The sequence below is a fragment of the Magallana gigas genome, chromosome 9 (genome assembly GCF_963853765.1).
Source record: "Magallana gigas chromosome 9, xbMagGiga1.1, whole genome shotgun sequence".
Taxonomy (NCBI): domain Eukaryota; kingdom Metazoa; phylum Mollusca; class Bivalvia; order Ostreida; family Ostreidae; genus Magallana; species Magallana gigas.
Window position 1 is genome coordinate 24,330,616 of NC_088861.1, and position 219,661 is coordinate 24,550,276.

General features: G+C 32.9%; 3 protein-coding genes, 4 long non-coding RNA genes and 1 other non-coding gene across 15 annotated transcripts; 2 read left to right on the top strand and 6 right to left on the bottom strand.

The window, feature by feature from the left end:
* Positions 1-35,260: 35,260 nt before the first annotated feature.
* LOC136271629 (uncharacterized) lies at positions 35,261-42,134 on the bottom strand. The gene is made up of 5 exons (XR_010709570.1): positions 41,952-42,134; positions 41,783-41,829; positions 41,329-41,466; positions 38,581-38,718; positions 35,261-38,427 (listed from the first exon to the last, which is right to left on the bottom strand). It is a non-coding gene; the product is annotated as an uncharacterized lncRNA (long non-coding RNA).
* Positions 42,135-64,273: 22,139 nt separating this feature from the next.
* On the bottom strand, positions 64,274-66,975 carry LOC117692061 (uncharacterized). The gene is made up of 3 exons (XR_010709172.1): positions 66,588-66,975; positions 66,196-66,330; positions 64,274-64,487 (listed from the first exon to the last, which is right to left on the bottom strand). It is a non-coding gene; the product is annotated as an uncharacterized lncRNA (long non-coding RNA).
* An 8,520-nt stretch (positions 66,976-75,495) lies between these two features.
* On the bottom strand, positions 75,496-205,484 carry LOC136271259 (uncharacterized). Of its 3 annotated transcripts, none has more exons than XM_066070878.1 (11): positions 205,337-205,484; positions 200,542-200,605; positions 200,234-200,459; positions 199,880-199,996; positions 199,690-199,753; positions 199,431-199,576; positions 199,219-199,284; positions 197,560-197,606; positions 79,469-79,541; positions 77,911-78,268; positions 75,496-76,295 (listed from the first exon to the last, which is right to left on the bottom strand). In XM_066070878.1, exons 2-8 carry the CDS (start codon positions 200,584-200,586, stop codon positions 197,575-197,577), a joined length of 696 nt encoding a protein of 231 aa, XP_065926950.1. In that variant the 5' UTR covers positions 200,587-200,605; positions 205,337-205,484; the 3' UTR covers positions 75,496-76,295; positions 77,911-78,268; positions 79,469-79,541; positions 197,560-197,574. The 3 variants fall into 3 exon arrangements, with proteins under 3 accessions (XP_065926950.1, XP_065926951.1, XP_065926949.1); XM_066070877.1 differs by lacking the exons at positions 75,496-76,295; positions 77,911-78,268; positions 79,469-79,541 and adding exons at positions 192,841-193,423; positions 194,954-195,335; positions 196,697-196,769; XM_066070879.1 differs by lacking the exons at positions 75,496-76,295; positions 77,911-78,268; positions 79,469-79,541 and adding exons at positions 192,838-193,423; positions 196,697-196,769.
* LOC117691375 (uncharacterized) lies at positions 81,646-92,862 on the top strand. The gene is made up of 4 exons (XR_010709780.1): positions 81,646-81,945; positions 88,683-88,765; positions 91,825-91,910; positions 92,385-92,862. It is a non-coding gene; the product is annotated as an uncharacterized lncRNA (long non-coding RNA).
* LOC117687597 (uncharacterized) lies at positions 94,875-104,954 on the top strand. The gene is made up of 4 exons (XR_010709170.1): positions 94,875-95,031; positions 100,692-100,774; positions 104,025-104,110; positions 104,600-104,954. It is a non-coding gene; the product is annotated as an uncharacterized lncRNA (long non-coding RNA).
* LOC117691800 (uncharacterized) lies at positions 107,874-126,894 on the bottom strand. The gene is made up of 5 exons (XR_010709731.1): positions 126,772-126,894; positions 113,338-113,527; positions 112,919-113,029; positions 108,652-108,709; positions 107,874-108,204 (listed from the first exon to the last, which is right to left on the bottom strand). It is a non-coding gene; the product is annotated as an uncharacterized protein (transcript).
* LOC105340986 (multiple epidermal growth factor-like domains protein 11) lies at positions 154,148-160,183 on the bottom strand. Of its 2 annotated transcripts, none has more exons than XM_011447256.4 (5): positions 160,061-160,183; positions 159,892-159,938; positions 159,430-159,567; positions 156,474-156,611; positions 154,148-156,215 (listed from the first exon to the last, which is right to left on the bottom strand). In XM_011447256.4, exons 1-5 carry the CDS (start codon positions 160,117-160,119, stop codon positions 155,869-155,871), a joined length of 729 nt encoding a protein of 242 aa, XP_011445558.3. In that variant the 5' UTR covers positions 160,120-160,183; the 3' UTR covers positions 154,148-155,868. The 2 variants fall into 2 exon arrangements, with proteins under 2 accessions (XP_011445558.3, XP_011445557.3); XM_011447255.4 differs by having other exon boundaries at positions 154,148-156,320.
* An 824-nt stretch (positions 205,485-206,308) lies between the features above and the next one.
* LOC105329733 (uncharacterized) lies at positions 206,309-216,620 on the bottom strand. 5 transcript variants are annotated; one of them, XM_066071762.1, is made up of 12 exons: positions 216,601-216,620; positions 213,034-213,099; positions 212,226-212,307; positions 211,919-212,144; positions 210,982-211,098; positions 210,820-210,874; positions 210,523-210,669; positions 209,758-209,807; positions 209,439-209,484; positions 208,413-208,494; positions 207,247-207,517; positions 206,309-206,640 (listed from the first exon to the last, which is right to left on the bottom strand). In XM_066071762.1, the coding sequence occupies exons 3-12, from the start codon at positions 212,271-212,273 to the stop codon at positions 206,447-206,449; spliced, it is 1,236 nt and encodes a 411-aa protein (XP_065927834.1). In that variant the 5' UTR covers positions 212,274-212,307; positions 213,034-213,099; positions 216,601-216,620; the 3' UTR covers positions 206,309-206,446. The 5 variants fall into 5 exon arrangements, with proteins under 5 accessions (XP_065927834.1, XP_065927835.1, XP_065927832.1 ...); XM_066071763.1 differs by lacking the exon at positions 216,601-216,620 and adding an exon at positions 216,107-216,463 and having other exon boundaries at positions 209,758-209,793; positions 210,524-210,669; XM_066071760.1 differs by lacking the exon at positions 216,601-216,620 and adding an exon at positions 216,107-216,463.
* Between the last annotated feature and the right edge of the window lie 3,041 nt (positions 216,621-219,661).

Sequence of the window (219,661 nt, forward strand, 5' to 3'; positions counted from 1 at the left end):
GGTTGCCACTCGCAACGTGCAATGCCCGTAGAAACCATATCGATGTCTTTCTGTGCCCCACAACAGCTGCACGAACAATTATTAGTTTCGCGTTAAATAATAAAAATTAAGATATTTCACTCCTCACGTTTTATTTCATTGCGGATATGGTCATTATATTTAAAAATGAATATGATTTTATTAATTTAATCCTAACAAAAAGATCATCATTTCATAATTACACAACATTCATTAAGTTTTTTGGGAACTATCTTCTCGTGCAGAAGGTTTTTAGACGAAAATGACAGAAACAAGTAACTTTATGAATTTTGAATGTTCTATAGGTCCTTCGTGACTTGTAAAAAAACAAAATTGTGAGAGAGTGATAGACATTAAGCATAAAATTATGCAAATATACAGAAAATGTCTGAATTTTTCTTTACATTTTGAATGTTGAATGAAAAATGCAGGTTTAGACCTAAAATAATGTGAAAAAACGCTAGCAACTGTTCATTTATGTTTAAAACGAATGAACAGACAGAGCAAATCAGATTTAAAGAACTTTTACCAGTATATTGAACTAATGTAAACATTATATGACGCTAGCCTTGTTTGCATAAAAAAGAATCGGTATCTTACGTATAACTCTAGAACTGACTCTCAAATTTAAGTTGATCTCTAGGCAACAGTAAGATGATGACCATCTCAAAGGGCCCCGCTTAAATAATGGACAATAGGATGAAAAGCATTTCAGAGAATTTTTCTTTGACCTTGTCCTTTAACTTTGAAATTTTCCAGCTGGCATAACACTTTTAAATCAATCATATTACCCCTTACATACAGGCATTTTCATTCAACCTGAGCGAGATTAAGCAAATGGGATATAATCTACAATCTAAAACTGATTATAAAGAGATCCGCTATGACTGTTACATTTAGTAGGTTTAATTTATAAAGTCACTGAACACCATTAACCCAAAAACTCTGTTAATATGAGGAGCCAAATAAAGCAAAGAGGAGAGTAAATATATATACTCCAAAACCTTATTTTGCCTGATCAAAGACGACCTTGACGCTTGACCTACAAACATCATTCAAGGTCACTGCCACCCTTTGATCGCAGGCCCTCTGTAGGTTTAAGTATGAGCCAGATTGGACCAAAAGGAGAAAATATATGCTCCGGACATGGCTTTTTCATAATATTCTGCCATGGACCTCACATTTGACATTATAACATGGTTCAATGTCACCGCACACCCTTTACTCAAAAGATCTGCTTGTGTGAAGTATGAGCCAAATAGGGTTAAGTGAAAGATATATATGCTCTGAAAAAAGGATTTTTGCGTGATTAAATATGACTTTGACCCTTGACCTACATACTTATTTAAGGACTCTGCACACCTTTTGGTTTTAACCATAGGCATTCTGTGAGTGAAGTTTGAGCGAGATTGGTCTAAGGGGAGGGAAGATCTGCTCCGGACAAGGATTTTTCATACAATTTTGCTATGACCTTCAGCTTCGATCTAGAAACAGAGCTAGATTGGGCCAAGAAGAGAGAAAATATGCTCCGGACAAGAGATCTTGGACGGATAGACGGACTGATCACTATATGGCGCCCACAGAGCGGGGCTCTAATTAATAATGTTTACTTCATGGTTGTAAATAACCAAATAAAAAATAGAATTTGACCAAACACGAGACGTGAAATTGCATGGATTGATTTTTGGGCCACTGTAGTATCAAATTATTTTCAAAGCATTTTTTTAAATTCAAAAGGTCTCTTTTGACACTTGTGTCATTTTTTTCTGTTAGGTTTCAATTAAAGCCGACCATGAGTTTTATGATTTATCCATTTAGTTAATTATGATCAGCAATTATCTTAGAGAGGAAAATCAATTTAAAATGTATTTTTTAATATTCAACCTCCAGATCCTAAAATCGACTGGGTAACGGTCATTTTGACTCGTTACAATCTATACTACTATATTAAAATAATAGACTTGAATTTTTGGTCTATAATACCGATAAATCGGAAGAGTACTGTCTTTTGTTTCATATATTTTAAACATCATTGGTACTTGAAGATTACCAATCTGTTCTTATTTTTTCTCAACAAACCTTCTCTAATTAATAATTAACGAAAATCTCTTAAAATTTTCCGGAAATCATCTGGATATTTTGGATTTTACAATCTTGCGCATGCGCATTACATGCATGCTGGATCACGGGAGTTTCTTTAACTAATATTTCCACAATATCACATTTGCATGGCTAAACTCAGAAACGATAATACAAATATGTGTAAATTTTCAGTAGAAATTTGCTATATACATAATCTGTACATCAAAGAAAATACGGGAGATAACTCTAACAGTGCATTTATTATGTAAAATCTCGGGAGTTGTCAACAATACGGTGTGTCGATGTATCTATTTCGTAAATATGCGATATAATTTGCAATGGCAACCCGTGCAAGCAGGCGTCAAAGTCAAGGATAAGATTAATAGGAAACGCCTTTACCCGACTTCAATACAGAAAATCACACAAGAGTTTAATTGCACAGCAACATATAAGTTAGTTTACATAAAAAAATCCGACAAACTTCCTAAGAAGTTCATTAAGAAAAATGAAAAATAAATAATTTAACAAAACTGTCTTTTTGATTTTTTCTTTATAAAGAAGAGATGCAAATGTTTGATTTTATTCTTATCTTCATCATTATTTGTTTTTAGTTCTATCAGTAAAAACTAAAATCATTGTATTGCATTGCTCGGCAATTGCCTCATGGTCATCTGCCCGACATTTCTATCATAGACTTAATACTTTATGATTGCTTTTTTTTATCGAACTGAAAAATGAAACATTTTTACGAACTATACCTGATATATAACACAATCTCGATAACACCATCTTGTCTAAGGTATATGTAACTATATAAAAACAACATTAAAACAAGATATCTGTGAGCCAATGCTCACTAGTGATACCCCCGCTCTGATGTGAATATGCAAAATAAGCAAAGTCGACATTTAAAAGAAAGCTGGCATCCGATTGGTACAGAAGTATATCCCACAATATGGTATGCCTTAACAAACACTGTGTAAAAATTTCAAGCATCTGCGATAAATAGCTGCTGAGAAATCTTTGACGGAAATTTGTTTGAAAATTTTGGCTAAAAATAAATAAAGTCGTCATTTAACAGAAAGTTGACGTCCGATTGATACAAAAATATATCCCACAATATGGCATGCCAAAACAAATAGTGTGTTAAAATTTCAAGCATCTGCAATAAATAGTTGCTGAGAAATCTTTGACAAAAATTTGTTTAAAAATTTTGGCTAAAAAATAAACAAACTACTCATTAAACAGGAAGTTGATGTCTGATTGGTACAAAAATATATCCCACAATATAGCATGCCTATATAAATACTGTGTAAAAATTTTAAGCATCTGCGATAAACAGTTGCTGAGAATTCTTTGATAAAATTTGTTTGAAAATTTTTGCTAAAAATAAACAAAGTCGTCATTTAACAGGAAGTTGACGTCTGATTGATACAAAAATATATCCCACAATATGGCATGCCTATAAAAATACTGTGTAAAAATTTCAAGCATCTGCAATAAACAGTTGCTGAGAATTCTTTGATAAAAATTTGTTTGAAAATTTTTGCTAAAAATAAACAAAGTCGTCATTTAACAGGAAGTTGACGTCTGATTTGTACAAAAATATATCCCACGATATGGCATGCCTATACAAATATTGTGTAAAAATTTCAAGCATCTGCAATAAACAGTTGCTGAGAAATCTTTGACGAAAATTTGTTTGAAAATTTTGGTTAAAAAATAAGTAAAGTCGTCATTTACCAGGAAGTTGACGTTCGATTGGTACAAAAATATATCCCACGATATGGCATGCCTTAACAAACACTGTGTAAAAATTTCAAGCATCTGCGATAAATAGTTGCTGAGATAAATGCGACAGAAATTTTTGTTACGGACGGACAGACAGACAGACAGACAGACAGACAGACAGACAGACAGACAGACAGACGGACAGACAGACGGACGGACAGACAGACACACAAGGGTAAAACAGTATACCCCCTCTCCTTCGGAGCGGGGGTATAATAAATTATTCCACTTCATTTACTTCCTACAGATCTCCTCTTGAGCACAGAGAGTCCGTAAATTATCCTAAATACTTTACAAATTATATAACACCTCTGTTAAATCACTTAACATTTCTACCAACAATTATTAGCAAACATTGCAAAAAACAGGACGCCCAACTGTACCTTTGCATGCAAGTGATAAAATGATATACTCCGACGCTGACAGTTTCTCCCTTGCTGGAATATATTCCTATTTTTTTTCTTTTTAAATAGCATACATGAGGAATTATCACGTGGTTTGTCACATCTATTTAAAACTCAGATCTGCGTTTTGTCTTGTTTGAAGGTCAAATTTGTTAAGTGCTATTTCCTGGGCACTGAGTTTTTTTCTTGCGTCGGCCGTCGTGTGTTGTGAATAGATCGTCTTCAGAATTTTTGCTGAGTTATTTAAAGCTGAACACCACTCATTTAAAGGCAACGTAACTCAGTTGTATAAATCCTTCAATTTCATTACAACCTATTGCACATTGAAACTCATGACCGATGTGTAGCATTTTTTTTCGTGTTCATATATTTTAATTTTTTTAAAAGAACTTTATTTATTTGTTGTCTCATAGGTCTTCAGCTTATATAAGGGTTGTAAAGATGACGGCGATGAGAGAGTTATATGCCGGACAATGCATTTAACAGGCACTGTTCAGCTTTAAGTGATCAAATAGTTGTTTCAGTGGGATGTGCGGTCATCTTTTTGAGGATCAAAATGCAAACTTCTTTTGAACTGGCTTGTTTCTGCTGAACACGAACAGACGTTGTTGTCAAAATATAGAAAAACAATATATATGAGGATTTACATGTTATTTGTTTGCAGATTACGCATGTAAGAACAGAACAATGTCTTTATTAATCACTAGCAACGGATATAGAACTACGCAGCTCCAAACTGGTTTTGAAGATTTAAAAGGGCATGGTCACGATGTTGGTCAAAAGTCATTTTTTGCATTTTAATGTTTACAATGCTTCAGTGAGGCATTTTTAATAGGCAACCAAAATTTGAGTGTCATTTGTTGAGTTATAAGCGAGATACAGAGCTTACGATTCTTCGCTATGTAAACATATCTTTTGTTTACATTTTGAGTGTTGAGGTGATAATTCCTGTTTTAGACCTATAATGAATGTGGTAATCCTTTAAGCTAGGCACTGTTTATGTATGCTTAAAATGAATAAGAAGATAGACAAACCAACTTGAAAAAAGATTTTTGCTGGTATACTGAACCTATGTAAACAAAAAAAAAAGGACACGAGCCTTGTTTACATGACGAAGAATTGTAGGCCCTGTATCCTGCTCAAATATTATAAACTGGCACCCAAATTTCATTTTATTACTAGAAATGCATTTTTAAAGCATTTTAGATAAAAACAGACACATAAAATTTGACAAAAATCATGACCATGCCCCTTTAAAAATCAGAAAAAATAAAAGGCATTCATTGGTGCCCTCTCTACCATTTGTTGGGAAAAAGTTGGAATGTTGCACATTAATGCTATAACTGCCTCAAAATAGGGCTCCTAATTCATTTTAATTTTATATTTTCATATTTAAAAAATGTCCGTTCAAAACAATCTGTTAAAAGAAACAGGCATACATGTATGCCATTCCCAAATTAATTGTTTTCAATTCTAAAAGTAGAATTTAAGTTTTTTTTTTTTTTTTTGGAAGTGGGTAAGTGCCCAAAATTCGTATTATGTACACTTATTTAAGGAGCCATTCTACTCACGATTTTGGTAAAAAAAAATATTTTTCGACTTTAATGTTTACAATGCTTTACTAAAGCATCTTGAACAGGGAACCAAGGTTTGAGTGTCATTCGTTGAGTTGTAACCGATTTACAGAGCTTATAATTCTTTTCTATGTAAACAAAGTGTTTGTTTACATTTTGGATGTTGAGGTAAAAATTCCAGTTTTAGACCTAAATTGAATGAGTCAAAAGAAATGTAAAAGGAGATAGACTAATCGGCTTAATCAAGATTTTTTACTGGTATATTAAACCTATGCAAACAAAAACAGGGCATGAACCGTGTTTACATGACAAGGAATTGTAAGCCCTGTTCTCGCTTTTATCTCTACGATGGCTCTCAAATTTCATTTGATAACTAGATATACATTGCTTAGGAATTGAATATAATAAAACAGAAAAATAGAATTTGACTAAAATCGTGACTATGCCCCTTTAAGTCCTTTTATATTCTTTTTTTGGGGGGGGGGTTAAATTATGAGATAAAGTCTGAAGCTGCGGAGTTCTTCGCGAATAAAAAGATTTTTTCGGTTCTCGTATGCATAATTTGTATTCAAAACAACATTTAAAACCTCATATTTATTCCTTTTTTATTTTATTTTTTGATAACGGTTTTGGTCAGTTTTGAACAAAAACATACAAGTTCAAAAATGTTTACATTATGAACCTCAAATGTACAAGATGGCTGTGCATTCCCCTTAAGGCAATCTTTTGATAACGGGTTTGGTCAGTTTTGAACAAAAACATTCAAGTTCATAAAATGTTTACATTATGAACCTCAAATGTACAAGATGGCTGTGCATTCCCCTTTAGGCAATCTTTTGACAACGGTTTTGGTCAGTTTTGAACAAAAAACATACAAGTTCAAAAAATATTTACTTAATGAACCTCAAATGTACAAGATGGCTGTGCATTCCCCTTTAGGCAATGATAGATTTTAGAGAGAGATACTCTGGCTCCCTAAGTCGTCAAATTTAAAATAAGTCATATTTTCGTTGTCAATAGAAATGAACGACGTGTTAGTCTTAACTATATGTAAGAATACCGTCGTAGGCCACATGGTTTCTATACATAATACTGCTTTTAACAGGTTAAATGGTGTATCGTGCACTGTATGCATATACATCTAGGAGACGTATATGGGTTCAGCGTAAGTAAGTAATAAAGTAAGTATTTAACATTTTATCTCTATTCTAATTTAGTGTGATAAAAATTGAATGCGACAATATTTTGCAAAAATGTACCTACATGTACACGGCGTGATTATGCCATCTTATCGTATTTTCAAACATTTACAAAAATCTGTATATTTCTAGTTAATCATGTAATATTTTAACTATCAATCATCTTGAAGGCAAACTAAGTGTATTAAGTTAAGACCATCAAAGAAGCCTTCGTGAAAATGACAAGTGGATCGGGATCTTGGGTTCCAAAGGTACCTATACTTACGAAAGATAGTATGCAATCATTCTTCAAATAACAATCATATCCTTTTTTATTTGTTGCACGGTGGATCCCTTTTGGAAATATGGTGTCTTTAGATACGTCTTAGAAATTTCCATCAAAAGGTGCTTAAATGAAGCAACAGTTATTTCTCTGTCGCACTATTTGTTGAGTTATTGATCTCAAATATCTGGCGTTTTCTTGTTTCACGAAATGATTAAACCTTACGAGTAAAACGGTTTTTGTGTCGCCATCAAAGACTTTTCGTAAGTTAATTAACGACAAGTTAAAACAATTGTTTCAGTTTCGTAACTGAAATGACGAAATAAAACTGAACAATACCATAAATTGTGTAAATAGAAGAACACAATGAATCTGAGTCTCATATGTTTTTTCTAATCCAAATAAAACGATGAAGTTTATTCATTTTACAGAGAATACAACTGTAAAACTCCAAAGATGAGTGGTGTTTTTTGGTTTTAATTTTTTTCTTTTTTCAACTAAATCTTACATAACATATGGTACACATTTTTAACGCATTCTTGACTCTGAAAAGGATTTTTGTCGTCTTTCAAAGTAAATAAAAGAATAACCCTTCATGATATCCTTTATTATTGACATCAGCGAATTTTTCTTTCTGCTTCAAAGCATAAAATCTTAAATATGCTGTTTGTGTAACATACCAAAAGCCTTCTAGATAAATCTCACCCATCTCGTATATCTATCCCAGGTCGTTATTTATCATAATAGGGTTCTAAATTATATCAACAATTACTCAAAAGAAAGAAAAAAAAGAGACGCCTTTCTTATGTTTTATTTCACTCTGTCAAAGAAAGGCGAAAAAAAAACGGCACAGCAATTCATTTTGAAAAACTATAGTTCCGGTTTGATCTAAAATCTTTTCATTTTTTTTCCAGGTGTGACCACGTAGAATCATATGACATCCTTACTTATCTTACTTATCGGATTTTTGGCCTTTAATACCGACAAATCGGAAGAGAACTGTCTTTTGTTTTATATATTTTAAATATTATTGGTACTTGAAGATCACCAATTAATTTTTCCTCAATCAAGCTTTGCAAATCAATAATCAACGAAAATTAATTTTAAAAAAAATCTGGAAATCATCTGGTTTTTAGGGAATTTTACAATCTTGCGCATGCGCATTGCATTCACGCTAAATCACGGGAGGCTTTATAGTTTATGTTTCAATAATATCACATTTACATGCATAAACTCAGAAACGATAATACAAATACGTGTAAATTTTCATTTGAAATTTGCTATATTTTCTGTTCATCAAAGGAAATACGGGAGGTAACTCCTACACATTTACTATGAAAAATCCCGACAGTGCCGAATGTAAACACGGTGTGTGAATTTGAAGCGAGTAAAAAAAGTTTGTGAAAAAGTGTTTAATTCTTCAATGAATTAAATTAAATTATTAGATGAAAGGTATTTACAGCCTCAAAATGGATTGTTATAAATAATTTGACTGTTATTTTCAATGCAATTTCAACAATTTTCTCCAAAATCGAATATGGGCGAATCTGCAATTTTCTGCTACAGTATATATATACTGGATATATGGGAGGCATTTTAACTGTGGTGTAGGCATTTTCCGATACACAGTTAGATTATTCTAACTAAGCAGAGTGTATTGAAATTAATAGCATTAATGCCTGGTTCTGTAAATGTCAAAGATACGGTGTGTCGATGTATCTATTTCAATAATGTATGATATCATATGCAATGTCAACCCTAGATAGAATGTTTCTATCGTTAAAATGGCAGATGTCCTACGGAGCCGGTTTAAAGATAAAATTCGTCCCATATACTCGCTTCGTAGCAAATAAAAAAATATATCGCGCTGTATCTTGCATATGCTCTTGTATTCTCATATGATTGGTTTCAAATACCTACAATGTTGCTCTTTTACATGTATAATCCCATTTTACCACAATAACTGTTTTTGCAACAAAATCACTGTTACTTTTAACATCACGTTTGAAAATTCGCTGTTAACGGTCGCCATATTAATGATAAAATCCGAGACATTCCAAGTGGATTTCCTTTAAAATGGCTGGCAAACTATTGCCAATATGACTTTGTACGACCTATTTAATGGATTTTTGTGGACTTTACAACAAATGCAGGTACCTGTAAAGTGCAAAACGAAATAGAAACGAAATATACCGAAACGAAACGAAACCTACCAAAACAAAACGAAACGAAATCAAAACGATTGCAAATGCAAGTAAATGGGACAAATTCTTACTGTGACCTAAGCGTAGCCTGGTCACGGTAAGATTACTCTTTCTATGTCAACCCGTGCACGCACGGGTCAAAGACTAGTTTAGTGAATTCAAATAATGTTTGTTGAAAAATTGACATGATTTCCTTTCAGCATACAAAATCTGTTTGTGTCAGGTGAAAAAGGCAGCTGCTACTTCATCTTGCAGTTTATCACCAATTCTGTGTAATATTTTCTCATGTTACTTAATTAGGGATTTTAAGGGTCAAAATTTAGTCTAAGGACAATAATGTTCTATTTTGTTGATACGAGAAGGCATATAAGTATTTGATTTTTTCCTCCATAAATTTTCTCTAAATATTTTGTAAATAGCATCGTTGTACAATTTTTCAATTCCTAATACAGATATAAAATAATCATCAACAGGATGTGAATCTGTTTAAAAATGCATTGCTACAGAGACATTAGTTCCTTTCTAAATCAGTGATAAATATAAAGTCATCCCCGTTTCCCCAACATATACAATTTTGTTACATTTTTTACAAAACACCACATAAACAACATTACTTGACTTACAATAGATATGATTTTTGACGTGATGTGTTTTGCCGTAATAGTCTGGAAATTGGTTAGAACAAATACTATATTTACACATAACACATTGTTTTGCATCACGCGGCTCATACAAGTGTTTGCAAAAGTAAACAAATTCATTACAGCCTAAACTCTGTCCCGAGTTTTTGATATTTCGATAACCATAAATACCTTTGTGCTCAAACAACGTTTATTCACTAATATGAAAAATGTCCAGATTATCTGTTTTGAAACGCCCCCTCTACCGCTTCAAGTTTCAATACACATCCCAAAATAAAAAGTCTACGGGGATTTGATTCAGTCAATAATAAGTCCGGATGATAACGTTGAAAAATTGCACGAGGTATCCGGAGTACTTCCGAATGGAGAAAAGATGTAAACATTTCCAATTATAAATCTCCGTAAGAAATTTGTATTCGTTCCTGTGAACTTTTATGACTAAAAAATGATAATTGTTCAATGAAGATATCTTGGATATTTTCCCTTTCATTGTTTTCAACTGAATTTCTTTCACAGGTATGTGCATTTTTATTAAAAATCATCAAAAAGTGGTGGAAGCAATAACATGGGACAGACTATGGATTGTTTGGGATTTTTTTCGCCTTCAAGCCTGATAAAAATTTTACACTCTAGTTATTGCTGAATAAAAATGCTACTGGTAGATGTACTACGTCTTCGTTAAATTACATGAAAATATGCATAATTTAAGTTCATGTATAATATTGTTTCCTTTTATTAGTCCCCTACCGGTTTCACCGGAGGGGACTATAGTTTTCCTCTGCGTCCGTCAGTCCGTCTGTCCGTCTGTCTATCCGTCCGTCTGTCTGTCTGTCCCACTTCAGTTTTCCACACTTTTTTTCTTTATGCATTTGAGGAATAATATGAAACTTGCTGAACAGCTTCAAAATGTCAAACTACAGATCAAGTTTACAGTTTTGTAGCAACTGATTGACATATTTTCGAGAAAATTAATTTTTTATATTCCAATTTTTTTATGTTCGGGTTCGTTATCGGGTTCGGAGTGTATTGAATAAACGAGACCAGTATGTAGTCAGTAATAATATCGTGCGTTACTTGTACCATTCCTTTTATCATCATTAACAAAAAAATAAATTCTGTAAAATAGTGTTAAACATTGTGTTGTAAATTTAATCGGCAGGGGTTTTTTTTGTATTATTACAATCGGGTTCGTTGTCGGGTTGGGCTGTTTAACTGTTTGGTTTGATTCGGGGTACAGAAGACGGTAAGAAATGATATTGTGCATAACAGTGCATTGTTTTCACAAATTTTTACCAGCGAATACAGAATAGACTTGGCGAAATTACAGGAGATGAAATAAAGGGTATTACTTTACCTATTTTATATTTAATTTCTATATCAACTATATAGTTTTAATTTCCTCTGTTCTTTTTTCTCTGATTAAAGCATGATATCTCGTTTACAATAGCTCTGAAATAGTTGTGTGCTTGGAAGCTTTCATAGAATAATACAAACCGGTAGGGGACGTGTATTGCTTATGCAATGCTCTCAGAATGCTTGTTTATATTTGAAACATTTGCAAAAACTCTTTATTAGCTTTGCTTTTTTTAAAACAAAGTACTGGTAATGGTAATGCGTTACTTTACTCATGTAATGGTAATGGTAATGCATTACTTTACTCATGTAATGGTAATGTAATGCATTACTTCAAGAAAATCAAGTAATGGTAATGGTAATTTAATGCCCAAATTCATGAAGTAATGGTAATGTAATGCATTACTTTACAATGTAATTCGCCCCAAGCCTGCTTGGGGGTCATCTGTCAAGGCCCAAGTATGGGATATAGGGTGTTAGCAAGACCCTTGAATTCTATTCTCAATGCAACAGAATAAATAGATGATATTCTTACCTTCTCGCCAGGCTAGCTTTTTATGTCAATGTTCAGGTTAGGTCAGTCAGCAAGTAATAATTTCTACAATATTACTGTGTCTTATAATTAAAAAATAAAGTTTACATGGAATTCTTAACATACGTTTATTACCATGATTACGGTAATTTGAATAGCGAAAAGACAGAGAATTCTATTCTCTATTCGAATAGTGAATAGTGAAAAGCGAATAGAACTCTGAATGCCTTAAAAACCCTGTGGTTTAGGGATAATTATACCAGAGTCACACGCACACTTAATCACCAATGCATTTTGAATAAGTAGCAGGAACATGCATATTTTTTTTTTACTTTTGACATTCCCGATTAACAGAAATTATTTTTTAGAAACTTGTAATCAATATTCTTAAACAAGAAAGAAGGAAATAAAGATAAATGTTTTCCGTGTTTAAAGTTTTCCGGGAAGTTATTATTATTAGATATTGATCTGATACCATCCTGATATCTTCTTTTACTGATACAATTACATGGTTAATATGTTTCCCTCTTTTTTATCCTACTAAATGTTGACTAAATAGGTTAACCTTGTATTTTTATTTACTAAAAAGTATTGGTTTAAAAAGAAAATGTTTATATTTGTTTATTCAGTAGAATATTCTCGCTTTATCAGCTGTTTGTACAGAACTATGAAGACGAAAAGAAAATAATGTTAAATGTCAATGTTAAAAAATATTAATATACTTTTTAACATTGACTGGCCTGCCGGCCTGGAATAATATAGTAAATACATGTAGAAATACTCCAGTGTGCATATTGTCATAAAGAAATTGTAATCGATTTAACTTTTAAATTTGCATTTTCGCTCGAAACATAAAAATAAAAGGGTTGTACCTACATGCATCTTCCGACATTAATAGATCCATGTAATACATTCTGTACTACGCATAAACTGGTGATTATTAGTCCCCTACCGGTTTTCACCGGAGGGGACTATCCCTTTCTTCTGCGTCCGTCAGTCCGTCCGTCTGTCTATCCGTCGGTCCGTCCGTCTGTCTGTCTGTCTGTCTGTCTGTCCGTCCGTCCGTCTGTCCAACTTCAGTTTTCCACTGGGTTTTTTTTCTTATGCGTTTGACGAATGATATGAAACTTGCTGAGCAGCTTCAAAGTATCAAACTACAGATCAAGTTTACACTTTTGTAGCGTCTTGTTGACATAATTTTGAGAAAATTATTAATTTATATTCCAATTTTTTTATGTTCGGGTTCGTTATCGGGCTCGGTGTGTATCAAATAAAAGAGGAAAGTATGTTGTCAGTAATAATATCGTGCATTACTTGGACCATTCCTTTTATTGTTTCTAACAAACAAATAAGTTCTGTAAAATAGTGTCAAGCATAATGTTGTAAATTTAATCGACAGGGTTTTATGTATTATTACAATCGGGTTCGTTATCGGGTTGGTCTGTTGAGACTGCAGAAGGATAAAACGTACGCTCAACTAGGACCTTGGGTCACCCGAAAATAGTTCTCCAAATTGAGTGTATTAATGAGCACTTATAGAACTCTTTTACAAGTGAAGATAAGAATGTAAATCTACTTTCTTTTTTTCTATATCCATAGGGAGACCACAGGTCACCTTACGTCCTAAAACAATGTCGTAATCATTTTGTTAATCAATACGGTTACAAAAGTTACCTAACATCTGCCTAGTGTCAGTTTTACAATATTGAGATTCATCAGAAGTGATCCACTGTAGGGAGACCAGGGGTCACCTAATGTGTAATATCAATGGGGAGATATCATCCGGTTATCTTATGACAATTTACAAGATTAATATTTACTGGAAGTCAGTCATTTTAGAGAGACCGGGGGTTAAATTTAGTGGAATGTTCGTTTGAGACCAGAGGTTACCTTAGGTCCTAAATATGAAGAGAGAAACATAATTTTTGTAATTAATAGAGCAGGTGTCACTTTAGGTGAAATATTCATAATATGCCTAGATGTCATACTATATTAGGACCTATTAATCTATAGGGAAATTAGAGGCCCAGGCACGTAGCATCCCCCCCAGTCCCCCACGGATTAGGATTTTGAAGACTTTGGGTAATTTTTTTTTTGCTTGTCACGATTTTCGAGATTTTGTGGATGAGTCTGCCCCCCCCCCCACTTTCAAAAACGATGCTACGTGCCTAAGGTCACCTTTATAGATTTTTAGGGATACAGATTCACCAGAAGCCAATCACTGTAGAGAAACAAGGGATCATTATAAATACAATATCAATAGAGATCACCTTTGGTCCTGAATCAAGTGTTGTTATAATTTTGGTAATATATTGGAAGACCAAGTTCACTAAATGCCATTTTTAAAGATGGATAATCACTAAAAGTTCGCCACTGTAGGAGACTACCTTAACCATAAGTGGAACTTCAATAAGGAGACCCAACGTCACCTAACGTCCTAAATCAATGAAATGAAACTGTTTATGAATGCTTAGAATATAAATTAAAAGATAGACAAATCAGGTTTGCAATTTTTTTTACTCGTATATTGAACCTATGTAAACAAAAACAGGGCACGGGCGTTGTTTACATTACAAAGAATTCTCAGCTCTGTATCTTGCTTTCAACTCCACGAATGACTCTCAAATTTCATTCTATCATTGGAAATGCATGTCTAAAGCATTCTAAAAAATAAAAAAAGAATTTGATAAAAATCGTGACCATCCCCCTTTAATTGAAATATGCCTAGGGGGACCAGAGGTAACCTAAGTTTTTTTTTATCACTGTTGTATTCATTCTTTATATCAATACGGAGACCTCGTGTCACCTTATGTCATTTACAGGATGGAGAGTCACCAGTTATCCACTGCAGAGTGCCCACAGGTCACCTTATATCATTTTACACAATGGAGAGTCACTCATCGGTTACCCGCTGTAGGGTGACCAGGGGTCCCCGTATGTCGTTTTACACAATGAATAATTGAAATATGCCTAGGGGGACCAGAGGTAACCTAAGTTTTTTTTATCGCTGTTGTATTAATTCTTTATATCAATACGGAGACCTCGGGTCATTTAACAGGATGGAGAGTCACCAGTAATCCACTGCAGGGTGCCCACAGGTCATCTTATAACATTTTACACAATGGAGAGTCAACGGTCAACCACTGTAGGGTGACCAGGGGTCCCCGTATGTCAATTTACATACACAATGAATAATTGAAATATGCCTAGTGGGACCAGAGGTAACTTAAGTTGTTTTATTTACTGTTGTTTTAATTCTTTATATCAATACGGAGTTCTCGGGTCACCTTATGTCATATAACAGGATGGAGAGTCACCAGTAATCCACTGTAGGGTGCCCACAGGTCACCATATATCATTTTACACAATGGAGAGTCACTCACCGGTCAACCACTGTAGGGTCATTTTACACAATGAATAATTGAAATACTGTGGAATCATTAAAATTCGTGGGGGCCAATTTTCGTGGATTGCTTAAATTTTACAGGTTCGAGGGGACGTAATTTCGTGTTTTTTCGTATACATTCAATAGGATGTGACTTTATAGCCCTAGTTAATTAGTTCGAGGGGGTGTATATTCATGGATGGGAGGTAGCCACGAATTCCACGAAAATTGAGCCACCACGAAATCTAATGATTCCACAGTATGCCTAGGAGGACCAGAGGTAACAAAAGTTTATTTATCACTGTTGTATTAATTCTTTATATCAATACGAAGATCTCGGGTTACCTTATGTCATATAACAGGATGGAGGGTCACCAGTTATCCATTGAAAGGTGCCCACAGGTCACCTTATATTATTTTACACAATGGAGAGTCACCGGTCAACCACTGTAGGGTGACCAGGGGTCCCTGTATATCATTTTACACAATGGAGAGTCACCGATCATCCTCAAGAGGATGACCGATGACTCTACATGGCGTAAAATGACATAAGGTGACAACTGGTCATCCTACAGAGGATGACCGGTGACTCTCCATCGTGTAAAATGACATAAGGTGACCCCTGTTCACCTTACAGTGGATGACCAGTGTTTTTCCATCGTGTAAAATGACATAAGATGACCCACGGGCACCCTTCAGTGGATGACTGGTGACTCTCCATCATGTAAAATGACATACGGGGACCCCTGGGCACCCTACAAAGGATGACCGATTACTCTGCATCGTGTTAAATGACATACGGAGACCCCTGGTCATCCTGCAGTGGATGACCGTTGACTCTCCATTGTGTAAAATGACATAAGGTGACCCCTGTTCACCCTGCAGTGGACGGCCGGTGACTCTCCAAATGGTAAAATAAAATAAAGTGTTTTCTGGCCACCCTGCAGGGGATAACCGATGACTCTCCATTGTGTAAAATAATATAAGGTGACCCCTGGTCATCCTACAGTGAATGGCCGGTGACTCTCCATCATGTAAAATGACATACGGGGACCCCTGGGCACCCTACAAAGGATGACCGATTACTCTGCATCGTGTTAAATGACATACGGAGACCCCTGGTCATCCTGCAGTGGATGACCGTTGACTCTCCATTGTGTAAAATGACATAAGGTGACCCCTGTTCACCCTGCAGTGGACGGCCGGTGACTCTCCAAATGGTAAAATGAAATAAAGTGTTTTCTGGCCACCCTGCAGGGGATAACCGATGACTCTCCATTGTGTAAAATAATATAAGGTGACCCCTGGTCATCCTACAGTGAATGGCCGGTGACTCTCCATCATGTAAAATGACATACGGGGACCCCTGGTCACCTTACAGTGGATGAACGGTGACTTTCCATCGTGATATATGATATAAGGTTACTCTTGGTCACCCTACAGAGGATGACCGGTAACTCTTCATTGTGTAAAATGACATAAGGTGACCCCTGGTCACCTACAGTGAATAACCAGTGACTCTCAACCGTGTAAAATGACATACGGGGACCCCTGGTCACTCTGCAGTGGATGACCGGTGACTCTCCAACGTGTTAAATGATAAGGTGACCCCTGGTCATCCTACAGTGAATGACCGGTGACTGTCCATCGTGTAAAATGATATACGGGGACCCCTGGTCACCATACAGAGGATGACCGGTGACTCTCCAAAATGATATAAGGTGACCTGTGGGCACCCTACTGTGGATAACTGGTAACTCTCCATCATGTTATATGACATAAGGTGAGAGTCACTGGTCATCTACTCTAGGGTGACCAGGGGTTACCTTATGTCACTTTACAGGATGGTGAGTCGTTAGTCATCCACTGAAGGCTGTCCACGGGTCACCTTATGTCATTTTGCACAATGGAGAGTTACCGGTCTTCCACAGTAGGGTGACCAGGGGTCACCTTATGTCATTTTACACTATGGGGAGTTGCCGGTCTTCCACAATAGGGTGACCAGGGGTCACCTTAATAGAAATGTCATGAGAGAAAGAGAAGTCACCTCCTTACATGTATTTCCCACACAAATGTCGTTATAATTTTGTGAAACTTATGTCATTTTACACGATGGAAAGTGACCGGTCATCCACTGTAGGGTGACCAGGGGTCACCTTATGTCATTTTACAATATAGAGATTTACCGGTCATTTACTGTAGGGTGACCAGGGGTCACCTTATGTCATTTTACAGGAGTCACCAGTCGTCCATTGAAGGGTGCCCACGGGTCACCTTATGTTATTTTGCACAATGGAGAGTTACCGGTCATTCACTGTAGGGTGACCAGGGGTCACCTTAACAGAAATATCATGAGAGAAAGAGAAGTCACCTCCTTACATGTATTTCCCACACAAATGTCGTTATAATTTTGTGAAACTTATGTCATTTTACACGATGGAAAGTGACCGGTCATCCACTGTAGGGTGACCAGGGGTCACCTTAAGTGGAATATCATGAGAGAAAGAGAAGTCACCTCCTTACATGTATTTCCTACGCAAATGTCGTGATGATTTTGTAAATCAATATATATGGAAACTGGAAGTCGGCTGATGCATTTTGCAGATGGAGATTAATCAGTCTTCATCCATTCTTTGACTACCTGGTGTTACCTCTGATCATTTCACAAGATGAAGATTCACTAAAGTTATTCACTGTAGGATCACTGTATTACATCATTGTGAAAAATGACATACGGGGACCCCTGGTCACCCTACAGTGGTTGACCGGTGACTCACCATTGCGTAAAATGACAAAAGGTGACCTGTGGGCACCCTGCAGTGGATAACTGGTGACTCTCCATCCTGTTTTATGACATTAGGTGACCTGAGGTCTCCGTATTGATATAAAGAATTAATAAAACAGTGTTAAAAAAACTTAGGTTACCTCTGGTCCCCCTAGGCATATTTTAATTATTCATTGTGTAAAATGACATACGGGGACCCCTGGTCACCCTACAGTGGTTGACCGTTGACTCTCCATTGTGTAAAATGATATAAGGTGTCCTGTGGGCACCCTGCAGTGGATTACTGGTGACTCTCCATCCTGTAATATGACATAAGATGACCCGAGGTCTCCGTATTGATATAAAGAATTAATACAATAGTGAATAAAACAACCTAAGTTACCTCTGGTCCCCCTAGGCATATTTCAATTATTCATTGTGTACAATGACATACGGGGACCCCTGGTCACCCTACAGTAGTTGACCGTTGACTCTCCATTGTATAAAATGATATAAGGTGACCTGTGGGCACCCTGCAGTGGATGACTGGTGACTCTCCATCCTGTAATATGACATAAGATGACCCGAGATCTCCGTATTGATATAAAGAATTAATACAATAGTGAATAAAACAACCTAAGTTACCTCTGGTCCCCCTAGGCATATTTCAATTATTCATTGTGTAAAATGACATACGGGGACCCCTGGTCACCCTACAGTGGTTGACCGTTGACTCTCCATTGTGTAAAATGATATAAGGTGACCTGTTGGCACCCTGCAGTGGATTACTGATGACTCACCATCCTGTTATATGACATAAGGTGACCCGAGATCTCCGTAATGATATAAAGAATTAATACAACGGTGATAAAATAACTTAGGTTACCTCAGGTCCCCCTAGGCATATTTCAATTATTCATTGTGTAAAATGACATACGGGGACCCCTGGTCACCCTACAGTGGTTGACCGATGAGTGACTCTCCATTGTGTAAAATGATATACGGTAACTCTCCATTGTGCAAAATAACATAGGGTGACCCGTGGGCACCCTTCAATGGATGACTGGTGACTCCCCATTCTGTAAAATGACATAAAGTGACCCCTGGTCACCCTACAGTAAATGACCGGTGACTCTCTATATTTTAAAATGACATACGGGGACCCTAGTCAGTTTACACGATGGAGAGTCACCGTTCATCCTTTGAAGGTGACCAGGGGTCCCCGTATGTCATTTTACATGATGGAGAGTCACCGGCCATTCACTGTAGGATGACCAGGGGTCACCTTATATTTTTTTATACAATGGAGAGTCATCGGTTATCCTCTGCAGGGTGGCCAGGAGTCACTTTATGTCATTTTACACTTTGGAGAGTCACCGGCCGTCCACTGCAGGGTGACAAGTATTCACCTTATGTCATTTTACACAATGGAGATTCAACGGTCATCCACTGCAGGGTGACCAGGGGTCTCCGTATGTCATTTAACACGATGCAGAGTCACTGGTCATCCTTTATAGGGTGACCAGGGGTCCCCGTATGTCATTTTACAATATAGAGAGTCACCGGTCATTACTGTAGGATGACAAGGGGTCACCTTTTAATCGTTTTACAGGATAGAGAGTCACCAGTCATCCACTGAAGGGTGCCCAGGTGTCACCTTATATCATTTTACACGATGGAGAGTGAACGGTCATCCACTGTAGGGTGACTTGGGGTCCCCTAATGTCATTTTACAATATGGAGAGTCACCAGTCATCCACTGAAGGGTGACCACGGGTCACCTTATGTCATTTTACAGTATGGAGAGTCATTGGTCATCCATTGTAGGGTGACCAGGGGTCCACGTATGTCATTTTACAGGATTGAGAGCTACCGGTCATCCACTGTAGTAATTGAAATATCATGAGAGAAAGAGAAGTCACCTTCTTACATGTATTTCCTACACAAATGTCGTAGTGATTTTGTAAATCAATACGGAAACTGGAGGTCGGCAGATGCATTTTGCAGATGGAGATTAATAAGTCTTTATCCATTCTTTGACTACCTGATGTTACCTCAGATGATTTTACAAGATGGAGATTCACTAAGGTTATTCACGGTAGGGTGACCAGGGGTCACCTTAAGTAAAAAATCGACATGGGGACCAGAGGTCACCAATAGTTTTAGATTGACGTTGCAATTCTTTGATTCAATATGGAGACCTGAGTTTTAACAAAATATCAATATACAAGGTAAAGATTTACCAAAACCATCTACAGTGGGAAGACCAGGGATCACCCTTAGTGAATATCTAAAAGGTTACCAGACGTCAACCTAGGTCTAAAGACAATGTAGTTTTAATTTTCTTAAAATGACATGAAGTCCAGATGTCAACGTATGTCATTTACAGAAACACCCATAAGGAGACCAGAGGTCATTTCATGTCCCCTATTGATTATTTTCCTTATCTATAGGGAGACCAGAGGTCACCTTATGTCATTTACATGATAGGTACTCAGCCATGGTAGGGAGATCAGGGGTCACCTGAAGTGAAAATATGCACAAGGAGACCAGAGGTCACCTCAGGTCCTTCATCAATAAAATAATTTTAATATAGAAACGGTCAGCTTATGTCATAACAAGATGGATATCCCTAGAAGCCATCCACTAAAGGTCACCTTTGGAAAGCGATGTCTGTCGTTATAATTTTGTCCATTAATAACGGAAATCAGGGGTCACCTAATGTCATTTTACAAGATGTAGATTCAAATAAGTCATTTACAGTAGGGAGAGCAGAGGTCACATTTAGTATAATATCCATGAGGAGCCCTGAGGTCCCCTTATGTCCTACAATAATGTAGCAATAATTTTGTTTATCAATAGGAGACCAGAGGTCCCCAAATGTCATTAAACAAGATGTATACTCACTAGATGTCATCAATTTGTTAGATCATGGGTCAGCTTGAATGGAATTTCAAGATGATAGATCCCGATATGTCCTAAATCAATGTAATAGTTTGTTGATAAATACGAACACCAGATGTCACCTTCTTTTCCAAGATAGACATTTACCTGAAGTCATTTACTGTAGAGAAACCAAGTGGTAATTATAATAGTACTATCTAAAAGGAATTTAGAGGTCACTTTAGCTTCAAAAAGGTTTAGATTTAATTCAAAGATTAATACGTTAACCAGAGGTCAGATAATGTCATTTTAAAAGATGGAGATTACCAACAAGCCATCCACTGTAGGAAAACCAAAGGTCACCTTTGGTATTCGATCAATGTCATTATATTTTTGTTAACTAATAACGAAGACCAGAGGTTACTTAATGTCATTTTACAAGATGGAGATTCAAAAAAGTCATCTACTGTAGGGGACCCAAGGGTCACCTTAAGTGAAATATCCAAAAGGAGACCATAGGTCACCTTATGATATAAAGTGATGTAGTAATTATTAATTATGTAAATTAATACGGTGATCAGAGATCCGTTAATGTTATTTTACAAAATGAAGAATCATAAAATATCATCTATTGTAGGTAAACCAGAGTTCGTTTTAGGTCTCGGATATGTGTCGTAATAATTTTGTTAATTACGAAGGAGATCATAGGTCACCTTATTTCATTTTATATGGTGGAGATACAAAAGTAATCCACTGTAGAGAGACCAAAGTAATCCACGGTAGAGAGACTAGGGATAAAATTTTATGAATTATCAATAAGGAGATGAGAGGTCACCTTTAGACCTAAATTATTGTAGTAAATTGTTCATCAATACAAAGACCAGATGCCACTTTCTTTTACAAGATGGAGAATTACCATGCAGAATTTATCCACTGTAAAGAAACCAATGTCTATTAGGAAACCAGAGGTCAACTTAGCTTCTAAATCAAAATAATATTTTGAAAATCAATACGGATACCAGAGGTTATCTTATGGCTTTTTAAAAGACGAAAATCATGCACTATATTTATATTGTTTATTAGGAAGAACATAATTGTTAGAGGGAACAGGTGTCACATAAAGATGATTATAAATACGTAAACCAGAGTTCGCCATATATTGTACATCATTGGGGAGACCAGAGATTGCATAACCTATAAGGAGACAACAAGTTAAAAATGTGGTGTGTGAAAAATTATACTCTAATCTACTGAACACAAAAGTTCAGACTTTAATTGATTTTATAAATAAGCAAAAACGGTATACATTTCGATCACATTTATTCCTTATTTTTTTTCGTCAAAGGAAGTTAGGGGGGGGTTAAAGGGGTGACGATTTGCTCGTCTTCATTTTTTTCTCAGATGCAATTCACAGTAGGTGAATCAGACTGTCTCAGGTAAACCAACAATGAAATTCAATAGCAGTGTTGTAAGTACGATGTATGCCGAAAACAGCTCTGTATGAAAAAAAATATCACACAGTTCTCATCACTAACGGGCTCGAAAATGTCAGATATTTTTTTTATACAAAACTGTTTTGGCATGCATCCATTGCGGAAATCAGAGGTCATCTAATGTAAATTATTATCAAATCAGTTTACCATTATATTAAAGTATCAGTAAAAAGTCTATGGGTGGGTGGCTGGGGGGGGGGGGGGGGCAAAACTACATCTTTCTACAGGTTAAACCTACGTATACAGAGTAAGAAGGTGAAGTACTTTGATATTTTAATGAGGAGGATTTTGTGTTACATTTAACTTATATATCCTTAGGGGGACCACAGGTCACCTTATGTCTATATAACGTATATCATATATCTTTCAAATAACAGTCAATGTTGAATTTTTTATCCTCTATAGTGTATTTACAATACTTAGAGGGTTATTCTTTTTAAAAAAAATACATTTCTGCCTGTTGTATATTATTTCTAAAGGCTAAGTAGTGGTACTAGTTATTCTACTTTCACTTTACGGTTGTAATGCACTACATTTTGTAGCGGAGTGCACAGATTTGGTAGTTGTGAATAAGCAGGTGACCTGGGGTCCTAGTTGAGCGTACGTTTTATCCTCCTGCGTTGAAACTGATATTATGCATAACAGTGCATTGTTTTCACAAATTTCTACAAACCGGTAGGGGACGTGTATTGCTTATGCAATACTCTCAGAATGCTTGTTTTTCTAGACAGTAAACATATCTTAATTCAGAGCATCTTATGCAACTTCATTTCTTCATTTCTTCATTTCAAATATTACGTCATATAAATCTTGACGTCGTATCTGTTAAGCCACAATACAAAGTTGAGTTACATCACAGGGGCATCTTGTCCGCTCAGCTTAGAAACATTCTCAGGTAGTGTGTAGGTTCAAAGTTCTGAAAATCATGATCCCTTAAATCTTTAAAAATTTTCTTCGAACTTGGATGGAATCATCCTCATGGAAGGTAGATTCAAGTTTGTTCAAATGATGCTCCCTGGGGGTAAGATAGGGTCAAAACGGGGGGGGGGGGTAAAAAGTTTCAAACGAAAATATATATGGAAAATCTTTTAAAATTGTTTTTAAAAAATACTATTTGCTTAGAAAAGCTGTCACTTTAGTGAAAGCAACCTCAGACAATTTTTTTTTTTCAAAATTGTTCAAATCAAAATCTTATGGAGCAGGGTGGGGCCACATTCGGGATCAAATTTTACAAAGGGAGGCATTTTAAGTATTCTCAAAAGCTGAAGTGTTAAGATACTTATTTTTACTTATATGTAAGCATTTAGAAATGTTTCTGATTTTTAAAAATTGTTTAGACTTTGGCCCCTGGACGATTCTTGGGCTTCACAAGGGGTTCAGGGTTAGATATAGGTTTATATCTCATACATGTACATGTATATAAACAATTGTTTAGGATCTTTTGGAGAATTGACATGCCCACTGTGTAATATCGCATGGCTATAACACATTTTGTTAGAAAAAGGACTAATAATTATAAATATAAGAGTGTCCAGGGGGGAAATGGATTTTTAATTAGTACACAGGATCTATATGTATTATACTCCATTGTCCAGATAGTTTGTATTATGACTCTATTAAGCTAATTTTATCATTCCTATTGAAAAGATGCATAATTGAAGTTCATGTACATGTATGATATTGTTTCCTTTTATTTTTCTAGACAGTAAACATATCCTAATTCAGAGCACCTTATGCAACTTCAGTTCTCTTGTATGTTTTGTACAATGTACAGCATAAAATAAACATTCGAGACTCATGAGATTGCATTAAATTTCCATACACCTTATGCAACTGCATGCATTCTAGTAGTATTTCAAATATGTGAGTTTAAATGTTCTGGTTCTTTAAAGGATAATCACTTAGCTTATATATATTTTCAAATTTTCAGTTCAGCTAAAACAAAGGTCAAATATTACGTCATATAAATCTTGACTTCGTATCTGTTAAGCCACAATACAAATTTGAGTTACATCACAGGGGCATCTTGTCGGCTCAGCTTAGAAGCATTCTCAGGTAGTGTGTAGGTTCAAAGTTCTGAAAATCATGACCCCATCTTTAAAAATTTTCTTCGAACTTGGGTGGAATCATCCTCATGGAAGGAAGATTCAAGTTTGTTCAAATGATGCTCCCCGGGGGTAAGATAGGGTCAAAACGGGGGGGGGGGGGGGTAAAATTTTCAAACGAAAATATATATGGAAAATCTTTTAACATTGTCTTCAAAAAATACTATTTGCCTAGAAAAGCTGTAACATTAGTGAAAGCAACCTCAGACAATGTTTTTTTTGTTTTTTTTCAAAATTGTTCAAATCAAAATCTTATGGAGCAGGGTGGGGCCACATTCGGGATCAAATTTTACAAAGGGAGGCATTTTAAGTATTCTCAAAAGCTGAGGTGTTAAGATACTTATTTTTACTTATATGTAAGCATTTAGAAATGTTTCTGATTTTTAAAAATTGTTTAGACTTTGGCCCCTGGACGATTATTGGGCTTCACAAGGGGTTCAGGGTTAGATATAGGTTTATATCTCATACATGTACAGGTATATTATTACTTATTAGGTTAGGTACTGACTCACTACGGACATATATTGGGTTGATCAATCTCATAGATGGCGAGGCGAAGCCGAGCCGTCTATGAGATTGATCAACCCAATATATTTCCGTAGTGAGTCAGTAACCTTATAAGTGTTTTGTTTTCCCGAGGACTATCAAGAGCCATATTTATTCACAAATAGCGATGATCTACGTAAAGCCATGTACAAGATGCCTAACATCTCGTCCAATTTAACTCATTTAAACTCTTCAAAATTTTCAATCTCACCTTTCAAATATTCTTTAAAAATCCTCGCTTCACCCATGTTTACTTACAATGTTTTGTTGCTATTCAATTTTAAATGTTTCCTCCTTTTCCTCTGCAGAGATTTGAGCAAATTTCGACGCTGCAATTTTGTTCTGCTCCGGACAAAACAATGTGACGCCAATATTCTAAGGGCAACTACTCTAATTTTAAAGAATTTCAAAGAGCAACTTCTCCAAATACTTTAAGAACTAAGGGCATGCGGTTTATGTATTAAATACTACGAAATGTCGAAATGAGTAAGCGAAGCGTCGACCAATGACGGCCATATTGCCTAATATTAATTCTCACAGAACAAATATAGAGATATATGAGGCAATCACGTGCTATATTTAAACCAATGAAAATGTGACATTTCAGTCCAAGGGAAAACAATATTACTTATTAGGTTAGTAACTGACTCACTACGGAAATATATTGGGTTGATCAATCTCATAGATGGCGAGGCGAAGCCGAGCCTTCTATGAGATTGATCAACCCAATATATTTCCGTAGTGAGTCAGTAACTAACCTAATAAGTGTTTTGTTTTCTCGAGGACTTTCAAGCGACATATTTATTCACAAATAGCGATGATCTACGCAAAGCCATGTACAAGATGCTTTACAACTCGTCCAATTTAACTCATTTAAACTCTTGAAAATTTTCAATCTCACCTTTCAAATACTCTAGACTTTCAAAATCTTTGCTTCACCCATGTTTACTTACAATGTTTTGTTGCTATTCAATTTTAAATGTTTTTCTCCCTTTCCTCTGCAGAGATTTGAGCAAATTTCGACGCTGCCATTTTGTTCTGCTCCGGACAAAACAATGTGACGTCAATATTCTAAGGGCAACTACTCTAATTTTAAAGAATTTCAAAGGGCAACTACTCCAAATACTTAAAGAACTTACGGCATGCAGTTTATGTATAAAATACTATGAAATGTCGAAATGAGTAAGCGAAGCGTCGACCAATGATGGCCATATTGCCTAATATTATTTCTCACAGAACAAATATAGAGATATATGAGGCAATCACGTGCTATGTTTAAACCAATGAAAATGTGACATTTCAGTCCAAGGGAAAACAAAAACAATTGTTTAGGATTTTTTTGAGAATTGAAATGCTCAACGTGTAATATGGCTATAATACATCCTGTTAGAAAAAGGACTAATGGTTATAAACATAAGAGTATCCAGGGGGAAATGTTTTTTTTAATTACTACACAGGATTTACATGTATTATACTCCATTGTCTAGATAGTTTGTATTATGACTCTATTTAGCTCTAATTTTATCAATCCTAATGTTCCTCAGGTGAGCAATGTGGCCGATGGGCCTTTTGTTATTGATAAGTTCATATTCATTTCATAAAAATGAACCTCTTTTACTTTATTTTAATTGTTTGTTTCAAATATGTGCCCCTCTCAATATTCAGATGCTTTACGAGACTTACTTATAGGTAACCGACCGATAGTAGAGTCGCTAGCTGTATATTGGCCGTCGCTCAGATGACAATGAATGTTCTTGCTAAGAATACGTTAAATGCTCCCCTGTTTCATCGTAAAGAGGACATAGTACTGAAGATTTGTTAATAATATGGTTACAATACAAAAACATGGAAGTTAAACACAGTTTTTCTACAATACACGCGCTGAAAATATAAACAAACACGAGATTTATTCAGAGAGAACACTTTCTTTTAAAGCAGAACAAAATACTGATTAACGATGAAGATAATATTCTCATTGTGGAGATGATTTCTAAAGAGTGAACTAAATTTTCGTCAGTGCAATAGTACAGTACGCGCAACGTTATTTATGCAATCCTATCCTAGCAATGTATTGTGTATCAATCCTATCGTATCGTGCGTGTATACGGTTCTATTAGGCGGTAATCCTATCAGGGTTATCAGCATCGTCGGATACCCACGGGTGATCGCGTCTTTTACTTATGTGATAAGTAAAAGACGCGATCACCCGTGGGTATCCGACGATGGGTTATCGGTGAACTTTTTTATTCTTTATCCTGTCGTATTAATCGTTTTGTGCCTTTTCATAAGCAATTAAATTTATTTCAAAGTAAAAATTCATTTAGTTCCCCATATACGTAAATCTATCGAACAAGACATGTACAATAATTACAAGCATTTTATCGTGATACATAATCAAAATTAACCAATATTTCATATTAGTCACATCTTTATGCAGTGGAAATGAAAAATTAATGTAAACTATTTAAGTTTTCAGGAACAAGGAATTTCAAACATATGGGAAAAGAGTACCAATTCATTTCCCATAGAACTTAATGTTAACCTAAACAAGCCAAACTGCTTTGCTATGTTACTTACAGACATATCCTTGGTAAAATCTGAAAGTTAATTTCAGGCATTAATAGAAAAGCACAAGGAATTTACATCGCTCTATGGCGTTTGTTGGTCAAAATTCAACTTATTTACAACTCCTAGCGATCTGCAGCAAATTTATCCAAGTCTCTAAAATGACACCCACCTCCTACTTTACCTTAACCCCTCTAATTTCTTCACTTTCTGCAATACTTCCTCATTCCATCATTGAATAAAAACACCGATAATTTTACTTTAAAATGATCATTATTTCAACAATTTATTCAGCCAATTACATACGCCCTACCTTTTTCTGCTCGGTTCAATCTTGTATTAACACTTGTCTGATGTCAACATCCGTCAACACCTCAGAATAAGGCAAATTCGTGTTCTTCGTGAACTTTATACATATCTGTAAAGACAGTGATGAGAGTGAATTGGGGAAATCCAAATGGATAAACTGGTTTTTTTATGATAATTATTGTAATACTAGTAAATGAAATACAGCACTATAGCAAAAGTCTTCGCGATTTTTCAAAATGGCGGCCGTAAACAAGGACGCGCTTCGAAATACATATATAAAGCTATTTAAAAACTTTAAACGACGGGAAATTGAAAGGTACAGGTTTTTAACGTATTCAGGGGCGATGTTTTGCAAAATGTCAAGTAAAAGATTAAAAAGTTCATCCTGGGTAGTGTTGTCTCTGGCAATGTTTTGGAGTGAGCGGTTTATTTTCAACCAAATGTTTTCAATTATATCAACGTTCGGAGACTGCTGGCCATGTGATTGAAGGAATGTTGTTATTAACCTTATATTTACAAGTAATCCTGGCTCTGTGCACTGGTGCCCTGTCATCCTGGAAAAGGTAAGGTTTATCAGAAAAATGCCTCGCTTTAACTGGCCACAAGTGTTCGTCGAGTATGTCAATATACTTTGAGCAGTTGTGTTGCCATCAACAAGACACAAAGTCCCAGCACCATCAGAAGTTATGTATCCCCACACCATAACTGCAACTCGACCCTTGCGAGGGGGGGGGGGGGCATGCACTGAGGTAGATACGCTTCGTTTGCCTTTCCCAGACATAACCTCTGTGATTTTCACCAATAACAACTTGCCTTTCGTCAGAAAATAATACTTTGTTCCAATGCTACTGTTAATCGTCGTTTCTATAAACACCAGGATAATCGCTTTTTTCGGTTCAATTCACGAACAACCATACGTTTTCGCACAACTTTTCGTTTATATCCCTGTTCTTTGAGAACAGTACATTTATGGACAGTTTCTGTTCGATGTTTCCCCTCGTTTAAATCCAATGTAATGTCATTTAAGGTCCTGTACCTGTTCCTTTTGATTGCACGCATTATCAATTTTTCATCTCTGTTTGACAACTTTCGAGGTCTACCAACTCGTGGTAAATTTTCCACACGTTCCCGTTTAATATACTTAATCCAAACAGGTCGAACGGTAGATTCACTAATATTCAACAGCAGAACAATTTCACAAGTTTTGTGATTTTCAATTACGATTAGATTTTTAACCTCATTTGTAAGTTCACCAGATTTTCGATCCATTGTTAAACTCCGTATGTTTACAATCACAAAGCAAGGTGCAGGCGACAGTAAATATAAAATAACGTCACTTTCTACCTAAAGATAACTCAGTAAAAAAAAGAAAAGATAACTCTAACTTTTCGTAGAGTAATTGCTCTTTTCCCAATCGAGACGCGCAAAGTAGGCCGACGCCATTTTGAAAAATCCCGAATATTTTCGCTATAGCGCTGTACATGTAAAAATTGGATGAGCGTGTATGTTTTTCTAAACTAAATAGTGTAATGAACAAATTGGATAATATTTTTCAATAAGGGTGCATTCTACCCAGATTTAAAGTAATAGTGCTGAAATGACTGAAATGTCGATTTAAGATGAATAAATAAGAATTTTACATTGAGTAAATTAGCAAAAACTTGTATTCTTATAGATTGGTTACTATTTGGAAAGCTTATAAACAGATCATCTGTTTTCTGACCCCCTCCAATTAATATAGGGATAAAAAAAATTACCAGTCCCTAAGTGGCAGAGCTAGCTTGAAATAATAGCAGGTGCCTAAATATTTTGCTACATATGCATGTAAATCATTCACAGATAATCAATAACCCCTTTTTGGGATACAAGATAACAGCATAGTCTCTCTAGTGTGAAACAGCACCAACGATTTATAAGGAAATTGGAATTTGCATTCAGAAAAGGCTTTATTTGAACCATGCCAAAATTGTAAAAAAAAAAAAAACGACATTCTTTTGGATTTCAGCCCGAAATCTCCATCATAACAAGGGAAAAAAGGATGCCGTGTGACTGTCATACCAGATAGATATAAGAAGTTGCCTTCCAGGATGACGGATCTGGTAAAGTGAGGGGGAAAATGGTCCTTCGCCCGGGAACTACCATCTCCTGAGAACAAGACAGGAGAAGAGGGGCTCTAACACTGATGTAGAAAAGTAAAGTGGAAATCAGAAAGCAGTAAGTCAATTTTTGTATAAACTAAAATGAATAGAAATCACAGTTATACATAAACTTATGCAAATGAACATGTTTTTACAAATTAAACATTTTATTGCCAATAAAATAGGACTCTCGGTCAGTAGGTCGATTTTGTCAGGTTTTACATGTGCCTCCATGTCACTACATACATGTATTTCCTTTAGTAATTAAACAAGTTGTATAAAAGCAATTGGATTCAAAGCAGTTTATGTAAATGATCATTAATTTTAAAAATCCAAATAAATAACATGAACATCTAGTCTAAGGGGAGTAACAATTAAATAAATTAATTGTTACCATCTTCACAACAAACACAGCTACACAGTATGTAAACATTAGTTACATATGTTGTAGAGCAGAGACAGATTCTAACAGACTACTACACTTTGAGAAGACTGGTTCATATTTAATGAAACGCGGAACCATCAGGAGTAGAGAGCAAACTTCAATGGATCCCTGGCCTGGCCACGGAGGAATGGCGAAGGCTTACCACAAGGATTTGGCTCTAATGCGACGTGAATCCCTTTGCATCAAAGAGACACAACTTCTTCACGGAAGTAGAGACCAGTGCACCTGGTAGAAAACCAGTAGCTCAAAATTACTCCCTTCTGGTTGGCCTGAGCCAAAAACCCCTCGGTAATGATGCAATGGGGAAAATATTGCTTTCCGCTAACACCCCTGCTCCTTTCTGTAAGTCCCTGCAAAATAAAAACAGTAGCAAAGTTTTGGCTCAAATAGAAACCCTGAATATAGTCGACATGAGTCGCATTTGTCGCCAGTTGGTTGACGTCAACACAACTAGGGAACAGGAGTCACCTCAGTGCGACGGCATGTACAACAACCCCTTTTCTTCTGGGGTCGGTGTGAGACACAAACTGTCTACTCTAGATCTGTTGCTGAGCTGAAAATTTATCGAAGTGGTAACAAAAAAAAAATCTTCTCCTAGCACGGTCACTTAAGGGATTAGACATCTGCTACATGTAACCACTGTTGTAGTCCAGGGGAGTGCTGCGAGGCTAACCTCCCCAAGCAGCATACAAATGGGGGCGGAGTTACCTGGGCTAGGGAGGGAATGACCGAACTTCTCAGTGAAGACGGTATCGATGTTGAGGGAGTAACAACTGATCAAGACAGCTCGGCTGGTCGGGCTGCAGACTCCCTCCTCAAAAATGGGTTGTAAAAGGTCAAGCCAACGCATTACCTGGATACTCGGCATCTCTCGGAAAGTATCAGGAAATCTTTTTTAAAAAGAAATGAAAAGCTTTTACAGGTCATGCCCTGCAGAACAAACGTTGAGAAAACCAAACTTTTGCATTATTTTCTTCTCGATGCGGTCGATAGATGCCCAGCCGAAATAAATCAAGCATACGACTTGTATGCTGGTGATATTCATACAAGTAAGATGAAAAACAAGTTCTCATAAATTACATATCTAGGTTAAACTTTTGAAAAACCTCACTCTTCAGAGAACGAGAACTTGCTCCGGTCCGTGCTTGCATCTCAAAGAGGCTGTCTCCAGCTGGTCTTGACAAAACTTTCAAGAACAGCAACTCTCAGAAGGTCGAAAGCTTCAATAGCACTCGTAATGTCACCTTTACTCTTAACTTTGCGTGTAGTACTCATAGTGATGCTCGCTCTTCAAATAATGGTCCGGGCGACTCCATCTGCAGCTAATGTAAAGGCGTGGGTTAAGCAATCCCAAGTGAAAGCTCAGTCTTCACAAGACATTAACAAAATCATGAAACTAGTAAAAACAATATTAAAAATTATCTCTGTACAAACCAAAAAGGGTTAAACGTTAAAAAACTCTAATACTGTATGAAAAACATCAAGAAGAAATTAAATACCAGAAAAATATGATGTCCTCTGAAGCCTGAGTCCGAGGCAAAATAAAGAGGCATTCTGAGCGTAATTATTTAAAAGTTAGATTTAACTGAATACATGTATTTTAATACATATTATCCTATATGAACATGATAGAATACTCTAAGGATGGTGGGCCATGCAAAAAAAACCATGGACTTAACAGTGTATCCTTTCCTAGTTCACATCGTGCATCTCCAGGACAAGGTGGGCGGCGCTGACGCAGAGCTTCGTATGGCACAGATTACTGACCTCCAGGTTACTGTGATCGAGTCAAGCGCATTTGTGCCATAAGAACTAGCCTATGCACTCTTTCAATCTTTGATCCCTCCTCTGGCCATCTCACTTTCATAACTCCAATCCACTGGACAGTGGTGGCGCCTTTTCACATAAAACACCACCTGGTCCCCTCTGAATATTACTTTTTTCAAAAATCTTTATCCTTAACTGTTAAAAAAAATCTTCAATGTTACAATTTCAATAATACTAGATTTCTTATGGAACTTCATCTCCTTAAAAGTGACAAAAGGGCAAATAGGCTCTCTATAGGGAAAATAGTACCATTCATTTTTCATAAAACTAAACTTTAACCTAAACACCCTCGCTGTTTTGTTATATTACATGTTCACTTCAAGCACTAACAAAAACATTACAAGAAAAATATTTGGTCCTGTAGCGTTTAAAATGTAACTTGTGAACAACTCACAGCAAATTAACCCAAGTCTCTTAAATGACACCACCTCCTATTTTAACCCATCGAAGATCATTTTTTCAACAATTTATTCAGCCAATCACCTAACCCTACCTTTTTTGCTTAGCTAAATCTTGTTACACTTCTCTAATGAGAACAACCGGTGCATTGGTACTCTCATTGAATTCCTATATTTATCTGTATATGAAACATATTAAATCGCATATAAAGTGTACACCTGCGTAAACATTAACTTGTAATTTAATATGTTTTTTATTCGTTATATTTACAATATCAAAAATATTTAGGATATAATTCATATTTATTTAAAGCAAAAGTTGTATTTAAATTGAACCCGCTCTTTTCTGTGTGATATGTGATCACCGGTTGAAATGTTCTCGGCGTAAATATTTATCTAACTTATAATAATATTCGTTTGCAATACAATCTGATTATAATCAGATCTCCGATGCCCCCGTTTTAAGAATAATGATCGGAGCGTCGAGATGAATCCACTGTCACCCGGAAACGAAATAAAATTATTTCATTTTCAAGCAAATAAGAACTCTCAAAAAAAAGAAAATAAACTACATGTATGGTACAGGTATGCTCTAGAGTTGTATGAATTGTATCTCAAAAGTTCTTATTTTGGACTCACCCACAATACCGGTGCATATAAAGATTTAATGAATGAGACATTCTGGCGGGAAGTCTTGTTTAATCTTCTTTTAAATGAAATTTCCATTGGTTAGAGGGGATTCTTCCATATGGATGGGAAAGGGGTATTTAATCAAATTAATCGTTCAAAGTTTTGAATTTTTAAAAATGTTTGTATAAAATTGAATGTTACATGTATAGGAACGATTTTTAGATTTACTATATACATGTAGTTATTTTTGAAGTGTGAGCGTGTACATTTAGTAAGTCACGCAACCAAACACCCTATATCAGACGGGATTTTTTTTTGTGACTACTTGAAATTACAAAGAACTATTGTAATGTTATCATTGGTTTTACATCTGTGATTAAAAATATTTTTATAACAAAAAATGTTGTGCATATACAACTAACAATCAATAATGAACCAGATTCTGCATGTACAACTAACAATCAATAATGTACCAAAGCACAAAAACATATATATATTTAGCATTATTAATTATTATAAAAACACCAAGCTACGTAATTTCGTTGGAGATATTACAGACTATCACCCGATTAAATTGTCTGGCTTTAAACTGCAACTCTGTTGAAATATCTATCCAAAAATATATACGGAAGGAAACAAATGAAACTGACTGTCTGTTTGCTAACAATTTATTGTTATTGCAAAAATTGCGGAAAATATAACTAAATTCAGAACACCAACATATGGTAAATTAAGACAAATTTACCTTGGTCAATTAATGTACAACGCTCTATGTATCCGTATTTTGATTGTTTCATCCCAAAATTACAGACACATTTGTTAGATATAAGATATTTTTAACAGAATTCACGTAGGCTACTTAAGTTCCCAGCGTTTTTTCTGAAGGTTTACATTAGAGAATTAGCATTAATTCCTGCAATGTATGTTTTCCCGTTATCTAAAGTTAGAGAGAAATAAAATTCATCTCATCGATTCAAGTCAAATACTCTTTGTTTTGCTTTAATGAAACTCCCCGTACAACTTTCAATTTAGAAATACATGTAATATTACAATAACATACTAGTAGTCGTTGCCATTTTTACACATGTTGTTACTTTGTCTACATTTGAACAATCATAAAGCACAGACTTTTGAGTTCATAAATATTATTTTTTCAATTGAAAATGAAATTTAAAAAAATAATTTCAAAGGTCAATATCAATTTGCACGGGCTGTTTCTCTTGGTGTACTTTTTTCACTTTTTTCATTAATATCTTTCGTTTCCTTACAAGCATCTGTCATGTTATATTATTTATGTTTTCTCCTTTTTTAATCTAATTTTTCTAATATCTGTCTCAAACTGGCTTTAATCTGCCTTCAAACTAGAGTTTTAAATACCTTGTATTGCAGTATGCAACCCTGACCTTGTCTGCAATTGTGTAATAAGTTTTGGCCAACGGTTTCGCTTTCGTCTTATTATGACATGTTGAAATAATTATATGTTATGTACACAGCATTGAGAGTTGGTGAATATAAACGGCATCAAAGTAATCTTTTACTGGTTAGTTTATTTCATCATTTTTTTATAATTGATTTTTAAGGAAGCTGCAACTCATTTTCATTTTTTTTTGAGGTCGATGGATTTTTATTCAAAATACTTCAAACAAATATCAAAGAAGATATTATTCAGTGTTGTTCACACTCTTTTATACTATCTAAAATTAATAAAGATATATTTTAGTCTTTATTTATTAGCAAATTATTATACAATATGTATAAAATTAAAATAAGGTTTATAAGCTTATTTGTACAATGCATGCAACTATTTCATGTTCAAGTTATTATCCAGTTGAGCTTAGTATTGTAAAAACATTCGGTGCAAAATTTGTTCAATAATAGGGTAGATTGAGAGCATTGTATGTACAAATAAATCAAAAGTGTATGTGATAAACCAAAATCTTTAAAATATGTAAAGTATAAACTACAGATACATGTATGCAGCAAAAACTATTATCAGTTTTTCTAAATGACTCATTACAAAATTCCTGATTCTTTTTATCAATGAATACGTGTGACTTCACAAAAACTATATCTACATTATATATTCAACATGTTTTGATATATTCAACAAGTTTAATATAATATTTTAAAGAAAAAAATGATTATAACATGAAAAACCATTGCAAAAAGCCAATTGTCTAGATGTAAACATTAATAAGATCTTAATAAAAAGATTGTTTTACAGATTATAATTTTAATTAAATATATCGAACAAAAATAAATACTAGTATTCAATAGCAGAATAAGAACTATAAACGCAACCAACGAAAGAATCCCTAAACCACCAAACGAACATCATTCAAAGCATGGCAGACAATGTTCCAGGTTTCAGTTAAGATCAAGCGTTAACGTTTCTGCCGTATGTATATATATTTTTTCTGTTTTGGTTCCTTTGTAATACCAACAGCAACTATGTAACTCTAAAAAGTGTAATATGATCGGTATACAATTCATTCAACTATTGAGTACACATTTGGTGTATTGCAACTCTTTACGAGGTAATTTCTTTTGCATTTGCCATTTGGATATATAAAAAAACCCGTGCAACTACCTGTATTATCATCAGACAACAAACACACACATAAACGATGTTAATCGCTTATATTTGAAAAAGATGAAACCGATTTCCCTTTTATTCAGCTTTCCATGGGGAAGATGTCAAAAGAGCAAAAAGAATTACTGAAAGTGTTGGCCATAGTTACAATCTTCAAGGAGGCTACCAAACAAGATTTTAAAAAAACGAAGAGAAGACATTACCTCCCTCAAAAAGTGAGACTTCAAGCGTTAAGAGGAAGAAAATGCCAATTAAAGCATACGACAACATGTATTGCTCTTAAGGGAATAATTAGGACAACGAGTCCAGCGTCTATTCGTCTGATGACAAGAACATTTTTGTTCTTAAAATACAGTCATATTACATTCATGAATACAAAAAAATCCGAAAGCCATCTTGAATTTCATCTCAATAGCGATTCATAGTAAAATGTATTGCAGTGTTATATTATGTTGTACCCGTTTGCTTCTTAATAAAGCTAATAAGGTTTTTTTTTTATGGTAAACCAATTTCACTTTAACGAGGCCGGGTCTAATTTGTTCTGCCCTAGATTTTTTAATAAATTTTTTTACCTGAATTTCTACTGATATAATTATTATTTTAAGATTAAAAAATAAGACATTTACCACACCGTTTGTTTAGGGGGTCATCTCAAAGTTTGTTAATCTTTAACATAGGACCCTATGGGATTTCGCTTGAAATGTATCAATTTTGCACATTTTTTAAACTTCTGCCCTAGGGATTTCTTTTTCTGTTCTACATATTAAAGTTATTGCTAAAAGGCATCAAATGGTCAAATAAAAAAACCTTTTACCTCCTTGTTTGTTCCAGGGGTCTTATCAAAGTTAATTTTTGTATGCCCAATTTTCCAGACTTGTCAGATAATGGCTATTTTTTATTTGACAAAGGTGGAAAAGGTGCTCTTTATAGTAGTATTAAAGCATTCAGACATATTGAAGTAATAAAAAAATATATAACATCACATATTAAGGGTAATTAATATAAAATACATGGTTACTGTCTTGAAATATATGAATTGAGCTATATTTAGGCGGGTTAAGAAAACGTGACAGAGGATTAGGCCTGCTGAACCCTCTTCATATTTTCGACCCGAGCTCAAATATAGCTTATACTTCGAGACATTTATGTTTATTCCACAATATAACATTAATTTTACGCATTAAACGAACCATTTTCATCAAATTTCGCTGAATATCTGCAGTTGAAACCATCACGCCATGGCGTCAACCAAGCAAAAAGATGACGTCACAATACAAATGAAACACTGCGCGAAAGCGTGCGTACTCGTTCTGTACTCGGCCTCGTTAAGTATTCCAAACTTACGATAGCCGTTCAAAAAATACACGGACACTGCTATTATCTATTCTTAGAACGTCAAATAGCAATAGAATTGAACAGAGACAGATTTGGTTTACAATTGAAGAAGTTGTATATAACGTTAAGATTAAGAATTTTTACTTATTTTTTTTATCTTGCTGTAATGATATGGCAAATGTGAACGTGAGGAGCACGCTAAAAATGATAATTTAAAAACATTAAAAAATCAAAATAAAATACAATGTAATTCAAAATATGTGTGTGCCAATGTTAGTACGTCCGCGACGTTACCGAATTCAGGTTCATTGCACTGTGATTACATAAAATGTCCGAAGTAATCGACAAAATTCGGTCACATTTTTAAGTACTTGAAAGAACCTTTTAAGGACTAAATGCTTGTGAATTTGTGTGGATGTTATTTGTTTGTATAAACAAAAAACTTTCCAAATCAAAACTTTAAACTGCCCTCCAGCATTGTTCAAAAATTACGCAGGTGTTAAAATTTGTCTTTCTGTGTAGTATGAATATCAGGCCCATACGAAGAGCTAATATCAAAAAGTATCGTATTTGCGCTTCCGTCCCGCTGCGGCACTTTACCATGAGCTTGTGGAGAAATATCGTCTGTAGAGACATTCATTGCATGATTGAAATATTGAAATGGTCTGGCATCATAACTGGAACAGTACGTGTCGTCTGTTCTCTGGCTCATATCTAAGGAAGCATGTTTTTGAGATGTTGCTTTCTGTGGTGTATAATGCTCGCGTATAGGTGTAACATCTCGAAATGATCTCCAGTTTGATAAGTATGGCCCTTTTATTCGCCAGATGACATAGACTATGATACCTGAGACCAAAATGAATGAAAAAACAGATAATATAACAACAACTATGGTTAAGTCTCTCTCGGTAGTGTATTGCTTCGATGACGGAAACTCGTTCTGGTTTGTACCTAAAATTTTAATTATTACATTCATTAGTGTTTTTATATTCTTTACAATTAAACCAAGTAAAAGCAGAAAATTATAATGCATTCTTATGGAAAAAAGGACGTTAACTTTTTTTTAAGAGAAGTATTTTTCTTTCAAAAGAATTTGTTGCATACCTGTAGAAACGTCACACCCAGTGATGTAGTTACAAAATAATTTGGAGCACTGGCATGTCTTTTGACACCCTTTCCCAAAAGTTGGAAATCGGCATTTATTGACACATCTTGAACCAAAATAGCCAATTCTGCACCCAACTGTAAAAAGCAAATAATTAAATGGAGAAAAACAAATGTAGTAGTGACAATGAAAAACTCCTTTTTTCCATCTTATGAAGCCTAATATCTTCGAGTGGAATGTAAATATATTTTAAAAGTGTTGGCAGTGTCTGTATTAAAAGTTTACTGTGTGCAAGGAAATATTTGACTTCTTTTCGTTTTCGCCCTTTCTTCCTAGTTGTCAACAGGCGAATTTAGGCCTGGGCAAATTTCAAACAATTTGTTAATAACTGTGCTAATTATCCCCTCGCTCAACTTGTTGCGAGGAGGATTAAGCATCGCTGTTGTGCCTGTGTGTATGTATGTGTGTCTACCTCAGCTTTTTAGCAAGATTCAAAGAAAACCCTTGCATGAATATGTAAACCTGATTTTCCACAAACCAGTTTAATAAGTTTCAGTTACAATTACATGACTGTATATTCCAAACATATGCATCCCCAACACAATGATTTAATTCTATTTGTAACAAGCAATTTGATTGGCAAAACACAGAAAAATTTAATTTATTTTAAATAACCTGGTTAGATATGTAACTACGCCCCCACCCGGAACTCAAATTTAAAAAAAAAATTAATGCGCTTTTTCTATTATCCTCTTTGTGGATTATAAAGCGTGCACTGTTTCAAAACAGGTTATATCGGATAATCTGGGCAAAATTTAAAAACATTCCATAAATAATTCATGTCACGAGGGGATGCTCCGCTTAGCGGTGCACTTGTTTTAAATCGCATCTATCTCGCAACTGAGTCTAGGCGAGGTCAAGGCAGAGTTAAAGCTTTTGAAAGTATGGAAGGACGAAAAACACCCGGAGCGAAAATAACCCTGTTTACAGAATGTTTGATCTATATTGATACATTTATCGTTCATTGTCAAAATAGTAAATTACATGTCACAGCCAATTTGTTGATCGTTTGTTGTTTTGATTTAACAAAGAAAAGAATGCATTGTTTCATATTGAAGATAATAAACGTTGATCGTTTTTAAAAGAACAAAAGTGATATGATAATAAAAGTATTAAAAACGAGCTCTATTGAGTGTACCTCAATGTTTTTTTGCTTATCTTATTTATGATAACTTTTTAAAAAAATATAAAGCGCTAATAATAACTTGAAAGCATGTAACTGGGCTGCATTTTACAAAAGAACTTACGACAAAGGACAAGAGCGTACAAGGTCTGACAAATCCCCCGTACCCAGGATTTTAAAATGACATATGAACATATAAAAAGTCTATATATTTGAAACTGTGCATAAGTACATGCACATGTATAATATAGAACTACATCCTCTGACAAATACTTGTCGATATACAATAATACATGCACTTTTGTTTTATTCGATGTTTTCTAAGCATTACAGCATGATCTCATATCAATGCTAGCGCTTTTTTTATCCGACTTTATGTGTACAGATTATGAACATTACGTAATTGGTGTCATTATTTAAATGGTATTAGATATTTTTTTTCATAATAATCCAATAAAAAAAAAAAAACATGTTTTACTTAAAGGCAAACGAATTAAAAATAAAACGCCGTCTATAGGATTCAAACACCTTCTCCATGAAGAATGATGGACTACGAGCCTCCGCGTATCACATTAAGCTACGTTGACACATTATATAATACGTGTGAATAAATCTAACTCTTTGACAATTATTAATAAAGTAAAACGTTTTTGGTGAAAATCACAAATTTGACCCATTATGGGTCTAGACTCCATTTTAATAAATCAATAATAAAAATCAATATAAACTAATTTTTTAAATAAAAGTACTTTTATGATGGAGTCAGGACCCATTCATACCTACTTTTGCAATTAAGAACAGTGAATGGTTCAAGATTTAGGCCAAAAGCTATGTGCAGCTTAATTTGGAAACTTATGCCTGTCGTGATAATAGAATGAAATCACAATATTGACTTCCGTCGTGAAATTTATAATGAAAACAATGCATACAAGTCAAAAATTAATATTCTAACTTGAATTGAAATTCTTTCGTCCTCATTACTGCGAGTGGGGGATATACAACGTCTTGTACGCCCCTGTTCTTTGTAAATATTTACAGTCTCGTATGATGATCTTTAGAAAACAAAATTGACATAAAACCGTTCGTTTACAAATGTTTCAATTTCCATAGTTATATTTTGCAGCCATAAAAATAAATCATCTATTAGTTGGTGATTAATTAGCAATCATTAATTTGGTCGTAAGTCGTAAGTTCTTTTGTAGAACGAAGCCCTGGTTCCCCAAAACGTGAAGAAGAATAAAACAATGCAACTGAAATTTAAGAACCAAAACCTTCAGAGCCCAGATGGGTCATTCAATGTTCTTTCTACATAACTAATATCCAAATAAACTGTTAACATACAGACATCAACGCTACAGTTGCAGTGTTACGTACATGTAATTTCATATACAGGATAGATAAATCTATGTTTTCTATACTGCGATATTCTTTATTGCATTTTCAGTAACTGTTACAAATGTAAACTTTAATCTTTTCGCTATCCTCCTTTTTTCGAAAACTCAACTTCTACAAAGAGGAAATTATTTAATCGAGATTATTTATTCGTAGTTTAAAAAAAAAATACCGTCTGGTGAAAAACACCCTGTGGCAATGTCACAGTACTTTTCTTCTTCGCATTCACACAATTTCTGGCACTCCTCTCCGTACGTAGGATATCGGCATATTTCTGAGCAGTTTTGACCCAGATATCCTGGATGGCACTCTGTGTCAGAATTAAAAAAATAATTAATTTTGCCCTTAGTTAAAAATCTCTCCTTTTTTCTTCTCTCTCTCTCTCTCAAATTAATTTATCTTTGGACGTTTGATTAAGAACACTGTTCGTTATCCCCACAATTCATTTAGTGTAGAGTTTGTGTACCAATTGAAATGAATTACATACTATAAAATCGAGCGACAACTGTATCCCTAGGAAATAACTCGTTAAATGCAAGCGCTGTGCTTGACTTGAGTTATACCAAAATTACCTTGAGCATACAGTTTAAATATGTATTAGTTATTGTTTCAAACATAAACCATACCTTTGCATTTCAAGTCCGTGTTGTCCCAAACTTTGCAACGGTCAAATCTTTGTAAAATACATGTAAAATTTAGTTTTAACTGAATTGACTTTATATAGGAATTTTTTAATCTCATTAAATTATGGTGTTAAAAAATGATATTTTGTCTGGCATGAAGTGATTACATTACCTTTGACTGCTAGCATTCATAAAATAAAAATAAAACAGAAAAACATGAGCGGTATACATGTCTATGTTGTGGCGCCAGATTCTAGTGTATGGAGAGTTGGTGTGTTTTTTTGTCCTTTTATAGTTCACGAAATAATAGACGTTTCCTGTTGTGTGACAATCTTCCACGCCAAGGATTTCCGTTCCAATTCCCTTAAAACGTTTAAATAAAGTTAATATTTATAACTGGCTGTTTTTAATACAGAATTGAATTAAAGTAAGAATTTATTATTATTAGTTTTATTCCCAGGGTGGGTTTCACGAAAATAACGTAAGATTTGTCATAAAATATAAATTGATTGCACCCATGAGAAAAGGGTCCTTATGACAATTTTTTACACATTTTGAGATTTTCGAAGAATTTGACAGTAAACATGTAGGCAATTTCAAAAAATGTAATTTAAGATCCTTCTGCAACATTAAAATTATATTTTTATGCATTTATATCAACAAATTGGTTTACTGCAGTACAGCGTTCAGCAGTTTAACATCAGTGACGTCATAATAATATGCGGCAAAACAAGTGTTGTAAAGTTTTAATAATCATGGTTATATAATTGATTTTAATCATTTTATTTTCATTATCAGTTATAGATCACAAATATATGACAACACACTGATACACATAAATTATATACGTCAATAAAAACCACAAACACATCAATCATATCACATGTACAAGTAATTTAAAGTTTCAGCAGAACAAAATTTCACAATTTAGCAAATGTTTTGGCGTCGAAAAACCAAAAATAATGTTACACCAGTCACTCTTCCAGGTCTGTAGGGGCTGGGCACACTTCCTCCTGAAAAATTGGCCTGACGTAAGGGCGGACATTTGTAAACAGATAGCCATACTATGACCTTAAATTGCTAGTATTAAATAATGGTCACTATGATATCTGAGTGTACCTAGGTGCTGCGCACTGAATGGTGCTAAGGGTAATTAATAGAATGAACTCTGTGAATCTTGTAGCACTGCGTAGTATTCCTAAATGATGTTATAAAACCAGGCGAATAATACGGGCATAATAATATCCAAATTGAGAGTTTAAAAACAAGTGTCATATTTGGCGATTCTGTGTCTGCAACGATAGCTCTGGTACTCTATATTGACTCATGTATTGTGTATTCTATATATTAACCTTTGTAACCTTTTTTTCCGTGTATGAATGAACGTATTATGAGTAAGTGATGCCTCATACTAGGTGGGGGACTCCGAGACCCAGGACTCGAAGACTCACATCCTGCATCCAGACTCTTTGATTGGCAGTTTTGACGGTTTTGTTACTTTATTTAGGAATAAAATATTAATCTTAATTTTGAACACTAAATGTTCACTCATGATCGTTGTATATGGGCCGAACTAGTCAAAACTGTCCATCATAAGTAAAACCTTATATATACCCATGTAAAATGATGTTGAATAGATAGATAGAGAGATTCCGCTTATTGAGATAGATTCTTAGACTCTTGATTTGTGCTGCTTTAGATTGTTGTAATCTTAACTTTACGATCACGATTAATAAACTATTGTTCAAAGAAGTACTGGAGTTGAGTATCATCGCCAGAAGATATCAAAGTCTGGAGGCTTACATGAACTTTCTTGGTGCCAGTGACCAGGACTTAGCGAAGTTCAAAACAGAATAAGGTAAGAACCATTTCTATATGTCTCTTATAGCTATCTCGAAGTAAACAACTTTGTCTAAGCAACCAATATGGCGACAGGTGATGGGTTTGACAAAAAAGAATTTAAAAATCAAATGGAGCAATTAGAAAAACAATTCGCGGGGTGGGGTCAGAACAATGAAAATAAAGGGCAAGAAACAGGTCAAAAGTCCCCAGAAAAAGAGCAGATGAAACAAGATACTTTTGAAACATATCATGATGCTAGGCCGTATGAAACTCGTGAACCTCGACACCGAGTCCCAGATCAGGATGATGAAAAAGATTTTTTTTATTGGTCAATTTAAAGCTATAACAGCCGCACTCTCAGTGCCCCTATCTCCTGTGATAACTGAGGGAGATGCTCAAAAATTTAAACAGTGGATAAAGGAAGTTGAAAAGTACAGTGTTATGTCTGGGAAACAAGGTCATGAGATCCCCATGCTTGCATACATAACGAGTAAGGGTTCAGTGGGGGATTATATTAAAATGTATTTAGATGAAACAGATGCGTCTGAGGAAATCCCATCTTGGAACGATCTTAAGGAATCCCTTAAAAATAGATTTGCAGAAATAACAGATCCCCAACACGCGTTAGCAGTAATGCGTAAGACTCGACAAAATTCAAATGAAAGTGTTCAGTTGTTCGCTGAGAGACTATTGCAAATCGCGGTAGAAGCATACAGTAATGACAGACTAAAAGATCCTTTGATACAACAACAGTTAGTAGATATCTTTTGTGACGGGTTGACATTCGACTACCTCAGAATAAAAATATTGCGAGAAAACCCTAAAGATTTAGAATCCGCAATTCAAATAGCAATGCGAGAACAAAATCTGAGACAGAGGCTAGCGATAAAAGGGTCAAATATGACAGAAATTGTACAAAGTAATGACAACAGACGGACTCTTTCAAATGTTGATACTACTCTTCCCTTATTAAAGGATAGAGCAGATAATCTTACCTCAACAGAAACAAGGCATGTAGAACCAATGGAAATTGACCATGCGCGTAATAGTAGGTGTTTTAAATGCAAACAGACGGGTCATAGGGTTCGATTTTGTCCTCAAAATAAACCCACAGTCAGGTCTCAGCCTCAAATGAACAAACGACTCAGTCAAAACAAACCCGTCCATAATATAGAGCAGAGACCCCGTTCGCCTGTGGAATGTTGGAATTGTGGTAAAGTAGGTCATGTGCGTGCGGATTGTTTGAGCTCGCATATGTATCAAAGAGCGCAGCAAAATCGGGGCAGACCATTAAAACGTCAAGGCCGAACATATGAATCTAGCGACCAAGTAAATAGGGGATCGTCTCAAAATTTCAAATCGCGCTCTTATTTTGACAAACAAAAACAGGAAAACTAAGACGTTCATCCTTCGTTAAAGCCAGAAGTACGAACTTCAGACAAAGACCTACATATGAAATTAATTTTACTAAAAACCCCAGTAGCTGTTTATTAAAAGTAGGTAAAAATAAATCTAGAGCTTTGGTAGATACAGGTGCAGCCGTATCTCTAATTAGTAAGAAAATGTATGATAATCTATTTCCCTGCTCCAAGTTGTTTACTAATGACATCCCCTCTTTACAAGCAGCAAATGGCAATTCTTTAATTGCGATAGGGTATGTAATTATTTCCTTTAAGATTTCAGGATTAACTTTAGACCACAAACTTTATGTGACAAAGGGACCTAACCGAAACATGATTCTCGGTCGTGATTGGCTCAAGAAAAACAATGTCCGTTTATACTTTGATCTTGGACTCATGCGTATTGATGGCAAAGTATACGCGGAACTTAAAGAAGATTTACACATCTCAACTATTGTAAGAACTCCTAAGAAACTTATTATGAGACCAAACACGGTGACTGTATTCTATGGAAAAATAAATAACAATATTCCTCTGGAAAAAAATGACTTGGTTGAAGTGAACAGCATAGACAATAACTGCATTATGGAAGACCCAGGACTATATTTAAAAGACGCCGTTTGTATAGTTCGGAAAAATAAGAAAGTTCCAATGATCTTCGTTAACCAAACTAACACAAATTATAAAATTCCAAAAGGCTACATAGTAGGACGAATTACCGCATTAAAACAGAAGGAACTCTCAGAAATACAGACTACTCAAGACACAAAAGAGGAAATTGATGTACCTAAGAGATTTGAACACTCAATCAAAAGACTTGTGAGCAAAAACAATGATTTATTTGCAAAGAAAGACAGTGATCTTGGAGTGACTGATACTGTTAAAATGAAGATAGAAACTGGAGATCACCACCAAATAAAGAACAGACCCTACCGTGTACCCTTAAATAAAAGACAGATAATTGACAAGGCCATACTGGAAATGATGGACGCAAAGATTATTGAGAGATCACAATCGCCTTGGTCATTTCCCTGAGTAGTGGTGAAGAAAAAGGACGGATCAGACCGGATGTGCGTTGACTTTAGAAGTTTGAATACGATAGTGAAACCCGTATCATTCCCGCTACCGTTGATTGATGACATCCTATGTTTACTAGGTAAGGCAAAATATTTCACTGCACTAGATTTAAAGAGTGGATATTGGCAAGTGAAATTAGAAGATTCAAGTAACGAAAAAACGGCCTTTGCATGTCACGAAGGACTACTTCAATTCAACCGTATGCCATTTGGGTTGAGTAATGCACCAGCAGTTTTTCAGGAGCTGATGAACATAGTTCTTCAAGGACAAGAAGAGTTTGCTATCGCATACCTGGATGACATTCTTATATTCTCAGAGACACCGGAAGATCATCTTCGTCATATTCAAGACGTTTTCAACCGCCTAAGAAAGCATGGACTTAAAATGAAGCTAAAGAAATGTAGTTTCTTCAAGGAACAGACTGAATATCTTGGTTTCATCATTGATGAACATGGCGTTACACCTGACCCAAAGAAAGTCGAAGCTATAAGAAAGTTACCAGCGCCCACTACAGTCCGAGAAGTTCGTGGCTTTATAGGTATGTGTAGTTATTACAGGAGATTTATACCGAACTTCTCTATGATTGCAGAACCATTGATTGACTTAACCAGAAAATATGCAAGGTTTAAATGGACACCATGTTGCCAAAAAGCGTTTGACTTTATTAAAGAAAGTTTAACGGTAGTGCCTTTACTAGCATATCCAGATACTAATAAGCCGTATATCCTGTACACCGATGCCAGCGACAATTGTATTGGAGCGTGCCTTACTCAAAAGACAAAGGAGGGAGAAGATAAGCCAATATATTACTTATCCCACAAGCTGAGTAAAACTCAAGAAAAGTGGTCAACCATAGAAAAGGAGGCATTTGCAATCCATTACGCCCTTCAGAAGTTAGACCATTATTTACACGGTGTACAGTTTACTATAAGAACAGACCATAAGCCGCTCAAGTATATCTTAGAATCTCCAATGCAAAATAAGAAAATTCAACTATGGGCATTAAGTATTGCAGGATATAACTGTAAGGTAGAGTACATAGAAGGAAGATTTAACTGCTGTGCAGATCTCTTATCCAGATTACCGACAGTCAACCTCGAGTTTGAAGAGGAAGAACAATCATAGCATGATGAACCAGATGTTAAGGACAATTTCTTTGAAGTGAACGTACTTAACTCCAATGCTTTTTCGCCTAAGAGATTGGCCAGATGTGAAGTTAAGCAACACGACGAATTGGTCAAACCCTGTATTGATCTGCCAGAAGAAATTAACATCAAAGAAAGTCAACAACACGACGAGCAGATCAAGAAACTGAAGAATCGGTTAAACAAAGGGACAGCAACGGCAACCGAAGAAAAGAAGTTTCTGGAAATTGATGGTTTAATGTACTATCTTTCAGATGGAGACTCAGAAGGCCGAAGACTTCGCCTGTATGTACCACGTGAGTTAGAACTTTCAGTAGTGCAGCAGTATGATGACGGACTTGGACATATTGGAGTGGACAAAACATATGACGTAATCAGACAAAAGTACTACATACCAAATTTGTACAAAAGGTTATACTCTTATATAGAAGGATGTGTAGTATGCCAAACGAGGAGCAATAAGAAAATTCAACCTACACTTCAAGAGACAGACATACCACCTTTTCCAATGGCTAAAGTAGGACTTGATCTATCAGGACCATATCCAACATCCTTGTCGGGAAACAAGTACATAGTTTCTTTTATTGACATTTACTCTGGTTGGCCAGAAGCTTTTCCCGTTCCTGATAAGTCAGCTGACAACATCGTACATCTTATATTAGAAGAAATATATCCAAGATATGGCTGTCCTCTTCAAATCCTCACAGACAACGGAACAGAAAATGTGAACAAGAAAGTGGAAGAAACCTAGAAAGAATTGAATACCAATCATATCAAAACATCTTATTACAGCCCTCAAGGTAATGGTAAAGTAGAGCGATTTCATAGAACTCTTCATGACGTGATGGCAAAGAAAGTAACGGACAATGCTCAAACATGGGATATTCATCTTAATCAGACGTTGGCAGCCATTCGTTTCCATCCTAACGATTCGTCAACGTTTTCTCCATATTACCTTGTGTACAACAGAGATGTCGTATTACCTCTTGATACGTTGATGAAACCTCGAAGGAGATATGCTGGAGAAGATCAACACAAGATCGCCCTTCAAGAACAACATAAAGCTTTCCTGCTAGTACATCGTAATATGAAGGAAACCAAGAAGAAACAGAAAGCTCAAGCCGATAAGGAAAGCAAAGATGAAAATTTTCAGGTAGGTGACCCTGTCTACCTTAAGAACAACAGAAGACAAAATAAGTTAGATAAAAAGTGGCTACCATATTATCGAATCATAGAGCAGAAAGGAGCAGTTAGTTTCGTGGTAAGAGATCAATTGACTGGATTAACCACCAAATGCCATGCACGACAACTAAGACTGGCAGACATTTCGCACTGACCCCTTACACAAACTACTGAAGATGGTGGAAGAACTTTAAGAAAAACAAACTATGTGGTGCCACCGGAAGATGAATCGTCGTCAGAAAATGAAGACATGCAACCAGAACCATTAGAAAGAGCTATACAGTCCAAACAATGGGAAAGAGAAGGATCTTCAGACGAAGAGGATATTGCCCTAGCAGAACTTCAAAGACGTATAAGAGCTAAGAATATCATGGATGATCAGCAGTATAAACACGAGAATGATCAGGCCGTAGATTCAGAATCGGATGAGACCCATGAGTCAAATCAATGTGGTGAAAATAGTGGTCAAGACTATAAAATACCCTTAGATAACCCAAATGTACCCTTAGATGGAAATAGATGAAATAGCCCCTAAAGTAGGTCTAGGCTTCAAACCAATCCCTAAACCCCGTAAATCTAATAAACAAAAATTTAAAGAGGATTGTTTAGTTGTCTTAAAACAGTTAGTAATAGGATAGATAAGGTATCCTTTATTTTCAGATGTCAGAATCTGAGTTATTGGAACTGAGATTGACGCCCCCTAGTGAACTTTATATCAAAATAAAGTTTGGAAGAGTCACATTGACAGCAACCTTGAACATATACAGCCATTATTTGAGTGATACAGAGTCATACTCTGATATGGTTATGATAAACATTAGAGGAGAAATCACTTCCGCGAGCGTTAGGAGGGAGGGTGTCACTCGAAACCCAATGTAGATGTAAATAATATTGAATAAGCTTAGCTTTGTATATATTGCACGCTTTAAAAAAGACATGACAGGATGACCCCTGTGACATTAAGACATATATTGAGATACGTCGACTAGCAAACGCGGACTCAGCACCTCGGTTATTTGTATGTATATGCGGAGTTAAAGAGATTTAACATATACTCGAAATACATGAGACAGCGACTAAGTAAAGAAACAGTAATTTTTGTACGTGATTTAAGATTATTGGTAAAAACAATCAAATTTTGCGATCGACATCTTGAGTATAGGACAAGGTTGCTCAGGTTTTCATTGTTTAATGTCTTAAGACTTAAAGATATTAAAAGTTTTCCCTATGAATAAAATTATGGCGGAATTGCCAGTAACTAATTTGCAACCCATAAAATCCTCGTTTTGGGTGGGAAGCCCCTGGTTTTATGTGTGTTTAACTTTGGTAGTAACAATAACGATAGGACTTTGTATTAAGAAACGTAAAACTATTAAAAAGTGGGGTGGTATATGCTGTGATGGTTGCTGGACAGGTTGTCGAAAAAGGGGTAGTGGCGGAGATAAGAAAGGTTCTTCCAAAGACATTGTATTTTGTTGAGTGAATCCAGAGAAATGGACCTCTAGTGACATTATTGAACTTGAACCAATTCCGAAAGACACTAGGATCCAAGAGAAACCCCGACGAAGCGAACGAATCGCAACTCGCAAAGTGACCAGTAACACGGGGACAATTTCGACCAAACTAGCACAACAATTACTTGGAGAGGAGAAAAATGAAGAATTTCCATGGACCAAATTGCTATAGACCGGACCCAGAGCTGGCACGTAAAATACCTGGAAGAGAAGGCCGCGATGTCTACGCAACAGAGGAACGCAGGAGACGGTCCGCGAGAAGTCGCCTCGCCATCCGCGCCGATCCTCTATCCACGGGTGCCGATGATGGATGAATAATTAAGCTACAGCCGCGAAGAAGTTGTGAATTCCTTATGAAAGGATTGTGAAATTAAGCGAAAATTAAAAATGTGAATTGTGTAAAAGTAGAAATGTGCGTTATCTTGTGCTAATATAAATCTTGTATTTGGTGATTCACTCTGGAAAACTTCAGCAAGAAACCGATGGACTCCGAACCTATGACGCTAACCTCGCCCCTAAGAAGGAAGAGATATTTCGTGAACTTACAAGCATGTCTTGACTTTGTATATATATATGTGACATTAAGCTTAACCATACTTAGTATTACTTTGATGATGAATTACGATTATATTCAACTATGGTTATTTCATCTTGGTCATTATTATCATACTTTATTCATTATTGTTTTCATGATTATGCGATATAATCAAGCCATATGAATTTATGTACGTGTATGCATCCTGGTTATAGATTTGTTTTTGGAGATGTATGATGTTCCAAGCCGGAGGTGGAAACATGTCACTTGATACTATCATAAATTCTTAACATAGATGTTCTGACTGGTATTTCACTAGGAAGCTCGTCAGATCAATGGTAGATCAAGGACGCTTTCCTAATCCGAGCGCCAGGCATGAGAAATCTCCCTTCGGGATATTTCTTTTGTTTGGGGGACGTATGTAAACAGATAGCCATGCTACGACCTTAAATTGCTAGTATTAAATAATGGTCACTGTGATATCTGAGTGTACTTAGGTGCTGCGCACTGAATGGTGCTAAGGGCAATTAATAGAATGAACTCTGTGAATCTTGTAGCACTGCGTAGTATTCCTAAATGATGTTATAAAACCAGGCGAATAATACGGGCATAATAATATCCAAATTGAGAGTTTAAAAACAAGTGTCATATTTGGCGATTCTGTGTCTGCAACGATAGCTCTAGTACTCTATATTGACTCATGTATTGTGTATTCTATATATTAACCTTTGTAACCTTTTATGCCGTGTATGAATGAACGTATTATGAGTAAGTGATGCCTCATACTAGGTGGGGGACTCCGAGACCCAGGACTCGGAGAATCACATCCTGCATCCAGACTCTTTGATTGGCAGTATTGACGGTTTTGTTACTTCATTTAAGAATAAAATATAAATCTTAATTTTGAACACTAAATGTTCACTCATGATCGTAGTATATGGGCCGAACTAGTCAAAACTGTCCATTATAAGTAAAACCTTATATATACCCATATGAAATGAGATTGAGCAGACTCTTGATTTGGGCTGCTTTAGATTGTTGAAATCTTAACTATACGATCACGATCAATAAACTATTGTTCAAAGAAGTGCTCGACTTCGAGTTGAGTATCATCGCCAGAAGATATCAAAGTCTGAAGGCTTACACATTCCTGTAGAGGTACGTCTGGCGATCTCTGGACAATCCAGGTGGCGTGATCAATATTGGTCTCGCATGAGAATCTGAGATGGGGATCTTCATGATGGATACTCTGGTCTCCTCTGAATCAACGCTCTCCTTAAGAAAATGAAAGCCTTCTGTCTTACGGATCCAATTGAGGGTCAGCTCAAATTTAGTGATCACAAGTACAGTATTTCTTTTTCAAGCGGATTTATTAAAGCGTGATCGTATACAACAATTAAAAGCAGCCCAAATCAAAGAGTCTACTCAACCTCATTTCATATGGGATATATATAAGATTTTTACTTATGATGGACAGTTCTAACTAGTTCGGCCCATTTACGACGATCAAGAATGAACATTTAGTGTTCAAAATTAAGATTATTATTTTATTTCTAAATAAAGTAACAAAACCGTCGAAACTGCCAATCCAAGTACGGATGCAGGATTTGAGTCTCTGACTCCTGAGTCTCGGAGTCCCCCACCTAGGTATGAGGCATCACTTACTCATAATACGTTCATTCATACATGGCATACAAGGTTACAAAGTTAATATATAGAATACACAATACATGACTCAATATTGAGTACCAGAGCTATCGTTGCAGACACAGAATCGCCAAATACGACACTTGTTTTTAAACTCTCAATTTGGATATTATTATGCCCGTATTATTCGCCTGGTTTTATAACATCATTTAGGAATACTACGCAGTGCTAGAAGATTTCACAGAGTTCATTCTGTTAATTATCTTTAACGCCATTCAGTGCGCAGTACCTAGGTACACATACGTATCATAGTGACCAATATGTAATACTAGCAATTCAAGGTCATAGCATGGCTATCTGTTTACAAAAGACGTACCCAGGATCTTGGCAAGAAAACCGAAAGTGGTGGTACTTTCTTATGTTTCTGACGGCCTTGAAGTTTGTAGAGAGAAAGCTCTTCCAATCCCGCCATTCCCAAGTCTATCTACCGTCCTCTTGCGTGTATGGGATGGCAACATTGCTGGAGGCTGATTTTTGCACCACGTCCACTAACTGATTAAAATTAAAGAGTCCACATCACTTCGGTGGAAAAGTTTTCTTTCAACAAGACACCAAGACAAATATTCATAATCAGTATGCAAAGGTGATACATGTAAATGTAAACAGAAATCAAAATAATATCCACACTAAACAAACAAGGTACATTAAAAATTCAATAGCTAGTAGGTCCTGGAATCTGCATTTTAAGTGAGATTCGTTCGTGGTAGCCCATTATAATTAGAACACTCCAGCACAGATACGCCAATATACACTGATTTTTGTTTTGACCTGCACAAAAAGGAAAAGAAAAAAAATTATAAAAACTGTTTAAGTTTTTCGAACGGGTAAATATCATAATAACAAACGTTAATCAAAATCTAAATTTTAAAAATTAATGATAATGAAAAAATAATATCAATGACAAAAATGATAATATATACCACTGTAGGTATCTGCATGTAAAGAACATGACTTTCCCCCAAATCCATATTCGTTGAATGATTAGTCTAACATGCTAATAACCGCGTTTGCGCCATTGGTCAAAGTCCCATCTTGGCCTAAATTAAAATATTATAACATATTACATATGTACAGTTTCTGCAAAAACAGGTAAAAAAAAAAGCAATGTGTAAATAAAAAATAAATAAGAATTTACAAATTTTCATTTTAATTAGATTGAAAAATACACTGCGTTATTTTTATTTACACGTTTTGAAAAAAAAAATGATTTTTTTTTACCAATTGTTTGATCTTCATCAACCAAGAAGTTTAACTGCATAGACACACTATCAATGCGGACCCCATAGAGCTGGACTCTGCGAAGCATGACAAAGTATGTCGGTCCCATTTGTCTGGCGTCGTGCGGTAGCTGGAAGTGTCGGGCGAAATCGAAGGTGTAGTGCACGTTCTGAAGCTGCTCGCCTTGCCACTGTCCCATTTTTTTGACTGCTTCTTGTATGCACTCTCTGTAATGTTGTCGTTCTTTCCTAGCTACTTCAGTGTGGTCCTGGAAAGCTCTTACGGATGTTAGTTTCTCCTGTTCTGTCCTGGTATCCAATATCTTCTTACGCAGGCACTCACACTTCTGACACACATCATCACGGCGAGTGCTGATCCGGATGTGTGGAATGCATTTTAGCCAAACATCTTCAAATGATGAAATTTTCATAGCACGGATGCTGGACTACTCACAGGACTTCACATACCTTTGGTGTATTGCTTTTTTGGCATCTGATGCTGGCAGGTACACAGGGGGAATTCCATCGCTGCCTCTTGGTGCCTCGGGCTGTGGGATGCCGAATTCTTCTGCATAATTCTTTATAAGTTTCACAGCATTTTCAATCTCCTCAAATTTCAATGCATGAACTGGTTTTTTCCTCTTGTTACCGTGTTCTCTAGGACAAACTTCATTTGTGTTCACATGAGTCACAATATTCGACAGTTCTTTGTCTGACTCATCATATATTGCCAAAAATGCGTCTCTGCATATGCTCTTTCCTTTGAAGTTATAAGTATAGCGCACATGTTTTCGCTCGGTGTTTCTTTGTGTTGTTTGTCCAAAACAACCAGTTTGTAGAGAGCCCATGATAAACAATTCCTTCTCTACCTTGGTCATTTCTCTCATATTAAAGATGTGTTCCTTAATCTCATTCCAAAGCAGTTTTTAGTACATGTACATGCGCATCTATTCATAAACCAACCATCAGAAGCGACACACAATGTATCTACAGAGTCGTCTGTTTCTATATCAATAGCTGCAATATGTTCATTCTGTGTCTCCATAAACTCGGCAATTGAGTAGCAATCGTTGCGTCCTGATCAACATCTTCATTTTCATCTTCATGGTCACTTTCAGAATGATGATCATCATCATGTTGAGTCACATTCAAGCGCCCAAAATGTTCTTCAATTTCGCTGTCTAATTCCTATTAAAAAAATAACTTACTTAAAAACCAAAAAAAGTTCCCTCCTGCTATCTCTCTCTCTCTCTCTCTCTCATGAATGTAAATTTTGTAGTACATTAAATTATAGTATTATATTGTCCATGTTTAAAAAACATGTATATTGTATTTTAAACATGTACAATATTTATCTATCTATCTATATATCCATCCATCAATCCATCCATCTATAATTCGATCTATTCGTCCGTCCATATTTTTTCAAATATCTTTTTTCCACGTTTATTTTTCTCTTTGATAAAACTATTTGGATTTGATTATTTTTTATAAGTACGCTTAAATTAATGCAATTATTTTGGGTCAACTTCATTTTGATTCGGTTTTTTTAAAATTCATTATTATTATTTTTTTCTATAAAATTGTGTTCAACATACATTTCCATTTTTTAAAATATCTAATTAAATTATTTAAATAATTAAAATCATAAACTTAAGATATATAAACAGAAGACATCTAAATTAGATTATGAGTCGTGTTAATTTTGATTAAATAAAGAATTTAAAAAAAACTGTTTAAAAAATAAATTGATTTTCATTTTCTTAATTTGATACAGTTTTCCCGTCCTGAGCCCCAAGTTATTGCATGACTGAGTTATCTCTCATGTTTTCACTCGAAGAAAGATACGCATACGTGTAGTACTGATAAATTTCACTACTTTTTTCTTAATATTAGAATCGATTATGTAAAACTATAGATTAACTAGATACAGTTTTTTATATTTTCTTGCAAAATACGTCTCGCTACTAATTACATGTAGCCTACAACATTATGTCGGATGTTCGTCTGTCACCAGTCGGCGAATCATTATTAATTGATGTAAATATAGAAAAAAGTTTTAATTTCATAATGAATTCTTTGACATAAATGTGTGTACATATTTTCTATACCTCAAACTGATCCATGGTACAGAAAGAAAGCAGTTATACAGAGCTTGCTCTCATAATTTGACTACAAATGTACATGTATTCTTGAATCCGCTCCTCGTAAGTTTGTTTATCGTCGCATTAAAACAAAACAAAAAAAATCCGAAAACAAAAATCGATAATTAGATAAAATATAAGAGAAAATACAATTTTTCATATTTTTACCACAATTTTATTTATTCAAAACAGCACAAACATTTCTTTTTCGTTTATTTAATGTAACGTTACATGTGGCCGGAATACGGCGCTAATGATAAAACATCCAACGTTTATGACATCGTTTCGCTGTTTTGTAAATCATGGGCGCAATCATATCTTAAGGTACCTCACTATACCTACACTCATACTTTTTGAGACACTACGTCACAAGATGGCGATTAAATGTGTTGTTAAACTGTTTATATCGTTCGATTGGGTTGTATATCATCGAAGCTCAGTGGCTAAAGTATTGGGCGTCTGAAGCGCAGATCATGAGTTTTTATCCAAAATTGCACATCTTTTTGCATATTAGAATTAAATACTTCTTATCCATTATGATATCTATCATAATCAAGTAATTTTCTGCTGATTTGAGAAAATATTTCACGGTGTAGTGAGCCACCTTAAGATTGTCATAAGATCTGACTTATGACAATCATAAGATTTATCACTTCCGTTTTGCAAAAATAACGAAAGTGTACGTAAGAAGACGCATTTTATTCTTGCAATGGAGTTTTAAATAACATTTAAATTTGCGTCTAAAAGAAGTTATTTAAGCTAATTAACACTTATGAATACGCAATGTCACACAGAGCTCGGTTTTACAAAACTATCGATAAATATATCAGAAGAGATATCTTAAGAGTGTCACAAGATCTGACTCTTGACAATCATAAGTTCTATCACTTTTTTGCAAATTGTAAAAAAAACAACTTTACATTAGCTACGCGGAGACTTTTCTTTGAACAATACACAACTGTGTTTTAAACGATGATCCCTGTAAACGTAATATAATAAATAATCCTTTTTTTCATGTGGTAAACCATAAGGTGTGTATCTTTTTTTCTTCTTCTATGTTTCTTGTAGGAATTACTCTAGAGCGAGAAACAACATGTTAGATCATTATTCATAGATTAAGTCAATATTGACACTAATTGTTACTTATTGACACTATTTGACACTAATTTGTACTTTTAAATGCTAACAACAACTTACCTTTACAAATTAACAAATCTGTGCAGAAGTTTGTAGAAAAGATTCAAATAACTTGTCTTTGTGTATATTAATAATAAAATATATTTTCTTTGCTTTAAATTAGCAATACAAAATGCAAATTACTAATATACATGACAGTTATCGTTTTATTAAAGGAGAAAACTAGTAAGTTGTTAGAACTTGTTTTTTATCCTTTTCAATAAAATATGTTTAAAACAAAACAAAACTTTTTTTTCTGCTTATATTTTTAATTTTTCGATGGTGTATGTTACAAATTAAAGTAAGTTTTGTACTCTAAATTAACTCATTTGTACCAACTTAATATCCTTTACTGACGGGGGTAGTGTTACGGCTTAAAAACTGTCTAAAATGAAATCAAAGTTTGTCATATAAGCATGGAACTAGAATTATGTACATTAGATTATACGTTTTCAACATAGAAAAAAAGTCATTTTTACGAAGTACATGTACATCACAATCTTAGAATTATAATCGAGCAGTCAAGAATTTGAAGATGGAGACTGTGTTTCTAATGAGCTTAGTCGTGTCAGACTTTAGTATATTACAGGCATTGACCTGTATAAAAACAATGCATGTCTATGAGAAAACTGACAAAATAAAGCTGTCATAAGTTACCACAAAAACATTATACGTTTCTTTAAAAAAAAAATCAATTACAATGCGTACTGTTTAGAAAGTTAACTTTTGGATTTTACAGACACATTCAAAACGTTGCAACTTAAACTACAAAAATACACGTTGGTATTGACAAGGCAATTAAAATAAAACCAGAGACAATATATATACATTGATAAGTGTTACCGAGCAGTAAGGAAATCCAAAAGACAGCCGTTTTGTTTAACAAATGTATTAAACGTTTTAAAGCATTGACCTATAAACAAAGAAAAATGCATTAGACAAAATACAATTTTACATGTACATTCAATATGTTTTAGTTTCGATAATTTGTTCATAAAAAGCAATCGTTACTGCAGTATTCATTTATATGGTAAAACATGTTTTGAAGCAATTTAATATCAGAACTTACAAACAAGTTTCAGAATCTACAATGGCAAGATTAACTGCAAAAATACGATAACGTATAAAGTATAAACCTTGCAATTAAAATAATATGCCCTAATCACTATCATGGTATTAAATAAATATATAATTAAATATAATATTAACATACCACAAGATGCAGCTGATATACACTGGATTGTCTGACGTCGTTGAAAATGAAATACTGCCCAATTTGACTTAGTTTGAACGGTTACTTATACTAATAGAGAATCAAATTTATTGGATAATAATATGAAGCAATGAAATTAAAGAAATATACGCGCGCAATAAAACTTTAGATGAATAATATTTAAGAATATTCTGCACAAAACGAAAATAGAAAATCCAAAAACGAATAAATACATATGAAATAGATAGTAATAAATCTGTTCTACCACATACCCCCGTCAAAATGTTAATTCGTCCTCGAATTAATATAATAAATACATATGAAATATATAAATATACTATTACAAATAACTATGCATCACAAATATTTGCAGTCCAATATATATTCACATTTCACAAATTGGCTGGTTATAATTCCAAACGATTCACAGTTTTCACAGAATCACTATTCACTGGCTTCACACTGTACACGGATTTATACGGTTTGCTTACGATAACATGAACCTCAGCTTTCCATTTGTCCTGAATTTTGTCTCTGCCTTTGAATCCTCTGTTTTGAATAAAGACTTTGTCACCAATCTGTAGTTCTTCATGTCTCTGCTTTCTTGCTATTTCATTTCTGTTGAGTTTTGCCCTGGCTCTGTTGTAAGCAAACGAAAGTTTTTCCGAATGTAGATTCACCAATCTGTCAATGTTGATTTCATCTGACGATTTGATACTTAAGCCTAGAAGGAAATCTATGGGAAGGTTTGGTTGTCGTCCATACATCAGGTAGTAGGGGGAATAACAAGTCGATGCGTTTGGTGTAACATTATAAGAAAACACTAACTCTTAATTTAATGTACTCGGGCCACTTACGTTTCCTGGCTGGTGGTAAAAATCAAAGCAAGTCGTGTAACGTTCTGTTCAAGCCCTCACATTGCCCGTTGCCCTGAGGATGAAACGCTGTAGTTCTGGGCATTTTGATGTTGTAAAGGGAACAAAGGTGTTGGATTATTTCAGCTTCACTTTCCTTAATCGGAGTGGATACGTTTACATCCAACAAATGTACAAAAGAATTGTCTTACTAGCACTTTCGCTACAGTTTTTGCGGTTTGGTTTCTGGTAGGAACTGCAATAGTTCATTTGGTGAACACATCCGTCAACACAAGTACATTTTCGAATCCTTGGGATTTCTCAAGAACCGTAAAGTCTTTAGCAATACATTCCATAGGTTCTGATGCACTTAAATGTCCCATGCTAGTGTGAACAGTTGGTGGCGGTTTTTCTGAAATTGCACATCTCTCACATTTTTGACAATAGGTCTTAATAACCTTGTACATATTAGGCCAGTAACATCTTTGTAGGATTATGTTGAACGTTCTTTCGATTCCTTATGTCCATTCTCATCATGTAGACTTTGTAGAACTATTTCTTTGAGACACTCCGGAAGTACAATCTGATCTAGGTCACCAAGCTATGGGTCACTAATTCGTCTATGAATAACACTATCACGTAACTCCAAATGTTTAACTTGTCGTAAAAGAATCTGCACTTTCTTACTCTGCTTTCGAATAAAACTAGGTTTAGGAACAGTTTTAGATACAACGAATTCCTTACATTTTCCAATAACCGAATCTTTGGTTTGTAAATCCTGGAGATCATCATTTGAATAACTAGGAAACGTGTCAGAATAAGAAACATCTGTTGAGTCGATATATATGACAGAGGACTGAGCTGCCTTTATTTCCAGTGGAATGTTGGTTCCATCGATACACTGATTAAGAACATCACAGTCAGTTGCAAGTCTGGATAAAACATCAGCGTTGGTATTAAGTTTACCAGGACGATAGTTAATTTCAAAATCAAAGTCCGCTAACTGCGATGCCCACTTCTGTTCGTACACTCCCAGTTTTGCTGATTCCAAATATTTCAACGGGTTGTTGTCTGTGAACACAACTTATTTCCAAGAAGATAGTCACGGAATTTTTCAGTCACACTCTGCTTAAGAGCAAGAAGTTCCAGTTCCAGTTTTAGACTGCTCATGGTCTTTGACGACTTTTCATTCGGTCTCAACGATCGGCTAGCGTAAGCAATGACGACAGTTCGTCCATTTTGCACTTGGGATAGTACAGCCCCAGGCCTTGAGAACTAGCGTCCGTTAGCATTAGCTAGTACGAAGTTCACATACCATAAAATGTTACGGATATTGACTTTGACTTTGATTTATGTAAATTTCAGTTTCTGTTGAACAAAATGGAAAATAGAAATATACAAAACAAAATGATATAAATAGACCTACATGTAATACTTATACTATCACACTAGTGTAATTACTCGATCTACCGCTATATTTGCGTCTGTACAAATGAAGAAGTAGTAATATCGTAAATGCAACAGGGTATCTTGAATAAAAGTCAACATGAGTGCATCAAAAGTAGTCCGACAGAAAAATATCTTAAACCAAGTTGTCCGTATTATTTCCCTACATTCTTAAGAATGAAAATTATTGATATTCCCAATGCGTGTATCGTTTTTAAGTAATAAGCATCCACTGTACTTCGCATGTTTATGCGATCTGTCAACACACAGGGGTAACAGAGGACACGTCCAAACACTATATAAATATCGACCCATCATTTCATTTGTTGATGTTTTCTACATTGTATAGTACAATGTAATACTAAAACTGAATAATTTAATTTGGTTGTAAAGCGGCAATGAAACGAAAAGTTTGTTAAATTTATACAACCTGGTTTGCATCTCATAATGCACGCCACAAAGCGCCAACATCAAAAACGTACTAATTTTCGTGACGTTTCGTACGATTTTTTTTTTTTTTTTACAGATAATTATTTTTTAAATTAACTAAAAAGCACTCAATTTGTAAAATGAATTACAAAAAATAAACTTTAAGGAATAAACATAATAAATACCCATGTTGTACACGTAAAACCTGGAATGGAGCAATTTACGCTTTTTATAAATCAGCTTCACGTATTATGAAGCGTAAACTCCCACAAACCCAGTTTATATTCTTACAACGTGGGTAGGCATTGAGTTCTTTTTTTAAATAGCATTACACTGAACGAGAATTACGGAACGCAGAGTTATATGAAGTACCTTGAATGTTATAAAATCAAATTATATTTCAGGATTTGTCCACATACGATTTTCTATTTAATGATAGCAATTAAAATAAGAATTGTTGGTTAATCATAAGTAGAGCTTTGACGCTACATCCGCTTTTGTTATAATCTTGGTCATAACCATTATGTTAGCATTTAACAACTACAAAATCATTAAAAAAAATTAACCCAGCGTATTTTGTAAAAAAAAAATTATTCATGACTAATATAAAAGAGAATGTAAAAGACCCTGGCATTTTGATAGAAAACATCATCGTTAAATTAATATATGAGTGAATTGTTTTTAAATGTAATCGATTTCGGGAAACATAGTAGTTCTTGTAATGTTTTATATAATAAACTTTTATCCTTTTACATGTTTATCATGCATCGATATAAACTTGAAAAATAATGGGGGGTTTTCTGTTGATTTTACATAAGGCAACGGTATTATATATTTCTTAATTTTTTTTATTTATTACATCAAGTGTTGTACACTGATAATACCAACATTGCATACTAAATTTAGAATGAAGATAAGTATGAGATATACGCAATCTAAATTTAGAACACATCCTGAGGATTCTGATAATCTTGATTGACCTTCTGTAAATAACTTTAGGTGATAATTTTAGTCATTACTTTCCTGTTGAGACTTTCCAGATTTCCGTGTTAAAATGGGGTGCTGCTGACTATGCTGAAATACATATTCGTGATTGTCACCGTTGAAAAATGAGGAAGAATTATACAAATTAATTATCTTAAAAAAATATACATGTATGCAAATAGTAACATTTAATATGTTATAAGACACTAGACCAGTTGTTGCCGAGTATATTACAGCGGTGTGTGAATGCTTAAAATATAGCAAAGAATCGTTGAAAACCTCTGAAGTTAAGTTATTAAACCAAACTACTGCTGTTTAAAATATTTAACTATATTCAGTTTCTGTGAAAGAAATCATTTGTCAGTATTTTCAATAATGGCACATGTTAGATGATATTTCTAAACTTTAATTCAATTCTACCTTATCAGTAATTACCGTGAAATTAATTAAAACATACTTTCATTATCGGTAAACTACCGCAAAACGGCAAAAATAAAAGTCGATGGACATGCTTAGTGGATATAGTCAGTGAGAGTTTGTATCAAAATGCCTGCTTGCCTTGATAAAATGCTGTATAATAAAGTTAAAAGGGAATATATATAACGTATATAAAAAGGGGAAAAAACAAATATTAAAATTTTTAAAATGCGCCGATTCGTTTCTTAGTTTTGATGGAAAGATGATATAAAGTGTTTAGATGACATACATTTTAGACCACTGAAAGATGAACATATATATTGTCTTGACAGTTTTATTGTGGTAACAACATTTTTCCAAAAAAATAAGGTTATGTACGAATAACTAGCTCCACTTGTTTACGTACATTTATACATGTATGTGTTTATCAGAAAAAAAAATGAAATAATCCTTGCATTGATAATTTACAGTACATCATCGTAGATACAAAGAAATATAATTCATGTGATTTTGTTCTGGGCCACACATATCAAAGGGTTTTACTACCATCTGTCAAAGTCTGTGGCCATGTTAGAAACCCTTGGTATAGAACTGAGGGACTGTCTCCCTCGGAGGTTGGGCGTATATACATAATAGTTATAAGCATAAATACATATTCATAGCATAGATGCAAAATTTTGAAACAGTTTTTTTCTCTCATTTGATGTAAAAACGATAGAACTGAACAATGTGATAAAATATTCTCTTTAATAGACATTCTCAACGATTGACTTGTTTCTTCTAAATTTTCTACTCTATAGAACATTTAATATTTGTAAATTCTGAATGCAAATAATGAGAGGAAGATATTATAATTTTTTCTTGTTTCGTTGTCATAAAAAAAAACTAACGATGACATTTTTCCAAACAATAGTAAAATTTAAGCATTGGCTTGCCATATGCCAAACATGTTTTACATTTACACAATCAAAAATTCAATTCCGCTATACTTTTTTGACATTTTTAATTTGTTGGGATATATATTGATTTCCAAACTTCCTTATCTGAGATTTGGAAATCCCTACCAAGTTTTCCTTGTGAAACTGGACTCTGGAATTTGAGCTTTACAAGCTTCGAATAAAAACATTTCGTTTTGTATTCTTCGCCCTTCTGTTGCATTTGAATAATTTGGTAATTTGGTAAAGCTAACATTAAATTGAATCTTTAAATTTTAAAAAATAAAGAAAAAACTTAATATAGAAAAGAAAAAACGACGCCATACACAATATCCCCCCTTTTTTTAAAATCATTATGCATTGATATGTATAAATGTGCCATGGGTTGACTTTTAATACAACAGAAAAAGCAATAATACAAAGTTTAAAAAAATGCACGTCTAAAGTGTCATTTCACACGCTTGCGCTGGCTATCATCTAGTAAAACTAATATCAATTCTTTGTTCTTTATTCATTGTTTCCAGATTAAATACAATATAAGTCCGTGAATGATAAAGAAATTCATTAAATAGGCAAAGTGTATTTTATTTTCATTTAGCAAAGATTGATTGCATTTTCATTTTTACAGTGAATTTAATCAATTGAGTTTTAGATCATAAAAAGAATAATCACGGTTGTTCAAATTATACATGAACACAGTTCATTTAAAGAATTTCAAACTCTTGCAATTTTGTCTTCCTCAACAGCGTACAAGACGGGTTCATAAGTACATGAATTTATATCAAATATGATAGTGCTTGTGGTACTTTCCCGCTGCAACACATTGCAATCGAAGCCTGGATGTGTGAGATCTGTTGATACGTCCTGCGATGATGTATATTTGTGACTAGGTCTTGAATCATCACAGGGACAGTTAATTTTTGTTGTCTCCTTCGTATCTAAGGAAACATTTCTTTGCCCTCCTGGTGATGAAATGTGTTCAGACGTTTTCCTGTTTGCTACATTTCGTTTTTTTAGTTGCCAGATAACAAGGGTGATAAAAGCTAAAACAAAGAATGAAGACAAGACAGAAACTACAACAGTTACTGCCATAGAACTTCTTTCGGCGGGGTTTTGTGTCGTGGTTGGGTAGAGGTAGACTAAGTCTTTCTGGACAATATCTAAAATTTGAATAAATAAAAATAAAAATAATAAAACTTTTAGTACTAGTACGTATTTTCTCACTCTGTTAACATCTATTTGTTATATATTAAAACTTTTGTTTATTTTCTTTTTATATGTATTAAGTAGATTCATGTAGTAGATTAGTTTTAATTATTATTTGTTTATCTATGTGTATATTTGGTTGCATACATGAAGAATTTTCACATCCAGTGATGAAATTGCAATCAGATTCTATACAATGACATTTTTTTTGACATTCTTTCCCATAGGATGGATATAGACATCTGTTTACACATCCGTCACCAAAATACCCAGTTCTGCAACCAACTGACAAAAAATACATTACATATAAAAAAAAGTTGAATTTATAAGACTCCTTTGTACATTTTACTCTCTCTTTCTCTCTCTCTCTCTCTCTCTCTCTCTCTCTCTCTCTCTCTCACTCGTCTCTCTCTATATATATATCAAAAACAAACTTATTTTAAGACCTTGGTACTGAGATTAAAATATGATAAAATTCATTTCAGTTTTATATATAAATATATATTTCATTGCCTGTGCACTAGTATGCATATTAATGTTCCAAAGTCAATATTATCATTTAAAATTCAATTATCCATTCACATATTTAGAAAACAATATCAATGATATATCACTTTGTGAACTTGTATAACTAAATTCTATTGACTATTGTATTAAACCACTATTACTGTAAGCCTTCAAACTTTGATATCACCTGGAGATGCTACTCAAACTACGAAACCCAGTACTTCTTTCACCAACAGTTTATTAACAATCGTGATCGTACAGTTAAAATTACAACAATTAAAAGCAGTCCAAATCAAAGAGTCTACTCAACCTCATTTCACATGGGTATATATAGGATTTTACTTATGATGGACAGTTCTGTCTAGTTCGGCCCATTTATGACGATCATGAGTGAACATTTAGTGTTCAAAATTAAGATTATTATTTAATTCCTAAATGAAGTAACAAAACCGTCAAAACTGCCAATCAAAGAGTCTGGATGCAGGATGTGAGTCTCCGAGTCCTGGGTCTCGGAGTCCCCCACCTAGTATGAGGCATCACTTATTCAAAACACGTTCATTCATACATGGCATAAAGGTTACAAAGGTTAAATAGCATTACAGGGCTAACATGCAATATCAGGGACTTTATTACGGACATAGGATGCCAAATATGACAATTTGTTTATGATTTGTATATATATTTTCAGTTTTGATTTTACTGTGCCATAATCAATTAACATCATTTAGGACTTACAGTATTTGAATGCAGGCTTTGAGTGTCCCGCCTTATTATGACGCATCGCTTGCGTGCAATATTGAAATATCATGTATAAAGATATACATGAGTTAATGGTTTAATTAAAAGATAATATAGAATATGTAATACATGACTCAATATATAGTACCAGAGCTATCGTTGCAGGCACAGAATTGCCAAATATGACACTTCAGTTGTATATAATTATGCCCGTATTATTCACCTGGTTTCATAACATCAATTAGGAATACTACGCAGTGCTACAAGAGTCACAGAGTTCATTCTGTTAGTTATCATTACCACCATTGCGCAGTACCTAGGTATACATAAGTATCATAGTGACCAAAATGTAATACTAGTAATTCAAGGTCATAGCATGGCTATCTGTTTACATTACTTTGTATTTTGGAGAGGGTTTTGCCTGTTACTTAATCCATCCATTTGCATTCTCAATAAAAAATGTTTGTATAAACGTAGTCAGTCACTAGACACATCAAATTCATTGTGACGTTTTGCAACTAAATATAATGCCATACGTCCCAAACAATATTCATATATTTTCCATACAGTACCATTGCCAAATCTATTGTTGTTATCTATGTATTGTTGTTATCTATCTATTGTTGTTATCGTTTTTGTAAGCATAATGGTTTTCAACTTTACTGCGCAAAATATAACACAGCCTATAAATATGCAATGAGATGTTGAAAATCTTGCCTTAAAATTAGGAAATACAAAATTTAAATACCGTCCGGTGAAAAACATCCCGTAGCGATGTCACAAAACTGTTCTGTACATTCACACTGCCCCTGACAATATTTTCCGTAGTTAGGATAGCGACATGGCTCTGTACAATTTTCGCCAACATATCCTGGTAAACAACCTGAATCCAACCAAAGTGAAAACAAAAATTCTCTTATTCTTGCACTTAACTAATTTTATATTAATTGTTTCAAAGGGGAAAAAATCAAATATAATTCTTTTAACATAATTTTCCACACCATTCTTAATTTTTATAATCAAAATTTGCAACAGCGTACATTACTCATTCAATGTAACATTTTTTGTTTGTCTGTAATATCCAGCCTGATTTTTTTATTAAGTAAGTGTATTATTTTTTTATTTGAAAAGAAACCTTACCTTTATTTCTCATATGTTTTCCGTCCATAGAAATGAAATTTTAGTTCAAATACAACGTCTCACTATAGGCATCAAATTTGCATTGTGTAATTATGACAATCACAGTGATATTTGTTATGGCTGTGTATTAAACAAACAAAAAATGATATGCAAACAATTAATACATTGTACAAAACAGAATACGGTATTAGGAAGCTTTACCCTTAAAATTGAAATAACAAAGAGCTTGGGAGTAAACCTAAAGACTGTAAACATATTTTTTTTTGTAAATTTTAAATTCAATTAAAAAAAGAAACATCAGAGTTTTCTTAGGTAGGAGTTATAATGTTGATATGAGGTAATGAATAGTATCTTCAGATGATCTTCATTGTCTAATATTCGACAAACATTGCACACATGATGTGATATTCTGTTTTAACTATTAGCAATTTAGTTAATTGAGTAAACATTAATGTGATTATGGTACACTCAACTCAAACAGTTTATAACATAGCATAACATAGCATTTAAATTCCATACCATAGTATTTAAATTTCATACTATACCATTAGATTCTCAATCGCCATAGCATTTCATAGCAAAGCATAGCGATTTTAACTGATTTTTTAAAGACAAAGGTTTATATTGCGGAATAGCGGTAAACTTTTATTCCTCAATATTTTACTTCGTAATTTTTAAAAATCCTCTGTATGCCGAGGCCGTTTTGTTCAAATATCATACCGTATCATACCATAGTATTGACACATTCATTTTAATATCTCATAGCATTGCAAAAAATCTAATAGCATATGATTAAAATTGGATCCCATGAACAAAAACTGTTCTAATATTATATCTGTGAATTAGAAAGCATCTGCTCATGTTTATGACGTTATAAATAGAAAAAATTGTTGGACAAAGATTTTTGTGAAAAAACATTTTTTTTTTAATTATGAGGATGTGCATTTGGTATGATACATGTAATAGTGGAAGCCCATATTTAACTCTTTCTCTTTTGAATTGAACATGTTTAAATTCAATATATTTCTAAACAGGAGAATTAGAATATTCATACCGAATTACTGAATCATTGCAAACATTATTATTTTGGACTTAAAGACATCAGTCGATCTTAAACAATTAGGTATATATTATAAGCAAAAATACATGATACAACCTTACCTTTCGCATCAGGTATGCATGAATAGAAAATAAAAAGAATATGTCTAGTATCTATGTGAAAGAAATACACAGGATGAATCTCTGCCATTCAGTCAACTGAATGTTAACTGAATCGTCTGGAAAGGTGACTGAATGGCATAGCTATACCATTCAGCCACCTTTCCGTTACCTTTCAGTCACATTTCAGTTGACTGAATGGCAGAGATCCATCCTGTGATAGCTACATTGTATACGTTATGTGGGTGTTTTTCCTTTTTAGGAATATAGAACCACGTATATATCCGTAAGAAATTAAAATAACTCAATTTGGCAATAATCCAAATTTTTTTTTTTTTTTTAAATCATATGGTTCCCGAAAGACTACATTGTAATATCTGTGTTCCTTTGTTTATTTTTACCTCTTAACACATTCTACTGCCACGTACTTGCATGCTATAATAAAAAACACGTTCTTCTGTACATACATGATCCTTCAAAACATTTAAAAAAAACTGCCTATTTGTAAAATCAAACCTGCTTGCCATTGAGTTTAAAGTAGATCCAGTGTTCTGTGACGTCACACATTTTTGTAAAACTTTGAATTCTATAAAAATTGTGCAAGATAGTTTTATTTATTTTATGTGAATATAATCACATGGATGTAATTAGAATTATTGGTAGGTTAAAGATATTTTCGCACTTAATTTTATACTAAATTTCCAAATTTTTATATATTTTATCTATGCAAAGGGGAAATAACTCTTTTTCTGACTTTTCTCTCAGTTGTATGTCTAAATGCTATAGTTTTTCTTATTCCAACGATTAATTTTAAAATATTTTTGTAATTTTAGTTTTCTGATAAAGTTGACATTAAAATTAAACAAGAAAAACAAATTTCTGCCTACAAGATTTTACTTCTAACAGAAAAAAAAACTTTTTTCTAATGCTAAGATATGCTTTAGTTTATGTTTATCTGGCATCTCAAAAAGTGTGATGACATGTATATTTTTTCTAACAATTGATGACATTTAAGTCTATTAAGTCGAAATCAGTTCAGTTTTTCAACTTTCCTCAGAGAATTTTACGAGTATGGAGCTACCTTAACAGTGAGTTTTATTAGGAAACTGGCTAAAATATTTTTCTTTTGCAGAACAATTAAGTAGAGATATACTTTTGCAATTTTTTGTCGCTGTGACGACTAACTACCGAGAACAACCGTTTGTGTTATCTTCCCTTATAAAGAGCTAGATAGAAATATAAAAAAAAAAAAACCAAAAGAACACCGATGTTTATCTTTTATTTAAAAAAAAAATCTGAAATTTAAAGTCCTCTCGGACTGTCACAGTCTAGTCAGTTGCCTGTCGGTGCAACTGTGTTTGCTAGACCCCCCCCCCCTCCCCGACTTAAGGTGTGCTCGTGCTTTGACACAAATATCTGCTGTAACTTTTTGTAGAATCTGACAACGCTGTGCATGTACCGATAGTACTAATCACATGAGATTATCTTCATTTTGTGTTTGACTTTTTATCAGTAAATAATTCTTACTCTGATAAGCGATGCATTATAAACGATTGAACAGGTTATATGGCAAAGTTTAGATCGTAGACATTAATGTTCATCAAAATGTATTGGACTTCTAAGTAGAGCATTGGTTCTACCCTCAAATGATTGGCAGAGGCATTTTAATCGGAAGGGCTACTAACATATTTGTTTTTACTCTGATTAAAATATCAACCATTGTTTTCCAAGACATTTGTGTCATTTGTTCTATGAGATATTCAGACATGATTGATTTGTTAGATGAATATAAATCCCAAAATTTTATTTTTCTGTTTTAGAATTATGCTAATTTTACTTTTATATATGATTTGCTATAATACTTTGTCATTAGTTAGCTTAATAAATTCTTTCTTTAGTTCCTAAACATTATGTTGCGTATTATTTTATTTTGTCATACATAACATCATCCTATCAGTTATTCATAAATAAAACTTACAAGCAAATAAATGTCAGAGTTGTATTCAAATAAATAGAGTTCATTCCAATTTTCATTCCCCTCCCCCAAATCACCAAGTACATGTATCTTAAATCACAATTACAATGTTTTGAGGACTAGCATCGAAGTTTTAAGTACAAGTTCGTACATAACAATAAAAAAGCTACATGGATTTCATTTTCCCGGCGCTTGGATGTTTATGAAATGTGCTTTGCTTAACTTTAATCAGAAAACTATCACATTGTAAATCCTGAGGTTTGATCAGGGATCTTGAAAGTATTTCGTTGAATTTCAGTTCTTCAGATATACGAGTATCCAAAGGGTACTTGGGGTTTCTTGTAAAATTATTTGCAGCCCTGGAACATACAGATACATGTAATATTTCCGATTGTGATTCGATTAAAAATTATTATTTCAGAGTTAAGACCATTTTAACCAATAGAATAACATAACATGCAATTTTAAGAATACCAGAATTTATTATTAAGTTTTTTTTTTATTTACAAAGTTGGTAAAGTAAAAGTACTTGATAACGAAAAGATGTAACATTTTAACGGAATAAAACTTCAGTATACTTTGGTCTAGTAAAATTCTCTTTGTTGCCTTTTAAGAACTAAATCCAAAAACGGAAATCACATTCGGCATTCATATTCTCAATATAGTTAGCTATAGGACGTGGTTTCCGTTTGTTATCAATGTATTTCAACATACTGCACAATCAGGAAGATTTTATATGTGAGAACTATATGACATATCCCTGTCAGAGTACTTAAATGTTTTATAAAATTAAATGACGAAATAAATGAATTTGTTAACAATAAAACAACAATAATTATGGAAATATACAGACATTTGTACATATTTACAGCAATTGTAAAATATCTCATACGTGTAAAATATCAAAGTAATTGTTGCGTTTCTAAAGACACTTTTCAGGCTAAGAAAATATGAAATGAATATCAGGTTACTTTTCAGAAAATTTTAGGAAAATTTTTTAAAACTGTTTTACTGGTCTACTAGCTGCTGTTCTGACTATTTTAGCCTACAACAGCTACATTTATATCTTGTTTTGATGGAAACACTTGAGATGTAGGTCAATATTGTGATTTGTATGATTATAACATTCTTCCTCTTTGTGGCAAAATTTCAATTGAAATTTCAAATACCATCTAAATAGACGGAGCAGCTTCAATCGGCAGGACGGTTAGATAATTTCATTTAAGAAATCTATTCTGATGCAAATTTAAAATTATAATATAGATATATATATATATATATATATATATATAGATATATCTAGATATAGATATATATAGAGAATAATATATACCTTTTTCCATATCACAGCCAGTATCAGCCTGAGACTCCAATATCAGCCCGAATGCCGAAGGCCTGAGGAATAATATTGATCGAGGGCTGATACAGGCTGTGATATGGAAAAGGGGTATCTATTATTATATTCATTACATACTTACAGTCAGTTCAAGCATATCTTTTACAACATACACCATAGCATAGCATAACATTGAAATCTTATAGCATAGCATTGAAATCTCATAGCATAGCATTTGAATCTCATACCATAGCATAAAATCTCATAGATTCGCATTCGCCATATCATACCTTAGCATACCATAGCATAGCATACAACATTATTTTAACTCGGTTTTAAATGTTTTTATTTGAAAAAATAAATGTTTACATGATAGATTTGTGATACACGTTGGCTTTTTATTTTTTTACTTCGAAATGTGTGGAACTCTTCTGTGTATGGAGGCGTTTTTGTTCAAATCTCATAGCATACCATAGCATAGCATAGCACACCATATCATTGAGCCCTTCATTTCAATATCTCATAGCATAGCATACAAATCTCATAGCATACCATACAAATCTCATAGCATATCATTAAAATCGCATACCATAGCATAGCATAAAATTGTAAAAGATATGTATGAAATGACTGTAGTAATAAAAGTTTAAAAAAGGAGCAACTTAAACAAAATGAATTAAATATCATTTGAAAGTAGTGTGTACATTTATTAAATACAAATATGAGATCTTATTATTGTTTTACTAAACATGTAGCTACAGAACCAGAATTTCCTCAGGTTTTCTGCCCCTAAACAGTTGCTATCATTTGTAGTTTTAAACTGCACTTTGAAATGTCAACTGTAGCAAATGTTTATTTTTCGTTTGTAAACATGCACAAATGCCGAAACGAAAGAAGATAAAGGAGTTCCGCAAGGGGTGTGATACGGATCCGTATCAGCCCTAGGGCTGATAACCTGTATCAGCCCCGGAGGCTGATACGAGTTTTGTGATGTCATCTGTATCACATATGCAAAAAACCTGTATATATATATATATATATATATATATATATATATATATATATCTATATCTATATATCTATATATCTATATCTATATATATATATATATATATATATATATATATATATATATATATATATATATATATATATATATATATATATATATAGTTAAATCCAAAAAAATATCACAGTGTCCGGTTTTATATAAAAAAAACTTATATATATCGTTGCAGTCCTTCAACATACAGATAATATTTCCGATGCATGGTTTTTTGTTACTCTGATTCATGATGTTCAGTATGACACTGTATAAATAGTGCCTGTTAGGGAGAGTAACTGTTGAAATTGACACCCCGAGAAAACCATTGTCAACCGACGCGAAGCGGATGTTGACAATGGGTTCGAGGGGTGTCAATTTCAACAGTTACCCTCCCAAACAGACACTATTTATTTTATTATACTGAATGTCTTAATTTCAAAGAGAATTTTACTGCTTTTATATAGAAATGAAGTGAATTCTACGACGAACCGTACGCGCATAATTTACGCGCATGTAACAATTCAATGTGTTACCCGTTGCCAAGCTAACGCTAAGGGTAATAGAACAGATTACCAACTGCGTCTAAACCAATCAGATTTCAGTATTTAACATGAAAATATAATAAAATAAAATAATACGCAACATAATGCTTTAGGAACTAAAGAAAGCATTTATCAAGCTAACTATATATATATACCTATATATACCGTTTTGTAACCCTGCAACACATGGCATCTGTGTAATTAAAAAAAGATGTTAAGCTCATTAAAAATTTGAATATATCAATACTAGGAAATCTCAATGCTATGTAACTATCCTTACTGGCATCAGATCTAGAACAAGAGGCTGGCACCTTGGCTCCAATCAAATTACAGTGTGGTATTGTATATGTATATTAAATCGAGAAATTCTGTGGAAGGTATTTGTATGAGTTTGTTTAGTTTAAAAATCTTATTACTGTATTTTTAGACTGTATGGAATGTTGTGTGCGTGAGCATTTGCTTACGTGCATGGATACACATTATGTATATATTTATAAATTATCTAACAAAATAAAAACGGATAATTGAATCAATGCAAAGAATATTAATTGCTTAATTGTGGAATTTCATGTATGTAGGGGGAGAAAATTATGGTCTAGTTCAGGAAACAGTTGAAACCGAAAATAAGAGACTATCGCGTAAACTAAGATTATGGATATGCAATTTCAGTTCTTTATTTATCGATATGAGAGTTATCGTTCTCCCCCCAGATTATATAGATGAAATAACAGGTGTTTTTTTTTTTCATTCTCAATAAAACCTATTAATGTAGTATGATGATCGACAATAACATTTTTTTTTCCTTTTCAAACCTAAACAAAATCAAGAAATATACAAAGAGTGAATTACATAAGTTTTGTTTATACGCACATGTGTTGACTTAAGATTGTTCACTTCAGGCACCTTTCCGTTTAAACACTCTGCAAGGTCATTCTTGATAAGTAAGGCTGGTGGAGATCTCCATCGGCAAACCATAGAAATAACTGAGTCTAGCATCATTATTGAAGTAGTAAGTGTTTGTTGCTCCCGGCGTCGTTGCTTTGTGCGATGTCTGTTGTTCTTGTACTGGTGACGATGGCTCTTGCTCGCTCTAGATTTATTTGGTCTTTTAAGTCACCAGGCTCCGGTTTCACAAAAAAACTTAAGTTTTTACCTAAGTTTAAACTCAAATCCTGAGAATATACTCAGCTGAGATTTTTCTCAAATTGCATTTCACAAATCAAACTTAGTCATTTCTCAGCTGAGTTGATTTTTTTACTTAGCTGAGTCAAAAATGTTCATTGTCACAAGTGGCCCCTTATAACTTCTCTTGTTTTTTTTTATTTATTCTCAATAAAAACAAACGTCTGCTTATGTTTTCAACAGAGGAAAATCGGATTAAAATAACAAGAGTCATAAAATGTTAATCAGTCAAGAAATGTACACTTTGTTATGCTAGTTATAGATGACATATCTACATGATCTTATATATTATATAGCAAACAAAAGAACACATTTAATACATAATGGTTACCTTAAAATCAATAGAAAGTAGAATCACTGCACAGTTATTCCATTTAACACAAACAAATGAATTAGTTCCCTTTGTTTACATTTTTGTCAAGGGAGATAACTCCGCCAAAATTACTATTTTTTAATGAAAAAAATATTTATCAAACCTGGATGAAATATTGCATATACGCTGATCATTGAGTGGAATAGATCTAAGAAATGAGCATTATAGACAATATAATACTGTATTAATGATGTTAATGACATATTCATATTTGAGATTTGACTTAAGTCTGCTATGGAGTAAACTTAAGTTTTTTCTCAAATTGAGTAAAAAACATGACTAAGATTTTTTTGTGAAATGCAGAGATTTGAGTTTTCTCAAATTTGAGAAAAAACTCAAATATTTGAGAAAAAACTCAGACTTAAGTCTGAGATTTTACTTAAGTTTTTTTTTGTGAAATCGGAGCCAGATGACAAGCGAGATGATAGCTGACATCAAGAGTGAGGATTAGAGAAACACTGAAACGATGATCGACTCACATCTAATGATTTTCTATGATTTGTTGCACCACTAGCTAAAAGGATTTGTCCAACTTCAAGGGGTCAATTAAACGATAATTTTAACTTTCAATTTTTACATAAAAATTATTATGAGTTTTTATTGAAAATTTAACAAGAATTCTAGCGATTCCGCTGTAGCTGTCAATTTCTGTATTATTCTGCATTAGAGCTACATGAAGATTCAAATGGACCTGACGTATCATTAAAACCCCGATGTCGGCAAAGTTAGGGTTGTATGGGTCGGGTCACCTGTCGATATAAAAGTGGATAATAGTACATTATAATTAAACTACTTCAGCGCTTTAAAATTTTCAAAGGCAAGATTTGACCAAGAAAATATGTTTCAATTTTTTTTGAAAAGATGAAAGTTATGAAGCCCAAGCAGGATTCTAACTCAATATTTACAGCGTCGTAGTTTATGCTCTAATTCATGGCCCTAATTTTTTGGAAAGAAAAAAAATATGCTTGATTTTTTTGTTTATTTTGATCAGAAGTACATAACAATATAAAGGCGTTCCATATCACAAAAAAATGTTCACAGCAATAAACTCCAAAGAAATAAAACAACATGCTTATCGATAAAGGTATAAAAATATTTAAACATTTTATTGTTCTTAGTCAAATTTCTTTTTCAATACATCTAAATTCTTTAAATTTTGAATTTGTAAAGTCGAAAAAGCAGTAAACCAAAAAAAAGACAACCATTCAAAATGAAAAAAGATATTAAGGACAGTACAAGTACAGTATAACATATATGAAGAAATAAAAATTCATAATAGTTTATATGATAAAAAAACAATATAAAGGATGTCAAAGTTATAACACAACACGTTTGGGCTTTTATACGCTTCCAAACTCTAAATGAATAATGAATATCAAAACATTATATAAACATGTATTTATATAAATGAAGCATGACTACAACATCTGTAAACTTCATGATGAATAAATTATTTTAACAAAAACAACAAACGATCTAGTTGTTAACTTATAGCATTAAACGAATACTTATTAATAAGCTTTCTTTATATCAATTTAGTTTGTAATGGTCATTTCGCAAATAAAATATGACTTAAGAGATAAAGTTACCTTCTCATGAAAAATATGCTGGTTGTTTGTAGTAAACATAAAAAAACCCCATTGTGAATAGGGAATAGGCCAATTTAAAGCGAAATATTTTGATATAATGGTCCATTGAGTGTGTGTTATAACTACTGAGACCTGTAAAAATAAATTCCATCAGAATGTTTGTCTTAAATCTGTTAAATTGCCAATGTTCTTCTCATTGGAATGAAGTTAATTAAAAGTAATGATGGTGTGGAAAAGAAGTTTTCGATTTCATATTTTCTAACACGAAATCTGCAATGGTTCAGTTGTTAAATTGTTGCTTTTTTGAGATCTTCAACCTGAGCAAAGGCTTTTTTTAACATGTTGACGTTAAGAACTTCTTGAAAAAATATTCTTTCATCAAAAGACATTTTGCAATCTTCCACGAACTCATCTGGATCCCACGTCCAAGAACATTTAGGACAGGATAGGTCTGTACTTCCTTCTTTAAGCAGCTTGTTTCCTATCCAATAAAACAATGTGTCCGGATCTGCAAAATGCATTATATAAATATGTCAATTGATAAATACTTTTTTAAACAAATTTCTTATATATGTTAAAAATGTCATATCCATATAAATGCAAAATATATACTCAGTCGGCTAAAAGTATATTGTAACTGCATAAGTAATATCTGAAACAATGATTAATGTGCGAATTACTATTGAACACATTAGTTTTTGAACTTAAGAAAATATGCTTATAAAATACAAAACAAGTCATTTTAAATCCGCGAAGAAAAAAATTAAGATTTTTAAGATTAAAAATTAAGAAGAAACTTGATTACGATCTACTACACAACTTAACGAAGGTAAACTTTGTGGAAACAAAGCAATCGTAACTATAACAAGCAAAGTGTTGCATCTCGAATGTTTATTGATTAAATACTTATTTAGGATAAGATGAATAGGGTCAATTGCAATTATAAAGTGAACAGTGCCATTTAAAGGCTAAAATTAGTGGTGCAGTGAGTTTCAACAACATTTTGAAAATATAAATTGTCCAGATAAAAGTGCTAAATCACGACAATTAACATGCATATTGTATTTTTGCACTGATGAAATGTTTTAAAAAATTTATCGTAAAGTCATCCTCTTTTTTAAATGCATTTTTCACACTAATAAAATACGCGGTTTTTTTTTTACAATTTATCTTTGTAACAACCTAAATCAGTTGAAAATGTCAACTTGTCTAAACTAGATACAAGTACACGCCTTTTCACTACATATTATCACATAGCTGCTGAAATAAACTTGTATTTACTGAACGGTTAGAATTTTATTTTATTGTATGGATTAACTAACATCGATTAAAAGATCAACAGTATTTTCCTTTAAATAACTGATTTAACATTAAAATCTCAACACAAAACAATAGTGTGTTTTTAGGGGGAGGGGGGGGGGGGTTGGAATGGAAACAACATTAAAGGGTTCGGCTTTGGAAATTGTGTTGATGTGATGACTAAGGTTACAACTGGCTGCATTTGGATATAACATTAATATACATGTATAAATGACGAAAAAGTGGATGGACTAATAATAAGAAATTCATTTTTTCTTAGCCTAGTCAAATAAAGCGGAGATTTGGTCGAGTAGTAATGAAGTACTTGAAAATTTCTGTTAATACTTCTGTGTCCTTTTACATAAACTTGATTTTTTGGCAAAATGCTATTTTAATGAATTTCCTTTTGATCAACAAATATTCTTGCTTTAATTTTCAACTCAAAAACTTGTACATGTGCGTATAAACATGTACTTGATTTAATTCTATACAATTCTTACTCTGTCGAAATATTTAGCTGAAAAAAGACATGTCTCATCAACTACGTGTAAGTATCTTTGATGTACGATTTCAGAAAAAATATTTGATACCGATCGACTTTTCGCACTTCAAAATTCATTCAGGGGCACTAATACTTGTAAACTAAGGACTAAATATGCAAAAAGAAAGCCTGTTTTTTTTCTTCAGTAATCAAACACTTGTGAGTTTAGAATCAAATGTTTCAAATTCATGAATATGACCAGGCGAAGCATATCGTTTTCACAGCATACAGATAGACATTCTTTTCTCGAAAAGTGTATACATTTATAGATTTGGGAAGTAACCTTTAAAATATCCACAACATATTTCGTTGTCGTCATTATCTTCTTCATCTTCATCATCGTCATCATCAACATCAACATAACTATTCTCATCATCAGTATTAGCATCAATATCACCATCTTCATTATTATCAGCATCATCAGCATCATCGGCCTCGTCATTACGCACATTAGCATCATCAGCGTTTTTCATTCTGTTTTGGTTTGCAATCATTAGTTCAATGGGACATGGTAGAGTTTTTATATCAGTGTCATCATCACAAAGTTTGCCTTTTTCTCCAATGACGACAAACACGAACGCTCGAGGTATATTCAGCTCGCTGCCAAGTTTATCCCGGAGATCACTTATGGTATTTATGCCCTACAGGAATAAACGCATTCCAAAATAAAAAGAAACTGCATATTTACAATATATATATATATATATATATATATATATATATATATATATATATATATATATATATATATATATATATATATATATATATATATATATATATATATATATATTAAATTACATATTATAAAAAAAAAGTCATGACTTTAACTCAATCTCGATTTTAGGAAAAATGAACACGTTTGATGTAAAAGTAATATGCGTTTTAACAATTTATTTTTTAAAGGTATAAAAGTAGCGAGCTATGGCAGAAATAGAATGTTATGTTGTTTATTTTCACATCTAATTTCTAATTTTGTTCTTCTTCTTTTTTTCAATCATCCATAAAAGTTAGTACTTTTTATGCCAATGATCATATATTGTTGTCGATCTAAACAGCCTATTCTTATCTATATGTGAAAGTTACCATAGTGTAATGAAATTATTCTGCTCAATAACAACCAGAATTAAGTCACTGAAAATCACCTTTTTACAGTTAATATCAACTGTTCAGAATAATTTACCTCAACAATAACTAACAAGACGGGTGCGATTTGTTTGTCTTCCTTGGTGTAAAATTTAAAAAATTGCAAATTCCATCCAACCGTAATGACGAGATTGAATTTAGTATGATTGAGTTACTTTTATAAAGAATATCTAACAATGTTTGCCTTTTATTGAGTTTTACACATTGAAGTATCTTGCGGTCACTGTTGAAATCGGATTTTCTAGGAAGTCTACTAGGTTATTCGTTTTACTTTTTGCGCGCCTAAACTTCCTTTGTTTCAGAAACATATATTTCTGACTGGCTCACAAAAAGAACATATCCTATCTTTTGTTTTGTATAACCATTTGTTGAGACAGTTATGACATTATTCACAAGAATAGACATTTATAGACCTTTTGAGCAGTTTTGGCTGTTTTTTTCATTTTTTTTTTAAATTAACGCAGACATTATAACAAGGATCCATCTATCACCAACAGCTTGACTGAATAGATTTTTTTAATTTCCAATTAGATTCTACACATCGAAGTATCTTGCAATCACCGCGGACATCGGATTTTCTAAGGAGTCTGCTTCGATGTTCGTTTAAAATTCATTTGTTTCAGAAACTTATATATTTTTGACTGGTTCACAAAAAGAATATATGATTTTGAAAATTTTGATTCGGTCATGCCTACCTTAGAGGAAATCGATCCTTGTTTATCACCAGACAAAGTTTTATATTGCAACAGCTCATCTTCTTCGAAATCTCTATAAATCATCAACAAATTTTCTCACAGAACGCAAGTTGAATTTAAATGCACATATGCACATACAACATATTTGCTGGAAATAGCTTAATTTGTAATTTTGTCTTATTCCAAAAATCGTTCTTGTTAATGTTTAAATAGTAATTCTATAGCAATTTCATGGTAGACTTCATCCTTGTAAGGTTTTATATTTGCATAACTGAGTGTTTAACGAGAAAAATGCCACCTTCTTGGATATCTGAGTTTCATTCACTGACTCAATAGATGTGTGGTATGAAACAGAATGGCAATTAGCAATATTGAATGCAAGATTGTTAGATCAACCAATTTGGAAATTTAACGTTTGTAAATTATCAAAAGGACCATCATGGATATCGAAGATTAAGGTGATAATGATTGAAGATATATTATTTAATAAATAAAAGGTTAGTCTTTTTTCTTCGTTGAAATCTTAGTATGTACGTGTATACAATAAGTCTAGTGAATAAAAGTTTACTTACATTTGTAAATCATTTTGAAAGTAATATTTCCTAACTTTGGGTTTTAAAAATGTTACGTCTACAAATTAAAGATACATGTATGTAAAAGTAAAATCTAGAGGCTAATTAATTACCGTACCGGTGATCATAAATAGGGGTTAATTATTTAAATATATGTATAAGGGTAAATATGGCAAAACCGGGCTGGTACATCATACATTTGTATGTACAAGTATATGTATACATCATTTGCAAGTGCCACATGCAGTAAATACGTCACCGGTAATTGGTAGTATTGTTTGTTATAGAACTGATAGTCTAAAAACCATGTATTCAATTAAATATTTAAACATACTGGAACGGCGCCGTGATCATGAAAACCGGGAAACTGCGTACAACTAATACCCTAATAGTTTCAAAGCGTTTAATAAAAAAAATGATTTCATCTTCTTCTTAGTATTCATTTAACGTATATATATACACTCAGTTTAAATTTATTAACTAAGTTGACCTACTAGTAAGCCGAACGGTTTCCATTCAGGTATAATATTTTTTTTTCACTGAAGACCTAGTTCCGTATTTCATTCTAAATAAATGCATGCATGTAATTTATAAATATAAATTAGATATACTAGTAATTGATTGTTACAAACTGAATGGAAGTCAAAATCTTTTAAAGTAAAAAATACACATTCAATACATTGATTCAATATCTACTAATATATAGGATATAAAAACCATTTAAAACATGTAAGTTGCCGTGGCGCAGAGGGAGTGAGGTGATGCTTATAAACAAAGTGTCCCGGGTTCAATCCTTGTCTTGGGCGTTTTGATATAATTTGTTTCATTTTATTTTCTACAACAAAACCGTTTTCTATACCTTTTCTATCATAAAATTAATACATTTTGTTGGTAAATTAATCACAATATTGAATTAAAGATGTTTTAATGGCTTAAAGGTGGCTTTAAGGTAACTTAAAGGTGGCTTAAAGAAGTTTGGACATTAAGGACCTATACATTGTCCTTAAAGGTTGCTTAAAAGTGGCTTAAAGATAGGCTGTAAGCTGCCTTTAAGTCATCTTAACGCTTTCTTTAAGCCACCTTTAAGCAACACATATGGCTTAAAGGTGGCTTAAATATCGTCTGTAAGCTAATATAGTATTTCCTGCAGAAATTTGATTCAGGCAGGTAGTTTAATTATAGGAAATTCAGATTTCCTATCGGATTTTATCAAATCCTATCGAATTGAAATTTCTATAGAAAATTGGAAATTTCCTATAGGAGTATTGTTTTTCCTATGGGAAAAATTATTTTCCTGTAGGAATTTATTTTTAAAAGGTAAACATTTCACCTGACAGGTGAGATACAATGATAACAAAGGTGGTTGTCAACTCTTTAAGCAACGGTCTATCATATGGCATATTTGAATTTTTCGATTTATGCAGCTTAGACGGGTGCAAAAATGCCACCTTGGCACTGGCATAGCTATCCGGAACAGTGTTATATATATATATATATATATATATATATATATATATATATATATATATATATATGTGTGTGTGTGTGTGTGTGTGTGTGTGTGTGTGTGTGTGTGTGTGTGTGTGTGTGTGTGTGTGTGTGTTTGTAAGCACCTGAATACCACTACACTAGTATGAATACACACGTTTTATCCCACTACATTTTTTCTTCCCACTACATGCACCCGTGTAGTGGGAAGTAAAATCATTCGGAAACGTTATTTCTCATCGTACTTGATTCAAAAAATATAAAATCGGACTATGTTTGGGTTTCCGGTGTGTATGTGAATTTTTTAACACGCATCGTGGAGTCCATAAGAGTACTTTACACACTTTCCTCCATTGGATATAAATAGCGCATGCGCAATCGGAACTTCCTATTCGAAGATGGAAATAATTGTTTACAGTAAGTATCATTTTTTTCTTCGATATCTAGGGAATTATATCACTCTATTCTAATAGATAAATCTGGTAAACGACTATAACAAGGTCAGGCATTGTCTTTCCTGTTAAGTTTTTCACTGATAAGAGAACACGAGATCTAATTTTGACATCATGCGATTGCCATATTCATAATCAAAGAAGGGATCGTAACTTATTTAGAATTAAAATGTGTCTATTTTATTTCAAGATTTATTTAATTATGGAACAGATTATTACTTATATTTTAAGGGATATATCAGTACCTTCTTAGTGGTCGAAATTCGGCCCCATTCTTAATCAAAAATAGGTGATATTACTCTCAATTTAGCGGTATTTTTTCCCAACTAGTTAACACTGAGCCTATATTTAATTCTTTTAAATAAATAATATGTATTAAAAGCAAAATATGTGATCTTTTAACCTCAATTAGCAAAGCTTTTATCACAATACCTGTTTAAAAACATTCTGTAAACAATGCCAACTTTTAATCCTAATTTCCTCTATCTTTCTAAAAAATCGTAATGCTGTGTTCTGTGGAATCGTTATGCTGTTTCCACATACATGTACTTGATTGAAATTTGAGTAAAATAAAATGAAATAAGCATCATGAGTTATTTTGGATATAAATTTGATTTCAATTAGTGATATGTATTCTTTCATCAAAGGGCAGTACATATACATCAACGATTTCTTTTTCTGGTTATTAGAATCAGATTTCTGGTAAAATAACTTTTCAATTGTACAATTTCATTAAAAATACGGATGAATTATGTTACATATATTAATACAAACATATTAGGGAAAGTTACTTTAAAAAAGTGATTTAGTAGGAAATACTGATTTTTATCATTAAAATGTATGAGTTTTCTCATGGGGTTAAATTTCAAAATAAATGATATTTTACTTAAGCTAATGGTGATTATTTCTTTATATTAGTATGATCTAAGATAATTTTGGGTACAGATAATGATCAAAAAGATTTAGAGAGTTCCCTAAGTGATTAAGTGTACAGATTGATTTTAGAACGTTAAAATGAAAAGTACAGGTTTCCTCATTGGGGTCTAAGTTCAATAGAAAAGGATTTTTACTTAAACTATTGATGATTATTTCTTAACATTAGTGTAGTTTAGGATAAATTAGGGTACAAATATTGATTAAAACAGATTTAGATGGTTTCCTAAGTGAATAAGTATACTGAATTCATAACGTTTGAATTAAAATTATGGGTTTCTTCATGGGAGTCTAAGTTCAATAGAAAAGGATTTTTACTTCAACTAATGGAGATTATTTCTTAGTATTAGTGTAATTTAAGATTAATTAGGATACAGATATTGATTAAAAAAATTTAGGGGGGGGGGGGTTCCTAAATAAATACTATACTGATTTTAGAACGTTAAAATGAAAAATAAGGGTTTCCTTATGGAAGTCTAAGTTCAATAGGTAAAGATTTTTACTTAAACTAATGAGGATTAATTCATAGTATTTGTGTAATTTAAGATAAATTAGAGTACAAATATTGATTGAAAAAGATTTAGGGGGTGTACTAAGTGATCAAGTATACTGATTTTATAACGTTAAAATGAAAAATATGGGTTTCCTATTGGGGGTCTACATTTAACAGGAAAGGATTTAACTTAAACTAATGGTGATTATTTCTTAGTATTAGTGTAATTTAGGATAAATTAGGGTACAAATATTGATTGAAAAAGATTTAAGGGGTTTCCTTAGTGATTTAGTATACTGATTTAAGAGCGTTAAAATGAAAAATATAAGTTTCCTCATTGGGGTCTAAGTTAAATAGAAAAGGATTTTTACTTAAACTAATGATGATTATTTCTTAACATTAGTGTAGTTTAGGATAAATTAGGGTACAAATATTGATTGAAAAAGATTTAGACGGTTTCCTAAGTGAATAAGTATACTGAATTCATAACGTTAAAATGAAAATTAAGGGTTTCCTTATGGAAGTCTAAGTTTAATAGGAAAAGATTTTTATTTAAACTAATGAGGATTAATTCATAGTATTTGTGTAATTTAAGATAAATTAGAGTACAAATATTGATTGAAAAAGATTTAGGGGGTGTACTAAGTGATCAAGTATACTGATTTTATAACGTTAAAATGAAAAATATGGGTTTCCTATTGGGGGTCTACATTTAACAGGAAAGGATTTAACTTACACTAATGGTGATTATTTCTTAGTATTAGTGTAATTTAGGATAAATTAGGGTACAAATATTGATTGAAAAAGATTTAAGGGGTTTCCTTAGTGATTTAGTATACTGATTTAAGAGCGTTAAAATGAAAAATATAAGTTTCCTCATTGGGGTCTAAGTTAAATAGAAAAGGATTTTTGCTTAAACTAATGATGATTATTTCTTAACATTAGTGTAGTTTAGGATAAATTAGGGTACAAATATTGATTGAAAAAGATTTAGACGGTTTTCTAAGTGAATAAGTAAACTGAATTCATAACGTTAAAATGAAAATTAAGGGTTTCCTTATGGAAGTCTAAGTTTAATAGGAAAAGATTTTTACTTAAAATAATGAGGATTAATTCATAGTATTAGTGTAATTTAAGATAAATTAGGATAAAAATATTGATTGAAAAAGATTTAGGGGGTGTCCTAAGTGATCAAGTATACTGATTTTATAACATTAAAATGAAAATTATGGGTTTCCTCATGGGATTCTAAATTTAACAGGAAAGGATTTAACTTAAACTAATGGTGATTATTTCCTAGTATTAGTGTAATTTAGGATAAATTAGGGTACAAATATTGATTGAAAAAGATTTAAGGGGTTTCCTTAGTGATTTAGTATACTGATTTAAGAGCGTTAAAATGAAAAATATAAGTTTCCTCATTGGGGTCTAAGTTCAATAGAAAGGATTTTTACTTAAACTAATGATGATTATTTCTTAACATTAGTGTAGTTTAGGATAAATTAGGGTACAAATATTGATTGAAAAAGATTTAGATGGTTTCCTAAGTGAATAAGTATACTGAATTCATAACGTTAAAATGAAAATTAATGGTTTCCTTATGGAAGTCTAAGTTTAATAGGAAAAGATTTAACTTAAACTAATGATGATTAATTCATAGTATTTGTGTAATTTAAGATAAATTAGGGTACAAATATTGATTGAAAAAGATTTAGGGGGTGTCCTAAGTGATCAAGTATACTGATTTTATAATGTTAAAATGAAAATTATGGGTTTCCTCATGGGAGTCTAAATTTAACAGGAAAGGATTTAACTTACACTAATGGTGATTAATTCATAGTATTTGTGTAATTTAAGATAAATTAGGGTACAAATATTGATTGAAAAAGATTTAGGGGGTGTCCTAAGTGAATAAGAATACTGAATTCATAACGTTTAAATTAAAGTTATGGGTTTCTTCATGGGAGTCTAAGTTCAATAGAAAAGGATTTTTACTCCAACTAATGGAGATTATTTCTTAGCATTAGTGTAATTTAAGATAAATTAGGATACAGATATTGATTAAAAAAATTTAAGGAGGGGGGGTTCCTGAATAAATACTATACTGATTTTAGAACGTTAAAATGAAAATTAAGGGTTTCCTTATGGAAGTCTAAGTTCAATAGGGAAAGATTTTTACTTTAACTAATGAGGATTAATTCATAGTATTTGTGTAATTTAAGATAAATTAGGATACAAATATTGATTGAAAAAGATTTAGGGGTGTACTAAGTGATCAAGTATACTGATTTTATAACGTTAAAATGAAAAATATGGGTTTCCTATTGGGGGTCTACATTTAACGGGAAAGGATTTAACTTACAATAATGGTGATTATTTCTTAGTATTAGTGTAATTTAGGATAAATTAGGGTACAAATATTGATTGAAAAAGATTTAAGGTGTTTCCTTAGTGATTTAGTATACTGATTTAAGAGTGTTAAAATGAAAAATATAAGTTTCCTCATTGGAGTCTAAGTAAAATAGGAAAGGATTTTTACTTAAACTAATGATGATTATTTCTTAACATTAGTGTAGTTTAGGATAAATTAGGGTACAAATATTGATTGAAAAAGATTTAGACGGTTTCCTAAGTGAATAAGTATACTGAATTCATAACGTTAAAATGAAAATTAAGGGTTTCCTTATGGAAGTCTAAGTTTAATAGGAAAAGATTTTTACTTAAACTAATGAGGATTTATTCATAGTATTAGTGTAATTTAAGATAAATTAGGATACAAATATTGATTGAAAAAGATTTAGGGGGTGTCCTAAGTGACAAGTATACTGATTTTATAATGTTAAAAAGTGAAAATTATGGGTTTCCTCATAGGATTCTAAATTTAACAGGAAAGGATTTAACTTACACTAATGGTGATTATTTCTTAGTACATGTATTAGTGTAATTTAGGATAAATTAGGGTACAAATATTGATTGAAAAAGATTTAAGAGGTTTCCTAAGTGATTTAGTATACTGATTTAAGAGTGTTAAGATGAAAAGTATGAGTTTCCTCATGGGGGTCTAAGTTCAATAGGAAAGGATTTTTACTTAAACTAATAATGAATATTTCCTAGTTTTAGTGTAGTTTAGGATAAATTAGGGTACAAATATTGATTGAAAAAGATTTAAGGGGTTTCCTAAGTGAATAAGTATACTGAATTCATAACGTTTAAATTAAAATTATAGGTTTCCTCATGGGAGTCCAAGTTTAATAGGAAAGGATTTTTACTTATACTAATGATGAATATTTCTTACCATTAGTGTAATTTAGGATAAATTAGGGTACAAATATTGACTGAAAAAAAATTTAAGGGGTTTTCTAAGTGTAAACATACTGATTTTAGAACGTTAAAATAATAAGAATGGTTTTTCTAATGAGGTCTAAGTTCAATAGGAAAGAACTTTTATTTAAACTAATGGTGATTATTTCTAAGTGTTATTGTAGTTTAGGATAAATTAGGGTACAAATATTGATTGAAAAAGATTTTAGGGGTTTCCTAAGTGAATAAGTATACAGATTTTAGAACGTTAAAATGAAAATATGGGTTTCCTCGTGGGAGTCCAAGTTCAATAGGAAAGAATTTTTACTTAAACAAATGATGAATATTTCTTAGCATTAGTGTAATTTAGAATAAATTAGGGTACAAATATTCACTAAAAAAAATTTAAGGGGTTTCCTAAGTAAAAACATACTGATTTTAGAACGTTAAAATAGAAAGTATGGTTTTTCTCATGGGGGTCTACGTTCAATAGGAAGGAACTTTTACTTAAACTTATGGTGAATATTTCTAAGTGTTAATGTAGTTTAGGATATATTAGGGTACAAATATTGATTGAAACAGATTTTAGGGGTTTCCTAAGTGAATAAGTAGACTGAATTCATAATGTTGAATTAAAAATATGGGTTTCCTCATGAGAGTCAAAGTTCAATAGAAAAGGATTTTTACTTAAACTAATGGTTATTATTTCTTGTTATTAGTGTAATTTAGGATAAATTAGGGTACAAATATTGATTGAAAAAGAATGAAGGGTTTCCTTAGTGATTAAGTATACTGATTTTATAACATTAAAATGAAAAGTATGAGTTTCCTCATGGGAGTCAAAGTTCAACAGGAATGGATTTTCACTTAAACCAATGATTATTTGTTCTTAGTGTTAATGTAATAAAGTATAAATTAAGGAATAAATATTGACTTAAAAATATTTAGGGGTTTCTGAAGTGAATATTAAGTATACTGATTTTAGAACGTTAAATGAAAAATATGGGTTTCCTCATGGGACTCTAAATTTCAGAGGAAAGGATTTTACCTAAACTAGTTGTGATTATTTTTTAGTATTAGTGTAATTAAAGATAAATTAGGGTACAAAAATTGATTGAAAAAGATTTAAGGGGTTTCCTATGTGATCAAGTAAACTGAGTTTAGAACGTTAAAATGAAAAGTGTGGGTTTCTTCATGGGGGTCTAAGTTCAACAGGAAAGGATTTTTACTTAAACTAATGGTTATTTTTTCTTAGTATTAGTGTAATTTAGGATAAATTAGGGTACAGATATTGATTGAAAATGATTTAAGGGGTTTCCTTAGTGATTTAGTTTACTGATTTTATAACCTTAAAATGAAAAGAATGATTTTCCTCATGGGTGAGTAAGTTTAATAGGAAAGGATTATTACTTAAACTAATGGTAATTATTACATAGTATTTGTGTAATTTAGGATAAATAAGGGTACACATATTGATTTAAATAAATTTAGGGAGTTTCCTAAGTGATCAAGTATTCTGAATTTATAGCGTATAAATTTACTCATGGGGGTCTAAGTTCTAGTAGGAAAGAAATTTTACTTAAACTTATGGTGAATATTTCTTAGTGTTAATGTAATTTAAGATAAATCAGGGTAGAAGTAAAAATCCAAGAATATTTATGAGGTTTTTGGAGTGTGAAAGTAAACTGAATTTTTAACGTTGAAATGAATAGCATGGGTTTCCTCATGAAGGTCTATTTAGTTCAATAGGAAAGGATTTTTATTTAAACTATAATGGTGACATAGGTTTTTTTTAAATAATCAATTACATGTACATAATATCTACTGATTTTTTCAAGTTAAAAGCAAAAGATATTGGTTTCCTCATGGGGGTCCAATACTATACAATATTTTATATACTCACGGTGATTATTTCGTTGCATTAGTGAACTCAATATGTAACCGATATTATTCTTCTTTTTTACATTTTCTTTTAGAGACTCTCAAAACCAAAAATTTTGTTTGCAAATAGTGACTGATGTGCCTTATGATGTAGATCTTGGATATTGTGCTTTTCCAGGTAATGAACATTTTTTTTTTCTTATTGTAAACAAACACATGCTTAAGAGAGAGAGAGAGAGAGAGAGAGAGAGAGAGAGAGAGAGAGAGAGAGAGAGAGAGAGAGAGAGAGAGAGAGAGAGAGAGAGAAAGAGAAATTAGATTGAAGGGGAGAAATAGTGAGATGACTTAATACAGCTTATTTGTATAAATGAAGTAATTTTTTTTATTTAGATATTTTACCTGAATGTCACTACATGCGTGTAAATAACTAAATGTGATGTCAATTTGAAAGAGAAAGAGAGAAGTCGATAGACACTAAGTTAGATTTAAAGGAATTAGATTAGAAGGAGGAGAGGAAGAGAGAGAGAGAGGAATTATTGAAAAAAAAATAAATGAAGCATTTTTTCTATTTAGATATAATACATGAATGTCACTACATATGTGTAAATAACTAAATGTAATGTCTATTTGAAAAAAGTCAGAAAACTTGATAGAAAATAAGAAACAAAGGAATTCGATTGGAAGGGAGAGAGGAAGTGAGAGGACTTATTACAACTTTTTGTTTAAAGTGAGGCAATTTTTTTCTATGGAGATACTTTACCTGAATGTCACTACGTGTGTGTAAATAACTAAATGTTATGTCAATTTGAAAAAGAGAGACAGATAACTTAATAGAAAATATGAGTAAAAAAATCAGATTGGAAGGGAGAGAAGAAGATAGAGGACATGTTTTTTTGTTCAAATGAAGCAATTTTTTTCTTTAAAAATGTTTGCCTGAATGTCACCACATGAGTGTAAATAACTAAATGTGGTGTTAATTTGAGAGAGAGAGAGAGAGAGAGAGAGAGAGAGAGAGAGAGAGAGAGAGAGAGAGAGAGAGAGAAGTTGATAGAATTAGATCAAAAGGGAGAGAGGAAGAGAGGGGAATTATTAACATTTTGTTTAAACAAAGCATATTTTTCAATTTAGATATTTTACCTGAATGTCACTACATGTGTGTAAATAGCTAAATGTGATGTCTTTTTGAAAAAATTCAGAGAAATAGATATCAATTTAGAGATAAAGGAATTAGCGAAAGGGAGAGAGGAAGTGAGAGGACTTATTACAACTTTTTGTTTAAGTGAAGCAATTTTTTTTATGGAGATACTTTACCTGAATGTCACTACATGTGTGTTAATAACTAAATGGAATGGCAATTGAAAGAAAGAGAGAGAGAGAGAGAGAGAGAGAGAGAGAGAGAGAGAGAGAGAGAGAGAGAGAGAGCTTAATAGAAAATTAGAGAGAAAGAAATCAGTTTGGTAAAGAGAGAGAGATAGATAGAGGATGTATTAAAACATTTTATTCAAATGAAGCAATTTTTTTCTTTTGACATTTTTAGCCTGAATGTCACTACATGAGTGTAAATTACTAAATGTGATGTTAATATGAAAAAGAGAGAGAGAAAGAGAGAGATGTCAATAAGAAATAGAAGATAAAAATGTCAGAGTGGAGGGGAGAAAGGAAGTGAGATGACTTAATACAACTTTTTTGTATAAATAAAAGAATTTTTCTATTTAGATACTTTACCTGAATGTCACTACACACGTGTAAATAACTAAATGTGATGTCAATTTGAAAGAGAGAGAGAGAAGTTGATAGACACTAAGTTAGATTTAAAGGAATTAGATCAAAAGGGAGAGAGGAAGAGAGAGGAATTATTAACATTTTGTTTAAACAAAGCATGTTTTTCAATTTAGATATTTTACCTGAATGTCACTACATGTGTGTAAATAGCTAAATGTGATGTCTTTTTGAAAAAGTCAGAGAAATAGATATAAATTTGGAGATAAAGGAGTTAGATTGAAAGGGAGAGAGGAAGTGAGAGGACTTATTACAACTTTTTCTTCAAAGGAGGTAATTTTTTGTTGTTTATTGAGAGACTTTACCTGAATGTCACTACATGTGTGTTTATAACTAAATGTAATGTCAATTGGAAAATAGAGAGAGAATTTAATTGAAAATAAGAGAGAGAGAAATCAGTTCGGTAGAGAAAGAGAAAGATAGAGTATGTATTAAAACTTTTTGTTCAAATGAAGCAATTTTTTTGCCTGAATATCACCACATGAGTGTAAATTACTAAATGTGATGTTAATATGAGAGAGAGAGAGAGAGAGAGAGAGAGAGAGAGAGAGAGAGAGAGAGAGAGAGAGAGAGAGAGAGAGAACAAAAGGAAATAGAAGATAAAGAAATCAGCTTAGGGGAAAGATAGGAAGTGATACTTAATACAACTTTTTTGTATAAATGAAGTAATTTTTCTATTAAGATACTTTACCTGAATGTCACTACACGCATGTAAACAACTAAATGTGATGTCAATTTGAGAGAGAGAGAGAGAGAGAGAGAGAGAGAGAGAGAGAGAGAGAGAGAGAGAGAGACTAAGTTAGATTTTAAGGAATTAGATCAAAAGGGAGAGAGGAAGAGAGAGGAATTATAAAATTTTGTTTAAATAAAACATGTTTTTTAATTTAGATATTTTACCTGAATGTCACTACATGTGTGTAAATAACGACATATGATGTCTGTTTGAAAAAGTCAGAGAAATTGATAGAAATTAAGAGATAAAGGAATTAGATCGAAAGGGAGAGAGGAAGTGGGAGGACTTAATTATTACAGCTTTTTCTTCAAAGGAGGCAATTTCTTTTTTATTTATTGAGGTACTTTACCTGAATGTCACTACGTGTGTGTAAATAATGAAAAGTAATGTTCATTTAAAAGAGAGAAAGAAGTTGATAGAAAATAAGTTAAAGATAAAGAAATTAAAGCGGAAGAGAGAGAGGAAGTAAGAGGACTTATTAAAACATTTTGTTTAAATCAAGGGATTTTTGTTCTATTGAGATACTTTACCTGAATGTCACTACATGTGTGTAAAGAGAGAATGTAGAACATAATAACAGCTACAATATTTGAACACTTTTATAAAGGTCAATTATACATTTCTAAAAACTTCCTTGTATAACAAGACATAACCTTTTTTTATATAGAGTAAAAAAAAGTAAACAAAATGTTTTTTTTATGTTTATTGTTGTCTTATGCTTTCAGGAAAAATATCCAAGCGACATGAGGTTTCCTGAGAAAAGTGTTTGTCTCACATGGAAAAGCCATTGTCTAAGATTATACATATTAAGGTAAATATATAAATTAAATGTTCTTTCTTAAAAAGAAATATGCACGAGAGAGAGAAAGAGAGAGAGAGAGAGAGAGAGAGAGAGAGAGAGAGAGAGATTATTATCTATACTATATTGTATTATTTATATATATGTCATAGAGTGTAGAGCGGATACGATGCCCCTGTGAACTGAGTTAAGGCATTAAAAAAAATTGAGAGATAGGGAAAAGTTAAAATAGAGAGAGAGGGAGATAGTGTGTGAATTTAAAGTTTAAAGTGAATTTTTAACTTAATGCCTCTACATGTGTTTTTCATTGATAGTTATGAGAGAGAGGGACAGAGAGAGAAAGAGAAAGACAGATAGAGAGAGAGAGAGTGAGTAGTGATACCTTTTAGTGCATAAAATCTGAAAAAGTACACTTAAAAGTCTTGCTTTACAGAGATGAAACACATTCTCAGAATTTTTATTTTGACAAGTATTTTTGTGTTGCAGCACCAGTGTTCAGACAAAGGTTAACTTCCTAGATAGACGATTGAGGACCAATAGTGTCAACGGAAAAAAATCTACGCCATGAATATTGCTTTAATCAATACTGGTTTAGAAATGATAATGAAATTCTGGTACATTTTTTATTGATCGTGTGGTTTCATGTATTCTCCCAAAATGATGATATGAGAGAATCAATACACTATTTACGTGTACATGTACGTGTAAATTGACAGACAGTAGCATTGAAAGTTGGGTTACACAATGTACATATTTTGCTGTTTTAATGTTCCTAAACGATCATATTGCCTTGTTCATATTAATATTTAGATGTTTTAGTAATACTCAATAAAAAGTCAGAGTCTAATGTTATGTCTTAATTACTTTCATAATCATTGATATTCATTTTTATTTAATGTATCAACATCACTACGTCAAAAAAATACATGCGCGGATCAAAAAAAAACTTCAGGGGGGTCGGACGGTTATTTGAGTTTGTCCGGAGGGGGGGGGGGGGCAGGCATATTTTTGGTAATTTTATAACGTAATTTAAAGAAATTTGAATTTTGCAAGGAGGGGGGGGGGGGGTCCAGACCCCCCTGACCTCCCTGACCTCCCTCTAGATCCTAGCATGGAATAAGCTTAGCTAATGCATGATCTTGTTTTTGTATATGCCTTGCAATATTATGTAGAAATAATCCATGTGATTGAGCATTTTGGTGTGAATAATTGCATGAATTTTTATATCATAATCTGTAATTTCACCATTAAAACTAGTGTTCTACTCAGTAGTTGTGCCGTCAATCTGTCTTTAAATAACCATACAGCTTTGGCTGAAAATGAAAGATGATGGATGCTTGTATATGCGTGTGATATACATGTACATGTAGGTAGAAGTGGCCTGTGATAGGATTTCTCTTTCAATAACTAAACTGCCACGGTCCATTAGTTGTTCTAATAACAACATTCGATTTTAGCTATTCAAAAATTAAAAAAATAATTGAAAAACAAATAATTGGGTTTATTCAAAGATTTATAGGTTTGTTACATGCACCTTGAAATATTTCGCACTTTGAAAATAAATCAAAGTGTGTTACTAGTAATTTTGGAACCAGTTAAACGCGCTTTTAATTTTTTTTCAAAGTGCGTTGATATCGTCGATATTTTAAAAAACTGTTCAGAATTTGGTCCAAATAATTGATACTTTTATTGAAATACAATAACTGATTGTTTTAACCTTGGTTTGATATTGTTTAGCTCAATGGGATATATTTAAAAAAAAAAAGAACCCAATGCATTCTCAGCTTACTTTATAAACAGTTCTCGATAAGAATTTTTTTCTCATAAGCTTACGTAGTTTGACAATTTACACAAGAACAAATCAGGAGTTTTAAATTATCCAAATATGACATAAACTGCATCGCGTAGCAATTGCCTTTTCCTTTTTTGTCTATGCAGCAAAATTAATGTACTTCTTATCTGATACATTGGGCTATATCAGAAACGTTTACTTCAAGTTGCTGAATATCATACGTTTTGGATAGAAAGATAAGGGGTAGGCAACCTTCTTCCTGAAATCAATTACTAGTAAATGATGCACTGGTAATTGACCTGTATGATTGGTTAACCCACACCCACCCCCGTTCTCAAAGACGGTTAATGAGATTTACTAGTGTTAACAATTCATCATACTATCAGCAAATTAGAAATTCAATTCCAGGTTTTTTTATTTTAACATATTTTTTCAAAGTGCGTTAGTGTTTCGATAATAAAAAATGTTGAAGTTCCTTCATAACGCACTTTGAAATTTTTTTTTTCAAATTGTGTTTGCTTAGTCCTAAGTATAACGCGTTTTAATTTTTTAAGTGTGTACTTTTCTCAAAGTGCGTTGCCACATACGTTATTTAAAATCCACTATCAATCACAAAACTTGTGTGCTATAATTCTTTAGAAACTGTACAAAGAATGTATGGTGTATCAAATCATTTGATAATGAGAAGATGGGACAAATAAGTAAAATTAATGTAAGTAGTCAGTTTCATGTGTGTATTTCAAACCTGACAATGTAGTGAGAATCATGTGTGTCTAAATGGTGGGTCACGTGGTCTGATGTAGTGGAGTTCAGGGGGAAACCCAAATTTTTAATATAATGAATTTACGAATTATCAGCCCCCTAGGCTAAAAAGAGTAGACAGTCTTTTATAAATTTGCTCAAATTCTTTCTTCACGACCCTTAGAAAATAGTGTAGTGACTTTCTGGTGAAAAGTCATGTGTAGTGAGTTTCATGTCTTTACAAGTATGTGTGTGTGTGTGTGTGTGTGTGTGTGTGTGTGTGTGTGTGTGTGTGTGTTTGTAAGCACCTGAATACCACTACACTAGTATGAATACACACGTTTTATCCCACTACATTTTTTCTTCCCACTACATGCACCCGTGTGGTGGGAAGTAAAATCATTCGGAAACGTTATTTCTCATCGTACTTGATTCAAAAAGTATAAAATCGGACTATGTTTGGGTTTCCGGTGTGTATGTGAATTTTTTAACACGCATCGTGGAGTCCATAAGAGTACTTTACACACTTTCCTCCATTGGATATAAATAGCGCATGCGCAATCGGAACTTCCTATTCGAAGATGGAAATAATTGTTTACAGTAAGTATCATTTTTTTCTTCGATATCTAGGGAATTATATCATTCTATTCTAATAGATAAATCTGGTAAACGACTATAACAAGGTCAGGCATTGTCTTTCCTGTTAAGTTTTTCACTGATAAGAGAACACGAGATCTAATTTTGACATCATGCGATTGCCATATTCATAATCAAAGAAGGGATCGTAACTTATTTAGAATTAAAATGTGTCTATTTTATTTCAAGATTTATTTAATTATGGAACAGATTATTACTTATATTTTAAGGGATATATCAGTACCTTCTTAGTGGCCGAAATTCGGCCCCATTCCTAATCAAAAATAGGTGATATTACTCTCAATTTAGCGGTATTTTTTCCCAACTGGTTAACACTGAGCCTATATTTAATTCTTTTAAATAAATAATATGTATTAAAAGCAAAATATGTGATCTTTTAACCTCAATTAGCAAAGCTTTTATCACAATACCTGTTTAAAAACATTCTGTAAACAATGCCAACTTTTAATCCTAATTTCCTCTATCTTTCTAAAAAAATCATAATGCTGTGTTCTGTGGAATCGTTATGCTGTTTCCACATACATGTACTTGATTGAAATTTGAGTAAAATAAAATGAAATAAGCATCATGAGTTATTTTGGATATAAATTTGATTTCAATTAGTGATATGTATTCTTTCATCAAAGGGCAGTACATATACATCAACGATTTTTTTCTAGTTATTAGAATCAGATTTCTGGTAAAATACCTTTTCAATTGTACAATTTCATTAAAAATACGGATGAATTACGTTACATATATTAATACCAACATATTAGGGAAAGTTACTTTAAAAAAGTGATTTAGTAGGAAATACTGATTTTTATCATTAAAATGAAAAGTATGAGTTTTCTCATGGGGTTAAATTTCAAAATAAATGATATTTTACTTAAGCTAATGGTGATTATTTCTTTATATTAGTATGATCTAAGATAATTTTGGGTACAGATAATGATCCAAAAAGATTTAGAGAGTTCCCTAAGTGTACAGATTGATTTTAGAACGTTAAAATGAAAAGTACAGGTTTCCTCATTGGGGTCTAAGTTCAATAGAAAAGGATTTTAACTTAAACTAATGATGATCATTTCTTAACATTAGTGTAGTTTAGGATAAATTAGGGTACACATATTGATTAAAACAGATTTAGATGGTTTCCTAAGTGAATAAGTATACTGAATTCATAACGTTTGAATTAAAATTATGGGTTTCTTCATGGGAGTCTAAGTTCAATAGAAAAGGATTTTTACTTCAACTAATGGAGATTATTTCTTAGTATTAGTGTAATTTAAGATAAATTAGGATACAGATATTGATTAAAAAAATTTAGGGGGGGGGGGGGTCCTAAATAAATACTATACTGATTTTATAATGTTAAAATGAAAATTAAGGGTTTCCTTATGGAAGTCTAGTTCAATAGGAAAAGATTTTTACTTAAACTAATGAGGATTAATTCATAGTATTTGTGTAATTTAAGATAAATTAGGGTAAAAATATTGATTGAAAAAGATTTAGGGGGTGTCCTAAGTGATCAAGTATACTGATTTTATAACGTTAAAATGAAAAATATGGGTTTCCTATTGGGAGTCTACATTTCACAGGAAAGGATTTAACTTACACTAATGGTGATTATTTCTTAGTATTAGTGTAATTTAGGATAAATTAGGGTACAAATATTGATTGAAAAAGATTTAAGGGGTTTCCTTAGTGATTTAGTATACTGATTTAAGAGTGTTAAAATGAAAAGTATGAGTTTCCTCATGGGGGTCTAAGTTCAATAGGAAAGGATTTTTATGTAACCTAATGGAGATTATTTCTTAACATTAGTGTAATTTAGGATAAATTAGGGTACAAATATTGACTGACAAAGATTTAGGGGGTGTCCTAAGTGAATAAGTATACTGAATTCATAACGTTTAAATTAAAGTTATGGGTTTCTTCATGGGAGTCTAAGTTCAATAGAAAAGGATTTTTACTCCAACTAATGGAGATTATTTCTTAGCATTAGTGTAATTGAAGATAAATTAGGATACAGATATTGATTAAAAAAATTTAGGGGGGGGGGGGGGGTTCCTAAATAAATACTATACTGATTTTAGAACGTTAAAATGAAAATTAAGGGTTTCCTTATGGAAGTCTAAGTTCAATAGGAAAAGATTTTTACTGAAACTAATGAGGATTAATTCATAGTATTTGTGTAATTTAAGATAAATTAGGGTACAAATATTGATTGAAAAAGATTTAGGGGGTGTACTAAGTGATCAAGTATACTGATTCTATAACGTTAAAATGAAAAATATGGGTTTCCTATTGGGAGTCTACATTTAACAGGAAAGGATTTAACTTACACTAATGGTGATTATTTCTTAGTATTAGTGTAATTTAGGATAAATTAGGGTACAAATATTGATTGAAAAAGATTTAAGGGGTTTCCTTAGTGATTTAGTATACTGATTTAAGAGCGTTAAAATGAAAAATATAAGTTTCCTCATTGGAGTCTAAGTAAAATAGGAAAGGATTTTTACTTAAACTAATGATGATTATTTCTTAACATTGTAGTGTAGTTTAGGATAAATTAGGGTACAAATATTGATTGAAAAAGATTTAGACGGTTTCCTAAGTGAATAAGTATACTGAATTCATAACGTTAAAATGAAAATTAATGGTTTCCTTATGGAAGTCTAAGTTTAATAGGAAAAGATTTTTACTTAAACTAATGAGGATTAATTCATAGTATTTGTGTAATTTAAGATAAATTAGGGTAAAAATATTGATTGAAAAAGATTTAGGGGGTGTCCTAAGTGATCAAGTATACTGATTTTATAACGTTAAAATGAAAAGTGTGGGTTTCTTCATGGGGGTCTAAGTTCAACAGGAAAGGATTTAACTTATACTAATGGTGATTATTTCTTAGTATTAGTGTAATTTAGGATAAATTAGGGTACAAATATTGATTGAAAAAGATTTAAGAGGTTTCCTAAGTGATTTAGTATACTGATTTAAGAGTGTTAAGATCAAAAGTATGAGTTTCCTCATGGGGGTCTAAGTTCAATAGGAAAGGATTTTTACTTAAACTAATAATGAATATTTCCTAGTTTTAGTGTAGTTTAGGATAAATTAGGGTACAAATATTGATTGAAAAAGATTTAAGGGGTTTCCTAAGTGAATAAGTATACTGAATTCATAATGTTTAAATTAAAGTTATGGGTTTCCTCATGGGAGTCCAAGTTTAATAGGAAAGGATTTTTACTTATACTAATGATGAATATTTCTTACCATTAGTGTAATTTAGGATAAATTAGGGTACAAATATTGACTGAAAAAAAATTTAAGGGGTTTTCTAAGTGAAAACATACTGATTTTAGAATGTTTAAATAATAAGAATGGTTTTTCTAATGAGGTCTAAGTTCAATAGGAAAGAACTTTTACTTAAGCTAATGCTGATTATTTCTAAGTGTTAATGTAGTTTAGGATAAATTAGGGTACAAATATTGATTGAAAAAGATTTTAGGGGTTTCCTTAGTGATTTAGTATACTGATTTAAGAGCGTTAAAATGAAAAATATCAGTTTCCTCATTGGGGTATAAGTTAAATAGGAAAGGATTTTTACTTAAACTAATGATGATTATTTCTTAACATTAGTGTAGTTTAGGATAAATTAGGGTACAAATATTGATTGAAAAAGATTTAGACGGTTTCCTAAGTGAATAAGTATACTGAATTCATAACGTTAAAATGAAATTTAATGGTTTCCTTATGGAAGTCTAAGTTTAATAGGAAAAGGTTTTTACTTAAACTAATGAGGATTAATTCATAGTATTAGTGTAATTTAAGATAAATTAGGATACAAATATTGATTGAAAAAGATTTAGGGGGTGTCCTAAGTGATCAAGTATACAGATTTTAGAACGTTGAAATGAAAAATATTGGTTTCCTCGTGGGAGTCCAAGTTCAATAGGAAAGAATTTTTACTTAAACAAATGATGAATATTTCTTAGCATTAGTGTAATTTAGAATAAAATAGGGTACAAATATTCACTAAAAAAAATTTAAGGGGTTTCCTAAGTAAAAACATACTGATTTTAGAACGTTAAAATAGAAAGTATGGTTTTTCTCATGGGGGTCTACGTTCAATAGGAAGGAACTTTTACTTAAACTTATGGTGAATATTTCTAAGTGTTAATGTAGTTTAGGATATATTAGGGTACAAATATTGATTGAAACAGATTTTAGGGGTTTCCTATGTGAATAAGTAGACTGAATTCATAATGTTGAATTAAAAATATGGGTTTCCTCATGAGAGTCAAAGTTCAATAGAAAAGGATTTTTACTTAAACTAATGGTTATTATTTCTTAGTATTAGTGTAATTTAGGATAAATTAGGGTACAAATATTGATTGAAAAAGAATGAAGGGCTTCCTTAGTGATTAAGTATACTGATTTTATAACATTAAAATGAAAAGTATGAGTTTCCTCATGGGAGTCCAAGTTCAACAGGAATGGATTTTCACTTAAACCAATGATTATTTGTTCTTAGTGTTAATGTAATAAAGTATAAATTAAGGAATAAATATTGACTTAAAAATATTTAGGGGTTTCTGAAGTGAATATTAAGTATACTGATTTTAGAACGTTAAATGAAAATTATGGGTTTCCTCATGGGACTCTAAATTTAACAGGAAAGGATTTTACCTAAACTAGTTGTGATTATTTTTTAGAATTAGTGTAATTAAAGATAAATTAGGGTACAAAAATTGATTGAAAAAGATTTAAGGGGTTTCCTATGTGATCAAGTATACTGAGTTTAGAACGTTAAAATGAAAAGTGTGGGTTTCTTCATGGGGGTCTAAGTTCAACAGGAAAGGATTTTTACTTAAACTAATGGTTATTTTTTCTTAGTATTAGTGTAATTTAGGATAAATTAGGGTACAAATATTGATTGAAAATGATTTAAGGGGTTTCCTTAGTGATTTAGTTTACTGATTTTATAACCTTAAAATGAAAAGAATGATTTCCCTCATGGGTGAGGAAGTTTAATAGGAAAGGATTTTTACTTAAACTAATGGTAATCATTACATAGTATTTGTGTAATTTAGGATAAATAAGGGTACACATATTGATTTAAATAAATTTAGGGAGTTTCGTAAGTGATCAAGTATTCTGAATTTATAGCATATAAATTTACTCATGGGGGTCTAAGTTCTAGTAGGAAAGAATTTTTACTTAAACTTATGGTGAATATTTCTTAGTGTTAATGTAATTTAAGATAAATCAGGGTAGAAGTAAAAATCCAAGAATATTTATGAGGTTTTTGGAGTGAATAAGTAAACTGAATTTTTAACGTTGAAATGAAAAGCATGGGTTTCCTCATGGAGGTCTATTTAGTTCAATAGGAAAGGATTTTTATTTAAACTATAATGGTGATATAGGTTTTTTTTTAAATAATCAATTACATGTACATAATATCTACTGATTTTTTCAAGTTAAAAGCAAAAGATATTGGTTTCCTCATGGGGGTCCAATACTATACAAAAGGATTATTTTATATACTCACGGTGATTATTTCGTTGCATTAGTGAACTCAACATGTAACCGATATTATTCTTCTTTTTTACATTTTCTTTTAGAGACTCTCAAAACCAAAAATTTTGTTTGCAAATAGTGACTGATGTGCCTTATGATGTAGATCTTGGATATTGTGCTTTTCCAGGTAATGAACAAATTTTTTTTTTCTTATTGTAAACAAACACATGCTTAAGAGAGAGAGAGAGAGAGAGAGAGAGAGAGAGAGAGAGAGAGAGAGAGAGAGAGAGAGAGAGAGAGAGATTAGATTGAAGGGGAGAAATAGTGAGATGACTTAATACAGCTTATTTGTATAAATGAAGTAATTATTTTTATTTAGATATTTTACCTGAATGTCACTACATGCGTGTAAATAACTAAATGTGATGTCAATTTGAAAGAGAAAGAGAGAAGTCGATAGACACTAAGTTTGATTTAAAGGAATTAGATTGGAAGGGATAGAGGAAGAGAGAGAGAGAGGAATTATTGAAGAAAAAAAAATGAAGCATTTTTTCTATTTAGATATAATACATGAATGTCACTACATATGTGTAAATAACTAAATGTAATGTCTATTTGAAAAAAGTCAGAAAACTTGATAGAAAATAAGAAACAAAGGAATTCGATTGGAAGGGAGAGAGGAAGGGAGAGGATTTATTACAACTTTTTGTTTAAAGTGAGGCAATTTTTTTCTATGGAGATACTTTACCTGAATGTCACTACGTGTGTGTAAATAACTAAATGTTATGTCAATTTGAAAAAGAGAGACAGATAACTTAATAGAAAATATGAGTAAAAAAATCAGATTGGAAGGGAGAGAAGAAGATAGAGGACATGTTTTTTTGTTCAAATGAAGCAATTTTTTTCTTTAAAAATGTTTGCCTGAATGTCACCACATGAGTGTAAATAACTAAATGTGGTGTTAATTTGAGAGAGAGAGAGAGAGAGAGAGAGAGAGAGAGAGAGAGAGAGAGAGAGAGAGAGAGAGAGAGAGAGAGAGAGAGAAGTTGATAGAATTAGATCAAAAGGGAGAGAGGAAGAGAGGGGAATTATTAACATTTTGTTTAAACAAAGCATGTTTTTCAATTTAGATATTTTACCTGAATGTCACTACATGTGTGTAAATAACTAAATGTGATGTCTTTTTGAAAAAAGTCAGAGAAATAGATATAAATTTAGAGATAAAGGAATTAGATCGAAAGGGATAGAGGAAGTGAGAGGACTTATTACAACTTTTTGTTTAAGTGAAGCAATTTTTTTTATGGAAATACTTTACCTGAATGTCACTACATGTGTGTTAATAACTAAATGGAATGGCAATTTGAGAGAGAGAGAGAGAGAGAGAGAGAGAGAGAGAGAGAGAGAGAGAGAGAGAGAGAGAGAGAGAGAGAGACAGATTAATAGAAAAATAAGAGAGAAAGAAATCAGTTTGGTAAAGAGAGAGAGATAGATAGAGGATGTATTAAAACATTTTATTCAAATGAAGCAATTTTTTTCTTTTGACATTTTTAGCCTGAATGTCACTACATGAGTGTAAATTACTAAATGTGATGTTAATATGAAAAAGAGAGAGAGAAAGAGAGAGATGTCAATAAGAAATAGAAGATAAAAATGTCAGAGTGGAGGGGAGAAAGGAAGTGAGATGACTTAATACAACTTTTTTGTATAAATGAAATAATTTTTCTATTTAGATACTTTACCTGAATGTCACTACACACGTGTAAATAACTAAATGTGATGTCAATTTGAAAGAGAGAGAGAGAAGTTGATAGACACTAAGTTAGATTTAAAGGAATTAGATCAAAAGGGAGAGAGGAAGAGAGAGGAATTATTAACATTTTGTTTAAACAAAGCATGTTTTTCAATTTAGATATTTACCTGAATGTCACTACATGTGTTTAAATAACTAAATGTGATGACTTTTTGAAAAAAGTCAGAGAAATAGATATAAATTTAGAGATAAAGGAGTTAGATCGAAAGGGAGAGAGGAAGTGAGAGGACTTATTACAACTTTTTCTTCAAAGGAGGTAATTTTTTGTAATTTATTGAGAGACTTTACCTAAATGTCACTACATGTGTGTTTATAACTAAATGTAATGTCAATTAGAAAATAGAGAGAGAATTTAATTGAAAATAAGAGAGAAAGAAATCAGTTCGGTAGAGAAAGAGAAAGATAGAGTATGTATCAAAACTTTTTGTTCAAATGAAGCAATTTTTTTGCCTGAATATCACCACATGAGTGTAAATTACTAAATGTGATGTTAATATGAGAGAGAGAGAGAGAGAGAGAGAGAGAGAGAGAGAGAGAGAGAGAGAGAGAGAGAGAGAGAGAACAAAAGGAAATAGAAGATAAAGAAATCAGCTTGGGGAAAGATAGGAAGTGATACTTAATACAACTTTTTTGTATAAATGAAATAATTTTTCTATTTAGATACTTTACCTGAATGTCACTACACGCATGTAAATAACTAAATGTGATGTCAATTTGAGAGAGAGAGAAAAAAAGAGAGAGAGAGAGAGAGAAACAGTAAGTTAGATTTAAAGGAATTAAATCAAAAGGGAGAGAGGAAGAGAGAGGAATTATAAAATTTTGTTTAAATTAAACATGTTTTTTAATTTAGATATTTTACCTGAATGTCACTACATGTGTGTAAATAACGACATGTGATGTCTGCTTGAAAAAGTCAGAGAAATTGATAGAAATTTAGAGATAAAGGAATTAGATTGAAAGGAAGAGAGGAAGTGGGAGGACTTATTACAGCTTTTTCTTCAAAGGAGGCAATTTTTTTTTATTTATTGAGGTACTTTACCTGAATGTCACTACGTGTGTGTAAATAATGAAAAGTAATGTTCATTTAAAAGAGAGAAAGAAGTTGATAGAAAATAAGTTAAAGATAAAGAAATTAAAGCGGAAGAGAGAGAGGAAGTAAGAGGACTTATTAAAACATTTTGTTTAAATCAAGGGATTTTTGTTCTATTGAGATACTTTACCTGAATGTCACTACATGTGTGTAAATAACTAAATGTGATGGCAATTAGAGAGAGAGAGAGAGAGATAGAGAGAGAGAGAGAGAGAGAGAGAGAGAGAGAGAGAGAGAGAGAGAGAGAGAGAGAGAATCAGTGAAATTGATAGAAACAAAGTTAGAGACCAAGACATTTTTGCAGAAGGTAGAGAGGGAGTGAGAGGACTTATAAAAGAAATGTGTTCAAATGAGAGAGAGAGAGAGAGAGACCATGTAGAACATAATAACAGCAGCAATATTTGAACACTTTTATAAAGGTCAATTATACATTTCTAAAAACTTCCTTGTATAACAAAACATAAACTTTTTTTATAAAGAGTAAAAAAAAGTAAACAAAATGTTTTTTTTATGTTTATTATTGTCTTATGCTTTCAGGAAAAATATCCAAGCTACATGAGGTTTCCTGAGAAAAGTGTTTGTCTCACATGGAAAAGCCATTGTCTAAGATTATACATATTAAGGTAAATGTATAAATTAAATGTTCTTTCTTAAAAAGAAATATGCACGAGAGAGAGAGAGAGAGAGAGAGAGAGAGAGAGAGAGAGATTATTATCTATATTATATTATATTATTTATATATATGTCATAGAGTGTAGAGCGGATACGATGCCCCTGTGAACTGAGTTAAGGCATTAAAAAAATTGAGAGATAGGGAAAAGTTAAAATAGAGAGAGAGGGAAATATTGTGTGAATTTAAAGTTTAAAGTAAATTTTTAACTTAATGCCTCTACATGTGTTTTTCATTGATAGTTATGAGAGAGAGGGACAGAGAGAGAGAGAAAGAGAAAGATAGATAGATAGATAGATAGATAGATAGAGAGAGAGAGAGTGAGTAGTGATACCTTTTAGTATTGCATAACATCTGAAAAAAGTACACTTAAAAGTCTTGCTTTACAGAGATGAAACACATTCTCAGAATTTTTATTTTGACAAGTATTTTTGTGTTGCAGCACCAGTGTTCAGACAAAGGTTAACTTCCTAGATAGACGATTGAGGACCAATAGTGTCAACGGAAAAAAATCTACGCCATGAATATTGCTTTAATCAATACTGGTTTAGAAATGATAATGAAATTCTGGTACATTTTTTATTGATCGTGTGGTTTCATGTATTCTCCCAAAATGATGATATGAGAGAATCAATACACTTTTTACGTGTACATGTACGTGTAAATTCAGTAGCATTGAAAGTTGGGTTACACAATGTACATATTTTGCTGTTTTAATGTTCCTAAACGATCATATTGCCTTGTTCATATTAATATTTAGATGTTTTAGTAATACTCAATAAAAAGTCAGAGTCTAATGTTATGTCTTAATTACTTTCATAATCATTGATATTCATTTTTATTTAATGTATCAACATCACTACGTCAAAAAAATACATGCGCGGATCCAAAAAAAACTTCAGGGGTGTCGGACGGTTATTTGAGTTTGTCCGGAGGGGGGGGGAGGGGGTCCCAGGCATATTTTTGGTAATTTTATAACGTAATTTAAAGAAATTTGAATTTTGCAAGGGGGGGGGGTCCAGACCCCCCTGACCTCCATATAGATCCTAGCATGAAATAAGCTTAGCTAATGCATGATCTTGTTTTTGTATATGCCTTGCAATATTATGTAGAAATAATCCATGTGATTGAGCATTTTGGTGTGAATAATTGCATGAATTTTTATATCATAATCTGTAATTTTACCATTAAAACTAGTGTTCTACTCAGTAGTTGTGCCGTCAATCTGTCTTTAAATAACCATACAGCTTTGGCTGAAAATGAAAGATGATGTATGCTTGTATATGCGTGTGATATACATGTACATGTAGGTAGAAGTGGCCTGTGATAGGATTTCTCTTTCAATAACTAAACTGCCACGGTCCATTAGTTGTTCTAATAACAACGTTCGGTTTTAGCTATTCAAAAATTAAAAAAATAATTGAAAAACAAATAATTGGGTTTATTCAAAGATTTATAGGTTTGTTACATGCACCTTGAAATATTTGCACTTTGAAAATAAATCAAAGTGTGTTACTAGTAATTTTGGAACCAGTTAAACGCGCTTTTAATTTTTTTTCAAAGTGCGTTGATATCGTCGATATTTTAAAAAACTGTTCAGAATTTGGTCCAAATAATTGATACTTTTATTGATATACAATAACTGATTGTTTTAACCTTGGTTTGATATTGTTTAGCTCAATGGGATATATTTAAAAAAAAAAAAAGAACCCAATGCATTCTCAGCTTACTTTATAAACAGTTCTCGATTAGAATTTTTCTCTCATAAGCTTACGTAGTTTGACAATTTACACAAGAACAAATCAGGAGTTTTAAATTATCCAAATATGACATAAACTGCATCGCGTAGCAGTTGCCTTTTCCTTTTTTGTCTATGCAGCAAAATTAAAGTACTTCTTATCTGATACATTGGGCTATATCAGAAACGTTTACTTCAAGTTGCTGAATATCATACGTTTTGGATAGAAAGATAAGGGGTAGGCAACCTTCTTCCTGAAATCAATTACTAGTAAATGATGCACTGGTAATTGACCTGTACGTATGATTGGTTAACCCACACCCACCCCCGTTCTCAAAGACGGTTAATGAGATTTACTAGTGTTAACAATTCATCATACTATCAGCAAATTAGAAATTCAATTCCAGGTTTTTTTTATTTTAACATATTTTTTCAAAGTGCGTTAAGTGTTTCGATAATAAAAAATGTTGAAGTTCCTTCATAACGCACTTTGAAATTTTTTTTTTTCAAACTGTGTTTGCTTAGTCTTAAGTATAACGCGTTTTAATTTTTTAAGTGTGTACTTTTCTCAAAGTGCGTTGCCACATACGTTATTTAAAATCCACTATAAATCACAAAACTTGTGTGCTATAATTCTTTAGAAACTGTACAAAGAATGTATGGTGTATCAAATCATTTGATAATGAGAAGATGGGACAAATAAGTAAAATTAATGTAAGTAGTCAGTTTCATGTGTGTATTTCAAACCTGACAATGTAGTGAGAATCATGTGTGTCTAACTGGTGGGTCACGTGGTCTGATGTAGTGGAGTTCAGGGGGAAACCCAAATTTTTAATATAATGAATTTACGAATTATCAGCCCCCTAGGCTAATAAGAGTAGACAGTCTTTTATAAATTTGCTCAAATTTTTTCTTCACGACCCTTAGAAAATAGTGTAGTGACTTTCTGGTGAAAAGTCATGTGTAGTGAGTTTCATGTCTTTACGAGTATGTGTGTGTGTGTGTGTGTGTGTGTGTGTGTGTGTGTGTGTGTGTGTGTGTGTGTGTGTGTGTGTGTGTGTGTGTGTGTGTGTGTGTGTGTGTGTGTGTGTGTGTGTGTGTGTGTGTGTTGCCGCGTGTGTATTGCCATGCCATTTATAGTTTTATTTTTTTTTAAACATTAATACATAAGGAAGGGGAGGCAAAAGTAAGAAATGTCTCGAATTATCTAGTACACCTTAGCCCCAGGGGCCAACTATTGCAAACTTTTGGTTAAAAGAGACCTACATATCTTTAATGGTCGTTCTTTTTATGATATTCATTCTCATTTAAAATTAACATATGCATACAATGCACAGGAAATTAAAATTGATTTCCTAAAATAGAACGCATATTTAAATGTATATGGCCAAGTGACAATTTATCTTAAGTTTTTCAAGTTAACAATGTTAAATTGTTAACAGACAACGTACGACAAATGGCAGTATGTTAGCATATTTTAACTTTTATCGTTTGGTCAGAATAGGACCCTCAGAAAAGACCATGTACTTGAACCTAAAAAGAATTTGGGTTTTGTACGACTGTTAACATGGTTGCATTGCTAGGTGAAATGCAGTGATAATTGGAATACTTCTCAAGAAATTGGTTAACATCCAAGATCCCATAGTTAGATCTCTATCTTAAACTACCATTTGCATGCCAGGTTTTTGACGTCTAACCGACAATAAAAAACATTTTCATTTATATTAATTGTATAAGAAAAAGATTTGCTGATCTTACATAAATCAAATACTGAATTACCGAAAGTCGGGTTCTCTTGATTCGTGATTGTGCATATTGAGTAAATGAGCTTGACAAATAAACTCTCTCTCTCTCTCTCTCTCTCTCTCTCTCTCTCTCTCTCTCTCTCTCTCTCTCTCTCTCTCTCTCTCTCGCAATGTACAAACTCTATACAACGGTGTAGTTGCTATACTGTCAATCTTCCAAAACTACTACTGTAGGTCACTGAGGCGAGGAACTGTGTCAAAAATAGTTCTGACCGGAAGTGTTTGATAAATCATCACCAATTGATAAAGCACAGGTTTATCACATTTATAATTTAAATCCCACGTATGAGATTTAAAACATTATGATATTGACATAGGTTTTACAAAAATGTGATTTGCAGTTTACCTTTTCTCTTCATTTTTCGATAGAACATGTTTACTGGTATGATTATTAGTGCTCCAATTGCAACACCAAGAAATGTTAAAATCCAGACCACGTCATTTCTTTCTTGAAATGGGATAAATTCGTGCATCGTATTGTTAGTTTCTTCTATAGAGGCTGTTCTGTAAGGAGTGGTTGATAAATGGAAAGTTCCAGTAGTTCAATTTGGAAAAAAATCAAAAATCTTTGGAATTGAAGCATTTCAAATCTAAGAACTTACAAGTTGCATTAATATGTTTGTTTTGCCTCAGGCTAGAACGTCTCGACGTCATAAGATGAAACGCGTCACGTGATTGCCTTACAAATTTGCGAATGTAACTTTATTTGAACTGATTTTTTTACACAACCGTTTGTTTACATTTTAAACTTAAGGTCCATGACAAAACAAATCACTTACTAGGTTTGTTACTGACTGTTTACAGATGTTTGTGGGGTTGGTAAAGTTCATAGAAAGCGAGGCTTTGCCTCGCCTTCTATGAACTTTACCGACCCCACAAATTTCTGTTTACAGTTACTGACAAACCTAATAAGTAATATTATTCACTGTAACCATACTTTATGATTTTTACCTGATACAGGCTGGTTCAGCAAGAAAACAACTGTTACCAATAGACACACAACTCCTATCTGTAAAAAGTAAATTAACTTAAGATAAGGCATTCTAATAACTGCAAATAATGTACTGTAGATTATATATTTCACGGGAGTTCTGATTTTCGCAGTTGAACCGTTATGCAGCAAATCGCGAGAACATAAATTAGCAAATGCCGAATTTTTATCAAGGTTTCATTTAGTTTACATCCTTTCGAATAATAAATGCGAGATTTTAAAATTTGCGAGATGTGCTTTTTGCGATTTTACGCGGATATTAATTCCTCGCGTTTGATTAGGGATCTACAGTATTTCCAGTACTAATGATTTCATTATTAAATTCATTGAAAATTGTGAATGCTACAAATAGAAAGGAAGCGGGAAAATTTTAGCACCTGTTTATTTTCTATTCAAAAGGTATAAATGTAAATAGTGAAAACTTTTTTGCAGATACTGACTTTTCTGGTCGAGTGATTTAAGATAAATAAAGATTTAAAACCACCCAAACCTATCTTTTTACATATTTGTGAATAGTTTTGCTTTTTAAAAGTGTGGATCGTTATATTGACAAATATTGACAACAGGCACAGAAAGCAATGTACAGTGTTATTAGAAAAATAAGACAATTTAATTTACCTGTCGATTGTCAGTTTGACTTATTTGATAAAATTGTAGTCCCAGTATTATTGTATGGGTGCGAAATTTGGGGTTACGAAAATATAGATCTGAAGTTATTGAACGTGTACATTTAAAATTTTTAAAATATGTTTTTAACTTAAAAAGTAGTACACCATCCTGTATGGTTTACGGGGAAACAGGTCGTTTTCCTTTATGTATCAATGTATATACCAGAATGATTTCCTACTGGTCAAAGTTATTTACAAACTCTGAAAGCAAAATTGTATATGTTTTATATAAGTTTTTGGTCTTGCAATTTCAAAGGGGAAATATGTCAAACTCTTGGATTGTAGGTGTTAAAAATATTTTAGATATGTGTGGTTTTTCAAATATTTGGTATGAACAAAATATTGTAAATGTAAAGTGGATTTCTACAATTGTAAAACAAAGGTTACAAGACCAATATATTCAAAAATGGTCTAGTGACATTAATGACTCGTCAAAAGGGCAAATTTACAAGATTTTAAAGAAAAATTTTAATTATGAAAATTACATTAATATATTGCCACTTAGGCTCAGAAAGGTTTTTATGAAATTTAGAACCTCAAATCACCATCTCCCAGTGGAGACTGGGAGATGGTACAATACACCTTTAAACCAAAGAGTGTGTAAACTGTAATTCTGGTCAAATTGCTGACGAATTTCATTATCTTCTGGAATGTAAAGAACTATTGACATTTAGACGTAAATATCTTGATGATAAATACTGGTCAGCGCCAAATACTATTAAGTTTTGTGAACTTATGTCTTGTTCAAATGCTACAAACCTGAAAAAATTATGTTATTTTATTATCAAAATATACAGTTTGATATAATAGTTTGTCCTCCATTATTATACTTTTTCCTATCTTCATTGTATATATTGTATATTTATGCTTATTTAATATTTATCTACTACTTATCTATTCCTTTATACAATATACCGCTGAATTTTGAACTGTATATAATGATTGACCTCATGTACCATTCCATGGTGTGAGCGAAATAAACTGAATTGAATTGAGATTTGCTCTCAACTAATTATATTTGTACTTGCATCTTTGATCAGGGGGATGGAGGTTATACTACTTCTTTTTTTATTTAAGTTTAAAAACGAATGTTATGTTGCACTAAATACCAACATCTAATGTTTATTTTTGATCAATAAAGTTTATGCTAAAACAATTCTTAAACAGACTTCGAGCCAGAATCGTCAAAAGGATAAATATCTTTGGCGTTTGGGGTGAAACTTCCAACATTAAGAACCTACAAATAATTGTTTTTTATATAAACACCATTCCAAACCTCCACCACACATATTTGAACTAAACCACTTACTGTAACTGCATCCCATATTATGTTTAATGATTCCAGAGGAGCAATGGCCGAAAAAAGGTCTGTGACATTTTGTTTTAGTCTTAAAAGCGAAAATTAGGAAAATGGTCCTGAAAATTAATGCAAGTCTTGAAAAATCGACCACGTGAACCTATTGTGCCCCATGAGAGGGTCATTGAGCGCCCTTGGCAAGCAAAACCCTCCGACTTGATTAGCTAAGACGGACATGATTTTATAACCAAACAAAACTTTTTACAGTCGTTATTTACTAATATACTAATATAAAGCATATTCGTGTGTTTTAGTTTGCCTATAGGGCCAAATCAATTGCGCAATGGACGTGTACTGCTAGAAGACTGGGTTCAACAAGTTTAGAGTTCAAATTGCGGAAGATTATGTACTAGGAAATATAGAGCAATACATGTATATTGCTCCAGAACCATTTTCACTTTTTTAAATTGACAATATTGGTTAAATCTAAGCTGAAAATTCCTAAATATCTGCAATTGATGATATAGATACGAAAGACAGGGGAAATCTCTGAAACACAAAGAAATTCAGTGGTTAACCAAGGGGTCCACTTGTTACTGTCTACTGCAATGTCGTTTGGGACCTTTACAGCATCTAAGAAAAAATACACCCCTTCTTTATGTAAACGAAAAGAATTGCAAATTATCTTAAGAATCTACTAATGGCTACCATTAAATTATCAAAGACCTTTAAGGACATGGTGGTACAATAAGAGCGAGATTGGACAACATATTGTCTTACGGTGGCTTCAAAACTTACTCCGATCGATCTCAGGTACATTGCACTGACACATACAGTTTTATTCCGTGTAGCTCCACTTCTGGTCGCAACAACAAAATATTGGCCAATACCCCTTTCAATACAGACAACAGCGATGATAAAAACAATACGTTGAGGAAACTGCAAAAGAATCACTGACCCACCACTAGGACGGAGAATATTAAAGGAGATAAAAAAAACCCCAGATATTATGTTATTAAATAGTTTACCCACTTGTGGTTGGGTTTACGGTAAAAAGTCCAAACAATCAAGAAATAAGTCTTTGAATATTTAGTAGTACATGTAGTTTTTTTTAAATAGTTGTATTCTGAATAAAGCACAAAATGCCCCCCACCACCCCTTCCAAAAGAACCAAAAAAAAAGAAACCCCAAACGAACAATAACCAAAATAACAAAACCAAACTAGGTTCTGTGCAAGCTCACAATTGATACCCCCCGCTAAGAAAATCATAACTCGTGTATTTTTTTTCTATTATAGAAAATATTGGATGAATCTATTTCATCGTCTTTTTTCTATAAATAACAACTGCTCTATTTTTTTTATAAAACTGTTAATGCTAATATGAGTACACAAACCAATTTATATTCTTTAAATTCCATTTTAGTTCAAGTTAACTGTTAATACATAAGGACATTTGCATCCTTATGTTAACAAACATGACTCGAATCAAAATTCCACATTGAATATAAACATTTTGAATTATAAGTATACTGAGCCCGATTTTTTTTAAAACAATGACCTTGAACTTCCTCAATTGACCTTGGGTCAAGGTCATGACACACCTTCAGGTTATAAGCAATCTTGATGTGAATTAAGAACTTCCAATATTTGTCCATTTAAAAGATATGGACTGGACATGAATTTTGCACTTTTCTGCCAGTGAACTTGGCCTTGACCAAATGACCTTAGGTCAAGGTCATGACACACCCTTAGGTTATAAGCAATCTTTGTGTGAAGTAAGAAATTCCAATGTTTTTTCATAAGAAAGTTATGGACCGGACACAAATTTTGAATTTTTTCTGCCAGTGACCTTGACTTTGCCTAAATGACCTTGGATCAAGGTCATGACACACCCTCAGGTCATAAGCAATCTTTGTGTGAAATAAGAACTTCCAATGTTTCTCCATTAAAAAGATAGGGACCAGACACGAATTTTGAACTTTTTTTCCCAGTGACCTTGACCTTGACCTTGCCCAAATGACCTTGGGTCAAGGTCATGACACACCCTTAGGTCATAAGCAATCTTTGTGTAAAGTAAGAACTTCCAATGTTTCTCCATAAGAAAGATATGGACCGGACACGAATTGAACAGACAGACGGACAGAGGGACGGACGGACGGACAGACGGACAAGGTGATTCCTATTTACCCCCGACATTTTAGTAATAGGTGCTTTTGACTTTTTTAATTGACAAGACAAAACGTGTTTGGTTAGCCACTTACATTTGTTGACCTCATATATTCGGTACGTAGAATTTGGACATCCTTCAACAAAATTACGACAGTTATAAGCATCGATGAATGAATCCCGTTTTCTTAAGAACATACATAAACCTGAAAATATATTAAATATGTATTATTTCCATATAAAATTTTAAAGCATTTTATTGGCCCCATGCGTACTCTATAAAATTTGTTTGACTTTCCAAACAGGAATAAATAGGCGAACTTGCCGACCCTGTATATGTATTGATTTTTGTTTAACATAAACATTTACCACTTTATCTCTTTATTAATAATTATAGTATCAACATTAAATTTTCATTTTGAAACATTGATGGACAAACAAGATGGTTCAATATATAAAAGGTACATTTTCAAAATTTTTAATAATCCCATATTTTACATGTAAGAATGTCTACCTTTCGCAATTGGTATTCGATATTCAAAGTAACAAAACTCTAAGAGTTCATTGAGATCTTCGCTTGGAAGACACAGGTAGCCATTACTCTCGGTACAGTTGATGGCAGATGATCTCTCCATCCACTCTGTCTGATTTCTTGGACATAATTCAGTTGTATACACCGGAAATTTGTAGCCATCCAATGGTTTCTAAAAATAATACAGAGACAATAATAATTCTATTTTGTACTTTCGTATGATTATTTATATAAAAAAGACGACCCAAGCGTCAAAAGAACGGACGCAAACCATTCGTTTTTCTGAACAAAATATTTGAAATGTAAAAAGATCGAGTTTTTGCAGTACAAAAAAGACATATGGACAATGTTGTTTACCTCAGTCCATTGTTTTTGAATTTTAATAAAATGCAAACAATCACAATACATGTATTATTTATTTTACTAATAAATTTAACTGTTATATGATTATTATTTTTTTTTACAATTTATGAACATTTAGTTCAACTACACGCTATCTCAGCAAAGATGCATTGCGTAGACAAAGCGTCTGGTTAAACTATATAGCACTGCAGAAAAGCAAAACTACCTTTTACTTTTATTTTTTACTTTTATATTATATAACTGACCGCCTTCTATCGGCAAGTTAAAATAATTAATGTATGAGATGAATTGGATAGCGAGAAATGAAATTAAAACATGAGGTGGAAATAACAAGCGGCATTATAAAATTAAAAAAAATCTTTGATTCATTTGATAAGGCCCTTTAGTTATTAATAACCCATTTCGATTCATATGATTCAAATACTGATTAACTTACAAAGAATATAATGACATGTACGTAAGTAAAGCAAATAAGATATGTTGAAAATCTTCATTGTAATGATCTATTTTTTATCAATCATGGAAAAATGATAACCAACTTATAATCGATCTTCATGAAATTACTCAACGTTTGAAATTGTAGCATTTTTTCCTAAAATTCATAGAATATAAGAGATACGCAGACAATCGATCGAAACAATGATTGAGTGCGATGATTTGACCTGTTGTATTTCCTTTAACCATTGTAAACTGTACATGTAAACAGAAAAATACCGATGGGATTGACACAGATACTGAATATAATTTGACAACTTTCAGAAATCAAGAAAAATAGCAGATTGAAAGGGTTTGAAGGAAATAATAATAGATGACCGAACATAAATATGATAACTATCAAACTATTTTAAGAGATGTTAATCAACGGTTGAATCTGATTGGCTAACATTTAATGTTTATTCATTTCTGAAAGGTCGCTCTGAGATGACCCCGTACTGGATATTGTTAGAATGTAGCCGGTTTTCCAAGTCAAATTTTAAAGCTCAGTGGGAAGGCTGTTTCAAGAGCCGTCAGAGGTCATTTTTTGGTCGAATCTACTCTTTATGCCCTAATTCTGTCTGAGATTTATGGAGTACAAATTCCAAATGAAGAAAATGGAGGGGGAAAGAATCCAAACGATGAATCAAGGGAACTTCAACCTGATGACACAGATTTAGATATGGAAAATCATTCTGCAGAAAACTCGTCAGATTGCAACCTTGCACAGAAGGACAGCGGTGATGCAGATGAGGACTTGAGTGGCAGAGATGATAGCTTCCACATGTGGCATCCTGACTTACAAATTATTTGTGCAATGTATGACGATATGTGCAATGAAAATTTATCAGCAGATGAAGCTTGTAAAAATGACGTTTTTAAGGGCATAAAAGACAAAATGTCAGGATTTATGAGAGATCTCTCCTCGAATCGCACAGCTACTCTTTGGTTTGAATACCTTAACATGGTTTCCCTCCTGCACACATTTATAAAAGCTGAAAGGACAGGGGATTGGTTTCTACACCTACAAACAGTTCAAAAAATGCTGCCATATTTAGCTGCTGCTGGACATAACCTATATGTTAAATCTGCATACATTTACTTGACTGAAATGTGCGAACTTGAAGAGACACATCCTGATGTCCATAGTCTTTTTGCAGCAGGCTATCACGTTGTTCGCAGATCCAATAAGTACTGGGCAGGATTATCTACCGATTTATCAATAGAACAGATCTTGATGCGTAGTTTGAAAACAACAGGTGGACTAACCAGGGGCAGAGGAATGTCCGAGTATCAAAGAGCGTTGTGGTTATTGTCCAGCCCAATATGTGCAGAGATTACTCAGAGTCTACAGATATTGACAGAAGTGAACTACAGCACAAGTGAGCAGCATAAAGAAACTTCAAAAAGCAGACAAGAAAGAGACCATAAAGACATGTTAGTGCTTGTGAATCGGATAGCGGAGCGAAACCCTTTTGATAGAAATGTTGATCAACTTCGAAGTATCGAAACAGGGATGACAGCAGAAAAAGATGTGAATGTTGATAGATGCAATGAGATTGGATCTAAGGTAATTTCTTCATTGTCTGGAAATGATGCAACCACCTTCTCTTTCAAGAAAAAGAACAAAGCCATAACCATGCACACTAAACAAGCCTTAACAATCGATAATGAAACTGCCCAAGTAGATCCCCAACTTTTATTTCAGAGGATAACAACTGTAGCCCGAGACGCATTTCCCGAAATGAGTGAACTTTTTAAATTTGAACTGTCAAGTCATCCTTCTTCTCTGTTTGATAATTCGGGAATGCCACGAGAAGCGAACAAAAGCACCCTTGCAGATGCAATTTGGACGTCGGGTGAATTCGGGATTGATGCCTTACCAGTCGATACTAAATATGTTCTAGATGGTGGGTCTTTATTGCACAAATTACCGTGGACTTCGAAATTAACATTTGGTGATATATCCAAAATGTATTCAAGATACGTTGCTTCCAAATTTTCAAACTGCATGGTTGTCTTTGATGGTTACTCACACGGCCCCACAACCAAAGATGTTGCTCACATCAGACGTTCCAAGGGGCTGACAGGACGTGATGTTTTCTTCAATGAAAATACACCATTTCGTTCAAAAAAAGAAGTGTTTCTGTCTAATCCATCAAACAAACAGAAATTTATCGAGCTCTTACAGAATGACCTACAAAAGTCAGGATGTTGCACAATAAATGCAGACTGTGATGCAGACCTTCTGATTGTTCAAACGACGTTATCGCAAGGAAAAGAAAATAATGTCGCTCTTATTGGAGAAGATACAGACCTTTTAGTGCTTTTATTGAACCACATGGATCTTGCGGAAAGCAAAGAAGTTTATTTTCTCTCTGATAGAGTTAACAAAACTGGAAAAATATGGGACATTAAAAAGACAAAGACACATTTAACAGACGAAGTTTGCGAGTGTATTTTGTTTTTACATGCATTGACAGGTTGTGACACTACCTCTAGAATATATGGTTTGAGTAAGGGACAAATGTTAAAGAAAGTAAAAGCTAATTCAGCTTATTACAAGGAGGTTTCCTCTCACTTTCTTACAAATTCGCCGATACCATCTAAAGAAATGCTTGCATCTCAAGGGGAGGATGTTATAGCTGGTTTGTTTGGCGCTCAACCTTGCGAAGGACTAGACATACTGAGATTTCGGAAATTTGTCACCAAAACATCCCGTGTTCAAAAACAGGTACAAGTATGCAGTCTCCCACCGACATATGCAGCTGCAATATATCACATTTACCGAGTATACCATCAAGTACAACAATGGATAGGTAATAACCTGGAGCCAAAAGACTGGGGATGGAAGTTGGAAAACGGGATTCTGGTTCCAACGAAAACACATCTCCCCCCTGCACCCGAGGAATTATTGAAAATAATTCGCTGTAACTGCAAATCAAATTGTGAATCCAAACGTTGCAATTGTAAACGACATGGTATTGTTTGTTCCATGAGTTGTGGGGAATGCCGTGGTACGAGTTGCTCTAATTCTATTGATGGAGACATTAATTTTGATGATGAATGAGGATCACTTTATGAACTTTTATCGACTTTAAATCTACTCAAACAATCAAAAAATTAAAAAAAACTTATATTTTAAACATTTATTAATTAATTTTTTAAAATACATTTATGTCTGTATGTATTTTAATAGCAAACTTTAAGATAAAAGTTTGTCACAATGTATCATTTGAATTATTTTTTGACAAATGTGACCCAAAATATCATTAATTTCAAGTAAAAAAAAAAATATTTTCCCTCTAGAGGATTTAGGTGGATTTTTTATTTAAGTATAATATGAAAGTATAAATGCGTATGCCACAAAAAAATTTTCTGTTGCAATTTGTTTAAGGTCATCCCCCAAATTTTGCTAAATTGACTGGACTATGAACAGTACTCGTACAAAAGACATATTGTTCGCCACATTTCTCTCTCATCGTCGCTATCCCTACAACTCATACATAAACTGCAGACTTTTTAAAGCTGACATGAATTCATTAATACGCATTATTACCCTTTTATCTCCGACTTCCGACTATTATTTGACGATTTCTATTTTTATGCTTATCGCTCAACCCCCCCCCCCCCCCCCCTGTATAAGGCCGAGAGCACTATTCATGCTTCACCGCATTTAGATATTTCATTCACCCGAACATGATACATTGGACAGAAATTTTTGTAGAAACGCTTTTGGAACAAAAATACTGACAGCTTCTGCACTGGAAAGGAAAATCCAGTGAGGACGAGACAAAACAAACTAAAATACAAGCACACATGTATAAAAAAAAATCTTGGTCATTGTAGATCGTTTTCTTGTGTCGCAAATGCGCAAATCCAAAAATGTAGCATATAATGCAGTGCCAGCATTGACTTTAGAAAACGGAGTGTTTTACAGAAACTGATATAGCGATGTTTGGTTGTTACATTGAATGAACAACTAACGTTTTCGATGTGCAAGCGGTGTAAGGTAAACGTAGCACTACATGTAAATGCAATGCGGATACTACGAATACCTTGAGAATTCATTCAAATAATAAACCCTCTTTTATGGTTTATTTGATTGTAGTTTTTTTATTCTTTTTTACAAGCATTTCATGCAAGTAGAAGTCCATGCAACCTGAATGCCGAGCAACATATACTCAAGAAAGCATTGAGGAGCGATCGAAACTAATATCACCGGGGGAAATAAGGTGTTTCTATCTATATCCGGCGACAATAAAACTAAAATGCTTTAGATGGTAAAAAGCACTGTATTTGAACTTGAGGTCGGTATGGGTGATTTCTGGGAATCCAAAAACTACACCCGAACAATCCGAAACCCAATTCCTCTCTCCCAACAATAGTGTATACCATAATATAAATAAGAATTGAAAACAATAGAAATTAGCACTTAAGCACGAGTGACATATGTCATAGAGTAAAACTTCAATATGAGTGAGTCAATTAAATCAAAGGTGAGGTGTAAGAGTTAATAAAATAATTAAGCAATTATCAGGTCTAGGCAACCTCCGTTTTTGGAGGATAGCTCAATTTCAAGATGGCCGCTGATTTTTACCATGGAAAGTCACTTTGCATTGTGGGTGAAATTATCCTCCATTTTTGGAGGATAGCATGGGTATATTTCAAAGGCTTCGTGCATATCTTTAATGAGAAAATGCAAGCACCAGACCATATGGGAATTAACGTTAAGGAAATAAACTAATGATTGTATGCGGCGATTTGAAATTCTATGTATAGTATTTTCACACTATGCTTTGAAAAAGTGTACTTCCTGTGTTCAGTTTTACAAATGACATAGACTATTTACATCTGTTTCATTTATTAAAAATAACAAAATAGTAATGTTTATTCCTCATTAAAACATTAATGAGTTCATCCACGTTTAGAGACACATAATAGATATCTTGATCTGCTACTGTGGTTTCATCAATATTCGTGGGTATCAATTTTCGTGGATTTTCTGAAAACCACAGTTTCAAGGATACGTAAATTCGTGGCCAATGACCCTATCAATACAAAATGTTAGTTGATATTGTTCTTCGATGAGCATTTAATTTCGTGGATCAACTTAACAACGAAATCCACGAAAATTGGTATTCAACGAATATTGATGAAACCACAGTATATTGTACATGTACAAAGTAAATGTTTGCATATAGTATATACCTTAGGAACTTTGTAGCTCTTATTCTAATTAATTCACAGGTTATTAAGTATCATTTCAATTTAATCCCTTCACACAAAAAGACATTGTTAAATTTTATTAATCAAAATGATACCATTTATAGATATCAATTATCCTGAATATTGAAAAAAATTTGAGTCTTCACATACAATATTTTTCTTTAAAATCAGCCCTGCAGTTATTTAAACTTAAATATTTATTAAATATTATCAATAAATATAATTAACAATCGCTAAATAAGGTGATATTTTTATTGTCTTATAAATATATTTTATTCATAGTTAACTCCCTTTGTAAAAACAGAGTTAATTGCCCTTCATCTGAAAAGATCCACCAGGGGGCGCAAACATCTATCCTCCAATTTTGGAGGATAAAATCTATCCTCCAAAAACGGAGGTTGCCTAGACCTGATTATAACTGAAGTGAAATATTGTCTTGTACAAAGGGAAAGGTATATTTATGAATAAATATCAGTTACTCAAATTTCACTCCATGATACTAATATGGCTACCAAATGCTTTTATGACTACTTGCAGCGTTAACAATTCGAAATATTATCACTGTGCAAAACTTTCAACGCCCAATTACTGCTGTCTCAAAAAACCAAAGAACTCAACAAAATGACAAGATTGTGATATTCCATTCAAAACACGAGGACGTGTTATCACTGGAGCGGTGGGAAACTATTACCGTGCAAAATTCACTATTCAATTATAACTTTATTTTGGGCTTTACTTTTAAAATTCAACATCTGTTTCGTAATATTTTCTCCAGTTTATTTCTTACAAAGTTACTTATTTACATGTATTTAGTGAATTACACTTTTCGAACCCTATATGTGATTTCAAAGAGACAGATAGCCATGTCTCAAGGACTGTTAATCTCTTAAAACAACATTGTGCAATAATCAGTTTTTTCTTTTCTTGGACATCAAAGACTCATTGAGTTTAATAATTTTATATCTGTGAACCTTTCACTCAGCTTATTTATGTCATCACCTGTCAATTTATACTCATTGTTCAGATTCTAATATACAGTTATGTACAATTGTCAATCGGCAGTCTGGAATACGGCGGATAGCCTCGGCCACGTTCGACTCATCCAGAGTCTTGAGTCCGGAGACCACTACTGGTCATATATCCGACTTGTTTGTAACATGTCTGTCTGTTAAAATTGTTATGATATTGCCATCATTGATTTGCGTCCAATAAATTCAGAATGACCCTGCATTAAGTCCCTGTTTATTTCTCTGGAACTGTATACTGGGCGACCTTCGGGAATACGGCAAACCTACCCTTCGTTTTTACCTTACGGCCTACAACGCACCACAATCTTATACCCTTAACGCCAACATTCCCTCACCCGGTTCGTTTTGCACACCACCGACGCAGATCCAGATTTAGCACCGTAAATTCTACACGGTCACAGTATTTCGATGAAAAGGTATTACCTGTGTGGACGCATATCTTACATCGTCGTGTTACTCGGTCGCGATATTATGAAGAAATAATTAAGGTCTTCCGTTTTCAACGGAAGACCTTGTACTGATTCTGTTGGTAATTCTTTTTATTCTTTTTTTTCTTCTAGACGTTTTTTAAAACTCAAATATCTTGCTTGTTTGTTGTCCTATAAAGTTCAAATTTGCAGAGCTTATTGGTAGTTACTATTTCTCAATATCTATGGAAAATCATTGATATCGACACTTCCGGTACCGAGTTATTCCCCTTTTTCCCCAAAATATAGGCATTCTTGTGCACGCAAAGGCTCTGAAACCGCTCACAGCCTGTGTTACAAAGTCATAAAGCTTCAAAATAAAGAGTTTGAACGTTGTCCTCCGAGTTTTGTTTTTACAATTTTCCTCCTTTAAAGTTTCAAAAAATTAATTTGAATTTGTGTTTCAAAAAATGCTGATTTTTTGTTGTGTTTTTGTTATGTAGCTCTTTAGTTTAAAATTTTCTCTAAACACATATAGAACAAAATATGTGCAAAATGTCAAGGGCTTTCACTTGACACCATTGAAAAAGGGCTGGCCCCTTAAATTAGTGGTCTAGAGCCCTTAAAAGTCTTCGCTTTATAACTCAAAAATGGTTAATATTTCGCTATAGCTGTTGAGAGAAAAGTTGTTCATTATTGTGTTATCAATGTCGTTACAAAACTATTTTGTACCGGTAATGCGTATTATGAGTGTAAAAAGCTTGTCTTGTTAACATGTACCTGTATTCATTTGGCAAGTAAGCGAATCGTCTTCGTGCGAATAACGTACATATATTAACAGCTGAAAGTGTTCCAGCATATACGGGATGCTTTGATTCATTTGAAAAAGTGTCTAAAAAGTATACGTGTACATGTTTTTCTTACAGCCTTTTTTTTTTAGAGTAACCTCTGTTTAGGTCCTATAGTGGACAACCGTTAAGAAAAACAAAAACGAGAAAATATAAACGTTCTTTTTCTTATCTAGTGAAATACATAAACTAGATTTTAAAAAAAAATAACTTCCATGAAATAGATTTGAGTCATTTTACTGCAAGCATTTCAAATCGACCTAAATTCTTAGTTGTGTGCGTCATTACATAACCCATCTCGCCCGCGGCCGATAAAAATGGATCGCCAAGGTCGCGGCTGGACTACCTAGCGGTCAGCGGTTATCTAATACACAAGAATCGCGTCTGTCATATGTGATTTTACTTAGCAGCAAACACAAGAATCGTACACAATGACATTAAAGCTTACTCTTCTTAATTTGAATTAAACGATAGAATAAGAAATCGTTCTGTTTAATCATAAACTCGAACTGAAGCAGTATCAGACAGATAGATCAACTGTGGGATTAAAGGGGAAAAAAACTTATATTAATTAGAGTTTATTCATCATACTGCAAACATTGTAAATCTTCCTGGGTTCTGAGCTTTTTATGTGTGTTTTAACTTTACGTAAGTTATCCGATCCCTCATCCGCGGCCGAGGAAATCGGTCGCGGCTGCACTACCTAGAGGTCAGCGGTTATCTAATAACAAGATATATATACAAGAACTGTTTCAATTTTATGTTCTTTTTGTTCACCTTCAATTTATTGAATGAAACATTAGAATGTGAATTGAGAAGCCCCTCTAAAAATTGATAAAAGCGATATTGTTCCAAATCAGAAACATCATCAGACATAAATCAATAGTGAATTTGTAATTCTAAAATGTTCTAAAAACTATACATGTACTAATAATGTTATAGATAAACAACGAAAAACCACAAAGATTAAACCTTCAAAGATCACCCCTAGAACATAGCCAAGGAGATCCCGCGCGAGTGGACAAATGATCCGCGGTAGCTCGTGTTCTTCTGCATGTACTTTATCACACGTGCATGTTTATTGATATTTTGTACGATTCCAACTATTTGTTTATTCGAGATTTTGACCGGTACATGTAAGATTGACTTGTGTTTCAATTTAAGATTTTTTTTATTTACCCACAAATATTTCCGCTAAATACTGCTGAGAGGTTTTATAGATATCGTAGAAAGTAGTTGACGTCTTCATAAGGTTGCACATAAAATGAGAGAGAGGGAGAGAGAGAGAGAGAGCGCTCAAAATTGGAAGCATTATTTAGCCGAATTAAGAAAATGAAACAGTCTCCAAGCGTTCAAGGCAGGATAAAAAAAATCAAATATCAAATTAACACATGCGGTAGAGGCAATTGCAACTTCTCTGGCCTTTCTGGCAAGTTTGGAAAAACACCTCGAATGTATTAACATCACCGGATGTTAGAATATTATACAAAATGGAGTCGCTTCCCATTAAAATAAGTATCGGCGAGAAGTTTTGTATGTCGTTTCTGTGTTATATTTTAGTGTATATTGATACCTTTAATGAAGTATAGCTCACATCTCAACAGATCATAAAATGTGTTGTAATTATATTAAGTTTTAAAAAAAGGGGGGTCGTCATGGACGCCTAGGTAATACATTCGAAGTGTTTTTCCGAGCTTGCCAGAAAGGCCCGAGAAGTTGCGATTGGCGGTAGAGGCTGACACGATAGAATTGAGGGATTTAGTGATTATTTTTAGAATGTTTACATGTGTTTTTAAACAAGATTTGTTTAGATTTTATCGGTTTCATGATCACAGTGCAAGGGATTTTTTTTTTCAAAATGTGGCGAAGACCCATTTTTGGCGACTACTTAACATGTGTACATTTTTCTCCTCAATGTATGTCACCTTCCCACCCGTGTGTTTATTCGGTCAGTCTATGCTAAGTCAAATGAATCCGCTCCACGTGCGACCGAAAATCTCGTGTCGCGTCAGCGCACATAGCCTAAAATATTGCCCCCGGGCTGCAGATCAGCAATTGATAAATAATTGAGTAACATTTGGAAGGATGCTTTCAATGCAGCGGTCAATTGTTAAACAATAAGTGTTTAAATATTCGATGTCAATCAACCTCACATTAAAGGTGCGATATCGTAATCTGAGAATGTGGCTAAAAAATTAACCTGTTGAACACGCTAAACTTCTATAGTTATGAACAGAATAAAATATATATTATCAGAGACTTAAATAACTTAATAAGTTATTTATGTCTCTGGTTTTATAAGTTAACAGTTTTACGTCAAATATTAAATAAAATTTGTTCTCAGGATTAGAAGTAATGATATACGACTACATTAAGCAATAAAGTCGGTCGATCGTCATTAAATCATCAGAATACTGCAAGTGTCGACAGTTTCTTATTTCTTTGAAATAATTGTAGTAGTTCAATTGACTTGCAGACTATAATATAGCGACTTTTCTGCCTCCCAAAAATGTATGCATTTAATTGCGATAGATATTTGTTCTTGGGGATTTTACTTATTGTTATATGCACATTGATAAAAAAAAATCATTGAAGTTGTGTAATATGAGGTTGTAATGCAGATTAAAACTCAGCTGAATATTTTATTTTTAATCTAGCTTGTCAAAGTGGGAGATTGTTAACTTGTAGCTTGTTAACTCTGAAAAAGTCTAGAACAGAAGAAATAAAGTCTTTATAGCTTTCGCTACATCTTCTTATTTATGTGTACGCGTACATAAAGCTATTTTAGATTTTTTTTTACTGTATAAAAAAGTGTTTTTTTCCTAACCTTAAATTTAAATCTATAGAAATTCAATATCTACATGTAACATCTCAATAGCTTTGATAGCTTATTACCGCTTGGAAATCATTTAGTTATGCAAATTGACAAATGCCCATGAAAAGACATTATTGGACCCCAAGGGTTTCTTATCCTTTCCGACGATGATGAGAAGAACTCAAATGTGCATACAAATCATACATTTACATGTATATTTATATGAGATATGATAGAAATAATTGAAAAATATTGGTCTTTTTTGTGCCGCACAAAACGGGCGAAAAAGAGTTTTAAACCCCACGAAAATAAATTGAGGGGGGGGGGGGTAAATAAAAGTCACCTTGTCCGTCCGTACGTCGTGTCCGGTCTATATCTTTCTGATGGAGAAACATTGGAAGTGTTCTTACTTCATACAAATAATACTCATTACCTGACGAAGCGTCATGACCTAAACCCAAGGTCATTTGGACAAAGTAAAGGTCACTGACAGGAAAAGTGCAAAATTTGTTTCCGGTCCACTTTGGAATTTCTTACTTCACACAAAGATTGCTTATGACCTGAGGGTGTGTAATGATTTGTTCCTAAGTCATTTAAGGAGAAACATTGGGAGTTTCTATTTCATGTAAAGATTCCTGATGACCGATGATGTGTCATGAACTTGACCCACGGTCAGTTGCGCAAGTTCAAAGTCATATTAAACATGTGTCATATCTTGTATTAATGGAAATGAGTAAACGCTAGAGTTTGTCATAAAGATTACTTGTGACCTGTAAATATACCCTGCCTTGTCTGACTCACTACTTAAAGAAAACGAACCATCCATTATTCTCTAATAGAGAAATACGTGAGTAATGACTTCTTTCTTAGCGGGGATATCATTTGTGAGCTTGCTAACAGTACCTTTTAGATGGTCCAGTGGGAGCAATGCCCCCTTTCTCTCAACCAAAATTTCCCTTAAGTTTACGCTTAGAAAATTGATTTTTGGGTCATTTCCCCCACCGCCACATCCACACTTTTATTATAATTAAATTAATTATATACATGTACATAAATGATGTACTTTTTAAAGTTATCCTAAACTTGAAGTAAGTTAAACGAAGAACTTGCCTGGTATGAAAATAATACTTTGAAATTGAGTCTCGTTTTCGATTTCTTGAACTTACTATTATCATATTGATAATCCAGTATAATTAAAAACCATTTCCCTTCTCCTTACACTCGCCAGGTTCTGATAGACCTGTATCAATAACAGAATATGCCTTTATCTGTTTAATGAGTAGTGCAATACTCAATCTAGAGGTTACATAGAAAACAGGTATGAATTAATTTTTTTTGTCTCCATTTGAAGAGTTCCAATCAATTTTCTAAAGCTCTAATTCGTAAGAAGAAATTGTCATGTAAAGATGACCTTTTATCAATACAGGGTCTGTCAGGCTCTGACAAGTGTCAGGAGAAGGAGGTATTTTAATCAGACTGATGGACAATCCTTTCGCGACACGAAGTTGCGACGGAAGACCTACTCGTTGCTTTGCAACGAGCTCGGCTCTAGTTTAAAGCTCTTTTTCGAAGCAGGTGAATATCAAATATACAGGTTAATACATTATTACAAAAAAGAAAATACACAAATAAAAAAAAAAGAAGAAATAAATGCACAAAAGCTTAAGCCATGAGAGGGATACTACACGTCTGCTTCGAGTTTCAGGTGTGCAATCGGGTGTAACGATATTGAAAGGTGTATATATACCTGTGTGACTGTGTCTTTTTATGAATGATATTCAGCTTTAATTAGATTGTATGACAGTTGATTACAGGCTTTGCCTGGCTCTAAAGCATATACAATTTTATAAATCGTAAGCCTTAATAAACTAATGCGAAGCATAAATCCATTTAAAATAACACTCGGACAAGATAGCTTAGGCTTTAGATGCAATCGGGATTTAAATATATTGACATGTGTTAGTCACTTACATTGAATAGGTCACCCATGTACTTTTAATGGTTTGCGTCTTTTAAAACATTAACAACTTGTACCTCTTGTGCACGATAGCATCTATATTTTACATGGAACAATAATGTCACCTCCATATCATTTTTTCTATTAAATAATATAAACTAGTAAACGTAAATGTTTTGACTGAGAGTAATAAACTTTGATTAATGTTGTTCACATGAGATATAAAATACTATCTTTAGCGTATCTTAAGTAGTTGCAACAAGTAATTAATAAACATTATAATGATTATACTTACGCAATCGCAAATAAACGCCACAAAAGCGCTTAAGAACAAAGCAGCCCAATGCATATGATCGGCAATTTTGAAACTTAGGTAACCGAAAGTGGAAAATCCAAATATGTATAAAAAGAAGGTAACTCTAGTCTGGTACCCGCCCCCGCCACTGCGTTTTCACTTCGTTTTGGGGTCAGGTAAAGGCCGACGTTTCAAAATGGCGACCTCCACGTCTGGAAAGAGGTAGGAATTTACCACTGAAGAAAAAATCGGGAATATCTTCTTATGACTATGAAAATTAATTCAACCAAGCATTATCGAGTGTAAACGAGAATCAGTTGTATCGAAAAATGTAGTTTTTTAATATGTCAGAGCCCTTTTATTTATTTATCCCAGTTTTTTTGCAATGTTTACATACCCCCCGAATTAAATATCGATCTATAATTATTTAACCAAGGATGGCTTAACTTTCTAAATCAGTTGTTAAGTTTACCTAAGCTATATATACACTAATAGAAATCACCGAAAAATCGGCAGGGCCACGCTTGCATGACTGGAAATGCATGTGCTATAACTCGAATTTCCTCTATTTCAATCATTTAACATTATTTATAAGGTATAGCTTGGAATAAATGAACAAAAATGTTTTTGCATAGTTTGATAAGGACAAACATGATGGTATGAATTATTTATTGATAGTTATTGAAACAGAAAACTATCACAATAAAATATTTTCTGACAAGCTACCCTTGTTAATATTAAACATGTTAACAGGTCTAGGCAACCTCCGTTTTTGGAGGATAGATTTTATCCTCCAAAATTGGAGGATAGATGTTTGCGCCCCCTGGTGGATCTTTTCAGATGAAGGGCAATTAACTCTGTTTTTACAAAGGGAGTTAACTATGAATAAAATATATTTATAAGACAATAAAAATATCACCTTATTTAGCGATTGTTAATTATATTTATTGATAATATTTAATAAATATTTAAGTTTAAATAACTGCAGGGCTGATTTCAAAGAAAAATATTTTATGTGAAGACTCAATTTTTTTTCAATATTCAGGATAATTGATATCTATAAATGGTATCATTTTGATTAATAAAATTTAACAATGTCTTTTTGTGTGAAGGGATTAAATTGAAATGATACTTAATAACCTGTGAATTAATTAGAATAAGAGCTACAAAGTTCCTAAGGTATATACTATATGCAAACATTTACTTTGTACATGTACAATATAGCAGATCAAGATATCTATTATGTGTCTCTAAACGTGAATGAACTCATTAATGTTTTAATGAGGAATAAACATTACTATTTTGTGATTTTTAATAAATGAAACAGATGTAAATAGTCTATGTCATTTGTAAAACTGAACACAGGAAGTACACTTTTTCAAAGCATATTGTGAAAATACTATACATAGAATTTCAAATCGCCGCATACAATCATTAGTTTATTTCCTTAACGTTAATTCCCATATGGTCTGGTGCTTGCATTTTCTCATTAAAGATATGCACGAAGCCTTTGAAATATACCCATGCTATCCTCCAAAAATGGAGGGTAATTTCACCCACAATGCAAAGTGACTTTCCATATATGGTAAAAATCAGCGGCCATCTTGAAATTGAGCTATCCTCCAAAAACGGAGGTTGCCTAGACCTGGTTAAAGACCACACCAGTTTTGAGTGGAATTGTAACTTTATCTGTAAGACTGAGAATTTCATCAATAGGTGGTCATAACTCTGTGCAAGATTGAGGCATATAATTTTGTACAGAAGCCACTGTCATTTCAGCTAGTTTCATTCCTAGGTGAATTTCCTAGCTTTGACAATTGTCTCATACTATTGTAAGCTACAGTGACTAGTGTGGGTATGGCACAACACTTTAAAAAAAGTTTTACTTAGTAATCATTTTTTACTTAAAATCATATTAATAAGTAATAGGTAATTACTTAACATTTACTTACAAATTTAAAACAATTACTGAACTTCATGTCAATTACTAAATAAAAATATTTTACTTACATTTACTTAATGTGTAGAAATGTTTTACTAAGTAATTCCTTTTTACTGATTATTGTTATGAAAAAGAGACAATCATTTACTAAAAACAAAACATGATTTACTAAGTAATCCCTTTACTGATACTTGTTATGATAAGGAACTATCATATACTTAACATGATTTACTAAGTTATTCCTTTACTGATATTTGTTATGATAAAGAACTATCATATACTTAAAGCAAAAAAAAGACTTACTATACAAGTATATTATGAGAGAGAGAGAGAGAGAGAGAGAGAGAGAGAGAGAGAGAGAGAGGGAGAGAGAGAGAATTTGCACACAGACAGGTTGTGCAAAACAATAGGAAATTTGAAAGTGACTAGCTTTTCAGAAATGGCATATATCTCCTTTGCTTTCAAAAAGGTATAATAGTGTCTAAACCGCTTATGTTGAATCATGAAGATTGAAGAATTTTTCGTATGCTGTTCAGTGTTTGTTTGTACTTTTACTTTTGTTTCAATGTTACGCTACGCGCGCGCTGATTGGTCGATCAATAGCTAGCCGCCAATTTTCACATTCGATGCTGCCATGTTGTCTGCCATCACCGAGATGGTAAAATGAATGAAAATAAGGGAATAAGGCTGTGCACAAGGTAAAAGAATGATTGTCAATGGAGTGTTTACTTTTGGAATATCCACGGCTAAACAGAGGACGAATATAAGTGAATGAATCGAGTCTCAACACCCAAGGCCACTGCATGCACCATCTCATGCATGATCATGAGCACGTTTTTGAAAAAGTAAGTAAGTAATGAAAATATATTCGTTGAATGGCAATTTAAACAGTTTTTGGAATATAAAACGAGAGACGGTGATCTTTTATAATGAGTTTAACAGTTTAAGGCCGTCCCTGTGACAATAGACCAATCCACACTTTACAAAAGTTATCTCCCTTGGCCGCCATCTTTGGGGAAAAACCCATATATTTCTCACAGTAGCCTTTGTAGTTTAGAGGATTGTAACTTCGTCATTTGACATTAGAAATCGGTTTCCTTTTTGAATTTTGATTGCCCCAAGTTGGGGCAAACCACACATTAAAGGAATAAATTAAATCCTAAGAGATTTCTTCACAGGACGCCCAAATATTTGGTTGCATAAAGAAGGGAAAGGTTGTTTTTTTTCCCTTTTGACCTTTGGGTTGACCCCGCAAAGGGGAACAACTTTTGCAAAGTGTGGATTGGACTATGCCGGGTGTCGAATCAAGCAAAAAGCTCGTTATTGACATCGTTGTGATGCATGAAAAAATAATATGAATTCAAAATTTATTTAAACAACGCCAAATTTAGATAATTATCATTACATAGTGTATAAGTACATTTTATATGACTTACATTTTTATTACTTAAATAAAAGAATACATGTTCTACTCACATAGTCAGAGTTAGTATTGCAAATTTGTAGCTATATACTGATATAGATTAATAGATGGAGTAAGTATGATATATGATAGGCTAACTTGTTTTTCTTATAAACTGCTTTAAATTTGAAAAAAAAAGTGTGCTTATATGAAATCCATTTATCTTCCCAATAGGTGTCTGCCCTGGTGACCGGGTTACACAGACCTAAAGAAAACCTTGCATGAACAACTAACTCGCAGATTTTATGATCAAAGTATTTTATGATACGAGTATGATATAATATGTATGTCATACCGCCTTTCAAGTTTGACAAACATGGTTTTGTTTTCTATCAGAATTTAATATTTTGATTATTACGCCTGTCACTGAAGCTTTTTATGATAGAAATACAGGGTAAGATTTATCAACACGTCTATAGATACGAAACGCCCAAGGAATATACATATGTACGCTTTTACGCTTGTCGAATACCTATATTATTGCATGATATGATTTTTTTCATTAATTTTTTTCTTCAGTCAACTGTGTACATGATCACAGAATAAGAATTAAATAAAACTTTCTGTGTTGTAAAGAGGGATACTATTAATCAATATCATAACTTTTCGCCTAACGCAAAAATTTATAATCTTGTATTTTCAAACAATATTTCATATTTCATTTAACTTTACCAAGTAAACGAATAAAGACACAATAATTAGATTTCAATGATATTAAAACGTAACACGAAACGTGTGCATCCAGTAAATTTTTTTCGGGGGTGGGGGGGTAGTATTTAGGTTTGTCGGGGGGGGGGGGGGTGTCGAGGCAAATTTTTGGTGATTTTACTAGTATGTAAAAAAAATCATTTTCTAAGGGAGGTGGGGACTCCATCACCCCCACTCCTGTACGAAATTTGAGTTTTACGGGGGGGGGGGGGGGTAACTCTACCCCCCCCCCCCCCCGTGTAGATCAACTCATGAAAAGAATGAGTGAAAATCATTTACAAAGCCAAAGAAAATTCTTAGATCTACCCCCAAAAAATTAATGAATGGTGACTGATATAAATATTTAATGGACGTTAATGAGTTATACTAACATTGTTATTGTTAGCAAGAACATTGATATTAAAGTATCCTAATCTACGACAGCTTACTGATCACAAGGGTCGATCTATTAAACTGTTCCACGATCTTTTGGTCCTGTTTTAAAGTTTTTCTAAATACTAGATAAAAATCGTGTTTTAAAGATGTAAACCAACAGAAATCGTGATACCAGTGGTTTTCTATACATATATACATAGGCGTCGGAACCGCCCCCCCCCCCCACTTTTTTTGGCAAAGTTTGCAAACCGCCCCCCCCCCCCTAGCCCCCCCCCCCCCCCCCCCCCGGTTCCGACGCCTATGTATAAAATATACAGAAAAACAAAACTTATTCTGTAAGGGAAAATATCATTCATTATTACTATTTTACGAGACAGTCAAGGCTTATAACCAAGAATATTGACATGATTTGAATCACTTTACAACGTTAATCATTAAACCAGGGTTCTTTTTTTTCTCCATTAAAAACTGAGACCATAAATCGTAAAATTTTAACCCGGTCACATTTTCATCAGCTTGGAAAAATTAAACGAACTTAATACTGATTACCTCAAAATAAAGCATATACTGAACATGTAGCTTCAATAATTATACCGGTATATTGATTGTGTTGAATATTAAATCAACCTACAGACTTCTGCTTTGATTTGGTAATTGCATGCTCTGTAAGTCTGCTTTTTTTCCTCTCCGAACAGAATAAGTCATCAATGGAAGGTTAAGCGTGTATTGGGTTTCAAAAGTCTATAGTGGGGTATGATTGAGTCTATGTTAGATTTTCTTGCTAGAAAAAGCCGGTTTTTTAAAAAAAATAATAAAACTGACAACCCCCCCCCCCTTTCCCTTGAATGGAATAATTATCCGCTACACTGATTTCAAATTTTGCTACAGGCTTATGAATGTCCTGTGTAATATTAGATTTTAAAAACGCAGCGAAACAGAACCAGAATCTAGAGATTTAGATATAGTTTGGTGAACTAAGCAGTGAAAGTCTTGAGATAAAAAAATGTTTTTCAAGATGTAAACAGTTTCAAACATTGTACAGAACTAATTGTGTACGAAAATGTAAGTGCACTTTGCTTAAAAAGTCTAACCTTTCCCCATATACATTTACTAGAATTAATAGTTTAGGAGCATAAATATTTATAAAATCTGGAATGCTTACACAATTTAAGTACGCTAGCCTGTTTGTTTAAGAAATACATTATATAGCCTTCATACACGGATAAAGGTTTTGCAAGTCCACTTCTCGAAAGAAATGAAATTGTCCAATTGCTTCATTTGAATTGATTAAGTTGGTGTAAATATTAATTTCCATTACATGTCTTGAATTTTGTATTTACGTGTTCACCCAACACAGTATTTACAGTTTGACTCCATACGTATTTCTGAACTTAGTATAACAGTGCCTTAATTATATATATTCACATCAGTATACTTTGAAGTTCCTTCTTATTTCAGACACCACTTTTAGATCGTATGAATATATAACATAAAATATTTTGATTATACGTAAAATACATGCATATTTTAAGGGTTCTTCGAAAAACAAGAGACCATCTTTAATCTTCAAATTCGAGCAAAGACATACAAAAGTCATGTACATGTATATAACAGTACATATGTCCCTGATTCGAGTTTGTAATATATCTTTAATTAATTGCAACAAAAGAATAAGGGTATGAAAACACTAATACAGTATAACGATAACTATGTAAAAAGCTGTTTTAAGAAATAAAAATAAAAGACATGGATAAATGATTAAACCAGCAGGCGTACAACTCAGTGTCTCGGCAGGCGTAAGCAGGGTAAGAACTCTTTGTCTTCTTTACAGACTGTGAACATTTTTAATAATATTTTTCATTAAACAGCGAATACAAAATAACCTTTTACTTCTTTTATCATGTATTTAGTTAGGAAACATTAAATATCGAAGAAAAAAAAATTATCTATCAGATAAACGGCAGGGCGTATAGATTTTCTCGGCAGGCGGTTGCATTCTGCGTAAGAGTTATCTACTTTCCCGATTTTCAGTAATTTTGTGTTAATTAACGAATTTAAAGTCAAGTTTTTATTTCTATTATCGTTTATTAAGCTAAGTGAACTAAAATATCAAAGAAATAATTAAAATAATCCATCAAATTAACGGCAGGCGTATACATTTTCTTGGCAGGCGTATGATTTCTTCGTAAGAGCTATCAGCTTACCCGATTTTTACTTATTTTGTGTTAATTAATTAATATAAAATCAACTTTTGATTTCTATTATCATCTATTTAGTTACAAGAAATAAAATATCAAAGAAAAAAGTAAAATAATTCATCAAATAAACGGCAGGCGTCTAGATTTCCTCGGCAGGCGTGTGAATTCTACGTAAGAGTTATCTATCTTTACCAACATTGAACATTTTTGCTAATTTTGTGCTATAAATAATCAATATAAAGTAAACTTTTTGTTATTATGATACTTAATTTAGTTAAGTTAAATAAAATATCAAAGAAAATATTAAAATAATCCATCAGGTAAACGGCAGGCGTGTGGTTTTCTCTCGGCAGGCGTGTTTTCCCCGGCAGGCGTCGGCAGGCGTGTTTTACTATGACCGGATCGGGGTCCGATATTTAATTCGGGGGGTATGTAAACATTGCAAAAAAACTGGGATAAATAAATAAAAGGGCTCTGACATATTAAAAAAACTACATTTTTCGATACAACTGATTCTCGTTTACACTCGGTAATGGTTGGTTGAATTAATTTTCATAGTCATAAGAAGATATTCCCGATTTTTTCTTCAATGGTAAATTCCTACCTCTTTCCAGACGTGGAGGTCGCCATTTTGAAAATGGCGTCGGCCTTTACCTGACCCCAAAACGAAGTGAAAACGCAGTGGCGGGGGCGGGTACCAGACTATAGGTAACTCGTGCACCGAAAAAAACTAGTCTATCCTGTTGACCTTGACACAAATGTCAGTCTTCTTTCTGTCGATCTGAACGTTACGTCAGACGACACTAAAAGCACTAGCGATTATACACAAGCCATTTTCCGACGGGAAACCTACAAGAGAAACTCTAGAATGAGATTTTTATCTCTCAGGAATTGATACTGAATCATCAAAACAAGGCATAATTTGTTCCAAGCTAAAAATAAGGAGTTAAAAAACACACATCGTCTTGTTTTCCAGTCGCTTTCATCGGTCGCAACTGGCAGCAAAAATCAACTTACCCCATCAACTCGCGCAACGTATGGAAGGTCGCGGATTCTGGCCTGACGTTATTTCTTGTCGCAGACTGCACAGCTTTCACGAATGGGAGAATAGATGGCAAAACCGAAGTGACAATGAAAGGTACCACCGACAACCCGAACGGTGGCAAGAGTATGACTTATTTGACATTGTGCCTATTACTAAAGTTACACAATGTATGGATCTTCACAATATCACAATTGTATTGAATGTATTAATATAATTCGTAATGATAGTTATTTTATCTTGGAATGTTAGAGGAATTATTTCATCAACAATGAGTTTGTCAAGGTTGTTAGACCAAACTCTTTGCGACTTAGCAATTATTTCCAAGTTGAATGATAATACCACTTGCATCAATTACGTGGGTGTTGCAGGTGCATTCCTGAGAGTTTTTTAAAATGTTATTAATTCAAGAATATCGGAGTTCGTTATTGACAATAGTTTCATTTGCAGACAACAGCAAAAGCATCTTGGGTATTTAATCGCTTCTTTCTATATGCAAGAAGCTATATGTTATAACGTGAAACAGGGTAGTAATATTTACTAATGTGTTTTTTTTTTAGATATCTCAAAAGCTTTCGATAAGGTTTGGAGGCATTGCGTCTCTGTCAAATTAAGCAAAATGAATGTATCAGGGAACAATTGGTCAATCATTAATGACTTTCATACAAACACAACCAGCGCAGCTGTTGTTAATCAAACCCATTAAAAAGGTTTTCCGTGTCACAAGGTGTACGACAAGGTGAAGTTCTGTCAACCTACTTATATCTTGTGTATATCAAAAAACCTGTTGTTAACCTGGAAAGGTCCTGTACAAATAATCGTATTTTAGTATAATCAGCAACTGCCCATCGCTTGCTGTTAATATTGCGTGTATTGCAATAACACCAACGGCTTTAATACGTGCTTTACGTCTCCTACGAATATTCCAGGAAGTGGCATTTTTCCTTCAATGCCCAAAAAGTGTACATTTTACAAGTCCGTTCCAAAGGTTCCGAACTGGATTTTGATTGTATATGGAAACTTGGTGATACAATAATTAGGGCCCCGCAAGGATTTGCGGGTGCCCTATAGTAATCACTCTGTCCGTCCGTCCTTCTGTCCGTCCGTCCGTCTGTCTGTCCCACTTCAGTTTTCCACACTTTTTTTCTTTGTGCATTTGAGGAATAATATGAAACTTGCTGAACAGCTTCAAAATGTTAAACTACAGATCAAGTCCACACTTTTGTAGCGTCTGATTGACATATTTTCGAGAAATTAATTTTTTATATTCCAATTTTTTAATGTTCGGGTTCGTTATCGGGTTCGGAGTGTATTGAATAAACGAGGCCAGTATGTAGTCAGTAATAATATCGTGCGTTACTTGTACCATTCCTTTTATCATTTCTAACAAAAAATAAATTCTGTAAAATAGTGTTAAACATTGTGTTGTAAATTTAATCGGCAGGGTTTTTTTTGTATTATTACAATCGGGTTCGTTGTCGGGTTGGGCTGTTTAACTGTTTCGTTTGATTCGGGGTACAGAAGACGGTAAGAAATGATATTGTGCATAACAGTGCATTGTTTTCACAAATTTTTACCAGCGAATACAGAATAGACTTGGCGAAATTACAGGAGATGAAATAAAGGGTATTACTTTACCTATTTTATATTTAATTTCTATTTCAACTATATAGTTTTAATTTCCTCTGTTCTTTTTTCTCTGATTAAAGCATGATATCTCGTTTACAATAGCTCTGAAATAGTTGTGTGCTTGGAAGCTTTCATAGAATAATACAAACCGGTAGGGGACGTGTATTGCTTATGCAATACTCTCAGAATGCTTGTTTATATTTGAAACATTTGCAAAAACTCTTTATTAGCTTTGCTTTTTTAAAACAAAGTAATGGTAATGGTAATGCATTACTTTACTCATGTAATGGTAATGGTAATGCATTACTTTACTGATGTAATGGTAATGTATTGCATTACATGTACTTCAAGAAAATCAAGTAATGGTAATGGTAATTTAATGCCCAAATTCATGAAGTAATGGTAATGTAATGCATTACTTTACAATGTAATTCGCCCCAAGCCTGCTTGGGGGTCACCTGTCAAGGCGCAAGTATGGGATATAGGGTGTTAGCAAGACCCTTGAATTCTATTCTCAATGCAACAGAATAAATAGATGATATTCTTACCTTCTCGCCAGGCTAGCTTTTTATGTCAATGTTCAGGTTAGGTCAGTCAGCAAGTAATAATTTTTACAATATTACTGTGTCTTATAATTAAAAAATAAAGTTTACATGGAATTTTTAATATACGTTTATTAGCATGATTGCAGTAATTTGAATAGCGAAAAGACAGAGAATTCTATTCTCTATTCGAATAGTGAATAGCGAAAAGCGAATAGAACTCTGAATGCCTTAAAAACCCTGTGGTTTAGGGATAATTATACCAGAGTCACACGCACACTTAATCACCAATGCATTTTGAATAAGTAGCAGGAACATGCATATTTTTTTTTCTTTTGACATTCCCGATTAACAGAAATTATTTTTTAGAAACTTGTAATCAATATTCTTAAACAAGAAAGAAGGAAATAAAGATAAATGTTTTCCGTGGTTAAAGTTTTCCGGGAAGTTATTATTATTAGATATTGATCTAATACCTTCCTGATATCTTCTTTTACTGATACAATTACATGGTTAATATGTTTCCCTCTTTTTTATCCTACTAAATGTTGACTAAATAGGTTAACCTTGTATTTTTATTTACTAAAAAGTATTGGTTTAAAAAGAAAATTTATATATTTGTTTATTCAGTAGAATATTCTCGCTTTATCAGCTGTTTGTACAGAACTATGAAGACGAAAAGAAAATAATATTAAATGTCAATGTTAAAAAATATTAATATACTTTTTAACATTGACTGGCCTGCCGGCCTGGAATAATATAGTAATATAATGAACATGCATCTTCCGACATTAATAGATCCATGTTATACATTCAGTACTACGCATAAACTGGTGATTATTAGTCCCCTACCGGTTTTCACCGGAGGGGACTATCCCTTTCTTCTGCGTCCGTCAGTCCGTCCGTCTGTCTATCCGTCGGTCCGTCCGTCCGTCCGTCCGTCCGTCTGTCTGTCTGTCTGTCTGTCCGTCCGTCTGTCCGTCCGTCCGTCTGTCCAACTTCAGTTTTCCACTGGGTTTTTTTTCTTATGCGTTTGACAAATGATATGAAACTTGCTGAGCAGCTTCAAAATATCAAACTACAGATCAAGTTTACACTTTTGTAGCGTCTTGTTGACATATTTTTGAGAAAATTGATTTTTTATATTCCAATTTTTTTATGTTCGGGTTAGTTATCGGACTCGGTGTGTATCAAATAAAAGAGGAAAGTATGTTGTCAGTAATAATATCGTGCATTACTTGGACCATTCCTTTCATTGTTTGTAACAAACAAATAAGTTCTGTAAAATAGTGTCAAGCATAATGTTGTAAATTTAATCGACAGGGATTTATGTATTATTACAATCGGGTTCGTTATCGGGTTGGTCTGTTGAGACTGATATTATGCATAACAGTGCATTGTTTTCACAAATTGCTACAAACCGGTAGGGGACGTGTATTGCTTATGCAATACTCTCAGAATGCTTGTTTTTCTAGACAGTAAACATATCTTAATTCAGAGCATCTTATGCAACTTCATTTCTTTTGTATGTTTTGTACAATGTACAGCACAAAATAAACATTCGAGACTCATGAGATTGCATGAAATTTCCATACACCTTATGCAACTGCATGCATTCTAGTAGTATTTCAAATATGTGAGTTTAAATGTTCTGGTTCTTTAAAGGATAATCATTTAGCTTATATATATTTTCAAATTTTCAGTTCAGCTAAAACAAAGGTCAAATATTACGTCATATAAATCTTTATTTCGTATCTGTTAAGCCACAATACAAATTTGAGTTACATCACAGGGGCATCTTGTCCGCTCAGCTTAGAAGCATTCTCAGGTAGTGTGTAGGTTCAAAGTTCTGAAAATCATGACCCCATCTTTAAAAATTTTCTTCGAACTTGGGTGGAATCATCCTCATGGAAGGAAGATTCAAAATTGTTCAAATGATGATCCCCGGGGGTAAGATAGGGTCAAAACGGGGGGGGGGGGGAATTTTCAAACGAAAATATATATGGAAAATCTTTTAACATTGTCTTCAAAAAATACTATTTGCCTAGAAAAGCTATCACTTTAGTGAAAGCAACCTCAGACAATGTTTTTTTGGGGTTTTTATTTCAAAATTGTTCAAATCAAAATCTTATGGAGCAGGGTGGGGCCACATTCGGGATCAAATTTTACAAAGGGAGGCATTTTAAGTATTCTCAAAAGCTGAGGTGTTAAGATACTTATTTTTACTTATATGTAAGCATTTAGAAATGTTTCTGATTTTTAAAAATTGTTTAGACTTTGGCCCCTGGACGATTCTTGGGCTTCACAAGGGGTTCAGGGTTAGATATAGGTTTATATCTCATACATGTACATGTATATTATTACTTATTAGGTTAGGTACTGACTCACTACGGACATATATTGGGTTGATCAATCTCATAGATGGCGAGGCGAAGCCGAGCCGTCTATGAGATTGATCAACCCAATATATTTCCGTAGTGAGTCAGTAACCTTATAAGTGTTTTGTTTTCCCGAGGACTATCAAGAGCCATATTTATTCACAAATAGCGATGATCTACGTAAAGCCATGTACAAGATGCCTAACATCTCGTCCAATTTAACTCATTTAAACTCTTCAAAATTTTCAATCTCACCTTTCAAATATTCTTTAAAAATCCTTGCTTCACCCATGTTTACTTACAATGTTTTGTTGCTATTCAATTTTAAATGTTTCCTCCTTTTCCTCTGCAGAGATTTGAGCAAATTTCGACGCTGCCATTTTGTTCTGCTCCGGACAAAACAATGTGACGCCAATATTCTAAGGGCAACTACTCTAATTTTAAAGAATTTCAAAGGGCAACTTCTCAAAATACTTTAAGAACTTAGGGCATGCGGTTTATGTATTAAATACTACGAAATGTCGAAATGAGTAAGCGAAGCGTCGACCAATGACGGCCATATTGCCTAATATTAATTCTCACAAAACAAATATAGAGATATATGAGGCAATCACGTGCTATATTTAAACCAATGAAAATGTGACATTTCAGTCCAAGGGAAAACAATATTACTTATTAGGTTAGTAACTGACTCACTACGGAAATATATTGGGTTGATCAATCTCATAAATGGCAAGGCGAAGCCGAGCCTTCTATGAGATTGATCAACCCAATATATTTCCGTAGTGAGTCAGTAACTAACCTAATAAGTGTTTTGTTTTCTCGAGGACTTTCAAGCGACATATTTATTCACAAATAGCGATGATCTACGCAAAGCCATGTACAAGATGCTTTACAACTCGTCCAATTTAACTCATTTAAACTCTTCAAAATTTTCAATCTCACCTTTCAAATACTCTAGACTTTCAAAATCTTTGCTTCACCCATGTTTACTTACAATGTTTTGTTGCTATTCAATTCTAAATGTTTTCTCCCTTTCCTCTGCAGAGATTTGAGCAAATTTCGACGCTGCCATTTTGTTCTGCTCCGGACAAAACAATGTGACGTCAATATTCTAAGGGCAACTACTCTAATTTTAAAGAATTTCAAAGGGCAACTACTCCAAGTACTTAAAGAACTTACGGCATGCAGTTTATGTATAAAATACTATGAAATGTCGAAATGAGTAAGCGAAGCGTCGACCAATGACGGCCATATTGCCTAATATTATTTCTCACAGAACAAATATAGAGATATATGAGGCAATCACGTGCTATGTTTAAACCAATGAAAATGTGACATTTCAGTCCAAGGGAAAACAAAAACAATTGTTTAGGATTTTTTTGAGAATTGAAATGCTCAACGTGTAATATGGCTATAATACATCCTGTTAGAAAAAGGACTAATGGTTATAAACATAAGAGTATCCAGGGGGAAATGTTTTTTTAATTACTACACAGGATTTACATGTATTATACTCCATTGTCTAGATAGTTTGTATTATGACTCTATTTAGCTCTAATTTTATCAATCCTATTGTTCCTCAGGTGAGCAATGTGGCCGATGGGCCTTTTGTTATTGATAAGTTCATATTCATTTCATAAAAATGAACCTCTTTTACTTTATTTTAATTGTTTGTTTCAAATCTGTGCCCCTCTCAATATTCAGATGCTTTACGAGACTTACTTATAAGTAACCGACCGATAGTAGAGTCGCTAGCTGTACATGTATATTGGCCGTCGCTCAGATGACAATGAATGTTCTTGTTAAGCATACGTTAAATGCCCCGCTGTTTCATTGTAACGACGACATGGAAGTGAAGATTTGTTAATAATATGGTTACAATACAAAAACATGGAAGTTAAACATAGTTTTTCTACAATACACGCGCTGAAAATATAAACAAACACGAGATTTATTCAGAGAGAACACTTTCTTTTAAAGCAGAACAAAATACTGATTAACGATGAAGATAATATTCTCATTGTGGAGATGATTTCTAAAGAGTGAACTAAATTTTCGTCAGTGCAATAGTACAGTACGCGCAACGTTATTTTTGCAATCCTATCCTAGCAATTGTATTGTGTATCAATCCTATCGTATCGTGCGTGTATACGGTTCTATTAGGCGGTAATCCTATCAGGGTTATCAGCATCGTCGGATACCCACGGGTGATCGCGTCTTTTACTTATGTGATAAGTAAAAGACGCGATCACCCGTGGGTATCCGACGATGGGTTATCGGTGAACTTTTTTATTCTTTATCCTGTCGTATTAATCGTTTTGTGCCTTTTCATAAGCAATTAAATTTATTTCAAAGTAAAAATTCATTTAGTTCCCCATATACGTAAATCTATCGAACAAGACATGTACAATAATTACAAGCATTTTATCGTGATACATAATCAAAATTAACCAATATTTCATATTAGTCACATCTTTATGCAGTGGAAATGAAAAATTAATGTAAACTATTTAAGTTTTCAGGAACAAGGAATTTCAAACATATGGGAAAAGAGTACCAATTCATTTCCCATGGAACTTAATGTTAACCTAAACATGCCAAACTGCTTTGCTATGTTACTTACAGACATATCCTTGGTAAAATCTGAAAGTTAATTTCAGGCATTAATAGAAAAGCACAAGGAATTTACATCGCTCTATGGCGTTTGTAGGTCAAAATTCAACTTATTTACAACTCCTAGCGATCTGCAGCAAATTTATCCAAGTCTCTAAAATGACACCCACCTCCTACTTTACTTTAACCCCTCTAATTTCTTCACTTTCTACAATACTTCCTCATTCCATCATTGAATAAAAACACTGATAATTTTACTTTAAAATGATCATTATTTCAACAATTTATTCAGCCAATAACATGTACATACGCCCTACCTTTTTCTGCTCGGTTCAATCTTGTATTAACATTTGTCTGATGTCAACATCCGTCAACACCTCAGAATAAGGCGAATTCGTGTTTTTCGTGAACTTTATACATATCTGTAATCCTGTGTGAAACATGAGTCCTGGAACTTCAGAGACGAATATTCTGTGCTCATCCGAGTACGAGGCTCTCTCCCGCGGCAAAGACAGTGATGAGAGTGGACTGAGTGAAATCCAAATGGATAAACTGTTTTTTTTATGATTGTAATACTGTAGAAGCAGAAATATTCGTTGAGGATTTAATTTCGTTATTTTCGTTGGCAGTATAAATCAACGAAATTAAATCCATGACGAATTTTTAACCAAAGTATTAATGAAAACAAACAGAAAAAATTATAACGAAATTAAATGCCAACGGAAATTTATTTGGCAAAAAAAAACACGAAATTTTGACCCAACGAAAATATGTGTTTCTACAGTAAATGAAATACAGCACTATAGCAAAAGTCTTCGCGATTTTTCAAAATGGCGGCCGTAAACAAGGACGCGCTTCGAAATATAAAGCTATTTAAAAAGTATGCAAAACTGACTTTCTTTTCTCAATATTTCGTGAGATGACCTTTAGATCTTATAACAGCTTGAATCCGACGGGAAATTGAAAGGTACAGGTTTTTAACGTATTCAGGGGCGATGTTTTGCAAAATGTCAAGTAAAAGATTAAAAAGTTCATCCTGGGTAGTGTTGTCTCTGGCAATGTTTTGGAGTGAGCGGTTTATTTTCAACCAAATGTTTTCAATTATATTAACGTTCGGGGACTGCTGGCCATGTGATTGAAGGAATGTTGTTATTAACCTTATATTTACAAGTAATCCTGGCTCTGTGCACTGGTGCCCTGTCATCCTGGAAAAGGTAAGGTTTATCAGAAAAATGCCTCGCTATAACTGGCCACAAGTGTTCGTCGAGTATGTCAATATACTTTGAGCAGTTGTGTTGCCATCAACAAGACACAGTCCCAGCACCATCAGAAGTTATGTATCCCCACACCATAACTGCAACTCGACCCTTGCGAGGGGGGGGGGGGAGGGGGGCGCATGCACTGAGGTAGATACGCTTCGTTTGCCTTTCTCCAGACATAACCTCTGTGATTTTCACCAATAACAACTTGCCTTTCGTCAGAAAATATTACTTTGTTCCAATGCTACTGTTAATCGTCGTTTCTCTAAACACCAGGATAATCGCTTTTTCCGGTTCACTTCACGAACAACCATACGTTTTCGCGCAATTTTTCGTTTATATCCCTGTTCTTTGAGAATAGTACATTTATGGACAGTCTCTGTTCGATGTTTCCTCTCGTTTAAATCCAATGTAATGTCATTTAAGGTCCTGTACCTGTTACTTTTGATCGCACGCATTATCAATTTTTCATCTCTGTTTACAACTTTCGAGTAACAACTCGTGGTAAATTTTCCACACGTTCCCGTTTAATATACTTATTCCAAACAGGTCGAACGGTAGATTCACTAATATTCAACAGCAGAACAATTTCTCAAGTTTTGTGATTTGATTTTCAATTACGATTAGATTTTTAACCTCATTTGTAAGTTCACCAGATTTTCGATCCATTGTTAAACTCCGTATGTTTACAATCACAAAGCAAGGTGCAGGCGACAGTAAATATAAAATAACGTCACTTCCTACCTAAAGATAACTCAGTAAAAAAAAAGAACAGATAACTCTAACTTTTCGTAGAGTTATCGCTCTTTTCCCAATCGAGACGCGCAAAGTAGGCCGACGCCATTTTGAAAAATCCCGAATATTTTCGCTATAGCGCTGTACAAGTACAAATTGAATGAGAGTGTATGTTTTTATAAACTAAACAGTGTAATGAACAAATTGGATACTATTTTTCAATAAGGGTGCATTCTACCCAGATTTAAAGTAATAGTGCTGAATTGACTGAAATGTCGATTTAAGATGAAAAAATAAGAATTTTTCATTGAGTAAATTAGCAAAAACTTGTATTCTTATAAATTAGTTAACGTTACTATTTGAAAAGCTTATAAACAGATCATCTGTTTTCTGACCCCCTCCAATTAATATAGGGATAAAAATTTACCAGTCCCTAAGTGGCAGAGCTAGCTTGAAATAATAGCAGGTGCCTAAATATTTTGCTACATATGCAAATCAAATCATGTAAATCATTCACAGATAATCAATAATCCCTTTTTGGGATACAACATAACAGCATAGTCTCTCTAGTGTGAAACAGCACCAACGATTTATAAGAAAATTAGAATTTGCATTCAGAAAAGGCTTTATTTGAACCATGCCAAAATTGTAAAAAAAAAACAAAAAACGACATTCCTTTAGATTTCAGCCCGAAATCTCCATCATAACAAGGGAAAAAAGGATGCCGTGTGACTGTCATACCAGATAGATATAAGAAGTTGCCTTCCAGGATGACGGATCTGGTAAATTGAGGGAGTAAATGGTCCTTCGCCCGGGAACTATCATCTCCTGAGAACAAGACAGGGGAAGAGGGGCTCTAACAGTGAAGTAGAAAAGTAAAGTGGAAAATCAGAAAGCAGTAAGTCAATTTTTGTATAAACTAAAATGAATAGAAATCACAGTTTTACATAACTTTTGCAAATGAACATGTTTTTACAAATTGAACATTTTATTGCCAATAAAATAGGACTCTTGGTCAGTAGGTCGATTTTGTCAGGTCTTAAAGGTGCCTCCATGTCACTACATATTTATTATAGTAATTAAACAAGTATTTATAAATCATACACTTCACTTGTATAAAAACAATTGGATTCAAAGCAGTTTATGTAAATGAACATTATTTTTAAAAATCTATAAAAAAAAAAAATGTACATCTAGTCTAAGGGGAGTAACTATTAAATAAATTAATTGTTACCATCTTCACAACAAACACAGCTACACAGAATGTAAGCATTAGTTACATATGTTGTAGAGCAGAGACAGATTCTAACAGACTACTACACTTTGGGAAGACTGGTTCATTTTTAACCAAGAGTTGCGGAACCATCAGGAGTAGAGAGCAAGCTTCAATGGATCTCTGGCCTGGCCACGGAGGAATGGCGAAGGCTTACCACAAGGATTTGGCTCTAATGCGACGTGTATCCCTTTGCATCAAAGAGACACAACTTCTTCACGGAAGTAGAGACCAGTGCACCTGGTAGAAAACCAGTAGCTCAAAATTACTCCCTTCTGGTTGGCCTGAGCCAAAAAACCCTCGGTAATGATGGAATGGGGAAAATATTGCTTTCCACTAACACCCCTGCTCCTTTCTGTCAAAAAAAAAACAGTAACAAAGTTTTGGCTCAAATTGAAACCCTGAATATAGTCGACATGAGTCACATTTGTCGCCAGTTGGTTGACGTCAACACAACTAGGGAACAGGAGTCACCGCAGTGCGACGGCATGTACAACAACCCCTTTTCTTCTGGGGTCGGTGTGAGACACAAACTATCTACTCTAGATCTGTTGCTGAGCTGAAAATTTATCGAAGTGGTAACAAAAATAAAATCTTCTCATAGCACGGTCAGTTAAGGGATTAGGCATCTGTTACATGTAACCACTGTTGTAGTCCAGGGGAGTGCTGCGAGGCTAACCTCCCCAAGCAGCATACAAATGGGGGCGGGGGTTACCTGGCCTAGGGAGGGAATGACCGAACTTCTCAGTGAAGACGGTACCGATGTTGAGGGAGTAACAAGACAGCTCGGCTGGTCGGGCTGCAGACTCCCCACTCAAAGATGGGCTGTGCAAGGTCAAGCCAACGCATTACCTGGATACTCGGCATCTCTCAGAAAGTATCAGGAAATCTTTTTAAAAAGAAATGAAAAGCTTTTACAGGTCATGCCCTGCAGAACAAACGTTGAGAAAACAAAACTTTTTCATTATTTTCTTCTCGATGCAGTCGATAGATGCCCAGCCGAAATAAATCAAGCATACGACTTGTATGCTGGTGATAATCATACAAGTAAGATGAAAAACAAGTTTTCATAAATTACAAATCTAGGTTCAACTTTTGAAAAACCTCACTCTTCAGAGAACGAGAACTTGCTCCGGTCCGTGCTTGCATCTCAAAGAGGCTATCTCCAGCTGTTCTTGACAAAACTTTCAAGGACAACAACTCTCAGAAGGTCGAAAGCTTCAAAAGATCTCGTAATGTCACTTGTACTCTTAACTTTGCGTGTAGTACTCATACTGATGCTCGCGCTTCAAAAAATGGTCCGGGCGACTCCATCTGCAGCTAATGTAAAGGCGTGGGTTAAGCCATCCCAAGTGAAAGCTCAGTCTTTACAAGACATTAACAAAATCATGAAACTAGTAAAAAAAATATTAAAAATCATCTCTGTTTAAAACAAAAGGGGTGGTTAAATATTAAAAAAACTTTAAAACTGTATTAAAACATCAAGAATAAATTAAATACCAGAAAAATATGATGTTCTCTGAAGCCTGAGTCCGAAGCAAAATGAAGAGGCATTCTGAGCGTAATTATTTCAAACTTAGATTTAACTGAATACATGTATTATAATACATATTATCCTATATGAACATGATAGAATACTCTGAGGATGGTGGGCCCTGCAAAAAAAATGGACTTAACAGTGTATCCTTTCCTGGTTCACTTCGTGTATCTCCAGGACAAGGTGGGCGGCGCTGATGCAGAGCTTCTTATGGCACAGATGACTGACCTCCAGGTTACTGTGATCAAGTCAAGCGCATTTGTGCCATAAGAACAAGCCTATGCACTCTTTCAATCTTTGATCCCTCCTCTGGCCATCTCACTTTTATAACTCCAATCCACGGGACAGTGGTGGCGCCTTTTCACATAAAACACCCCCTGGTCCCTTCTGAATTTCACTTTTTTCAAAAATGTTTAACCTTAACTGTTCAAAAAAAAATCTTCAATGTTACAATTTCAATAATACTAGATTTCTTATGGAACTTCATCTCCTTAAAAGTGACAAAAGGGCAAATGGGCTCTCTATAGGGAAAAAAGTACCATTCATTTTTCATCAAACTAAACGTTAACCTAAACACCCCCGCTGTTTTGTTATATTACATATACAATATCAAAAATATTTAGGATATAATTCATATTTATTTAAAACAAGAAATGTATTTAAATTGAGCCCGCTCTTTTCTGTGTGATATGTGATCACCGGTTGAAATGTTCTCGGCGATCGGCTAAGATGTGCGGTCAGTGAAAACAGTATCAACAAATGGTACTGTAATGTTTATCTGCGTAGACATTTATTTAACTTATAATATTATTCGTTTTAATACAATCTGATTATAATCAGAACTCCGATGCCCCCGTTTTAATGATCGTGAGCATCGAGATGAATCTACTGTTATCAATCCGGAAACGAAATAAAATTATTTCATTTTCAAGCAAATTAAGAACTCTCAAAATAAGAAAATAAACTACATGTATGGTACAGGTATGTTCTAGAGTTGTATGATGTGTATCTCAAAAGTTTTTATTTTGGACTCACCCACAATACCGGTGCGTATAAAGATTAAATGAATGAGACATGCTGGCGCGGAGTCTTGTTATGCCCGCACTTTCTAAAGAAAGTTCGGGTATATTGTTGTTACCCTGTTCCGTCCGTCCGTCTGTCATGTTTTACTTTCTCAAACTGCTCTAACATCTTATAAACCAGCAAACTGAACTCTTGGAGTTTGATTTGGAGTATAATGTTGTTTTGTAAAAAGTTTTCAAAAATTCTGTTAGTCCTGGGGGTCAAATAATTGGTAAAAAAACCTTCTTCCTCGAACTCCTCCTACATTTTCAACAGTAGACAAATCATCTTTTGAAATATGTTTTAGGGTATCCTATAGATGCGCAATAAGGTTTCGGAATTTTCAATAATTTTGTCCTGGGGGTCATTAAATGGCTGAAAAATGACGTGTTTTTTTAAACAAAAAAACTGGTTTCAAAAACGTCATTTTTTTGGCAGTAACCAAATGATCTTCTAGAATATTATTGGGTGTCATATTGAGGTGTGATCAGGTTCCAGAATTTTTTTTATTAAGGGGATCAGTGGGCAACAAAAAATGACGTTTTTTTGCAAAAAAAAAAAGTATGGTTCCCAGAACTCCTCTTACAACATTTGGAGTAGCTACGTCATCTCTTGGGATAAAATTGGGGCTGTCCTATAGATGTGCAATAAGGTTTTTAAAAATTTTAATTTCATCCAGGGAGTCAAATAGTAGCAGAAAATTGACGTTTATCACTAAAAAAAACATAGATCCAAGAGCACCTCTTATGATTTAATGGATAGACACATACATGTATCTTGGGATAGGGACTGTTCTATACATGTAGATGTGCAGTAAGGTTTTAAAAAGTACATACAGGGAGTCAAAAGTAGCAGAAAATTGACGTTTATCACTTCAAAAAAACATAAATCCTAGAACTCCTTTTATGATTTAATGGACACATCATATCTTGGGATATGATAGGGATGGTTCCATAGATGTGCATTACGGTTTTGAAAAATTAAATTTAACCCTGAGGCCAATTACCTACATACCTTTTGATGCCCTTTAAGGATCAAGAATATATATGGTTAAGGGGTGGGGATCTCAATCGTTTTCAAGATATTCGTACACTTCCTGTTCGAGGGGGGTCATGACCACCCCCGGGGCCCATGACCTACATACCGTTTGATGCCCCTTGACACAAGGAACAAGAATATATATGGTTTAAGGGTGGGAATCTCAACTGTTTTGAAGATATTAAAGGACTTGTTGTTTGAGGGGGTCAGGACCACCAACAGGGCCCATGACCTACATAACATTTGATGCCCCTTGACATCAGAAACATGAATATATATGGTTTAGGGGTCATGATTATAACAGTTTCTGAGATATATGGTAATTTCAAATTCCTGGGGGATGGGGATGACCCCAGGGCCAGATCTAATAAACCCTATATATTGCCAGTAACAGTCAATATATGATTATGAAAACCCTATATTATTATCTTTGTCCGTTTTCAAGTTACCATTTACAATAGAGTCTACGATTATTCCTATAAGGTTAAATGTTAGACCCCACACCCTTTTGAGACACCCCACCCCCCGAAAAGTGGTTGTCTAACCCAAAATGAAAAAAAATCAAACCAGGGTGCACAACTAGATATACAGGCCTACCATATCCTAGAGTTTTGTACAATTCTGTTCAGCCATCTCTGAGAAACAAGTTCAGAGCGAGAAAGAAGAAAAAGAAGAAGACGAAGAATAATAATACATGTTTTAAGAACGGTACAAAAACAATAAGTCTCCAAATTTCATACGGGAGACTTAATAATAAAGATTAAATAGAGATAGGATCATCAAACATCAATAATTTAAAGATAATTGACAATTTCTGATTCTAAGGGGGTCAGAATGACCCCTTAGAGTCATGACTTACATGCCATAATGATCTGATGCGCCATGATCTAGGGAGGAATAATATCTTTGGATTAAGGTGGGGATCTCAATGATTTTTATGATATTTGATAGTTTCAGGAAGAGCACTTTGGATCATGACCTACATACCACCTGAAATGCCTTGAACAAAAAAACAATAATATAATATGTACATGATATATGATTCAATTTTAGAACCCAGATATAGATCAATCATCTATGTTTTTTAATACTTCCTAGGTATATATACATGTATTAGTTTGTGTTTTGTTCTATACTATTCATGTTCATGACTGTAGTATGGCTTAGTCTTATTTTAAATTACATTAAAAAATTGTCAAATATATGACTTGGAACCCCCACCCCCAAACAAACTCAAATATAAACTGTTCTCCCCCCCCCCCTTTAATTGTCGAATGATCTATTAAAATCAAAATATAATTTGGGTGTCTAAAAACTTTTATAAACTGGTAAAAAATGTTATTCTTAAAGAGGCCGACTTTAGTTTGCACTGCGCATGTTTTTGCGCATTCTAATATAATACAGTTGATTAATACTTCTTATGAATTTTTTTCGATATCATTTATAAAATTGAACACAATAAACAAAATACAGATAAAAATATTTAGATTGTTAAAGGCAATTTTTATTTTTAACACGATTTTTACGTTGTGCTGTAAGGGAGCATTGCCATTGCGCTTTTTTTGACGTTATGATAAAATGAAGCTATGTAGGAGTACGTTATAAGAAATAACATAAAAGAAAAAGTAAAAATTGTACACTGTTGAAATTTTATATACAGAATGATGCTATCCTCGAGGACATTTTCCTCATTTTTGGAATGAATCCATTTTACCAATCATCATTCGTGATGATCCAAATATATAGCAAAATTTGGTGCATTTTAATATTTTGAGATGGCCCCACTAAAAACGAGAAGGTAGAATTTTGTGTTTTTTACATATAAGGTAGGAAATTATATTACTAATCATATATAACAATTTGAGAAAAAAAGCTATTGTAGTATTTTTTTAAAACTGCTTTGATGTGCGCAAAATGACAGTTTCCTATAGTAAATGTACCTCTATTTTGAGATGGTCCCTAAAAAGAACCAGACGGTCGATTTTCATGAACCTTCGCAAATAAACTAGAGTTGGTCTAAATTACACATGGTTAAAAAATAAAGAGTTATGCTATTGTAGTTTTTTCTGCAAAAAAACCCAAATCGGCCTCCTTAAAAAAAAATACATCTTGCATATTTGACAAATGATCTATTGAGATATATGATCAGAGATCATATTTCTACCCGGGGATTAATAACTAGTATTCATTGACTAGTTAAAATTAATAACAATAAATGATTCATATTATAAATGTTTTCACGTATACATTCACCCCCCCCCCCACCCCAATCTAACCTGGTTCTAAAGATTCATGCAGTCTTCTTTATACATTCTTACATGTGTTCAGTAGCAAATTTTAAATCAATTCATGATTGCTTTTTCTCTCCTAATGCACATTAACATTTTGGAAATTGCTTAATTCAATTTTTAAGATTTATAAACAAAATGTTGTATGCATGTGTATTCGCCTATTTAGGGCAATTGTAAAGTCCCTTAAACAAAGCAGTGACATCATTGGGCTAGGAATTACCCACATGGATCAAACACTACTGTAACATATTATGACTAAGATAAAATACTTTATCATTTCTAGTTCTAGAATGTCAGGGTGTCTCCAATGGGGCATAATCTATATACAATTTTATGCGCAATGACACAAAGAGCAAGAATAAATTATATAGTTTAAGGATGAAGATCTCAGATCTCAGAAGTTAACAAAATATACAGTGTATCATCATTTCCTATTTCATAAAGGGGGGGGGGGGGTTCAAGACAACACCTGGGGGTCATTAGTGTACTGTACACCATTTGCTGCATCATAATGAAATTAGAAGATATATTGTATTTTCCTAGCTGTTTCGTGGGGTCCGAACAGTCCCATAAGGTCATGACCTACATTGTATTTGATGCATTATATAATACATTAAGAAAGAAATACTCCTTCCTTCCTATTATAACTCATATACAAATTATAAGTGTCTACACTTACTTACATGTTATACACACATTTAATAAGAAGTTTGTTTATACGTCAGGGTCAGTATGGGGTCAACTCAAATGAAAAAAAAAACTTTTGCAACTAAAATGACAGAAACTTTACAAATGCGATAGGATAGGTAACCATGATAAGCTGATTCAAATATTAAAAGATGATACAGTATGCTGTAAAAGGGAGATCGCATTTAGATAGTGAAAGTAGAACTTATGTATCCTAGCATGTCATTATATTGTGCTACTTCTACTACATGTATTATGCTTACCTATATTGGTCAACATCATAATGATAATCCAATTAAAACACAATAATGAATTCCTTTAGCTGATCTTAACTAATCCATTTCTGCATATGGAAAACACAGACATGTATGTATACACGTGAACCCATCTAATCGAAGAGTTGGGTAAAACTAGTACCCGCTAATGAGACCTGCAGACCTGTGTTGTGTACGTAACTTCAGACAAAGATCAGTTATTTGTAACATGCGTGTATTTTTATGACCTATTCTTCAAATCCACTTGCAATATTTAATTAGGTAAATAACAGCTAGCTTTAAGGTGGTGCAGGACACCTGCATATTGTGATGTATACTTCCTATTGAGATAAACAATAAAGTATATTAAATATTAATTAAATATTTAACCACCCCCCCCCCCCAATAATGTTACCTAACATTGAAGCGCAATGGGTTAGAGCGTTTACATGTCTGTAAGAGCATTGGAGTCCAAGGTGTATTTTTGGTAATTTTACAATTGATATAAATGAATTTTCATGGGGGGGGGGGGGGGGTCTGGACCCCTCACTTTCACCCCATCTCTAAATCTGTGCATGTAGGCACACAGAAGCAAATCTAAAACCGGCAACTGCCATGAGGAGGGGGCATAATTTAATTTTTAATTTTGTTTGTAATAATTATATTGACCATTATACTTTCTATGACATGAAATGTTAAGATTATTGATTAACTGAAAATTCACTGCAAACAGTTCAACCCCAAATTGCACATAAAGTTTTGCTCATGTGTATTATCATATGGGAAGGGATCTCATCCTTCAGTTATGAAAATTATAATTTTTAAATGTATTACCGGAGCTTGCATGTGGTCTTCATTTTTAATTAAACTGGTACAAAACAGTGTTATTTAGGGGCAAACATACTGTCTAATGACAGCATCTAGTTTAATCTTTTTTAAATGAAATTTCCATTGGTTAGAGAGGATTCTTCCATATGGATGGGAAAGGGGTATTTAATCAAATTAATCGTTCAAAGTTTTGAATTTTTAAAATTGTTTGTATAAAATTGAATGTTATAGGAACGATTTTTAGATTTACTATATAGTTATTTTTGAAGTGTGAGCGGTACATTTATTAAGTCACGCAACCAAACATCCTATATCAGACGGTTTTTGTGACTACTTTAAATTACAAAGAACTATTGTAATGTTATGATTTGTTTAACATCAGTGATTAAAAATATTCTTATAACAAAAAATAGTGTGCATGTACAACTAACTTTAAAACACCAACATATGGTAAATTAAGACAAATTTACTTTGCGCAATTAATGTACAATGCTCTATGTATCCGTATTTTGATTGTTTCATCCCAAAATTACAGACACAGTTGTTAGATATAAGATATTTTAACAGAATTCACGTAGGCTACTTTAAGTTCCCAGCGTTTTTTCTGAAGGTTTACATTAGAGAATTAGCATTAATTCCTGCAATGTATGTTTTCACGTTATCTAAAGATAGAAATAAATAAAATTCATCTCATCGATTCAAGTCAAATACTCTTTCTTTTGCTTTTATGAAACTCCCCGTACAACTTTTAATTTAGAAATACATGTAATATTACAATAACATACTAGTGGTCGTTGCCATTTTTACACATGTTGTTACTTTGTCTACATTTGAACAATCATAAAGCACAGACTTAATCAATGAGAGTTAATAAGTTTTTGAGTTCATAAATATTATTTTTTCAATTGAAAAAATAATTTCAAAGGTCAATATCAATTTGTACGGGCTGTTTCTCTTGGTGTCCGTTTTTCACTTTTTTCATTAATATCTTTCGTTTCCTTACAAGCATCTGTCATGTTATATTATTTATGTTTTCTCCTTTTTTAATCTAATTTTTCTAATATCTGTCTCAAACTGGCTTTGTTCTGCCTTCAAACTAGAGGTTTAAATACCTTGTATTGCAGTATGCAACCCCGACCTTGTCTGCAATTGTGTAATAAGTTTTGGCCAACGGTTTTGCTTTCGTCTTATTATGACATGTTGAAATAATTATGTGTTATGTACACAGCATTGAGAGTTGGTGAATATGAACGGCATCCAAGTAATTTTTTACTGGTCAGTTTATTTCTTCATTTTTTTTTATAATTGATTTTTAAGGAAGCTGCAACTCATTTTCATTTTTTTTGAGGTCGATGGATTTTTGTTCAAAATACTTCAAACAAATATTAAAGAAGATATTATCCAGTGTTGTTTGCACTCTTTTATACTATCTAAAATTAATAAAGATATATTTTAGTCTTAATTTATTAGCAAATTTATACGCAATATGTATAAAATTAAAATAAGATTTATAAGCTTATCTGTACAATGCATGCAACTATTTCATTTTCAAGTTATTATACAGTTGAGCTTAGTATTGTTAAAAAATTCGGTGCAAAATTTGTTCAATAATAGGGTAGATTGAGAGCATTGTATGTACAAGTAAATCAAAAGTGTATGAAATTAACCAAAATCTTTAAAATATGTAAAGTATAAACTACAGATACATGTATGCAGCAAACACTATCATCAGTTTTCACTCTAAATGACTCATTACAAAATTCCTGATTCTTTTTATCAATGAATACGTGTGACTTCACAAAAACTATATCTACATTATATATTCAACGTTTTTTGATATATTCAACAAGTTTAATCTAATATTTTGAAGAACAAAATGATTATAACATGAAAAACCATTGCACAAAGCCAATTGTCTAGATGTAAACATAAATAACATCTTAATAAAAAGATTGTTTTACAGATTATAATTTTAATTAAATATATCGAACAAAAATAAAAATACTAGTATTCAATAGCAAAATAAGAACTATAAACGCAACCATCGAAAGAATCCCTAAACCACCAAACGAACATCATTCAAAGCATGGCAGACAATGTTCTAGGTTTCAGTTAAGATCAAGCGTTAACGTTTCCGCCGTATGTATATACATTTTTTCTGTTTTTGTTGCTGTGTAATACCCACAGGAACTTAATATGATCGGTATACATTTCAATCGACTATTGAGGACACACTTCGTGTATTGCAACTCTTTACGAGGTGATTTCTTTTGTATTTGCCATTAGGATATAAAAAAAACGTGCAACTACCTGTATTATCATCAGACAACAAAATCACACATAAACGATGTTAATCGCTTATATTTGAATTAGATTAAACCGATTTCACTCCTCTTCAGCTTTCCATGGGGAAGATGTCAAAAGAGCAAAAAGAATTACTGAAAGTGTTGCCAAAATCACAATCTTCAAGGAGGCTACCAAACAAGATTAAAAAAAAAACGGAAGAGACGACATTACCTCCCTCAAAAAGTGAGACTTCAGGCGTTGAGAGGAAGAAAATGCCAATTAAAGGATACGACAACATGTATTGCTCTAAAGGGAATAATTAGGAAACGGGTCCAGCCAGCGTCTATTCGTCTGATGACAAGAACATTTTTGTTCTTAAAATACAATCCTGAATGCAAAAAAAAAAATCCGAAAGCCATCTTTAATTTCATCTCATTAGCGATTCATAGTAAAATTCATTGCAATGTTATATTATTTTTTACCCGTTTGCTTCTTTATATATCTATTCTAAGAACGTCAAATAGCAATGAAATTGAACAAACACAGTTTTGGTTTACAATTGAAGAAGTTGTATATAACGTTTAGATCAAGAATTTTTACATATTGTTTTATCTTGCTGTAATGATATGGCAAATGTGAACGTGAGGAGCACGCTCAAAATGATGATTTTAAAAAATTAAAAAATCTTAATAAAATACAATGTAATTCAAAATATGTGTGTGCCAATGTTAGTACGTCCGCGACGTTACCGAATTCAGGTTCATTGCACTGTGATTACATAAAATGTCCGAAGTAATCGACAAAATTCGATCACATTTTTAAGTACTTGAAAAAACCTTTTAAGGACTAAATGCTTGTGCATTTGTGTGGATGTTATTTGTTTGTATAAACAAAAAAACTTTCCAAATCAAAACTTTAAACTGCCCTCCAGCATTGTTCAAAAATTACGCAGGTGTTAAAATTTGTCTTTCTGTATAGTATGAATATCAGGCCCATACGAAGAGCTAATATCAAAAAGTATCGTTTTTGCGCTTCCGTCCCGCTGCGGCACTTTACCATGAGCTTGTGGAGAAATATCGTCTGTAGAGACATTCATTGCATGATTGAAATATTGAAATGGTCTGGCATCATAACTGGAACAGTACGTGTCGTCTGTTCTCTGGCTCATATCTAAGGAAGCATGTTGTTGAGATGTTGCTTTCTGTGGTGTATAATGCTCGCGTATAGGTGTAACATTTCGAAATGATCTCCAGTTTGATAAGTATGGCCCTTTTATTCGCCAGATGACATAGACTATGATACCTGAGACCAAAATGAATGAAAAAACAGATAATATAACAACAACTATGGTTAAGTCTCTCTCGGTAGTGTATTGCTTCGATGACGGAAACTCGTTCTGGTTTGTACCTAAAATTTTAATTATTACAGTCATTAGTGTTTTTATATTCTTTACAATTAAACCAAGTAAAAGCAGAAAATTATAATGCATTCTTATGGAAAAAAGGACGTTAACTTTTTTTCAAGAGAAGTATTTTTCTTTCAAAAGAATTTGTTGCATACCTGTAGAAACGTCACACCCAGTGATGTAGTTACAAAATAATTTGGAGCACTGGCATGTCTTTTGACACCCTTTCCCAAAAGTTGGAAATCGGCATTTATTGACACATCTTGAACCAAAATAGCCAATTCTGCAGCCAACTGTAAAAAGCAAATAATCAAATGGAGAAAAACAAATGTAGTAGTGACAATGAAAAACTCCTTTTTTCCATCTTATGAAGCCTAATATCTTCGAGTGGAATGTAAATATATTTTAAAAGTGTTGGCAGTGTCTGTATAAAAAGTTTACTGTGTGCAAGGAAATATTTGACTTCTTTTCGTTTTCGCCCTTTCTTCCTAGTTGTCAACGGGCGAATTTAGGCCTGGGCAAATTTCAAACAATTTGTTAATAACTGTGCTAATTATCCCCTCGCCTAACTTGTTGCGAGGAGGATTAAGCATCGCTGTTGTGCCTGTGTGTATGTATGTGTGTCTACCTGAGCTTGTTAGCAAGATTCAAAGAAAACCCTTGCATGAATATGTAAACCTGATTTTCCACAAACCAGTTTAATAAGTCTCAGTTACAATTACATGACTGTATATTCCAAACATATGCATCCCCAACACAATGATTGAATTCTATTTGTAACAAGCAATTTGATTGGCAAAACACAGAAAAATTTAATTTATTTTAAATAACCTGGTTAGATATGTAGCTACGCCCCCACCCGGAACTCAAATTTTAAAAAAAAAATTAATGCGCTTTTTCTATTATCCTCTTTGCGGATTATAAAGCGTGCACTGTTTCAAAACAGGTTATATCGGATAATCTGGGCAAAATTTAAAAACATTCCATAAATAATTCATGTCACGAGGGGATGCTCCGCTTAGCGGTGCACTTGTTTTAAATCGCATCTATCTCGCAACTGAGTCTAGGCGAGGTCAAGGCAGAGTTAAAGCTTTTGAAAGTATGGAAGGACGAAAAACACCCGGAGCGAAAATAACCCTGTTTACAGAATGTTTGATCTACATTGATACATTTTTCGTTCATTGTTTTAAAAAAGTAAAAAACATGTCACAGCCCATTTGTTGATCGTTTGTTGTTCTGATTGAATAAAGAAAAGAATGCATTGTTTCATATTGAAGATAATAAAAGTTGATCGTTTTTAAAAGAACAAAAGTGATATGATAATACCTCAATAATGTACCTTAATGCCTTTTTTGCTTTTCTTATTCATGATAACTTTAATAAAAGTTTAAAGCGCTAATATTAACTTGAAAGCATATAACTGGACTGCATTTTACAAAAAAACTTACGACAAATTCGTAAATATTTACAGTCTCGTAAGATCATCTTTAGAGAACAAATTTATGGTGTTCCGATGGGGCCACTTCGACCATCGCACTTTCGCCTTTAGGTCGAAGATGCGAGAGTGCGAAGTTGCGAAGGCGAAAGTGCGAGAGTGCGACGGCGAAGGAGCGAAAGTGCGAAGATGCGACGGCGACGCGCGAAGATGCGATGGCGAAAGTGCGAAGGCGAGGAAGCGATACTACTATCGCTCCTTCGCCTTCGCAACTTCGCCTTCGCACTTTTGCCTTTGCCTTTTTTGATAGCATTCAGAGAGTCTCGGTCGATTACATAGAATTTGATGCAGGCACCGTACTCGCCAAGGTTTTCCGAATAATCCATGATATTATTGGTACGCATGCGCTAGGCCATTGTGCTTACTATGAATGTTTACAAATATTTTAATGTGTATATGTGACATATATATTTACCAGTGCTGGCTATACCAAATCATCATATACTCCGTATAAAATGTAATGTCCGCCAGAATGTATACATAAGCACTTCCAGACTCCTGTCACTTACCAGCTGTTTGTTTACCGTGGTTCAAACACATTAACATTCTAATTTCATTATGCGACACTCCTTGCTCATGTATGGACCTAGAGGGGGAGAGAGGGTCCGACCCCCGGACAATCCAATAATAATAACTTCACATATGCAGTAAAGGGGAAGAGAGGGTTTGGATACCATCCACCCGGAAAATGTAATTTTATTAATTATATATAATAAAATCTCTAAAATATGTCTCGGACCCCCCCCCCCCCCCCTCCCCTTTAGAAACAGTTATGGATCTGCTCAGGCTGTTGGAAATAAATTCTAAACAGTTCATCGTCTACCTCATATGTCCTATTATACAGCTAAAATTGTCTTAAACGATAGAGAGCTCCACAAATATAAACAGGCGAAAGCGCGAAGATGCGAAGGCGAGAGTGCGAAGTTGCGATGACAAAGGAGCGATAGTGGTATCGCTTCTTCGCCTTCGCAACTTCGCACTTTCATCTTCGCCGTCGCATCTTCGCACTTTCGCTCCTTCGCCGTCGCACTTTCGCCTTCGCAACTTCGCACTCTCGCTCCTCGACCTAAAGGCAAAGGTCGAGGTGGCCCCATCGGAACACCAAACAAAATTGACATAAATCCGTTTGTTTACAATTGTTTCAATTTCCATAGTTATATTTTCCAGTCATAAAAATAAATCATCGATTAGTTGGTGATTAATTAACAATCATTAATTTGGTCTTAAGTCGTAAGTTCTTTTGTAAAACGCAGCCCTGTGGTTCCCCAAAACGTGAAGAGAACAAAACAATGCAAATAAAATTTAAGAACCAAAACCTTCAGAGCCCAGATGGGTCATTCAATGTCGTCTTTCTACATAACTAATATCCAAATAAACTGTTAACATACAGACATCAACGCTACAATTGCAGTGTTACGTGATTTCATATACAGAGTTATACAGGATTGATAAAATCTATGTTTTCTATACTGCGATATTCTTTATTGCATTTTCAGTAACTGTTACAAATGTAAACTTTAATCTTTTCGCTATCCTCCTTATTTCGAAAACTTAACTTCTACACAGAATAAATTATCAAATCGAGATTATTTATTCGTAGTTTAAAAAAAAGATACCGTCTGATGAAAAACACCCTGTGGCAATGTCACAGTACTTTTCTTCTTTGCATTCACACAATTTCTGGCACTCCTCTCCGTACGTAGGATATCGGCATATTTCTGAGCAGTTTTGACCCAGATATCCTGGATGGCACTCTGTGTCAGAAATAAAAAAATAATTAATTTTGCCCTTAGTTAAAAATCTCTCCTTTTTTCTTCTCTCTCTCTCTCTCTCTCTCTCAAATTAATTGATCTTTTGACGTTTGATTAAGAACACTGTTCGTTATCCCCACAATTCATTTAGTGTAGAGTTTGTGTACCAATTGAAATGAATTACATACTATAAAATCGAGCGACAGCTGTATCCCTAGGAAATAACTCGTTAAATGCAAGCGCTGTGCTTGACTTGAGTTATACCAAAATTACCTTGAGCATACAGTTTAAATATGTATTAGTTATTGTTTCAAACATAAACCATACCTTTGCATTTCAAGTCCGTGTTGTCCCAAACTTTGCAGCGGTCAAATCTTTGTAAAATACATGTACAATTTAGTTTTAACTGAATTGACTTTATATAGGAATTTGTTAATCTCATTAAATTATGGTGTTAAAAAATGATATTTTGTCTGGCATAAAGTGATTACATTACCTTTGACTGCTAGCATTCATAAAATAAAAACAAAACAGAAAAACATGAGCGGTATACATGTTTATGTTGTGGCGCCAGATTCTAGTGTATGGAGAGTTGGTGTGTTTTTTTGTCCTTTTATAGTTCACGAAATAATATTCGTTTCCTGTTGTGTGACAATCTTCCACGCCAAGGATTTCCGTTCCAATTCCCTTAAAACGTTTAAATAAAGTTAATATTTATAACTGGCTGTTTTGAATACAGAATTGAATTAATAAAAGATTTTATTTTTATTAGTTTTATTCCCAGGGTGGGTTTCACCAAAATATCGTAAGATTTGTCATCAAATATAAATTGATTGCACCCATGAGAAAAGGGTCCTTATGACAATTTTTTACACATTTTGAGATTTTCGAAGAATTTGACAGTAAACATGTAGGCAATTTCAAAAAATGTAATTTAAGATCCTTCTGCAACATTAAAATTATATTTTTTATGCATTTATATCAACAAATTGGTTTACTGCAGTACAGCGTTCAGCAGTTTAACATCAGTGACGTCATAATAATATGCGGCAAAACAAGTGTTGTAAAGTTTTAATAATCATGGTTATATAATTAATTTTAATCATTTTATTTTCATTATCAGTTATAGATCACAAATATATGACAACACACTGATACACATAAACTGTATACGTCAATAAAAAACAACAACCACATCAATCATATCACATGTACAAGTAATTTAAAGTTTTAGCAGAACAAAATTTCACAATTTAGCAAATGTTTTGGCGTCGAAAAACCAAAAATAATGTTACACCAGTCACTCTTCCAGGTCTGTAGGAGCTGGGCACACTTCCTCCTGAAAAATTGGCCTGACGTAAGGGCGGACATTTGTAAACAGATAGCCATACTATGACCTTAAATTGCTAGTATTAAATAATGGTCACTATGATATCTGAGTGTACATAGGTGCTGCGCACTGAATGGTGCTAAGGGTAATTAATAGAATGAACTCTGTGAATCATGAAGCACTGCATGGTATTCCTAAATGATGTTATAAAACCAGGCGAATAATACGGGCATAATAATATCCAAATTGAGAGTTTAAAAACAAGTGTCATATTTGGCGATTATGTGTCTGCAACGATAGCTCTAGTACTCTATATTGACTCATGCATTGTGTATTCTATATATTAACCTTTGTAACCTTTTATGCCGTGTATGAATGAACGTATTATGAGTAAGTGATGCCTCATACTAGGTGGGGGACTCCGAGACCCAGGACTCGGAGACTCACATCCTGCATCCAGACTCTTTGATTGGCAGTTTTGACGGTTTTGTTACTTTATTTAGGAATAAAATATTAATCTTAATTTTGAACACTAAATGTTTACTCATGATCGTTGTATATGGACCGAACTAGTCAAAACTGTCCATCATAAGTAAAACCTTATATATACCCATGTAAAATGATGTTGAATAGATAGATAGAGAGATTCCGCTTATTGAGAAAGATTCTTAGACTCTTGATTTGTGCTGCTTTAGATTGTTGTAATCTTAACTATACGATCACGATTAATAAACTATTGTTCAAAGAAGTACTGGAGTTGAGTATCATCGCCAGAAGATATCAAAGTCTGGAGGCTTACATGAACTTTCTTGGTGCCAGTGACCAGGACTTAGCGAAGTTCAAAACAGAATAAGGTAAGAACCATTTCTAAATGTCTCTTATAGCTATCTCGAAGTAAACAATTTTGTTTAAGCAACCAATATGGCGACAGGTGATGGGTTTGACAAAAAAGAATTTAAAAATCAAATGGAGCAATTAGAAAAACAATTCGCGGGGTGGGGTCAGAACAATGAAAATAAAGGGCAAGAAACAGGTCAAAAGTCCCCAGAAAAAGAGCAGATGAAGCAAAATACTTTTGAAACATATCATGATGCTAGGCCGTATGAAACTCGTGAACCTCGACACCGAGTCCCAGATCAGGATGATGAAAAAGATTTTTTTTATTGGTCAAGTTAAAGCTATAACAGCCGCACTCTCAGTGCCCCTATCTTCTGTGATAACTCCTTTTGGAGAGATGGTCAAAAATTTAAACAGTGGATAAAGGAAGTTGAAAAGTACAGTGTTATGTCTGGGAAACAAGGTTATGAGATCCCCATGCTTGCATACATAACGAGTAAGGGTTCAGTGGGTGATTATATTAAAATGTATTTAGATGAAACAGATGCGTCTGAGGAAATCCCATCTTGGAACGATCTTAAGGAATCCCTTAAAAATAGATTTGCAGAAATAACAGATCCCCAACACGCGTAAGCAGTAATGCGTAAGACTCGACAAAATTCAAATGAAAGTGTTCAGTTGTTCGCCGAGAGACTATTGCAAATCGCGGAAGACGCCTACACTAATGACAGACTAAAAGATCCTTTGATACAACAACAGTTAGTAGATATCTTTTGTGACGGGTTGACATTCGACTACCTTCAGAATAAAAATATTGCGAGAAAACCCTAAAGATTTAGAATCCGCAATTCAAATAGCAATGCGAGAACAAAATCTGAGACAGAGGCTAGCGATAAGAGGGTCAAATATGACAGAAATTGTACAAAGTAATGACAACAGACGGACTCTTTCAAATTTTGATACTACTCTTCCCTTATTAAAGGATAGAGCAGATAATCTTACCTCAACAGAAACAAGGCATGTAGAACCAGTGGAAATTGACCATGCGCGTAATAGTAGGTGTTTTAAATGCAAACAGACGGGTCATAGGGTTCAATTTTGTCCTCAAAATAAACCAACAGTCAGGTCTCAGCCTCAAATAAACAAACGACTCAGTCAAAACAAACCCGTCCATAATATAGAGCAGAGACCCCGTTCGCCTGTGGAATGTTGGAATTGTGGTAAAGTAGGTCATGTACGTGCGGATTGTTGGAGCTCGCATATGTATCAAAGAGCGCAGCAAAATCGGGGCAGACCATTAAATCGTCAAGGCCGAACATATGAATCTAGCGACCAAGTAAATAGGGGATCGTCTCAAAATTTCAAATCGCGCTCTTATTTTGACAAACAAAAAGAGGAAAACTAAGACGTTTTTCCTTCGTTGAAGCCAGAAGAACGAACTTCAGACAAAGACCTACATATGAAATTAATTTTACTAACAACCCCAGTAGCTGTTTATTAAAAGTAGGTAAAAATAAATCTAGAGCTTTGGTAGATACAGGTGCAGCCGTATCTCTAATTAGTAAGAAAATGTATGATAATCTATTTCCCCGCCCCAAGTTGTTTACTAATGACATCCCCTCTTTACAAGCAGCAAATGGCAATTCTTTAATTGCGATAGGGTATGTAAATATTTCCTTTAAGATTTCAGGATTAACTTTAGACCACAAACTTTATGTGACAAAGGGACCTAACCGAAACATGATTCTTGGTCGTGATTGGCTCAAGAAAAACAATGTTCGTTTATACTTTGATCTTGGACTCATGCGTATTGATGGCAAAGTATACGCGGAACTTAAAGAAGATTTACACATCTCAACTATTGTAAGAACTCCTAAGAAACTTATTATAAGACCAAACACGGTGACTGTATTCTATGGAAAAATAAATAACAATATTCCTCTGGAAAAAAATGACTTGGTTGAAATGAACAGCATAGACAATAACTGCATTATGGAAGACCCAGGACTATATTTAAAAGACGCCGTTTGTATAGTTCGGAAAAATTAGAAAGTTCCAATGATCTTCGTTAACCAAACTAACAAAAATTATAAAATTCCAAAAGGCTACATAGTAGCACGAATTACCGCATTAAAACAGAAGGAAATCTCAGAAATACAGACTACTCAAGACACAAAAGAAGAAATTGATGTACCTAAAAGATTTGAACACTCAATCAAAAGACTTGTGAGCAAAAACAATGATTTATTTGCAAAAAAAGACAGTGATCTTGGAGTGACTGATACTGTTAAAATGAAGATAGAAACTGGAGATCACCACCCAATAAAGAACAGACCCTACCGTGTACCCTTAAATAAAAGACAGATAATTGACAAGGCCATACTGGAAATGATGAACGCAAAGATTATTGAGAGATCACAATCGCCTTGGTCATTTCCCTTAGTAGTGGTGAAGAAAAAGGACGGATCAGACCGGATGTGCGTTGACTTTAGAAGTTTGAATAAGATAGTGAAACCCGTATCATTCCCGCTACCGTTGATTGATGACATCCTAAGTTTACTAGGTAAGGCAAAATATTTCACTGCACTAGACTTAAAGAGTGGATATTGGCAAGTGAAATTAGAAGATTCAAGTAAAGAAAAAACGGCCTTTGCATGTCACAAAGGACTATTTCAATTCAACCGTATGCCATTTGGGTTGAGTAATGCACCAGCAGTTTTTCAGGAGCTGATGAACATAGTTCTTCAAGGACAAGAAGAGTTTGCTATCGCATACCTGGATGACATTCTCATATTCTCAGAGACACCGGAAGATCATCTTCGTCATATTCAAGACGTTTTCAACCGCTTAAGAAAGCATGGACTTAAAATGAAGCTAAAGAAATGTAGTTTCTTCAAGGAACAGACTGAATATCTTGGTTTCATCATTGATGAACATGGCGTTACACCTGACCCAAAGAAAGTCGAAGCTATAAGAAAGTTACCAGCGCCCACTACAGTCCGAGAAGTTCGTGGCTTTATAGGTATGTGTAGTTATTACGGGAGATTTATACCGAACTTCTCTATGGTTGCAGAACCATTGATTGATTTAACCAGAAAATATGCAAGGTTTAAATGGACACCATGTTGCCAAAAAGCGTTTGACTTTATTAAAGAAAGTTTAACGGTAGTGCCTTTACTAGCATATCCAGATACTAATAAGCCGTACATCCTGTACACCGATGCCAGCGACAATTGTATTGGAGCGTGCCTTACTCAAAAGACAAAGGAGGGAGAAGATAAGCCAATATATTACTTATCCCACAAGCTGAGTAAAACTCAAGAAAAGTGGTCAACCATAGAAAAGGAGGCATTTGCAATCCATTACGCCCTTCAGAAGTTAGACCATTATTTACACGGTGCTCAGTTTACTATAAGAACAGACCATGAGCCGCTCAAGTATATCTTAGAATCTCCAATGCAAAATAAGAAAATTCAACTATGGGCATTAAGTATTGCAGGATATAACTGTAAGGTAGAGTACATAGAAATTTAACTGCTGTGCAGATCTCTTATCCAGATTACCGACAGTCAACCTCGACTGTGAAGAGGAAGAACAATCAGAGCATGATGAACCAGATATTAAGGACAATTTCTTTGAAGTTAACGTACTTAACTCCAATGCTTTTTCGCCTAAGAGATTGGACAGATGTGAAGTTAAGCAACACGACGAATTGGTCAAACCCTGTATTGATCTACCAGAAGAAATTAACATCAAAGAAAGTCAACAACACGACGAGCAGATCAAGAAACTGAAGAATCGGTTAAATAAAGGGACAGCAACGGCAACCGAAGAAAAGAAGTTTCTGGAAATGGATGGTTTAATGTACTATCTTTCAGATGGAGACTCAGAAGGCCGAAGACTTCGCCTGTATGTACCACGTGAGTTAGAACTTTAAGTAGTGCAGCAGTATCATGACGGACTTGGACATATGGGAGTGGACAAAACATATGACGTAATCAGACAAAAGTACTACATACCAAATTTGTACAAAAGGTTATACTCTTATATAGAAGGATGTGTAGTATGCCAAACGAGGAGCAATAAGAAAAATCAACCTCCACTTCAAGAGACAGACATACCACCTTTTCCAATGGCTAAAGAAGGACTTGATCTATCAGGACCATATCCAACATCCTTGTCGGGAAACAAGTACATAGTTTCTTTTATTGACATTTACTCTGGTTGGCCAGAAGCTTTTCCCGTTCCTGATAAGTCAGCTGACAACATCGTACATCTTATATTAGAAGAAATATATCCAAGATATGGCTGTCCTCTTCAAATCCTCACATACAGCGGAACAGAAAATGTGAAAAAGAAAGTGGAAGAAACCTTGAAAGAATTGAATATCAATCATATCAAAACATCTTATTACAGCCCTCAAGGTAATGGTAAAGTAGAGCGATTTCATAGAACTCTTCATGACGTGATGGCAAAGAAAGTAACAGACAATGCTCAAACATGGGATATTCATCTTAATCAGACGTTGGCAGCCATTCGTTTCCATCCTAACGATTCGTCAACGTTTTCTCCATATTACCTTGTGTACAACAGAGATGTCGTTTTACCTCTTGTTACGTTGATAAAACCTCGAAGGAGATATGCTGGAGAAGATCAACACAAGATTGCCCTTCAAGAACAACATAAAGCTTTCCTGCTAGTACATCGTAATATGAAGGAAACCAAGAAGAAACAGAAAGCTCAAGCCGATAAGAAAAGCAAAGATGAAAATTTTCAGGTAGGTGACCCTGTCTACCTTAAGAACAACAGAAGACAAAATAAGTTAGATAAAAAGTGGCTACCATATTATCGAAACATAGAGCAGAAAGGACCAGTTAGTTTCGTGGTGAGAGATCAATTGACTGGATTAACCACCAAATGCCATGCACGACAACTAAGACTGGCAGACATTTCGCACTGGCCCCTTTCACAAACTACTGAAGATGGTGGAAGAACTTTAAGAAAAACAAACTATGTGGTGCCACCGGAAGATGAATCGTCGTCAGAAATGAAGACATGCAACCAGAACCATTAGAAAGAGCTTTACAGTCCAAACAATGGGAAAGAGAAGGATCTTCAAACGAAGAGGATATTCCCCTAGCAGAACTTCAAAGACGTATAAGAGCTAAGAATATCATGGATGATCAGCAGTATAAACACGAGAATGATCAGGCCGTAGATTCAGAATCGGATGAGACCCATGAGTTAAATCAATGTGGTGAAAATAGTGGTCAAGACTATGAAATACCCTTAGATAACCCAAATGTACCCTTGGATGGAAATAGATGAAAAAGCCCCTAAAGTAGGTCTAGGCTTTAAACCAATCCCTAAACCCCGTAAATCTAATAAACAAAAATTTAAAGAGGATTGTTTAGTTGTCTTAAAACAGTTAGTAATAGGATAGATAAGGTATCCTTTATTTTCAGATGTCAGAATCTGAGTTATTGGAACTGAGATTGACGCCCCCTAATGAACTTTATATCAAAATAAAGTTTGGAAGAGTCACATTGACAGCAACCTTGAACATATACAGCCATTATTTGAGTGATACAGAGCCATACTCTGATATGGTTATGATAATCATTAGAGGAGAAATCACCTCCGCGAGCGTTAGGAGGGAGGGCGTCACTCGAAACCGAATGTAGATGTAAATAATCTTGAATAAGCTTAGCTTTGTATATATTGCACGCTTTTAAAAAGACATGACAGGATGACCCCTGTGACATTAAGACATATATTGAGATACGTCGACTAGCAAACGCGGACTCAGCACCTCAGTTATTTGTATGTATATGCGGAGTTAAAGAGATTTAACATATACTCGAAATACATTCAGAGACAGCGACTAAGTAAAGAAACAGTAAGACTAATTTTTGTACGTGATTTAAGATTATTGGTAAAAACAATCAAATTTTGCGATCGACATCTTGAGTATGGGACAAGGTTGCTCAGGTTTTCATTGTTTAATGTCTTAAGACTAAAAGTTATTAAAAGTTTTCCCTATGAATAAACTTATGGCGGAATTGCCAGTAACTAATTTGCAACCCATAAAATCGTCGTCTTGGGTGGGAAGCCCCTGGTTTTATCTGTGTTTAACTTTGGCAGTAACAATAACGATAGGATTTTGTATTAAGAAACGTAAAACTATTAAAAAGTGGGGTGGTATATGCTGTGATGGTTGCTGGACAGGTTGTCGAAAAAGGGGTAGTGGCGGAGATAAGAAAGGTTCTTCTAAAGACATTGTATTTTGTTGAGTGAATCCAGAGAAATAGACCTCTAGTGACATTATTGAACTTGAACCAATTCCGAAAGACACTAGGATTTAAGAGAAACCCCGACGAAGCCGAAGAATCGCAACTCGCAAAGTGACCAGTAACACGGGGACAATTTCGACCAAACTAGCACAACAATTATTTGGAGAGGAGAAAAATGAAGAATCTCCATGGACCAAATTGCTATAGACCGGACCCAGAGCTGGCACGTAAATACCTTGAAGAGAAGGCCGCGATATCTACGCAACAGAGGAACGCAGGAGACGGTCCACGAGAAGTCGCCTCGCCATCCGCGCCGATCCTCTATCCACGGGTGCCGATGATGGATGAATAATTAAGCTACAGCCGCGAAGAAGTTGTGAATTCCTTATGAAAGGATTGTGAAATTAAGGGTGTTATTTACTCAGGGTTTGAGCTCTCAAATTCTGATTGTTAAAAAGTTCAATGTAATGAGTAAAATTTGTTCTAAACACAAAAAAAATATTTATGAAATGAATTATTATTGACAAAACATTCAATAGTTTTACTTTATTATGGAGTTATGCTCAAACAAAAAATGACTTTTGGCCAAACAGAGGAAATTCGAACTAAATTCTGCAGATTTTGTTTTCTGCTAAAAGTTTTTTGGCAGTAGTCTAATATTAAAAGTTAGGATTTTAAATTTAAGTCTACGGAATTTTGCATATTTTCCGTTGGTTTTACCTCACTTATTCATTAAAATAATCTTATGGCACGAATAATAATAATATTGAAAAATGCTTAAAAACGATAAAAGACATCATATCTCAAAATTTTGATCATTGACCTCATATAAATTTTATGCCAACAGAATAAGGTCAATATAAGTAGTTCAATATCATAAATTTTTTTGTATTATCATCATTCAATTTTTTGTAAAATTGAATCAAAAATGGGTAGGGATTTGAAAACCGATAGAGGAAACTCGGATTGAATTATTTTAAAAAATTGATGGTGAAATCTTAATGTTGTGTATTTATTTAGTGCCACTACCATTCGTTAACTGTATCCCATTTTTTAAAGTGTTTAATTATTTGTAATATTTATATAATTAAGAAAATCTCAATCGTAGTGTAAAATTTTATGGGATTTTTCTTGAATTTCAATAAATATTCAATGGCCATTAACTTAAAAAGTAGGTCATTGACCTACTTTTCTGAAAGTGAAAAATAACAATACAAGCAAAGGTCTATAACACACAATAGATGGTTTTTCATTATCATCAGTGGATTTTTTTTCATTCTGAGTGAACGTCATCCTTAAGCGAAAATTAAAAATGTGAATTGTGTAAAAGTAGAAATGTGCGTTATCTTGTGCTAATATAAATCTTGTATTTGGTGATTCACTCTGGAGAATTTCAGGAAGAAACCGATGGACTCCGAACCTATGACGCTAACCTCGCCCCTAAGAAGGAAGAGATATTTCGTGAACTTACAAGCATGTCTTGACTTTGTATATATATATGTGACATTAAGCTTAACCATACTTAGTATTACTTTGATGATGAATTACGATTATATTCAACTATGGTTATTTCATCTTGGTCATTATTATCATACTTTATTCATTATTGTTTTCATGATTATGGGATATAATCAAGCCATATGAATTTATGTACGTGTATACATCCTGGTTATAGATTTGTTTTTGGAGATGTATGATGTTCCAAGCCGGAGGTGGAAACATGTCACTTGATACTATCTCTTAACATAGATGTTCTGACTGGTATGTCACTAGGAAGCTCGTCAGATCAAGGGGAGATCAAGGACGCTTTCCTATTCCTAGCGCCAGGCATGAGAAATCTCCCTTCGGGATATTTCTTTTGTTTGGGGGACGTATGTAAACAGATAGCCATGCTATGACCTTAAATTGCTAGTATTAAATAATGGTCACTATGATATCTGAGTGTACCTAGGTGCTGCGCACTGAATGGTGCTAAGGGTAATTAATAGAATGAACTCTGTGAATCTTGTAGCACTGCGTAGTATTCCTAAATGATGTTATAAAACCAGGCGAATAATACGGGCATAATAATATTCAAATTGAGAGTTTAAAAACAAGTGTCATATTTGGCGATTCTGTGTCTGCAACGATAGCTCTAGTACTCTATATTGACTCATGTATTGTGTATTCTATATATTAACCTTTGTAACCTTTTATGCCGTGTATGAATGAACGTATTATGAGTAAGTGATGCCTCATACTAGGTGGGGGACTCCGAGACCCAGGACTCGGAGACTCACATCCTGCATCCAGACTCTTTGATTGGCAGTTTTGACGGTTTTGTTACTTCATTTAGGAATAAAATATTAATCTTAATTTTGAACACTAAATGTTCACTCATGATCGTCGTATATGGGCCGAACTAGTCAAAACTGTCCATTATAAGTAAAACCTTATATATACCCATATGAAATGAGATTGAGCAGACTCTTGATTTGTGCTGCTTTAGATTGTTGTAATCTTAACTATACGATCACGATTAATAAACTATTGTTCAAAGAAGTACTGGACTTCGAGTTGAGTATCATCGCCAGAAGATATCAAAGTCTGAAGGCTTACACATTCCTGTAGAGGTACGTCTGGCGATCTCTGGACAATCCAGGTGGCGTGATCAATATTGGTCTCGCATGAGAATCTGAGATGGGGCTCTTCATGATGGATACTCTGGTCTCCTCTGAATCAACGCTCTCCTTAAGAAAGTGTAAGCCTTCTGTCTTACGGATCCAATTGAGGGTCAGCTCAAACTTAGTGATCACAAGTACAGTATTTCTTTTTCAAGCGGATTTATTAAAGCGTGATCGTATACAACAATTGAAAGCAGCCCAAATCAAAGAGTCTACTCAACCTCATTTCACATGGATATATATAAGATTTTACTTATGATGGACAGTTCTGACTAGTTCGGCCCATTTACGACGATCAAGAATGAACATTTGGTGTTCAAAATTAAGATTATTATTTTATTTCTAAATAAAGTAATAAAACCGTCAAAACTGCCAATCAAAGGGTACGGATGCAGGATTTGAGTCTCTGACTCCTGAGTCTCGGAGTCCCCCACCTAGGTATGAGGCATCACTTACTCATAATACGTTCACTCATACATGGCATACAAGGTTACAAATTTAATATATAGAATACACAATACATGACTCAATATAGAGTACCAGAGCTATCGTTGCAGAAACAGAATCGCCAAATACGACACCTGTTTTTAAACTCTCAATTTGGATATTATTATGCCCGTATTATTCGCCTGGTTTTCTAACATCATTTAGGAATACTACGCAGTGCTAGAAGATTTCACAGAGTTCATTCTGTTAATTATCTTTAATGCCATTCAGTGCGCAGTACCTAGGTACACATACGTATCATAGTGACCAATATGTAATACTAGCAATTCAAGGTCATAGCATGGCTATCTGTTTACAAAAGACGTACCCAGGATCTTGGCAAGAAAACCGAAAGTGGTGGTACTTTCTTATGTTTCTGACGGCCTTGAAGTTGGTAGAGAGAAAGCTCTTCCAATCCCGCCATTCCCAAGTCTATCTACCGTCCTCTTGCGTGTATGGGATGGCAACATTGCTGGAGGCTGATTTTTGCACCACGTCCACTAACTGATTAAAATTAAAGAGTCCACATCACTTCGGTGGAAAAGTTTTCTTTCAACAAGACACCTAGACAAATATTCATAATCAGTATGCAAAGGTGATACATGTAAATGTAAACAGAAATCAAAATAATATCCAAACTAAACAAACAAGGTACATTAAAAATTCAATAGCTAGTATGTCCTGGAATCCGCATTTTAAGTGAGATTCTTTCGTGGTAGCCCATTATAATTAGAACACTCCAGCACAGATACGCCAATATACACTGATTTTTGTTTTGACCTGCACAAAAAGGAAAAGAAAAAAAATTATAAAAACTGTTTAAGTTTTTCGAACGGGTATATAATAATAACATCATAATATCATAATAACAAACGTTAATCAAAATCTAAATTTTAAAAATTAATGATAATGAAAAAATAATATCAATGACAAAAATGATAATATATACCACTGTAGGTATCTGCATGTAAAGAACATGACTTTCCCCCAAATCCATATTCGTTGAATGATTAGTCTAACATGCTAATAACCGCGTTTGCGCCATTGGTCAAAGTCCCATCTTGGCCTAAATTAAAATATTATAAGATATTACATATGTACAGTTTCTGCAAAAACAGGTAAAAAAAAGCAATGCGTAAATAAAAAATAAATAAGAATTTGAAATGATTTTTTTTTACCAATTGTTTGATCTTCATCAACCAAGAAGTTTAACTGCATAGACACACTATCAATGCGGACCCCATAGAGCTGGACTCTGCGAAGCATGACAAAGTATGTCGGTCCCATTTGTCTGGCGTCGTGCGGTAGCTGGAAGTGTCGGGCGAAATCGAAGGTGTAGTGCACGTTCTGAAGCTGCTCGCCTTGCCACTGTCCCATTTTTTCGACTGCTTCTTGTATGCACTCTCTGTAATGTTGTCGTTCTTTCCTAGCTACTTCAGTGTGGTCCTGGAAAGCTCTTACGGATGTTAGTTTCTCCTGTTCTGTCCTGGTATCCAATATCTTCTTACGCAGGCACTCACACTTCTGACACACATCATCACGGCGAGTGCTGATCCGGATGTGTGGAATGCATTTTAGCCAGACATCTTCAAATGATGAAATTTTCATAGCACGGATGCTGGACTACTCACAGGACTTCACATACCTTTGGTGTATTGCTTTTTTCGCATCTGATGCTGGCAGGTACACAGGGGGAATTCCATCGCTGCCTCTTGGTGCCTCGGGCTGTGGGATGCCGAATTCTTCTGCATAATTCTTTATAAATTTCACAGCATTTTCAATCTCCTCAAATTTCAATGCATGAGCTGTTTTCTCCTCTTGTTACCGTGTTCTCTAGGACGAACTCCATTTGTGTTCACATGAGTCACAATATTTGACAGTTCTTTGTCTGACACATCATATATTGCAAAAAATGCGTTTCTGCATATGCTCTTTCCTTTGAAGTTATAAGTATAGCGCACATGTTTTCGCTCGGTGTTTCTTTGTGTTGTTTGTCCAAAACAACCAGTTTGTAGAGTGCCCATGATAAACAATTCCTTCTCTACCTTGGTCATTTCTCTCATATTAAAGATGTGTTCCTTAATCTCATTCCAAAGCAGTTTTTAGTACATGTACATGTGCATCTATTTATAAACCAACCATCAGAAGCGACACACAATGTATCTACAGAGTCGTCTGTTTCTATATCAATCGCTGCATTATGTTCATTCTGTGTCTCCATAAACTCGGACATTCGAGTAGCAATCGTTGCATCATGATCAACATCTTCATTTTCATCTTCATGGTCACTTTCAGAATGATGATCATCATCATGTTGAGTCACATTCAAGCGCCCAAAATGTTCTTCAATTTCGCTAATTCCTATTAAAAAAAATAACTTACTGAAAAACCAAAAAAAGTTTCCCCCTGCAATCTCTCTCTCTCTCTCTCTCTCTCTCTCTCTCTCTCTCTCTCTCTCTCTCTCATGAATGTAAATTTTGTAGTACATTAAATTATAGTATTATATTGTACATGTTTAAAAAACATGTATAGTGTATTTTAAACATGTACAATATTTATCTATCTATCTATATATCCATCCATCAATCCATCCATCTATAATTCGATTCTTTCGTCCGTCCATTTTTTTTTCAAATATCTTTTTTCGTTGTTTATTTTTCTCTTTGATAAAACTATTTGGATTTGATTATTTTTTATAAGTACGCTCAAATTAATGCAATTATTTTGGGTCAACTTCCTTTTAATTCGGTTTTTTAAAATTTATTATTATTATTTTTTCTATAAAATTGTGTTCAACATACATTTCCATTTTTTAAAATATCTAATTAAATTATTTGAATAATTAAAATCATAAACTTAAGATATATAAACAGAAGACCTCTAAATTAGATTATGAGTCGTGTTAATTTTGATTAAATAAAGAATTAAAAAAAAAAATGTTTAAAAATTAAATTGATTGCCATTTTCTTAATTTGATACAGTTTTCCCGTCCTGAGCCCCAAGTTATTGCATGACTGAGTTATCTCTCATGTATTCACTCGAAGAAAGATACGCATACGTGTAGTACTGATAAATTTCACTACTTTTTTCTTAATATTAGAATCGATTATGTAAAACTATAGATTAACTAGATACAGATTATTATATTTTCTTGCAAAATACGTCTCGCTACTAATTACATGTAGCCTACAACATTATGTCGGATGTTCGTCTGTCACCAGTCGGCGAATCATTATTAATTGATGTAAATATAGAAAAAAGTTTTGATTTCATAATGAATTCTTTGACATAAATGTGTGTACATATTTTCTATACCTCAAACTGATCCATGGTACAGAAAGAAAGCAGTTATACAGAGCTTGCTCTCATAATTTGACTGCAAATGTACATGTATTCTTGAATCCGCTCCTCGTAAGTTTGTTTATCGTCGCATTAAAACAAAACAAAAAAAAATCCGAAAACAAAAATCGATAATTAAATAAAATATAAGAGAAAATACAATTTTTCATATTTTTACCACAACTTTATTTATTCAAAACAGCACAAACATTTCTTTTTCGTTTATTTAATGTAACGTTACATGTGGCCGGAATACGGCGCTAATGATAAAACATCCAACGTTTATGACGTCGTTTCGCTGTTTTGTAAAAAATGAAATAAGGACCCTTTTCTCATGGGCGCAATCATATCTTAAGGTACCTCACTATACCTACACTTATACTTTTTGAGACACTACGTCACAAGATGGCGATTAAATGTGTTGTTAAACTGTTTACATCGTTCGATTGGGTTGTATATCATCGAAGCTCAGTGGCAAAAGTATTGGGCGTCTGAAGCGCAAATCATGAGTTCAAATCCGCCTGGAACTTTTGTTTACGTTAACTGAATTAAATTTTTGAAAATGTAATTTTTTATCCAAAAGTGCACATCTTTTTGCATATTAGAATTAAATACTTCTCATCCATTATGATATCTATCATAATCAAGTAATTTTCTACTGATTTGAGAAAATATTTCACGGTGTAGTGAGCCACCTTAAGATTGTCATAAGATCTGACTTATGACAATCATAAGATTTATCACTTCCGTTTTGCAAAAATAACGAAAGTGTACGTAAGAAGACGCATTTTATTCTTGCAATGGAGTTTTAAATAACATTTAAATTTGCGTCTATAAAGAAGTTATTTAAGCTAATTAACACTTATGAATACGCAATGTCACACAGAGCTCGGTTTTACAAAACTATCGATATATATATCAGAAGAGATATCTCAAGAGTGTCACAAGATCTGACTCTTGACAATCATAAGTTCTATCACTTTTTTGCAAATTGTAAAAAAAAAAACTTTACATAAGCTACGCGGAGACTTTTCTTTGAACAATACACAACTGTGTTTTAAACGATGATCTCTGTAAACGTAATATAATAAATAATCCTTGTTTTCATGTGGTAAACCATGAGGTGTGTATCTTTTTTTCTTCTTCTATGTTTCTTGTAGGAATTACTCTAGCGCGAGAAACAACATGTTAGATCATTATTCATAGATTAAGTCAATATTGACACTAATTGTTACTTATTGACACTAATTTGACACTAATTTGTACTTTTAAATGCTAACAACAACCTACCTTTACAAATTAACAAATCTGTGCAGAAGTTTGTAGAAGAGATTCAAATAACTTGTCTTTGTGTATATTAATAATAAAATATATTTTCTTTGCTTTAAATTAGCAATACAAAATGCAAATTACTAATATACATGACAGTTATCGTTTTATTAAAGGAGAAAACTAGTAAGTTGTTAGAACTTCTTTTTTATCCTTTTCAATAAAATATGTTTAAAACAAAACAAAACTTTTTTTTTTTGCTTATATTTTTAATTTTTCGATGGTGTATGTTACAAATTAAAGTAAGTTTTGTACTCTAAATTAACTCATTTGTACCAACTTAATATCCTTTACTGACGGGGGTAGTGTTACGGCTTAAAAACTGTCTAAAATGAAATCAAAGTTTGTCATATAAGCATGGAACTAGAATTATGTACATTAGATTATACGTTTTCAACATAGAAAAAAAGTCATTTTTACGAAGTACATGTACATCACAATCTTAGAATTATAATCGAGCAGTCAAGAATTTGAAGATGGAGACTGTGTTTCTAATGAGCTTAGTCGTGTCAGACTTTAGTATATTACAGGCATTGACCTGTATAAAAACAATGCATGTCTATGAGAAAACTGACAAAATAAAGCTGTCATAAGTTACCACAAAAACATTATACGTTTCTTTTTAAAAAAATCAATTACAATGCGTACTGTTTAGAAAGTTAACTTTTGGATTTTACAGACACATTCAAAACGTTGCAACTTAAACTACAAAAATACACGTTGGTATTGACAAAGCAATTAAAATAAAACCAGAGACAATATATATACATTGATAAGTGTAACCGATCGCGAGCAGTAAGGAAATCCAAATGACAGCCGTTTTGTTTAACAAATTTATCAAATGTTTGAAAGCATTGACTTATAAACAAAGAAAAATGCATTAGACAAAATACAATTTTAGATGTACATTCAATATGTTTTAGTTTCGATAATTTGTTCATAAAAAGCAACTGTTACTTCAGTATTCATTTATATGGTAAAACATGTTTTGAAGCAATTTAATATTAGAACTTACAAACAAGTTTCAGAATCTACAATGGCAAGATTAACTGCAAAAATACGATAACGTATAAAGTATAAACCTTGCAATTAAAATAATATGCCCTAATCACTATCATGGTATTAAATAAATATATAACTAAATATAATATTAACATACCACAAGATGCAGCTTATATATACTGGATTGTCTGACGTCGTTGAAAATGAAATACTGCCCAATTTGACTTAGTTTGAACGGTTACTTATACTAATAGAGAATCAAATTTATTGGATAATAATATGAACCAATGAAATTAAAGAAATATACGCGCGCAATAAAACTTTAGATGAATAATATTTAAGAATATACTGCACAAAACGAAAATAGAAAATCCAAAAACGATTAATACGTATGAAATAGATAGTAATAAATCTGTTCTACCACATACCCCCGTCAAAATGTTAATTCGTCCTCGAATTAATATAATAAATACATATGAAATATATAGATATACTATTACAAATAACTATGCATCACAAATATTTGCAGTCCAATATATATTCACATTTCACAAATTGGCTGGTTATAATTCCAAACGATTCACAGTTTTCACAGAATCACTATTCACTGGCTTCACACTGTACACGGATTTATACGGTTTGTTTACGATAACATGAACCTCAGCTTTCCATTTGTCCTGAATTTTGTCTCTACCTTTGAATCCTCTGTTTTGAATAAAGACTTTGTCACCAATCTGTAGTTCTTCATGTCTCTGCTTTCTTGCTATTTCATTTCTGTTGAGTTCTGCCCTGGCTCTGTTGTAAGCAAACGAAAGTTTTTTCGAATGTAGATTCACCCATCTGTCAATGTTGATTTCATCTGACGATTTGATACTTAAGCCTAGAAGGAAATCTATGGGAAGGTTTGGTTGTCGTCCATACATCAGGTAGTAGGGGGAATAACAAGTCGATGCGTTTGGTGTAACATTATAAGAAAACACTAAATTTAGTGTACTCGGGCCACTTACGTTTACTGGATGGTGGAAAAGATCAAAGCAAGTCGTGTAACGTTCTGTTCAAGCGCTCGCATTGCCCGTTGCCCTGAGGATGAAACGCTGTAGTTCTGGGCATCTTGATGTTGTAAAGGGAACAAAGGTGTCGGATTATTTCAGCTTCAAAGCACTTTCCTTGATCGGAGTGGATACGTTTACATACAACAAATGTACAAAAGAGTTGTCTTACTAGCACTTTCGCTACAGTTTTTGCGGTTTGGTTTCTGGTAGGAACTGCAATAGTCCATTTGGTGAACACATCCGTCAACACAAGTACATTTTCGAATCCTTGGGATTTTTCAAGAACCGTAAAGTCTTTAGCAATACATTCCATAGGTTCTGATGCACTTAAATGTCCCATGCTAGTGTGAACAGTTGGTGGCGGTGTTTCTGAAATTGCACATATCTCACAATTTTGACAATAGGTCTTAATAACCTTGTACATATTAGGCCAGTAACATCTTTGTCGGATTATGTTGAACGTTCTTTCGATTCCTTGATGTCCATTCTCATCATGTAGACTTTGTAGAACTATTTCTTTGAGACACTCCGGAAGTACAATCTGATCTAGGTCACCAAGCTATGGGTCACTAATTCGTCTATGAATAACATTATCACGTAACTCCAAATGTTTAACTTGTCGTAAAAGAATCTGCACTTTCTTACTCTGCTTTCGAATAAAACTAGGTTTAGGAACAGTTTTTTAGATACAACGAATTCCTTACATTTTCCAATAACCGAATCTTTGGTTTGTAAATCCTGGAGATCATCATTTGAATAACTAGGAAACGTGTCAGAATAAGAAACATCTGTTGAGTCGATATATATGACAGAGGACTGAGCTGCCTTTATTTCCAGTGGAATGTTGGTTCCATCGATACACTGATTTAGAACATCACAGTCAGTTGCAAGTCTGGATAAAACATCAGCGTTGGTATTCTGTTTACCAGGACGATATTTAATTTCAAAATCAAAGTCCGCTAACTGCGATGCCCACTTCTGTTCGTACACTCCCAGTTTTGCTGATTCAAAATATTTCAACGGGTTGTTGTCTGTGAACACGACTAACTTATTTCCAAGAAGATAATCACGGAATTTTTCAGTCACACTCTGCTTAAGAGCAAGAAGTTCCAGTTCCAGTTTCAGACTTCTCATGGTCTTTGACGACTTTTCATTCGGTCTCAACGATCGGCTAGCGTAAGCAATGACGACAGTTCGTCCATTTTGCACTTGGGATAGTACAGCCCCAGGCCTTGAGAACTAGCGTCCGTTAGCATAAGCTAGTACGAAGTTCACATACCATAAAATGTTACGGATATTGACTTTGACTTTGATTTATGTAAATTTCAGTTTCTGTTGAACAAAATGGAAAATAGAAATATAAAAAACAAAATGATATAAATAGACCTACATGTAATACTTATACTATCACACTAGTGTAATTACTCGATCTACTGCTATATTTGCGTCTGTACAAATAAATAAGTAGTAATATCGTAAATGCAACAGGGTATCTTGAATAAAAGTCAACATGAGTGCATCAAAAGTAGTCCGACAGAAAAATATCTTAAACCAAGTTGTCCGTATTATTTCCCCACATTCTTAAGAATGAAAATTATTGATATTCCCAATGCGTGTATCGTTTTTAAGTAATAAGCATCCACTGTACTTCGCCTGTTTATGCAATCTGTCAACACACAGGGGTAACAGAAGACACGTCCAAACACTATATAAATATCGATCCATAATTTCATTTGTTGATGGTTGTAAAGCGGCAATGAAACGAAAATGTTGTTAAATTTATACAACCTGGTTTGCATCTCATAATGCACGTCACAAAGCGCAAACATCTAAAACGTACTAATTTTCGTGACGTTTCGTACGATTTTTTATTTTTATTTTTTACAGATAATCATTTTTTAAATTAACAAAAAAAAGCACTCAATTGTATAATGAATTGCAAAAAACATATTATAAGGAATAAACATAACATTTACCCATGTTGTACTCGTAAAACCTGGAATGGAGCAATTTACGCTTCACGTATTATAAAGCGTAAACTCCCACAAACCCAGTTAATATTCTTACAACGTGGGTAGGCATTGAGTTCTTTTCTTAAATAGCATTACACTGAACGAGAATCACGGAACGCAGAGTTAGATGAAGTACCTTGAATGTTATAAAATCAAATTATATTTCAGGTTTTGCCCACATGAAAAACAAGGACTATAGTGCTGTATAATTATCAAAAAAATGCGATTGTCTATATAATGATAGCAATTAAAATAAGAATTATTGGATTACAAAAATATATCAAACTCATACATTTTCTTGGTAATGATCAAATAAATTGTTATCATTAATTAGAAAAGTGTACATTAACAAGTCAAATGTATCCGTATTTCAGTATTTAAATAATTTGATTAATCATAATTAGAGCTTTGACGCTACATCCGCTTTTGTTATAATTTTGGTCATAACCATTATGTTAGCATTTAACAACTACAAAACCATTAAAAAAAAGTTAAGTATTTTGTAAAAAACGTATTCCATAAAAAATTGTCAACAGTCAAAAAATTCATGACTAATATAAAAGAAAATGTAAAAGACCCTGGCATTTTAATAGAAAATATTATCGTTAAAAATAATATATAAGTCAATTGTTTTTAAATGTAATCGATTTCGAGAAACATAATAGTTCTTGTAAAGTTTTATATAATAAACTTATATCCTTTTACATGTTTATCATGCATCGATATAAACTTGAAAAATAATGGGGGTTTTCGGTTGATTTTACATAAGGCAACGGTATTATATATTTCTTAATTTTTTTTATTTATTACATCAAGTGTCGTACACTGATAATACCAACATTGCATACTAAATTTAGAATGAAGATAAGTATGCGATATACGCAATCTAAATTTAGAACACATCCTGAGAATCCTGACTATCTTGTTTAACCTTCTGTAAATAACTTTAGGTGATAATTTTAGTCATTTCTTTCCTGTTGAGACTTTCAAGATTTCCGTGTTAAAATGGGGTGCTGCTGACTATGCTGAAATACATATTCGTGATTGTCACCGTGGGAAAATGAGGAAGAGTTATACAAATTGATTATTTTAAAAAAAATATACATGCATGCAAATAGTAACATTTAATATGTTATAAGACACTAGACCAGTTGTTGCCGAGTATAATACAGCGGTCCGTGAATGCTTAAAATATAGCAAAGAATCGTTGAAAACCTCTGAAGTTCAGTTATTAAACCAAACTGCTGCTGTTTAAAATATTTAACTATATTCAGTTTCTGTGAAAGAAATCATTTTTCAGTATTTTCAATAGTGGCACATGTTAGATGATGTTTCTAAACTTTAATTCAATTCTACCTTATCAGTAATTACCGTGAAATTAATTAAAACATACTTTCGTTATCGGTAAACTACCGCAAAATGGCAAAAATAAAAGTCGATGGACATGCTTAGTGGATATAGTCAGTGAGAGTTTGTATCAAAATGACTGCTTGCCTTGATAAAATGATGTATAATAAAGTTAAAAGGGAATATATATAACGTATATACAAAGGGGAAAAACAAATATTAAATTTTTAAAAATGCGCCGATTCGTTTCTTAGTTTTGATGGAAAGAAGATATAAAGTGTTCAGATGACATACATTTTTGACCACTGAAAGATGAACATATACACTGTCCTGACAGTTTTTTTGTTGTAACAAAAATTTTCCAAAAAAAATAAGGTTATGTACAAATAACTAGCTCCACTTTTTTTTACGTACATTTATACATGTATGTGTTTATCAGAAAAAAAATTGAAAAAATCCTTCCATTGATAATTTACAGTACATCATCGTAGATACAAAGAAATATAATTCATGTGATTTTTTTATGCCCACACATATCAAAGGGTTTCACTACCATCTATCAAAGTCTGTGTCCATGTTAGAAATCCTTGGTATACAACTGAGGGACTGTCTCCCTCGGAGGTTGCGCGTATATACATAATAGTTATAAGCATAAAAACTTATTCAAAGCATAGATGCAAAATTTTGAAACAGTTTTTTTTCTCTCATTTGATGTAAAAACGATAGAACTGAACAATATGATATAATATTCTCTTTAATAGACATTCTCAACGATTGACTTGTTTCTTCTAAATTTTCTACTCTACAGAACATTTAATATTTGTAAGTTCTGAATGCAAATAATGAGAGGAAGATATTATAATTTTTTCTTGTTTCGTTGTCATCAACAAAAAAACCAACAATGACATTTTCCCAAACAATAGTAAAATTTAAGCATTGGCTTGCCATATGCCAAACATGTTTTACATTTACACAATCCAAAATTCAATTCCGCTATACTTTTTTTGACATTTTTAATTTTGTTAGGATATATATTGATTTCCAAACTTCCTTATCTGAGATTTGGAAATCCCTACCAAGTTTTCCTTGTGAAACTGGACTCTGGAATTTGAGCTTTACAAGCTTCGAATAAAAACATTTTGTTTTGCATTCTTCGCCCTTCTGTTGCATTTGAATAATTTGGTAATTTGGTAAAGTTAACAAAAAAGTGAATCTTTAAATATTAGAAAAATAAGGAAAAAAATTAATATAGAAAAGAAAAAACGACGCCATACACAATATCCCCTTTTTAAAAAAAAAAAATCGTTATGCATTGATATGCATAAATGTGCCATGGGTTGACTTTTAATACAACAGATAAAGCAATAATACAAAGTTAAAAAAATGCACGTCTAAAGTGTCATTTCACACGCTTGCGCTGGCTATCATCTAGTAAAACTAATATCAATTCTTTGTTCTTTATTCATTGTGTCCAGATTAAATACAATATAAGTCCGTGAATGATAAAGAAATTCATTAAATAGGCAAATTGTATTTTATTTTCATTTAGCAAAGATTGATGGCATTTTCATTTTTACAGTGAATTTAATCAATCGAGTTTTAGATCATAAAAAAACAATAATCACGGTTGTTCAAATTATACATGAACACAGTTCATTTAAAGAATTTCAAACTCTTGCAATTCTGTCTTCCTCAACAGCGTACAAGACGGGTTCATAAGTACATGAATTTATATCAAATATTATAGTGCTTGCGGTGCTTTCCCGCTGCAACACATTGCAATCGAAGCCTGGGTGTGTGAGATCTGTTGATACGTCCTGCGATGGTGTATATTTGTGACTAGGTCTTGAATCATCACAGGGGCGGTTAATTTTTGTTGTCTCCTTTGTATCTAAGGGAACATTTCTTTGCCCTCCTAGTGATGAAATGTGTTGAGACGTTTTCCTGTTTGTTACATTTCGGTTTTTTAGTTGCCAGATAACAACAGTGATAAAAACTAAAACAAAGAATGAAGACAAGACAGAAACTACAACAGTTACTGTCATAGAACTTCTTTCGGCGGGGTATGGCGTCGTGGTTGGGTATAAGTAGACTAAGTCAGATTTCTGGACAATATCTAAAATTTGAATGAATAAAACTTTTAGTACTAGTACGTATTTTTCTCACTCTGTTAACATCTATTTGTTATATATTAAACTCTTGTTTATTTTCTTTTTATATATATTAAGTAGATTCATGTAGTAGATTAGTTTTAATTATTATTTGTTTATCTATGTGTATATTTGGTTGCATACATGAAGAATTGTCACATCCAGTGATGAAATTGCAATCAGATTCAATACAATGACATTTGTTTTGACATTCTTTCCCATAGTTTGGATATCGACATCTGTATACACATCCGTCACCAGAATACCCAGTTCTGCAACCAACTGACGAAAAAACGTTACATAAAAAAAGTTGAATTTATAAGGTTCCTTTTACTCTCTCTCTCTCTCTCTCTCTCTCTCTCTCTCTCTCTCTCTCTCTCTCTCTCTCTCTCTCTCTCTATATATATATATATATATAAAACAAACTTATTTTAAGACCTTGATACTGAGATTAAAATTTGATAAATTTGACTCCTCTAAAATTCATTTCAGTTTTATATATAAATATATTTCATTGCCTGTGCACTAGTATACATATTAATGTTCCAAAGTCAATATTATCATTTAAAATTCAATTTTCCATTCACATGTTTACAAAAAAATATCAATGATATACATGTATCACTTTGTGAACTTGTATAACTAATTTCTATTGACTATTTTATTAAACCACTATTACTGTAAGCCTTCAAACGTTGTTATCTCTTGGAGATGCTACTCAAACTACGAAGCCCAGTACTTCTTTCACCAATAGCTTATTAACAATCGTGATCGTACAGTTAAAATTTCAACAATTAAAAGCAGTCCAAATCAAAGTGTCTGCTTAACCTCATTTCACATGGGTATTTATAATATTTTACTTATGATGGACAGTTCTGACTAGTTCGGCCCATATACGACGATCATGAGTGAACATTTAGTGTTCAAAATTAAGATTAATATGTTATTTCTAAATAAAGTAACAAAACTGTCAAAACTGCCAATCAAAGAGTACGATGTCTCCGAGTCCTGGGTCTCGGAGTCCCCCACCTAAGTATGAGGCATCACTTACTCAAAACACGTTCATTCATACATGGCATAAAGGTTACAAAGGTTAAATAGCATTACAAGGCTAACATGCAATACCAGGGACTTTATCACGGACACAGGAAGCCAAATATGACAATTTGTTTATGATTTGTATATATATTTTCTGTTTGGATTTTACTGTTTCATAATCAATTAACATCATTTAGGACTTACAGTATTTGAATGCAGGCTTTGAGTGTCCCGCCTTTTTACGACGCATCGCTTGCGTGCAATATTGAAATATCATGTATAAAGATATAAATGAGTTAATGGTTTAAAATATAATATAGAATATGTAATACATGACTCAATATATAGTACCAGAGCTATCGTTGCAGGCACAGAATTGCCAAATATGACACTTCAGTTGTATATAATTATGCCCGTATTATTCACCTGGTTTCAGAACATCAATTAGGAATACTACGCAGTGCTACAAGAGTCACAGAGTTCATTCTGTTAGTTATCATTACCACCATTGCGCAGTACCTAGGTATACATAAGTATCATAGTGACCAAAATGTAATACTAGCAATTCAAGGTCATAGCATGGCTATCTGTTTACATTACTTTGTATTTTGGAGAGGGTTTTGCCTGTTACTTAATTCATCCATTTGCATTCTCAATAAAAAATGTTTTTATAAACGTAGTCAGTCACTAGACACATCAAATTCATTGTGACGTTTTGCAACTAAATATAATGCCATACGTCCCAAACAATATTCATATATTTTCCATACAGTGCCATTGCCAAATCTATTGTTGTTATCTATGTATTGTTGTTATCTATCTATTGTTGTTATCGTTTTTGTAAGCATAATAGTTTTCAACCTTACTGCGCAAAATATAACACAGCCTATAAATATGCAATGAGATGTTGAAAATCTTGCCTTAAAATAAGGAAATACAAAATTTAAATACCGTCTGGTGAAAAACATCCCGTAGCGATGTCACAAAACTGTTCTGTACATTCACACTTCTCCTGACAATATTTTCCGTAGTTAGGATAGCGACATGGCTCTGAACAATTTTCGCCAACATATCCTGGTAAACAACCTGAATCCAACCAAAGTGAAAACAAAAATTCTCTTATTCTTGCACTTAACTAATTTTATATTAATTGTTTCAAAGGGAAAAAAAATCAAATATAATTCTTTTAACATAATTTTCCATACCATTCTTAATTTTTATAATCAAAATTTGCAACAGCGTACATTACTCATTAAATGTAACATTTTTTGTTTGACTGTAATATCCAGCCTGATTTTTTTAAGTAAGTGTATAATTTTTTGATTTAAAAAGAAACTTTACCTTTATTTCTCATATGTTTTCCGTCCATAGAAATGAAGTTTTAGTTCAAATATAACGTCTCACTATAGGCATCATATTTGCATTGTCTAATTATGACAATCACAGTGATATTTGTTATGGCTGTGTATTAAACAAACAAAAAATGATATGCAAACAATTAATACATTGTACAAAACAGAATACGGTATTAGCTTTACCCTTAAAATTGAAATAACAAAGAGCTTGGGAGTAAACCTAAAGACTGTAAACATATTTTTTTGGTAAATTTTAAATTCAATTAAAAAAAGAATTAAAAAAAGAAACATCAGAGTTTTCTTAGGTAGGAGTTATAATGTTGATATGAGGTAATGAATAGTATCTTCAGATGATTCTCATTGTCTAATATTCGACAAACATTGCACATATGATGTGATATTCTGTTTTAACTATTAGCAATTTAGTTAATTGAGTAAACATTAATGTGATTATGATACACTCAACTCAAACAGTTAACAACATAGCATAACATAGCTTTTAAATTCCATACCATAGTATTTAAATTTCATACTATACCATTAGATTCTCAATCGCCATAGCATTTCATAGCAAAGCATAGCGATTTTAACTGATTTTTTAAAGACAAAGGTTTATATTGCGGAATAGCGGTAAACTTTTATTCCTCAATATTTTACTTCGAAATTTTTAAAAATCCTCTGTATGCCGAGGCCGTTTTGTTCAAATATCATACCGTATCATACCATAGTATTGACACATTCATTTTAATATCTCATAGCATTGCAAAAAATCTAATAGCATATGATTAAAATTGGATCCCATGAACAAAAACTGTTCTAATATTATATCTGTGAATTAGAAAGCATCTGCTCATGTTTATGACGTTATAAATAGAAAAAATTGTTGGACAAAGATTTTTGTGAAAAAAAATTTTTTGTTTAATTATGAGGATGTGCATTTGGTATGATACATGTAAAAGTGGAAGCCCATATTTAACTCTTTCTCTTTTGAATTGAACATGTTTAAATTCAATATATTTCTAAACAGGAGAATTAGAATATTCATACCGATTTACTGAATCATTGCAAACATTATTATTTTGGACTTAAAGACATCAGTCGATCTTAAACAATTAGGTATATATTATAAGCAAAAATACATGATACAACCTTACCTTTCGCATCAGGTATGCATGAATAGAAAATAAAAAGAATATGTCTAGTATCTATGTGAAAGAAAAAGCTACATTGTATACGTTATGTGGGTGTTTTTCCTTTTTAGGAATATAGAACCACGTATACATCCGTAAGAAATTAAAATAACTCAATTTGGCAATAATCCAAAAATTTGTTTTTAAAATCATATGGTTCCCGAAATACTACATTGTAATATCTGTGTTCCTTTGGGTTTTTTTTTACCTCTTAACACATTCTACTGCCACGTACTTGCATGCTATAATAAAAAACTCGTTCTTCTGTACATACATGATCCTTCAAAACATTTAAAAAAAACTGCCTATTTGCAAAATCAAACCTGCTTGCCATTGAGTTTAACAGTAAGTTTTATTAGGAAACTGGCCAAAATATTTTTCTTTTGAAGAACAACTAAGTAGAGATATACTTTTGCAATTTTTTGTCGCTGTGACGACTAACTACCGAGAACAACCGTTTGTGTTATCTTCCCTTTTAAAGAGCTAGATAGAAATATAAAAAAAAAACCAAAAGAACACCGATGTTTATCTTTTATTTAAAAAAAAATCTGAAAATTAAAGTCATCTCGGAATGTCACAGTCTAGTCAGTTGCCTGTCGGTCCAATTGTTTTGCTAGACCCCCCCCCCCTCCCTCCCTGACTTAAGGTGTGCTCATGCTTTGACACAAATATCTGCTGTAACTTTTTGTAGAATCTGACATGCTGTGCATGTACCGATAGTACTAATCACATGAGATTATCTTCATTTTGTGTTTGACTTTTTATCAGTAAATAATTCTTACTATGATAAGCGATGCATTATAAACGACTGAACAGGTTATTTGGCAAAGTTTAGATCGTACACGTTAATGTTCATCAAAAAGTATTGGACTTCTAAGTAGAGCATTGGTTCTACCCTCAAATGATTGGCAGAAGCTTTTTTAATCGGAAGGGCTACTAACATATTTGTTTTTACTCTGATTTAAATATCAACCATTATTTTCCAAGACATTTGTGTCATTTGTTCTCTGAGATATTCAGACATGATTGATTTGTAAGATGAATATAAATCCCAAAATTTTTCTGTTTAAGAATTATGCTAATTTTACTTGTATATATGATTTGCTATAATACTTTGTCATTAGTTATCTTGATAAATGCTTTCTTTAGTTCCTAAAGCATTATGTTGCGTATTATTTTATTTTGTCATACATAACATCATCCTATCAGTTATTCATAAATAAAACTTACAAGCAAATAAATTTCTGAGTTGTATTCAAATAAATAGAGTTCATTCCAATTTTCATTCCCCTCCCCCAAATCACCAAGTACATGTATCTTAAATCACAATTACAATGTTTTGAGGACTAGCATCGAAGTTTTAAGTACAAGTTCGTACATAACAATAAATAGCTACATGGATTTCATTCTCCCAGCGCTTGGATGTTTATGAAATGTGCTTTGGTTCACTTTAATCAGAAAACTATCACATTGTAAATCATGAGGTTTGATCAGGGATCTTGAAAGTATTTCGTTGAATTTCAGTTCTTCAGATATACGAGTATCCAAAGGGTACTTGGGGCTTCTTGTAAAATTATTTGCAGCCCTGGAACATACAGATAATATTTCCGATTGTGATTCGATTAAAAATTATTATTTCAGAGTTAAGACCATTTTAACCAATAGAATAACATAACATGCAATTTTAAGAATACCAGAATTTATTATTAAGTTTTTTTTTATTTACAAAGTTGGTAAAGTAAAAGTACTTGATAACGAAAAGTTGTAACATTTTAACGGAATAAAACTTCAGTATACTTTGGTCTAGTAAAATTCTCTTTGTTGCCTTTTAAGAACTAAATCCAAAAACGGAAATCACATTCGGCATTCATATTCTCAATATAGTTAGCTATAGGACGTGGTTTCCGTTTGTTATCAATGTATTTCAACACACTGCACAATCAGGAAGATTTTATATGTGAGAACTATATGACATATCCCTGTCAGAGTACTTAAATGTTTTATAAAATTAAATGACGAAATAAATGAATTTGTTAACAATAAAACAACAATAATTTATGGAAATATACAGACATTTGTACATATTTACAGCAATTGTAAAATATCTCATACGTGTAAAATATCAAAGTAATTGTTGCGTTTCTAAAGACACTTTTCAGGCTAAGAAAATATGAAATGAATATCAGGTTACTTTTCATATCAGAAAATTTTAGGAAAAAATTTTAAAACTGTTTTACTGGTCTACTAGCTGCTGTTCTGACTATTTCAGCCTACAACAGCTACATTTATATCTTGTTTTGATGGAAACACTTGAGATGTAGGTCAATATTGTGAGTTGTATGATTATAACATTCTTCCTGTTTGTGGCAAAATTTCAATTGAAATTTCAAATACCATCTAAATAGACGGAGCAGCTTCAATCGGCAGGACGGTTAGATAATTTCATTTAAGAAATATATTCTGATGCAAATTTTAAATTATAATATAGATATATATATATAGATATATCTAGATATAGATATATATATATATATATATAGAATAATACATACCTTTTTCCATATCACAGCCAGTATCAGCCTGAGACTCCAATATCAGCCCGAATACCGAAGGCCTTAGGAATAATATTGGTCGAGGGCTGATACAGGCTGTGATATGGAAAAGGGGTATCTATTATTATATTCATTACATACTTAGTAATAAAAGTTTAAAAAAGGAGCAACTTAAACAAAATGAATTAAATATCATTTGAAAGTAGTGTGTACATTTATTAAATACAAATATGAGATTTTATTATTGTTTTAATAAACATGTAGCTACAGAACCAGCATTTCCTCAGGTTTTCTGCCCCTAAACAGTTGCTATCATTTGTAGTATTAAACTGCACTTTAAAATGTCAACTGTAGCAAATGTTTATTTTTCGTTTGTAAACATGCACAAATGCCGAAACGAAAGAAGATAAAGGAGTTCCGCAAGGGGTGTGATACGGATCCGTATCAGCCCTAGGGCTGATAACCTGTATTAGCCCCGGAGGCCGATACGAGTTTTGTGATGTCATCTGTATCACATATGTAAAAAACCTGTATATATATATATATATATATATATATATATATATATATATATATATATATATATATATATATATATATATATATATATATATATATATATATATATATATATATAGTTAAATCCAAAAAAATATCACAGTGTCCGGTTTTAAATAAAAAAAAAACCTTATATATACCGTTGCAGTCCTTGAACATACAGATAATATTTCCGATGCATGGTTTTTTGTTACTCTGATTCATGATGTTCAGTATGACACTGTATAAATAGTGCCTGTTAGGGAGAGTAACTGTTGAAATTGACACCCCGAGAAAATAATTGTCAACCGACGCGAAGCGAGGGGTGTCAATTTCAACAGTTACCCTCCCAAACAGACACTATTTATTTTATTATACTGAATGTCTTAATTTCAAAGAGAATTTTACTGCTTTTATATAGAAATGAAGTGAATTCTACGACGAACCGTACGCGCATAATTTACGCGCATGTAACAATTCAATGTGTTACCCTTTGCCAAGTGTGTTTCTAACGCTGAGGGTAATAGAACAGATTACCAACTGCGTCTAAACCAATCAGATTTCAGTATTTAACATGAAAATATAATAATATAAAATAATACGCAACATAATGCTTTAGGAACTAAAGAAAGTATTTATCAAGCTAAGTATATATATATACCTATATATATATATACCGTTTTGTAACCCTACAACACATGGCATCTGTGTAATTAAAAAAAGATGTTAAGCTCATTAAAAATTTGAATATATCAATACTAGGAAATCTCAATGCTATGTAACTATCCTTAATGGCATCAGATCTAGAACAAGAGGCTGGCACCTTGGCTCCAATCAATTTACAGTGTGGTATTGTATATGTACATGTATATTAAATCGAGAAATTCTGTGGAAGGTATTTGTATGAGTTTGTTTAGTTTAAAAATCTTATTACCGTATTTTTAGACTGTATGGAATGTTGTGTGCGTGAGCATTTGCTTGCGTGCATGGATACACATTATGTATATATTTATAAATTATCTAACAAAATAAAAACGGATAATTGAATCAATGCAAAGAATATTAATTGCTTAATTGTGGAATTTCATGTATGTAGGGGGAGAAAATTATGGTCTAGTTCAGGAAACAGTTGAAACCGAAAATAAGAGACTATCGCGTAAACTAAGATTATGGATATGCAATTTCAGTTCTTTATTTATCGATATGAAAGTTATCGTTCTCCCCCCCCCCCCCCCAGATTATGTAGATGAAATAACAGGTGTTTTTTTTTTCATTCTCAATAAAACCTATTAATGTAGTATGATGATCGACAATAACATTTTTTTTCCTTTTCAAACCTAAACAAAATCAAGAAATATACAAAGAGTGAATTACATACGTTTTGTTTAAACGCACATGTGTTGACTTAAGATTGTTCACTTCAGGCACCTTTCCGTTTAAACACTCTGCAAGGTCATTCTTGATAAGTAAGGCTAGTGGAGATCTCCATCGGCAAACCATAGAAATAACTGAGTCTACATGTAGCATCATTATTGAAGTAGTAAGTGTTTGTTGCTCCCGGCGTCGTTGCTTTGTGCGATGTCTGTTGTTCTTGTACTGGTGACGATGGCTCTTGCTCGCTCTAGATTTATTTGGTCTTTTAAGTCACCAGATGACAAGCGAGATGATAGATGACATCAAGAGTGAGGATTAGAGAAACACTGAAACGATGATCGACTCACATTTAATGATTTTCTATGATTTGTTGCACCACTAGCGAAAAGGATTTGTCCAACTTCAAGGGGTCAATTAAACGATAATTTTAACTTTCAATTTTTACATAAAAATTATTATGAGTTTTTATTGAAAATTTAACAAGAGTTCTAGCGATTCCGCTGTAGCTGTCAATTTCTGTATTATTCTGCATTAGAGCTACATGTAGATTCAAATGGACCTGACGTATCATTAAAACCCCGATGTCGGCAAAGTTAGGGGTGTATGGGTCGGGTCACCTGTCGATATAAAAGTGGATAATAGTACATTATAATTAAAATACTTCAGCGCTTAAAAATTTTCAAAGGCAAGATTTTACCAAGAAAATATGTTTCAATTATTTTTGGAAAGATGGAAGTTATGAAGCCCAAGCAGGATTCTAACTCAATATTTACAGCGTCGTAGTTTATGCTCTAATCCATTGCCCTAATTTTTGGAAAGAAAAAGTTATGCTTGATTTTTTTGTTTATTTTGATAAGAAGTACATAACAATATAAAGGCGTTCCATAGCACCTTAATACGACAGAAATATGTTCACAGCAATAAACTCCAAAGAAATAAAACAACATGCTTATCGATAAAGGTATAAAACAAATTAAACATTTTTTGTTCTTAGTCAAATTTCTTTTTCAATACATCTAAGTTCTTTTAAATTTTGAATTTGTAAAGTCGAAAAAGCAGTAAATCAAAAAAGACAACCATTCAAAATGAAAAAGATATTAAGGAGATTACAAGTACAGTATAACATATATGAAGAAATAAAAATTCATAATAGTTTATATGTTAAAAAACAATATAAAGGATGTAAAAGTTATAACACAACACGTTTGGGCTTTTATACGCTTCCAAACTCTAAATGAATAATGAATATCAAAACATTATATAAACATGTATTTATATAAATGAAGCAACATCTGTAAACTTCATGATAAATAAATTATTTTAACAAAAACCACAAACGATCTAGTAATAAAAGATTACTTATTATTAAGCTTTCTTTATATAAATTCATTAAGTCTTTTGACAAAGAAATAAATTTGTAATGGTCATTTCGCAAATAAAATATGTCTTAAGAGATAAAGTTACCTTCTCATGAAAAATATGCTGGTTGTTTGTAGTAAACATTGAAAAAAAAACATTGTGAATAGGGAATAGGCCTATTTAAAGTGAAATATTTTGATATAATGGTCCATTGAGTGTGTGTTATAACTACTGAGACCTGTAAAAATAAATTCCATCAGAATGTTTGTCTTAAATCTGTTAAATTGCCAACGTTCTTCTCATTGGAATGAAGTTAATTAAAAGTAATGATGGTGTGGAAAAGAAGTTTTCGATTTCATATTTTCTAACACGAAATCTGCAATGGTTCAGTTGTTAAATTTTTGCTTTTTTGAGATCTTCAACCTGAGCAAAGGCTTTTTTTAACATGTTGACGTTAAGAACTTCCTGAAAAAATATTCTTTCATCAAAAGACATTTTGCAATCTTCCACGAACTCATCTGGATCCCACGTCCAAGAACATTTAGGACAGGATAGGTCTGTACTTCCTTCTTTAAGCAGCTTGTTTCCTATCCAATAAAACAACGTGTCCGGATCTGCAAAATGCATAACATGAATATGTCAATTGATAAATACTTTTTTAAACCGTATCTTTTATATGTTAAAAATGTCATATCCATATAAATGCAAAATATATACTCAGTCGGCTAAAAGTATATTGTAACTGCATAAGTAATATCTGAAACAATGATTATTGTGCGAATTACTATTGAACATATTAGTTTTTGAACTTAAGAAAATATGCTTATAAAATACAACACAAGTCATTTGAAATCCGCGAAGAAAAAAATAAGATTTTTTAGATTAAAAATTAAGAAAAAAAATTATTACGATCTACTACACAACTTAACGAAGGTAAACTTTGTGGAAACAAAGCAATCGTAACTCTAACAAGCAAAGTGTTGCATCTCGAATGTTTATTGATTAAATACTTATTTAGGATAAGTGCAATTATAAAGTGAACAGTGCCCTTTAAAGGCTAAAAATTATTAGTGCAGTGAGTTTCAACAACATTTTGAAAATATAAATTGTCCAGATAAAAGTGCTAAATCACGACAATTAACATGCATATTATATTTTTGCACTGATGAAATGTTTTAAAAAATTTATCGTAAAGTCATCCTCTTTTTTAAATGCATCTTGCATACTAATAAAATTACGCGGTTTTTTTTTTACAGTTTATCTTTGTAACAACACATAGCTGCTGAAATAAACTTGTATTTACTGAACAGTCAGAATTGTATTTTATTGTATGGATTTACTAACATCTATAAAAAGATCAACAGTATTTTCCTTTAAATAACTGATTTAACATTAAAATCTCAACACAAAACAATAGTGGGTTTTTAGGGGGGGGGGGGTTACGATGGAAACAACATTAAAGGGTTCGGCTTTTAGGAAAGGAAATTGTGTTGATGTGATGACAAAGGTAACAACTGGCTGCATTTGGATATAACATTAATATAAATGTATAAATGACGGAAAAGTGGATGGACTAATAATATGAAATTCATTTTTTCTTATCCTAGTCAATTAAAGCGGAGATTTGGTCGAGTAATAACGAAGTACTCGAAAATTTCTGATAATACTTCTGTGTCCTTTTACATAAACTTGATTTTTTGGTCAAATGCTATTTTAATGAATTTCCTTTTGATCACAAATATTCTTGCTTTAATTTTCAACTCAAAAACTTATACAAGTGCGTATAAACATGTACTTTATTTAATTTTATACATTCTTACTCTGTAGAGATATTTAGCTGAAAAAAGACATGTCTCATCATCTACATCTAAGTATCTTTGATGTACGAAATCAGAAAAAATATTTGATACCGATCGACTTTTCGCGCTTCAAAATTCCTTCAGGGGCACTAATACTTGTAAACTAAGGACTAAATATGCAAAAAGAGAGCCTGTTTTTTTCTTCAGTAATCAAAACACTTGTGAGTTTAGAATCAAATGTTTCAAATTCATGAATATGACTAGGCAAAGCATATCGTTTTCACAGCATACAGATAGACATTCTTTTCTCGAAAAGTGTATACATTTATAGATTTGGGAAGTAACCTTTAAAATATCCACAGCATATTTCGTCGTCGTCAATGTCCAAAGAATCATTATCTTCTTCATCTTCATCCTCGTCATCATCAACATCAACATAACTATCGTCATCATCAGTATTAGCATCAATATCACCATCTTCATTATTATCAGCATCATCAGCATCATCAGCATCATCGACCTCGTCATTACGCACATTAGCATCATCAGTGTTTTTCATTCTGTTTTGGTTTGCAATCATTAGTTCAATGGGACATGGTAGAGTTTTTATATCAGTGTCATCATCACAAAGTTTGCCTTTTTCTCCAATGACGACAAACACGAACGCTCGAGGTATATTCAGCTCGCTGACAAGTTTATCTCGGAGATCACTTATGGTATTTATGCCCTACAGGAATAAACGCATTCCAAAATAAAAAAAAAAACTACATATTTACTATATATATATATATATATATATATATATATATATATATATATATATATATATATATATATATATATATATATATATATATATATAATTACATATCATAAAAAAGGTCATGACTTTAACTCAATCTCGATTTTAGGAAAAATGAACTAGTTTGATGTTAAAGTAATGTGCGTCTTAACAATTTATTTTTTAAAGGTATAAAAGTAGCGAGCTCTGGCAGAAATAGAATGTTATGTTGTTCATTTTCACATCTAACTTAAGATATTAAGGTATATGTTAAATTACATATTATAAAAAAAGTCATGACTTTAACTCAATCTCAATTTTAAGAAAAAATGAACACGTTTGATGTAAAAGTATTGTGCATTTTAAGAATTTATTTTTAAGGATATAAAAGTAGCGAGCTCTGCCAGAAATAAAATGTTTTGTTTATTTTCACATCTAACTTCCAATTTTTCTTCTTTTTTTCAATCACCCATAAAAGTTAGTACTTTTTATGCCAATGATCATATATTGTTGTCGATCTGAACAGCCTATTCTTATTTATATGTGAAAGTTACCATAGTGTAATGAAATTATTCTGCTCAATAACAACCAGAATTAAGTCACTGAAAATCACCTTTTTCCAGTTAATATCAACTGTTCAGAATAATTTACCTCAACAATAACTAACAAGACGGATGCGATTTGTTTGTCTCCCTTGGTGTAAAATTTAAAAAATTGCAAATTCCTTTCAACCGTAATGACGAGATTGAATTTAGTAGGCTTGAGTTACTTTTATAAAGAATATTTAACAATGTTTGCCTTTTATTGAGTTTTACACATTGAAGTATCTTGCGGTCACTGTTGAAATCGGATTTTCTAGGAAGTCTACTTAGTTGGTCGTTTTACTTTTTGCGCACCTAAACTTCTTTTGTTTCAGAAACATATATTTCTGACTGGCTCACAAAAAGAATATATCCTATCTTTTGTTGTGTATAACCATTTGTTGAGACAGTTATGACAGTATTTACAAGAATAGACATTTATAGACCTTTTGAGCAGTTTTGTCTGTTTTTGACAGATTTTATAAAATTACCGCAGACACTATAACAAGGATCCATCTATCACCAACAGCTTGACTGAATAGATATTTTCATTTCCAATTAGATTCTACACATCGAAGTATCTTGCAATCACCGCGGACATCGGATTTTCGAAGGAGTCTGCTTCGATGTTCGTTTAAAATTCATTTGTTTCAGAAACTTATATATTTTTGACTGGTTCACAAAAAGAATATATGATTTCGAAAATTTTGATTCGGTCATGCCTACCTTAGCGGAAATCGATCCTTGTTTATCACCAGACAAAGTTTTATATTGCAACAGCTCATCTACTTCGAAATCTCTATAATTGATAAATAAAATTTCTTACAGAACGCAAGTTGAATTTAAATGCACATATGCACATCCAACATATTTGCTGGAAATAGCTTAGATTGTAATTTTGTCTTATTCCAAAAATCGTTCATTACAATGGTTGAATTGTAATTCTATAGCAATTTTATGGTGGACTTCAGCCTTGTAAGGTTTAATAATTGCATAACTGAGTGTTTAACGAGAAAAATGCCACCCTCTTGGGTATCTGAGTTTCATTCACTGACTCAATAGAAGTGTGGTATGAAACAGAATGGCAATTAGCAATATCGAATGCAAGATTGTTATATCAACCAATTTGGAAATTTAATGTTTGTAAATTATCAAAAGGACCATCATGGATATCGAAGATTAAGGTGATAATGATTGAAGATATATTATTAAATAAATAAAAGGTTAGTCTTTTTTCTTCTAAGCAGATACGAGTATATGTTGTTAGTGTGCGGTTATGCTTTATATATAGATTTAAAGTATATGTTAAGATAAACATTTTAAAAATCAGGTAAACAAATATTGATGTAACAGTCCATCTTAACACGAAATACGGAAGCAGAACATTACAATTTTTTATTGAAATCAATTTTTTTTTTTTTTACAAAATAATGTTTTTTAATTATTTAAAACTACTAAGCATAATGCATACCGACCTTATTTTAAAGATGTTGACTATTCACATTTTCGCGTATTAAATAACATGCTATAACAATGCTCTACAAGCGGGAAATTATTACATGTACTACAGTATTTACAAAATATATAACCTTTCCTGTTTTATCTCATTTTTTTTCCATGATAGTTTCCTTGTTTTCTGAAGTAGAGGAAATCAAAAGTTAAATAATTATCCTGTTTCAGCAATCATTATTTGTAATTACAATAGTCCGTATATTCCTTATTTTACGAGAGTACGTGTACTTAATTCCGCAATTCGACAGTTTGCATCAAATTGAAAGAATATGAAATCGCAAACGCCAAAGCTTTATCTCATATGTTTTATCTTATATTTTTATATAATTTCAGTTGTATGAAAAACAAAAGCGATGTTTGAAATTCGTGAGATGAGCTTTCTGCGATTTTTCCTTGCGTTTAATTAGGAATCTACATTATTAATTACTTTCGTAGGCTTAACTATTTTTGCAGATAGACACTAAATCAGTTTTCCTTGATGAATTGCAGTTCCTTGTAAACGTGAACATTAAATTCATTCTCCTTATGAACGTAAAATTTAAAACGCTCTATATCTTTAAACATCACATCAAAATCATATTTTTGAAAATGTTAGAAAGCTGTGCATTTTTATTCAATTTATCTCTTTTCTTGATAGTTATATATCAAAATTTACATTGATACCAATACCAAGTTTTCAGTATTCAACATTTAGTTTTTCTCTATAAAACACATTTATTCTTCAGTCTCTTTGCCTGTACCTAATTGAAAATACATGGGCAAACCCTATATATTGTTGATATTTGCATAACCAAGCTTTAAGCCTAATGCTATTAATTTCACTACAGTCTGCTGAGTTGGAATAATGTTACTGCGTCTGGGGAAAGGCCTTCACCACAGTTAAAATGCCAACAATATACCCGTAATGTAGCAGAACATTGCAGAATCGCTCCAAAACGATTTTGGAGAAAATTAGTAAAATTGCATTGAAAATAACAGTCAAATTGTTCATAACAAACAATTTTAAAGCTGTAAATACCTTTTTCGAAAAGTTTATTTCTATAATTGCAGAATTCAACGTTTCTTCAACAAACGTTTTTTACACACCATGTTGACATTCGAAACTCCCGGAATTTTTTTTTTATAGAAAATGCACTGTGTTAGAGTTATCTTCCGTATTTTCTTTGATGAACAGAAAAAATATTCCAATGAAAATTAAAACGCATTTGTTTTATCGTCTCTGAAAATTATCCATGCAAATGTGATATTGTGGAAACATAAAATAAAGAGCCTCCCGTGATTTAGTGTGAATGTAATGCGCATGCGCAAAATTGTAAAATCCAAAAAATTCAGATGATTTCCGGAATTTTTTGAGGAATTTTCTTTGAATATTAATTAGCGAAGCTTGATTGAGAAAAAATAAAAACAAATTGGTAATCTTCAAGTACCAATGATGTGTAGAATATATAAAACAAAAGACAGTATTCTTCCGATTAATCGGTATTAAAGCCCAAAAATTCGAGTCTATTATTTTAATATAGTAGTATAAATAAATAAAAAAGACGTCATTTGTTAAGATGTTGATGCACGTAAAATTTGAAATACATCGACTCCTTATTTTGGAACTTCTTTGTTCTTACGATGAATAATTGGGTCAATGGTCAATTACATAAAGCATTTATTTTATACAAAAGTTCAATTAAAAGATTGGCATTTGCTTTACAATTTGCAACATACATTAATATCCATAATCTTACCTTTCAGTAATTCGAGAGTTTCTGGTGAACATTTTTCATCGTCAGTGCCATCAAATTTGTCTGAATCTGAAAATATTATTTCTCCATGCTACCTTATTTTTCAAACACGTCAATTAATGAAATTTCAATATGCGTAATGCTTGTTTTATATATGTTAACATTATGATTTTTTATTTATAAATTATAAAATGGTAATCAAATGAACATATTACCCTTGGAGCTTCTCTTGTTTCTACATGGAATGTTGAGTTTTATCTTCTTTAGCTTGATTCCAACAAAAATGATGAGCAGCAAACTAATCGCTGTAGTCGCAAATAAAGCCAAAAGACCGATTGATAAAACAACACTGGTTTTGTTTCTACAAAAAAGAGGTTCTGTCGAAAAATTTTTCAAAAGAATAATAATCAGTAGGTTTTTGGGGCTTAAAATTCAGGTTGAGTGATAAAATACCGATATGAAAAATTAGCTTACTTTTGTTGCTGAAATGTTAGAATATTTTCTAACTTTTTAGTAGCATTTCTGTAGCACATGGGGTCTAAAATTAGACACATTTCATTATTCCTGGTTAAATTGGCTAGATTTTAAATGATTGTAAAGTTTAAATTCTCACAAATGTACAATGTACACGTTTATAAAGTTCCGTCAATTTTACACAACTTACACAGGTAAGATTCATTAGATGGAAACCTGGTAGGACAAGGAGGGTCAAAATATGTACAGTCCAGACCAGGATCATTGATGATTCTTTTGTGTTCCTCGCTATAACGGGCACAGTATCCTGAATATATAAAAGATCAGGGAGTATGCAAAATCGAATGAAACGTTAGGATGGTAGCAAAAACAAGATCAATAAAAAATTAAACTTAAATTAAAAATTAATTATTGCAGTATTTTTGTCTTAAATTTTGTTACGTATACATCCCTAGTAATATAACATAGTTTACACCAAATCGGTCTTTCACTATTCGCCAAAATATTCTGATGCAAAATTAACCCGTCAATTGGCGATACTCACCGGACATAAAATGTACTGGGGCACACACCTCTAATAACAGTGTTGCTTGTTTGTTAAGAACGCAGTGATATACAAAGGTGTCTGATTTTGTACAAGATTGGATCTTTCCTAAATAACTACATCTTTTACGTTTTGCAGCAGACATCCATTCCATTACATTGGAAGGACAGCTGGACACAATGGAAATGGTTGGTGTAGACTCAGGACACATACTCAATTCCGAAATCTACAATGGTAGATCAGTCGCATACATGTATACAATATTTTTACCTTAAACAGAAAAAATACCTAATTTTGTTTATACTTACAACTAAATGAAAACTGGCAAAGACTGTCATATATAACACAAGCATCTCTATTAGTTATAACAATCTGAAAAGTGAAATTAATTAACAAGTTATTTTGTTTTTAATGCATTTTTCAAGTCTCATCATTTCGTAAATATGAATTAAGAATAAAAAGTTGAAGGCGGTGACTGACGTGAGAGTTTTTAGTCATCAGCATCCAGTTAGGGTACACGTATTTGAGGTAAATAATGCATCCATTTAATTTTATGTTATAATTTTGAAACACAAATTTCAGTTTCCCTTTTTCTATATTATATAAGGGTACAATTGTAAACTAAGCACAAAATCCAAGTTAGGTCTCGCAATATCACTGAACTTGTTTGGGGTTTTTTTTTTCGTATAACATATGAACAAACGAAAACAGAACAATGACGAAAAGGGTTTATTAAATTGTGTCAATGCCCTAAAACCATTCCATTCCTTATCGTAATTTGTCGGGCCATTTTGGGGATTGGCTCTTATATATTTTAGGAATTGTACATGTAATAGAAAAATCTAACATGAGCACGAGACAACTGAATTTAAATTATCCCAGTGTTTAATGTGTCGCAGCTTCAACCCATTCCATATCGTTTTAACACTTTATTAAGTTCAACGTAAAACCTCCAAGATCGTTTATTTACGTAAATCATCGTTGTTATAAAAGCTCAATAATTACATTTAGTGTATATTTCCCCTTATGTTTAAATTGGAAATCTGCAACGTTCAACTTCCCGTGAATATACTTAGCTTATTTATGCGCACAAATATGGACGTCATCAAGCGTTTTCGGTATATTTATTAATGTACGATTAAATGAAATGTTCAAACTTACATCACCAATTTGGTATGTACGTATGAAAAATAATCATCAAAGCATATCTAATTGCTAATGTAAAAAGTTTTTTCTTTACAAAGTTTCTAGCACTATATTTTTAGTCGCGGAAGCAAACTAAATAACATGTTAATATTGCAGTTCCAGGTATGTTTCATATCCCTGGCCAAGAGCGTATATAAAGGCTTTAAATTGACAATACACAAATACTTCATACAAATTAACATCAATATGAATATAAATATAGGCTATGAATGCTTATTTTTGGATGTCGTCGGTTCTATAACATTACAATGATGTGGAGACAAGTCTTTATACCTGTACCGTGCTAACGCGCGGTATTCATTTCTTTTGCACCGCCCTGGTGTGTTATAGTACCGGCGACATAAAATAATATTCAATGCTGAAATATATTTTATGGACTAAATTATTCACGACCCGCGATTGGTCCAAGGGGAAAAAAAATTCAAAAAACTTATTAAATATTTCTGTCATTTAGAGTCTAAAATTATTTTTAATAGAATGATTAAAAAAGTTGTAGTACCAGAAGATAAGACTATATATAACCAGTTAGAAATTATGGACGAGGTTAAAAGTTTTTATGAGAATCTTTTTAAAAATGCAGACTATGAGCTTTCTGATATAGATATAGAATCAACTATCCAGCCTCATAATATTCCAAAATTAGATAAATCAACATCTCAAGTTTTAGATAAAAACCTCAGTGAAAGTGAAATATTCAGAATTTTAAAAAGCATGAAAAACAACAAGTCGCCTGGAAGTGATAGTTTCGCAGCGGAATTTTATAAGTTCTTTTGGTCTGATCTTAATAACTATATAACAAAAGCAATTAACCAAATATTTTTATATGGAGAATTGTCAGTGTTTTAGAGGTTAGGAGTGACATCATGCCTACGTAAAGATGACAAACCTAGGCAATTTCCAAACAACTGGCGACCAAATACACTATTGAATGTTTTTTTAAGTTAATATCTAGATTTGTCAGTCTTAGGATAAAATCTACTCTGGATGTAATTATTTCTTATACTCAGTCTGGTTTTATACAGGGTAGATCAATTTATGAAAATACACGATTTATGATCATATGTCTTATACCGAAGTCAACATAATCCCTGGATTACTCATGCTTATTGACTCAAAAAAAAAACTTCGATTCAATTCCACGGTCATTCATTTACAAGGTATTACTTTTTGGATTTTGAAATCATATCATCAAATGGGTAAAAATTCTCAATATACAAATTTTAAAGCGGCTGTTCTCCAAAGCGCTTTCAAAGGCTTTCTGTCAACACAGTTTAAAGTACAGCGAGAATGTCGTCAGGGTGATCCTGTAGCCCATATCTTTTTTTCTTTGTGCTGAAATATTGGCTTGACTAGTTAAAGCAAATAAAGATAATACATTTATTTTTGTGTATGATAGAGAACATAAAATATCCCAGTATGCAAATAATACATCCCTCATCCTTGACGGTTCTGCTTCATCTTTATTTAATGCTCTTGAAACTTTACAATTATTTTCAGAAATATCGGGGTTGAAAGTTAATAGCTCATAACAAGAATAATATGGTTTGGTTAAAAAAAAATCATCTAAAGTCTTTCATTACTCTGGATGGTAATTAGAATGGGGAGCCACTGAATTTGTATTATCAGGTATTCATTTTTCTGTTGACTTTGAACAAATTCCAGAATTAGATTATAATATTCAAATCCCAAAAATATCTGCACTCATCAAACAATGGCAAAGGCGAATTCTTACTCTAATAGGAAGACTAACTGTACTTAAAAGTCTTATTATTTCAAAAATAAACCATTTACTTATTTCATTACCAAATCCAAGAAAAGAAACAATAAATTTTTTTGAACAATGATTTTTTAGATATTTTGGAAATCTAAGTGTGATAAAATTAAACGCTCAGTCGTGACACAAAACCTTTTTGCAGGAGTTCTGAATATAGTGAACTTGAATAATTTTATAACTCCTTTGAAGTGTTCTTTGATACAAAGACTAGTGCAGGGGGGGGGGGCAATCTTGGTTGAGTATTTTTTAAGCAGTGTTCGGAGATATTGGGTCTGGATTTTTGGATCTTGCTGGCGCTTTTATTGAAAATCTTTTTTGAACAACTGTACCAACACTTCTTGGAAAGATGTTCTGGAGACGTAGCTTATTGTATAGAATACGCATTTAACCCAAAGTCTAGCTAATTGCAAATGATAACATAACATCTCTAGTTTGGTTTAATACTAAAATTAAGGCGAATGAAAAGCCTGTGCTTTATAAAGAATGGTACAGAAGAGGTGTTAAAATTGCGAAAGACTTTTTATATGAAAATGGATCATTTCTATCGAAATGTTAATTAAAAAAAAAAAAGAAATTCAGTTTTAAAATGTTTTATGCAATACAACAGTATGATTAGTGCTGTAGCAAAGTTTGTAAAAGGTTCAAAGCTCTGTAAGGTAACATACAACAATAGCATTGGTCCTTTTGTTCCTTAAAATTGTGTTGAAATTCTTTTATTCAAGAAATGTATCAAACATATTTACAAACTAATTAATACTAATATAGAATGTATTGTACTGGATGTATTGGAAGATGGAATTCCATTATTGTACAAAGAGGATATCCTGAATAAATTGTACATGATGTGTTTAAATTTGCAAGGTCACTACAAACTCTTCTTTACAGTGGTTACAATATAGAGCATTACATAGACTTCTTCCAGTTAAACCTTACTTGAAAAAGCTGACATTAGTTAATTATGACACTTGTACTTTTTGCAAGAGTGGAGTTGAAACCATTGCACATATCTTCACATCGTGTCCTACTGTACTTGCTACCTCGAATAGCTTGAGTATGCATATCTACAATACTGTCTCAAAGAGAGTTAGTATTTAATGTAATCAATATGTTATTTGGAGAGGCTCCTCTCTCAAAGTCAGATTTAGTCATTAACTTTCTAATCTTATTAACTAAATGGTATATCTTTCAATGACTTTGTAATAAAAAAAGAAAAACCATAAACATTGTTGGGCTGATGTGCCAATAACATTTTAGATATTGAATTGAAAGTTGTCTAGCAATTAGAAATTCTTCTTTTTACAAACATATTACAATATGGTCTGAATGGAGTAATATTTTCTGTATTATATAATATATAGAAGAGCAGAAACAATATACATGTTTTTTTCTGATTGTATCAACTTCATAGTTGATAGATACTTATGATCTATTGTGTGTTTGTATATGTATGCATGTGAAAAATGAAATTACAGAAAATTGCAAATAAAAAAAAAATATTTTAAACAAAATTGCCCATTCTATAAACCTTACATCTAGAATTTGAGTGTAACAATATTTCGTCCAAAAACGTGTTTTTTCAATCCTATACATTTTTGCAAGTGATGCTTTAGTTCACATTAAATAGTCTCATAGTTAAACTTCGTATTGGACAATATTTCCAGTTTAGCTTTACTAGTTAAAAACTAGTCATTTGTAATTTAATATTTCATTGTGTCACATATCATGTGTTTAATTTTCATTAAAATTTTACCTTTTAATTTTTTTTATTTTATGTGTTTCTTTATTTAAGAAATAATCTGTTTTACACAGTCAAATTGGGGCACATGGCTACGTTACATTTTTCTGTTTAGTACCCAAAGTTAAATGTTTAAATTTCCGGCAAAAATAGATTTTGCTCAAGTTCGAATTAAAGGTATAATATATCTACATGAACGATATGGATATTTTTCAATTTGTCATATATGAGTTGTGACACAATTGAGTGTAGATAGTTAGATGAAGAACAAATATTTTGAGGCATTGATTATTACATGTATATAATTAAGAGAGAATAAATCAAAAAAAGTATGCATAATGATAAATTGCATAAATCGGGTACAAACACATTTTAACGATATACTCACAATATCTGCTCATAAATGTCAGTTTCACAGAAATGAATCAAAATCTGGTGGATTTGATTCAAGATAAATCACCGAAATATAACATGTACACAAAACGAAAATACTTCCACAAAGAGAGTGTTTATTTCAAAACATGAATGTGTCGAGAACATGTTGTTTCGGTTTCAGATTCAATTTCATTATCCGTATTTAACGAAGCGTAAATTTGGATGATTAAGGCTCTAGTTTCATTTTTAAAACAGGTAATGGGTTAAAAACGAATGCTGTATTTCTGTCTTTATCACAAAACGTTTTGTTGAATAAGTGTATTACTTTAAGTACTAATATTTATCACCTCTCAGGGTATGATTGCAAGCTCTAATTTAACGTAAGAATGTTTGCCATCTGCTTTGTTTTTGACACTTCTTGAATACTAAAATTGCATTTAAATAGGCAGACCTTAAATCAACTGCAAAATAAATGTTCATAAATCAATCAAAAAGTTATCACTGTTTATTTGTAATCAATACATCATCTTTGAAAACGTGTTTAGTGTGTACACACAAACATAAGAACTGTCATTTTTGGATTTTAAACCAAGTCGTGTTTTCGGAAGTTTGAAGTGTGTCCATGCAAGGCAATTCATTCGAAAGGCAAAGTGTATTTCAGAGACATTTATCAAATACATTGAATCCGTTCTGTTTTTGTACCTTTCAAATTCATGTAGTACAAATGGTTCCCATAAAAATTTGTTTGCAAGCAAAATGTGTTTAAATAGTATTACAATTAACTAATGAAAACAATTTTAATATTAAATGTAAATTAGCATATCTGCTCATTCTTTTTTTTCATTTTATGCTGATGGTATACGGATGCTGCTATCAGTTCAAGTCTTTCTCATTTTTTAAATCTGATTTAAATGTTAGTGTTCTAGAATATATGAACATTGGAATACACTTTGTCAAAACCCCGAAAACAAATACTCTGTACATGCATGTTTAACAGTTTAATACGGAAACAAACGTATGAAAACAATGTGTATACAACATAAAGTTTTAATGTCAATATGTGATGACTTTTTAATACACTTAAAGCTCTCAGACGTTGCTAAACCGGACTGGAGTATGATCTTTACTTTACAAGTTCAGCATTTTGTTTAATTACAATTTCAACTGATTTAAAGAAAAGTCGTTCATCTGGAGACATTTTGCATCTTTGTATTAGTTCGTCTACATCCCACATCTTACCACACTTTGGACATGGTAGACCTTTAGTTAAGGTACCCGGCAATTTCTCTTTTGTCCAATCAAAAAGTGTATTTGGAGCTGTATGTAACAAAAACATCAATATCGTCATGCAGATTATACAAAGAAAGTACAATGATCATGAACTCGTGTTCTGAAATATAACTATTGAGGTGTGAATTTAATAATAAGAACTAAGTTTGTGAAAAATATTTAGGATTGTAGAATCTAGAATCTTAATCATATTCCCAGATATGTAATTCAAAAGATTGACAATAGATAATTATATATATATTGATATAAATCGTGTTACTGCAGTCCGAATAGCCAGTCTGCTCTGTAAATAAATGTCTAAGTTTAAGTGCCGGTGTGAAATTTTTAGGCATGACTTTATCAAGAACAAACACATGCTATTAATAACATACAATTATTATATTTACATTTTCAGAGACGAACAGCAACTGTGTGATTTATTGAAAAGTAAATATATGGTTTGACAGTGGTTTAGGCACTTGAAATGCAAAGTCAACATCACACACATCAAAACTGTTCATGCTTTGTCACAAAATACCGATATGACCTCTTCGCTAGATAAATTGTGGCATTATTCATACAATTATATTGAGTTATTACTAATATATGATATCATACATTGTGCTCATTATTATTTATATACTGTATATTTACCTGTCCAATGTTCGCAGCTCATTTGACATTTTCCCCCAGTTAAACATTTATTGGATATGACATCATTAACTACAATTTTGTCATCTCCCGTCTCTGTCGTCCTGTCTTGGTTTCCTATCATCAATTCACTGGGTATCTCTTTAAGGGTTTTGATTTCAGTCTCATCGTTGAAAATTATTCCTTCTCCTTTATCAACGATTAATAGTATCTCTTTTGGTTTTTTAATCTTTGCAGAAAGTAGATCTCGTAAATCACCAATAGTTTTGACGCCCTATAAAGATAAACAAATGTGATTTCAAAATACCTGAATAAAATGGTCAACATAGTTTAATCAATATCAGGTAAACTTTAAGAAATCTGCCATTTTATTTATCTTATTAGTTACAGAATTTGTCAAAAAAGTTTAATGAATTTTAAGTTTGGTTACCCTTGTTTATAAATATATGGATATGTATATACATGTAACTCTTATTGCATTTTTTTACCCGCCTTACCTAATTGGTGTTTTCAAAATTTTCGAGACATTAGTTAAAAATAAAACATTTAAAACACTTTTCAATGTGAATGTTTTATTAAACAATAATTATTAACCTTAATAAATATTGTTTTTGTAATATTTTTATCCTCATAAATACAGTGAATGTGTCCAATATATATCCGTTTATCCAATTCCGAGTCTTTTTTATTCCTTCATGGACTACATGTAGGAAATTAATAAAAAGTTTCAATAATGTGCCAAAGTCGGCAATCGGATCTTTGTGTCATTTAAAGAGCTTTAATATTGATGAAATTGTGAGTAATTATTATTTAAAAATATCACTATTATTTGCGACAAGGTCCGAAGAAGGCGAGTTAAAGGGTTCTTATCAATCAGACAACTACATCCCAAATAGTATTAATATTGACTGATTTCATTTTTTACATTGTCATTTAAACCTTAAATATAAAAAAAAAAAAAAAATGTGTTACTATCAGAAACATTTCTTATGATAAACGTAATGGTAAATGGTTTGAATGGAAACCTTTCCTTCAATGTTTATACCTCAAGAGACTTTATTAATTTCAATTTCTACAAAATTGTATCAACTTGAATAGTTTTTTGTTTTAATTGGATCATGGCTTGTATGTTTGTGTGTGTTTTTATAAATACTCTAAATTAAATTTACCTTAAAAGAACAACAGTCTTCGATATCCCCAGACAAACTACGAATTCTGAATTGTCTGCTTTCTTCTGCTATATCAGAACACCTTTATTACAATAAGTAAAAAAATGCAAAATTATCTCTTACTATGCACCCTATTTGTACTGAATAATCAATGAAGGTATAAACAAACATTATTCTGTTACATATTTTCCGTCTAGCATTAACATTCAAATGTGTGTTCTTTAAAACGTGAATTCCATAGTATTTTTCAAAGTTTTTCATTTTTTTTTTTTTTTGGTCAATTTTTCTTTTGTTTAAACAACACATTTGTTTCATATTACAAATATATCAAACTGGTATTTTAAAAATATCAAAATGTTAACGCAAAAAATTTAAAAAAAAAGTAAGACGACCTTGACCTTTTTCTTACATGTATCTCAAGGTAAAATTAAGAAAAAGTCCAAAATATTCCTATAAAACTGTAAGACTGAAGGACTTTAAACTTAAAAAATGGAAAGATGATATATAGAAGAGTTAAATCCAAGTCATAACATAAGATTTCCTTAAAATTAAAGACGTGTACCATATATTGAAGATATAAAACACAGTTAAACTCTACCAAAAGTATTTTTCCTGACCTATATTTCGGATTATCAAGGTTTAATTCAAACAAAATTTTGCCTTAACCTGAATACAGTGATATGACATTTAGACTAGCTAACATCCTTCTATTTTACTTATCAAGTTTTCCCTACATTACAAATTAAATGGAGAAGGAGAGAAAAGAGGTTAAAAAGACAATGCTCACTAGTTTAATCCTAGGATCTATATTGAAAAAAAAATATTGTTTAAAAAGTTACCGGATTTTGTTTCGAACATATGTGCCATCATGATGTATTTTGATATACATATGTATTATTCAAAAAAATCCTTTTTCAACATCATCTGGGTTGAAGGGATAAATTGTGATATTTAATATAAGTTATGAATTTGTAAAATATGTAATTATATAATATTGTGTGTTGGAACTGAAATAGATTCGTGTACATTTTTTCCGCCGTTATATCACCGCCTTCATTCTGTTCTTCATTTCCTAAAATCGAAAATTACGCCATTGTTATCGTTCATACAATATATTTAACTCTGAATTGGGCAAAACTGCAATCAAGGAATTTGTCCATTTGTACTTTTTCTTACAGTTTCTTTAATTACTCAATTAATGATTTCCGACAAGAACAATTTAAAGAATTACATGTGTATATAATGTTGCACTTATATCAAAATCGTAAATAATCATTTTTTTTACTTTTGGGTGGTGATAACTTTAAGAAAAGCATTATGTTACAAAAGCATATTAGTAAATAACCTTCCAACAAGTGTAATTCTACTGCCTCCTTCCGGTCTTCCAGTTTGTTTCATAAAAAAATAAAAGATGCATATTTATTTTATTCATAAACATTTCAACGGTATATTTAAATACGTTTATTGTTATTTAGCTATATTAAAAAGACCAAGGTTATTCAGTGCATTGTTCTTGAATGGGGCATAGTTACGGTTTTGTTCAACATTTTTTTTCTATTTCTAAAAGTCAACCAAAATTTGAATGTCAGTTGTCAAGTGTTCAATTAAATACAGAGCTCGCAATTCTTTTTTATGTAAACAAAGCCTATGCTATGTTTTTGTTTAAAAATACAAACAGTACTTATCATTTTTCTCCCAAGTATTTTCAAAGTGCCTTTACTTTGTCCCAAGTTTAAAGCACTTTGCAAAAAATGTTTTAATATCGACGATATCAACTCACTTTGAAAAATAAATATAAGTGCCATTATTATATAATTAGATAAAGAATTTGTCTCAAAACCTCGATGCAAACAAAAATATGACACGAAACTTGTTTAATAATTAAGAATTGCAAGCTCCGTATATCGGTTTTATCTTGAAAGGTGTTGTTAAAGTTTTAGCGGTTCGTTTGCATGATTCATCATACCATTATGCGTAGAGATTTAAATATAAACAATACAGTTTTAGATTTCTCTGCTGAGTTAGCTTACTAAATCCATCAATAAATAAAGTAAATAAAACATAAAGCTAAAGACAGACTTAAATTTACTTTTTATCAATAAAGTTCTTACTTTCAATATCGTTCTTTTTCAAACACTGTTTTGTAAACTTTATCCATTTCAACTTGATTCCGACTAAAAATAGCAACAACAGCAATGCCAATATTCCAAAACTAACAGCAAATGCAGATGTGGTAGAAGTATTGCAATCCACACTCCTAAAAAGAGGATACGCTTAATGTCTTCTGGAGTTTATATTCTAAACGTTGTGTCAAAAGTTTTTTATTAAAGACTCTCTGACATTATATACACAAGATACGTTAACAGTTTATTTATTCAAAACGTTAAATCAAATTCACATATCTTACATTCTTTGTTGGAAAACAGGTGTTTTATTAATTATTCCTCTGTAACACGTCTGGTCTAAAATAGATACAAGTATATTCATGATAAAAGATTACATTATAGTAACTTTAAAATTAGTTGATATTAAAGGAAAACATAATTAAAGTCTAATAATAATTGCTTACACTTGTAAGACTCATTGGATGGGAACCTTGATGGACAGGGAGGATCAAACTTTGTACAGTCCAAACCAGGGTCATTAATGATTCTTTTGTTTACTTCACTAAAACGGGCACAATATCCTAAAAAGAAGAACAAACGATATACTTGCATGATAACTAAGAACACTAGATAAGCCTGAATTTCAATCAACATATGCCATTTGTCAAATATTTTGTCTACAAATTTGGTAAAATGCAATTTAAGATGCAATCGCTTTTCTTCCAATATAATACATTACATGTATTTATAGCACATGTATATTATGATTTATTGGCAGTTTATTGTTGTTGATTGTTTATATGCATTATCATCATCATCATCATCATCATCATCATCATCATCATCATCATTATCATCATCATCATCATCATCATCATCATCATCATCATCATCATCATAACTTTGCTTGGGAACTGCTAATTTTAATTTCAATGGACCAAACAATTTAAACGTATTTTAGTTCATGAAAATCTTCATAAATTCACTGAGGAAAAACGATCATTACGAAATTGTTCTGTATGCTTACTATGGCCGTTTACAGAGAAGCACCAGTAATCGCATGTCTATCATATGATGATTTTATTAAAGAATAAGGAGTCATTACTTAAATATTATCAGGTGATAACTTTGGTCGTTGCGTGCTAAAATCCAATAAAGCCCGAAGGACCTTATAACAGATTTGATCACGCCCGACCGAAATTATCACGTCACAATATTCAAAGAATTTAAAGAAGGGTATTTCTTTCACATGTACACACTTTTCAGCCATTTACCAAAGAATAATTTGTACGCTGATAAGTTAATTTCATTACGCATTTCTATAAACGATGCAAAAGTAATAACTGCTGCCAATGTCGTTGTCTTAGCGAGCTAAGAAAAGCTTTAATCCCATGTATTTACTTGCCATAAACCATACAGGTGCACAAAGTTCCAACAACTCTGTTGTGTCTTTATTAAGAACACAGTGGTACACGAAGTTATCAGCCTGTGTACAATTCTGAATCTTTCCGAGGAAATCACACTTTTTCCTCTCCGCTGCCGATTTCCACTCCATACCGTTGGAAGGACAACGAGAAACAATGGAGACGGTGGGTATTGACTCAGGACACATTGATGATGTTGAAGACTAAGAGGACGATCAAAGAGATAATTAAATACAAATGTTTAAGCACAGTTAAATAATAGTGAATTTCGTTCACTTACTTACAAAGAATGCCCCACTGGCAAACATAATGGCACAGAGCACAGACATCATTGTTTAATATACAATATTCTGAAGTCCCATTAGTCTATAAAGCAAAACAGACATATACATGTATACTATTCATTTCATTTAGAATCAGAAAACTCACCTATATGTCTATAGATGATTGCATTCAAGTTGAAATTTTCAACGTTACTATGTTATATGCCACCTTTTTTCAAAAATGTTTGTCCTTTTTTTTAAATCTCAGTCTACCCTACTTTGTAAGATTTACAAATTGTACTTAAACTTGAATATTACGTCAACTTAGTCCCAAGTTTTTAAAGGGTTTTTTTCTGAACAGTGTTTTACACAACGTGTTTCACCATATTTCATTCCAATTTTTATTTTAATCTTTTATAAACTTCCACCGTCATTGTTGTATTGTTTTCCATTTGCTATGTGTTAACCATATACTATCTAATATACTGACGTTTTTATTTACTGCGCATTTAAATTTTGTTCTTTAGGTCAAATTTAAATATAATTTTTATCACTGTTCCAAACAAGAGTTTCAAATAAAAGATTGCCTTGAAAAAATCATTGGGGGGGGGGGGGGGGGTCATCTCCCCTATCCAACTTTTCCGTTTCATTTATTAATATAGAGGTACACTTTAGAACACAATCGTTTCAATGTTTACTTATCATAAGGTTTACTACCAATCTATGTCGTGGTATAAAAATATATATGCATATATATGTATGCATATTTATTTGCATTATTTAAACCAGAGCTGTCAGATATAAAGTATATGCCATATGGTTAACTCACCCTACACTTTCTGCCAAGACGTTAATTAGTCTACCCGCGTTCCTGGGCCCCCCGTTCTGGAAAGTTCTTCCCATCAAAAATAAAATGACATTAAATTAATCCATTTTATTTAAGATTTTTTATTTTACTATAAATTGCCAAACCAAGGTATATACCTGCGATGCATTATGAATTCTTACAGTTTCCACCATGACGTTAATAAGTCAACCGGCGTTCTTTTTTACATGTACCCCGTTCTCAACAGAAGTTGTGCTTAGGAAGTGTTAATCATCAAAAACTAAATTCGTGCATTCAAGAAACGAATTGCCTTATTTCTTTTTTTAACATTTGTCAAAACTTAACTTATCTGTATGCTCTATATAAGTCACAAATAAATATATTCATTCATTACGTAGTAATTCAAAATTATTTCGTTGCAAGTATCTATTTTCATGTAAACTCCACTGACTTGAATCCACCAAAGCGTGTTCACCACCTTACTCTTTTCTTTGCTATTTCGGGCTTGTTTATCGAAAATGAAAGTAGGTTTTTAAATAATTTCACAGAAATTATTTATCAGATGAAATCACTATTAGCTTACGGACATCATCTTATACGTGTTGTGATACCAAAGGTGTAAGCAGTTAGTCTGATGAAGGCATTTTTAGTTTTTTTGCAAAAAGTATTAATTCATAAGTATAGATATTAATAGGTAATAACCGTCAGGTTATTTGGATCGACTATACTTATTTCATAGTTATGTAAAGATAACATATAAATTCTGATTTCTGTCCCTCAAACCCTAATTTTTAATTTTAATTGTAGTCGGCAGACACATTTTGATAAGTTGAATGATGTAAAATTTCCTACTCAAATGTACAAATGGCGGCGGAAATTTAACTCTTTTAAATCTAGAAACGTAGACGTATAAAATCATTAGTAGATAATAGAATCAAAGATGTATTTTAATTATCATTCTGTTAATATTGATAGAAAAGGTCGAAGAATGTATCGCTTTTTCATTTTTCAAAACAGAAATTGTCACAAACAAACTTAATTACAAAAATAGGAGTAGGTTTGATTCTTAGTGTAGTATCTCTGTTGAACGCTTAGTAAATGGCAATAAAATTTGTACATGTATATGTTATACACCCATGCTATGGTTGAGATATGAATTTTTTAAAGAAAACTTTATATGCCATCTGTTTGAATTTAGAATCAAAACTTTGAAATTCGAATTGTTGATTTTATCAATATTTTTGAAAAATTGAAACATAATTACTGTGTAAAAAAGCCAATGATGTATATGATATAAGAATTTATATCTGTTCTTAAAATTATTGAATAAAATTTCCAAATAAAGTAAATCAAATTATTTAATTGTGTCAAAAAATTCAAAATGTCGAAAAAAAAATCCTAATGCCATAAAAGGGTTGTAGTTCATATCAAATATCTCCCTTGAAAGACAATAAAGTGGTCAAAAAATAATATATGTTGTAGAGGACTTATTCATGTTCATGAGCTAAAACAAAAAGCAAAAATAGTTCATTGACAAATAATTTTACGTTACAACGGCATGTTTCCGGTTAAAGTACTATTTACTGTTATGCTTTACCATCTTTGTTTCTGTAATCAAGAGTTCAACGAGCAATATCTTGATGCTTGAAGAATAATTTTTCAAACTCAAGCATATTCTTGCATTTAAATGTTTACCCCTCCGATCGCCCCAATATTCCTTTACGGTCAATGTTAGCACACCATTAAATTATACAAGTATTCACTGGTTGTCTGCTATTTGGGTAAACAGCTAACCGTTTGTATGTATATAGAAAGGCCGAGGGTATCCGTGTTCGCATAACGAAATAATGTTTCAACTTAAAGTAATGGAGCGTGTACATCACGGAATAGAGAACTGACCTACAGCGAATACTTATTCACATCACGTTATTAAGTTTAGACGTAACGTCATAAACTTATGACATTAAACTATAAAGTGTTGACATAATAAAACGATATATTTACATCATGCAATAAAGTGTTGATAAAATGTAAAAATACATTGATGTCATATTATAAAATGTTGACACAATGTATGGATAGAATCGCGATATGTACTGCAGTGTTGATATAATGTAAGGATATATTAATAGCATGTAATAAAATGTTGACATAATGTAAGGATACATTTTCCCCATGTAATACAGTGTCGAAATAATGTCATGATGTATTGACCTTTGGTTGTATAATGTTGGCATAACGTAAGGATAACTATACATCACAACGTAAAAGTTGTCATCATGTTAAGACATGTTTACTTCATCTAACGTGCTTTTGACATCAAGTAATAACGATTTGACCAAGTGTAAAGATATATTCACACCACGTAATTAACTTTGACATAATGTAATGATAATCTGACATAATGTACCTATAGTTTTATGCTATAAGGCAGCGATGGCGTTCCATAGTCGATTAATCTTTAACCTCGTTTGTTCATCTGGTCTATTTTTTCATCCCTATCATAAACGACTGTTCTTAATTTTTTTTTCTATTTGACAATGTTACCCGTTAAGTAAGCACAATATATAAAAACGAGCCATGTCCGATTATTAAAAATTTCACCAGAAATGTATAATCTATTTAACGAAGGTCCATTCATTTTTTTTTAATTTTCATTCGTTCGAAATCTAGAATTTTAAGCATAAGCAATATCACCTATACTACAAAGGACCTTCTATTCTTTTCGTTGTCATTTATTCAAAATTCAGAGGTCTAAGCCAGAACCCCATTAATTATCGACAATAATGTAATAATCAAAATATATATCCAAACTAATATAATGTGTCATTTTATTCAGTCTTTTTAAAATGGTCAAAATCATGTTAGATTTTTAGTAATTCATCGTTTAAAATGGTAGTGGCTGCTATGGACTATCATTATATTCATTTTCTTATTCAATCTTAATCGATTCTTAAATGGCGGTTTGAAGTTATATTTAATCAAAACTAAAGAAATGCAGAGTAATGAAATTGTTAACAATTATTTACAAAATAAACAAGTTTTTCAGTAAAAACTACAATACAAAAATACATACCTTATTATGCCGATTATAAAGTCTTATCCAAGAGCTAGAAATAATCTAGGGTGCAATCTGCACGTCTGATAGAGACTGAATTTTCAACGTTGAACAGTTTCGTAATTCTTTTTCAAAAACCCAGGTTGTTTTACTTTCGGTTTGCATTGAAATTCCTTTTGTAAACTTGTTCAAACAGACAAGGCACAGATTTTGACAAAGGGTTCATATCACTATTTACAAAAGTGATTTCGTAGTTAACATAATGTAATTAACATTCTGTATCATTAAAAATGATTTGCTCATTTTTTCAAAAATATTAACAAATAGTTAAGCATGTTTAACAAATTAGTCAATTCTGTTATATAATTTAATGTCTTTGTATGAATATTTCATTCGTTTGCACAAGTTATTTAAATGCAATTGTTGTCTGGACTTTGAGGTCCACGCAGTAAATATATAAGCGAGGTTAAACCGGATGCTATAGAAAAAAATCAGTTTGAGCATGAACTTACCTGGTTCTTGTGCAATATCATGGGTACCTATGGGAACGAGGGTAGCACACCTTTATATGTTTCGGGATCGGGATTCCATGTCATATGCACATGTACAGAAGCACTATAATTATTGTAAAATTATCAGTAAAGAGTATAGAAACAAAGTATTCCCTTTAAAGAAAAAATGGGCATGTGATATGAACTGACAGCATTGGTATAACGCGAATTGAAAAAATCGTAGTTTGTGCATATTAATTAACATTAACGTATTCCATAAAGTTGTGTAACAATGCACTTTGAAAAAAATTACGCATTTTGAAAAAAAATCAAAAGGCGTTCAATTTGAGACCAAGTCAACGCACTTTGAAAAAAATTCAAAGAGGATTGATATCGTTGATATTAACGCCCTTTGATAAAAAAATTGTTCAGGGTTTGGTCGAAAAAATTGGCACCTTTATAAACATGTACAATAAATAATTGGATTAACCGTGTTTAGCTCAACAGGATATATTTAAAAAAAAAAAAAAAGAACAAATGCATTTTCATGCAGTTACATATAACTTGATGAACAGTTTCTCGATTAGATTTTTTTTTCATCATAAGCTTATGTAGTTAGACAATTTACACATAAAGAGCATTACGTCAGATTGTAATTATCCAAATATGACATAAAATGTATTGCGTAGCAACTGCCTTTTCCTATTTTTGTGTTTGCAGCAAATATACTTCTTATTTTGTACATTGGGCTATGCCAAAATCGAAAATGATTCATATATATTGATATGGAGATCAATGTGTATATAGAATTTTTCAGCCGGCTTCAATTGCATGTCCTTATAAACAGACATGATGTGACAAAATGATACCTTAGTTATGTTGATCAAAAAACAATATGATGAAGTTTTTAATAATTTATTGTTAGTCTATGTACCTTATTTTTTATAAAAAAATGATTAATTTGATTAGATTTCTAAAAGAGGGTATATTTTGAAACACTTACAGATTCTTTACATTCCGAATGATTCTAAAACTTGTTGTTTAGCGAGCTCATTTGTACGATATTTCTATACTTTATTTACAACATAGTGTATTTCTTTTTCATTTCTTATATGTTTACTACAAGTTGCTAAGTATTATTTGGTTTGGAAGGAAATATGAGGGTTAGTGGACCTTCTTCTGTAATCAGTTAAATGACCTGTATCTTTAGTTAATTCCAACCCCAACCTCGTTCTCAAAGACAGTCAATTAGACTCACTAGTTTTTTCAAATCATCATACCATCAACATATTATTACCTTCATTTCTTATCATTTAATAAAACATGTTCAATCCATAAAATGTAAAGTGCTATTGATCAAAAATGTAAATAATGTAAATGAAGCGGTGCGTATGAATGTATGAATACAAAATAACAACAACAGCAACAATATTCAAAATTAATGCGCATTCAGCTGATGCAGAGCTATGGAGCTGAATTTAATGGAATAAACACAAATAGTGAGTTAAAAACTGACCGGCTGAATTGAAAACGAAAGGAAAATACATGCCATGGCTTGTGATGTTATTCAAATTGCAGAAAGATTCGTTAAAAATCAGGCTGGTTTTCATGAGAGATCGCTGGAATATGCAACTAGGCTATCCATGCAAAGAGAGACGATCGTGGACGAAACTAGTTGAAATGTCGACAGAGAATAGTATGTATAAGCGACTTTAGTAAACGTTGCGGTGACTAGATAGCCAGTGATATACTTAAATGGTATATCTGCCGCTTGGAATGCGCCGATGGAGTTTATGCACTACTCAAAGCTTTGCTTTACGATGCTTATTCTGATGACCGATCATGTACGTGTGTGAATTTAAAACTCATCGTTACCAAACAGCGGTGTTACGGTGAAAATGTATAGGCCTATATGTTCGTAATAATTATTCCTGAAAAAGAAACAGCCAGCGTCGCAGAAAATGTTGATTGATTTCAAGCAAACAAAATCGTGAGAAGACGCTCAACTTTCTGTTTAGTGAATTAAATAACGTTTATTGTTTATATTTGAAGGTTAAACTTTTAATGTTTCATATTTATAAAGTTGTTTTTTATTTGCTGGCTATAAACAGACAAAACTTTACACTTTGTTGACAGTGTTTAATTTAGAAATTCCCGTTCTAGAACTAGTGTTAAATAAGACAGATTTTAAAGTAAATCCGGTCAAAATTTTATTGATGCAGGTATCGAAGAAATTTTTCGACCAATAAGAAGCGCCGATATTTCATCAAACGAATAATAATTAAATGGTATTCAGATCTGGACTTTGTGATTTATATATTATGTTTCAAAGTGCGATAAGTGTCTCGATTATAAAAAATGTTGATGAACTTTTATAACGCACTTTGAAAAAATATTTTAAAGTGCGTTGATTTGGTCGCAAAATTAACGGACTTTGAAAAGTTTTTTTAAAGTGCGTAAATCTATTCAAAGTGCGATGCTACACAACATTATAGAATTCGTTGATGTTATGCCCGAATTTTTCCGATAAAAACAATGTATAAAGACTTCATATAATATATGGTTGAATAATAATGTCACTGTATATAAGTTCACATTTCAAAAGAAATGCATCAAAATATAAAATAAATTTACAAAAGCTGCATAGTTAAAAGGTAGTGCGAGGCACAATGTGTGTGCAAATAGTTAATTCGCCAAATACCTAGTATTATACGCACAATTTTCATTATTAGAGTTCATAGTTATGTTAAATTCTGAGGTAAAAGGTCAGTGCTATGCGTGATTAAATGTACACATTTAGTGATAAAAGGCACAAAATTCAGGATTGCTACTATAATGTGGATCATTACACTTTTGCAAATAGAGGTGTCCTCTGCATATGTCTTCATAAAAATGCAGGGCTTTTTCCGTTAGAAACATATGCATATTGTCCACGTATTGGAATCCTTTTTAAAGGACATCAACTTGTGCGCCATTTAACAAGGTCAGAAATTACTATCAAATGTAAGAAAATGTTTTAATATTGTATAGATTTTTTTTGCTTAAAAAGGAATTCTATCGAAATTATATTTTACATTTGAAA

Bases quoted from the DNA above. Each gene is read 5' to 3' on its own strand.
- LOC136271259 (XM_066070878.1), bottom strand. From the start codon at position 200,586: ATGCTTGTGTTATATATGACAGTCTTTGCCAGTTTTCATTTAGTT. The intron at 199,997-200,233 runs GTGAGTATCGCC...TTATATATTCAG, and splicing joins CCCAGTACATTTTATGTCCG to GATACTGTGCCCGTTATAGC. The intron at 199,577-199,689 runs GTAAGCTAATTT...TCTTTTTTGTAG, and splicing joins CTAACATTTCAGCAACAAAA to AAACAAAACCAGTGTTGTTT.
- LOC105329733 (XM_066071762.1), bottom strand. From the start codon at position 212,273: ATGATGTCTGTGCTCTGTGCCATTATGTTTGCCAGTGGGGCATTCTTT. The intron at 209,485-209,757 runs GTTATTTACTAA...TTTCGATTTTAG, and splicing joins AGAATTACACTTGTTGGAAG to GAAATGAAGAACAGAATGAA. The intron at 208,495-209,438 runs GTACACGAATCT...ATTGTAATAAAG, and splicing joins GATATAACGGCGGAAAAAAT to GTGTTCTGATATAGCAGAAG.
- LOC105340986 (XM_011447255.4), bottom strand. From the start codon at position 160,119: ATGTATACCGCTCATGTTTTTCTGTTTTGTTTTTATTTTATGAATGCT. The intron at 159,939-160,060 runs GTAATGTAATCA...TATTTTACAAAG, and splicing joins ATGAATGCTAGCAGTCAAAG to ATTTGACCGCTGCAAAGTTT. The intron at 156,612-159,429 runs GTATCTTTTTTT...TGCTTTTTACAG, and splicing joins AGGGTGTTTTTCATCAGACG to TTGGCTGCAGAATTGGCTAT.